Genomic DNA, 232,098 nt, shown 5'->3' with positions numbered 1-232,098 from the left:
TTGAGATTGACATATTTTTATATTCTCAAGTAGGACACTGGGCTGAAAGTACAAGTATTTGTTAAGAAAATTATTTTAGAAGTTTTTAGAAAGAATCGTTTTGAAGTAGAAGCAGATGCTTTTGTTCATGATACTCTAAACTGTGAAAGTATTGTTTCCTAATATTCTTGTTAAGTTGTACCTTAATTTTTTAAAAACACATTTATTCCACTGTCCTAAAAAACAAAATTTAAAAACCTGATAGATAGAGGCAGTCTAGGCTACTTAGAATTGTGACAGCTCTATACAAAAGTGGAAGCAATAAAATACAATCATTTTGACCCAGTAAGGGAAATGAGTAAAATTTCATAGCCCTTAAATTTTTTATGACAGTTTTTCTTTATGGGAAACTGATATATAGATGTCACACAAGAATAAAAATAGTTAACTGAATTATATGTGTTAAATATTAATAGTATTTGATATTAAAATTAATATTTTGCATCTTTATTACCTAGTAAAATAGCTAATAATTTTATCTAAGGAAATTCTAGTCAGAACTACACTGCTCTATGATTTCTGCTTAGGGCACTAGATTTTTTAAAAAGCCACATTTAAGCAGGCTGGAAGCATATGTAGTTCAGTGGTAGAGCATGTGCCTACCATGTACAATGTCCTGGGTTAAATCCCCAGCACCAAAAGGAGAAGTAAAAAAAAAAAAAAAAATTCAAGTCATTTTTACTAAAAACGTGTGTATCAGGAAGAAAAGTTGCACTAGAATAGATGGCCGCAAACACCCAACTGACTTTTGGTCAATTTCTTGATCTCTGTGGTGTCTTTTCTGCCTGTTAGATTTGAGAAAGTGTTTCAGATGAGCATGGCTGAGGCTGCCTGTAGTCTAGCTGTTCAGAAAGCCAAGGCAAGAGTATCACTTGAGCCCAGGATTTGGGGGCCACCCTAGGCAACAGAGTGAGACCTTGCCTATTGGTGGGGGAAAAAAAGATGGAGAGTGAATATTTTATGTGAAAGCAGATCCAGCCAAAAGGATAGGGGTACAGTAACTTCAGTTTTTATCTAAGGCATATCAGGATAGCCAGAGACACAAAGTACCCCCCTGATACTGCATGGATTGGAATTGCCCTAATGAATTTTTAAGACTTACAGAAGACCCTTTCACTTATCAGGATTTATGACCTAATCTAAGACACCCAACGTTGAGAAATCACCATTTTATGGAACTCTGACCTACTTTTGTCAGATGTATTTATATCATATATACTGAGAAATGGAAATATTACTGTACTCTGCCCTAATAATGCCAAATGAAAGTAATAAGTGCCTGATAAATGCAAAATTAAGACCATTTCTATAGCACAAAAAATGAAAAAATGTATGTTTGGCAGGGGTACTGTGGATTGAAACCAGGGGCACTTAACCACTAAGCCACATCGCCAGCCCTTTTTTATATTTCATTTAGAGACAGGGTCTCACTGAGTTGCTTAGTGCCTCACTTTTGCTGAGGCTGGTTTTGAACTTGTGATCCTCCTGCCTGAGCCTCCTGAGCCACTGGGATTACAGGTATGTACCACCTCGCCCAGCCTTATGTACTTTCCCTATAACTTCAGTATGAAATAGAGCTGCAGGGAGTATCTTTTGAACATCTGCTGTGTGGCAGGTCCTCTACTAATTGCTTGACCTTTTTTTAGGGGTGTGTGTGTGTGTGTGTGTGTGTGTGTGTGTGTGTATGTGTATGTGTGTGGTGCTGAGGATTGATCCCAGGGCCTTGTGCATGCAAGGCAAGCACCCTACCACCTGAGGTATATCCCCAGCCCCTGCTTGACATCTTATTTCTACATGTGGTGGCCCTTCCAGAGGTCTTCCTTTGGAAGGGGAAGGGGACAGAAACGGGAAGGGCTGTAATGACTGTACCTGCTGTGTTTCCACAGTTGTTGATCTGGTCATTTAGTAGCCAGTCAAGAGGTGAAGGTCTTGCTCATATTTCTGGTACATTCTTTTCCTCTAGCTTGTCTGCCTTCCTCTTTTAGAATATCTTTTAGGGCACTGCTTGACTATTTCATGTTCACTGGTTTTGAACTTTCCACTTTCTTTGATGTTTCCAATGCTTGTTGTCATTAAGTTATAAATCGCACCTTTTTAAAAAAGAAAAAAGCTTCCAGACTTCTGATAATCTAATAAATGTAAGTAATTTTTCATATGTTGAAATCCAGTCTATAAAATTTAAGTAGCAAACTATTTATAAAGGCCTTAAGAAGGCAATTCATCACTTAAATTCCCCAACAATACTGTTGTAAATCTGGAAAACTTATCCCCCAGTGCCAAATGATAGTTTGAAATGGGCTTTGTAGTCAGTTCTAGGTGACCTTGTGGTCAGTGCTGTTCTATAGAAGTTAAGGTTTCTCCAGCTTGATTAAATAATTAGACGAGTCACAGAAGTCTATGGAGCTGGGTGAAACATTTGGTACAGTTTCCAGTCAGAGCAGATACTCAGTGAACGATTATCAAAGCAACTACATCATGCTAAGCACAGGAAAAGAAGAACTCTCAAAAATTCTTTTTTTCTTTTTTCATGTGTCAAATTTTTCCTTTTTTACTGTGATAAATATATATATATATAACAAAATTACCATTTTAACCCTTTTTAGGTGTGCAGTTCAGTGACACTGAGTACACACACAGTGTCACGTTACCACTACTGATTTCTACAAATTTTTATCATCCCTGATGAACTCCTTTCTATATGCCTCTAAATTTACCTGTTCTACGTACCTGACATAAACGGGATGGTACAGTATTTGTCTTTTTGTGTCTAGCTTTTTATTGGTAGATTATAATTATACGTAATAGTGGGCTTTGTTGTAACATTCATACAGTCACATGATGTCATTAGCTTGTTTCATTTAGCTTAATGTTTTCAAAATTCGTCCATGTTGTGGCATTTTACAGAATTTTAATCCTTTTGAGACTAAAATTCCATTGTGTGCATATAAACCATATTTTGTTTATCCATTCATCTGATAGATACCTGGGTTATTTCCATTATTTGGCTATTGTGAACAATGCAGCTATGAATACTCATGTACAAGTATCTGAATGCCTGCTTTATATTTGGATTTTATACTTAGGAGTGGAATGGCTGTTTCATATGGTAATGTTATTTTTTAACTTTATGAGAAACCACCAAAAGTTTGAATTGGATAAATTTAAAAAGTTCCTAGAACAAGGTGCCAGCTCCCTGGGAAATCACAGTCTCAGGGGTAGTGTTTTCCTAACAGACCTATATGTGATTCATTGGCCTCTGATTCATGCCTTTTATTCATTCTTTCCTAAAACATTTATTGAGCACCTGCTATGGCCCAGACCTGATTTTGAAATAGACTAGAGAGAGAGAAGTTCAGTTGAGTGCAGGACACAGCTGCTTTCCAGTGCTTAAGTGCTATGATAAAAGAGATGCTAACATGAGAAAGAGGGGTCTTTCCCAGAGAGGATCCCTGCCTTAGTCTTGCTGGAGGAGCATGAGATAGCAAATTGAAGAGGAAGTGAAAGAATTGCAGAGTATGTCATGTGCAGAGGGTCAGAAGAGGAACACTGGGACATTTAGAAGATCAGAATAGGCCAGCACGGCTGAAGCATAGGCTATAGGGAAGGGTATGGAGAAAGAGGCAAAGGGCAAATCAGGAAGGACATCATAAGCTATAGAAAAGATTTGGGTTTCTTTCTGAAGATAATGAAGAGATAGAGGTTTTTGTTGTGACAAAGAAGTGACATAATTTTTTTAAATGCTTTATAAGACCTGACAGTTTGCAAACCACAACAATCTCTCTTGAGAGTGTTAAGGCGATGGTAATGGGGACCGAAAAGGTGCAGTGTTGGGGTGTTTCGGAGGTAGAGTGAATAGGACTTCTGACTAACTTAGATGGCAAGGAGAAGAGGAATGCAGGATGACTCCTGCTCCAGAATTGGCCAACCTGGATAATACTGAGTTCAAGAGCAGGGAGATGCCTGGTTTTGGTGGTGATAAGGAGGCAGAGAGAAAAGATGAGAAGGGCTGGGGCTCCATGGGAACGCACTCGCCTAGCACGCATGAGGCACTGGGCTCAATCCTCAGCACCACATAAAAAAAAATAATAAGAAGAAGGTGAGTAGGAAATTAGCTTCATTTTGAGTTTAGAATGCATGTTGAATATCCAAGTGCAGCTGTGGGTTTAGATGGCACTTAGGAGAGAAATAGGAACTGAAGATAGAGGTGTGGGAACTGTCACTATACATAATGGTAATTGAGGGTGTGAAAAATGGAGCGAATACAGGCTGGAAATTTGAATTTTACCCAGGTATGGGGCAAGAGCTTTGCAAGAGGAATGGCCATGGGGGCGAGTAGACAACCAGAAGAGTGGGGACTCATGGAAGCCTAGAATATGCCAGGTTTCACACAGAAATAAATCACATAAACTCATGTCTCAGGCTAATAGTATTCCAACTATATTGTTTTGAGATACTTCATTAATACTTGATTTTTAAAATATATTTTACTTTAAAGGAGTTAAAGGCCAACAAACAAATATATGTTTTATAACAGTTTAAAACACTGAAATCCAGCAAAGATCAGAGCCAGGTTAACTGCTTTTGTGCAGATGCCAGAATAAGCCATCCTTGGTGAACTGAAGAGCTTCCCTGGTATTTCAAGGTGAGCTGGTAAAGAATTGCTGCTGTTTCTCAATGTGAATCAGGCCCTTCCCAATGCATGCAAACTGGATAAGAATGTAGAAATGGCGTCCACAGAAGATTAACTCTGTCTTCTGTAGACCCAGTCTTAAATGTTTATGGAAATAGCTTTATTTTTCTTACTGACTTACTGATTGGACTAAATGTTGTACCAATATTTCTGTTAACATGGTGGACTTAATGTGGTTATTTTCAAAAGGGATGTGAAGACTACAGCCAAAAAGAAGTTAACTAGAACCACTTTCTATGGCTCATCTGCCTCTCTATAGAGTCAACTTCTAGAGGCTTAAGTGTATTATGTGTATCTTTAAATATGTTATTTTGGAACCGAATTCATCATAGGACCAGGTGATTTTTGCATTTGCATTGCTATAGAAAGTTTAGACCGTCTGCATTTCTGTTATCTTGAATGATCTTTACTCTTTTTTCTTACTGATACATAAATAAATAACTGCATACATATTATCTTGGATAGAAATTATCTCAAATTGATGGCAAAAAGTGCTCTTTGTATTTGGTTTTAGACTGCTGCATGGTATTTGTTTTTTGGTTTTTTTTTTCTTTTTTTATTTCTGGTTTAAGTTACATTTAAACTTAGTCTGAATTCCTTGAGTAGATATGATCTGTGCTACTTCAGCAACAAATTGAGCATGTTTGACAGTCCAGGAAGAAAAAAGGAGCTACCAATATTCATGATTGGCTCCAAATAACACATAAAATTTGGAAATTTCATGTGAATTGTTAAATAAATGATAACTTTTAAACCTCTGTTGTTCATATTTTTCTATTTAGTGATTAATCTTGTTCTCTTTAGCAGAGTCTTTATTTTGCAGTATGTTCTGTGCATTGAGATCCCAGCATCGTATATAAAACAGAACTAAAGGGTCTGTGGTGCATGGCCAAGTACACCATCTCACAACAGTTTGCACAATTTTGTGACCTAAGTATTATTGTTATCCCCATTTTATAGATGGGGAGTCTGAGGTTCAGCAAGATTAAGTGATTGGCCAAGTGAGAAGCAGACCAAGAATCACACACAGGCCCTCAGCTGCCTCTTGTGCCTTTCCCGTGCCAACGTGCCTGAACTGTGTCCTGCAGATATTTTTTAAGAAGGCAGGTATCAAAGTTTACTGATTTCCAATATTTAACAACCTGTCACTTAATGAAAAGAATCAAATTGTTTGCTTCCCATCTCATAATGGTATTATATCTTTGAATTTCTCTTCCCCTTTCTCCTTTTTAAGAAAAAAAAAAAACTTTAAATATGCAAGGGGTTTTCTTTCTTTTTGTAAATGTTTTTAATAATATAGATGAAGCAAAAGTCACCCTTGACCTCTCAGTTCCATCTCTTGAAATAATCTGCTCAGTGTCATCTTTAAGCATTTTATATGCACTTATACAATATGTGTGTATTTAAGTAGTTTTGAGGGGAGGGAGTACATAAATTATATCATATGGTATGTTTTATACACAATTTGCTTTTTTCTTCATCTCTTGGAAAAATCTAGCCAAGTTGGTACATACAGACGTACCTTATTCCTTATAACTCTAAAATGTTCCATTTTGTGGATATATTACAGTTTAAACATTTCCATATTTTTGTCTTTTCTGTCCTATGTTCTTCTTCCCACCTTGAGATTACTTGTTAAATGATATTCAGGATTATTTGGTACCCAATAAATAATAGTACCTATTGTCCTACATCACACATCATTAGGGAACATGAACTCTGGATGAACAAATGCTTCTAAAAACTCAAATTGAGAAGTTTTAGCTAGGCTTGATGAAACTATTTCTGAATTACTATAAACCTCTAGCAACATGCTTTAAACATAACTGCTCAATAAATGTACTGAATGATTGGATGTGCTTCCTGCCTTAGAAAAAATGAGGACAGCATGATGTGTCTTTGCTTAATGACTTTGTCCATCAACTATTGTACAGTGAGTGCCACCCTCTGACCATCTGAGGATGCCTGGGGAACCACTAAGGGAATGTAGAAAAGTTTAAAACCAAACTGCTGCACTTCATAGATGTCCAGGGGGGAGGAAGAGGGCAGGACAAAATGGAAAGAAGAACTAGGGAATTGTTTGACTCTCAAGATCTTGTCTCCTTAGATCAGGAGCCTCTGTCACCTGGCCGTTGACTCTGCTTCTCCTAGCATCTCCTGCCAGTTGGCTGTTCGTTCATTCAGTTAAATGTTTTGTGAGCACCTACAATGGCTCAAGGCGGTGTGCTAGACCCTGGGGTGCAAGATGAGGAGACACAGTCTATGCAAGGCACAGTGGTGCACACCTGTAATCCCAGCTACTCAGGAGGCCGAGGCAGAAGGATCACAAGTTCAAGGCCAGCCTGGGCAACTTAGGGAGATCCTGTCTTAAAATATTTAAAAAGGGCTGGGGTGATACCTCAGTGATAGAGTTCTGTTCGGTTCAACCCCCAGTGATATAAAACAAAACAACAACAAACCAAAACTATAGTGAAGGAAGTGTGCCCATTAACCAGACATCAGCTCTGTTAATGAAAGGAATCTAAACAGGAAGGAATTAATTAGCATCATGGAGGAGGTGGTATTGGAGCTGAGATGTAAGTTGAACAGATTTACTTTGAGACTTCAAGTGGTGGGACAGCAAGCTACACATTCAAATTCCCAGTCACAAAACCCTGTCTGGGCTCATCAGTGGCTTAGCTTCATTCTGTGGACTCCGTCTCAGGTCTTCAGCGGTCCGGGCTCCCTGCACCAGTAGAAAGCTGCTGGCACCCATGAGACATAACTCCACCCCAAACGACCAGGTTTCACTTCAGAGAAAGCAAATCACTAACTACAGAATCAAGGATGACTTAGATCCCAGCAGCTTGGGAGACAGAGGCAGGAAGATTGTGAGCTTAAAGGCAGCCTCAATAACTTAGGCACTTAGCAACTGAGACCCTGTCTCTAATAAAGTATCAAAAAAGAGCTGGCGATGTGGCTCAGTGGTTAAGCACCCCAGGGTTCAACCCCCAAGTACCCCAAAACAAAAACAAAACAATGACTTAAGATATGCAGGACCAGAGTCAGGTAGACCTTTTTAAATTGTAGCAGCCAGGTAAAGAAAGAAAACCAGAAATGATGAAAAACAGCTGAACTAAATATGAAAGATGCTCAAGAGACTGTGATAGGATATTTTTGAATTTCCAGTTTCTATTTCTTTCCTGGCATTTGTTGTTCCTTCCTCCACCTCACCACCCCCCCAATCCGGGCACCCACAGAAGTGTCCAAGAGCCTTGGCCTCGGGATGGGGCTCTTGCTGCAGCAACGCTGGGGCCTCCTCTCTACTTTTGAATTTCCTACTGAGAATTCCTCAACTGAGATTTTTTTTTAAATGATGCTCCCAGGTGATGAGGAAGAGTTTAAGGGAAACCGCCTGAGAGGATGGTGAGGATCACTGCCTCCTGCCTCCTGCCTCCCACGCCAAGTTGGAGCATGGGGAAGACTAAGGAGAGAGACCTTAGGAAGCACAGAGGCCACGCTTGCTTCAGAGCCCAGGGTTGACCTATAGAAGTATTCCCCTGGGTCGGGGTGACGCTGCTGCCACTGCATAGAAATGGCCATGTGCTCTTTAGGCTGAGCCAACGTGTTCCTCTGAACTCCAGAGCAACATGGAAAGCATCTGAAAAGTCCTGTCTGACCCCTCTCCACTCGAGTTAGAAATAGTCAACAAAAAAGCTGCTGTGTCTAGGGGAGGACCTGGGTGGGTCTGGGACCAGACCTGATGGATATGTCAGTGGGTGCCAGGGTAGAAAGGCCCAGGGATCAGGTCCAAGCAAACACTTGAGTGGATGGGGGGCAGCACTGGCCACTTCCCTAGCCTCCCAAGAACTTTGACGTGGAGCTTGGATGTAACCCCTGGGAGGTGGTAGAAGGGAAACCCTAAATTGGCTGAGTTTATCTTGAGTTTAAAAAGCTGCTTTTGTTCTGCCTGACAGGAAAAAAAAAAGTTTTTGTTTTGGCTTTAAAAGCAGACATTGAACCCAGCGTCCCTTAACCACTGAGCTACATCCCCAGTCCTTTTTGTTTTGAGGTAGGATCTCACTGAGATCCTGAAAGCTTTGCTAAGATGCTGCAGCTGGCTTTGAACTTGAGATCCTCCTGCTTCAGCCTCCCCAGTCACCAGGTTAACAGGTATGCCCCACCATGCCTGGCAAGAAAATGTATTTTTGAACAAAATTATGTTCTTCACCTACTCTATGGTCTGAGAAAATGTACCCATTGCTTCTAGACTTTTCAAGACATGATAACTCTGTGGAGGAGAAGATTCTAGGTTCCTGGATTTGGTTGGAAAGAAGTTCTGTTTGACTACTTGGAGGCTGAGATGCCTCTCCAGAGATCTTCCAGATTTGAAGCCTGGGAAAGAGGATAAACTGGGAGTTACTGGAAATGGTGGTGGATGAAGCTATGAGCAGCATGTTATCAAATAGAGGGTGAGGAGAACAGAGAAGGAGCCATAGCAACCCCTAATATTCAAAGATTGTGCACAGAAAAGAGTTAGAAAGGAACTTGTAAAGCACCATCCAAAATGACCTCAAAAAGAACTGACAGGTGATACCAGATAATCAACTTTTAACTATCATTTTATTTTTATTTATTTTGGGGAGTACCGGGGATTGAACTCAGGGGCACTTGGCCACTGAGCCACATCCCCTTTTGTAATTTTAGAGACAGGTTCTCACTGAGTTGCTTACCACTCACCTGTGATCCTCCTGCTGGGATTACAGGCATGTGCCACCACACCCAGATCATTTGATTTTATATTAACCCAACAGCATCCAGTCCAAGAGGAGTTCAAAGTTACAAACTAAAAGTCTTTGTGACATCTCTTCTTAATATTGTTGAAGAAATTATTGGCTTTACACCCAAACTTGAGGCCACGTTCTGGTTGCAATGGGGATGCCGGGATTCTGACAACCAGAGACTGATTGGAGGGAACGTAGCAGATCATAGTTCACGTATGCAGGGAATACTTCCTCATATTTTGTTATTGCTTTTTTCCCCATACATTACTCAATTTCCCTTTTGAGAAAAGATCTCTATTTCAAATTTGTTTCTGAGAGTAGGACTAGATAAATTTGTTCTTTTTGCCCTGTTCCTTACTTCTAGGCAATGAGAACTGCGTAAACCCATCATTCCCTTATCACCCTGGCTTCTAGGAAACTCAAGACTTAGGCTTCATTGCTACAGTATTCCTCAATTCTTATAGTTCTAGTTTTTTTTTTTTCTTTCTTTTGGCCCTCATTTATTTTTTTTCTTGCTCCTATTTTTTTTTAACCATACGATTTATTTTTTTTTTAGTCATACATGACAGCAGAATGTATTTTGACATATAATACATACATGGAATGTACATACGTCAATCATAATGTCTATTCTATTCTGCTGCCCTTCCTATTTTTTTATCAGTTTGTTCTTGTTCTACTATCTGATGGGAGATTATATATATATATTTATATTTTAACCATAGGTACTTCAAATCTTTTATGAATTTGGCAAGATACAGAATAGCTAAATAAGAAATAAAAATAGATCACTATAGTTTTACATGTTTTAAAAACTGTATCTCTAAGGCTGACCACTGGCTTATAACTGCTATTCTCTTATTAATTATAAAACTTATTCTGATCAATAATTCAGAGATTTTTTCCCAATAGTCTACCTATATATTAATAGCAATAGCAAAAATTAAACATTTGGTTGCATAATGGTAGGGGGCATTTAAAGAAACAAGGTAACCCCGAGCCCAGTGATAGAAGAAACTTTCCTCCTTAATAGACTTAATAGGCTGCTTTGCTTCTTCATCACAACCATTTTGAAGTGTAGCCACTAATCTCATAAGTCGTCAGTATAAAATTTTCCTTTTCCAAATCCAGTGTCAAAGCTGATCATAAGCTCCTTGCTGTGACTGATGAACTATCATAAACAAGAATTGAGCAAAAATAAGTAATAAAACACATTTTAGGAGCCAGCCAGGATCTATTTTCTACTTTTACTTTTTTTTTTTTGGCTCCTGGGATAGAACCCAGTGGCACTTAATGACTGAGTTACATTCCCAGCCCTTTTTATTTTTTATTTTGAGACAGGGTCTCATTAAGTTGCCCAGGCTGGCTTTGAACTCGTGATCCTCCCACCTCAGCCTCCCAAGTCGCTAGATTACAGGCATGTGACACTGTACCCAGCTCTGCTTTTACTTTCACCAGCCAAGAAGATACAAGGCTTCCCTCCAAGGTAAAGAGTGAACAATTGAAAGGCATTTTGTCAAAATTTTCCCCAAGATCCCCGCCTAAGACTGTCCCCTGGGTGGAATGCTGTCCCCTTCTGCTTGAAGAACATACCAACATGATCCTCCTTCACATCCATTGGCTGTTAATCTGTAGCCAAGTAAGCTGGGTAGAATGCAGTTGCCAACCCACCATTGCTTTAATTCTCCCATTTGATATGGCTCTGAGCCAGTGCCTGCTAAATATCAGCTTGGGTCTCAACAAAAAAGAAGAGTCTGACCTCTCCCCTTGGCTAACAATGTGTTCATGAAAACAGGATATCTCAAACCTGTAATTCTAGTTCTAATTGTTTTTTCAACAGGGTCCTTTCCATTTGAAAGGGAGTAGCTATAGGGAAGGAGAGTAAGAACCCGAGTTGAGCATGCAGCATGTGCTGGGCACACCCTGTTCACCTTTGTCCATCCTGAAGCTCTGAGAATGTTGAGTAGAGGGTCCACTCCACAGAGTAGCTGCCGGAGACTCCAAGGAGCAGTCACCAAACACCAGAGGAGCAAGAAAGGATGGGATCCGATTTGAACTCAGGTGGGCTTCACTCCTCTCTTTCTCTAAGAGGCATATCTTCTTTTACCAACCTCAACAATAAGAAAAAAGAAAGATACTGAGAGAAATGGAGCTGACTGTTCACTTAAAAGGTTGTGGCTGGAGTCCCCAGGGCAGAGTTATGGGGAAGATTCTAATCTGTCGCCTGAACTTCTGACCATGAGTCAATCTCTTCTTGGTGTCACCTGGCTTGTTATTTGATCCAAAGACTATAATGTAAGTTTTACAATGAGTAAACAAAGTTAAGAGTCCATGAAGTGCTCACACCGCCCATCCAATACCTGCTTCTCATGACACTGGCTTAGTACATAGTGGGGAATACATGCAGGAGAGTTGCCTGTAAGGATTCATTTACACTCTAAATACAGTTTTCCACTTGTGCCAGAGTACACTAATGCACCTAGCCTCAACAGAGCCTTGGGGACAGGTTTTCGGAAAACCAGGCCCTGGGATTCTGGATGCTAAAATTCTGGCAGCAATACTGACAGTATTGGTGCCCAGGCTTCTATTTCCCCATCCTCTAGAAAAGAGACCCACTCAGGGTCGTTGGTGTGGAGAGCGAATACAGAGAGGGAAGTCAGTGTGACAAAAGGGGAGTAACACCACATTGTTCCATTTAGAGAAACTTCTTAGCCTTTCTTCATACGCTGTCTCCAACAAAGAACCCCCTTCAACTTAGATTTCAACATGAATATTCTGGTGCACCTTGCCTGAGCACGGAGAGTTCTTGTTGCACACTGGGAGCTGACCATGTTTGGGGGGCCAGAATATGTATAGGTTCCTCAAAACTATGCCATGTAGAGCAGCATAGAAACCACAAAAGTGCCTTTGAAATTCAGCCTGATGTTGAGGTGCAGGTGCGAGGACCGTGGGGCTTCTGGTTTCTCAGTAAGTTGTTATTTTTTTCTCCTTCATTTTTTGGTTCAAAGAATTTTTGTATTCTATTCCAGTTGTTCTCACTTTGTTAAAATAAAGAGTTCTATCAGGAAAAAAACTCAATCAATATATTCTTTTCATATCATAAATTTTCTTCTCGATGTTTTTTTCTTAGAGGTATACATGTCATTTTATTTATTGTTAAGGTTACGTTCAAGTTCTTTCAGTTGACATTTTTTTCCTCAAAATGTTTATTTTCTGATATACCTGATTGCAGTGCTTAAAATGTCATGCATCAAGTGGTATCTCATCTAAAAAAAGATTTGCTGCTGAGCATGGTGGCGCACACCTGTAATCCCAGCTACTCAGGCTGAGGCAGGAGGATCCAAGTTCGAGGTCAGCCTCAGCAACTCAGCAAGACCCTGTCTCAAGTAAAAATTAAAAAGGGGTGGGGATGTGGCTAAGTGGTGAAGTGCCCCTGGGTTCAATCCCCAGTACAAATTAGTAAAATAGGATTTGCTGTTATTGCTAAGAATGATCTTACAAATATCACTTCAAGAATCATGTTGGTATCCACATGGAGAGAAAATATTAGCTGTTTTAATTAGAATTTCTATCCTAATTAAATGTGATTTTTAATTAGAGGTTTTAGGGTTTGGATTTTGAATTTTTGTTTTGAATTTTTTTAAAAAATGTGATCAGTGATTTTATTCCATTTTTATTGCGAATGAGAATGAAGAGGGAACAAATATTTCCACTGGATTCCATTTAAATGAACTCAAGCCAAGTCCATTACTAGCAGTTTTGCATTCCATAGTGTTAAGTGTCCCCATAAAGCTCAGGGCTGCTCCAATTCTTAAGGGCCAAGCCCTTTGAGTGACAGTCCTGGCCCTAGGAAGAAGTGAGGTCTCTTTACGTCTATTAAATCTCAGGGGATCCAGAGCTTTTGTCAGAAGCTTATGCTCAAAACTGCTTTTTCCTACTAGATTGTAGGTAGAGAAGATGTGTCACCCTATTTAAGTGACGACTAAGGGTATTTCCAATGTTGACAGCCCATGACTAGTGCAATGAACATTTCTTGGCATCTGCTTCCATAAAGAACTCCACATGCTTGTTTTTGCTGGTATTCTTCACACACGTGACCTATTTAGCACACCATGTAACCCGATGGCAGGTGTCTTCATCTCCTGTGTTCTCAGTTTCTTCAAGATCTTTAGCTAAAGCTATATTAAAAAAAAAAAAAAAAAAAAGACTGGGTTCTAGATGAGAGGCAGGAAATCCCCAGTTCTGAACTACTTTGAGAAGCCTAAGGGTCAAACCTTGGCAGGCAAGTGAATGAATGAGAGGCATTTATGATCATAGAACTTGGCAGCAATTATAAAAGCCTGTTGCATGGTGGAAATGACCATGTTAAATTTCCATTCTCATTTGCATTTGTAAAAATAGATTACTTCTTGTTAGGAACATTCTCTGTGACTGTGAAATGCTTCTTGGTCATTACTGTTCCTTTTATTCTTTGCATATAATTTTTTTCTTGATGGCTATTGAAAGAGCAGACATTTTACCCAGGGAGAACATTCATCAGAGCACTTTCTTGACTGAAGTTGAATCACATTCTTGCAGTGAATCAACCACTGCCAGGGAGTAAATTAGGCCTTTCTGAAAACTGAACTAACATTCAGTCCAACGTGGCTCTGATTTTTAAGCCACAGCCTGGCAAGCCCAGATTTTGGCAGCACCCTAACCTCCCCGGCTTGAACCTGGTATTGTAGAGCCTGGCAGGACGTTCCCCATACAGGTCACTGTTATCTGCCCCAGTGACATCTGGGCAGTGAGCAAGCATAGTGCCAGTGCTGGGACTGGTTTGGAAGACAGAATGACAGTCGTGTGAGAGCAGTGTTCGCGGCCCTTTCCACCCACTGTGCTCTTGTGACTCTTCTTCTCGCAGGTTTCCTAGGAAATCAGTTGCCACAGTAGCAGAATGACCAGGACAGGACCTTCAGGAGGAAGATTCCAGGTTGCTAGAATAAGCCACTCAGGATAAGCAGCACTAATGTTTCCTGATACCCTGAGTGGACTCCTAGGTTCTTCAGGGAGCGAGGGACAGCTCTTCTGGGAGGTGACTGCAGGGGTGAGGCTGCACACCCTTCCAGCAGTTCCTCTTGTAGGCTGTGTGCCTCCTTTTTTGTGTTCTCCTGAGGCTCCTTTTGTTTCAGATGTGAGATGTGGTGGGACTGTGCGTGAGTCTGATGTAGACGTCCAGCGCATCCCACTTTACGGAGTACCATTAAGACAGAGACCTGGCCTTCTTAGTTGCAACCCAGCCATCTCTGTCACCCCTTACTGTAGATACATACGTGTCCACCATGGTGTACTGTAGGTGTGTAGTGAATCCTGTTGAATCACTACATCACTTGTCAAGCAAGTGGATAATAAAATGCCTGACCTTAAATGAGAACTAACCTTTTCTAGAAAATCTTTTAATGACCAGAATAGATCTATGGCTATTTCATGTTCATTATATAACTATGGGAGCCTTATTTTTGCACCTCCTCTAATTCCTTCAATCATTGAAGTCTAAGGCATTTTGGCATCTGAATTAGGTAGTGTTCTTTTCCATTCTTCAAAAATTATGAATGTAGTTGTTTATTTTTTGATTGCTATTTCAAGTTACTTTTACTTTTTATTTGCCCACCCCACCATCATGCTGGGGATGGACTCCAGGTCCCACATGTGCCAGGCAAGTGCTCTACCACCGAGCCTCATCCCAACCGTTTTCTTAATCACACAAGTATGCCCTGTGCCTCTTGCCTTAAAACGCATTCTTCCTAATCCCTATAGCTAATGTTTTTTTTTTTCCTTGACTGTAAGATTCTGAAAGACCATTGTTCACGTTATTTCAACTTCCTGACTTTCCATTCATTCCCCAGACCTTCCTCTGGATTCTGCCCCACGACAAAATCACTTGTGTCTATATGACCAGTGACGTTTGGTTCCAGGCAGTGAGGGACAGCTCTTCTGGGAGGTGTCTGGGAGTTTGAGTCCTCATCTTGCTGGAATGTCCTCAGATGACAATATAGGACACATAAAACAAGCCCAACTACAACAGTTGCCTACAGAACTGTGAGCTTCTTAAGCAATTTCCTCTCCTCCATTTCTTTCGGGCATTAATGTGAATCAGTTAAATTAATCATCTAATCATCCCTTTTATTATTGCTTTGTAGCTGTTTATTTAGCTGTAATTTAAAAAAAAAAGATGCCTCATCATCTTTTAAACTGTGTTGATTTTGTAACTTCAGCTATCCCAGTTTTAGTTGGTGTCATTCCTTGTCCTCAGAATATTCCTTTTTATTGTAACATATTCTTGTTTCAAAGATGCAGTATTTTCTGATAAAAGGTAGTTTAATTTTTCTCCCAGTCCCCGAGTTGTATGTTTCCTACGAGTTGCTTTCTTCGGGGTGCTTGTTTTGGTCTCTGTCCATTGTGCAGAGACTTTCTGACGGTGACTCCAAGTAGCCTGTTGAGGTTCTACAGTAACATTCTGGAGCTGACTGGTACTGTGCCTGTCAATCACTTTCCACCTCCCCCAAGATGTCAACACATCAGGTCTTTTTTCAGGGGGCATCTACTTTCTCCATGGAGAGATATTCAGACCCCTCTGGAATTTACGTACACCTGGCTGAGGACCCTCCCAGAACCGGGGAGAAGGTAACCAAGGGTCTTGTGGCTCTGAAGGTAGATGTTAATTTAATCCGCCAGCATTACCTTTACTTTCTTTTTGCCCCTAGCATTCGAGTCCAGATCTTCTCTGGCTTGTTTTATCCAGAGAATGAGCCTCTAATGTCTGGCAGAGGGAAAGGAGGGTGTGGGGGTGGGGTATAATCCAACTGCTCCAGTTTCAAATTTTCCACCTCCCTCCCTCTGCTCAGCCTTGCTCCTCACCCCCACCTTTAAATAGCAATGGCGCCTCCAAGCTCCAGGCCCTCAGGTTGCATTGCTGCTCAGTCCACTGCACTCTCAGGTCGGCTGCCTCCAAGAAGCCGTTGTCTTTTCCCCTTGTGCATCTTTCACACAATTGCTAGGGATTTAGGAAAAAGTACCAAATGAAGCATTTCCAGTCCACCATACTTGATGTTCATTGACGTTCATATTTTGGGAATTTTCTTTTTCCAGTACTGGGCACTGAACCCAGGACTACACACACGTCCTCCCACTGAACCACAGCCACAGTGTGACTCTCCAGAAGAGTTTGATTCTCAGAATTGCATTTCAGTCAAGTTATAAAGTAGAAATTCTGCATTTTTTTGATTACATCCAGCCCTCTGAGAGTGAATATGAAGGTAAGGGGTTTTGTTATTAATGTAGAGTCTCCTACTGAATAGCATTTATTCTGTGAAACATGAATGACTCGTATGAATTCTCATATTAGATGAAATATATACTAAAACATTATATATATACTTTTTCAGACTTGTCCAGGAGCATTATTTCTGGTCTCAGATGTTTTTGCCTCTAAATTGCTCTAACCTTTGTAGTGTCTTTGTGGATAATCTTGGCATTGTATCTTCAGGATAATGATGCTAACACTCATGTACTAGGAACTCTTAACAGGGCTTGTAGAGAGCCTTCTCTTTATATCTCTCATGTTGTCTACCCTCTACATGTCTGTGTCCAAACTTCATTTTTTTAACAAAGACACTAGTCATATTGGATTAGTGAACTCCCTAATGAAATCAATTTAACTTGCTCATCTTTATCAAGACTCCAAATAAGGACACATTCTCAGGTACTAGAGGTTACTACTTGAACTCATGAATTTTGGGGAGACCCTAAGCTGGTCATACTAAAAAACAAAGCCAGGAAGAAGGCAGAGTTTGTGCATAGGTCCCGAGATTACACATGCTCAGAGCTAAGGAAGTTAACAGCAAGGGGCTGACAGCAAGGATCAAGTCACATCCAGCCTTCTCTTCTAGTCCATAAAAGGAGACTGGAGGTTTTATTCAGGGCAAAGATCCCATCTCACTATTTTGTGGGTGGAGATGTAAAGAGAAAAGTGATAGTGGAAAGATCTGGTGGAGGCTACTGCAGAAGGACAATTGAGAGATAAAAGGTAGGGTTGTTTGAACCAGAGTTTTAGGGGAGAGAAAAGTTGATGGGTGGCATATGTAAATCAGCAGGTCTGATGGGCCTTGGAGGACTGGAGGTAGTTAGGTTGGGAAAGGGGTGAAGGATAGCTTCTAGGTTCTGAATAGTGAAACTAGATAAACTGTTACTGGTAAAAGGGAAGCTCTGGGTTTAGACTTTGACAACAGTGTGGTCAAGGGAACCATTTCTGACCATGTTCTGAGACATGTTAAGGCATCCAAATGAAGTCATTAGCTGAATGCAGAGACCTGAAGTGCCGAGAAGAGGTACAGGCCAGAAGAAAATTAAATTGGGAGCAGTTATGACACAAATGTTAGTAAGAGCCAATGGAAAGAGTGAGAGGAAGAATATGGCAACAGAGGAAAAAGCCTGGAAATATTTAGAAAGGTGCTCTTCTGTCCCAACCCATCCATGAGTGCCACAGCTAACTGCATGCTGCCAACTTGGTGGAAGCATGATTGAGGCGGGAGAGGCTGCGTCCAGGCGACACTGTACGGTAATGAGTGTGATGCTGAGGCTTAGGAATGAGTCATCACTGGCCTCGGAAACCCTCCCAGCAAGGGACGCGGCAGTCAATTCATTGTTGCATTTTATGACAGATGTCAGAAGTTCCAGGGATAACATCCTCTTTCAAACACATGGATCTGACCTATATACTGCAGGCCAGCCTGTTCCTGAAAACGGTGAGTGACAACATGGCCTGTAAGGAAAACCAAGTGATTTCTCATAAGAATATTTGAACCACTGGAACGTGATCACTCGGTGAAATTAGGTCCCAGAGGTTTGGGTCTTTCTTTAAGCATGAAAAATCATTTTGGCCTATAAAACTCAGGGAGGGTTGTTGGCAACTTATCTGCTCTAACCATAGGATGGCTTCTGCACGCTGTGACTTCAAGTAAAATTACAACAGCACATGCCCACATGGCTCACTCTTGCTCCTGCTGGAAGAGGGGATCTCCTGTACAGGTGATACACTTGATGGTGTTGATTTTTTTTTCTAGTTTATATATGCATCTACGTACTGCAGGACATCTGCAAATTTGAAAACTTAAGATTTAAAATATCTTGAAATAACATAAGGCTGATAGCATCCCAGTCTCTCATCAGTCTGACAACACAAAACATCTGATGACACACCACATCCTTTGTTTTGGGGGATAACAAACCTTTTAATTGTTCTTGGAATTAAACTGTCCTGAGAGAAACTGGACAGGTTAATTAGCTAATAATCAACCCCAATTTAGATGATCATTTAAAGACACTTTGATGTTGGAAATCAGCATTTCCAAACTTTGTGGATATTTACACAAACAGCATGAATGTAATTAAAACAAAGCTGCCACTGTTATACTTCATAAACAGCACCTAGGAAGAGGCAGAAGTCCAGGGGAGGAGAGTCCCTGGATCTTGTTCTATACGTCATAGCATGGTATGAAAGCTATGCAAAAGCTGCTGTGCTCCTCCTATATTTGAAATGAAAATACCTACCATCAACACTACTTTAAACAAACAAAATCAGGTTAATTCAAATAAATATCCTTTATTAAAGAAAAAAAGGAATATTGTTAAGCACCAAAACTGTATGTTGTTACACTGCATGTACAATAAGAGAAAGGTGATTGCAATACTTGGTGTACAAGTACTTAACTCTGAAGTCATGAGTGTAAAAAACATGAAATATAAAGCAATACAATAATTAACAATGCAGAAAAGTTGCACTAAAGAGGAAAAGGCAATGTTCAAAACAATTATTGGAGATTTCATAGTATTGCTATAAATGCTTGCTTAGTATTTTCTTTGTACTTTTAATACTTCAGAATGTTAACTGAGCATATTGAAGTATTGTAAATTTGCAAGAGATGGCATTTACAATACATTGTGCACACTGTCCATATAATGTAATGATAAAGCCATCCTTAAAAGCCAAGCACAATGTGCTAGTGTTTTGCTTCTACCTTTATAATATTGCACAAAGCTAGTAAATGGTGAATCAATTTGCCATTATAATTTTCATTTACCAAGAATGGCTAAAAAAAAAAAAAAAAAAGGAATGTCAGTTTCATTCATCCTAATGGACTTATTCATGCAAAATGATCTGTGGCCTTCCATTTATCATAAACTACATATTATGGTTTCACACTTGGCAAGATATACAGTACAAGGAGAGATTCAGTGCGCCAGTGGGGATTCTGTAAAAGCTAAATAAGTTAGAAGTCACTATATTGATTGCACTGTCTAACCTTCTTTGTACACAAATGAAGGGGAAATGCCTTGTGATTATGAAGACTTCTTAAAACCAACATACTTAATATGGGGAAAGCTGGAATAACTTCTTATACCCTTGACAGTTAACCATAGAACATGCAAATTAAAAGAAAATTCCTGTGTTAAAACTCAACTCTATGACCAATACCCACCCATATCTTTTGCTTTCATCTAACCAAGTCTTTCCTACCTGCTGTCAACTTCCAATACTGATCTTATTTATACCTGAATTAAAAACAAAAAACCTTCCTCTAACCCTCAAAACAAATGACCGCAACTCTCTAACATGCCAACCTCAGAGGTATCCTCTGTACGTGCACATTACAATAGCAGAATAAGTGTACTTGTAGCAGGGGCAAAACATCTGAAATTTGGAATTTAAGCAATTAAATTGTACAAATGCCAAGTTGTACATTTACTGTAGGCAAAATGAATTTTTAGAATAAACACCCTTGAAATAAGTCAATGGGCAAACAGCATACATGTGCATGCGCACACACGTGCACACACAATACAGACTCCCTCCCACCTTTAAAAACCTCTGTTTACATACATGATAGTTTAGGCAACAATATAAACTCATTTTGTAGGAAAAACCTTTAAATTACAATATAGGATAAAAAAATAACATTGCTTCATTTTACAAAGCAATTAGGCAGAGACTCTTCTTAATGTGCTTTAACTAAAGAGGACTTGACTTTTCAGCAAGATCAGAAATTACTACTGACTTATTCAGTAGCACTAAATAAATGCAATACACCCAGCAGTAAGGTACTTCTACTTTCTTACCCCTCTTCAATTTAAAATGAATCTTGCTGGTCAATTCTCTTAACATTAGCATAGTTCTTTTTCTATCGTAAGCAATAAATGGGAAATAAATATCTGTTTAAAATGCACATTTAACTTTATATCACCATATATATTCAGTGCAAGAATTAGGTAAAACTAAATGTTTCAGTTTTCATTATCCAATAGTTGTATTTTTAACAAAGTGTCTGCAACAGCTTTAAAATGCTTACATGGTATTTTGTTTTGTTTATAAATAACCTGGCAAAGTATAAGAAATTTCAACTCCCTGATAAGGCCTGCAAGGACCCAATAGTATTTACAGGTTGGTATCTGGTGTTAAGTGCATAATAGTTAAATAATAAAGCTGAAAAAAAAAAATCCTTGTGTTTGTAAAAGGAGAGAAAAAAGCTTTCTTTATGCTAAAAAGCATTGAATTAAATAAATACACTCAGTGAATGTAATTTAAAAATGGAGTCAACTGGGTGTGGTGGTGCATGTCTATAATCCCAGTGACTCAGGAGGCTGAGGCAGGAGGATCAAAAGTTCAAAGCCAGCCTCAGCAACTTAGTGAGGTCTTAGGTAACTTAGCAAGACCCTGTCTCAAAATAAAAAATAAAAGGGGCTGGGAATGTGGTTCAGTGGTTGAGTGCCTCTGGGGTTCAATCCCCGGTACCACGGGAAAAAAAAGTCGTCTTAGGAAATGTATAAAATTAAGTTGTATTGTTTACTGAACTCATTCCATATAGCAAGGCTAGTGCCCATTCCTTTTGTGTTCCACTCAAATAAGAGTATGATTCTTAGTGTCCACAATGGCTATTTATGCTTTATAGTTTGACATGGTATGACACAACAAGTGACCCCCCCCAATAAAATGCTCAGCAAAGTTCCATATTCTTTCTGTGGAAATACCACACCTTATTGACTTATGACCGTCTACCATTATCCTTAAAGATGCATTTTACAGAAATGTATCGGCTCCACAATGAAGAACTAAGGAATGATGGTTTTTTATCCTGCTCACAAACTCAAAGAGCCTATAAAATATACTTCAAATAAACAGAAAAAGTGTTCACCCTTTAAAAATTCCCATTCGTCAGGCATTACCTCATACTGCTAAACCACCAACTAGGATTTCAAAGCATTCAGAATACCTTTCCTCTACATCTACATTGGTCCTATATGTATAATTTTGGTTGATTAGGGGAAATATCTGAAATTGACATTCAAGTGAGCGGTTAACATGAACCTCAAAACATCTCCAAGTCATCATCTACTTGTTTCCCCCATTTTAAATATACTGCAATTGAGACTAAATTGGTAAATTAACTTCTAAATTGACTCAGCATAAGCAAGCAGCTGTTTGTGAATTCAGAAATACAACTGTCAAATATTCTGAGCAACACAAAAAAATACAGGCAAGTTTGGAACTGGAAATGTGATCATTTGTAAGTACCATAACAAATATATGCTAGTTTAATATTAAAGCAAATATCTGCATTTTATTAGAGGCAAGGAAAAAAGAACATTTGATCACGCTTTTGTAGGGTTCTGATACTGCTTTAAAATGGGGGTTCAATTGATACTCATTTTAGACAAGTGGACCCTCGTTCTTTTAACTCCGATGGTATGTGACCTACAGTAATTTGTAATTTTGTGGAAGTAGCCATGTGAATCTCTCCCTGACGATGGGATGCAGGGCCTCCTCATACATGTAGGTAAGCACTCTACACTGAGCCACATCACCAGCTGATTACAAGGTGGCTAAAGACAGATCACAGGAGCCTTTTTAAAGTGAGATTGCTTTATAATAGAATCCCAGCGATAGTACTAATGGGTAGCAATTCTCAACATGAAGGGTCCAGTGTTTGTTGTTGTTAATTTAACATTACATCCTTCTGTATTTTTCCGAAATTGAAAAAAATGAATAAAAGTTAGGTTATGAACAAGCATCCAAAACACTTGACACATGAAATACTGATACATGGATACACACACACACACACACAAAATGGATGGATTAGATGGATTCATGGTTTTTTAAAAAGTTTTCTAAATTTAAAAATTTGCAAATATATTAATCTAACGAATGGCTCTTTGGGTTAAAAGGATACTTTAATGCTTTACTGAAGTTATAAAGGATATGCACCCACCCCCACTAAAGTTTATATATATTAGATGTGTACTACTAATCATCCCAGACAAGACACGGGACTTATGCTGGGACTAGAACCAATGTATCATGAAAATGTTGTGCAGAAATTCCTAGTCTCATCAATAAATATATTACTAATGTTTGAACAAAAAGATTTTGTTTTATATAACCTCCTGCTGCTGGGAATTTTTGTTAATGAAAATAATATTCAATAATGACAAAAGAGTTGTGAGCTTTTTTCCTTCCAGGAAAACTAATTCACATACACTGAGTAACTTTTACTCCAATACTACTTTCTGGGAGTAAGTTGGAGAACTGCCTTATGACATAAAGTGATACTTCTATCCTGGACTCTAAAGGCCGAGATCTGTCTTATGCAGAATTATACTCTATGGAGTACTATTAAACAGGGTCCAGCATATCTGCTCCCTTCATGTAAGCCCACAACAATCCTCCTGACAATCCATGACAGCTTCATTCATATAGAGTTCCTTACAGCAAATCAGAACCTAGCCCTATATATTGTAAGATAAAAATTTAATAACAAAGGCTCTCTCCCAATGTTCCATTCAAAGCATTTCAAGATAGTGAAATGCCAGCCAAAGAGGCTTTCCTGCCTGTCTACTTTCTGCATCTTTGTGGAGCACATGCTTTACACTGTGGAGCATAACAAAAACTTAATGGTGCATTATAAAGAGTTATGATCTGCATCCCTATTATTGAATCCTCCTTTTTGATTCTCAATAGGAAAGTCATGAGTTATGGTGATCAAGCAACAGTTCAAACAAAAAGACTAAAAATAATTTGAAACATTATCAAATTACAAAGTATTGCTTCTCATAAACAAGGATGCACATAAAATTCAAACCATTATAAATTCAGAATTATGAAAAGCTATTTAAAGGCATGGAAATTTTAACTTCAAACCCTTACAAAGTGTAGACTGTGTAGCCTTCTAAAAATATGCCTTGTTAAATGTTATCATGTTTGGTACACACATTAATAGGTGTATCTCCATTGATCTTTCAGATGTTGAACATCATTTATGAAAATTCCTTTGGAGATGAGAACTGTTAAAATTTTTAAGTATATTTCCATCTGATTATAATTCCTGACCTATTGCTACCATGATAAACTTCTTTTTCAGAATATAGTACTATTTCTGTAAGCTGATTCGGAAGAAACTCTGTGTTTCAGCAGATGTCCTTCCTTTCAGTACACTGAAAGATGGATCTCAAAGCAGTCCCAAAACAGCTCACAGTAGATCTCTGTCAGCCCAGTGTTCTTCCAACTAATAGCAACTCCCAGTTTAACTGGCCACTACAAATATATATATAGATGGGGGAAGGGAAGGTGCATAAAAAAAACAGCCATCTCCAGGAGGCCTTTCTTCATCACAGATAGGAACATTGCACATTTAAAAATCATCTTAACCATTATCTATTGGAATGACTGTAAAAGTAATAATTTGCCAATTGTGCTTCCTTTTTTTTTCCCCCATACAACTGAGTCAATATACTTTGGGTCTAATGGAATCCAACTGTGGAACCAAGAGCTTCAACTTTTGTTTTCCAAAAGAATCAGAACCAATCTTCATCTGTATGTATTTTTCTTCTTTAAGTTACCTGTTGGTAAACAAAATACAGTGAATTAAAAAAAAAAAAGATATTCTCTCCTCCCTCTCAATAAACATATATACACGCATACACACAAACCTTTTAAAAGCATATAATAAAGCAAGGCTCAGTGCTGCACACCATTTACACTTACACTATCTGGGATGAAGAGATAGGTAAAAGATGGTGAATTCAAAAAAAGAAGCATATAACAAAAGAAAAGGATTAGGGATGTAGCTCAATGTAGAATGCCTCTGGGTTCAATCCCTAATACTGACGCATAGACACACACACCTAAAAGTGACTTCACATGTATCTGAGCTCATACGTTATCTGAGAGTGTTTCTTTTAACATTGTACAACATACAGAAATCTCCACCCCCCAAAAAAGACAATGAAAAACCCAGCCTCCAACCACTCCAGTGAAGTTTTAAGCAGGATTTTTTGTTTGTTTGTTTTGTTTTCTTTGAAGTGGCACATGTTCTTCAGCCTAAATGAATAGCCAGAAACTATAAATAACACCTCAGCCAGTTGCTATACATAATGCTCTTACAATGTCTATATATCAGAGAGGATTCTGGTGGGGTGGGAGAAGACAAATGAGTATGCCAGCCTGAGCCACTGTACCAGCTCTGCCTACTGTAGTCAGTTGTAAGAAATAAAAACCAAAATATACACATCTGTGAAAGCCATGTTGTGGCATTAACCAATAATGCATCCAGGTGGTAGTTTTAGTGCAGGTTTAAGCAGCAAACTGAGAAGCTACAAGCAGGAGACAATTTAATAAAGTAGCAAGAACTGTGAAGTGGGGGATAATCTGCAAATAACTAGAAAAGATTCCAGATGCACCTGAGTTGCTGGACATTAACATAATGAGCAAGATGTCTAGATTTCTAGATATCTGCACTCATATACAAGACATAATGTACACATGCACAAGCAAAAATGGTTTCAAATTATCTTGGAATCCAAAAGTGATACGTCATACAGTTCTACAAAGTGATCATAATTAGGGTCTCTATACACACACACACACACACACACAAAACCTGCAAATTAGTCTAGACAATCCAGTAAATTCGATAAGCCTGAGTAGTTTTAAAGGTTTAGAAATCTAATCAGACAATGCAATGATTTTTTTTTTCTAGATTGATACTAGAAAACTTTACAGGCTGCAAGAAGACATCAAAACTCAGAATACATAATGGAAGTACTTCAGTTGAAAAAGTCCTCCTTTTTTTAAGGCAGAAGTAATACTTGGGATATAGCTGTTCTACAGAAAATTTTAGTGAGCAAGATATAAAAAACACAGCATATACATAGCAATAATCCTTAAAAAGTGCTTTTTGTTACTTTGGTTTCTAGAAATTTACAAACTTATGATCCATACTATAAGCTTAAGACTCAATAAGGAATACCAGACCCCATTCTGTAATACTGAATGCTATTAAAGACAATAGGCCATTTACTTGTCAGTTCTCCCAGTCTGTGCAAGGCAAAACCTCCTCTTCATCCTCTGACTCAGGGGATGCCTCTTTAATTCTTCGTAGAGCTTCATGGATGCTCCGTGTTAGAGGGTCTGTATCAGGCAGAAGTGTGAAGGATTCTCTCAAAACTTCCTTCTGTACCTTCTTCAATTTTACCCCTTTCCTTATTTGTGCCAAGATATTATTACTATCATCTTCATCAGGAAAAGGAGGCAGAGTTCGCTGTTCAACCTTTTTCAGATGAAAACTACCACGCTTCAAGGATGCTAGCACTTCATCCATAGGTGAGCTCACTTTGGAAAATGAAACAGAACAATTACATTAATAAATATTTCACAGAAAGGCTCCAGAGTAAAATGTAATATGCAAATGGCTTTACATAATGTTTAAAGGAAAGTTCCTTGTTATTTTTTAGAAGTAATTTTATTAAGACATATTGGACATGCAATAAATTGTACATACCTTTCTCTACTTCTTAGCTTTCTTAAACAAAGAATATACCTCAATACCAAAATGTGAGAAAATGTTACAAGATTTTTCCAATGTCTCCCAGCCCTTTCTTATGTGAGTACTGTTTTGTACTGTTTGTTTTTGTGGTGCTGGGGACCGAACACAGGGCCTTGTACATGCTAGGTAAATGCTCTATCACTGAGCTATATATCCCTAGACCATGAGTACTTTATCTCATCTCCCAGGTTTAAAATCAGATTTTTCTCTAGCATAGAAAGAGCCACCAACCAAACAGGTCAAGTCACTTCAGAAGGCATACTTTTAAAACATACCCAATAAATAGCCTAAGAAGGTACACGTTTATGTGTATCAGTACATATCTGTTGCTGTGGGTGAGAATTCTCCTCTACTGTGACCTTGAAGACCTGTTTACTATGAAATAATGTTGTTCAAAGATAAATATTTTAAGGCTGGGGCTGTAGTTCAGTGGCAGAGCACTTGCCTAGCATGTGTGAGGCACTGGGTTGGATCCTCAGCACCGCATACAAATAAAATAAAACCATACACAACTACAAAAAAAAAATTTTTTTAAAGAAATGTTTTAAATTGTTTAAAGTAGAATAAAATATAAAGTTCTGTCATTATTCCTCACTTTATGCAACAGTTGATCATGAAAATGTCTTTCAAGTTACCTCTCCTCCTCTGAAAACCTTCAGCAGTCTTCCTGAGCTTCTTTCGGGCACTAACCAGCTGGCTGCTATCGAAAAGGTGTGCTGAGGGGGCGCTGGCAGACTTCGGGATCCTCTTCTCATTCCCCTCCTTTCTAGGCAGATCTTTCTCCAGTGTCTCTGGGTTGGCAGTGTTGTCCTTTGCAACAGGCAGAGGGGGAGGAGGGGGAGGGGGTGGTGGGGGTGGTGGGGGCGGAGGGGGTGTAGGAGGGAGAGGTGGTGGGAGTGGATCTGTGCTAACAGAACATGGTTCGAGGTCACTGCTATTCAAAAGTGGAAGAGATGCAGTGGGAGGCAGTTCGGAGGTAATACCACTGAGAGGTAATGAAGTGGCTTCAAGTTGTGCTAATGAATTATCTTCAAGTTGTGCAAGGCGCTGGGATTCTGTTGTCTGTGATGACCCAAGCTGGCCTCTTCCTTCTCCCACCTCTTCAGTTTTTCCCTCTACCTGCAACACCCCTGGTAGAGAGTCACATGGATCCTCATGGGGCACAGGACTTGCTGCACTTTTTCTTCTCGCATGAGCCAGTCGTAATCTGGTTGATTTAAGTATGACTTGCCCAGGGTACCTCTAAAATAACAAAATTATTATAGCTGGTTGTATTACATTAAAACAATTTATGTATGTCCTTATACTGAAGATATTTTTGGCTCTTTTGTGACTTTTCAGGAAAAAAAAAAAAATCCAGAATACTAGAATGACAATGCCTAATACCTCCTCAAACTATTATCATCAGCTTGTCTTACCTATTTAAGAAGCCAACTGTTCAAAATTATTGCATTTTAAAAAAATATTTAATGAATTATTTAATGGATAAGCTGAATATTTAAAATACAAAACATAAATAATGTCAAACATATGCTACTGTTATGCAGAAAGCTAAAAAACTATTAGTTTCCTGTATGTTTTTCAATGCTTGTGGATTAGAAAATTTGAAACTTCTTTTATTGATTGTTTATGTAGCGTAATAAAACCTCTGAGAATAATATATTCATTTTGACCTGTGAAGGAGAGGAATAAAATCTTTTGCATTATTGATTAATACAGAGAAGTCTCATTATAAATCATTTATTGCATGAAAACCTAGTATTAATAACACTTGTTAAGAAGATATTTACTTAATGCAAGTCTTATCCTCTTATAAAGGATGCCCTCACAGCACCCCATTTTTTTCACTGTACAACTAAGAGTTCACTTCACCTATAAGGTAGTTCCTTCAGTAGAGAGGAATTGAAGTAAGGCTTCAGAGCACTTCAAGGTTTAGACACTCTTTATATCTGTTCAGAGTCATGGCTTAGCCTGGCAAGGAACCTGCTCAAGAAATTCTCCTATATATAGGTCCACTCTTCCATTCTCCAATGGTCATCGCCATACATTACTTCATAGGTTGATATATGTGGAATCAGTAACAAGTTGATATTTGAGCAGGTTAGTCAGTTGTAAATTGGCTATTTTTATAAAATGCAAAGGGAATCCAGGTTTCCCAGACACCCCGATCTTATACCACTCTGTGTGTACCAAAGGTCACAAGAATATTTACTTTGGAAACAACCAGAAGAAAGAGGGCCATGATATCAAAACAGTTGGTGGGAAGGGGTGGGGGAAGAGAACTGCCATAGTTATATTTTAAAGAGATATGTGTATAGCTCTGTTTGAAAAACAATGAAAAACAATAAATGGGCTATACTTTCCATTACCTGTTTAAATGTTCGAAGTCTATCCAGCGTTCTCTGTCTCTCCTGACTAACCCAGGCACTTTTTCTTTCCTCTTCATCATGTACTTTTTCTCTCTTCTGGTAAAAAAATAATTCCATAAGTCCATTATGTTGTGTCCCATTCGTTTTTGCCATTAATAGAGAAAACACACATGCACACAATGTTCTCCCAATATGTAAAATACATGACTTAAGAGAACAAAATGTTCTATGATGTGCAGCCCTGTTTTTAAATAAAAGTCACTGTTTCAAAATTCATACTGATGATAAAGTAAAATTAAATCCCTATTTTTATCTTGTGAGTTTTGGACTTAAATAATTATTTCCACTATATTCTGTTAATTCAAATATAATTGACTTATTTTTAGAGACAAAGATTTACTTAGGAAAGCAGATATGTATATATTCAAGGGAGAATGCAGGCTATCTCCAGAGTGGACACCTCTGGGGCATTACAGCAATGGATACAAATTCAAGGGAGGATGTGAGCCTTTTCCAGAGGAAGCAACAGCCTATTACAGCCTATTTTTACCTCCTGCATTCTCAGATAGGCAGTTAATACTGTCAAATGGTTATCCTACCAAAAGCACTATACAGATGGAATGCAATTCCCACAAAATTCCAATGTAGTTCTTTAGAGAAATAGAAAAAGCAGTCATGAAATTTATCTGGAAAAATAAGAGGCCCAGAATAGCCAAAGCAATCCTCACAGCGAGAAAAACTAAGCAAAAGGCATCACAATCCCAGATCTTAAATTATTAAAGAGCTATATGAACAAAAATATCTTTGTTGTGGTGCATGGTATTAGGACCATAACAGACAAGAAGACCAATGGAACAAAATAGAAGACACAGAGAAAAACCGACAAAAATAGTTACTTCATACTAAACAAAGGTACCAAAGCCTATCACTTTAGAGATAAACCCAGCAACAAGTTAGTTGGCCATTTAGATATTATATGGTATTTTGATGAATATAACCAGCAGTTATAAAAAAAATGCTTCCTGTTATGCATCAATTACTTGCCTTAATATCATACCTTATAGATGGCACTTACCTACATAGAAATTTTAAATTTTTCTCATATTGTTCAATCATATAAAACCTGTACAATAAAATCTCATTTGCTAGAATATATTTTAGTCAAGCAAATGATAGGTTATGACTTTGTTTTCCTGTTCAGATAATCAATTTCACATAGAAAAATCAACTTTTCATTCTTCTAAAAATGTTCTTTTCGAATACAAACCTTCACTATGCTTTTTATTTTGTCACCTCACTCCTTTATTCCCACCAGTTAATAATATTTTATTATCTTCCCCCAAACAGAGTTGGGGATGTAGGTCAGTGGCACAGCACCCGGGAATTCAATCACCAGTACCCGGGGTGGGGGTGGGGGTGGAGGTGACACCAAGAATAAAATAAAGACATCTCCTACTTCCTTTTAATTCCTTAAATGTGAGAGGGAAGAATAAATGTAACTCTGAAAGAAGGAAACTAAAAGAGATGTGATAGGCTAATTATTTTGAATAAAATGTTATAAAAACATGATTCTTACATAACTAAATAAAATTTGATATTATTTAAATATAAGAATACAATAAAACCTAAAATAAAATCTGAAATAAATTAGCATGTACCCAAATTAAGAGGTGTAAGATAAACAAACAACAAAAAAAATTAAAACACAACAAAAACCCACATCAATAAAAATGGAAAATGTTTTCAGGGCAATGACTATTATTCTTGAGGCCATTTCGGTGACTACTATTAGTATAATTATAAATTGAATGCCCATAAAGTATGGGCCGAGAACTTTCTAGTTAAGGGATAGTAAAGGCAGTCTCAGGGATCTTTCTTACTTCCTTGAAACCTAAGGGTGGGGGGTAATTTCAGATGAAAATGCTAGCTAGCTTCAAATAAAAAAGGTGATATTTTATTAACCGCAAGCTACATATTATGATATATACCTGCTACATAAAAAAATTATAACAATAAGGATCAATATTTTTAAAATTGTATTACTTTTCTTTTAGTTGTTAATGAGTTTTTATTTATTCATTTATATGTGGTTCTCAAACATGCTAGGCAAGCAAGCACTCTAACACTGAGCTACAACCCCAGCTCAAATATCAATATTGACAGTCATCTTCAGACCTCTGATTTAAGACAGAATTCTCTAAAAAATAAATCAGTACAGAAAAGCCATCAACCTTCATCAATGATAAAACTGGGGGGAATATAGACGGGTCATAAGATGAAGATGTTCCTCCGAATATCTGAATCCTTATCACAGAATAAATACTATCATCGATGTAACTGGAGGATAAAAAAAAAGATAGAATATTATCTTCATGTTCAATAAGCCCTCTCTGCTGAAGGGAAACAGCAGGTTGTGAGATAGGGCAAAGGAAGAAACAATTCCAAATATCAACTGAGATACCCTGTGATGTAAGGGCTTTCCATAAGTCCCACAGGAGAACCTCAAGGGCCTCACAGAAAACCTGATGCACAATCATCATCTAGTAAAGTACTAGACTTCAGAATAAAGAAAAATTCCTATGGGTATCAGAAAAATCACGTTCCTATGAGGTGGAGAGGGCCTCAAACCTCTTCATTACAACATTCAATGCTACAATATAGTGTGGCAGTATTTCCAAAATTTGTTGGAGGAGGAAATGCCCACATGATCCACCAAGAGTGTCCTTTATATATAAAGGATATAAACAGGCATTCCCAATACATGCAAGAACTCAGAAGGTGAAACTTTCCCAAAATAGCACCTTAAATGGAATCTAACCAACTCCAAGGTGAACAAAAATAAACTCAGAAACAAAAAGCTGATAAGAACCCAATAAGCACTAAACTTAGATATAAAATTGAATTTAAAACAACTGAGAATCATGAGTAAATAACAAAGAATTTTAAAGTTATCTAATATTTTCACATTGAGAAGGGCATGTTGGATGGTGGAAGAAAGGAGTTGGGAGAAAGTATGAGTCAAATGATTTCTTTATCTTTCACAGCATGAGTCTGATGCTGAAAAAACAATTTTGAAAACTTTTAAGTTTTTTTAGCATCAGACTCATGCTGTGAAAGATAAAGAATATCCTAACAATCTTTCTCTGAATGTTTTCAAGAAATCTGTGTAAATCCTAATAATTTGTTCAAAAGTTCTCTTGTTAAAAGAAGTATCAATTCTGAACTTGATTTTTTTCTTTATAATTGAAAACTTATAATGATCGTAGTATCTCTTCTATATACAATGAGTTTTTAAAGTACAGGAATGATTGAGAAACTGCTTTGCAAGCTACTAATTATAACTGCTTATAATTAAAGGATTTCATATCAATGTATTGTTTTTAGGAAACTGAGAACAATGATTGGTCATGGCACCTATTGGAGCGAGAAAGTTGACAAAGGCGACACAAAAAGAAGCCACATGAGCAAAAATCAAGCTATCAGTTTCCATGACCTACAGCTTAAAAGTATTTCATTTGTGCTTTCAATAAGTAATAGCCACAAGTTATGAGAGTGATTATGTAAAACAAGAATGTAATTTTTTTTAAAGGAGAAAATTGACTGTTTCTTGACCACAATTTTTTTCTTGCACCTAATTTGAGTTAACAGTAACGGCAACAACAACAAATACAGTTGGGAATGTAGCTCAGTGGTAGAGTACTTGCCTAGCAAGTGTGACCCCTCTCTCTTTTTTAGAGAGTTTACATTGAATGCGCTCTCTCTCTCTCTCTCTCTCTCTCTCTCTCTCTCTCTCTCTCCTAATTTTGAAGCCCAAGAATGGTGGCATACACCTGTAGTCCTAGAATTTGAGAGGCTGAGACAGCGGGATCTTAAGTTTGAGGCAACCTGGGAAACTTAGTGAGACCCTGTCTCAAAATAAAAAGAGTTGGGGATACAGCTTAGTTGTAGCAGCACTAGCCCTGGGTTAGTTTCAACCCCCAGTCCAGGGAGGGAAGGGGTGGGGCACAGAAAAAGAATCTAGCTTTGAAAAACAAGGATCTATTTTGATATAAGCCTGCTTTATTTTCCTTTAGTTATGCATGTAAGATGACAAGGTTGGTGAATAGATCCATCCAGTATCTGACAATTAGGTATTTCACCTGAGGCTAGTATTAGGTCAAATTATAAGATGACATTTATCTCTGAGATTCTATTATGTATCAATTTCCCTCACAACCCTTTGTCCCACAAAACTCCTAAATAGTTAATTAGCCACTTCATCCAAAGGATCAGCTGCTTATCAGAAACCAAAACCTTCATATAAAAACAAAGAGGCTATATGCATGGAATCTCAATAACCATGCTGATAACCCTTATTCACCTTTTTTGACCCTTGACCTTTAAGATTGAGACTAGGAGGCATCGTTAGCAAAACTGTGAAAATGAGCTTAAAGGATTAACGGATAAATTTTAAGCCCTTTATGTCCATTAACATGATGCTAAGTTTTTTTAAAAAAAAAAAAACATGCTCTTTCTAGGAATAGAAACTTTCTTGGCTTGATCAAGAACATTTTCCAAAAAATCTACAGATAACATCATACTTAATGGTAAGAAACTAGAGCTTTCTATTAAGATAAGGAAGATGCAAGTATGTTCCCTCTCATTCCTCCTTTATAATATAATAATGGAACCATGAGCTAATGTAATAAGACAAGAAAATGAAATAAAAAGGAGATTGGGAAGGAAAAAAAAACTACTTTGTTTACAGTTAATATTATCCAAAAGAAAACTGATATGAGAAAAATAACACTGGATTTAATTCCCACCACAACACACACATACAAACACACACACACACATTATAGTAACTAATAGGTACAAGTCACTTACTTTCTAATATACCACTGATGAACCAATTGGAGTTTCAAATCAGAACATAATACCATTACCACCCCTCCACACAAAGAAGTAGGTATAAACCTAACTTTATAGTGCCATATATATATGTGATTCACACACACACACATACACACAAGCGCTTTTATATAAGATCTAAATGAAGAAAACCTAAAAACAGATGAATAAAATTAAAGAATTAAATGGGGATATATTTCTTGTTTGTGGGCAGGAAAACTCAACACTTTTAATCAATAGGTTCAATGCAGTTCCACTCTAATCTCAGCAAGTTATTTTGTATCTGTCAAAAAGCTGATTCTGAACATTAAATGGAAAGACAAAAGACAGAACAGTACAGAGGGCCTAAAATAGAATCACACAGAATCATCTGATCTTTGACTAAGGGGTAAAGGCAATTCAATGAAACAAAGAAAAGAATTTATTTTTTTGTGGGGCTGTAGATTGAACCCAGGGCCTTATTCAAATTAGGCAAGTGCTCTACCATTTTTTATCTCCAGTCCAAAGATAATCATTTAGTTGGGGATATAGCTCAGTTGGTAGAGTGCTTGCTTTGCATGCACAAGGCCCTGGGTTCAATCCCCAGTGCCCAGGAAAAGAAGGGGGAGAAGCCAATGAAAATCATTTAAATAAATGGTACTAGAGTAACTGGACATACACATGCAAAATAATGAATCCAGACACAACCTTATGTTGTTCACAAAAATTAACTCAAAGTGAATCACAGACCTCGAACTACAATGCAAAACCAAAAAAACGAGATTACATAAGAGAAAATGACCTCAAGTTTGGTGAAGACTTTTTAGATGACTTACCTGATACGAAAGACATTACTAGTAAACTGGACTCTGCTAAATTTTTGAAAAGTTTTTAATCCCTGCTCTGGGTAGGATACTGTCTAAAGAATGAGAATTCAAGCCACAAATTGGGAGAAAATATTTGTAGGAGACACATGGGATAAAGGACTGTTATCCAAACATACAAAGAACTCTTAAAACTCAACAATAAAGAAGCACAAAGCCAATTAAAAACTGAGCAAAACATTCTGATGCTAAAGAAGATATCCAGTTTGGAAAAAAAGAAAAGGGAAGATCTGCAGATGACAAATGTGCATATGAAAAGATGCTTGACATCATGTCATTAGAGAACTGTAAACTAAAACAATGATACACCAATACACACCTATTAGAATTCAAAACCCTGACAACAGAAGAAGCTTGAAAAGGAATGAAACCACCTGAGCTCTCATTTATTGACCAGGGGAATGCAAACTGCTACAATCACTTTAGAGGATGGTTTGGTAGTTTCTTACATGACTATATATACTCTTACCATACTATCCAGAAATCAAACTCCTTGTTATTTACTCAAAGAAGTTAGAGGTGTGGGGAGAAGGCACAGGTGGGAAGTGGAGCAGAGAGCAACCCCCCACACACCATACACAACTGCTAATTTAGCAAAGCATGTTTATTAACCCAGCTACTCTGGAGGCTTGAGGACCACAAGTTCCAAGCCAACCAAGGCAACTTATCAAGACCCTGTCTCCAAATAAATTAGAAAGGGTTATCTATGTAACTCAGTGGCCGAAAGCTTACCCAGACATGTGTGAAGGCCTAGGTTCAATGCCCAGTATAGCAAAAACAGAAAAAAAAAAAAACCCACTCTCAATTTGCATGCATATTTATATTCATAAATATATGAACTAATATCTAGTTATGAGATTATCTATAGCCTTTATCCACCTTGAGACATATAAAAATAAACCTTTGTTCCAAGTCTCCAAGAATCCAAACTTACTAGTTGTACCATGTGATGGGTTCTATATTCCTCTTCACTTTGAATGCGCTGTTGGAATTTTTCATTGTGTTTTGCAATACAAATTTCCTATAAATACATAAAATGTCTTTTAATAATTTAGAAAAGCCACACCAAGGTTTATTTGATAAATTTTAATTTCAATACATACCTACATAGCAAAGTACCAACTAAACCACCCATTATTTCTCACCTGAACTGTTGAAATATGAGCCAAATAATAAGGATCTTACAAAAGACTCTTCTATTAAACTGTACAAAAGACTCTTCTATTAAACTGTTAACTTTTCTAGACACTGTGTTGTCATTTTAAGAGAAGGGATGGGGCAAGGTGGAAGAGGATGTCCTTAGATCTCAAAGGTTTCTTTCAGTTATGAAGTCTATACAGCCAGAAAATTCCTTCCAAGTCTCACTTTAAACAGGTATGGACAAAAAAGAATATACAACTGTTGGCATAAGTCTGTATTCTTGAGCTTTCTCTGATGAATTAAAGACCATGATTTTGTCCAGACTAGTTTAAACAATATCACGAGATCTGAATCTTCTAGTCATACTTGCAAGAGTTGAAAAAGACCTTAAAAACTAGAAATGCCCTATAATCCAAATGACAACTTTTTGGCAGCATCAAGTCTAATCCTCATTAACTGTATGTCCTTAATGTAACTATCCTTAAAAGAAGTTTTCTAGGTAAAAAGGCTAACTATTGATATTAGTTTCCAGTATTCTCAAAGCTATACCAAAATGATCACTCTTTCATTTTAAAACAGTCATGAGGCACTGGGTTTGATCCTCAGCACCACATAAAAATAAATAAAATAAAGATATTCTGTCCATGTATAATTATTTTTAAAAAAGAATTTTAAAGTATTTTGCCCATCTACAACTAAAAAAGAAAGTCATAATGACTTTGAAAGTCATTAATATTTTAAAGCACATGTTTACAACACTGTAATCTTAGCCTGCTCTGGTTCACTCTAACAAAAATCTGTTCAGTGCAGTTGAGAAAATAAAGGTAGCATTATATAATCTCATTACAGAATGATATAGTGACTCAGACTTTGAAGTTACACAAACATAGGACAAAATCGTACACCTCTGCCCCATTCTAGCTGCTTATCCTTCTGTGATTTATTTAATAATTACTAGAACTTTCACACCCTTGATTATTATACAAGGATATAAGTTTACAATCCCTTATTCAGAACTGAAGTCAGATGTGTTCTGAGATTCACATTTCTTTTTCATATTTTAGAAGGTTGTTACTTCACACATCATCCAATAACTTGGGCAAGATCTGAGGGAATATCCTGTAATAAGTTATATTAATATTTTTGCAGTGACATATATGAATAGTCAAAGTGGTAAAATTAAGACAATAAAATAACTTCATGTCAGTTCAGGTGTGGTTCTGCCACCAAATGAAGTATTAAAATACGCCCGATTTTCTAGGCTTTCTAGAATTCGGACAAGGGATTACTTCATCTGGCTCGTTTGGGTGAATTAAAGACGAAATACACAGAGAATAGTATTACTTCTATTACCTGAAATATTTAAACATAAAACATCTTGAAGACTTCAGGGAACAGGACAGGATTTGCTTAGAAGCACAACTACCGTCAGTATGTAATCCTATTATGAGTGTCAGGTACACTAAGTAGCCAGGAGCCAATGCTTCTCACCACATGATATTGTTAAGAGAATAATGGATGGTGTTCCACAGGGAGAAATCTATTTTTAAAATCTTTTTTTTTTGTCATATATTTGATACAATGGTTTTCTTCTTAGGATTTAATATTTCCAGTTTCCTTTCTTTTTAGCATTCTTGTCACTCCTCCCTCCCGCTGCAGACCTGGCAACCGCAGTTGGTGGAATTGGGGGGCAGGGTGCAAATGTAAAAGGAAAGTTTCTCCAATAGTGGATTCCCCTATCTTAAATTTAGATTAACATAAGAACAGAGTGAAGAATATTGATTGACATGAATTAATAGGCTTCAAATAAGGAAATAGCTGAAGGGAAAGTTCAGTCTGATTCAGATTCTGATTTACTTTTCGCATGTGATGCAACTCTCCCCCCAAACACTAAACACAGGACCCCAACAGCCTCAAATACTAAATATCATAGAGCTCCCAATTCTTATTCCCTTTGGCCTGATACTGCTGACCACCCTGCTTTGAGGAATCGTTTTCTCTTTTGCAGCCTCACCATCTCCTGCTTCTTCTCCCTCAGACTTCTCTTTCTCTTTGACCCTTTCTTGTGTACAAAGTCTCAAACTTTCTGCAGGACTCTTTCCAAAGAGCCTCTCTTCTCACAATACACCGGGGCCTTCTTTGTTTAATTTTCATAACCTATGCCCTTTACAATGTCTTCTCACCCCTAGGCAAAAATGTTTTGCTGACTTTTGCTTTTGGAATTATAAAAATACTAAGCACATGCAAGATTTTTTTTTAACTACCAATCTGTTCTATCACCTTCCCTTTGCACCTCCCCAACAGCTCTCCATCTCAATCACTGATAAAATCACCTACTCAATACATCCTTATGGAACCCAGAGGCCCAATAGTTTCATGGCCATCTCCACCTGAAACTTGGGTCATGACCTGTAAGGCATTTGTGTTTTTCCCTTAGCAGTCCATTGTGATAGATGGAACCTCTATCCACCCAAATGCCCAATTTAGAAGCCTGAGAGATAATAGAGAATAGCTCCTCTATTCTTCATTATAAACCATTAAATCTTATTGACTTTCTACTGGAAAGGGTCAGAATTGGACACTTCTCAGATTTTCTATTCCTTACTATCTGTACTACCACAACTACCTCAGCTCATACTCTTAACATTCCAACCCCACAAAGTTGAGGATAATGATAATCTCCAACCAGAACCTTTTAGTGCTCACTGTAACTTATTTTAATTTTGCCTTATCTTTATGAAACATAAATCTGTATATATTATCCTTTACTTAAAACTTTGCAATCATTTGCATTACCTTCAGAATCTGCTCAGGCCTATTAATGTGGTTCAGAAAACTTCCCATAATCTTGTCCCTGTAGCACACTTACCACATATAGTCCCCTGACTAGCCATGCTCTTATGCTTCAGTGTCATTTTGTTGGGCTTGGAATTATACCCCCACACCAACCATTTGGCAAATTTCTATTCAGATGTTAAAACCTAATGCAAAGGGCTGGGGATATAGCTCAGCTGGTAGAGTGCTTGCCTCGCACACACAACCCTGGGTTCAATCCCCAACACCACAAAACAAAAACCTAATGCAAGTACCACTTCTTACAAGAAGCCTTTCTTTGCTGCCTTTATTTGCTCTCTTGTTATCTGGCATGCTTATCTGGTCATCTGGTTGGCCTTCTCTATAAGACTAGGAAGAGCAGAGACTATGCCTTGCTCATCATTGTGCATAGCACAATGTTGAATTAAAATGAACCAGACTATTAACTAAGTCTGAATTATACAACATTTAAAAAAATGCTTTCAAAAAATGTTCAAGTTCATAAAATCCCACCAAGTCTTTAAGTTACTTTACCAGACAGCTGAAACTAATATTATAAAACAGTGTTTGTGATATTCATAAAAAGGTTTTCTTCTACATCCTATTTACATTTCATTCTCCAAAGACATTGATAGAATGTGCTAGTATCACTGCAATGTTGACCTAACTGGCATGGAATAGAACTTAAAGCCTATAACCATCAGGCTCACGGCTGAGACAATAAGTGGGTTTCAATGACGACTATTGTCATGGAAAAAGAAAAATGCACAGATTTCTGTCAGTTAGGAGAAAACCATAGCCCTGAGTGCTGAGGTAACTGTTCTGAGAGTAGACAAAATGATAGAAGGTTGCTGACATACTGTGGAAAGATGTATGCCTGGGTTTCTTTAATGTATACAAGCCATCTGTTACAAAAAGCAGAAGTCTTTGCATATCTGTGAAATGAGGAAGTGGAAGCTCTGAAATCTGGTTAAGAGCAGAAGGTAGACTCTCAAAGAACATGCCATTCTTTTGCCTGTGTATCTGAGCTCAAAGCAGTCAGTACCACAGGGTTATCACACTGGTCCAGGCCTTAAAACTTGATCCAGATTCAAAACCCACATTCAGTGCCTAGAAACCACCCTATGATAGTAACCTCTGGACTAGAAAGCAAAACATTTTCGAAGTCATAAAAAGAAAATACATTTTCACAAATGGAATTACTTCAAATATCAAGAATGATCAAAGATTTTGAAATGTAATTCAAGTTAAAAATAATAACAATCTAAAAATTTCTTTAAACTGAAGTCAGAATCAGGACTTGTAGTCCATTACCAGCCACCTTAAATAAGAGGAGCTAGGAACTACACTACACAGGACCCTGGAGCACACCACTTAGCATAGTTACCTCCAGCAGGTGAAGAGTCATCATCATTGGCTGTTTGGACATATTTTAAGAGGGTAATTTTCAGAGAAATGTGCCTAAAATAATGAACTGAGTTATGAGAAGAGATAATGCTTAGCTTTTAAATACAAAAAAAAAAAAATAGTGATAAATCATGTTAGAATTACGAGATATGAATCAAGGACTAAGTAATGAATAAAAAAGCAAGATTTCAATACCTTTTTATTTCTGAGGTAGGCTTTCTTGGCTGAGACACGTCCCCGTCTTGCTTCCAGCTGGCGTGCTTTCTGCTGTAGTTTCTGCAGCTCTTCCCTCTGTGCGTGCACAGAGGCTGCCATTTCTTCTTTCTCTAGCATGGCCTCCATGCTTTCATAAGTGTCATAGTAAACTACTTCATCTCTCTTTTCTGTGACAGAACAACAACAAGGGGTCACAGTAAAGCACATGGGTCATGAGGCCTGACAGAACAGAATTTGGTGCCACCTACTAGCTCTGTGACTTCAAAGCTAATACTTCTTGTGCTTCTCTGTAAAACGGTGATTAAATGGAAATGCACCTCATAGAATGAATGTATGCAAAATGTGCAGTGTCTGGCACACAATGAGTCCTCCATAAATCTACACTTCCCTCCCAGCTCAACTCCTGCAAAACTGTGAATTTTTGAAAATACAGGTTTTGACTGAAGTATCCCTTACAAAATCAGTATTTCACAAAGATAACCAAAGCCAACATAGAGTTGCACTGTTCAGTCTACCAAACAACTTGTTTGACTTCAGAGACTCCTTTAAAACATTTCTTTTATACCTGGATGTTTTAAAAAGTCTTAGCAAAGAAACATAGCTGGCATCCACATACATTTTCTTCACATATTGAGTCTTCTGTGGACTTACTGTGTGTGCATCATACCTGATATAAGTCTTTTGATACTTTCCAGTTGTGCTGTCAACAATAACTCTTCACACTTTAAGATTTCAAACTGTACTTCATACAACTGAAGCTGCAGATCATAATAATCAGCTTCTAACTGATCCAATCGAGCTATGGCTTCTGTACCACCCTGCAAACTTTGCATCTGTAATGAAAACACTTTAGTTAGAGGAAACAATAAAACAAATAAAGGCATAACTAGAAATCAGTACTAATAGGATAAATTCACAACACATTCACTCTAAGAAAGAAACTTATATGTAAGAAATTCAGAGTTTTGTGACAGGTGTGGTGTGATGTAAGCCTTTAGTCCCAGCTCCTTGGGAAGCTGAGGCAGGGGGATAGCTTGAACCAGGAGTTCTATACCAGCGTGGGCAACATAGGGAGACTCCCACCTCAAAGAGGGTAGGTGGCTGTGGTGTAACTCAATGGTAGAATGTATGCCTAGCATATGTGAGGCCCTATATTTATAGCCAGTGCTATAAATGAAGGAGGGGTCCCCCTGACTGATCAATCCAGAGTTTAAAAAATATGAATATATGAAACTACTGATAATCAAGTTACAGCATATGGTTTTAGAAGAAGGCAAACATGGTAAAAATAAGTTTTAAAGTTTCTATCACAGCTCATTACCTTATTTAGGGTGATATACTGTTTTGAAATAAATGTTAATAGTATCCCTTCTTAATCTTGAAAGTAGATGCTAATTTACGCAGTTAGCCTTTTCATATAAAATATATGAAAAAGGCTAGACCATGCGTAGATATTTACAGCAGAGTGGTAAAAGTTGACTGATCCACGTATCTGGGACTTTGCTTTGTCCCATGGTCACAGCCTGGCTTCTGAGACCTATAGGCTGGAGAGTAAAGTGAGAGCACATGAGTGGAACAACATCAAATAACTGCTTTAGATACTTTAGATTAAAAAATTGTTATGTATGGATAATGATTGGTATTATTTTTAAGTAAATGCAGTCAGGGTCATAGATTCAACCTAAAAAGGGATTCAGAAATTTCTGAGCATGGCTCATGGTGGATATTCTTACATGAGGTTTGTTTGTTTGGCTGGTTTTTTGGCCCAAGAGAGGGGAATGTTTTATGTATTTATTTTTTTTTAAATCAGGCACCGGAAGGAAACCACTAAGGGGAACGCATTCTTCAGATACTGGTTCCTGACCCTATTAGCTCCACAAATTCCTATTTGGCTATATGAAGAAGGCAGTTACAAGACAAAGCTGAAAAGGATGGCTTTTTAGGAGTCTGTGAGATATAAAATATACCACATTTCTGATTGTCAGACAGTAAGCATTTTTTCAAGAACATTTCTTTTAGAACCAGAGCAACAAGCTTTGGCAGCTTAAGGTTCATTCTTAGAAGTCCCAAGAGGCCTCTGGTATAGGCATCAGTATGCCCTGGAGGTTTTGGCAGCATTGGTAAAGAGGCCCTGGTTTCAAATGACAGGGAATAACTACCAAAAGCAGAGTGAGAAGAATAGAAAGCAATATTAGAGAAATGTCTACAAATTTGCGTGAGGTATCACCTGGAGCCCCAGAATACCAGGGAAATACCTCTATCACAGCATAAGCTAGCAAGGACAGTGAAGTTTGTTGCTGATAAATGATCTCTTCTGTATGGAAAAGTTGTTACAAACATGTTAGCACATAATGAGAGTATGTTGAAGATTCCAGCTTTTGTTTTACATTGTAGATATCCACACAGACATACCCAATGACTTTTTTTTTTTGGAGGGGGTGGGTATTAAGTATTAAACTCAGTGTTGCTCTACCAATGAGCTTCAGCATCCCAACCTTTTCTCGCTAAGTTGCCCAGGCTGACCACAAACTTGTAATCCTCCTGCCTCAGCCTCCAAAGTCACTAGGACGATAGACATGCTCTACTATGCCTAGTTTCACAAGAATTTTTAAGTGAAAAGCAATAGTTAAGTTATGGCCTAAATGTACAGTAGTTTATATTTAAAATAATCAGTTAATTTAAATCTATTACTTAATAAATTTTATAAATACTTTAGATAACATTATCTAAACTATTAAGACAGTGAATGATCCTACTTGAATAGGAAATATTTTATAAGTGACAAAAATAACTAACAAACCCAAAGTGGTTTTAATTATAGTGGCTAGGTAAGGAATGTCGACAATATGAAACTCTGTCATTTTTCTTCTAAATTATAAAATAGGAACCTAGGCTCAGTTTATGCCTTAAGACTCGTAGACTCACTTTAAATAACACATCCTTTCATACTATTTTGGGGCGCCTATCAGGACGTAGATTCCTCTATTACTTCACCCCACACTCTATTAACACAGCATGCAAACAGGTAAACTACCTATGTTTTAAAATGAATTTTAGTAGATGGACCCAATACCTTTATTTTACTTGTTTTTACGTGGTGCTGAGAATTGAACGCAATGCCTCTGCGTGGTAGGCAAGTGCTCTACCACTGAGCCACAGCCCCAGCACCAAAGCTATATAAACTTAAATATACAACAGCTTCTACCAATAATAGCTGCACAAATAGGAATGATACAAATTGACAGAATTATCTCAAATTCCATATATGAGAAATCTTGGGAAAATGAAAGTGTCTGTAATTGCATTGATGTCAAACCTAATGTTACAAACTATTTTTAGGAAAACATGATCAGAATTGGTGTAAAGCTAGTTAAAGTCTTTATGTATTGTATTTGATATAACTGTATACTTCATTACTGGAATAACTGTCTTAAAGTTATTTGTTCTAATATTACCTTTCCAAAAATTCTATAACATATATGGCCTCTGGAATTTCAGATAATGGTTTATGTTCCTAGAACATACAAGGTTATGTTTTGAGAACAAAGACAAAACACTGAGGACAGGGCCTAAGACATTAAAAATTTTCTACTTACATTCTTTTTGTACTTAATGCCAAAATACAATTTAGGTGGAAGAAATGTTATTTAAGTAATAAAAATTAAAATATTTAGAGTGGAATCTAGATTTGTGTGCTTCAAGTCTGAAATTTCTAGTGTGTAGATATGGAATAAATTACTGATAAATAAGTTAAGAATAAACAAGTCTCCTGCCTGGGTAAGGACCTCAGTTTCCTCACCTCTGCTCAGGCTGCATCCGCCTTATCAGAACTTAATAAGGCTCATATTAAAACGCCACACCATTTTTCAATGGAATCCTTTGCCACTGAACCCTGAAGTATCTGTTATAGCAAATAACAGATACTTTTGAAGCAGGGGAATTACATCTTTCTCTTCTTTATATTTTCCTTCACAAAATATTTAGTACTATTCCAAAATTAAAGTAATATTAGCTTGTATTTATTGAGTTCTTATTCCGCATCAGGCACTATGCTAAAGGCTTTATATACATTAACCCATGTAATCATAACAGAGAAGTATATATTTATGTACATTTAATAGAGAGGTTAAGGAATTCACTCAAAAGTTACATAAAGAGTAAGCTTGCAGAATTAGGACCTACAGAGTTGTTTTGCTCAATATGGTAGCCACTGGCCTCATGTGAGTTTGTTTAAAATTCTCCTCCTCTGTTCATAAACCTCATATCAAGAGTTCATTTTGCCATATGTGACTGAAAACTGCCCTACTGGAAGTGTAGTATAGAATATTTCCTTCATTGCAGGGCATTCTGTAGCACTGCCTAAATCTAAGCTCATGCCTATAATAAGCATTTAACATTTCACAAAATAAAATTGAAATGGGGACTATAAATTGAATTAATCATAATTTAGCTATATGCTTTTAAGAAGAAAGAGAAGATTATGAAATACAGGAGTTCGCTTCAGGATTGGTATACTATAATCCACTCCATGTGTTAATTGTTCACAGAAATGATCTCAAGGACTTGCAAAAGGAGAAGCAGTGGTTAAAAATCATCTGCCAATGAAACAAAGTACAGTGGTACATTTTTAAAGCTTTTTAACTGGAACAGTGGAATCCCTTTTCTGTTTTTCTTTATTAATCTTTTTTGTTAACCGAAATTGAGAAATCTACCAGCTAAGTGAGATAAACTGCTTTCTATGATTGTTTCCTGATAGCATCTTACTTTTAGCACCTTCTATTCCAAATTAATGAGAAATGAATACCTAATTTCAACATTAATATTCATCTTAACACCTCTAATGTATATGTTACTCCTATCATGCAATTTTATGTATTTTAATTTGGTCTGCTAGTTTAAATTAAAAAAGCATACTATATGTGATGTAACCTGGATTAATAATACAAATCTGAAAGTAAAAATGTTACACAGTTAAATTATACTATTATTTTTGAATATGAATGGAGAGGGATTATATACAGCTCAAAGACTAGAATAAAGTAGCTACAGCTAATTAAACTCAACCTACATTCTTTCAAAAGTGTGCACTCAAAAGGCACTAATATTTTCAGTATATTTGATAGGGCAAATCTGAACATCAAGATCAGTCAGGGGCTGGGATGTGGGTCAGTGGTAGATGCTTTACCAGCACACATGAGGCCTCAGATCCAATGCCTTATGTTACGCAAATGCTCTACCACTGAGCCACAACCCCAGCCAACATTCAAATTATTAAAGGGACAGGAGTCTATGAACTTTAAAAAAAAAAAAAAGTAAGACTGTTTTAAGATTCTGAAACAAAGGGAGACACAATTGAAAGGAAGTACTTAATTTGTTTTTCAGTTCTGGGTATTGAACCCAGGGATCTGAGCATGCCAGGCAAGTGTTCTACCACTGAGATACATCCCTAACCTTTTCTAATTTGAGAAAGCCCTTATTAAATTGTCAAGACTGACCCTGAACTTGTGATTCTCTTACTTCAGCCTCTGGAGTACCTGAGGTTACAGCATTGTGCCATTGGGCCAGGTTGTACTTACTCTTAACTCTATTAAAATAATTTAAAGCCAAATTGATTGTTGTTTGTCTATGCTATTTTTAATATTTCAGTATTTAGAAAATTTATTTCAGGTTCAGCATTAGACTCATAGTAAATATTCTTAAATGTAATTTATAATTTTATAGTTTCCATTTTGTCACATCAGGAAGGGTTTTTTTTGTTGTGGTTTTTAAAACAACCTAATGGAACAAAACATTGACTCTTTTTTTTTTTTTTTGGTGCGGGAGTGTGTGGGGGGTGTGAGGGGGATGTGGGTGTTGATTGAACCCAAGGCCCTGCACATAATAGGCAAGGCTTTACCACTGAGTGAAATCCCCAACCCTCATGTTGACATTTTTAAAGAACAAAAGTCTCCCCATAATTTAAATCATAGGGTGATACTGTATTATAAAAAAAGCCTTTACTGACAAAAGCATTTGTTTGAGTTGGGCTTAATAATTCACATTTGCACTGTTTCTCATAAGTAATGTGAGCACCTTAAATTAATGCTAATAAAACCAGCACAGTACATCATCACAAATAGATGTATATATAAAGCATAATATGTATATTACATATATATCATGTATAAACCTGGCATGAATGACTTACTGGCAGTTTTCAACAATTCCTTTGAAGAATTTGAATACAATCCAGAACTCAAAAAAAAAAAAAAAAAAAAGAAAGAAAAGAAACAATTATAATAATTGGATGGAACCCAGAGAAAATGACCTCACAGATAATCATCTCAAACTCTCAGGGCCAATTGCAATATCTTCCTTCCTCTACCACCCTGGGCCAATTGACACTGCAAACAATATTCTGCATTTGCAAGAAGCCAGAAATCTTACTCTGAGCAGCTCTTAATTTAGGCACTGTATATTACCAGAACAACTAATGTCAGCCTACTCACAATAAAGCTAGTCAATGTGATGAAGACAAAGGCAGTACTCTATTTCATAAGCAATTCAAAAATGGAATTTAGTTTAAAAGTTTCAGAATTTAAAAAAATTCCATATAAGCCAGTAACATGAAGGAACAAGCTCATTAGGAAAGGAAACTGCAACAAAAATGCCTCAGGGGAACAGAGAGATGGGGCTAAAATCCTTCAAAGAGGTTCTCAGTACAAAGTGCACACAAAAAAATTAGGACAAGTTCCAATTTTATAGAAGTAAAATAAGAAAATGTAAAGGGAATAATAAAATCATGATTTAAATCTATTAAAAAAATAAAATCTATTAACAAAAAATATTTCTTTTTAGATTAACAGGCATGAGACCTCATAGGTTACCTCATATACTATTTTTCAAATAAGAGCAAATAATCATAAGTCTTTAAAATGTCAATACAGACCATCTTGATATAACTCCTAAACTAAAAAACTTTCAAAGAATAATATAATTTGCATAAAGCTGTATTAATAAAAGTAGACATAATAATTTGCTCTTCTCTAGGAACATCCTTAAAATGTACAACTCCCATGAATACCTATTAAAGGTTTTAAAACTAATATGAAGAATCCATACAATGGGAGCAAATATTTGCATATCATATACTGGATAACTGGCTTATAGCTAGAATACATAAAGAATCCTCCCAAATCAATAATAAAAAGATCAACAGACCAGTTTAAAAAAAAATTGGCTAAGAGAAATTTCTCCAAAGAATGTATACAAATGGCCAATAAACAATAAAAAAAGCCTCAGGGAAATGTGAATCAAAACCAGAATTTTATAGGGCTCGGGATGTGGCTCAAGTGGTAGCGCACTCGCCTGACATGCGTGAGGCACTGGGTTTGATCCTCAGCACCACATAAAAATAAAATAAAGATATTGTGTTCATCTAAAACTAAAACATAAATATTTAAAAAAAACCAGAATTTTATAATATTTCACATCTAACAGTGAGGAGCTACCATAAAAAAAGACAATAAAAGGTTGGGGTTGTGGCTCATTGGTAGAGCGCTCGCCTAGCACAGGCCCTGGGTTCGATCCTCAGCACCACATAAAAATAAATAAGTGAAGGTATTATGTCCAACTACAACTAAAAAATAAATATTCAAAATAATGGACAGTAAAATATTGGTAAAGATGTACACATACATGCAGCAAAAAGTCTAAACCTTGTACATTGCAAATGGGAGTGTAAAATGTGATAGCCATTTTGGAAAACAGTCTGGCAATTCCTCAGAGGTTAAACAGCAATTCTATTCCATACCATGAGAAACACATTCCATGTAAAACTAATACATGAATATTTATAGTATTATTCTTAACTGCTTGGAAAGTAGAAACAATCTAAATTTTCTCATCTGATAAACTGATAAAATGTAGTATAACCATACAATGAAATATCTTCTCAATAAAACAAAAGTAGGTAGAAATGCATGTTGTTTTAACGGATGAAACATGAAAGCATTATACTCAGTGGTGAGAGGAAAAACTATATCCACCTAGAGAGCACATTCAATGGTTTTTTAGCATATCAACAGAATCCATTCACCACAAAGTTTACAAAAACAAACATGCATTTCACTATTGTGCTATACACCCAGCCCTAGTGAAGTTGTTATAAAAACCATTTTGGTTACAAAGTACAATAAATGTAATGATACATCAAATATTTCTATACCTTGAGGTATAATTGCTCTTTTAAAATAACATAATTCCAAACTGTCACCCATCCTAGCTCATTCCTCTTCAACCAATAAAAACATACATTTCTTGCCATATTTACTAGCCTACAAGATGACTACAGTGCAATCTGTATCTGACCTTCATCAACCTGCTTAACTATGTCCCCCATCAATAGCTCCAAATGCACTGCAACCCTAAGTTGTTTTAAAAGCAACAATTTCAAATTACCAAACACTAAGTGTCATTTAACTCTTCCCAATTCCACGTTGCCTTCAACTCTATCCTCTTCATTACTGCATAAAGAGCCCAAATTCCTAGTATTTGTGCTCATTCCTGAGATATGGGTTTCTCTTTCCCTTCATTATGGTACTGGGGACAGAACCCAAGCACCTGTATATGCTAGATAAGACTCTGCCACTGAGCAACATCCCTAACCCCCACCTTTTTTTAATTTATATTTTTATTGTAGTTGGATGCAATACCTTTATTTTATTTATTTATTTTAATGTGGTACTGAGGATGGAACCCAGGGACCTGCACATGCTAGGCGAGCACTCTACTGCTGAGTCACAACCCCAGCCCCAGATCCCCAACCCTTTCTTAATACTTAATTTTGAGATAGAGTCTAAGTTGCTGAGACTGGCTTTGAACTTGTTCCTGCCTTAGCCTCTGCTGTAGCTGGATATACCACACCTAGCAAATACTTGGGTATCTACTATCAACAATAAAACAATCTGAAGAACAGTTTCCCATGAGGAAATGGTGTAAGAACTACCCAAAATGTACTTCCTACAAATAAGCCAGAGTAATAGTTCATTAAAAAAAAAAAACAAAAAAACTAATCTGATCATGTTATTACTTGATTAATAATACCTTACAATGATTCCAATTTGTTTTGAGGGTAAACTGTGAAGTCCTTGACAGGACCTAGATGGTCAGCCCCAAAGTTGGCTTACTTTTCCAACCTCATCTCTTCCCTCTTCCCTCTATACATCACCAGCCTGCCTCTTCTAACCTTCCTAGGTACACTTAGAATAGGTAGTTGTCCCCACCTATGACTATCTGGTCAAAGCCAGGCAATGATCTACCTCATATCTAGTGAATCTCATAGCTCATATTCATATTATAATTATCTTGTTTCACCATACTCTAAGACTCCAACCACGGTGACTGCATCTTATTCATGCTTTTAAAGAAAATTAATAGCTTTTTTTTTGAAAGAGAGAGAAAGTTTTCAATATTTATTTTTCAGTTTTCAGTGTACACAACATCTTTATTTTATTTTATGTAGTGCTGAGGATCGAACCCAGGGCCCCGCGCATGCCAGGCAAGCACGTTACCGCTTGAGCCACATCCCCAGCCAAGAAAATAAATAGCTTTTAAAAAAAAGTGTATGTGTAAGACTCCTTTGGCGCAAGAATTAAAATCAAGAATCAATAAATGGAATGGACTAAAACTAAAAAGTTTCTTCTCAGCAAAAGAAACAATCTGTGAGGTGAATAGAGAGCCTACATATTGGGAGCAAATTTTTACCCTTCACACAGAGCAGTAATCTCTAGGGTATATAAAAGACTCAAAAAGTTACACAACACATACACACACACACAAAAGTCACACAACAACAACAAATAACCCAATCAATAAATGGTCCAAGGACTTGAACAGACACTTCTCAGATGATAATATACAATCAATCAAATTGATAAAAAAAATATTCATCGCTAGCAATTAGAGAAATGCAAATCAAACCCCTCTAAGATTTCATTTCACCCCAGTCAGAATGACAGTTATTATGAAGACAAATAACAATAAGTGTTGGTGAGGATGTGGGGAAAAGGTACACTCATACACTGCTGGTGGGACTGCAAAATGGTGCAGCCAATATAAAAAGCAGTATGGAGATTTCTTGGAAAATTGGGAATGGAACCACCACTTGACCCAGCTATCTCTCTCCTCGGTCTATACCCAAAGGACTTAAAAATAGCATACTACAGAGACACAGCCACATCAATGTTTATAGCAGCACAATTCACAACAGCTAAACTGTGGAACCAACACGAATGCCCTTCAGTGGATGAATGGATTTTTTTTTAAATGTGGCATATATACACAATAGAATATTACTCAGCAATAAAAGAGAATAAAATCATGGCATCTGCAGGTAAATGGATGGAGTTAGAGAATATAATGCTAAGTGAAGTAAGCCAATCCCAAATAAACAAATGCTGAATGTTTTCTTTGATATAAGGAGGCTGATTCATAGTAGGATAGGGAAAGGGAGCATGGGAGGAGAAATAGACTTTCTCTAGATAGGGCAGAAGGGTTGGAGATGAAGGGAGAGGGCATGGAATTAGAAATGATGGTGGAACATGATATTCATTATTATCCAAAGTACACGTATGAAGACACGAATTGATGTGAATATACTTTGTACACAACCAGAGATATGAAAAAATGTGCTCTTTATGTGTAATAAAAATTGTAATGCAATCTGCTGTCATATTAAAAAAAAATGGAAACACATTCAGCCCATAGAGCCCACACAGTTAACTATAAAGTCAAATACCAGAAGCTGGAAATCTTCTCACTTTCTACTAAAACAGATCATTGGTCATTTAAAAATATAATATTAAAATCTCTGAAAATCTTTCCAAAGTATGTGCACAAAGCTGATAAATCTAGAGTGCACATTGAGGACACTTGTTCTCCATAAAGAAATAAGGACCAAGGGGCTGGGGTTGCAATTCAGTGGAAGAGCGCTTGCCTAGTATGTGTGAGGCACTGGGTTCGATTCCCATCACCACATATAAGTAAACTGATTAAATAAAGTTCCATTAAACAACATGTGTATGGGTGTATTCATTTCTTTACCCCCATCACCTACTGAAACTCCTGGGAAAAACACTTCATAAATATTTATTCAATGAAGTGAGCAGGGCATTGAGTTTGGTAGAATTCCAAAAGGCAGAAAAAAAGTGGCAAAGGAAAGAGGAGAACTAAAGAAATCCTGAAGTTTAGGCCCCTAGGTACCTTGAAGAACTATGGGTCCTTTACAGAAAGGACAGATCTGAGGAAAACCCGCTATGGGGAAATGAAGGATTTAGGTTTTAGAAATAGTCTGTGTTTACTATGTTGGAAAAGAAATGTGATTGGGCTGGGGCTGTAGCTCAGTCGTAGAGCGCCCTCCTCACAACGTGTGAGGCACTTGATTCGATCCTCAGCACCACGTAAAAATAAATAAAGATATTGTGTCCAACTACAACTTAAAAAAAAAAAAAGAAAGAAAGAAAGAAAGAAAGAAATGTGATTATCAAGATATGACTTAAAGATTAATGTATGTTACAACAAACTACCTCAAGGCAGAAAATGGATAAAGAGAAGCAAAGGGGGAAAACCCAAAATTTAATAATTCAAACACTTGTTGTCTTTGAAATATTGAGTTTATCTCTGGGTACAAAAGGTACATACTGAACAGCTGTAGCTAAACAATCAAGTCTTACTATATTCCATCTAGATCAAAAGGTGATCTAGTCTTCAGTCACTACTAATACCCACACACTTTCACTTTTCCTTATGTCCAAAAATATTGCCAACATTTGCTTCTTCTAATACTTACAAAACTACACACACACACACGCAAATATGTGTGTGTGTATTTTTTTTTAAAGTGCCCTTTCAGTAAAAGCAATATTTTCTGGGCCAGTTTAATCATAATAAAACGCAGTATTTTGAAAGAATGGCATAAAAGGTAAATTGAAATAGCGAACATCTAACTTTCAATACTTCAAAGAATTACTTGGCACTATATTGGGCACCATGAGGAATACAAAAAGAAAGACCAAGAAAACAATGAAAAAAATGATTAATAATTTTTAAAATACCATCTTAGATATGTTTTGAGAACAAAAGGATCACTCAGTCACTCTTTTCTAGGGTTTTAATACTATAACTAAGCTTAAATAATCTTTCATAGGAACAAAATATCTCTATCATCTTTTTAAAGTACTATCTACCTCCTTCCATGAAAAGGTCTTTTAATGAAGTACAGTAAGGAAAACTGAACCTCTATTAACCCTGTTTGTTCCATCTGAAATAAAACTGGTAGTTCCAAAAGGTGATGACATGAAAATGATATGGTTAATTCTTATACAATGCTACTACCTTTGGATTTTTACTAATGTTCACTAGGCAGTGAATTATCCTTAAATTCTAGGAAGCTTTAAACTTACATAGTGAAAAAAAAAAAATCTTTAAAAAGAAAGTTTTGGTGTCCCTCTTGTGTTTCGAGGTATAACGCTATCTACCATCATACAGATGCTGTGAAATATCATTATGTGCCTAACTCTTCTATTAGTAGCAAGTCAAGCATTGGCCCAATCATGAGTGTTTCTCAAGAAAAAATGTGAAATTAACAAGTGGCTATGTAGTCAATAAAAACAGTCTTGTACAAAGACAAAAATACCAAATCTTAACTATTTTTTAATTAATTAATAGTTAAAAATAGTTAACTTTTTTTTTAGTTAATTTCTGATGGGTTTTGTTACCTCTTCTTTTAGTGCATGTTTCCTCTGTTCCAAACAGATCTCTTTAGCTCTCATCATCTGCAAAGTCTCTTTAGAAACTGCATACTGAAGTTTTTCCATACGTTCAGCAGCTGCTGCCCACGATGCTTTACCAAATTTCTTCTGATCTGCTCGCATTCGATCGTACACAGCTATTAAAATACAATCATTTTTTTAAATGACATTAAGAAATAGAACTTGACATTACAGAATTAGAAACTGTTTGGTTTCACTGACCACATAAATCTTATCTCCATAAGTTACCTACCAACATCTCTAAAATATAATGACAATATTGTACAGTCTCTCTAATGTCTTCAGTTTCAAAAATAATGTTCTGCAGATGAAACTCAGTGTCCAAGTAGTTTAAATTTTTTTTTCAAATACTTTCATGTCTAGTGTTACTACTTTCAAAACTTTATCAGAACTTTATTCTGTTAAGGTTTTGACAATCTGTCCTAACTATGCTAGATGAAGGAAAAACCATGACAATTTAAGATTATAAACATTCAAATCGACATTCCTAGTTCTATCATTCTTTTCCCTCCAAAAATATCATAACACCCTGAGGTGGGAGAGAAATAAGTTCTAGATAACATGGTGCTCGTGCAGGAGATAAAAACAATACAATTGATTTTCAGAGAAGACACAGCCCTGACCCATCCATCAAAAAGGAAGAGGATCACAAAAGTGAGGGTTTTTTGTTGTTGTTTTGTTTTTTTGTGTTTTTAATTTTTCTGTATTGGGTAGAGATTTTTTTCTCAACTAGAAGTGTGTTGTGTATCTAGACACTATCCTTAATATCGTGTTTTCCTTTTTAAAAAACTTTTTCATTAAAAAATTATAATACAGCTTCATGGTCATGTGTAACTTTAAGTTTGTTAAGAAACCATAAAATTATTTTCTAAAGTGACTGTAGAACTTTGCATTCCTAACAGAAATGAAGAGTTCCAATTACTCTATATCCTCATCATTACTTAGTATGTTAGTATTTTTAATTTTAGTCACTGTAATACACATTAGTGGTATCTCTCACTGTGGTTTTAATATGTATTTTGTGGTGACTAATGACATTGCACTCCCCCCCACCCCCTGTGCTTGTTGGCTACCCTTATCCTCTGGTGAAGTGTCTGTTCAAGTTCTCTTCCCAACTTTTCACTGGATTATTTTCTCATTTTTGAGAGTTCTTTATGTAGCCTAAATACAAGTTATTTTATCAGACGTATGCAAATATTTACTCCCAATTACACTCTTAATTGTCTCATTCTATTTAAAGTGTCTGGCAATATAAACATTTTAAACTTTTGATGAGATACATTTTACCAAGTTGCTCATTTACAGTCTGTGCTCTTTTTGCTTTTAGCTTTTTACAGTTTATACCTGTGGTATTACTAAGAACTCTTTGCCTAATCCCAAGTTATAGATTTAGGTAATTCAAGGAAATAGATTTTTCTTTTGGAATTACATTCTACATTTGAATCTATGATCCATTTGAATTTAAAGGAAGGTTTATATCAAAGTTCAGTTTTCTGTATGTAGATGGTCAACTGTTGCAATATCAAGTGTTGTCTCACTATTGATTTGCTTTATCAAAGATTAAATGGCCATATTAGTATGTCTATTTCTTTACTACTATTCTCGATCACTGATTTTAAAGGAAAGGTAAGTGTACCCACATATGCCTGCCTACAAAGTAAACACCTTAATTTGCTATGGTCTTTAACTGCTAGGATAAATGATCCTATGTTTTTCTGTATAATTATTCCCAATGTAAAATACTTAATCACTCATCTTCAAAAATGCCTAAAAAGAATAATTTTACTGGGACTTACCTTTTTGAGCTTTTGCTGTTATTTCAAAATATTTGACTGTAAGATCTTGAATAGATAGTACAGCCATATGAGCTTTCCGCTGCCAGTCGGCATCTTCTTTTTGTAGACTCTCAATTCTTCGGGGTCCCAGATAATCATTTTCCATAGAAATCTTTAGAAAGAAAGAGAAAAAAATTTAAAAAAAAGGAAAGAAGCCTTTTAACTCACTCTTCTTCAAACATTTACTAAATGCTTATGTGTCAGCCATTAAGCTAGGTGCTAATAATCCAATACTTCTTTCACACTGCTCTAGAAGAGATGCTATTAATTTAAAAAAGAAGTGATTAACGATGAAACAGACTATTTGACATAGAAATCTATTTTCCATGCCTCTCCGCTACACTCTTCCATCTCTTCCCCTCAATATATAAATAAAGGATATAAACCAAAATGTTAAAAATCTGATTATTTGGGGGTGTTGCAATAATGAACAATTTATTCTGTCCTTTACAATAACTACAAATTCAGGTTAAAAATTATCTATGTGGAGCTGGGGATGTGGCTCAAATGGTAACGTGCTCACCTGGCATATGTGAGGCACTAGGTTCAATCCTCAGCACCACAAAAAAAATAAATAAAGATATTGTGTCCACCTAAAACTAAAAATAAATAAATATTTTTGAACAATCATCTGTGCACCGCTTCTGTAACTTAGCAATATCCTCTCTCAAAACAAAAAAGGTAGTTTAGTGGTAGGGAAGGAAGGAAGGAAGGAAGGAAGGAAGGAAGGAAGGAAGGAAGGAAGGGGAAAAATAGAACAGAAGGAAAGAAAGAAAATGGAAGGAAGGAAAGAAAAAGAAAGGCAAGATAAAAGAGGAATAGAAAGGGAAACAATTATTTGTGCAATAAAATATTAGTTTAATTTACTGCCATTAAATAAATAAAATACAGAAAATGCAAATTTTAAGACTGATAATATATAAAAATTAGCCCATGTGCATACTGATAAGGCCCATGACTGAGGCTTAAGGAATTCTTACATTCTGATGTTGGGTAAAGAAGGACCTACAGACACCAAGTCAGACATAAGGAAATTCCAGAAGCAGTAAGATTCAGAGGAGGAAAGACTCTCATTGTCACACTCCACTTAGTAGAAGAAAAGGATGAGGACTAGTATCCATGGACATAATATCATGAAGATCACTGTACTTAGCAACATGGTTCTGACCTAAAAGGTAAACTCCCTTTGCTTTTTAACTTCCATCACATCTTTAGAACTCAGTTCATTTATTGGTTTGTGAAAATACCCTGACTTTCCATAATAAGCTAGTTGGTGCAATACCTATACCTTTCCTTCACAACAATTACTACTATACTCATACTTTACCATTATTTTGTGAACTTGCAAATACTAATACAATGTATTGTATTTCCTAAATGACAGAAAATAGAAAAAAATTCCCTTCCATGCAGTTTTGTATCAAGAGAAATGCAGACACACATATATAAATAATATTCCGAGAAATCTTATTATGTGAAGGAATAGAGAAAAAGAGAGACTTGGGGAAAGCAATGGGCTTATCTATGGGACTTTTGCTTTCTATTTTGAGTAGCCACATCTTTTTTTCTTTCTTTCTTTTGGTACTGGGGATTGAACTCAGGGGCACTCAACCACTGAGCCACATCCCCAGACCTATTTTATATTTTATTTAGAAATAGGATCTCACTGAGTTGCTTAGCGCCTCGCCATTGCTGACGCTGGCTTTGAACTTGCGATCCTCCTGCCTCAGCCTCCCCAGTCACTGGGATTATAGGTGGGCACCACCAAGCACAGCTTGAATAGTCACATCTTAATGGGAGATCATGGGCAAGGTGAGGTAATATAAGAAACAAGTATCCAGTGGAGGGCAAATCTAAAGCTGTAAGAGATGGGGCTAATTAGTATAGGGAAATTCCTTAAAAAAAAAAAAATAGGGAAATTCTTAAGCAGAAATAACCAGAGATGTTTGCACTGAAAAGTTGTTTGAAAGGCCAGATTTGGATCGTACACATCTAATATGAAAGTTATGCTTAATATGGTTATAAAACACAATTTTATGCAATAGTGTTTATGAAAGTTTTTTTTTGGTATTTTTTCCTGGCAGCACTAGAGATAGAACTCAGAATCTTGCACATGATAGGCAAGTACTCTACCACTGAGATACATTCTCAGCTCCTGTAAAGGCTTTTTTAAAAAAGTTTTTAATAACAGGAAATGATGCTTATAATAGTAGGTGAGGACAGATCAAAATCATAGACACAAATCCTATTATCTAAAAGAGTTGCAGAAAAAAAAGACAAAATAAAAATAATGTATTATTACTGTTATCTTGTTGTGGTAAATTTTTTTTCCTCCTGCTAAAAACTGCAAACTCACTTTCCCAAATTTTTTTCTTCACTGAATATATACATCTTTCATAGTCATAAGGAAAAAAAATGACTTGATCTCTTCTTGGGTTCACAAACCATACCAAGTACACAAGGTAAAATCACATTATCCCAGAAGTTTCCTGTTTCTGTTCAAGCAAACAGCTAGTCCATGTTTTCAGATATGGGGCCCACCAAGAAGCAAGACTATGAGTTACCTCCTTTTTTCCAATCTACAGGGAGGGAGGAGAAGTGGAGATATTATCAGAATCTAAATGTCTCCACTAATAGCTAGAAAAGAGAAATATGAATCTATGTGAGTTCCATATCTGGGACTATAAAAAAAATGCCAAACAAAGAAATTTAGGCCAGGAACAGCACCTTTAGTTTCTTGATAGTCAATTCCCTACTGGATCTCCTCCCCCACTTTTAAAATTCTCAGTGAAGGTTACTATACCTCCAACTTCAGGAGCCTAACATAATATGCACTGCATATCGTTGGACTTTTCTTCTCCTTTTTAGACTTTCTAATGGCTCTTTCTGGAAATTATTTCAACTGTAGAATTTGAATAGAGAGACTAGTGTACTAGGTGCTTCAAGGAGCACAAGTATACGATTGAGATGCACATTCTCCTCCTAGTAAACACACAATATCTCATTGGTGAGGTGCTACAAAGATATCTGTGATGTAGAAGTCAGTTTTGAAATTAGGAGACACAGCTGTTACTTATTAACTGAGAGCTTTGAAAAATTACTTATCAAGTCAATTGTCCACTCAAAATGATGGCATATTACACATCTGCTCAGTGCCAATATTGCACTGTAGACAGCAAGACATTTGACTTAATGAAAGACATGGGCAATTTAAAGAATTACAACAGAATATGAAAAAAACATCATGACAAAAATTGCCTAAGATACCAAGAGAACACCAAGGGTAGAGGTTCAGGTGCAAAGTCTGGTCAGAACTAAAGGAACAGAGTAGTGGATTCACAGAGAATAAGCAGAAAAAATTGGGGGAGGAGTAAATATTACAAATAGTGAGCCTCTGGGTAAAAAGAATAAAAGTACTTTAAGACCATGGAGATTTATGCTTAAAAGTCTGTTGAGAGCAAAAGTAAATAAAGTTAAGTAAGACAATCAGGGGAGACAAAGACCACTGAGAAGAATCAGAAGGGGAAAATACATTTAGTTATTTAGATCAGGACATATTTCACTGAGTTTCATAACTGCAGATGGCTTTAAAGGAGGATGTGACAGGTCTATATGGAGTACAAGGGGAGAGAGAACCCCTGAAAAAGACAAGCTAGAGGCAACTACCAACCTGAACAAAAGTGTAGAGGCAGGCATGTGGAGGGCATGCCAAGGGAGAGATAGTAGTCTAGCCTTGTAGGAGCTTAGATGAAGCAGATAAAAGCAATGGGAGTGGAGACTAGAAAAGTAGGTTGTGGACACTATGAGGAGGTTTTTAAATGTCAGGCTGAGCAGTGTATTCTTAATTTGACAAGAAAAAAAAAGCACTGTGGGATTTTAAGCAATAAATAGTATATTTGAACTTTATTTTAGATTCAAGTATTCTAGTGGACCTGGCTGCTCATAATAAAATCATTGAGGTGTATTTATCCCTGATTTTAAAATCTCTGTTTAAAAAGTGAGCATTATTTGCAAGGGTGGGATAGAACTTCAATAATGCTGCAAGTCGAAATTTTAATCTCATAGTTAGGATTTATGAACTTTTATTCACAGTATAAACACAAGAGAAATGGAAATAACATTCATTACAGCTTTTAGACATGATAGTCTTTGACATCTACCTGAAGTTAACTGTGCTTTGTTACCTTCACAGAATAAAAAAATGCTCAGTATGCTCTTCTTCTAAGCTGCTTCTTAATTTCACTTCCCAAACTCAGTAGTCACAACATCTATCAAGCCTGAAGCTTGTCTATCAAGCCTAAATTCTTGTCTATCATTTCGAAGTCCATCCTTCTGCTTTATAATGCTTAGATTTGGGATCAGCAGATCTCCTTTAGGCTTTTCCAACAAAAGAGTTTGGAAAAGTTTGCTTAATTTTTAATAATTCCAACTCGTTCTTTGTTTGCCCAGTCCTAGGAGGGGTAGCTCCTTTTATAATTGCTTCCTCTGAGGTGCCTTAGAGTAAATTTCTTGATTTCCTAATTATTCAAAATTTTAAGATAGAAATCATTTATTTGCATGTTAAATACTGTATCCTTAATCCACAGGACTTGGGGGGAAGTGTATAATTTACATTAAGGCTTTTTGGGGAGAAAAAAAATTTTTCCTTTAAAAAAAATTCTGATAATTATTCGACGATAAGTTGTACATTGCTGTTGAATTAGTATCTTCATCTTCTCTACACACACACATTCACGGATATTTAAGATAGACATGCTTTCTATGCTTTTTTCCCTATGCTTTTTAACAGACTTTTTGAACTTAGCTGTAATGTTGTCACTAATAGTTAAGATCCTTAACAGTTTAATGTACCTAAAGCATTAAGCAAGAATATTCTTGAGTTCTTTTCCTAACTTGGTTAACTTGAAGATGTACAGCGTTGGTCTGCTAGATCATGTGCTAAAAACAATGACAACTCTGTTTTGAATTTCATGGCTAGAAAGAAAACAGTCCCTGTTTTAATATGGAAAAAAAAAAGTGTGTCCCTTTAGGTAGCTAGGAGAGTGAAACTAGTTTAAATACAAATTTTCTGGCATGAAGTTCCTCATCATAAAGCACATCACTTGCTGAGATACTGGGTTTTATATGAAAACTTAAAATTACTTCTGTCTATTGCTGGGATACTGGGGTGGAAGAAACCTAACTAAGATTCTTTGGTGAAGCAAATGTCAGGATTCACTTGTGAATATACTGATATAGTAATACTTAAGATGCAAATTTCCCAGGCCCTAGAGTTGCCTGAAGATGATTCTTCAATAATAAGCAAATACTAAGAGCTTCTTCATACCCCAGGCAAGAAAGTGAAATGATGCATATTTTTCTTTTAAAGTGAGGCAGACTCAGTAGCATATGCCTGTAATCTCAGCTACTTTAGAGGCTGAAGCAGCACTTTAAGTTTGAAGCTAGCCTGAGCAACAGAGCAAGACTTTGTCTCATATTGAAAAAAACAGAGAGAGAAGAGAGGAGAGAAAAATCAGAGAAGGCTGGTGGTAGAACACTTGGCTACAAAGGCACTTATATAATCTTGCTTTGTAGGTAGGGAGAGTAGAGGATCAGCACATTCAAAATTTACAAAATGTGGGAGACAACTGGCAAAATTAGGTAACTTGCTCCAAGAGAATTTCCTCTTTTCCTGTATATTCTTAGATCCAAAGCATAACAACAGTTCTCATACTGTGTTAAAACAGTAGGCTCTGCAAACATTCAATCCCAACCATGCCACTTACTAGCAACCATCAACGGTGCTAGGTTGGTATGATGATTGAGAGTATTAGTTACTAAATTCTTTTTTTTTTTAAGAGAGAGAGCTAGAGAAGAGATAGAGAATTTTTTTTTAATATTTATTTTTAGTTTTCGGTGGACACGACATCTTTATTTTATTTGTATGTGGTGCTGAGGATCAAACCCAGCGCCGCGCGCATGCCAGGCAAGCACACTACCCCTTGAGCCACATCCTCAGCCCCTAGTTTACTAAATTCTGACAAACAATGTCAATACCATCTTGTCTGAATAAAAGAACAAGCTTTTTATTCAGTTCACCATTCCTGTTTCTATATATGTCTACCTGGAATATTTACTAGTCCAATCCAAAGTTTATACTGACACATATACCCATTTCCTACTGGGTTCTTATTCATTGTACAGTAGTGAAGCCCCAGATAATCTCTCTTTTGCATTTATAATCAACTTGAGATATAACTTATATACAACAAAAGGCATCCTTTTAAGTATAGTTTTGATTTGACAAATTTATGGGTCCATTTAACAACAAGAATAATTAAGATTTAGAACACACCAATCATCCCAAAGGATTCTCTTATGCCTACCCATCCTCCCTCAGCAATTTCCCCAGCATCATCCCAGGCAACAACCGTTTAGCTTTCTGTCAGCACATATCAGATGATCATTTCTAGAATTTCATATAAACAGAATCATACAGTTTGTGCTTTTTATGTTTGTCCTTTTACTCAGCATAATGTTGTAAGCAATATTATTTTAGCTTAAATTGTATACAATTAAGCTAATCTGCAGAGCAGTCAATCTGTCCAAGTTTTAGCAGCAGAATTCAACCATGGAACATAACCACAATCAAAATACTAGACATTTTCATCACCTCCAAAGGATTCCTTGTGATGCTTTGCAGTTCATTACTTCTTGCATTATATACTCTTCACTCTTTAATCTGGATTCTATTACTTAGGGTGCTTTTTCATTCCTTTGCATTGCTGAGACGTACTCTACTATATGAAAATGACACACTCTGTTTACCTATTCACCTGTTGATGGTATTTGGGTTATTTCCAGTTTTGGGCTATTACACATGAAACTAGCATAGACATTATGCACAAGACACTTTTGTGAACAAATATTTTCATTTCTTTGGTTTAAATAGCCAGGAGTCTAAATAGATGGTTTTAGGTAACATATGTTTTAACTTTTGAAGAAAGACCCAAGATGTTTCCAAAAGTGATTATACCACATTAAACTCTGGCTGGCAATGTATGGGGATTCCAGTCATTCCACATCCCTACCAGCCTGTAGAACTAACAAAATTCATTTTTAGCCACTCTAATGGGTATAATAGTATCTCGTTATAGTTTTAATTTTCATTTCTCTGATGAATACTGGTACTATGAACATCTTTACATTAATTATTAGCCATATTTTAAGTGTCTTTTAAAAAATTTAGCCAGGTTTAAAATGTTATTTTTCTAACTAAGCTGTAAAATTCTTTTTTCAGATGTTTCACAGGTACAAGTATTTTCTTTTTGCTTTTTTTTTTTTGAGAATTTTAATATTTATTTTTTAGTTCTCGGCGGACACAACATCTTTGTTTGTATGTGGTGCTGAGGATCGAACCCGGGCCACACGCATGCCAGGTGTGCGCGCTACCGCTTGAGCCACATCCCCAGCCCTACAAGTATTTTCTGTCTATGGCATGCCTTCTCATGTCCTTAACAGTCCAAACAGCAAAAGTATCCAATTAATCAAATTTTAGTTTATGGTTCAATTTTTCTTTCCTATCTTTAAAAAATATTAAAAAACAAAACAACAACAACAAAAATTTCCCTTTCCTTCCCAAAGATTATGAAAACTTTCTTCTAAGTCAAATCAATTGACAAGGGTACCAAGAATACACAATGGGCAAATGACCATCTCCTTTAATAAACTGCATTAGCAAAACTTGGTATCCACATGCAGTTATTAAAATTAGGCTCTTCTCACCTTATATAAAAATCAACTCAAAATGGATTAAAAACTTAAATGAAAAACTTCAAACTTAAATGAAAAACTGCATAAGAAAACACACAGGAAAAGCTCTACGACAATAATCTAGGAAGTCACTTTTTGGATATGACAACAAGAGCAAAAACAGACTAAAAGAATTACCTCACACAAAAACACTTCTGCACAACAAAGGGAACTACTAAAAGTCTATGGAAATGTTTTATCAAGCCATACACCTGATAAGGGGTTCATATCCAAGATATACAAAGAACTCAATCGCAAGACCCAATTTAAAAATGGGCAAAGGACAAAAGCAGACAAAACATATAAATGGCCTACAGGTATTTGGAAAATGTTCACTCTCACAAATCATGAAGGAAATCAAGTTAAAAACCACAATGAAATATTACCTCACACCTGTTAGAATGGCTATAATTAAAGAGAAACGCTGGAGAGGAGGTAAAGAAAAGGCAACCTTACGCAACCTTTGCACTGTGTTGGTGGGTATGTAAATTAGTAGATCCATTATGGAAAACAGTAGGCAAGTTCCTCAGAAAATAAAAATAGATACACGATTTTTGTATGTACCAAATGGATATGAAATCATTATGTTGAGACATCTTCACTCCCAAATTTACTGCAGCATTATCCATAACTGAAGAGATTAAATCAATCTAAGTGGCCATCAACAGATGAATAGATAAAATGTATATACACAGAATGCTATTTCCTTCTGCAAAAAGAAGGAAATCCTGTCTCTTGTGACACAACACGGATAATCCTGGAGAACATTACATTAAGGGAAACAAGTCAGACACAAAAAAGATAAATACAGCAAAATCCCACTATATGTAAATTCTACAAAGTTGAACTCATAAAAGCAGTGAACAGGATGGTGGTTATCAGGATTGGTGGGGAAAGGGTAGTGAGTATGGGGTCTTGGGAAGATATTGGTTAAAAGATATACATTTGCAGTTGGGAGTAGTAAATTGAAAAGATCTGTACAACATGGTAACTATAACAGTATATTGTATTCTTGAAAACCACTAACAGATTTTAAGTGTTCTTACCACACACACACAAAAAAATAATAAGTATGTGAGATAATGAATATGTTAAGTGGCTCAATTCAGTCATCCCACAATGCACAAAAATATTATGTTGGTTGGGAGTAATGGTGCAAGCCTGTAATGCCAGGGGGCTTGGGAGGCTGAGACAGAAGAATCAGGAGTTTAAAGCCAGATTCGGCAATGGCTAGGTACTAAGAAACTCAGTGAGACCCTGTCTCTAAATAAAAATATAAAACACGGATGGGATGTGGCTCAGCAGTTGAGTGCCACTGAGTTCAACTCCCAGTACAGCCCCCCCAGAAAAAAAATCAGGTTGTACATAACAAATAAAAATGATATGTATTGGGGCTGGGGTTGTGGCCTAGTGTTAGAGTGCTCACCTAGCATGTTCAAGACCCAGGGTTTGATCCTGGGTAGTTTGTGTCCAACTAAAACTAAAATAAATAGTTTTTAAAAAATGGTATGTATTAATTAAACATTTTTTAAATAAAAATAAATTTTAAAAACCCTGCTGGAATTTTAATCTATGGAGCTGAGTATAAATATAAATGACATCTACCTTGATTTGGATATGATTTCCATGTGACCTCCAAAGGCTTATGTGTTAGGCTTGCTTCCTAGGGGGGTAGTATTGGAGGCAGTGGATCTTCAAGAAGCGAGGCCTAGTGTAGTTCTTTAGAACAGTCTGGGTTGGATACTTGGAAGGAATTGTGGAAGTCTTGTCTTTCTGGCTTCCTGATCTCTTCCTTACACAGGCTTACACTAAATCCACCATGACGTAATACAACCTAAAGAAGGCCCTCTCCAGAAACTGAACCATGCTATTTGGACACTGAACCTTAAAAATGTGAGCTAAGTAAACCTCTTTTCTTTATATTTATTTAATCAGTCTACTTCAAGAATTTCATTATAGTAACAAAAACAGACTAATACACTGAAATATAAACATTATTTTTTCCAATTTATTAATGTCCCATACCTCCTTTTATTTAGGCATCCTAATTTTTCTCTGCAAAGTTTTGCAATATTCAATATTTGGGCTTTAATACATTGCTTAAACTTATCCCTAAACAATTTATGCACAGGAATGCTAATATAAGTGGTACTTTAAAAAATTTGATTTAAGTTGCTGATATCTAGATGATAGGAAATGCAACTGAATTTTTAATAATGATTTTATATCCCTAAACTTATTTCTAGGATTTCTAGTTTTTTAAGTTCCTTAGGATTTTTGACATGTGACTTTTTCAAATAAAAAGCTTTATTTCCTCCTTTCCAATTTATGTTTTTAAAAAATGCCTTATTGAACTGGCTAGGACCTCCAGGATAATACAGAATAAAAGTGAAGAAAAGTTGGAGATGGAGTGTGGATCAGTGATACAGTGCTTGGCTAGCATGTGCAAGGCGCTATGTTTGATTACTAGTACTACCACCATCCAAAAATGGATAAACTAATCAATCTCACCTTGTTTTCAATATTAAGGCAAAGAATTCAGTCATTCACTATTAGGTATAACTATAGATGTTTTATATATGCCCTCTATCAGGGTGAGAAAGTTCGCTCTTCTTCGTTTGTTGAGTTTTATCATAAATGAGTACTGAACTTTGCCAAACACTTGTCTGCATCTGTAGAAAGGATATATAGTGTTTTCCCCCTTCATTTGGATAATTATGATAATATGGTAATTTACACTGGCTTATTTTTTAATATTAAACCATTCTTGCATTTCTGAGAAAAATCCCTCTTGATCATAGCATATCATCATTTTTATAGATTAATGGACCCTATTTCCTTGTTTTATGTTCAGGATTAAAAACAATATATTCCGGGCTGGGGCTGGCAGGTGCGAGGCACTGACTTGGATTCTCAAAACTGCATATAAATAAATAAAGGTCTACCAACAACTAAAAAAGAATGTTAAAAAAAAATAGTGTATTCATGGAGAGATTTATCTGTAGTTTTCTTTTTTCTGTCTTCATTTGAATTTAGCATGAGGCTAAATTGGGGAATATTCTCTCAGCTTTTATTTTCTAAAAGAATTAGTAAACACAATTCACAATAGCTAAATTATGGAATCAATCCAGGTGCCCATCAATAAATGAATGCATTAAGAAATTGTGATACACACACACACACACACAGGAATTCTACTCATCCAGTAGAAAGAATGAAATTATGGCATTTGCCAGGAAATAGAAGGAAATGAGGAATACCTTGGTAAGTGAAACTAGCCAAACTCAGAAACTCAAAGGTCAAATGTTTTCTCATATGTGGAGGCTAGGGTAAAATAAAGGAAGAGGGGCAAGGAGGATAAGATTATATAAGGAACCAAATATAAATTAATAGACAGTGAAAGGAGTCCAGTAGACTAGGGGAAGGAGCAGTAGGGGAAGGATGGGAGGGAAAAGGAAGAGAATGGGGAAGAACATGAAAAGAGATCCATTTTCATGCTTGTATGAATTTATTGGGATAAACCTAACTACTAGTTATAACCATAAAGCTCTAATAAAAAAATTTAATTAATTAATTAAAAGTTTGTGTAGAATTGGTATTATTTCTTCTTCCACTGTTTGACAGAATCCTCTAATGATGTCATCTGAACCTGGAGTTTTCTTTGTGTAAAGGTGTTAAATTATGAACTCAATTTTACTAACAAATACAGGACTACCAAAATTTCTGTCTTCTTGAAATCCGTTTTGATAATTCATATTTTTCTATGAAGTGTGTCCATTTCATCTAAACTGTAGAATTTGTTGGCACAAGTTTTTTTATATTCTGTTTATCTGTAGAAATATACTGATTTTTGTTTAATCAATTCAATTAGGTTTCTAAAATATACTGAAATATGTATTTTTTACATAACCAGGTTTTGGTTTCACTGATTTTTATCTACTAATTGCTCCCTTTGCATTGATTTCAACTTATTTTTTTCACTTTTATTTAACTTTTTTTTTTTTGCAGTGCTGGGGATTGGATCCAAGGGTGCACTACCACTTCACTACCTAACTCTATTTTTAAAATTTTAAGAACAGCATCAAAATTGCCATCCTCCTTTCTCAGCCTCATGTGTCACCATGCTCAGCTGACTTTCCAGTTTCATAAGGTAGAAGTTTCAGTCACTGATTTTAGATCCTTCTTCATCTAATGTTAAGTACTTAAAGCCATAAATTTCTCTACAAATACAGATTTACCTTCACTCTTTGATATCTTGTCAATGATTCAGATTAAGATTTCATAGGTCTAAGATTGTTCCCTTTCCCAAAAGATGGAGATAGGAAATGAACAGTCAAAAAAAAGTGAAAAAAAAAAGAAAAAGGTGCTAGGCATGTGGTTCCCTGTTAAAGCACTTGCCTAGCATATGTAAGACTGAGTTCAATTCCTCCCACCACACAACAACAACAAAACACAAAGCATCCTCCCAGAAATCAGTCTTCACTAGACTATTAGGCTCCACATAAGGCAATCATTTATGGGACATGGGTAGAACAGCAATCTAATCAAAATCACTGCAGACTAATGATTAGGGAAAAAAGCTTTTATAATGCCATCAATTCCACACAAATCTTAAGAAACATAAGAAAATAATATACCACTAGAATTATTTCAACATTAATGATACCACAAATGATATACATTCAAATACTTTTCCTACTTCAAGGTTTGTGTGTGCGCATTGTGTGTGTGCGCGCACGTGCACATGGGCACACACACACATGTGTGCATTTCTGTGAACTGAACCCAGAAGTGCTTTATACTACTGACCTAACCCCCAGCCCCTTTTATCTCATTTTGAGACAGTCTCACTAAGTTGCTGAGGCAGGCCTCAAACTTGCGTTCCTCCTGTCTTATTCTGAAGCTGCTGGATTACAACTGCAAGCCACTGCACTGTTACTTCAAGGCTTTTCAACTAACAATTATCTCAGTGCACCCAACACATGTCCTACCAATAGATCAGGGTGAAACATGCTTCTTACTCAATTTTAGGCAGTGATTTTCATACTTAAACACAAAATTTACTGAACATATCTTATTTCATTAAGATTTACTTAACCTAGAAGACTGTGCCAGCAAGATCCTTTTATTGATATAGCTAGCCTGGCTTAGTAACACAAATACATTTAAAAACACAGAAATCATGACTTCAATTAGCTGCAAATAACCTTCAGAAGCACCAAAATATTTCTATGATACTACATATTTTCTGTGTAACTATGTAAACACAAATACCTTGCCAAATCAATTATAATTGCTTTTCTAGTGAGTATGGATTTTCTAACGTAAAAGTAATGAGTAATCAGTAATGTAATTAGAAAAATAAATTATTTGGAATTACAGACACCTGATTTTGAGTACTGAATCAACTCTTCTACTCACTAACTAGATACAAACAAAACCAAATCATCCCAATGTTAGTTTTCTTATCTACAAAGCAGAAAAATCATCTAATTTATAGGGTTATTGTGAAAATTAACTAGTTAACAGCACCACTTAATATGCTAAGAGTAGTCATAGTTGATGGGACATCTGAGGGTCAAATCTCAGAAAAAGAAATGCAGGAAAATATCATTTTTATCTTTAAAAATGTCACAAATTTTAAAAGTATGTTGTCTGTTTTTCCTTACCTACACTCTGCTTCCCAGGAAAAAGGGAGCAATAAGTGATGATATTGGCAGATACAGCCTCACAAGTCCATGCTGTCAAATTTTCTAAAGTATGAAATAATATAAAACTAAGAATGCATATAGATTCTGGGTACTCAATACTGAATGGGAGTATGATACTGGCTGAACAACTGCAGTAGTCTCTAACAGCAGGTGGGATATCCAAGTCATCCAGTTCATTCCTGGCCTTCCAATCGGATTTTCAACAGACAAATATCTATAGTTCATTTTGTAAAGCTGAGGATATTCCAACTTCCAAAAATTCTTAGTTTCTTTTTACCATTTTAATCCAAGAGCCAAGTTTAGGATAAAATTGACTGACAACTCAATATTTTTCAGAATGTTAAAATAAAGGATTGTGTCAAATGTATTTGTATTAATTTCTATCCTGATTTATTAGTAAAGGGGGAGAAAGACATGCTTTACCTTCTCAAACTTTTTTAACCATCCTACTAAGAATCCCTGCCACAAAGCATGAAGTTCTCGGAGTTACTGATAATTTTCTCGTACACACATTCTTATGTAATGTTCTTACTTAACCCATTATATAAAACACAATTTTAATGTCCCAGTTCAGCAACACTTCCATGTGGATTAAACACAGTAACACTAACATGTGGTCAGCTATAAAACCAAACCCTTAATACTTGCTCAGAAAATGTAATACATATTTCTTCATGAATGAAAACTTAATGTAATGAATTTTAACACTACCATTAAACCACTATTCCCTAAAGAAATGTTCCCCAGACTTCTAGTAAAGAAATTCAGAACTATACAGGACACAAAACATTAAAGGGCGACAGAGGTAGAGGAGGGAGATGGGAAACTTCCAATGTATTTACAACTTTGTATTTTAACAAGAATGTATTTCTGGGCTAGGGCTATAGCTCAGTGCTCAAGTGCCTGCCTCGAATGTGTGAGGCACTGGGTTTGATCCTCAGCACCATATAAAAATAATTAAAGATACTGTGTTTATCTACAACTAAATATATATATATGTTTTTTTTTAAAAAGAACATATTTCTTTTTAGGCTGTTCTAAATGTTAGCTACTCATTAGAATTACCTTTTGAGACACTTTAAAATGAAATGCTAAGGCTAGACCAAAACCAAGAGAAAGAAGAAGTATTTGTCTATAGTATTATTATTATTATTATTATTTTGGTACCGGGGATTGAACTCAGGGGCACTCAACCACTAAAACCAGCTGCTTGGGGGTTCTGAGGCAGGAGGATCACAAGTTTGTGACCAATCTAGAAAACTTAGTGAGACCCTGTTTCAAAATAAAATATTTTCTAATAAGGGGCTGGGAATGTAACTGAGTAATAGAGTACTTGCCTAGCATGGAGAAGCTCTGGGTTCAATCCCCAGTATCAAAAAGAGAAAAAAGGAGGGGAGAAGACAGGGGAGGAGGAGAGGGGGGGAGGAGGAGGAGGAGAGAGGGGGGGAGGAGGAAGAGGAGAGAGGGGGGAGGAGGAAGAGGAGAGAGGGGGGGAGGAGGAAGAGGAGAGAGGGGGGGAGGAGGAAGAGGAGAGAGGCGGGAGGAGGAGGAGGAGAGGGGGGAGGAGGAGGAGGAGGAGGAGGAGGAGGAGGAGGAGGAGGAGGAGAAGAAGAAGAAGAAGGAGAAGAAGAAGTAGAAGGAGAAGAAGAAGAAGAAGAAGAAAGGCATAGCTAGCCAGGCTGAGAACAATGAAAGTAGGTAAACTACTATTTAGTGTTTAAAAGACTACCTTGATCTGCTGTCTTCGTAGCATGGCAAGTTCTCTCATGTCTCGGAATGGCTGCAGTAAATACTGATAGAGTTCAGTTGTTGCTTCTGCAAGGCTGCTATAGGCTTCATCCTCCATCTGATATAAGTCCAGAAGCTCCACCATGCTCTCTGTGTTCTTATGCTTATCCAAGAGCTGTCAAGACAAGCAAGTTTCAATACTAAGAAAACTGAGTATAATAACCTATAAGTAATTGTTCTTGCTTTTAACATGCTTCCTATCATGTGCTAGGAATGCTAAAACCCAGTAGCAAAAAGGAACTAAAAGTACTTGATTGCTTTTCACCACTCATCTCCATGTTTCAAGTGTCTCACTACTCAAGACCACATCCTAATTCATTTGGGAGGAGGGGAGCCCCATAATTCTGCCTAGCATAAAACCAATATCTTATAGTATTCCATAATAAAGAAGAAATAAAGAAGAAAAAGAATGGGTGGGGACATAGCTAAATGGTAGAGCATTTGCCTACCATATTCAAGATTCTGGGTTTGATCCCAGCACTGCAAGAAATAAAAAAACAAAAATCCTAGTTAGGGGATTGGGGTTGCAGCTCAGTGACAGAGTGTTTGGCCTGCAAGTATGAGGCACTGGGTTTGATCCTCAGCATAACATAAGAATAAATTTAAAATAAACATATTGTGTCCATCTACAACTAAAAAAAAATTTAAAAACAAAAAACCCTATTTAATTACTAATCTACCAAGTAATTCATTGACTCTTGCCTTTGTTATTTTACTGATTTTCCCAAATCTCTTGTAAATTTTTTCCTCACCCTGATTTAAAACTTTCCCTCCTTTTTTTTCACCAAGACGGTGCCGAAAGCTAAGAAGGAAGCTCCTGCTCCTCCCAAAGCTGAAGCCAAAGCAAAAGCTTTGAAAGCCAAGAAAGCAGTGTTGAAGGGTGTCCACAGTCATAAAAAGAAGAAGATCCGCATGTCACCTATCTTCCGGCGACCCAAGACATTGCGGCTCCGGAGGCAGCCGAAATATCATTGGAAGAGCGCCCCCAGGAGAAACAAGCTTGACCATTATGCCATCATCAAATTCCCTCTGACCACTGAGTCAGCCATGAAGAAGATTGAAGACAACACACTTGTGTTTATTGTGGATGTCAAGGCAAACAAACACCAGATCAAACAAGCTGTAAAGCTCTATGACATTGATGAGGCCAAGGTTAACACCCTAATCAGGCCTGATGGAGAGAAAAAGGCATATGTTCGACTGGCTCCTGATTATGATGCTTTGGACGTTGACAACAAAATTGGGATCATCTAAACAAAGTCCAGCTGTCTAATTCTAAATATACTTTCTTTTTTCTAACAACAACAAAAAAAACCAAAACATTCCCTTAATGACTTTCTTAAATTCATATCCATCACCTCCTTCCAGATTAAGGTGACAAAAAAAAAAACTAAAACAAAAAACAAATGAACAAACAATATATGTTTGTATCTCTCTGCATTCCTTGGTACTCATGTGTGTACATGTTTCTCTAGATTTCATTCATTCATTCATTTCATTTTCAAATACTCTTAAGAGCTAGGCATACAAAAATATGGTTCTGATCCCTATGGACCTTACTGTGTAGTGAACAAAGAGAAACCAAATTTATTTTCAAAATGTCAAATTATAAGTATTTTATTGATTATGAAATAAGAGTTTTTAGAATAAAAGCAATAATAAAAACAAGAGTCCTATATGAAAGAATGAGAGTTGGGGAAAGGTGGTAAACTATAATACTAGTTTAAAATGGACAGAGAAAAATGGTCATACAAAGAATCTTAAGTTGAAATTTAAAGAACCAAAAGAATCATATAGCAAAAAAATAGTACTTTATACTTATTCTTCATCTCTTGTCTACCTGGTAACAGTATCATTTCTCCCCCAAAGACACAAAATTCTTCTATTCCTAACCATATCTTTAAGTTTCAACTATCTTCCTCCTCGTTTCTTGCTTTTAGCAATCATATAATTTTTTCATATAATTATGCTTAATTTAGGCTTCAAGGGCTGGGGTTGTGGCTCAGAGGTAGAACGCTCGCCTACCATGCGTGAGGCCCTGGGTTCAATCCTTAGCACCACATGAAAATAAAATAAAAGACATTGTGCCCACCTATAAGTAAAAAAATAAATATTTAAAAATTAGGCTTCAAATTTCCTGCCCAGGTTTTTTGGCCAAAAGTACAACACTTTCATTAATAATCAATATAAATCAGATAATCTATATTAAATTTCTTTTATAATTAAAAAAATGCCATACAAATAGTAACTATCATTCTGTTGTTTTGAAGCAACTACATGTAATCCTTTCTACTTTTTTTAATATTTATTTTTTAGTTATAGGTGGACACAATATCTTTATTTTTAAGTGTTGCTGAGGATCGAACCCAGTGCCTCTCACAGGCTAGGCAAGCACACTACCTCTGAGCCACAAACCCAGCCCAATTTCCACTTCTTATATTGACTAAGTTGTCCCATCAAATCTCCTCTCCCAGGGCAACATACTATAAAACAATTACCTGGAGGTACTATGGAATGACCAAAGTAAAAATTGAGGAGGAACTGACACTTTGAAGGAGGAAAGGTCCTAGTGATTTTTTTTATTCATAGATTGTGGCCTGAGATTATGCCTCACTGAGCGGGTACCACAATAGGAGAAAGGTGCAACTGAAACTCACATAGAAGCCCAAAGTTTTGCTGGCTTGAAAAATCAAAGGTAAGAGAAGTTTGAGACAACCACAGCAGCTACAAGGCAAGAGGTTAATTCTAAAAAGGAGAAGGCCTAAGAGGAAGCAATCCCAAATATGCATATAAACTCTAATCAAATCTCTGGTGAATCACTGAAACTATATGTTCACATAGGCTCTAAGCAATACTGTATTTATGCATAAGAAATTAATAAATATTTTAATTGCTGTCTTCTGCAAGGGAGACAGAGTTTAGGGTTTGAATTCAGTCAGATTAACCATCTGTCAAAACAAAACTGTAAAAATCAACACTCTCGGGAGGAGCATAACAGAATCCATACACTACAAGTATCATTTACAATGTCTGGGATATAATCCAAAATTAGCAGATCTAAATAGATAAAACAAATTTCAGTACTCAAAAGACAACTAATGGAGAGCCACCACAAGATGAAACAGATTTGGGTTTAGCAGATTGATTTCAATGCAATTATTCAATGATGCTAATGGATATAAAGGAATTATGTTCATAAAGAACAAACGACTGAGGGTTGGGGCTGTAGTTCAGTGGTAGATTGCTTGTAGCACATTGTGAGGCACTGGGTTTGATCCTCAGCACCATGTAAAAATTTTAGATATTGTATCCATCTACAGCTGAAAAATATTTAAAAAACAAACAAACAACTGGACAATCTCAAGAAACAGAAACTAATTAAAAAATAAAGAAACATCCTGGAATTGAAAAATACAAAAACTTACAAAATACAAAATACAAAAATAAAAAATTCAAGGATGGGTATAGAGTATGTTAATGACAGTATGAGAACCTGAAGAAAGATTAAGATAAATTTACCTAATCTGAAGGAGATGGGAAAAATGAACAAGAACTCAGAGAACTGTCATAAAAACAATACATTTGAGTTCCAGCAGAAGAGGAGCAAATGGAACAGAAAACATTTCAAAAAATACTCCAAATTTGGTTAAAGGCATCAATTTACATATTCAAGAGCCGTTGAGAATCCAAATGCAAAGTAACCCACAACCAGGCTATTACAGACAAACTACTAAAAATCAAAGATGAGAATGATAAATTTTTAAAAGAACCAAAGAGAAATAACATTTAAGATAAACAAGTGAATCGGAACAATGGGGCATGCCTGTAATCCCAGTGATTTGGGATTAGAGGAAGGCTGAGGCAGGAGGAGCACAAATTTGACGCCACCCTAGGCAATTTAGCAAGACCCTATCTCAAAATAAAAAGAGAGGCAATCCAGTGGTAGATCCTGCATACTGCAAAAAAAAAAAAAAAAAAAAAAAAAAGAAGAAGAAGAAGAAGAAAAAATGAAGATACAAGGGTACAAACAAATGCTGACTTTCAAATCAGAAACAGTAGAAAACAGAAGACAGAGGGAGATATCTTTAAAATGCTGAAATTAAAGGGAAAGAACAAACAACAACCCACACCTGTCAACCCAGAATTACATCCAAGGAAATAATTTTCAAGAACAGATAACAGGCCTTGGGAGGCTGAGGCAGGGGACCACAAATTCAAATCCAACCTCAGCAAAAGCGAGGTGCTAAGCAACTCAGTGAGACTCTGTGTCTAAATAAAATACGAAAAAGGGCTGGAGATGTGGCTCAGGGGTTGAGTGCCACTGAATTCAATCACCCCACACCCCACCCCGCAAAACAAACCAACCAACCAAACCAGATAGCAGTGGTATATGTCTGCAGTCCCGATTTATTTGGGAGGCTGAGACAGGAGGATCATCTGAATCCAAGAGTTTGAGACTAGGTATGTAGTTAGTGATAGAGTATAGCATGTTTGAGGCTCTGACTGGGTTCAATCCAAGCATTACAACCAAAAAAAGGAAAAGAAAAAAAAAATGGGAGCATAACTCAATGGTAGAATTTATGCTTAGTGTGCACAAGACCTGGTTTAATCCCCAGCAACAACATAAAAGAACAAAATGAACATTTTTCCAAAACAGTGAAAACTGAGAGAATTCACTAACAGCAGAAGGACACTACATTTTTTTTTCATTTTTTAAATTTCCGGCTAAAGGGAAATAGTACAGATGAAAACTTGGATGTTTGGGAAATAAACAAACAAAAAATAAATAAATAAATATATAAAATGGAGGTACTGTGGCCAACTACAACTAAAAAAATTAAAATAAAGTTTTAAAAGAATGTAATGTCCCTATAAACAGCAAATAAAGTGAACTTCAAGATACACAGTATTAATGGAGATAATGTTGAGCGTTTCTAGACCAAAGATTTAATTCATCAAGAAGATATACAGTCATAAAAAAGTGTGAATTAGCTATGCTTATTGTGTATTCACCTGTAATCCCAGCCATTCAGGAGGCTGAGGCAAGCGGATTTTCAATTTCTAGGTCAATCTTAGCAATTTAGCAAGGCCCTAGGCAATTTAGTGAGACCCTGTCAAAAAAAAGGCTGGGGATGTGGCTCAGTGAAAGCACCCTTGGGGCTCAATTCCCAGTACCTTAAAAAAAATTTTACTAACTTAATAGACAGAATTGAAGCAAATTCAGATTTGGACGTGTCTAACACTCTCAGCAATTGATAGATTAGAAAATTTCAGTAAAAATAAAGATCTGAAAATACTATCAACCATCTTATTTGTCAATGACTGAAAGATATCAAGGCAGTTCTAGGGGCTGGGGAGGTGACTTGTGATAGATTGCTTGCCTAACATACATGAGGCCCTGGAGTCAAACCCCAGCAAAACACACACACACACACACACACACACACGAAGGCAGACCCACGCTAGGCTATAAAACAAGTCTCAAAAACTGAACAAAATTGAAATATTGAGTATATCTGCTGACCACAATGGAATGAAATAAAGGGAATGCCCTGAACTATCTGGAAATTAATATACTTAAAGATATAAAAAAAAGAAGCATAAGAGACATAAAAACATTTTGAAATGAATAATGAATGAAAGTACAACCTATTAAAATTTTGAATTCTGGCATGTAAGAAGATTGGAAGTCACTGTCATCCACACAATAAGAAAATAAGCTAAACAACTGAAAATCAACAATTCTTCTTGGAATCCATCAGGGAACTGAGGTCACAGGGCACTCTGTCCCTAAAATTGGCAAGGCAAATGGTCAAAGAGAATCACAACTTACTGGAGGAGAACCCCAAGAACAGAAATCTTTGAGGGAACCATGGAGGTGTGTGTCTGTAATTCTGGAGACTGAGGCAAAAAAAAAAAATTGCTTGAACAAGGATTTCAGCACCAGCTTGGACAACATATTAAGACTTTGCTTCTTGGGCTGGGGATGTGGCTCAAGCGGTAGCGCGCTCACCTGGCACGCGTGCGGCCCGGGTTCGATCCTCAGCACCACATACAAACAAAGATGTTGTGTCCGCCAAATACTAAAAAAAATAAATATTAAAATTCTCTCTCTCTCTACCTCTATCTCTCTCACTCTCTCTTTAAAAAAAAAAAAAAGAAATGTCTGTTTAGATCATATACCAATAAAAAAAAAAAAAAGACTTTGCTTCTTAAAAGAAAAGAAACATCAGTGGGACCCAAGACTAAGGTAGGAAAACTTGAACTACAACTGGCGAATTAACACAGTTACAGTATGGAAAGTATGAGAGTTAAGGACAACTGGCCTTGCCCTCACAGTTTTGAATTTTATCTTCTAGATCAGGCTCTTCATATGAAAATTACAGAAAAGCCCCCTCATACTTTGGACAAGGAAAGCAATCAATTATTTTGAAATAAGTACAGAGAGCATTCTGTTCTTAATGAGGTCTGCCATTAAGAGAAAACTATTTTATAGAAACTTGCTGACTAAAAGAAGGGACATACCCAACACATGACTTTTCTTTCCTTCTTGTCTTGTCATAGAATGCCTGGATAATGGCGAACACCGAGAAATACTTGTGAAGGTGACAACCCAAGGGCACGGGCTCACTAAAAGTCAAACCTAATAGGACTATAGAACACTTCCTCTTCACCCACTCACAGGGCTCTGGTATTTTAACAGGGATTACAATGGAAAAAAAGAGCATGACTCAAATTCTATATATGGAGTCTCTAGGGAAATCAAAAGACAAGAGGGGACAAAAAGACCACCACCAGATGAAATTTTAGCTCAACACATAGAATAATCCGGAGGGAAATGCTAGAAATCAAGGCATTAAGAAAAATGAAAGAATGTCTTAGATTGTACAAAGGAAGAAAATCAGTGAGCAATTACAAAAGTTACTGTATTTTTACGGCATAATCATCATCACCACCTAAAGGCACACCATTTCTCAGTCCAAAAATTGGTTTATAACTTCTCATCACATAATTATCACATGGTATAATTCTCTTCATCATGCAACTTAAAAGGTAAACACAGCAGCAATGTATTCACCAGTGGCATATGGATCTTCTCTTGTACTGATAACCATGAGTCCAGAATTCCTGGTGCATGTGTACTGTCAGTACATTTCTGAAAGCCTGCTTATGTACTAATTGTGTAAACTCATTTTACATGAGTGAACTGAGGACTGAAGGTCAGATAACAAAACCAATGATAGCAGCACATAATCTTCAAATTGGAGATTAAATATTTATTAAATACTTTGCTAACACAGTAGTAACTTTTCTCAAGTGTGATATTTCCACTAACACAACTAATGTGTTAACTTTTTTTTTATATTAGACTGGAAAAAATGTCAATTAAACTGTCATGAAGAATTGATGTGTCAATTTGAACTATTCAAATTTAATGTACATTCCTGAGTATTCCATGCTCCTAATCTTACAAACACATTTAGTAATACATGATTTAAGTAATCAGCATAATTTTTTTAAAAAAGCTTAACATATGGGCTGGGGCTATAGCTCAGTGGCAGAGTGCTTAACTAGCATGTGTGAGGCACTGGGTTCAATGCTCAGCACCACATAAAATAAAATAAAGGCATTCTGTCCATCTACAACTACAAAAAAAAAAAAAAAAAAAAAGCTTAACATAATGTTTCACCCTGCCTTTTTTCCCAAAAATATTTAGCATAAAATCTACAATGATTATGCAGTGAGTATACATATAAGGTGATGGGAACACCAGAAGATAAAGAAAAAGAGATGAACAGAAGAAACATTCGAATAACTCAATGTGCCAAAATTAAAGACAGATACCAAAACACAAATCAAATAAACAAACAGGATAAGTAAAAAAAAGTACCAAACAGGATAAGTAAAAAAAAAAAAAAAAAAAAACACTACAACTGAGCATATCAGAATCAAGTTGCAAAAATCAGACAAAATCTTGAAAGAATGTCAGGCGCTGTGGTGCACGTCTGTAATCCCAGAAGCTTGGGAGGTGGACTCAGGAGGATCACAAATTCAAAGCCAACCTCATCAAAAGTGAGGCACTAAGCAACTCAGTGAGACCCTGTCTCTAAAGAAAATACAAAATGGGGCTGGTGATGTGGCTCAGTGGTTGAGAGCCCCTGAGTTCAATCCAATACCCCCCAAAAAAATCTTGAAAAAAGCCAGAGGAAGGGGAAAAAAAGCACTACCAATAGAAGAGAAATACACTGGACCTCAGAAATAATGCAAGAAGACTGGAATGAAATATTTAGAGTGTTCAAAGGAAAACTATTCCCCAATCTAGAATTCTATATCCAATGAAATTATCTTCAAAGAGGGAAAATTATCTGAGAAGGGATTTGCTGCCAGCAGATTACCTTGGAAGACATGTTAAAGCTAGGCGTGGAGGTATGTACACATCTGTAATCCCAACTATGTGGGAGCCTGAGGCAAGAAGATTGCAAGTTTAAGGCCAGCCTGGGTAATTTGGGGAGACCCTGTCTCAAAAATAAAGATGAGTCAGCATGGTGACGCATGCCTGTAACTCCAGCGGCTAGGAGGGCTGAGACAGGAGGATCACGAGTTCAAAGTAGGCTTTAGCAATGGTGAGGTGCTTAGCAACTCAGTGAGATCCTGTTTCCAAATAAAATACAGAAATAGGGCTGGGGATGTGGCTCAGTGGTTGAGTGCCCCTGAGTTCAATTCTGGCACCACAATAAATAAATAAATAGGGCTAGTGATATAGCTCAGTGGTAGAATGCCCATGGGTTCAATTACCAGTACCAAAAAAAAAAAAAAAAAAAAGGAGGAGGAGGAGGAGGAAACAACAACAGATCCTCAGTAAGGGTCCACTTCACATCCACAGAATCAATTTGAAACTCAATAAGATCGTCAAGTGATGAGTATTCATTAATGTTTCAGAAGCACTGCTTCAGTGAATAATATTCCCATACTAACCCTCACAGAAGTGTCAATTTTCATATTTACACTATTGTGACATATAACTTATTTTTTTCCTAAACCTTAATTCCTCCTCCTCTTTCTCTAATTACATTTACTATTATTCTGTTTTAGATTTTAGATCATGAGCCATGATCTAAATGAACTAAAGCATTTTTGCTATTCTAAAAAAAAAAAATTTTTTTCAAAAAAATAAAAAACATTTTTCCTACCTAAAACAATCACAGAATCATCTTCAGCTTTAGAAGACACATATAGAGTGATAAAATTACCTTAGTCTTATCTCCAGCACTAGTCTTCTTTATCTTCAGGGTTAGGGCCATTCATTACAGTTGGATGGTTTAACAATGGCCTTTAAACTAATTCTTTACATTACGGTGACTTGCTTGGTTTTTTAAAAAAAAAATCATAATTTAGCTCTTTATTCATAACAAGAAATACTGAACCAATCATGAAGATATTCTGATTCTTCTAATAGAATAGTGCCACTAACTTTAAAAACTGTCACTTTAGAATACAAGGGAATAAACTGAAAAACTGCAACAGAAAAATATTCAACAAGCTGTTTTAATGTATAAAGACCAATATTAAAGTTCAAATGGAAAAACAAGAGGAAGAGACAATGGCCTTACCAGCTACCACAGCTCATGTAAGCATCAAGAATAATAAGTAATAAAAAGAGTTCAGACAGTCAGGCATGTTAGTATACCTAAAATCTAAGACTATGGGGAGGATGAGCCAGGGGGATTCCAAATTTTAGGAAAGCCTGGGCAACTAATGAAATTCTGCCACAAAGTAGGATTTTTAAAAAGGAATAGGGATGTAGCTTAGAGAAAGAGCACTTGTGTAGCATGTGCTAATAAACCCTGGGTTTGATTCCCAGCACACACACACACACACACAAAATCAAATTGTTGTCTTTACAACAATATGAATTCTAGAAATTTGGGGTGAACTAGAACACTTGCAAGCACGCTTGAGGCCTGGGGTTTGATCCCCAGTAAAAAAAAAAATAAAACAAAAACAAAATTTAAAAAACCTAGATCAATAATTTAAATGTAAGTAGAATCATAAAAGGGGAAAAATCAGGTTGTTTGTTTTAAATAATCTTGCCATGGGGGACTTTAAGCGTAGCTCAATATCCAGAACCTATTAAATTAAAGACTAATTTTACTGCAATATTAAAACTGGCTACAGAGCCATACAAAATAAATTCAGGGTCTAGAGGTAGCTCAGTGACAGAGCACTTGCCTTGCCTAGCCTGGGTTCAATCCCCTGCACACAACACAACACAAAACAAGAAATAAATGACACATACACAAAAAAATTTTAACAGTATTACCATTTCCTGAGGCAAGCAACACAATTAAAAACAGGTAAAGAATGAAATGGGTTCACAGAAATGGCTTCTGAACAAATGAAGACTCAATCATAAGGGAAATGCAAAATAAATTACAAACAAAAATATTTCACTGATAAGATCAGAAGTTTTAAAAATGTTTTCAAGAGCATACAGAAACAAAAAGCAGCCTGAGGCAGTGAAAACTGGCATACCCTTTACAGAAAACAATTGAAATAAAACCCATATTCCCTGTACATCTGAAACTCCTCACAGAAAATTATCCCTCATATAATTGCACATGTAAGAAATGATATACAATCTTAACAGAAACAGCAAAAGACCAGCAAGAACTATAAGTCAAAACAAATCTATAGCTGGGTGTGGTGGTACATGCCTATAATCCCAGCAGCTCAGGAGGCTAAAGCAGGAGGATTGCAAGTTCAAAGGCAGCCTCAGCAACTTAGGGAGGCCTTGCCTGTAAATGAAATACCCAAAAAAAAAAAAAAAAAGACTGGGGATTGTGGCTCAGTGGTTGGTTAAGCACCTGGGGTTCAATCCCCAGTACCAAAAAACCAAACCAAACAAACAAACAAACAAAAAAACCCAAATCTATACAATAGAGTATTATGTAGCCATTAAGAAACAGCCTATTGAAAGGGAAAAAAATCCAACAAACAAGATATATATAGGGTAGATAGTATGCTATCATTTGAACTATTAAAAGGTTGTATCTGTGGATATTTGTATTGGGATGCTATCTGAAAGATACACGAGAAACTCATGAACAGCTATCTCAAAGAAAGGGAAACAACACACAAAGACATGGGAGAAAAGGTTAAGATTTTTGGTTTGTTTTCTGGTACTAGAGATGGATCCCTGGGGAAAGTGCATATGCCAGGCAAAGTCCTTTACTACTGAGCTAGATCCCCAGTTGTCATTTATATTCCTTCTAATAATCACCCATGAAGCAAATGTGTAGATTTTTTTAAAGTAAATACTTTATTCCTTCTTCACTTCCAACTCAAAGGTATTCTGGCTCACACATCCAAAGTGGGGCATTAAATTATCCCTCCCCTTCACCGTAATATCCAAAACCACACACAAAACTTTTCTAAAAGATCAGGTATGAAAAGTCTGAAAATGCCACATCCTTCTCTTCCTGTGTCCCCATTTCTCCACCACAATTCTAAAAGCTAATTTAGATATGGAATCATCTACTTTAAGTTACATGTGAAAAGCAAGATTAGGGACTATTGGCAGGTGCTAAGGAATGATCAATTTCTAATCATAGAGTCCTTCTCGGGTTCCAAAAATCAGCTCAACTAAAGGCAAGGGTGCATGTAGCAAGCACATCAGAAATAGAATGATATTCAGGAAGGCTAGGACAAGAAAACCGGGGTGGGAGGGGATCAACACTAATGTAATATGAGACTAAAGACATGAATCACACATGGAACACTATGACTGAGTTTCAGAGTAAACAAAACTGTTAAAAGAATGACAAAAACCCAGCGGCAGCAGCATCTATCAATAATAAATTTCCTCTCACCCCAACTTCCATTTCTTTGAGTTCTACTTTAAGGAACACTAAAGCAAATTCAACACAAACAATATAGACTATTTTCTGCCAAAATAAGAACATCAGGTCACTATATACTCATTAATTAATTTATAATAAGCTCTATAAAATTGTATTACAACTAAGAATATCAGGGGTTTTCAAATATTAACATATTTATATATTATTTCCCACATGCCTTTTACTTCAAATAAAATAGGGCTTTACAAAGCTATTATGCAGCAACTAATCTTAATATTCTTCTAGGTGCCCAGGGCATCTCATCTAATGCTGCTAATTTATTAACCTGTCTTGCTATAAAGTTTTGTGTTTTTCCATCATGAGATTACCTTATAAACAATTATAATTTCAATCAGTCAGGTCAATCTACTTTAAGTATCTGAAAATAATCTTAAAATAAATAATTGGAATACACTTTAACAGGGCACAATGGTACAGGCCTGTAATCCCAGCAACTTGGGAAGCTGAGACAGAAGCATTGCAAATTCAAAGCCAGCCTCAGCAACTTAGTGAGACCCTTTTTCAAAATTAAAAATATAAAGTGGGAGGCTGGGGATATAGCTCAGTTGGTACAGCACCTGCCTAGGTGTGAGGTATTATGTTCGAATCTCAGCACCACCTAAAAAATAAAGTGGTAGGATGTGGCTCAGTGGTTCAACACCCCTGGGTTCAATTCCTGGTACCAAAATTTACTAGACAGACATCCATCTAAATCATTTCCTATAATTCATAATAAAAAAAAGTCCCATAATTCATGATAAAAGCATTCAACAGGGGGCTAGGAGTATGGCTCAGAGGTGGAGCACTTGACTAGCATGCAGGAGGCCCTGGGTTTGACCCCAAGCACCTTAGAAAAAGAACTTAACAGAAGGAAGAATAAACACTATCTTCCTAAGCAAAAACCGACAAAGTCCAGGGAATAAAAACTAAACTTTAGACATTTGTACATTATAAACTGTGAAATGCACAAGATGCTTTAAATAATGCATACACATAAAAAGAGTAAAAATAAATTATAACGAAAACTGGACTATTTAGGATAAAGATTATTTGGGATAAAGAATGACCTATATTTAAAATGTGGAAAATACATCTAAAATAAGGATGAGCCAGGGTGGAGCAGGTCTATAATCTCAGTTACTAGGTAGGCTGAGGCAGGAGGATCCTAAGTTCGAGAAGACTGACAATTTAGTGAGACCCTGTCTTAAAAATTTTTTAAAGGGTTGGGGATATAGCACAGTAGTAGAGCACTTGCCTAGCACACTTCCCGGGGTTTGATCATCAGTACCACAAAAAAATAAATAATATAAATAAAAAAATGGGGAAGACAGAAGTTTTTCAAATTTGAGAGCACTCAACTGAGACTGAATAAGAATGCAAATGGAAATGAATGTGAATACAATAAGACTTCTAAGGATTTCTGAATAAGGGCTCAAGAGCAACCAACACAACCATAAAGACATAGTAGGACTCAGGATAAGATAAATGTAGAGCAAAGACCTGGAAAGTAAAGTTTTGGATTATTCTTTTTTATTTTATTTTATTTTTTCAGTAATAGGGATGGAACCCAGAACCTCTCATGTGTTAGTGAAGAACTCTACCCAGAGCTACAGCCTCAGCTCTTTATATTTTTTATTAAGACAAGATCTCCCCTAAGTTGCCCAGACTGGCCTTGAACTTGTGATTCTCCTGTCACAGCCTCTGGAGAAACTAAGATTGTAGACATGCATAAATTTTGGATTGTTTGTGAACTTTTCCAAAGTTATTTTCCTCTATTGAATCACATTACAGACATAATGTAGAATTTCATAAAGCATTAATTGAATGTAAATAAATACATCTTCCTTTCACTTCTTTTTAGCTTCCAGGTACCTTTTTTATTTGCTCATGTCTCAACTATCTGATACCTAAAAACTCTGCTTAATGCAAAAATTTCTCTAGCAAAAGGGCTCACAACTTTTATCAGGTACTTAAAGGAGTCAATGACAACAACTTAAAAATTAAAAAAAAAAAAATGTTTAACCTGAGCTAATGGAACTGAGTAGAATAGTGGATGGTTATTAGATTCTGGAAAGTGGGGGAGACAGAGGGGAGAAGATACTGCTTAATGGGTACAAAGTCATAAAAGGAAGGGAAGAATACATGCTGATATTCTATTATAGAGGGTGGTTATAGACAATATTATATCATATAATCTAAAACAGGAGAAAATTCTGAATGTTCTTATCACAAAGAAATGATAAATATTCAAATGACAGATAACCTAAGTATCCTGAGTAGATCAACATTTAAATGCACCAAAAAACCACATTATACTCCAAGACATCTATAATTATTATGTCAATTTAAAAAACTGGGGCTGGGGATGTGGCTCAAGCGGTAGCGCGCTCGCCTGGCATGCGTGTGGCCTGGGTTCGATCCTCAGCACCACATACAAACAAAGATGATGTGTCTGCCGAAAACTGAAAAATAAATACTAAAAAAAATTAAAAAAAAAAAACTTTCCTATATTCCCAATAAATCATGGCAAAAGATAAAACTTTCAAGTGATTCTATGCCACTTATTCCTTTCATTGGTGGCAGGATCATCTCTTCAACTTTGGAATTATAGTTGGATACAGATATAGTCCCATCTACCCAGGAGGCTATAGTCCCATCTACCCAGGAGGCTAAGACAGGAGAAATGCAAATTCCAGGTTAGCTTTGACAATTTAGTAAGACCACATTTCCAAATTAAGAAAAAAATAACTTGGGATTATAAAACTGTTAATATCTTTAGCTTTTCATCACTGTGAAAAAATACCTGAACAAATCAACTTAAAATGAAGATTTATTCTGGCTCATGGTTTCAGAGGTTTCAATTCAGGACTGCTTGAACCCATTATCACCTTAGGCCTATGGTGAGGGAGAACATCATGCTTGGGAGGACATGGTGGGAGCAAAGCTGGTCACCTAATAGCAGCCAGAAAATGAAGAGCAAGAGGAAGGAGCTGGAGACCCCAATATCCCCTTTAAGGGAATACCTCCAAAAACCTACCTTACTTCCACTATACCCCACCTCGGAAAGGGTCTACCACCTTCCAAAAGTGGATAGATGTATTTACCATACACCCGTAGGGGGCAACTTAAGATCCAAACTATAACACTATTCTTACAGATTTTTGAGTAATTTTGAAGTCCCCAATATAAAATTTAAACTACAATCTCCTATAAAGAGTTTCATAACTTTTTTCTCTAATGTGATATCACACCTAGACTGCCTGCCTCCTTTTGTGGGGGGAGGGTGGTGGTACTAGGGATTGAACTGAGCCTCACACATGCTAGGTAAGCATTTAATCACTGAGCTACATTTCCCATCCCTTTTTAGTTTTATATTGAAACAGGTCTTGGTAAATTGCCCAGGCTGGCCTCAAACTTACAACCCTCCTGCCTCAGCCACCCAAGTAGCTGAGATTACAGGCTGTGCTACTACCCAGTTCCATTTTCTCTTAACTAAGGAGTTATATAAGAAGCAACATGCTACCAGGCATGGTGACCCATTCCTATAATCTCAATGACTCAGGAGACTGAGGCAGAATAGGAAATTCAAGGCAAGCATGGGCAATTTAGTGAGACTTGCCTCAAAATATAAAATAAAAAGGACTGGAGATAGTTCATTGATAAAGTGCCCTTGTAGTTAAATTCCCAGTACTGCCCCCTCCCAAAAAAACAACATGTAATCTATAAATTAAGTCTTCCTAATTAAATTGCTGTTAAACATGAAAATAATTATCTGCTTGTGAAAAGGAGTGACTCAGAATATTCAACAGGAGGGGCCTATCCCAAGCAATGAAATTGGATCTGTGGCTCTGGGACTCCTGATTTTTTTTTTTTTTTTTTTTGGTACCAGGGATTGAACCCAGGGGTACTTAACCATTGAACAACATCCCCAGCCTGTTTTTAATATTTTATATAGAGACAGGGTCTCAACTGGGTTGCTAAGTGCCTCACTAATCTGCTGAAGTTGGCTTTGAACTCTTGATCCTCCTGCCTTAGCTTCCTGAGTTGCTAGGATTACAGGCATGGGCACCAAGCTGGGCTGATGAATCATTTTTATGTTACCTTTGTATTAATTATTATTAATACTGTTAATAATTTAATAACATTTAGAAAATATAAAGTAATGAGCCAAACTGATACTTAAAAGTGATTTTCAGAGTCTTCATTTTATAGATAAATGGGAATTCTGGCTACATTTTATTCCTGGGGAAATATGTACCTTTCATTAAAAGGCAAATACATGTCATGTGCAGAAACCAACTTTAAAATGGATCAAAGAACATTTAAGAATCTCGTAGTGCATACACTGGGACAGATGAGGCATTTGAAAACACTAAGGAGAATGAAATTTCACTTAATATCTTAAGACTCTAGGAGCACATACATACAGATACCAAATACTAGTTTGTAAAACAACCCATTTTATACTGCGTAGGAAAATTATAAAAATCAACAACTAATGAAAAGTAAAATTATATATATATGTATTTTTTTTCCTTCCAAGATGGAAAATAAATAGGTGCTACAAATACTGCAGTACATCTAGCCTTGCTGTACCTTCCAAGTCGTTAAGTCAGAAAGTAATTTAGAATTATCACCAAGGAAACACACAAACCAACCTGGATAACCATGATGTTCTGTGGTAAATTCTGGGGTAATGAGATTCTTAAAAGCTTGGCACATATCTTTTTTTTTTAATACTTATTTTTTAGTTTTCGGTGGATACAACATCTTTATTTCATTTTTATGTTGTGCTCAGGATCGAACCCAGTGCCTCACGTGTGCTAGGCAAGCACTCTACCACAGAGCCACAACCCCAGCCCTTGGCACATATCTTCTATAATGGATTCACATTTCAAAAAGTGAACATTAGGAAATGGTTCAGGTAGCAATTCAAGGATGAGATGAAGCAAAATTTACATTAACCATCTGGTAACATTATTATGTAAAGTGCTTGGCCTTCCCTACAATAAAAACACAAATTCCAGTATTATACCTATATAATACAAAAACATAATGAATTACATTAATATGCCAGATAGTGGCATTTCAGTCAACTATAGACCACACACAAAGGATCCCATAGGATTATGTTGGTGAAAAAACTCCAATTGCCTCATGACATCACAGCCATGGTAAAGTCATAAGTGCAATGCATAACCCACTTGTTTATGACACTAATATAAAAAAACCCATTGTGCTCCCAGTTGTATAAAGCAGAACACAGGCAAGTATATATAACACATGATAATGGTAATAAACAACTATGTTACTGTTTTATGTATTTGCTATACTAGACTTTTTATCTGCTTATTTAAAAAAATAATAAAACAAAAAGTTAGCCAGGTATAGTGGTAATCTCAGCAACCTGGGAGGCTGAAGCAGGAGGACCACAGTTTAAGGGCAGCTTTGACAAGTTAATGAGACCCTGTCTCAAAAGAAGATTTTAAAAAGGGCTGGGGATGTAGGTCAGTGGTAAAGTACCTCTGCGTTCAATCCCCAGTACTGCCTAACCCCACCCCATAAAAAAAAAAAAAGAAGAAAGAAATTAAACAGTGAGATGGCCTCAGACAGATCTTGAGGTATTCTAGAAATCACTGCTATCATAAGACAGACAGCTTTATGTATGTTATTGCCTCTGAATACCGTCTAGTGGGATAAGATATAGAGGTAGAACAGAATTGTACTGATAATACTGGTCCCTGTACAAGCCTTGACTAATGTGTGACCTTGTGTCTTAAATTTTTTCTTTTTGGTACCGGGGATTGAACTCTTGAACTCAGGATGCTTAACGACTGAGCCACACCTCCAGCCCTTTGTTTTTTTTTTTTTTTTTTAAGAGATGGGGTCTCACTGAGTTGCTTAGTGCCTTGCTAAGTTGCTGAGGCTGGCTTTGAATTCATGATCCTCCTACCTCAGTCTCCCAAACCCCTGTGATTACAAGGGTGTGCCACTGTACCTGGCTTAATTTTTAACCACAATAATCATCTTGTTTAAAAGAAATTTAACTGAAGCTCAGTGGTAGAGAATTTACCTAGAATGGGTAAGACCCTGTATGTGATCCCCAGCACTGAGGGAAAAAATCTTAAAATTAAAAAAAAAAAAAGAGCTTATATACAAATTTTGTATATCTGTTAAAATATTTTAAAAAAATTAAAGGTGGGCTAGGGATGTAGCTCAATGGCAGAGTGTCTGCCTATCATGTGTAAGACACTGGGCTTGATCCTTAGGACTGCATAAAAATAAATAAGCTGGGTGTGGTGGTACACACCTGGCTCAGGAGGCTGATGCAGGAAGATCACAAGTTCAAAGCCAGCCTCAACAAAAATGACACACTAATCAACTCAGTGAGATCATGTCTCCAAATAAAGTATAAAATAGGGCTGGGGATATGGCTTAGTAGTCAAGTGCCCCTGAATTCAATCCCCAGTACCATAAGTAAAAATAACAAAAATTAAAGGGCCTGAGCATGGCAGCATTCACCTGTAATCCCAGCAATTCAGGAGGCTAATGCAGAAGGATTGCATGTTTGAAGACTCAGCAATTTAGCAAGACACTGTCTTAAAATAAAGTGGATTGGAGATGTAACTCAGTGAGAAAGTGAGGTTCAATCCACAGTACAAAAAAAAATAAGGTGGGCTGGGAATATAGCTCAGTTGGTAGCATGCTTGCCTAGCATTCACAAATACATAAGGCCCTGAGTTCAATCCTCAGAGACACCAAAAAAGGAGTTGTCTAACATAAAAAATATATATATAAAATAAGGATTATAAGGAAAGAGTATTTTTTATATACAATGTGCTTGTGTTTTAAGCTAAATGTTATTACAACTGGGCCCAAAATTGTATAAAGTAAAAAAGTTATAGGAAGCTAAGATTAACTGAAAAAAATTTCTAAATAAATTTAGTGTAGTTTAAGTGTAGTGTTTATAAAGTCTACAATAATGTATAATAATGGCCTAGGCCTTCACATTCAACCATCATTCATTCACTGACTCACCCAGAACCACTTCCAGTCCTATAAGCTCTATTCACAATTATATGGTGTTTTTCAGTATCTTTTTTAATGTTTATGTATGCTTAGATACACAAATACCACTGTGTTACAACTACCCACAGTCAGTACAGTAACGTGCTGTATAGGCCTGTAGCCTAGGTGTTCAACAGCTTATAAAGTCTAGGTTTGATTTAAGTACATTCTGATATCTGAGCAATAATGAAATTGTCTCATGATATGCTTAAATAAGGAAATAACTGAATTCTCAAACCACATTAATTTTCTATCTTTTCCCAAACAGGAATGGACACTTTAAAATAAATTGACTTGGGGGTGGGGATGTGGCTCAAGCGGCGCGCTTGCCTGGCATGCGTGCGGCCCGGGTTCGATCCTCAGACCACATACAAACAAAGATGTTGTGTCCGCCGAAAACTAAAATATTCTCTCTCTCTCTCTTTAAAAAAAAATAAAAAAATAAATAAATTGACTTGTTAAAAAAATGGTATTCTCTCCTCTGGATGGCCCACATTCTCCCTTAATTTATCCCCATTATCCCCAAAGACATCTCTCCCTTGAACGTGTGTATCTGTTTTCCTAAATAAATCCATGTCTATGAAAACAAAACAAACAAAAAAACAAAAAACTCATTAGAAAATCAAATTCTGGTTGGGTACAGTTTCACACAACTGTAATCTCAGCTACTGAAAAAGCTAAGGCAGGAGGATCACAAGTTTAAGGCCAGCCTGGTCAACTTAGCAAGACACTATCTTAAAAAACAGAAAACAAAACAAACAAACAAAAAAAAAAAAATGAAGTTTCTAAAAAAACAAAAATAAAGAATAAAAGAAACTCTAGATCCTTTGAAAAACATACTAATAAAATAAAGGTAAAAAGGAAAGCCAAATACAAGCAGTTCTCAACTAGCAAACTTTGTGCCCTAAAGACACTAGATTTTTTTCTCCTATAAAGATAATATTTTAAGTAGTAGCTGATTTCCAACTATACTACCCAGAATAGTGGTAAACATACAAATGCAATGAAAAATATTAAAACCTAACACTGTACAAGTCATTAAAATCTTGGTTAGAGGCTGTGCAGGTACACACCTGTAATCCTAGCAGCTCAGGAGGCTGAGGCAGGAGGACTGTGAATTCAAAGCCAACCTCAGCAACTTCAAGAGGCTAAGCAACTCAGTGAGACCCTGTCTCTAAATAAAATACAAAACAAGGCTGAGGATGTTGCTCAGTGGTGAAGTGTTCCTGAGTTCAATCTCTAGTATCCAGGGGGCAAAAAAAAAAAAGAGAGAGAGAGAGAGAGGTTATTAAGAAATTTGATTTTAAAAAAAATATCAGAAGCAAGTTGGACTCAGGGACACAAATACTCAAGAGGCAGAGGCAAGAGAATCAAGTTTCAGGTCAACCTGAGAAATTTTGAGATCTTGTCTCAGAATTTTAATAAATGGGTATTGGGATAGGGATGTAATTCAGTGGTACAACAGCCCTGGGGATCAATCCCCAATGCCACAAAAATAAACTAAAAAAATATAGTGATGTGACTCTGTGACAAAATGTCCCTGGGTTCAATCCCCAACACCAAAAAACTTATTTGAGAGTTATTTGGGAGCCTGATACAGGAGGATTACGCAAGCCCAAGAGTTGAAGGCCAGCCTGAGCAACTTAGTGAGACCATACCTCAAAAAAAAAAAAAAAGACCACTGAGGATGTAGGTCAGAGGAGAACACTTCCCTAACATGTGTAAGACCCTTGGGTTTGATTTCTGGCACTAAAAGAAAAAAATACAAGAATCACAATTATAACCAAATGTACCAAAAGGATTACCATATGTCCTATAAAGAAAACCAAAATAATAATATGCACATAAAATCATAACAAGGAACCTGGAAACCACAGAGTAAGTATTTATACTGAGGAAACACAAGTTCAAGGCCAACTTAGGCAATTCAGCAAGTCCCTCTCAAAAATTGTTTAAAAAAGGGATAAGATGTAGCTCAGGGGCAAAGTACCCCTAGTGTTCAATACCTAGGACTACAAAATAAGAAAGTAAATAAATAAATAAATAAAACAACTTCAAGATAAATTTTTAAAAATTACCTTATACTTCAAGCTTTTTAGGTATCATAAAGCTCATTAAAGAGTTTAAGACCTGCTCAAGAGTCAACTCTAAGCCCAGCATGGTAGCACAGGCCTATCATCCCAGGTGAGGCAAAAAGATTCCAAGTTCCACGTGAATCTAGGCAAATTAGTGAGACCCTGTTTCAAAATAAAAAGGGCTGGGGGGGCTGGGTTTTGTGGCTTAGTGGTAGAGTGCTCGCCTAGCACATGCAAGGCCCTGGGTTCAATCCTCAGCATCACATATAAAATAAAGATATTATGTCCAACTACAACTAAAATATTAAAAGGGGAGGGGGAATGCTGGGGATGGAGCTCGGTTGCAGAAGGCTTTCCTAACATACAGGATGCCCTGATTTTGATCCCCAGCACACACACACACAAAAAAGGGGGTGGGGATGGGGGGCGGGGGAGTTGAGAGGGGAGACTGGAGTTGTAGCGCAGTGGTAGAGGGCCCCTAGCTTCAATCCCAAAGGCTCCTTCCCAGTGAACTTTACCATCTGTATCAAAAAACAGAAAGTACCAAGAACCACTATTTACCTTTCAATGTCTGTCCCTTTACCCAAGCAAATTCATGCTTCTCCTATCAACAAACTTAGAGAACTAGGCAGATTTAGAGGGAGCAGAGCCTGACCTATCAGAAAGTGAAGACACACAGGAAAAGTTCCCATTACAAAAGAGGAAAAAAAAAAAAGCACACACATATTAAATCACCAATTGCTCATCCTGCAATTTTGAAGCACCACTATCAACAAAATTTTATAGTCAACAAAAGGACAAATAAAGCAGTACTGGAGAACAGTAATGAACTGATCAATTAAAGTTACTTGTGAAAATCTGGGAAGTGAAGCAACTAACTTCAAATAAACAGCTGCTATATTTGACACATCAATCCTCACAACTACCTTCTTCCTTCCAATACACAAAAACAGAACACACATGTGCCCTTGTAATCATATTACTAAAGAATTAATCCAAGTTGGCCTTGTTTTAGCCAGAAAGAAACAAGCCTGATTTTAAGCCTGAAATATCTGGTGGACTAGGCATTATGTGATGTTAAATGGCAAGCAGAGAAACCATCACATTAATTATGAGGAAAACTGTCATCCTGCCACTAGCCTCCATATTTTCATTCTACATGAAGTGCTAACCTAGAAGAATATATACTCGTTTCCCTGTACTTACAGCTTTTCTCAGAAATATGGAACATGGCCAAAAGTTAAGCAAGCACAGGATTGAAGAAAACCAAATCATTATTTTAACAGCTTCTCTCTTTCAATTCTTTTGTCATAACGCTAAGAATCTCATTATTTTTTTGTTTTACAGTAACAGTAGTCTGCAGTATTTTCATGGGAGTATATATGATCAGCCAAGGCTTCAACTACTGTGTTGATATATTGCCTAGCTCCTAAAAGGCTCCCTATATCCTCAATGTGTAACATGCCATCTTTTAAATACCTCCCGTCAAAACTTGCCAGACAGCTCTTTCTATTGCAACCACATTATTTCCCTCCCTGGGCCTGCTTCTACCTAATTTATCCCTAATCAGGGGTCATGGTTTCTGGCCAAGATGGCATCCTAGAGTTTCTAAAATACTGTCAATTTTCTAATGTATATAGTTGGATTTCAGAAGGACTTCAGAGTTATAAAACTAGTCTTAGTTTTCCAGAATAATTAGGAAAGTCATAAATGGGAAAGGGATGTAAATAAACAGTCCTTTCACAGCTCCTTGTCTTGTTCTGTTAAATAAGCTCTGGAGTCAGGAGCTGTTTCTTGCTGAGCCATTTTAAGATATCAAAAAAGTGTAAAACTGCAATAGTTTAACATGTGCTAAAACTCAAGTGAATCCCAGTCCCACTCGGGGGGAAAAAAAAAGAAAGAAAAGGAAAACTATGTTGGACACCCATTTCTTAAAATATAAACCTATTTGTAGGGCTGGCGGTATAGCGCGGTGGTATAGAACTTGCCTTGCAAGTTTTTGTTTGTTTGGTTGGTTTTGTTTTTGCAGTGCTGGGGATTGAACCCAATGCCTTATGCATGAGGCAAGCTATAACCCCAGCCCCTGCCTAGCAAGTTTTGAGGCCACTGGTTCTATCAGAGCAGTAAATAAAACCCCAAAAGTAACATGAATCTATTCTTTCATCTCCAGGCAATCTCTTTCCTCTAAAATACAATATGAAGATGTCTCCCTATTAATTAGTTTGAAATAAATTATTACCAAACTGACCAGACTTCGGAGGGAAAAAGGGTAGTGTTGGGGATAGAGCATGGGGCCTCACACATGCTGGGTGTACATTCTATTACTGAGCTCAACCCCTGCACTGGCTAGAATTATAAAATAACATACTTTCCCACCTCAAGAGTACAGATTGACATCCTTTTCAATATCATCAAGGGGAAAGAACATTGGTGTTTAGGATTTAAAACCCAACCTGTGGCAAGGCATGGCAGGAAAGATGTAAGCATAGGTTAAGACAAATCTAGGTTTGAATCTGAGTTTGGTTACTCCTTACCTGTTTAACCCTCACCAACCCCACATAACCCCTTAAGTCTCAGCTTCTGTTTCAATAAAATAGGTATAACACCCACTTGGATTGGGGATATAACTCGGTGCTGGAGCATTTGCCGAGCATGAGGCCCTGGGTTCCATCTAAGCATGGCAAAAAAAACAAAAACAAAAACCAGAAACATCCACTTTTCTCAAAATACAGTGTAGATGATGAAAAGAATTGGTAATGTGAAGAACCCAAAACCTAACCTAAGTTTTCTCAATAAAATAAAAAAAATAATAGCTGGGGATGCACCTCAGTTGGTAGAATGCTTGCCCCACATGCACAAAGCCCTGGATTCAATCCCCAGCACTACACAAAAATAAATAAATAAATACATAAATATTCTTTTAAAAAAAACCTATAATCTCTAAAAGAATGATTCGGTAAAAAACTAGAGAATCTTTACTAATGAAACAGAAAAACTACTTCAATAGAAGCTCTTCTGTAAATGCTAGGGACTTTATTGGGCACTTACTTACATAAGAAAACATTCTTTAGGTATTTTTTTCAATTCCCTCCTCCTGTTATTATTTGTTTATATTGCATACTAGGGGTTGAACCCAGTCTGTACCACTAAGATACATCCCTAGTCTTTTTTCAAATATATTTTTTTTAAACGTCATTTTGAGACTGGGTCTCACTAAACTGCTGAGATTGGCCCAGAATTTGTAATCTTCCTGTCTCAGCCTCCCAAGTAGCTGGCATTACAGGCACACACCACTGCGCCCGGCTCACTTCCCTATTCAAATAACTAAACCTGAAGGGGTGAGTCTTAATTCAAACCTAGGTCTTTCCGACTCTAAACAGTTAAATAAGCTGTCTGTGTGGGTTTTTTGTTTTGTTTTGATTTTTTTAGCACATACTGCTCTCAAACAGTGGTTTCAACTGGAAAGAAGTTAGAAAACATTTTTGTAAACATCATAAATTCCCAAGTAAATACTGATTTTTAGATCATAATTAAGGTTTACCAACTACAGCACCATAATTAATCATTTCAAGAAAGCTGTCCTTACACAGAAACTGTTATTTACAAAATCCAGGTCAAAGATAAGCCTCAGTATTGGCCACCTATGCACACAACACTGTAATACACACCTCAGCTCTGACCAACAACCAAGGCCTACGGGTGAAACTAAGCAAAGAGGCCTTGGTGGTACGTGCATTCACATAGGGATTAAGTGCCTGCTGTATAAAAAGCAATAAACCCCTGTAAACCAAATTTCACGTTTAGTTAGAATTGAGGCTTGAAGTAGTACACAATCTTCCAACTCTTCTGTCATCTAAAAATAATTTATTAGCTCTATAATAGTTATAAGTCCTTACAAACTATAATTTTCAGTCAACTGACCAAAGTAATGAATCATTTACAAAGACTTTAAACAGAAAACAAAGATATGGGAGTACTTCTTAAGATCCCTTATGAAATCTCAAAGAATATTCCAAAAATTGAACTCCCATAGAGGTGCCATAAATTCAAAAATAATTTACAACAGGGTTTTTAAAACTATTTGAGGAACACCTTTTAAAAGTTTGATGAAAGGGAATGAGGTTGTAGCTCAGTGGTACAGCACTTGCCTGGCCCATGTGAGGTCCTGGGTTCCATCCTCAGCACCACATAAAATAAATAAAAATAAGACATTGTGGGGCTGGGGTTGTGGCTCAGTGAAACAGAGCTCGCCTAGCACATAGGAGGCGCTGGGTTTGATCCTCAGCACCACATAACAATAAATAAATAAAATTATGTCCAACTACAGTTGTGTCCAACTACAACTAAAAATAAAAAATAAAAAAATAAAGGTATCATGCCTGGTGCAGTGGTGCACACCTGTAATCCCAGTGGCTCAGGAGGCTGAGACAGGAGGATCAAGAGTTCAAAGCCAGTATCAACAAAATCAGGTGCTAAGCAACTCGGTGGGACTTTGTCTCTAAATAAAATACAAAATAGGGCTGGGGATATGGCTCAGTGGTTGAGTGCCCTGGTAACAAACAAACAAAAAAAAGGTACTGTGTTCATCTATGACAAAAATTTTTTTTTTTAAGTTGGTAAAAGCCCTTATCTCCAATAATGCTCACAGCTGACATATGTAATACTTTGCAGGCTACTTAAGAGTGCCTCATTTCATTATCCCATCCATTGCCCTTTTATGGGGAATTCACCAACCCCAAATAAAGACCTCTTATTTTAAAAGTTATTAGTAATTTCCAGAGCTTTTTCTCCTATCTTTTAAATCATAGCCCCTCAAAAATTATGTTTATCATTTTACAGAAATTGTATTTACACACTTTGCCTTAGAAATATACATCTTCCATATCCTATAAACTCTTGTAATCGTAAAAGAAAACCCTGGTGTCCTTTTATCTACTAACATTAACAGTGCTCACATTTTATGAAGAAGGGGCAGTAAAGAAGAGAACACCAAGATACTGTCAAGGCCGCCAGTGGCCTTGCAAAGTTTTCAATCTACTTGTATCTTACAAAATTTACAATCTAGTTGAACAGTCTGTTTTATTTTAAAAGGTGTGGGGGACAGGAAGGGGATTAAGGTGTGAGAAGCTGGGGACATAGTCCAGTGGGAGAGTGCCTGCCTAGCATGCCTGAGACCCTGTGTTCTATTCCCAGCACAGCAAAAAACCACCACCACCAAATCTCCTTTCAACAATTTAGTGGTCATTTTAAACAAAAACAGGTGTAGAGTTGGCAAGGTGGCACAAGCCTGCCCAGTTACTCAGGAAGATCACAAGTTTGAGTACAGCCTCAGCAACTGAAGGAGACAAGGGCTGAGGATATCCTGTAGTTCTGTGGTACCACAAAAAAAGACAGAAATTAAAGAAGGAAAAACATGATCAAAGGACTAAATTTTCTAAGTAATATATCTGCTAAAAGTTATCCCTAATTCCACAAGCTGAATAAACTTGAGAGCTGGGAATAAACAACACTGAATTAGGTGGAATTACTAAATGCTGGCCGCAGAATTAATACAAACAAGACACAACTTCCATACAGATTTTATCTTAAGAAATGTTAACTACTGAGGCTGGAGGCATAGTTCAGTACTAGATCACTTGCCTAGCATGTGCAGGGTCCTGGGTTCTTTCCCCAGCACCATAAACAAATCAAAAACAAAACAAACAACTAAAAAACTACTGCAAACTATTAAGATAGCAAAAATTTTAAGCAGCCAGAACACAAATACATGGCAGTGTCCCATATACACTTTCAATACCATGCTCATGGCAGACATCATTAATCAACCACATAATGCTTTCCCCAAAACAGGTCTAAATTTCAATATAATCTTCCAGTACAAATGAAGGTAGGCATTATAAACAAATTTGTTGTCTCTGATATTTTTAAAATACTGTTCAAGCAAACTGTGTGAAGGACCAAAAGTTATGTATTTATGGTTTGAGTTTACAATATTTGAGTTGGTTCCCAAAACACAAAATACTCCTAAAATTTTAATCTTTTTTAGCTGGGCATGGAGGCATAAACCCATAATCCCAGAGACTCTGGAGGAGGAGGCAGGAGGATCACAAGTTTGAGGCCAGCTGAGGCAATTTAGCAGTACCCTATCTAAATATAAAAATGAAAAGAGTTGGAGATGGAGTATCCCTGGGTTCAATTCCTAGTCTACAAAAAAAAAAAAGTTTAACTTTTTGCTATCAAAGAAAATAAAACACAAAGTCAATATTTTAAATAAGAAAATACATTAATTAGGAAAATATATTATAATAAAATATATTATTTTTGAAAAATGTAACCCTATTAATGAGTTTGAGAAAACTATTTTTGGCAGCTCATTTTTGACCCATTTGAATCCAGAAAGAGTTCCTTTTTCTGAATACCCTGAAAGTTAAAATCAGAAAGGTCTATTCAATAAGGGATGAAAAATTACTAGTTTGAAAAAAAAAACTACTATAATATTACTCTGTAACTGAGCAAAAGAAAGAAATACTAACTTTGGTCTTACAGTTTAAAAGATCTACAGATTAAAACACTAGAAAGAATGTGATTTCCATCCCTTCTTTCCAAGAATAATTTAAGGTAGAAAAGACATCAGAAGATACAAAAGGGAGAAAAAAAAAAAAAAAAAGATTTCTGGAATCTAGAGTCAAGTTATGAGTGAGTGACATTTAGCATAAACCAAACCAACAGAAAGGAGTGAATTCTGTATATAGGACATTGTAAAAAGTCCTGTGGTAGAAGAAAAAAGAACTGTTTACTAAATATTCAAGTCCGACAATAAAATACACCTCTTGCTGAACAGAGAAACCAGGAGGCTTCAGTACCCTGGCCTAATAGCAAGATTCAAATATTAGACATACATAGACAAATGATATCACAATCTAAAGAATAAAAACACCATAAAAGAGGGCATTTCCCCATCTCAAATCTAACCTTAATTTTTACCAATACTTTTTAACAGTAACTTGCTTGAGAAGCTACCTGTACTGTCCATTAGAGGAAACTTTTAAAATCCTTTTTTAGTAAAAAGGCCATATTGGCATTTTCCCCCTTTATTTCCTGTTATCTTAAGGACTGAAAACTTTTATACTTCATTTACTTATTTTAAATAAGAAAGTATAATAAGCATTACTTTCTAGGACCTTTTTTTTTCCTCCCTAAAACATGACTGAAACCTGAATCATCTGTAAAGACTTGAGACATCCTAAAAATAAATTTGCATCCAATTGTCAGTTCTTTTTAAATTTGGACAGATCACTCATTAAAAAATCAAATTTAGGGCTGGGGGTATAACTCAGTGTTTGAACATCCAAAAAACAAAATGAATTTAAAATTTGCCTGCATCAACAGACTGCATAAAAAGAAAACATAAGATCAATTTTGCTTCTTGAGACAAACTATCTCAAGTAAAGAAATGACACCAGGAAAGAGTTGACATCTGGGCAGTTATTGGAAAAAGTTTTGGGGACATAAGTAATGTTCATTTAATCTATGATTACAGAATACCTTTTTTCTCAGTGGCTTTAATCTCATTACCAACGCTGAGTTGTAAACAGAGTGCACTTATTACATAGCATGTATTTAGTAAATGGGGAAGCAAATCTAATTCTTATCAAAAAAGGCCTTCACAGAAACAAATAACTTTAAAATAAGCCACTAAAAGAAACGAATGGGAAGAGCGATCAGAACACCTCTTTTCCTTTTCCCGTTTGAAGAAAACCAACCATCCCAAAGGCGCACATCCCAGACCCTGGCTCCAGCCTTTAGTAGTGAGGAACCAAACGCGTTAACAACAACACAAACTAGGTTCTCACCTCCTGGATACGCTTCCTGGCCCGCTGAAGCACTTCTTCGTAGCCCTTCTGTCGAAGCTCGCTGAGGCTTTCGTAATACTCCTCAGGATCGTCGGTCTCGGTGAAGAGCACCTGAGAGAGGATCTTCCAGCCACAGGTGTCCAGGCCGTGGCCCAGGTAGACCTGGAGCTGGTAACACAGAGTATCGATCTCCTGCTCTGTCATCTCAGGCGCGCCCCCGAACAGCACGGTCCACATGCCGGAGGGTTCCTCGGGGAACACTGGCAGGCACGGCTCCAGCTGCGAGTTCACAGAACACAGCTGCTGGTGCACGGCGCGCAGATCCTGAAAGGAAAAGAGCCCGGCCCAGCTGCACTCTTCAGCCGGAGACTCCGGCTCGGCCGCGGGAGGCGGCTGCTCCGCGTCGGAGAGCGCCAAGGGCGTCTCGTCTTCCCTAACCATTTCCAGGACTTCGATCTCCTCGGAGACCGCCCCGGAGGCGCTCACAACTCGCACAGAGGACACCAGGGCCTCCTTGGGCGCCGGTTGGGTAGCAGTGGCTGACCCTGCCGCATCTCTGGCTTGCACTCCTTTTCGGACCGGGCCGGCCTTGGCCCGCGCAGGGCTCCTGAGAAGACTCTCCGCTCCTCTGCCGGCCGGGCTCCGCTGCGGCGGGTCCCCCCGAAGGCAGCGCGCGCTCCGCGGAGATCCTCCCTCCGCCCAGGTCGGACTCCTCCGGGACCCAGGGCTCCGGACCGGAGTCGCAGAGCCTGTGGCCTCAGGCCGTCCCTTGCCCATCGGGCTGCCTGGCCCGCGGGTCCCGTCGGACACGGGTACGCCAGCCTCGGCACCCCCTCGAGTCCCCGCCTGTTCCCGGGAGCCGCTCCTCTGCCTCTGGGCTGTCCGGTTGTGGCAGGTTATGGCAAACTTGCCTTCGATCTCGTTCCAGGCCACAATGAAGACGAACTTGTGCTTCTCGCGCTCATCGAACACATGGGGCCGCACAGCCACCCAGTCCGACTCGAGCGTCTCCTCCAGAGCGAAAGACATGGTGGCTGCGGCGCCCGGCCGCGGGGGAGGGCCGAAGCCCTACCCGCCTGAAGTCTCGGTGGCTGGCTGCACCGCGCCCCCCGCTCACCCTCTCCGGGCGCCTTCAGCCATCTTAGCGCGCCGGCCGGCTCTCTGCGCTCGCTCGCCGGCCCCTCTGCACTCGAACCGCCGAGCTCCTTTGTGGTGCGGCTCGCAGGAGAGACAATACGCGTCCCCGGAGCAGGTAGTTCACATGGTCACGTGCGGCCGGATCTGTTTACAAGCCCGGCGCTGCGGCAGCGCCTCGCGGCTGCCCGACCGCCCCCCGCGCGAGGCCGCGGAGCTGCGCCTGCAGCACTCCGGAGACGAAAAGCCGGCGCTGCAAGGCCGGGCCGGGCCGGCGGGCTGTGTATCACCGCCGCTCGCCGGGCCGACCTCCCCGCCCCTGCTCTTCTTCCTGCCCACCGAGCGGAGCCGGCCTCACGGTAGACGCGTCTCCTAAACTCTGCGCCTCAGCATCGCCACAATGTTGCCATTAAGCTGCTGACGTCGGCGGCTCCACGAGGGACGTAAACATGGGCACGTGCCGCACGCTGGTGACGCGGCGGCGGCGGCGGCGGCGGAGCGCGCGCGCCGCCCCGCCCCTCCGCGTCCCCCAGTGCTGCCTGTGAGCGGCAGCGCTCCCGACTCTTAGTTTCTTTCCGCTTAGCCCCTCCTTCCCGGGGTCGGAGCCTGCAGCCTGCAAGCTCCAGGCACCGTGAGAATCGAAGGTGTGCCCAGTGGCACAGGTGGCCTCCAAACCCAGGGGAAAGGCGAAAAGGTGGAGGAACTGAGATATTTAGAACTCCAGGCAAAGGGACCCTCACGTGTAAATTTGACTTCATGCGCTCTGTGGGAATCAAATAGACAACTATGTTCAGAAAGAAACACCCTGTTACAGTATAGGAACTAGGTGCTAACTTTATGGGGTTCCTCCAAACTGGGATTCTCCCCTAAGATCCCTCAGACAACACTTAAGATATGAAAGAAGATGTCTGAAGACAGCCTAGTAGAATTCTAAAACAAAATGAAATGAAAATTCAGCCATGTCCTGGGAGCACGAAATGTTTATATTTCAGTTCATCGGTGTTTTATTGCTTCAGGTTTCATCATTGTGTACTGTTCTATGAACCCCATTTGGAGGTCACTGGGTGTTAGCCTTTTTGAAGTTGTATTCAATTATCAGAGTTCCCAGAATGCACATACAAAATGTCATATCAATCTGAAGAATTCTGCTATTCACATGAAACCATGATGAAAACATTAAATTTGCCTAGTAGATTTTATAATCGTTTCTATTATTGACATTCCCTTTCCTATTAGTGTCTAAGTCACAGTGCAGGTATTCTGTACCATGGTAGAGTATTAGGGAATTATTCTTTTATCCATATTTCTATAATATGTGTAAGAACATTTCTTTTTAAATTTTTAAAAATTCTTTTTAGTTATATATGACTGTAGATGTCTTTTGGCATATCGTGCATACATGGAGTATAACTTCCCACTTTTGTGGTTGTGGTTATTAATTCTTCATATTAAACCACAAGTTTTCAAAGTTTGTAACAACTTGTGTTAACCCTTAAATGCAAATCAAAGAAATGCCTTTTAAAAGCCTGGAAGAGAGAAAACCCACTGCAAATCAGAGTTGCCAGCTAAGCAAACAATAGCACTTTATAGAAAATTTTCCCTTCTTTTTTATGAAAAAGTAACTGCTAAAAATGTTTCTGATAAAGTAACTGGCCTGATCACTAGGTCTTTTTGTTCAATGAACAAGAATACAGAGAATAAGTGCAAAACTATAGGAAATATGTTGTTTACATGCATGTTAAGATTGTAACATTATAAAACTTACCCCCAAATATAAAATTGCATCATATTACAAGAAAGTCAGAAAAAAAATTGGTTCATGATCACATGGATATTAAGTGTTTTAAAAAAAAACCCTCTAGCCTCTGTGTTTGTCAAAAGAGATATTTCAACGTTTCTTGTTTCCTCTTAGTAAAAATTGTTATCCTAGAAATGAAAAGAAACAAACCAAAACACAACAGCTTACTGCAGTACTCTACGATTCTTTGTTTAGGTCTGTATCTGATTGTCAAACAGGATATCTAGGTGTATAAATTACTCCCTGGGAATAAATAGAGCTACAGAAAACCTGCATGCATCATACCAGCTTTCAAAGGACTTGAAAACTATTATCTGAGTTTTTTTAAACTGTCGAGCATTGTTTGGTAACCTGGGAAATGCTTTAACTCTTTAAACCTTTTTTTTTTTTTTTTTGCAGTACTGGAAACTGAACTGATATGTACAAGACAATCATTCTGCCACTGAGCTACATTCACAGCCCTTTTTGTTTATTTTGTTATCTTGAGACAGGGTCTCATTAAGTTGTCCAGGCCTGCATCTAACTTGTGATCTTCCTACCTCAGTCTTTTTAGTAGGTGGGATTACAGGCATGTGCCATCATGCTTTGCACTTTAATTCTTTTAATAAAAACTGTGACAGTTTACATAGTGACTTTCAAATTGCATGGCATTTCCCTGCATGTGTTCATTTTATCCTCATAATAACTGTGGTAATGTGGATATGAAAGAAATAAGTATCTTTAATTGTACATATGAGAAAACAGCAGTTCTGATGAGTCTGGTCACCCATCCCAAGTTTGGGAGCAGAGAATGTGGAGTTCAGGGGCCTAATTCCAATCCACCACTATTCCAGTTAGATTGCCCCAGAAGTAGATACTGAAGAGAAGTTAGAAACACACAAGCTTATTGGAGGTGAAGGGAACATGTGTGAAAAAAAAAAAAAAGGAGCAGAAGTCAGATTGAGTAGGCTGATCACATAGATTGTCCACATAAAAGATTTTCTTTCACAGAATTTCCCCATTGAGTGGCAAAAGGCCTTGCTCAGTCATTGGCTGGGAACCACCCTGAGAAAAGCACAGGATGAAAACCTGAAGCTAACTCAGAAGGCATCAACAGCTGGGGATTGTCAATTTATCACACCTCTTACAGCTGAGGAGTGAGCCCTTTACTTGAAGGAAAACTTGATTAACACATCTTCACATCCATCACAGTTTACCATATAGACCAGTTGGATCCACTTCATAAAAATATTTGGGGAGTGGCTTCTCCAGGGTTGTGGTAGGCCTCTCCTCCTAAGGGGTAACTTAAAAGAGGAAGGTTAGCTGGATGAAGTACAGCCTCCATGCCTACATAGTTGATTTTATGAGTACATAGTTGGTACTCATTACCTCCCTCCTTCACTCTGTATTTCAAAGTCCTGTGGCCCTCTGTTAGCATTAATAGCTCACCTGCTGCTGTATCCCAAATCCTCATTCCTGTGAGGTCTGAACTCTGGTTATTTTACTAATGTTTAGCCTCTACCACGATGTCACCATTATTTGTTACAGTTAGTTAAGAATGTGCCTCTTCTGTTCCATACACATTCCTCTCTGCTCCCATCACATAATAGCCATCCTATCTTTTACTACTGATTAGGGTCCTTGACCCTGACAAAATAGTGTCTCTTCCTCTTGCCCTGACTAGAGAGCCCAAAGTGTGCAAGTGGAAGTGGTAACCTATAGCTCAATGGGAGCTTTGCTATGTCTCCAGGCAAAAATTCACCCATGATGGGGATTAGGATCTCTAATCCTATAGAATCCAAAACTGTGGGAATCCCTTGGAAGGTGGGTATCTCTAAAAGTGTGGCAAATAAAGTGACTCCTGGTTCTTCCTCTTAGTTCCCAGACTTAGGAATGTATTCTTCCTACTGGGGATATGGTGCCTTATAAAGATCAGTTATTTACTATCTATACCATGTCATGTTACCCTGACCTTGCAGTGTACTGCTTTCTCAGTGTTTCAGCTGCACTTCCAGCAAACATGCCAACACTCTAGGCAGTAGCCTCTAGTGGCTAAATTATATAGCACTATATGGCATAACCAGTGGGTCTGTAAAAAAAATATAGTTGGATACTATAGTTTTTCAAGTCCATAGATTAAGCTTTCTGTAAATGGCTTGATAATGGTGCTAAGACCTGTGGGCAGGAAAGGCAAAGACAGACCCAAATGAAATAACTATTTCTCTGGGGAGGGGGGAACCCTTTCCCAGGAGAAAAGGGTCCCATGTAGTAGTCTCTTTGATACCAAATGACTGGTTGGTCTTCTCAAGGAACAATGCCAAATTAGAGGTTCTGCATTATTGTCTGATGCTGGTAGGTTAAACTTTCAAAAAAAAAGTGATCACTAGATCAGCCTTGGTAAGTGGGAATCCATGTTTTTCAACCCATGCACAGCTTCCATCTCTTGCATTGTGGCCATGACATCCATTTGCCTCTCATGCCAGTGAATTAGTCCAATTATTTTGTCTATGTGGCTGTTTGGTGTCCATGCTGTTCAGGTACTTTCTGGTTGGCATTAATAGGTGATTTTAAAAAAAAATCTTCACACATTCTGCCCACTCTTATATGTCCAGGTACATACTTCTTCCCTAGACCTTCTTGTCTCAATATCTAGTTTTCTTCTTACAGGCTCCTGATCATTTACCATTGTCCATGAGTCCATATGCAATCTCCCTCTAGGACACTTCTCCTATCACACAAAGTATGACCACCTACTGAAGCTCTGCCCATTGAGAGGACTTCTTTCAAACAATGTATTATCACTGTCTTTCACAGTCACCCCTGAATAAGACTATTTTGCAGACATCTTTTTTTTTTTTTTGCCTACGTAAAGAACCAATCTATCTATTAAACAAGTTAGGGGTTTAGGGGTTTTCCTCTTTTTTTTTTAACTGATTGAATGAGAGTCCCATATGGCCATGGATTTGATCTGAAGAGGGATGCTGCTACATAGTGAATGCTATGATGGCGCTTAGTAGATGTCATGGGGTTCTAGATTCATTGCTCACATCACTTGTTTGTGTCATCTCTTCCCATTCATGTTCAGTCCCAGATATATAATTTCCATTTTGTAGCTGGGCTCAGTAACACACACCTATAATCCCGGAAACTCCAGAGGCTGAGGCAGAAGAATTTTAAGTTCAAGGTCAGCTAGCAAGGCCCTAAGCAATTTATCGAGATCCTGTCACAAAATTTAAAAGAGCATTTTTCCATTTTGTGATGGATGGATTGCTACTGAGCCTACCTGACTTTGTGACTTTTCCCCAATACATGTAGGCAATTCCAGATTCATTGTCACCTTGCATCCTAAGGTCAAGTGTTCCAATTCTATCAGGGCCATTAACATACTGTTTTATCAAAGAGTTATAACTCAGGGTCTGGGGTATAGTGCAATGGTCAAGCTCTTGCCTAGCATGTGCAGGGTTCTGAATTTAATTATTGTTATTGCCAAAAAAGGAGGTTTAATCCTCTCCTGCAGATGGTGTGACCAAGCTCCAAAACACAGCAGCCGTTGATGATTCTTCTACTGGGGCTTTCCTTAAACTTTACAGCATAGCTTTTTCTACTATTGATATCTTGAATAATAAAGAGTGAACTGGAATCATTTGTCCCAAGCTGCAGGGCTGCATGCCCTGTAGCCAGGACCTGCCGCAGAGCCATTCTATTCTGAGCTTCATTTAAACCAGGCAGCTTTCCATATCACCTGAGATATAGGCTGAAGCAGTTTTCCTAGGTATGTAATGTGTTGCCTTCAAAGCCTGAAGAGGCCTTAATAGGCCTTGTGCTTCCTTCATTATAGCAGTTCATATATGATAGAGTGATGTCTGACTTTTAAGAGAATGTCCTGGAGTGCACCTGATCACAGAATGTGGAGAAATTTTACTGCATTGGCAAGTATCTGACTTTTTTAGGGTTTATTTCCCTGTCTCTAGTACACATGTGACTTACAGTCAAGGGACTCCAGCATGTTAGCACCCTTTACTTATCCTGTCAGATCAGCATGATGTCATCAATGTAATGAATCAATGTGAAGTTCTGTGATATGTCCAGATGGTCCAGATGTCTTCAGGCTCTATTATGACAGATGGTTGGAAAAGTTAACATGGCCCTGGAGCAAACTGTTTCTGATCTTCTTCCCTGGCTGAGATAGAAAAGAACACATTTGTCAAATCAATAGCTTCATCCTACATACCAGAGATTTTATTATATGTTCTAGCAACATCTGGCTTAGCAGCTGTGATCAGAGCTATTTTGTGGTTGAGCTAGCAATAGTCTCTAGGATCCATCTGGCTTCTGCAAAGGACCAGACCAGCAAATCAAACAGGGGTATGATAAGGACCACCATGCCTGAATCTTTAAGAGTGGCACAAATTTCTACCATCTCTGGAAGTGTTATACTGCTTTTGATATGTTCTTTTCGTGGGTGGAAAAGAAGCAGTTTTGGAGGCTTCTTCTTGGCCCTCCCCACTAAGATAGCTCTCACCATAGGTCTAATGTGTGGGCTACTCAAACTGCCAAACATATCTATCCTAGTCACATCTGTGGACCAGGGAAATGACCATCAGGTGTTTCACAGAACCCTGGGACTCATCTTTTGGTCAAGAGTCCTGGGCCTTACCTGTATGCCTCTACTCTAGCACAGAGTCTATGATGAAGTTTCAGGTCATCAGGTATCAGTGTCACTTTGCACCCTGTCTCTAATAGTCCTTGAAATTTCTGAGTATTCTCATTACCCCAGTAAATAGTCATTCAAGTACACATTGATTCATCACATCGATAACATTGTGCCTATATGACGGGATAAGTAGAAGGTTCGAACATGCTGGAGTCCTTGATAAGGCACATGTGCACTAGAGAGTGGGAGATAAACCCTGTGAAAGTCAGAGAACCTCCTGGGGCAGCACTGAGGTTCTGCTGGATTCTTCCCTCTGGGATTCAACCAGCTCTTTTGAAAATGGTCACCAGGTTCAAAAACTGAAAACTAGTTTATGTCCAGAATCTGGGCAAGAGACATTTTCTGGGGGTAACTGCTTTCAACCTCCTGTTCATCACTCTTACTCTAGTTTGATTTTATATATTGATCTGTGACTATTGGCTGCCTAGCTATTTTGTCCATAGGGATTAGGGGTAGTTCTATTAAGTATATTATAACTGTGGACACTGGGACCCTCTGGTTTCTGATGTTGATGGTCTCTGTTGCTTTGGCCTTTTCATCCTGCTTGATATCTGTAAGCCAGAATTCTATGACCACTTCTGTTGCCCTTAACCCTGTCCTGCAGAGAGCCAAACTGAACTTCATGGTGCTGGGGTCCCCCCACCAGCACATTTGCCTTGGTGAATGATGTGTCCTTTGAACTTTCCTGAGGAACACATTCTTTATTTTGGCTTCACCTAATATATCCATTCTAGCATTCTTATTTCCTGAGTCTTTTTCTCCCTTTTTTTCCTCTTCACATACCATGTCAAGTTAAGCATTTCAATTCAGTATCTGTGAAGGCCATTGCTTTTTCCAGGCTTCTAGGAGTAGCCCTAGTAGTAAGTTCTCATCATTTTCTGGGGTGCTATCTTGGACATTACATTTTTCTTATCCCTAGAGAGCGATCCCAAGGCAATAAGCAATGTCAATTACCGAGAGTTTTTCATTTTCAGTCAACAGGGTGACTATATAAGTTCATAACAACCCTCTGATTCTATTACTCGTATTTCCCTTATGTTTAAGAAAATATTCATGTAAGGAATTTTATCTATTGTGCAAAGAGAGGGCTATCTGGCTCTCTAAAATTTTCTAGGGCCCCATTAAGATTGTCCATTTTACGATTCTAAGTCTATTTCTTTTCAGACATTAAAAGAGCAATAAAGGCCTGTGATCATGAGCACTGAAGAGAGCCATAGATCCTTCAGCAACTGGTAAATCCTTGGCATTTTAACTGTGTGGGAGCTGTGGACGCTTGCTTCCTGGTTCTGATGGAGGTCCTGCTATAGGCCCAGCCCTACCTGGTTTAGGAGTGTAAGGTTGCTGTCTCTGAGAAGCAGAGTCAGGGACGGGAGGCAATGCCAATTATATTCTATCACTGCTCACTCTAATACTGCTATTTTAGCCCAGTCCTGCTCACTCCAGTTTGGGGTCTGCAACATTCTTGTGTAGCCCCCATTTTGACCTTGGTGCTGATTGGCCAGTACTTGAAATAACTTTGGGATCAATTTCTCTGTGAGTCAGAAGTCAATCAGGTGCATGGCTCATTCCTTGGTGTCTCTCAACTTCCCATTGTCAGTGATCTTCTAGGCATTTCCCTCTCATTTCATCCAGATGTGCCATGATGCCTCTGTGCATTCCTGTGATCTCAGTCTGATTAGCAAGTTCCGCAAAAGGTGGATGTAGAATTTGGAACCAAGGTCCTGACAGCAGAATAAGCTCCCTTGTGAAAGGCAACTGTGACAGTCGGCCACATATTTCTAGCTTCTCTCACTAACCTTGCATTTTAAATGCTTAAATTGATGCACAGTCAATATATCCCGCTGGTACATTTGTCTCAACTCACCTCATTGAGAATTTTAGAAATGGGACTATCACCTTTTGCCTGGGCTCTTGATACTCAACCCATTACTTAGAATGTAACAAAGGTTTATTTGATGCTTTGACTCTACCCCTTGTGTCTTTGAAACTTACATGTTTTTTTTTTCTTTTTCCCAACATTCTTCTCCTTGACCTTCTTTTCCCTAACCTTATCCTTCCTGATGGTCTGCTCCTTGATCTTCTTTCCCCTAACCTTTCCTCAGTTCTTCCCCTCCCCAATCTTCTTTTTCCTAATCTCTCCTTCCTGATTTCTCCTCCCTAATCTGTTTTCTCTGAATCACCTCTTAAACCCATCCCCACCACCACCCCTGCTTCCTGCTGATGGGCAGAATCACAGCCTCTAGGACAGGAGTCCCCTGTGCTTCTCCTTTGCTAGCAAAGCAATAAACCTTTTCCCTTTTTCTCAAAACTGTGTCCTTGTTATTGGATTGGCATAGGGACAAGGACTGAGCTTTCCACAACAAGAACAGTGTGCTTGTTGCTAGCCAGGTGGTGGGTGATCCAGTCACCAAACTGCATCTTCTACCTGGTTTCTGATACTAAGTCAATCAGCTGGGTTCTCTGGGAAGCAGGTACCGAGAGAGAATGGGGACTACGTGGATTCATGGGGAGGAATACCTATACGTGAACGAAGGAGGAGGCAGAGATGGACAAGGGAATCATCATCCTGTGGTGCATATTTCATGAGTCTCTGCCAGCTCATTGTGGAAGGCCTGAAGTCATGATTGTTAAGAAGAGTGGTAAGCAGGGTGGAAATGGCTAGGCCCTGGTATCTTGGCCATGCTCAGTCATTGCATGGAGTCACCCCCAAAAGAATGTGACCTCAACTACCATTGCCACAATTGATCATGGGTAGGAGGCCACCTCAAGAAGAGAGTGACCTCAACTCAACAGCTGAAGCAAATCTGGCAGTTGTTATTAACCAGGGGCTGACAGCTCACCACACTCTGTGCAACAAGATTTTTACTTCTTTCCCCCCAAATACTGGGGATTGAGCCCAGGGACAACCTACCACTGAGGCACAACCTGCATGCCCACCTGCAAGTCTCTATCACTGAGGTCTGAGTGGTGTTTGTCCGTGTCTGCCATCACTATCCCTTTTAGTGCTTTACATGATACCAATCAGCCAATTTTTCTGATTTTACAACAACTCCCCAATACACCAAGGAACAAAAGACAAAATGAGAAGAAGAAGCAGAGAAGCTCGGCAATGGCAATGCAGCCTGAGGGTACTGGCACCCATGTGAAACTCGGTCACTCAGCACACATTCTCCCTCAGCAAGAGAGGCTGCTCCAGAAGGAATGCAAGGAAAAAAAAAATCATGCTCAGTGAAGTGAAAGGAATGGAGAAATAGGGACAATGTGTCTGGGTCCTTCCCAACTCTCATTTTCCCAAAAGTCAAGTTTCACTCCATGGGGAGCTCACACATCCAAGTTGTAACATGCAGCCAGAGTTTGTGTTCTGCGGTGCAGAGTCTCAATGAAACCTAGAAATGGAGAGCCACTCAGCACAGAGGCTGACTAAGAGGGCCATGGGGCCACCAGGCTCTGCAGGGCAGTAGCAATGGGGCAATCTGGGATATAGCTGGTGCCTTCAGAAAGAAAGGCATTCAGGGAGAGCTAGAAGGTGGACAAGATTTACATCTAATAAAAACCTTATTTTAGCTAGGCACAGTGGGCCAAGCCTGTAATTTCAATGACTCGAGAGGCTGAGGTAAGAGAATTGTATGTTCGAGGCCAACTTCTGCTATTTAAGGAGACTCTGCCTCAATATAAAACAGAAAAATGGCTGAAGTGTAGCTCAGTGGTAAAGCACCCCTAGGTTCAATCCCCAGTATCAACAACAACAAATGAAACAACAACAACCCCTAATTCTGAAGCACACTTCATAAAGGGCTTTAGTCTCTATAAAGCTTAAAAAAAAAAACTTCGTGTTATTACAAGAACAATGAATGCTCAGTGTGATGCTGGACACTGGGATCTTTTGACCTGATGATGATGGAAATGAAATCAAAATCAGGTGAGTGAAAACACAGACAGTATTTTTAGGAAGGAAGACACATTATGTTGGCTCTCTGAATGAAAAAAAGAAACACATTTTATTGGTTATTTACAGGGGTGAGAATCCTAATGGGCACGACTGAAGCGTTTTACCCTGTGCTAAAGATATGTTACCACAGCTGTTTCAGTGAACACATATGGAGTACGCTGACCTCAGTGATGCAAAACTGACCCTGGTGGAGGGTACCAAGCCTCCTGAGGTCTGCTGTCAGGCCATGAGCCAAGGTTCAGAAGTGCATTTGTCTTTCATCCCTACAGTGTTCCTTGTCTCAAATAAAGGCATATTTTTTTTCTTTGTTTTTAGGGGGGTACTGGGGATTGAACTCAGAGGCACTCAACCACTGAGCCACATCCCAAGCCCAATTTTGTATTTTATTTAGCGGCAGGGTCTCACTGAGTTGCTTAGCACCTCGATTTTGCTGAGGCTGGCTTTGAACAAAGATCCTCCTGTCTCAGCCTCTGGAGCTGCTGGAATGACAGGCGTGCGCCACTGCACCTGGCCTGGAATGCAGGCATATTTATAACTTTAGATAAACCAAAATAAGACATTTTAAATGTTACCAAGACATAACTATTTTTAAAACATTAGTGCAGCCAGGTGCAGTGATGCATACCTGTAATCCCAGCAACCCAGGAGGATAAAGCAGGAAGATCCTGTTTGAGGCCAGTTTAAGCAATTTAAGGAGACTGCCTCACAATTTGAAAACAGCTGGGTGCGGTGGCACACACCTATAATCCTAATGGCTCAGGAGGATGAGGCAGGAGAATCGTGAGTTCAAGGCCAGCCTCAGCAACATAGTGAGGCCCTCAGCAACTCAGCGAGACCAGGTCTCAAAATAAAAAGGGCTGGGGAGGTGGCTCTGTGGTGAAGTGTCCCTGGGTTCAAACCCTGGTACCAAAACCAAACAAAAAGAAAGCAAATTAAAAAAATAATAAGGGCTGGGGGTGTGGGACATTAGTAGAGTAACCCAGCCCCACAAAACAACAACAACAACTTTGGTGTATAGCTTTCTAAAGCTTTTACTGTGCTTATTTATAAAAGTGAGATCCCACTGTAAATATCACTGGGATCTTTTGACCTGTAAGTTATCTTCTTCACTTAATACTTATCTTTAATATCATTTTTTAAAAGAATTCCAGTGTGCATTTACACAATAATTTATCTCATCCCCTTCAGGATACCATTTAATTTTTTTTTTCAGTGCTAGGGCTCTAACCCAGGGCAGGATAACATAAATTGCCACTATACATCCTTATAGCTAAGTCTTTAAGCAAATCCTTAATTATCTCTTTCCCTTTTCAGTGTCCTATGTGGGGAATCCTTTGAAACACTGGGTTAGTTAAGGCTCCCCCAAGAAGCAGATATTAAGTGGAATTACATGTGCAAGAGATCTGGGCGGGGGGAACAGCTCTGAGGGAAAAGGAACAGGAAGCCAATCCAGAGGGAGAGCTGGCAGATTGTGATGCAGGTCTGACCCAAGTGGAGGAGGGAGGGAAGAAAGGAAGCTGCAGTAGAAGCATCTCAGAGTGCAATGCATTCTAAGGACATATTCACAAGACCAGTGGGAAGTCCTCAGGCCAGAGCTGCCTATTTGAAGAGCTGTGTCTTGCCTGATTGTCTCAAAGCTACACTCAGTCATTGATTGGAAACAGCCTGTGGGAAGGGTGGTGGATTCTGAATGCAGCCTAGGCTGTCTATAGATTATGGTCAAAGATCTGGAAAACATATTCTCAGGGTTGCCACAAACCTCATCTATAATATCAAAATTTTTTCATTGATTCATGATACAGTGAGGACACAAATATGATTATGAATGTGATGCTCACGTCCTAGTTTTTGATTTTGGTTGGAGTGTGTTGTCATGATTTGTTTTTCAGAAACTAGAAATAGATTTTCAGATTCTCTTAGACCAATTTTCAGGATATATCTTCATTATTTTGTTTGAAATTATTATTATTATTATTATTATTATTATTATTATTATTATTATTATTTTGTCTCTGAGCTAAATTCTACATGGAGATTATGTTCTTTCTCACTGCCTAGTACCCACTTGGTACTCATTTCACCTGATATAAAAAATCTGGATATGAGTTTAACTTAATGAAGTCTAGAATCTGAAATGATAACCACATTTCTAAAAAATGTTTTGAGAAAGAGAATAATATACACATTTCCAAGCACACATTTATTCTTACTTTCCTATCATTATACTTGTTATTTTATAAATATGTTTTGAATTCATTTTCTATGGATACTGTAACAAATTACCACAAACTTATTAAATGACTAAAAAACAAATATTCCTGGTCTTAAAGAACATCATTAAAGTGCCACATAATTAATAAATTATTAACTCTTAGAGTTCTAGAATTCAGAATTCTGAAATAGAGCTCACTGGGCTAAGATCAGGGTATCTGCATTCCCCCTGGAGGCCCTATAGTTGAATCCATTTATTTCCTTTCTCTTTCTAGATTCCAGGTGCTGACCCCATTCCTGGACTTGTGGCCTTCTTCCTACAACTTCTAAGCGAGGTACAGCGGGTCAGATTCTTTTCTCAGCACATCACAGTTTTCCTAATGGAGAGATCCTACTTCTGTTGCCATATCTCTTACTCTGACTTTGACTTCTGCCTCTGTCTCCCCCCACCTTTATTTATTTATTTACTTATTTTTGGTACTGGGGATTGAACCCATGGGTATTAAACCACTGAGCCACATCCCCACCCCCTTTTTTTTTGAGATAGGGCCTCACCTAGTTGCTGAGGAGGACTCAAACTTGCCATCCTCCTGTCTTGTCCTTCCAAGTTCCTGAAATTAAAGAGATATGCTCACCATCCTAAAACTTGATGTAAAACAGTATTTTTTTTTATTATTACCTTGTTACTGAAAGCTCAGTCCTTTTCCCTAATGTCAAGCCAATAATGAGGACTATAAGGTCCTTGTTTAGCATCTGGACAGCCGTCTTAAGTGACAGCCGCCATTTTAAGAAAAAAACTGTGCTTTCCTGCCTAAGGGCCTTTCTGAGAAAGGCTCACCACTCCTTCATACCAACCCAACCAACCACCTGCATTAGGACCTGCTCAGCTCTGATTCCTGAGCCTGCCCTATAAAAATCCCAGAACCAAAGCCTGTTTCTATAGGAGGGAGATGGCCTTTATTTGTCAGCCCTGACTGCTGGTCTCTGTCTTTCATTTATTGCTTACCCGTCTCTCTTTTCTCTCGTTTTCCCTTCAAGGACAATTTTGAGAAAAAAGAAGTGATCCTAGTGGGTTTGGGAGGCTGAGGCAGGAGGATAGTGAATTCAAAGCCAGCCTCAGCAATAGCCAGGTGCTAAGCAAGTCAGTGAGACCCTGTCTCTAAATAAAATACAAAATAGGGCTGGGGATGTGGCTCAGTGGTCAAGTGCCCCTGAGTTCAATCCCTGGTACCCACTGTCTGCACTCCCCCCCCAGTAAAATAAAATAAAGAAAATGAAGTTTTGTTGCTTTACTAGCAAAGGAGAAACAGGGGCTGTCCCTGAAAGGACTGTGAGGAACTGGGAGAGGGTGAGCAAGAAATGAAGGACAGAGAGACCAGGCAGAGATACACACAAGAGTTTATTTGTCGGATGTGACAAATAAAGGCCATCTTTTCATAGGTGGAGAGAGGCAATATAGGTTTTGACTTTTTGGGGGCAGGCTCAGGGATTAGAGCTTGGGGAGGTCCTAATGCGGGTGGTTAAGGGTGGGGTTGGTTTGAGGAAGTGGTGAGCCTTTCTCAGACAGGCCTTTGGGTAGGAAAGTGAAATTTTTCTTAAAATGAAGGCTGTCACTTAAGCCCTGTCCAGATGCTAAGCAAGGACCTTACAAGTAGTACAGGAGAAACACAGGGGACTCCTGTCCCAGAGGTTATGATTTTGCCCTTCAGCAGTAACACTTTTAAAAAGGTGATTCAAAGTCTACATTTCAAATGTTCTCTGTTGGAGTTGTAATTCACTTGTTAATATGGGAGACAGTAATTTCAGAGATCTTCTGGTGCCAATCCTGAAGTCTGGATTACTTTGTTCCTACGGTTGGTGTGTACTTGAGGACAGATAAACCTGTCTAAAATGGAGAAGAAAGGGAATGCTGTTTCCCCTGAGATTAGGGAGGCATAGAGATTAGGGAGGAGCACAGAGAGGAGGAGAAAGAAACATGTCCATTTTAAAAATAAATTGCAGTGGCAGAACAGCAAGGGTTATATTCAAAGCATAAAGACGACACTGTTACAGAGGTACACTCATACTTGGTGGGACTGCAAATCCGTGCAGCCACTCTGGAAAGCAGTATGGAGATTCCTCAGAAAATGGAACCATCATTTGGCCCAGTTATTCCACTCCTCAGCAAGTACCCAAAGGACTTGAAATCAGCATGCTATTGTAACAAGGACACATCAATGTTGGTAACAGTTTAATCCACAATAGCTAATCTATGGAACCAAACATCAACAAATGAATGGATAAGGACTGGTGACTATCATTCTAGGCGAGATAAGCCAATCCCTGAAAACCAAGGGAGGAATGTTCTCTACAATATAGGCATGTTAACACACAATAATGGAGGGGGGATGGAAGAATAGAAGTTCTTTGGATTAGACAAAGGGGAATGAAGGGAAGGAGGGGGGGTTAGGAAAAACAGTAGAATGAACTGGACATAATTTTCCTATGTTCATGTATGAATACACGACCTGTGTAATGCCACATAATGTACAACCACAAAAATGGGAAGTTATACTCCATGTACATATAATGTCAAATTACATCTACTGTCATGTATAACTAAAAAGAACAACAACAACAGCAACAAAGATGGGTGGGAAAGAACAGGAGGACTTGGGGGAGGGAGGCATCCATTAGTGGTGGAGCCCAACAGCCCTGACTCCCTGGAGCCAGATGTTCCTACAATGAGCAAGGAGTTTATGCATGTACATGGTCATTGAAAGTGGGGAGTCCTGCCAGCCATGACCTTAAGTGAAACTAAAGCAATTCTCTAAAGGGAATGAAGGTATATACTGTCAGCAGCTAAAGCAACAAGTCTTTCCTTGAGGAGAATCTGGGCCTTACTCCTCTATGTCTACCACAAGGTTCATAGTAATGTTATTTATCATAGGAAAAATCTGGAAACAACCAAAATCTCCATCGTACAGCAATCAATAAATATAAGCAATATACCACAAACACATGTTCAGAAAAAAAATGAACAAACTTGTATGACATCTATCAAGAACTAGATCTTCTTCTATCATCATGACTACGTGTCAGAAACAGAGGGAAAAAAAATCAGCACTAGGGATTGAACTCAGGGGATTGAGCTGTATCTTTTTTATTTTTAAATTTTGAGACAGGGTCTTACTAAATTATAGGCTGGCTTTCAAGCTTGCTGTCCTCCAGCCTCGGCTTCCTGAGTTGCTGGGATTACAGGTGTGTGCCCCTCCAAGACCAACTGTGTATATCATTTCTCTGAAATTTAAAAACATTCACAACACTCTAACATTGTCCACTTCATGCTTTGAATATAGCCCTTGATGCTCTGCCACTACAACTTATTTTTTAAATGGACATGTTTCTTTCTCTTCCTCTCTCCCTACACCTTCCTATTTCTCCCTCTCCCTAATCTCAGGGGAAACAGCATTCCCTTTCTTCCCCATTTTAGGCAGATTTATCTGTCCTCAAGTACACACCAACCATAGGAACAAAGTAATCCAGACTTTGCATTGGCACCAGAAGATCTAGAAATGAGTGTCTCCCATTGTAACAGGTTCACCTGATTCTTTGAGTATATCCCTTGTGGCTTTGAAACTTATATATATATTTTTCTTTTTCCCAAACTTCTCCTTGCCCGTTTTTCTGATCTTCTCCTTCCTGATCTCTCCTCTCTAATCTCATTTTCTCTAAATCACCTCTATAAAAGCCCTCTATTCTTGCTGATGGGCTGTTGGGACAGGAGTTCCCTGTTCTTTGCTAGCAAAGGAATAAACCATCTTTTTCCTTTTTCTTAACTGTCCTCATTATTGGATTGGCATGAGGACAAGGACTGAGCTTTTGGCAACACCATATTAACAAGGGAATTTCAACTTCAACAGAGAACACATGGAATGTAGCGGTTGAATCACCTCTTTAAAAGTGTTCCTATTGATGGGCAGAATCACAGCCTCTGGGACAGGAGTGCCCTATGTTTCTCCTGTGCTAGCAAAGCAATAAACCTTACTTTTCCTTTTTCTCAAAACCGTGTCCTCGTTATTGGATTGGCATGGGGACAAGGACCGAGCTTTCAGTAACAACACAACTATATATTGTTGTGTGTCATATCTAGGAAAAGTAAAATAATATACATAAGAATTATAAACAAATTTATTGTACTGTCTAAGAACAGGGAAGGGGACTTAGGGGACCACAAATGTATCTGTAAATTCTGTTTCTTAAGGAAAAAAAAGTCTGAGATGGGCACGGTGGTGCACGCCTGTAAACCCCGTTATCTGGAGGCTGAGGCAGGAGGATGGCAAATTCTAGACCAGGCTGGTCAACTTAGTGAGATCCTGTTTCAAAAATAAAAATAAAAGGATTGAGGATGGAGCTAGGTGATGGAGTGCTGGCCTATCAGGTGCAATGTCCTAGGTTCAATCCCTAATACTGCCCCCATCCCCCACAAAAGTCTGAATTATGTGCCATGATATCACAATGCTAATGTAGGATGAAGTTGGGTGTTGAGTACTGAAGTGTTCATTGCAATATTTTTTTCTCCATATTTTAAAAATATTTCATGTTAAATTCATAATTCTTAAAAATGCCATGCAGTAGTTAAAACAATGAATTATACCTACATGTATAAACATAGCTATATTAAGTGAGAAAAAATATTGTGGGTAAGGTATGTACAATATGATGCCATTTTTTTAATGATTATTTTTTAGTTGTAGGTGGACACAATACCTTTATTTTATTTTTATGTGGTGCTGAGGTTCAAACCCAGTGTCTCACACATGCTAGGCTAGTGCTCTACCTTTGAGCCACAATCCCAGCCCAGTATGATGCCATTTCAATTTTTTTTTTTCCATAATGCTGGGGATGGAACCCAGGGCTTCACTCAGGTTAGGCAATTCATATACCACTGAACTACATATCCAAACCTTAATTTTTAAATAAACAAAATATATTTTGTTTGTTCATTTGCTTGCTTTTGAGGTGCTGGGGATTGAACCTAGGGCCTTTTACAAGTCAGGCAAGCACTGTACCACTGAGTCTCTCTCTCTCTCTCTCTCTCTCTCTCTCTCTCTCTCACACACACACACACACACACAAACACACACACATCCAAGATCCAAATAGTTTTCCTTTGAGGAGAGAAGCAAATAAGTAGGATTGGAGAGTGATGTGAAAGGGATTCCCAGTTATTCACATTGGGTAAGTTGGGCATTTGAGTACGTGAGTATTTATTATATTAATTATTTGTGTTTTCTGGTATGTTGGAGATAGTTCACTTTTTAAATAAATTAAGCCTTCTATTCTGATTGATCGTTCCCTTTGGTCATAATGCAAGTGATCCCCTAAGTATATCCATCATTTGGCTGGCATGGGAAGGAAAGGAAAAGATTGTCTGTCCTCTATGAAATCTGCCAGAGATTTTTTTTTTCTGTTATATATCCTTTAAGATACTGGTTTTGTTTTGTTGTTTGTTTTCAAAACACTAACTTAGTATCACTGATGAATAAAAAATGACTCCCTCATTACTTATGCTCCCAGGTAAGCTGGTGAATGTTAAATTGCATTATTGCTGTGAGAGAAGCACACAGCACACTCAGGTACAGGAATTTCAAAGATTCAGTACAATAGTTAATTCTTCTACAGCCACAACTTGATTTGAAAACCAAACAAAGCCCAAAACAAAACAAAACAAAAACCCAAGATTTTGAACAACTTTATGGAGATAGTTTATTAGGCTTGTAACTATTTATATCCCTCCACATTATTCTCTGATCATTATTAATTCACATGTATGTATTATATTTACTGCCAATCCAACACACAGATTTTATTGTTTTTTAATTTAACCTAAGTTACCATTTCCATGTATCCACTTAGTTCATGCATTAGGTAGTGTTCCATGGTTTTATTTCTTTTCTTTTTTTTTTTTCTCAGTGCTGAGAATTGAACCCAGAACTTCGTGCATACTAGGCAAGCACTCTACCTCTGAGCCACATCCCCAGCCTAATCGTTTTCTATTTTAATAATGCACCATTTTACTTAACCTTACCTCTATTGAACTTTTGAAACTTTTCCAATTTTTCAGTATTATAAATAGCATTTCTATGAGCATCTTTATACAAACTACTTATTTTTTCTTTCTGATCGTTTCCTTAAGGTAGAGTCCTAAAGTGGAATTAGTAGGCCAAAGGGTATGAATGCTTTATGAATCCAAGTCCATATGCCAATATAGAGGTTGACCTTAGATTCAACAATATTGGATTTGCTCATTTTAATTTATTTTTTAAAATTTAATTAGATATATAATGAGTATTATTAAAAGTTATTGAAATTCTCCCAGATGATATTTTGTATTTTTGTCTAACTATTGAAAGTAATTCTCTTTGTGAAAAAGGAGAAAAAATCAAGTGAAAGTGGCCTCTACTCCCAAAAGATAACATGTTCTCATTTGGTTTATGTTCATTCACATTATTTTATATGCATGCAATAGTTTCATTCCTGAAACAATAGGCCACATTTGGAAGTCTGGTTTTTGGGGGGTAGGGGATGGAGGGGATATATTGGAGATTGAACTCAGGGACTAGCAAATGCTACTCAAGTGATCTATCGCTGAGTTACACCCCCAACACCTCTTTTATTTTACTTTGAGACAGGGTCTCACTAAATTGACCAGGCTCAGCCTCCCTAGTAGCTAGGATTATAGGAGTGCACCACCACAGCTGGCTCAGATGCTAATTTTTTCTTTCAACAAGAGAGACTATTTTCCACAGTGGCTTAGGGGCCTTAAGCCAAAGTAGAAGCAGTTGGGTTTCTAAGGGCTCAGGTCTGTGATTGACACGATGCCAGTTTTGCCACCTTCTACTAGTCAGAGCAAGTCATAAGCCAGCCCAGATTTAAAAAGACAGTAAATAAATGCCACTTTTGATGGAGAAGAGTGGCATGTGTAAACAGAGACAGAGAAATACACTGGGCATGTGGAAGATAATATCAGTTTGAATTCTTGACTGATGGATGAGTGGGTAGGTGACTGAAATAATAGGGGGGAAAAAGGGCGGTGAGTATAGTTCTGTTGTAGAGTGAGATTGGCCTGTGGAGCTTAAGTGACCATGGTGGGGGGGGGGGGTCTGTGGCCACTGATTCAAGAATTCTTGCATGAAGAATTTCAAGCAAGTCACCCACAGTAGCAGGCAGGAATTTATTAGAAGAGATAGGAGAAGCGAAAAAAGAACATTCTCAAAGGGTATAAGGGGACAGTGGGTCCCCTCAGAGAGGGGAGGAACAGAATGCCCCTCCTCCCCTTCAGGGAGTCCCAGGAAAATTTCAAGAGTCATGCCCAGTTCCACCTTTCGACTTTTGACTGACAGTAGACTTGCCTCAGACTTTCAAGCCCTCCCTGTGTATAGTCTTACCCAAAGAGGTAAGATTTTACTGTTGTAATGACATGCTAAAATCCAAGGCAACTCTGGGTCACCTTGGCCCAAGCTGAATGTTTCTAAAGAAACTTGTTCTTAAAGATTTTGTGGTTGGTGCGGGGCAAGTCTTTGCTTCTAATTATCCTATCTCCCTGAGTCCTGGAATCTGGTCTCTGTAAAGGTCACAAGGTCCTCCTTTTAGAGCAACTTTGTTCTTATCAGGAGGGAGCAGTCTTTGGGAATGAATTTCTCCTGCAGATGGATTGTTTGTTTAGGAATTTATATTATTGTTTTTGGGGGTTGGAGGTACCAGAGATTGAGCTCAGGGGCACTCAACCACTGAGCCTCATCCCCAGCCCTATTTTGTATTTTATTTAGAGATAAGATCTCACCGAGTTGTGCCGAGTCCGGCCAAGGGAGCCGAGTCCGGCGAGGGACGGCGAGGTTAAAAGACACACAGGACACCAAGGTTCTTCATCCAGGAGTCAATACTCTTTATTGCTAACACACCTTTTTTTATACCCCAAGCAGCAGAAGTGGAAAACTACCCAAAAGCAGGAGGGAGGGGGGAGAAATTTAGTTTCAACATCTATTATTGTCAGGTACCGAAACCTCCCTTAACAATAAGTCCATCAGACCAGAAAAGGTCAAGGCATTCCCGTGGGATACATATGTCTCAGACGGACAAGCAGGAACAGAAAAACCGCAAGTTCGCCATGGCCTTGTGAGCTGGCCACACTGGCATGCAGAACAAACTAGTGGAGGTAGGGCTCCAGGGGCCAGGGTGGACCTGCTGCCAACAAGTTGCTTAGCATTTTACCATTGCTGAGATTGGCTTTGAACTTGCAATCCTCCTACTTTTGCCTCCCGAGCTGCTGGGATTACAGGTATGTGCCACCTTGCCTGGTGCATTTATCTATAACATAAAAAGAGCTGGTCTTTTCTCTAAACTTCTCTCCCCAATCTTCTTTTCCCTTAATGTCTCCTTCCTGATCACCTCCCTGATCTTCTCTGATATTCTTTTCCCTAAACTTCTCCCTGACCTTCTTTTCCCTGATCTTCTCCTTTCTGATCTCTCCCTAATTTCATTTTCTCTGAATCACCTCTATAAAAGTGGATGGGCAGAATCACAGCCTTTGGGACAGGAGTTTCCTGTGTTTTCCCTTTGCTAGCAAAGCAATAAACCCTTTTTTCCCCTTTTCTCAAGACCTTGTGAGGACCAACTTTCCAATATAAGATCTTCTGGTGCCATTCTCGGATTCCTGTAGTCAGTGTGAGCTCAAGAATAAATAATTTTGCGTAGAATAGGGAAAATTTTGCCTATTCTCTCCTGCCACTTCCCAAATTAGGGAAAGGGAGAGATTGAGGAGAGGGAGAGATTAGGGAGGAGGGGGAAGAAAGGAAGACAAAGAAGCATGTTCTTTTAAAAAAGTCTCTTTGACACAGCAGCAAGGACTATATTCAAAGCATAAAGTAGATCAGTGTTGCATGGGTATTTCTTCTTTTTTTCAGAATACATCTGGAAAATTTTTTTTTTTTTACTTGAGATTAGTGAAATTTGAGATTTCTTAGCTTCAACTCCCCTCCCCCCACCAGGATCAGGTAAGATTCAACATTGTCAGTCTCCCCTTTTGTTCCAGATGTATGATATCATTTGTGATCAACAACTCAGGGTCATAAATCTCCTGAGTTGATGATGTTGCTGAAAGCTCAGTCCCTGTCCCCCATGCCAATCCTGTAAAAAGGACACTTTTTTTTTTTTCGGTATTGTAACAGGGGTTCACTTGATGCTTTGACTCTGTCTCTCTCTCTCTGTCTCTCTCTCTCTCTTTCAGCTTTGAAATTTACATGTTTTTTTCTTTTTCCCAACCTTCTTTTCCCTAAAGTTCTCCTTTCTGATCACCTCCCTGATCTTTTCCCTGATCTTCTCTGATATTCTTTTTCCCCCCATCATCTCCTCCCTATTCTTCTTTTCCCTAAATTTCTCCTCCCTGATCTCTCCTCTCTAATCTCATTTTCTCTGAATCACCTCTTTAAAAAAAAAAAAAGCCCTGTTCCTGCTGATGGGCAGAATCACAACATTTGGGATAGGAATCCCTGTGTTTCTTCTGTTGTAACTAAGCAATAAACCATCTTTTTTCTTTGTTTCAAAACCATGTCCTTGTAATTGGATTGGCATCAGGGAAAAGGACAGAAATTTTGGCAACAGTACCGGGTTTTTAACTCAGGGGCACTCAACCACTGAGTCACATGTTGTATTTCATTTAGAGACAGGGTCTCACCAAGTTGCTTAGTGGCTTGCTTTTGCTGAGGCTGGCTTTGAACTTGCGATCTTCCTTTCTCAGACTTCTGGGATTACAGGCATGTGCCCAAGGTGCCCAGAGAGGACACAGTTTTGACAAAAAGGAAAAAGATTTATTGCTTAGCTAGGAAAGGAGAAATAGGGGATTTGAACCGGGTGGGGTGGGGATGGGGGAGACTCAGGGGCTACATTCCATGTGTTCTCTGTCTGGAGTTGTAATTCACTTGTTAACTTGGGAGATAATCATTTCTGAGATCTTCTGGTAGCATCCCCAAAGTCTGGATTACTTTGTTCCTATGGTGGGTGTGAATCAGGGACAGATAACTGTGCCTAGGATGGGGAAGAAAAGTAACTCTGTTTCCCCTGAGATTAGGGAAATAGGAAGAGAAAGAAACATGTCCATTTTAAAAATAAATTGCAGTGGCAGAGCAGCAAGGGCTACAATCAAAGCATAAAGTGGACCACTGTTACAATGACACAGGATCTAAGAAATAGTTTCCTGATGATCTGGTTGGTGTTGTTCCTGCAAAATCAGTGGAACTATCTATGAAAAGGTGGTAGTAAAGATCAATTGTTATAGGGTCAAGCATCTTTTTTTTTTTTTTTTTTTGTAGATGGACACAGTATCTTTTCCTTATTTGTTTTTATGTGGTGCTGAGGATCAAACCCAGTGTCTCACATATGCTAGGCAAGTACTCTACCACTGAGCCAACCCCATGGATCAAGCATCTTAAAGATGATGTGGGAAATAAAAAAGACCTGGGGGAGCCATAATTCCAGCTACTTGAGAGAGGTTGGGGTAAGAGCAAAACAAGTTTGAGGGCAGCCTGGGCAACTTAGTGAGACCCTGTCTCAAAATAAATTTAAAAAGGGACTGGGATAGCTGGTGTGGTGATACTCACATGTAATACCAGTTACTGAGGAGGCTGAGGAAGGAGGATTACAAGGTCAAGGCCAACATCAGCAACTTACTGAGACCCTGTCTAAAAATAAAATTTAAAAATGGTTGGTGTTGGATATGCAAAATGGAACCCACCCCCCCCACCCCCCCACCCCCGCCAAATAGTGTGGCCTGGGAAAAGGGAGTAAAAAAGAAAGCCAAATATTGATTGCATTGATCCTTTCCCAATACATTCTTTCCCAGTGACAAGACAAGCCCTGGGGAGGAAATATCCATTCAAAAAGCCTAGATTGGCAATCTCTGGGAAGAAGCCAAAGTATTGACCCTTCCCAAAATAAGTCCTTTCTCAGTGACAGTACAATGAGATCCTGGAGGGAAAGAGATAAATACTGACCACTGAAACCAGACATGCTCTGGCAATAATTAGTTTACCTCTCAGTATAATCTACATAGGCACAAACTTCTCCTTGGGCCAGTGGCTCTTTTTCCATCAGGAAATTGGGTCCATCAGAAATGTCATCCCCCGGGCTGGGGATGTGGCTCAAGCGGTAGCGTGCTCGCCTGGCATGCGTGCAGCCCAGGTTCGATCCTCAGCACCACATACAAACAAAGATGTTATGTCTGCCAAAAAACTAAAAAAAAAAATAAAGAAATATTAAAATTCCCTCTCTCTCTTTAAAAAAAAAAAGAAATTATTGTTAACATTAAAAAAGAAAGAAAGAAAGAAATGTCATCCTGTTCCTTCATGAAACTCCGTTCCTAAGTAAAAAGTTGTGATGATCCATGAAGTCTGTCTCCGGTTCGATCTTTTTGTGCTAATAGTTGGTGAAATAGTTGAGTGGTAGAGCACCCCTGGGTTCAATCCACAATACCTCAAAAAATAAAAGTAAGTTTAAAAGTTAAAAATTAAAAAGCAGCTGGTTTGTCAGCTTGGTGGTAGAGCACCTGCCTTCCTAGCTTGTATGACACGAACAAGGCTCTGGCATCAATCCCCAGCCCTGATATTAAAAAGAGAGAGAGAAATGAGGAAAAAAAATTATAGCAGTACTCATTATCAAGAGAAAAGGGAGCCCGGTGAGGTGGCGCATGCCTGAATCCCAGCAGCTTGGGAGGCCGAGACAGGAGGATCTTGAGTTCAAAGCCAGCCTTAGCATAAGCGAGGTGCTAAGCAATTCAGTGAGACCCTGTCTCTGAATAAAATACAAAATTGGGCTGGGGATGTGGCTCAGTGGTCAAGTGCCCCTGAGTTCAATCCTTGGTACCCACCCTGCCACCCCCCCCCCAAAAAAAAAAAAGAGAGAGAAAGAAAATTCGATTCATACTCACTTATTTTAAAGAAAAATAGACTATCCTAAGATCCTTGAAAAGGACACTACAGTACTCTGGGTCACAGGGTTGTGGGGAACAGGTATCTTTGTGGCTTCTGATGGTGTTCCTCAGCACCAGAAATAAATTAAAATTAAAATTTAAAAAAGTAACTATTAATACAAATGGTGGCAGTAATATCTAAGATGTTAGTAGATGAAAAACTTTTCACGATACAATGTTGCCACTTGAATTCCATAAAGCAAAGATGTAGATATTCTTGGTGAAGCTGTCCACTGTTGTTATCTCTCAAATAAGGCCAGGCATAGTCTGAGCTCCCTCAGAACCAGGTACTGCTCTACCACAGAGTTAAACCCACAACCCTTTTCTTTCTTTCTTTCTTTCTTTCTTTCTTTCTTTCTTTCTTTCTTTCTTTCTTTCTTTCTTTCTCTCTCTCTCTCTCTCTCTCTCTCTCTTTCTTTCCTTCCTTCCTTCCTTCTCTCTCTCTCTTTCTTTCTTTCTTTTCTTAAATTTTAAGATAGGGTCTCATAAAGTTGCTGAGATGGGCCTCAAACTTGCAATCCTCCTGTCTAAGTCTTCCAAGTCACTGCACACCATCACGCCCAGACACATTTCTTTTTTCAAAACAGCATCTTCTAAATCACTATGAATACAGATAGCATAGAAGAAAAGAGAGAGGGGTTCCTTATATTCAAAAAAAGTAGAACAGTACCTACAATATTTCAAACAAAATCCACCATCATCCTTCGTAAGTGATATGTAATTCATTCACAGAACTGTCATTCATTCACTATGTAACTAATACTCATTATGCTCAGGCTTGGATTAGCAGTCCCATGGACCTACCAGCTTTTCCACTAGAATTCTAGAACTCCCGATTTAGTGCAGTAGTAAGGTCTCAAAGTTAATTAAGGAATGTCATCAGAAGCCTGTGACATTAAGTATCTAAAGTATTCCTTTCTATAGGTCTCTGATCTTTCTTTTTCTTCTTTTTTTTAAAAAAATAATTTTTGGTAGTTGTAGATAGACAGAATGCCTTTATTGTATTTGTTTATTTTTGTGTGGTGCTGAGGATCGAACCCAGTGCCTCATGCATGCTAAGCAAGTGCCCTTCCACTGAACTACAGCCCCAGCCCCAGTCTCTGATCTTTCTTTTTTTATTTTTTAAAATTCTGATTTGTTATATATGACAACGGAATGTATTACAATTCATATTACATATATTGAGTACATTTTTTCATATCTCTGGTTGTATACAAAGTACATTTACACCATTCGTGTCTTCATACATGTACTTTGGATAATGATGTCTATCACATTTCACCATCATTTCTAACCCCATGCCCCCTCCCTTTCCCTCCAAACCATTTGTCCTATCTAGACTTCTATCTAGACTTCGTCTATCCCTCCCGTACTCCCCCTCCCTGCCCCACTATGAAACAGCTTGATGCCGGTTGTTTTAATGAATCATAATAAGAGCCATTATTTATCAGGTGGTTAGTATGTGCCCAATACTGTTAAAAACTTCATGAACTAGATTTCTTTTTAAAGTCATGTTTGTTGAGATATCATGTACATATGGTACAATTTGCCCTATTTAGTTTTATAGTTATATGAATTTTGATAACACAAATATAAAAAATGACAACATATAAATATGGATATATAGTACTACAGTGAAGATACAGAATGTTACCTTGTTCTCCTTTACTTCTTTATTTTTTAAACAAATAGAGAAATTAATTTTAATATATTTTCATTTAACCCAATGGATTACCAACATAATTTGCAAAGAAAATAATTGTTAGTAAGATATTTTATGTTCATTTTCTTTGTCCTTAGTAATTCTTTGGAATCTAAGGTCGATTTAACACATAGCGCACCTCAATTCAGACTAGACTCATTTCAAATACTCAATAGGCTCATGGCTGCCATATTGACTCCTTTCTCCATCTTTTACCTTCTGGTGAGACATATGCTGTAGGTTACATGATAAGTCCCCTTGTTATGTGGTTTCTTGTTGAGTTCCATCAGAAAGGGACACCAAAGAGATGAAATTAGAATATATAAGAGCAGGACGAGGTGTTTTATTCCTCCCTATAAGACTCTATTAGGAGCTGGGGTTGTGGCTCAGCGGTATAGCGCTCGTCCAGCACATGTGGGGCGCTTGGTTTGATCCTCAGCATCACATAAAAATAAATAAAATAAAGGCATTATGTCTGATTACAACTAAAATTAATAATAATAATAATAATAATAATGATAATGATAATAATAAAAAAACTCCGACTGTGAGTTGATTTCTACATGCTTTTGGTGGGAATAACTTCAGTTAGGTAGCCTTCTCCTACAAGTTTTTCATAATTGCTCTCTGTTCTTTCACCTCCTACCTCTCCAAGTTTATGGAAGGAAAGGTGCTTCACAAAATTTGTTAGTTTCCCTCAACCTTGCCCTTACCTTTATAAATACTTTATTAAAGAATTTTTACTCTGATCTTTTTCATCCTTGAATGTTGAATATGGATTTTTAGTTATAAGAGAGTAAAATATATCTCATCTCATATCATAGGCAATGTATATACACATACCAGATTAATTATATATTAAAACATACCATATAAAATGCTAAAACTTTTAAAGAAAATATTTGTGTAACTTTGTGAGGAGAAATGGAAAGTAAAAAAATACAAAATAAACAAAAACCTGAAAAGTTAGATAATATTGTAGTTAAAATTTTTATGTGTAAAAATTTATCCAAAAGGGTCAAAAGAGACATGAATTATATTACCAGTCATTTTTGTTTATTATTTTTGGTATTTAGCTTGACTTGGTTTCTCCTTTGGTTGGCTTTTCCTTTATTGTTGTTCTTCCCTTTGCAGATTTTCATTGTTGTTTTTCATTTCCTCCTTGTGGAATATTTTGCCAAGAACGTTCTGTAGTGCAGGCTTTCTCGATGTAAAGTCTTTTAGCTTTCATTTGTCATGGACAGTTTTTTATTTCATTGTCAAATTTGAAACTTAATTTTGCTGGATATAATAAGATTCTTGGTTGGCATCCATTATCTTTTGTGATCTTTCTTTCTTTAAAAATTTACTTATTTCTTGCTATTTCCCAGGCTGACACAAAACCTATGCTCAAGAAATCCTCCTACCTCAGCCTCTAGAATATCTGGGATTACAGTTGCATGCCACCACACCTGGCTAATTTGATACTTTCTATGCCTCAAGTAAATGTAAGATTGTTTCTCTCTCCCTCTCTCTTTCCTCCTTCCTGACCATTGAAGGTGAGCAGCTTTGCTCAGCTGGCGATGGCTGAAACCTCTAAAACTGTGACCAAATTAGATCTTTCCTCCTTAAAAATAAATAAATAAACAAAAATAAAAGTAAGATTGTTGTCAAGCAACATCCACATAGTTTCTTGATAAGAAAGGGGGAGCTAAGAAGATAAACATTTAAATTCTGAACATGGGCCAGCATTGTGGCTCAGTGGTAGAGCACTTACTTGCCTAGCATGTGTGAGGCACTGGGTTCGATCCCCGACACCACATACAAATCAAAACAAATAAGATAAAGGTATTGTGTCCATCTACAACTAAAAATAAAAAAAATAAAATACTGAACAATACCCATAAATGTTCCAGCAGGCTGCACAGGGAGCAAAGGCTGAGAGCAGATAAAAATGCACAAGAGGCCCTTCCCTTCTTTCTCTCTTTTTCTTTCTTCATTTCTTTATTTCTTTTAATAAAATGTTTTATAATGAGAAAAGATACTTAACATAAAACAGATCATCTTAACCAATTTTAAGTGCACAATTCAGTGGTATTGCTACCAGGAAGAGGTTCCTTGTTCCTTGTCTTCCCGAAAGAAAGATTTCAGTAGAGAGACACAGATAGAAAAAAGCATAAAAGGTTTATTTAGCTTAAATGAAAGTATGTTCCAGAGAACGTGGATTTTCCAACTGGTGGGTTTTTATATTTGGTCTGGAAACATCCCTTCCTCATATATTATGCATTCAGGGCAGTTACTACTGTTTCCTTTCATGGTATAGCGTACCTGTGCTGATTTTGCCATGTTGGAAAATTTCCCATCAGTATCTAAGCAAAACCCATGAGGTGAGGGTGGGATAGGTGCTTTATGAGTGGGGTTCTCAGTCACCCAAGGTGGAGTGGTCTTTTGTCACTCCAGATAGAGTGAGTCCTATTCTCTGTCCCTCTATCCCAGATACCACAAGAAAAAAACAAAAGTGCAAAAGAATCACTGCAGGTTGTCAAATAAAATTATGAACCAAAACATGCCAAAGAAATCATTGGGGGTGCAGAGCTGTCAGAGCAGGGCACTTTTTCTAGTCCAGGATCCAGATGTAGGCAGTTTTGCAGTTGCCACATCAAACAGGGAGATGGAGCTGGGGACAGAGAGTTGCAGATTAGTCACTTTGTGCTACATGTTCACTGGATGATCTGTTGGTGGGTCTGTGTGTGCCACCACCAGGCTTGGTGCTCCTCCTTTTATGGGTCCCAGGGGAGGACATTGCTTCGTCTGGTGTGTTCAATAAGTTCATGGGCCTGGATTTTCTGATGTGAGTTCAATGAGCCCATGCATCCACATTTAATTTAATAAATTCTGTTTTAATTTGATAAGTTAATGGGTGGTCATTTTTATTAACACAGGTAATTTATTTATCAATTCATGACTCACAATTGTGCTGTACATATGGTGACTATTTACATGTACAAACGAGATGTAGAGTCATTCTTCTTTGGCCTGTACTCAAAATATTATAACTCATGGTGAACCATTGCTTTTTATTATAAAACAGAGTAACTCAGGGTTAGGCACACCCTGAAAACTACTATTCTACTCATGGAGTAACTTGGAGCAGGGCACAACTTGCTTTCCATAAGCGACAATAAATTTTTAGAAAAGTAACCATAGGAACAGCAAAACAATCAACTCCCATCCCCAGAAAAGGGGGAGAGAAGAAATAAGAAAAACTGTGAATTACTAATGTAAATAAGAAAATGTGTTAGAAATGCATCATGGAACTGGGCACAGTGACGCATACCTATAATTTCAGCTTCTTGGGAGGCTAGAGGCAGAAGGAATCCAAGTTCAAGGCCAGCCTTAATAATTTAGTGAGACCCTGCCTCAAAATAAAAAATAAAAAGGGCTGGGGATACAGCTCAGTGGTATCACCCCTAGATTCAATCCCCAATACCGAAAAAAGAAAGAAACACAGAAAGGAATGAATGAATGAATCATGGTGATTTCTCCCTCTCCAGCCTATGTGTATATAGAGTAGTAGAAATCCTGTTTGTGTTTTGGGTTTAATAACCAGTTAATTGGGCAAGAAAAATGACTGTTAAAACATTCTCTGAGATCTAACCATTTTTTTTTTTTTTATTGGTACTGCAAACTGAACCCAGGGGTACCACATACCCAGCCCTTTTTTTGTATTTTATTTAGAGACAGGGTCTCACTGAGTTGCTTAGTGCCTTGCTAACTTGCTGAGGCTGGCTTTGAACTTGCGATCTTTCTGCTTCAGCCTCCAGAGCCACTGGGATTGCAGGCATGCACCACCATGCCCAGCTTCTAACAAATTTTTGATCTTGTGAACAGAATCAAATAGGGGATAGGCTCGTCAGGCATTGTGCTAAAGTTTGGATCTTCAGTGTCCTCAAAGGCCCATGTGATAAATGCTAAGTCATCAGCTTTGTGATTTTGGGAGGTGGTAGAAACCTTTAAGACGGGGATCCTAGATATAACAAATTAGAATAAATAAATAATTTAATTTAAAAAAAGAGGGGGATCCTAGAAGGAAATTCTAGTTCACTGGGAAGCATGCCCTCAAAGAGAATTACAGGATATGTCTCTTCTTCTCTCTCATATCCGGCCATGAGGTGAACAAGCCTACCTTCCATGCCCTCCTGCCATGATGTACTGGCCCCTCCAGGCCCACAGCAACAGGGCTAATTCATCATAGACAGAAACCTCCCAAACTTGAAGCCAAAATAAACCTTTCCTCTTTTTCAAATTGATCTCTCTTTGGTATTTATTTCAAGATTGGAAAGCTAATGAACACACTTTGGCAATGCGCTTGGGGAAAACACAAGAATATACCACTGCTGAGCAGGTTAGCAGGTGTCTCTTAGTCCAGTCTCTCTGTCTCCAGCACTTGAGTCACACTTGAACTGGGATGTGGCTGGATGTACTATGTGTTGTACATTAGCAGGACAATGTCTTCTGTTACTCTCTTGTTCTATGAGGTGAGCGTAGGAATATCTGTATGGTTCAGAGACAGATGTACCCTGGCACAAGGCAGCCTGAGCACAGCTGACAGCTGCTCAGAACCTGGAGATGTTGGGGTCCACCAGTGTGAAATTGAGTTAGATGATAGTTCCTCCCATTGAAAAACAGGGGGAAATGCCATTGACCTGCAGTGGAGGAAAAAAAACCAAAAACAAATGCAGACTCAGTTTCTCCTGCTATACATTTGTAAAAAAAGGTCACTTCTTTGACTTCAAAAAGATTTTTCCCCACCAGCAAGCAAGCAATCCACCAGCTGTGTGGCCTCAGATTCAATTCCAGTACTACTTGGAGATAGTGTCAGATCTCACAGGTTAAGGGATCAGTCCCCAAGACTGCCCTCAACACAAGTCAGTTGCCAATTGCAAGACCCAGCTTGTATTACCTGGGCTTCTAATCAACTGGCTGTAAATCCTGGTTCCTACAATTCCTTTCTCTGGTTCAATTAATATGCTAGAGGGGCTCAGTGAACTCAGGGAAACACTTAACATTTAATGGTTTATTATAAAGAATAACACAAACGATACAGATGAAGAGATGCATAGGGTCAGGCATGGGGTAAGGGACACACCATTGCCAGGAACCTTCACTTGTCCTATCTGGAAGTTCTCTGAACCCTGTTCCTCTGGGTTTCTATGGAGTCTACCTCAAAAAGACACAATTAATTAAATCATCAGGGATTGGTGACCCATTTAACTTTTAGTCCCTCTTCCCTTCCCAGAGTTCAGGCTCAGGACTGAAGGTCTTAACTGTTTAACTCTGCCTTGGTCTTTGGGTCATTTGGGTGATAAAGCTACTTTTGTTGCCAGCCACCAAGTAATAAGCATAGTATAAGGGGAAAAAAAAAAAACCTATCTGATTCCGAGATCCCTAGGATTTTAGTAGTTATATGCCAGAAATCAGAGATCCAACATATATTTTACAATATCTCACCTGAAAACCAGATTGAACCTGCTCACACATCAGATACACCTTACTTTTGGTCTTCACAGGGCTTAATAGAGATCCCTAAATCTTTTTTTTTTTTTAAACTGGGAATTGAACCCAGGGTGCTATACCATTGAGCTACATCCCTAGCCTATTTTCATTTTTGATTCTGAGACTCCTTGTCTCAGAATCCAAAATATGCCAAGGCTGGCCTCCTTGCTACAATCCTCCTGCTTCAGCCTCCCATGTTGCTGGGATTATAGGTGTATGCCATGGTATCCAGTGAGATCCCTAAATCATGAAGCTTTTAAATACTTTTCTTTGGATGCCCATTTGATATTTAAGAGAGCCAAGGAAAAGGGTGAGATCCAATAACAACCTCAAGGATTATGAAACAAGACTGTTTTATGTGTTCCTTACCTTATGTTAACTTAGGTTTCTTTACAAGATGGAAAGATCTACCTTGGATAGGCAGAATATCATCAAAATAACCATACTACCAAAAGCACTATACAGATTTAATGCAATTCCTATCAAAATCCCAATGGCATTCCTCATAGAAATAGAAAAAGCAATCATGAAATTCATGTGGAAAAATAAGAGACCCAGAATAGCTAAAGCAATCATTAGCAGGAAGAGTGAAGCAAGTGGCATCACTATACCAGACCTCTAACTATACTACAGAGCAATAGTAACAAAAAGCAGTATGGTATTGGCACCAAAACAGACTGGTAGACCAATAGTACAGAATAGAGGACACAGAGACTAACCCACAAAATTACCTTAATTAGACAAGGGTGCCAAGAACATGCACTGGAGAAAAGATAGCCTCTTCAACAAATGGTGCTTGGAAAACTGGAAATCCATATGCAACAAAAATGAAATTAAACTCCTATCTCTCACCATGTACAAAACTCAACTCCAAATGGATCAAGGACTAGGAATACAACAAGAGACCCTGCGTCTAATAGAAGAAAAAATAGGCCCTAATCTCCATCATGGGAACCCTTTTTTGAACTCAGGGGCACTCAGCCACTGAGCCACATCCCCAACCCTATTTTGTATTTTATTTAGAGACAGGGTCTTACTGTTGCCAAGTGAGTTGCTTCACACCTCTCTTTTTGCTGAGGCCACCTTTGAACTCTTGATCTTCCTGCCTCAATCTCCCAAGCCACTGGGATTACAGGTATGCACCACCACGCCTACTTAATGGGAGGACATTTTTTGATGACTGGAATGCAAGCCCTTTTGCCAAAGAAAATCACACAGGTATGCCTCATATGCTATGGGGTGGTTTTAATGGTATCTATTATAAGAGATCTCTATAAGCAATTGTTTCTACTATCTAATGTCTGTCAGAAAGAATGACTCAAGTGTCAATTATTGCTTTCCCTGGACATTGACCAGAATTAAAAACTCCATGCAGCAGGTCAAGTTATGCAGGTGGTTGGCTGTCCCTTCTGCAGCTAATTCCCTCTGGCAGGCACATCAGGAAATTGTGATGCTCAGAATGAAATGTTTCATAGCATTATGGGGCTTTCTGTGGCTGAGTGGCAAAATTGAAGATACTGGCTCTGAAAATATTTCAGGCTAAACTTATTTCTACCAGAATCTGCCTAAGCACAATTGCTAGGAGAATGAGTGCCACTCATTTCTGCAGATTTGTGTATTTCTTCAGGGATCTAAACCAGTTACTAGAGTGAAGGCAAAATATTTCTTGAAGGAAAATTCTAGCCCTTGTCCAGGTATTCTGTAGTTTACCTTTCTTCAGAGCAGAGGGTTTTGGGCAGTTTATAGTAGTAGACAGGTTTCTCAACTTGCCTATCAGAATGTCAGTCTTGCCACTTGCTTGCTTGTTATGCATACAACAAGATGTATGTATTTTCTCTCAGTCAGCAATATTAAATTCTATCATGTATGAACCCAGGGCCCTGCAAAGTGGGAGGCAAATGCTCTACCATTGAGCTACATCCCTAGGACTTTTTCTTTTCTTTTCTTTTTTCTTTTTTTGTAGTTGTAGGTGGACAGAATGCCTTTATTTTATTTGTCTATTTTTATGTGGTGATGAAGATCAAACCTAGTGCCTCGCGCATGCTAGACAAGTGCTCTGCCTCTAAGCTACAGCTAAAGCACACCCCCCCTTTTTTTTCTTCTAAGGCTTTGAAACATTTATTTAATATCCTAAATAACCAATCATGGCTTATGTCATAATTATAACTGGATAATCTTATACTTCCTCAGAAAAACACAGCACTATTCAGGGACTCTGGTGCCCTAGGGAGAAATTTAATCTTTGGTCATAATATTAGCTCCTGGTTTCATAGCCCCATAAACCTTTTTTTTTTTTTTAAATATTTATTTCTTAGTTTTTTTGGCGGACACAACATCTTTGTTTGTATGTGGTGCTGAGGATCAAACTCGGCCACACGCATACCAGGAGAGCGCGTTACCGCTTGAGCCACATCCCCAGCCCCCCATAAACCTTCTTTGAAATGACCTACCATCTACTTTTTGTGAATTTTAAGATCTGTTCATTTATTGCATTCATCACCATAAATCTATATATTTATGTGACATTAGCTTAGCTCTCTTTCCAGAATCCCTATCACCTAGTTTATTATTTAGAAAGTATAAGGACTAGATTGCTATAAAACTATTGAAATTAGTAATTCAAATATTGCCTAATGTTTCCTATATAAGGCATCATATGAGAGGTTTATTTTATTTTATAATTTAGTATTAGGGGAAAAAGTTTCTTCTCAAAAATAGATCTCCTTATTTCCTGTTCCACAAGTTATATAATATATTGTATTCTGGTCAGCAGGGATAGAATGGCTGATCACTCACAGTTACCATATATTTCTTTTATTTATTTATTTTTATGTGGTGCTAAGGACCCAGCGCCTCAAATGTGCTAGGCGAGTGCTCTACCGCTGAGCCCCAGCCCCAGCCCTCACAGTTACCATATTAACCTTGGGGGATAGAGTATACATATATGTTTTCTTATTTCTTTTTTTTTTCTTCTTTTAACTAATTAATTAGTTTTGTTTTTTTTTTTTTTTTTTTTTTTTTTTTTTTTAAATATTTATTTATTTATTTTAGTTTTCGGTGGACACAACATCTTTCTTTTGTATGTGGTGTTGAGGATCGAACCCAGGCCGCACGCATGCCAGGCAAGCACACTACCGCTTGAGCCACATCCCCAGCCTTGTTTTGTTTTTGTACTAATGGAAACTATCACTGGGCTACCCACCCTGCCCTTTTTTGATATTTTATTTTGAGACAGGGTCTTATTAAATCTCCTAGGCCTATCTCAAATTTGTGATGCTCCTGCTTCAGCCTCCCAACTTGCTGGGATTATAGGCCTGAGCCACCACACCAAACTTTGGTATTATATTTAGCCTCAATAAATGTATTATATACAAGTCTTTTGTTGATACAAATTATTTTATGGGAATAAGCATCTAAAAGCCAAATTACAGGGTTCAGAGGACACAAATATTTATAAGATTCTTTGAAATATGTGCCCTAATTTCTTTCCTGAAATACTGTACTGATTGGTAATTTTACCATCACTCTATGTGAATTCTTATTTCTTAGAATTTTGACAATATGAGGGCTGAGATTGTGGCTCAGTGGTTGAGCGCTTGCCTAGCACATGGGTTTGGTCCTTAGCACCACATAAAAATAAATAAATAAAGGTATTGTGTCTATCGACAACTTAAAACAGTCTATTAGTTTTAAAAGAAGAATATTGACAATATGGTATATTAGCATTTTCTAATATATATATGCCAATTTGGCAGACAAAATTTTATATCATCATCATCATCATTATTATTCTCATCATCATCATCATTGGTACTAGGGATGTAATCCAGGGTTGTTTTTACCACTGTGTTATATTCCCAGTCCTTCCCTTTTTATCATCTGTAAATTTTTAAATTTTGAGACAGGGGCTTGCTAAGTTGCTGAGCCTGGCCTCGAACTTGTGATCCTCCTGTCTCAGCCTCCAAATTTGCCGGGATTACAAACTGTGCCTGGCAAATGGTATATTATTTTAATTTGCATTTCTTTGGTTACTGCTGAGACTAGGCTTCTTTTTTCTTCATGTTTATTGACTACTTTGAGTCAGAATTACTAGTTCCTAAAGTTTCTTTATGATAAGAAAACAACATGAATGGGTGGAGAGATTGAGCTGGTAGAAGGGAGCAGGCCTGTAATCCAGCTACTGAGAAGTTGAGGCAGAAGAATCTCATTTTGGAGACACCTGTCTCAGAATTTAAAATAAAAAGGGTTGGGGATGTAGCTCAGTAGTAGAGGGATTTCTTAGCATATATGAGGCCCTGGGATTCAACTTAGTGGCCCCAGACCTTTCTTTCTTAAATATTTATTTTTTTAGTGGTAGTTACCTTTATTTTATTTTTTATTTTTAGATGGTGTTAGGATCAAACCCAAGACCTTGCATGTGCTAAGTGATCTCTCTACCACTGAGCCACAACCACAGCCCCCTTTTTTTCTTTCTTGTCCTGGGGGAATTGAACCCAGGGCCTTGTACATGTAGACAAGCCCTCAACCACTGATCTACATCCCCAGCCCCCAGCCCTTATTACATTTTATTTTGAGATATGGTTTCCCTAAGTTGCTGAAGTTGGCCTCAAACATGCTATCCCTCTGCCTCAGCCTTAGGAGTAGCTGGGATTACATATGTGTGCCCCCATGTTTAGCCTGAGGCTTGTTTTTTTAATTAAAAACATTTTAATGACCTTTTCTTATTGATGCAATATGGTTTTTTAAAAATTCTAAGTGAATATTTTTGACTATCCATAGTCCATGCAGAGTTACAACCCTATCCTTCAATAATACACCGACAATTCCTAAAGGAAACCACTTAAAAAAAAGGCGAAACCTAGATACTTCCTTATTTGTCCAACTCCATCTAAGTTTAGATGTGTAGAAAGGCCTAGATATATCCAGAGTAACCCCCATACAACATATTGCTTGATCATTCCCCCCCCCCCTTTTTGGTGTTAGAGATTGAACCCAGGGCATTGCACATGCTAAGTATGTCCTCTGCCACTGAGTATAATACCAGCCTGATCCGCTTTCTAAAATAAGGTTTTAGAACAATGCCATTAAGATAAGGGAATAAAGTATGGAGGGATGAAGTTTTAATTACTATACATGCACATATTTTTCACAAGTACTAGGGGGAAACATTTAACAGATGAATTAGAAAGAAAAGGTGGATAAAAATGTTTGTATGAGAATTTTAATACATTCTGGACAGTGTCATCCCGTTGCTGTCATCATTGGTACAAACTTGGTAGCTTACTTGACCATCATCATCAGTATCTGCTTCATTAATGATTTTATCAACCACTTTATCTAATTTCCCTCCAAGATTCATATCACATGGCAAAACTCTGCTGCAGTAATGTAGCCATTGCCATCCTTATCAAACACCTGGAATTCTTCTCCAATTTCTTCTTTATTGTGTCTTTCATTTTTCTTGCCATTATTGTCAGAAATTTAGGAAAGTCAGTTGCGCCATCTCAATCAGCATTTATTTCATTAATCATGTCCTATAACTGCTTCCGTGGGATTTTGCTCAAGAGATCGGATTACAGGTTACTAATTCTGTTGTTAGAATTCCGTTGATATCCTTATCAAATAGTGAAAAAGTGCCTTTGAAGTTTGTGATCTGCTCTGGTCAGTTGGTCAGCCATGTTGCAAGCTCTACCAATTTCTAAGATTCAACCACACAACCACTCAGCTGGCTTGCTCCATTTGGATTCTAAAAATGTATTTTAACCAGGAAAGTCTGCCATTTGCAACAGCATGGATGAACCTAGAGGACATTATACAAAACAAAATAAGGCAGGTACAGGGAAACAAAGACTATCATGGGGCTGGGTGTGACTCAGTGTTGTAAAGCACTTGTATAGCAAGAGCTGGGTTCAATTCCTAGCACTACCAAAACCAAAACAAAACAACCCCCCACCCCACCCCCATCCCCACAACTCAAACCTGTAGATCTCACTTCTTTATGGACTTTAAAAAAAGAACTCTGAGGTACAAAGTAGAAAATGTTGTTATCAGAAGCTGGGGGAGAGAGAGAGAGAGAGTGGACAGGAGATAGAATTAATTAGAAGGAATCAGTTCTGGTGTCCCATTGCATGGCGAGGTGATTATAGTTCCTGGCCTGTGTGAGGCACTGGGTTCGATTCTTAGCACCACATGTAAATAAATAAAATATCCATGAACAGGGTATATTTTTCCATACACTGTTCATGGATAGGAAGAACTAACATCATCAAAATGGCGATATTACCCAAAGTTCTCTACAGGTTTAATGCAATGCCAATCAAAATCCCAATGGCATTTCTTGTAGAAATAGATAAAGCAATCATGAAATTCATATGGAAAAACAAAAGACCCAGAATAGCAAAAGCAATTCTAAGTAGGAAGTGTGAATCAGGCGGTATAGCAATACCAGATTTCAAACTATACTACAGAGCAATAGTAACAAAAACAGCATGGTACTGGTACCAAAACAGGCGGGTGGACCAATGGTACAGAATAGAGGACACAGAGACCAATCCACAAAATTACAACTTTCTTATATTTGATAAAGGGGCTAAAAGCATGCAATGGAGGAAGGATAGCATCTTCAACAAATGGTGCTGGGAAAACTGGAAATCCATATGAAACTGAATCCCTTTCTCTCGCCATGCACAAAAGTTAACTCAAAATGGATCAAAGAGCTTGATATCAAATCAGAGACGCTGCACCTGATAGAAGAAAAAGTTGGCTCCGATCTACATATTGTGGGGTCGGGCTCCAAATTCCTTAATAGGACGCCCATAGCACAAGAGTTTATAACTAGAATCAACAAATGGGACTTACTCAAACTAAAAAGTTTTTTCTCAGCAAGAGAAACAATAAGAGAGATAAATAGGAAGCCTACATCCTGGGAACAAATTTTTACTCCTCACACTTCAGATAGAGCCCTAATATCCAGAGTATACAAAGAACTCAAAAAACAAAACAAAACAAAACAAAACAAAAACAATAAGATAACAAATAACCCAATCAACAAATGGGCCAAAGACCTGAACAGACACTTCTCAGAGGAGGACATAAAATCAATCAGCAAGTACATGAAAAAATGCTCACCATCTCTAGCAGTCAGAGAAATGCAAATCAAAACTACCCTAAGATAACATCTCACTCCAGTAAGATTAGCAGCCATTATGAAGTCAAACAACAACAAGTGCTGGCGAGGATGTGGGGAAAAGGGTACTCTTGTACATTGCTGGTGGGACTGCAAATTGGTGCGGCCAATTTGGAAAGCAGTATTGAGATTCCTGGGAAAGCTGGGAATGAAACCACCATTTGACCCAGCTATTCCCCTTCTCGGACTATTCCCTGAAGACCTTAAAAGAGCATACTACAGGGATACCGCCACATTGATGTTCATAGCAGCACAATTCACAATAGCTAGACTGTGGAACCAACCCAAGAGATGAATGGATAAAAAAAATGTGGCATTTATACACAATGGAGTATTACGCAGTACTAAAAAATGACAAAATCATGGAATTTGCAGGGAAATGGATGGCATTAGAGCAGATTATGCTAAGTGAAGCTAGCCAATCCCTAAAAAACAAATGCCAAATGTCTTCTTTGATATAATGAGAGCAACTAAGAACAGAGCAGGGAGGAAGAGCAGGAGGAAAAGATTAACATTAAACAGAGACATGAGGTGGGAGGGAAAGGGAGAGAAAAGGGAAATTGCATGGAAATGGAAGGAGACTCTCATTGCTACACAAAATTACATATAAGAGGTTGTGAGGGGAAAGGGAAAAAAAAGCAAGGGAGAGAATTAAATTACAGCAGATGGGGTAGAGAGAGAAGATGGGAGGGGAGGGGGGATAGTAGAGGATAGGAAAGGTAGCAGAATACAACAGTTACTAATATGGCATTATGTAAAAATGTGGATGTGTAACCTATGTGATTCTGCAATCTGTATTTGGGGTAAAAATGGGAGTTCATAACCCATTTGAATCTAATGTATGAAATATGATATGTCAAGAGCTTTGTAATGTTTTGAACAACCAATAAAAAAATTTAAAAATAAATAAATAAAATAAGGGTCTATTGACAACTAAAAAAAAAAAAAAAGAATTTGAGACCAGCCTGGGTAATGTAGTGATACCCTTACTCAAATAAAGTAACAGACAAACAGAAGAACGTAAAGAAATGATAAGTACTAAAATTGATAGATAGGCTAATATCCTGATTTGGTCATTCCATAATGTGGACATGTACTGAAAAACACATTGTGCCCCACCAGTATATATAATTATTATTTATCAATTAAAAATCAAAGAAAACTTGCAAATATGTGGCTTTTCATCTTTCTGGTTTTCAGTTTCTTTCCTAATTGCATTGTTATCTGATAATAAAAATCTGCTTTCAAGTTGTCCTTTTGATCTTTTATCTGTGAATAGTTTACCCTGACAAAGTCGTCTTTTTAATTTTTGCTTTGTTTTTGGTCTTCAAATCCATTTTTGTCTAATCTAGATCTTTTTTTCCCCTTTGGCATATGAATAAATGCTCAATATCATTAATTATCAGGGAAATGCAAATCAAAACACAAAGAGGGCTGGGGATGTATCCCCATTCAAGGCCCTTGGATCCATCCCCAGAATAGCAAAAAATAAATAAATAAATAAATAAATAAAAAACAAACCAAAAAAAACTAACCACAATGAGATGTTGCAATGGCTATTATCAAAAAGATGAAAGAAGACCAGCACTACAGCACATGCCTATACCCAAGGTACTCAGCAGGCTGAGGCAGGAGGATTCCCAAGTTTGAGGCCAGACTGGGCAATGTAGTGAGACTCGAAAGAATTGAAAGCAGGGGCTCAAACAAATCTTTCTACACTCACGTTCATTAGCAGCATTACTTACAACTGCCAAAAGGTGGAGAAGCACCCAAGTTTCCATCAAAAAAGAAAGGACAAACAAAATGCAATAAATATATACAATAGAATGTTTTTCAGTCTTAAAAGGGAAGGAAGTTCTGGTGTATGCCATGACATGGATGAACCTTGAGGACATTGTGCTAAGTAAAATAAATCTTTAAAAAGGGACTAATACTGTATGATTCTGGAATAGTCAGATTCATGGATAGAAAGAAGAATGCAACAGCCAGGGGCTGGTGGGAAGAGGAAATGGGGAATTATTGTTTAATGGGTATAAAGTTTCAGTTTGGAAAAATGTAAGAATTCTGGAGATGGAAGTTGGTGATGGTGACGCAAAAATGATAATATATTTAATACCACTGAACTGTACAATTAAAAACGGTTCCAATAGTAAATTCTATGTTATTGGCAGTTTATCACAGTATAAAAAGAGTAAAACTAGAAAAGCAAAGAGGGGGGAAGGGAAGAAGACCCTACCCCACAATGTCCTTTGCATTACTGCCATAGGCCCAATGTGTCACCCAGAGCCCACCACCATAGTGAATTGTCAATAAGTACTTGTGAATGGGTAAGGACAAGACCAATGGATTAAAGTCACTGTATTCGCTGTGGTTTGGATTTTAAATGTATCCTGCAAAGCTCATATGTGGGAGACTTGCTTCCCAGCCATTAAGAGGTGGTGGAAACTTTAGGAAGTGGTCCTACTTGGAGTTAGGTCATTGGCAGCATGCCTTGATCCTGCTCCTTCCTCTCTCTATTTCTTGGCCACCTTAAGTGACCAGGCTTTCTCTGTCACATGCTCTGCCACCCCCATGAAATTATGCCTTGCTACAAGCCCAAAGGCAACATGGCCAAATGGACCGCAATCTCTGAAAAACATAAGCTGAAATCAATCTTTCCTTCTCATAAGTTGATATCCTCAGAAATCTAACTAACACAGTTTTAGCATCCCATAGCCTTTCCCAAAGCCTAAAATTACTTAAAAGGAAAAACGTTCATCTTCTTAAAACCTAAACCTAAATTCTACAGTTTGGGACCAAAAAGATAACTTGAAAGACAAAAGGCACTTGTCATTTGTAATTGATATGATGACAAATGTTTGAAAATACTGATTCACTTGTACATGTCCACGCTCAGCATCCCACTGAAAATAGCCAGAAGAGACGTGGCATGGTGGCACGCACCTGTAATCCCAGTGTCTAGGGAGGCTGAGATAGGAGGGTTGCGAGTTCAAAGCCAGTCTCAGCAACATAGTGAGGCCCTAAGCGACTCGGCAAGACCCTGTCTAGAAATAAAATATAAAAAAAGGGCTGGGAATGTGGCTCAGCGAATAAGTACCCCAGGTTCAATCCATGGTATCAAAAAAAAAAAAAAAAGAGGAACATGGGATTTTTTTCCCCTGCCCATTTTATTCCTTTACCCAAGACCTCCTGGATAGGCAAATAGAGATTTGGAAAGCCCCTCCCTCTGGTCTTGGCCCTGCTTGGCATGTCTCCCCCTGAGTCTGGGCACCACCTCCTCTGGCTGTTCTGTATTTAGTTCTGTTCCTGCCTCCCCAGGAAGGTCTCTTTCATTGTTTCACTGGTCACTGGTCCTCTCCGTTCCTCAAATCTGGCTCTGCTTTTATCCTCTGCCAGCCCCATGGCCAGTGTTAGGTGTGTGGGCCGTGATTCTCTTCCTGTGTGCTTTGAGGATCATTTTTATTTATGTTTGAAGGACTTTGTTCTGAGGCAATCTTGAAGCATTTTGGTCTTGGTTCAGATACACTTTTTCTTTTTCTCTCCTTCCCTTCCAGGAAAAATCCTAACAATTATTTATTCCCTCATGTCTTTAACATTCTTCTTTCTGATTGGCTGACAGAGACTCAGTGTCTTTCACAGCAGGACAGTGTGGGCAGCAGAAATATCCATTGAGTGTCCTGGGGATGGGGCGGCACCCTTCAGGCTGACTTGTGGGAAAGCCTGGAAACACCAAAAGTGTGGGGAGCAGCTCTGACCCCAGGAGGCCTGCATTCAGCTTCACTTGGGTCCCTGGGTGCTCTAGTGGCAAATGCCATGCTTCCCCTGGGGCCCAGCCAGGATGGCTCAGGCCAGGAGGAGAATCACTTCAAAGACATCTGTTTGAGGAGAGAAAAATGCTCCCTTTCTGCAGGTACCAGGTTGATCTTGGTGTTCTGAGGTAATGATCCAGCCCCATCTGAGACCACAAGTCATCTTGGAAGTCTGACCTGGCATTCTGTGATCACAGAACTCGTTCATAATCCACTTATGGATGTATGTATGTAACACACGTAAAGCGCTTCTGCTGGGAGAAGCTTGATTACTCATGAAGGGTGCTGACAGAGTTAGCACTTTCCACACCACCAATGGCTCAGTCTTCAAAGGGATTCTGTGCAGCTTTGTTACTACCTCATCTAAAGGCCTCCTCTAGTTAAAGGTTGTAATGAGGGGTTATTTCTGCTCGTGATTACAGGGTGAAAGAGCACTCTCCCTCTCTCTCCTTTCTCACATATTTTGTTTTCTTTTTTCTTTCTTCCTTTTTCTTTCTTTCTTGTTGCAGTACCAGGGATTGAACCCAGAGACACTCTACTACTGAACTACATCCTCAGATCTTTTTTAAATTTGAGAGAGGACCCTGCTAAGTTGCTGAGGCTAGCTTCAAACTCGTGATCCTTCTGACTCGGTCTCCTGAGTCCCCAAGAGTATAGGCAATGTGCCACCAAGCCTGGTTTCTCTCACACATCTTCTGCAGTACATTTGCCAAATCTCCAAGTTTAAATGCTTGGAGCTGCTCCCCGTTTCTTCTTCAGAGCATCATTCAAATGCATTTCCCAGCATTGGACTGCTTTCTCTGAGATTATTTATCCCTAAATACTGATGGCCCTGATGTACCAGGGGCTGTTGTATGTTCCATAGATTGATGAGGCTTTAAGTTTTGTCAGAAACTGGTATGGGAGAGGCATCGCCACTGCCGCTGCCCTCCCTGCCTGAGGGCTGTCCAGATTCCCAGCTGCCCAGAGTCAAGTGCAGAATCCCAGGCTGCCTCCTACAACCTTGGTCATTCAACCCAAAACACCCCTGCACTTACCCTGCTCCTCATCCTTCACTTATTTTCCTCTTCCTTTGTTTCTGTGTCCCTTCTTTGGGGCCCAGATGCCATCCCTACTCCAGGAAGCCTTCTCTGATCCTTCCAAAGTTCAGTCCCTTGATTTCTCTGGAATCCCCCAGGACACTGAGCTCTTGTTAACTGCAATTACCCAGATTCATGTGTTTCCCCATCCAGAGCTGTGAGCTCCAAGGGGGCCAGACTTCATCCAGCTCTTTCAGTGCCTTTTGTACAGGAGAATAATACCTACTGAAAAAATGCATGCTAACGAATGAATAATTATTAGCTCATTTGAATAAAATAAATTTAACAAGCTCAATGATAATACATATTATTTTCAAGGCAATTTCTTTTTCTTTCTGGGCATATTTGGGGGTAGAAACTCAGAGATGACTTTCTATCTTTCATTCTGAAATTAGGTATTGACAGAATAGAGAGTTAGGTGGGATAGTCAGGACCACCAGCTACACATTGCTGCTTACTGCACAGAATACCAGAAGCTGAAGGCATCTGGGCAGTCAGCTCATCCACCCTCCCCTAACCCAGATGAAGAAACTGAGGCACCAGGTCCCACAACTCTGTTAAAACATTGGAGCTGGAACTTGGAGCTCTCTAGGTTCAAGCCTATCACATTTTGTATCATCCTACTGATTCTAGGAGTCTCTTCATTTTATGTCCTATACTTGTTTGATGGGAGAAAGGCACCAGACCTTAGTGACAATCATCTCACCTCAATAATAGCATATTGGCTGGGGTTGTGGCTCAGTGGTAGAGCACTTGCCTAATATGTGTGAGGCCCTGGGTTCGATTCTCAGTACCACATAAAAATAAATAAAGACTTGTAAAATGCATCAGGTATTTTGGTAGATGATCTAGATGAGTGATTCTCATATTGGAGTCCTCATTAGAATCTCAGGACTTAGTGAAACATGGATCGCTGGACCTCATGCCCAGAGTTTCTGATTCAGGAGGTCCAAGGTAGCCCATGCATTTGTTAGATGATGCTGATGCTTTAGGGGCAGGTACTGTACTTGAGAATGAATGATCTAGGTCATATAAACCAATTGATGGGACTCAAATAAAGGAGATGAAGAAGACGTGTCTTTTGTTCTGAAATTTATTTTCTGTTTGTTTTTACCTTAAGCTGCAAAATCGGCTCTATATACCCATGAGTTCTGCATCTGTGGATTCAGCCAACCATGGTAAAATAAAATTGCATTTGTTTTGAATAAATAAATAAATAAATAAATAAATAAATATCCAATAACAACTAAAAAAATTTAGAAAATCCCAGCATATTGATGGTACCTGTCATGTATTGGTATTAGGGATTGAAATCAGGGGCACTTTACCACTGAACTATATCCTTAGCCCTTTTTATTTTTTGAGACAGGTCTCTCTCTAAGTTGCTTAGGGTCTCACTAAATTGCTGAGGCTGGCTTTGAATTTGTGATTAGCCTGCCTCAACCTCCTGAGTGGCTGAGATTACAGGTGTGCACCACCATACCTGGAGAGGGATGTGTGTGTGTGTGTGTGTGTGTGTGTATTTTGTACCAAGGGATTGAACTCGGGAGCACTCAACCACTGAGCCACATCTCCAGACCTATTTTATATTTTAATTAGAGACAGCATCTCACTTGCTCAGCACCTCACTATTGCTGAGGCTGGCTTTGAGCTTGTGGTCCTCCTGCTTCAGCCTCCCAATCTGCTGGAATCACAGGTGTGCACCACCATGCCTGCCCTGGATACATATTTTTTAAATAAAGAAACCAATTTTATTTTGGCTCAGGGGGTCATGATACATTTAAATAAATTTAGAAAGGTGGTCTAGTAGTGACACCAAGCTTGCTGCTTCTAGGTGTACTCTGGATGGGGGCAGGTTCTGTTTTTACAGCTGGTCCTGGAAGCCCTGTCTATGCCTTCTACTGATTACATTGTGGGGACAGTCGTGGGAGGAGGAAGCAGGGTCTGGGTATGGTCAGTGTCATGGTCAGTGTCAACATGCACAATTTTGGAATGTCAAGACATACTCAGTTAGAATATCAGCTTTAACTAATTTCCTGAGGCCCTGTGGATAAGGTCTTCCAGTCATCTGGTTCATCCACTATAAACTGGAGACAATTATAGCAAGCTCCTGTAAATACGTCCATCTGTCACGAACAGCAATTACATTCCAGCTGTTGGAAATGGGGAGGGCCGGAGGGCTGCACTTCTTACTTTATGTATTTCTCAGTTTGTTAATTTTGGTGATGAGCCCATGTGACTTCCATAATCAAGATCTTTATGAAATGAAACCATAAAGATTTCATTTTGAAAGCCAGATCCAAGGGCCCGGGTTAGAACGTGCTGCCTATAAAGCTGTGACTCGTGCTGGGGGTGGCAATGCTCCTCTGCTCGCTGTCCTGGGTCAAAGGGTTAAAGGCCAGCATGTGACAGATTTCTCCTTGGCTGTGTGACAGGCTTCTCCTCAGTCCCTGACTTCTCAATTGAGATTCTTTCTCTTGATGAAACAGGAGCTCGTTTTACAGCCTGTCATGATGTTAGCAAAATTTGGCTTCTCTGACTGCCAATATTTGTCTTCCGAGCCTGTCAAATTTTCCTTGCTGTGGGTCACTACCTGCCCTCAATCACAGAGCCCAAACACAGATAACTTTTCTCCTTTTTAATTTTCAGAGACTTCCAGGCCGCCTCTTCAGCTTTAGGGAGCACTAACACTTAATTGGAATTGCGGTCTTTTTGACATAGAGGGCAGTCTCCTAGCCTTGTAGTCCATCTGGGCCCTTCACACAGCTGTCTCAGGAATACACATCAAACCTTCACTGTTAATACCCCAGGTTGGCCGCCTGCCTGTCAACCCAAGAAAATAAATAAACAGAACCAAACCCACAGCACTTTAAAAACACTAACAGACACAGCATATCCCTAAGTTGCTGAGGCTGGCCTCAAACTTGAGATCTGATTGCCTCAGCCTCCTGAGGTGCTGGGATTACTGAGTGCTACCATGCCTGGCTTAGCATGTTTGACCAAGGGCCAGTGGCTTTGGAAAATTCCCTTCTGTACCACACCTTGTGCTTACTTGCTCATAGCCCCAATTGCACATCAGCTTTCTTTCCCTCCAGGGTAAGAAGATGTCAAATCTTCTTCCTTCACTAATCACTTATTTATTTGCTTTCTTTTCTTTAATCCTGGTAGAGCCTAGAAATTTTAGCCACAGCTTTAATTCTGATAAATTAAAAGGTCTATGCTGATTTTGATACTCAACATAAAAACAGACTAACTTCCCACTAGGAGTTCCTTTCAGATGCATCAGCTTGTACCTCCCATCATCCACAGTGAAGCCGCCTTCTACTCAGCTCTGTTAAAGATTTGGGCACATCCAGACTCTCTAGTACACTAGATACAGAATTCTTCTATCTCAGTTCCCCAATCCTGCAATACATTTAGATAAATATCTAATTCTTTCTTCCTTCCTTTTTTTTTTGTGTGGGGGGGGTAACCAGGGATTAAACTCAGGGGCACTTAACCACTGAGCCACGTCCTCAGTCCTTTTTTGTATTTTATTTAGAGATGGGGTCTTGATGATTTGCTTAGGGCCTTGCTAAGTTGCTGAAGCTGGCTTTGAACCTCACAATCCTCCTGCCTCAGCCTCCTGAGCCGTTGGGATTACAGGCATGTGCCACCATGCCTGACTATACACCTTTCTTGAAAGTGCCTATCATGAAATTCTGGAAAAACAAAACATCACAAACTTCTTTGGACTATGTCCAATGGAATTAAAATATTCTAAGTCTACCTTGTAAGTATTTGCTAATTTAGTCAGTTTTTTTATGGGTTTTAGGTTATTTGTACAGAAGGCAGAAATAAGACTTTAAAAAATATCTCTGTGTGCCTGGCGCTACCGCACATACCTGTAATACCAGTGGCTTGGGAGGCTGAGGCAGGAGGAGCACAAGTTCAATTGAGCCTCAGTAATTTAGTGAAAACATAAGCAACTTGGAGAGACTCTGTAAATAAAAAATAGAGCATCTGGGAATGTGGCTTAGTGCTTAAGTGCTCCTGGGTTCAAACCCTAGTACCAAAAACAAAACAAAACAAAAAGTTCTCTGAATTAAGTTGTTAAAAGCTGACTCAATGATCTGCCTTATGTCATCTGAAATATAAGATGTTGCTGTGATTTGCACAGGATTTTGTGTTAGTCAGCTTTCTGTCACTGGGTTAAAATGCCTGAGAAAATCAATTTAAAGGGATATAGACTTGTTTTTTTTTTTTTTTGGTTCTGGGGATTGAACTCAGGGACACTCAACTACTGAGCCACATTCCCCAGCACTATTGTGTATTTTATTTGGAGACTGGGTTTCACTGAGATGCTTAGTGCTTCACTCTTGCTGAGGCTGGCTTTGAACCTGGGATTCTCCTGCTTCAGCCTCCCCAGCTGCTGGGATTACTGGAGTGCACCACCACTCCCAGCTTTGTCTCACAGTCTTAAAGATTCCAGGACATAGTCACTTGGCCTTATCGCTGTGGGTTTGTGGTGAGGCAGGGACATCATGGCAGGGAGTGCATGGTGGAGCACCTCACCAGCCCATTTCATGGCAACCAGCAAGGAGAGAGGGAGCTGCCAGGGGAAGGAAGGGAGACGGGGCGCTGGAGACAAAATAAACTTTTCAAAGACATGACCATGACCCCTCCATGACCTTCTGCCTCCAGCTAGGCTCTACCTCCCAATATTTCTTACGCCTACCAAAACACCATCAGTTGGGGACCACACCTGTAGCACATGTCCTTTGGGGGACATTTACAATTCAAACCATGCAAGTTTGAATGTGTCCTCCAAAGGTTTATGTGTTAAAAAATTTGGTTTCCAGTGAGGTGGTATTTAGAGGTTATAGAACCTTTAAGAGGTGAGTCCTGGGGTTGGGGATATAGCTCAGTTGGTAGAGTGCTTGCTGTGCATGCACAAGGTCCTGGGCCCAATCTCAGAACCACCAAAAAAAAAAATTAAAAAGTAAATGTACAGGAAAGGATATTAACACAGTTATAAAATAAATTACCAAAAAATGATAAGTGATGTAATAGGAATTGAATACATAGCACTAAGGAGAAATAAAGATGTGGGAGGCATTTGGGGGGTGATTAGGAAAGCCTCTTGTAAAAAGAATATTTAAATCTTTATTTTTTAACAAGGTTGGTTTTATCTTTCTTACCTTAATGTGAATGAAGGGAAAGAATATTTCACATTATTAATTTTCTGTTGCTGCTAAAACAAATTACCATTACCTTCATGGCTTAAAGCACAAATTTAGCTTTTAGTTCTGAAAGTCAAAAGCCTGAAGTGGGTCTCTCTGGACTGAAATCCAGGTGTCAGCAGGGCTGTGCTCCTTCCAGAATCTCCAGGGGAGTATTCAATACCTGGCTCTCTCCAGCATCAGGAGGCTGCCTACACTGCTTGACCTGTGTCCTCCTCCCTCCATCTTCAAAGCCAGCAGTGGACGATTGGGTCCTTCTAGAACATTCCTCTAGTTTTGCTTCCATCTTCATATCTCCTCCTGTGACCTCTTCTGTTTTCCTCTTCCCTCAGGACTCTTGTGATGGCTCACTTGGATAGTCCAGCCTACTCTTAGTATTTGGAGGTCACCTGTTTAGCAATCTTCCTTCCATGTGCAGTCTGAATTCTCCTTTGCCATGTAACCTAATACATTCACAGGTGCTGGGAAATAGGACGTAGAGATCTTTGGGTGGGGAGCATTATTCTTTCTACCACAATATCTACTGTCACTATGGACTTCATGAAAAACACGGAGTAGTTTATAATCTCGCTAGAGAGAAGAGCAAATACGTACAAAAACCCTAAAGAAAATCAAATAACGATTGAAGGCAACAGTGGCAGAGGTGTTATAAGCTGTACTTGATTCATTGCCAGATCTTTCCATCAAGTCAGATAGAGTTGCTATGACATTAGGGGGAGTCTTAACTCCCACAGGTTGGCTGCTGAGGGGAGGGAGACTTGCTCTGCACCTGGGAGAGTTGCTGAGGGGGAAGAGGCCAATGCAGGAAGTAGCAGCTGAGTAAAGGGGCAGGTGTGTGTGTAAGCCTGTTGAGGGAAGAGGGAAGGCATGAAAGAGGAAGTGGGAAAGACAGGTTAGGATTGTGCCAGGCTCAGGAGATTAGTTTTGATCCTGAATTCTCCCACTGTGTTTACATTTTTAAAAAATGTATCACCCCAAGTTCAAGACCTTTTCTTCTACTCCTGTAAATGTTCCATCTTTTACATTTGACTCTTTAAGACATGTATCTTAGCTGGGGGTAGTGGTGCAGGCCTGTAATCCCACTGGCTCTGGAGGCTGAGACAGGAGGATCCTGAGTTCAAAGACAGCCTCAGCCACTCAGTGAGAGGCACTAGGCAACTCAGTGAGAACCTGTCTCTAATAAAATACAAAATAGGGCTAGGAATGTGGCTCAGTGGTTGAGTGCCCCTGAGTTCAATCTCCTGTAATTAAAAAAAAATATCTAGAGACTGGGAATGTAGCTCCATAGTAGAGTGCTTGCCTAGCATGTTGGAGACTCCTATCTTCAGCACCGCACACACGCAAACACACACACACACGTGTCTCAGAACTAGGAATGGTAGCTCATAACTATAATGCCAGGAGAATCACAAGTTTGAGGCTAGCCTTGGTAATTTAACTGAGATGCTGTCTCAAAAATAAAAAATAAAAGAGTCTGGAAATGTAGCTCAGTGGTAAAGTACCCTGGGTTCAATCCTCAGTACTCCCCCCAACACACACACACACACACACACACACACATCTCAGGTTGAATAGAATGATTATAAAGAGTGTTTACAGTTTTAAAATAGTAATAGAAATTGGAGATTTGTAATAATATCATGTTTCCCTCTCCATGAACAAAGTATGTCTCAATTGATTAAATCTTCTCTAATGACTGCTTCCTACAAAGTGATAAAATTTTCAAAAATTTTCAAAGGAAATTTTTATTCTATTTATTTGGTACCCGGGATTGAACCCAGGGGCACTTTACCACTGAGCTACATCCCCAGTCCTTTTCATTTTTTATTTTGAGACAGGGTCTCCCTAAGTTGCCAGACATGAACTTGTGATCCTCCTGTCTTAGTCTCCTGAGTAGCTGGGATTACAGGCGTGTGCCACCATGCCTGGAAATTTTCAAACTTGATAAATTTGTTCTCTAGTACCTGATTGTTCCTGTTGAAAATGTAAATTGTTCTTTTCTATTTTTGAATTATTAGTTTGTATATAAGCATGCAATTAAGTTTTGGATATGCAGTTAGCATTTCATTTTATGTCTAATTCATGACATCATTAAATCCCATTAGTAAGTCTATTTATTGGGTTTGTATGTCTACAAGAAAATTATCTGTGAATTAAGACAATTTGTTTCTTCCTTTCCATTTCTATACCTTCTTATTGTGCTCTTCCTATTCAGTATTGAATAAAAGTGGTGATATCAGGTGTCATGGTTTTAATCTTAATCTTGGAGAGCTTTTAAAGTTATCTATCTATCTATCTATCTATCTATCTATCTATATGTATAGACATATAGATAGATAGATATTGATGGACCATTATTTTATTCATTTATTTATATGCGGTGCTGATAATCGAGCCCAGTACCTTACACATGCTAGGCAAGTGCTCTACCACTGAACCACAGCCCCAGCCTCTTTTAAAGTTTTACCATGAAAGCTTTGATGCTTTAATGATCTGTTTGTTGTAGTTCTTTTGTTTTGTTTTTGTACTGGGATTTAATATGGGGCTTTCTAAGCAAGTACTCTATCACCGAGCTCCACCCCCAGCCCTTTAAAAAAAATCTTTTAAAGACAGAGTCTCACTGTGTTGTCCAGGTTGGTCTTAAATTTCTGGGCTCAGTGATCCTTCTGCCTCAGCCTCTCCAGTATGTATGATTGCCCACCACCCAGCTGGCTGTTGTAGAATTTTTAAAAATACTCTTTATCAAAGTAAGAAAATTTCCTCCTTTCTTACTTGTCAAATCTTTTATTGGAAAGATCCTTAATATCTGAACTATTTTAGTTCCAGCAGAAGAAAAATCTATTAATTTCACAATGAGTTATGTAGGGGCTGGAGTTTCAACAATTCTTGTTTTATTTTTTTGACATTTGTAAGGACTCCACAATCTTGTGTGTGTGTGTGTGTGTGCGCGCGCACGCGCGTGTATGTATTGCTGGGGTAATCATACATTAGGTTAGTGGTGTGGAGTTATATTCCCAGATTCCTACTTCTCTTTCTTATAAATATTATTTGGGGACAGGGTCTAGCTAGGTTGCCAAGGGTGGCACAGAACTGGAAATCCTCAGTTTTCTGAGTCTCTGGGATTACAGGTGAGCACCCAAATGCCTGATTCACAAACTCGTTTTGCATCTGGGGCTGTGGGACTCAGAATCCTTTAAGATTCCTGCCCTCATGAAAAATCAGACTTATCTCTCATTGAGCCAATCAAATGTTAGTTGAAGTGCTGCCTAAAAGGGATTTGGCAGATGTAATCAAAGCCCAAAATGTGTAAGTCACTCAATAGGAGCAAGTCCTGGGTGGGCCTCATCAGGTTGTTAAGATGCCAATTCTTCCTTGGGGAGGCAATGAGGAGATACTAAGATATGCTCCTGTAGGAAGAGCAGGAGGTTGCTGTGACTAAGCAGAACTACCTGCTGGACTTTGACTGAACCAAGACCTAGATCCTCAAATGCAAGCACCCAAAGAGATGAGCAGTCCAGCTGTCTTGGTGTGAGGGATGGCCCTTTTCAATATAAAGTGCAAGAGATGTGGAGGCCACATCAACAAGAGCAAAAAGTTCAATGTACTCAGAAAGTGCATATGAGATCTTTGTGGGCCCACCTTGAGGGAGATATCAAAGGGCCTAGGCAACTAGGGCAAGATGGCGAGGGAGGAAGTCAGGGGCAGGGCCAGAACAAAGGAGCATGGAGGGGTCTTCTAATGAGGACAACTTCCTGCTTGGAAAGTGCTCAGAGACACAAGTGGGGGACTCAATCAGACAGGTACTTCCATACTTTTGTTCCTAAGCCGGGAATCCAACAGAAAAACAGGGGGACCAATCAATGATAGTGAAGATAATGTGGACAGGGGAGGAGATAAGGAAAGGAGGAAATTCCAGAAAACCACAAAAAGAACAAGCCAAAACTTCCCCACCAGATTTCTAGTTCTGGGGCTCCTTCTCTTCGGAGAAGTCTATCTCTGTCACTTTTGGGATTAACTTGCTGTTTGCTTGCTATCTCTGCATCTTGTTCTTCAAGTCTTTGCTGAACAGAGACAATGAGCTCAGCATCCCTAGATGGTAACAGCCTACCTTCTGCTTCTATATCAAGTGCTCCTGCTGCCTAGGAGGGTCACCAGCAAGACCAACCCCCATGACACATTCTATACCCTGGGAAAACCTGTAACTGCTGGGCCCAGAAGCTGCAAGAGGAGAAGGAGAAAGAAGAAAGGGTGGTGAAGAAGCAGGAGACAGAGGAGTAGAACAACAGGAAAGGTGAGGGAGAACCAAGTCAGAGACTCCAGGTTACAGATGGAAGTTCTGGCGCCCCTGCAGGTACTCCAGTACAGGAGCCATTGGCACCTCTCCTGGATGCTGAGCAGCCTCGAAGCTGCTGCTGGATGCTGTTGGAGGAGGTCAGGTGGAGGGAACAGGAGGAGGACAAGAGCTGGTGGCCTGGCTAGAGGAAACCAGGAAACTGTGCTGCTCCCACCCAGCCCAGCCCTACCACCACCCTGTACCAGGGCCTAAGGGTTAAGAGGAAGGTCCAGCACTGGGAGGGGTTGTGGGTTCCCTTGGCAGCAGGTCCTGGCTGTGGGGCCTGGTTAGGGTGAAGAAGAACCCGGATGACAGTATCCTGCAAGTCCAGGCAGCCATTGACCCAGGTGCCCAAAGACCAGAAAAGTGGTGACCCTGCACTTCTGTACACTAGGGTCTCTTCTCTCATGAATCTGGTTCCACTTTTGGACAGCAGTGACAACAAGAAAGTAGACAGAGTGAGATTCCTGTGCTTGTCAGAGAAAGCTATTTCCAGAAAGCCTTTGCCTCAACAGGCTGTGAGTCTCAGAAAAGGGATTCACATCCTTGTCCACCCAAATTCCATTGCCTATATAAAAATATTTGCTCTTCAGTGACCCCGCTAATCTTTCCCAACTCCTATTTTTTTATAGCTATGTACAAGAAAAAGTAATATACATATTATTTTAGGTCCTTTGTAGCTTTGTGATAAAACCAAAGTATCACAAGTTTTCAAAAAACCATGAGATTGGGGAACAGTGCTCATCTGATGGTTCTCAACTTATTTGATAGTTCTCAGACTTTCGTGTACATCAGAATCATCTGGAGGGCTTAACAAAACTCAGGTTGCTGCGCCTCTGTGCAGAGTTTCTCAGTCACTAGGTGTGAGGTGGAGTTCAAGAATGTGCATTTTGGGATCTGGGTGCAGTGACACACACCTGTAATCCCAGCAGCTCAGAGGCTGAGACAGGAGGATCAAGAGTTCAAAGCCAGCCTCAGCAATGGAGAGGTGCTAAGCAACTCAGTGAGACCCTGTCTCTAAATAAAATACAAAATAGGGCTGAGGATGTGGCTCAGTGGTTGAGTTTAATCCCTGGTACCCCCCAAAATGTGCATTTTGAATCGATTCCCCAGCAATGCTGCTGCTGCTGTCCAGGATCACACTCTTGAGAAAACCACTGCTACAGACCAACTTTCTTTACCAGTCTGTCTACTGTGGCCCTTCCGCTGCTTCTGTTCTGGATGTTGTTGGCAAATGCGCAGAATGGCCTCAGGAGGCTGAGAGTGACTCATCTGTGACTGTGACCTGCGTTATCTGCAGCTGGTGGCCAATTGCAAAGTGGAGCAATTCAGAATTAAGGCATTAAATCACAGGAAATTAACATGAGGCACCACTGGGTATAAAACCCATAAAATGGTTAGCATTCCTCTGTTTTTGTTATACATGTGCATCCTGCTTTGCTCTGTTATTCTATCCAACATAAGACCACACCCAGAGCAAACAAAAGACTGCCATCAGAGAGTACTCAGGGTCACAGGCAGGCAGGAGAATGGACATAAATTCAATGAAAAAAGGTTCAGATGCTGATGATAAAGAAAAATGACATTATATTAATTTCATAAATATCTGCACTGTTTGTAACCATGGAAGAGTAGGAATCTGAATTTCTTTTTGTTTTTGAGGTACATGATTAATTTTTAAAATTTTTTTAAAAATTAGAGCTTTATACTTATACATAATAGTTGAGCTCATTCTGACAAACTCATGAATGCATGGGATTTGATTTCATTTCACAAAGGAATCTAAATTTCTGTTTCCTCTGAAGAGTGGTAGCTCCTTTATACCAATATAATTTCTCTCTGAATGTTTTCTGAGTTAACTCTTCACGTGACTTTCATTTATGACTCGGATGATGTGGCTTCTTAGAATAAAAAGCTGAAGCATACTGTGAGGTAAATTTGAATTTGAAAAGGCTGATGAGGGAAAATAAGATGAATCTTGGCATTTTTTCTTATATATACCCCTTTCTAAGTTGATTAGCACCAAGTAAAATGAACTGATACACAAAGTCTAGGAATTCTGGTTGAATTGATTTGACAAATATTAGTTTGAAGTCTTTCTTCCTATTATGTCCCTTCTGTAAAGTGACGAAGTTCTTTCTCATATCTTAGACTTCCTCAGATGATTTCATTTTCCCCTGGTGATTCCTCTAATTAGAACAAGATGACAGTTCCTTTTTTATTCATCTTTCTTATCTCTGAGTATTTTTCTGAATAGGCTCCATCGACTATTCAATATGATTGCATTGATGCACATAATTTAAAATGGAATTGATTTAAATAAAATTTATTTAAATTTAAATTTAGATTACTACTTAGGAAGATGGAAGGTAATAAGTTTGACTGCAGCTCCTATCTCTTATTTGATCTAACCATAATGTGGTTCTCCACTCATAAATGTAGATTCATTTTCAGAAGGCTTATAGGATACATTTCTAATGGTGATTTGTTTTGATAATTTCTCAAATTATTTTTGCTGTTGAATCAGGAAACAAAGCACTTGAAACAAATTGTGAATTCATGAAGAGATTTAATGACCTCTGAATCAACAGCTTTGTCATGATTTTATTTGGCATATCCTACAATTATGTAAATAATAATATCAACCAAAAACCAAAAATACATAAAATGTTTTATTTGATACACATAAAAAAACAAAGTACATAAAATATTTTATTTGATTAAAAGAAAACATTCTAAAATTTTTTTTTTAAGAACACACAAAAATGTTGCCATTGATTTACCTTGGAGAACAGATTATTGCCTCCATCCAGACTCTTTGCCAGCTAGACACAGAACAGGAAGTTAGTAGGTCCTCATGTTAGCAATCAATCCTTTGCAGAAATTAATACAGGAGATGAGAGATGTCTTGCTTCAGAATCTAACCTTACTTAAAGAAAAGAGAAAAAAAAATTAAAAGGACTATAACTTCAAATTTTCTGGCTTGATGTGTGAACAGACAACAAGCTGGGTAAGTTTAGAAGCTTGGAAATAGCTCAACAAACAGAGGTCAGTGACAGTAATGTGACATACCATCTCCACAGTGGAGTGGAATCTCTGTTGATCCTCTTATATTTGGAGGGCTATTGTGTTCACCTAACATGTCTTCTTCAAGCATACTACCTTTTGAGATTATTGTTTATCTTTAGAAGGTATCTCTGTCTGCGTGTATCATTTATTACACATCACAAGACGCCCTAGAAGAGTTAGAAGACAGCTTCAATTATTCTGAAATGAAGAGAAACCCAGGTTTTGGATCACTGAAGCTCAGAATAGACTGTCCTGGGTTATCTCAGACAGATTCCCACACAATGAGTGAAGTGATTGGACTTGAGAGACTTTCCCCAGCAAGACATTTCTCAGGGTGGATTAATTTTGCAGAGTGAATGTTACCTATATTTAATAACTAATATTAAATGCTCGGTATGTTTTAACTCACACAGGTTCTTACAATGACTGCATGAGGCTTAGAATCTTGATTTTTCAGAGGCAGAAACTGAGATACAGAAAAAGTAAGAAGCTTTCCTAGAGTCCACCATAGATAAGTGGTGAAGCTGGATGAGATCCTTCTCAGACTGTTTCAAAATCCTGTACTCTATGGGGAGTGTATGTGTATGTGTTAGTCAGCTTTTGATTCACTGTGACCAAAATATCTGACAAGAACAATGTAGAGAAGAAGAAAAAGTTTATTTTGGCTCATGGTTTCATAGATCCGACTCCATAGACAGCCAACTACATTGCTCTGGACCCAAGTGAGGCAGAACATCAAGGTAAAGGTCTTGGCCGAGGAAAGCAGCTCAGTGCATAACAGAAAACAGAGAGCTCCTCTCACCAGAGACAGAATTTATACCCCAAAGGCACACTTCCAGTGGCCTATCTCTTCTAGTCCTACCTGCCTACAGTTACCACCCAGTTAATCCTTATCAGAATTAATTAATCTACTGATTGTTATAACTCTTATGATTGAATTATTTCACCTCTGAAAATTCTTGCATTGTCTCACACATGAGTTTTTCTTTTTTGGGGGGTGGGGAACCACCTCTTATCTAAGCCATAACTGTATATAAGCTTTGAAAAAAGTTTAACTGTATCATATCATAACTGTATCATAACTTTGAAAAAAGAAAAGTTCATTAGAGTTGGGACAAATTCTGCTCAGGGTGACATCTAATCTCATTCTTCAGGATGAATGGTTTTATGGTTCTTTTGAAAAAAATGGGAGTTCATAACCCACTTGAATCTAATGTATGAAATATGATATGTCAAGAGCTATGTAATGTTTTGAACAACCAATAAAAAAAAAAAAAAAGAAAAGTGGATAGACTCTTAGGAAGGACTGTAGGCCTTTGTCTGGGGCCCCTGCTGATGGAGGCACTCAGTCAGAGTATGTTCTGGGTACCTATCTCAGGAAAGCCAGACCACCTACAGAAGAGCAACAGAACGGGTGAGAACATAAAACCGCTTCTGTATACAACAAGAATAAGAAATTCAAGATGCTGTCCCTTCAGATCCCAATCCCCACCCACAATGGGCAGCAAAAGATGGAAGAACTCCTGTTAAAGAAATTGGGAGGTTTAGGTTCTTCCTGGCTATTCCTTTAACTAGCTACATGGATGTGGGCAAATCTCTCAATATTTCTGGACCTTGTATTCTTTACCTCTGAGATAGATTCTGAGTTTCCGGGACATGGTTTCTCTATCAAGGGCATGTAGGGTAGAATTTAAGAGCTGTTTTGGGGCCGGGGATGTGGCTCAAGTGGTAGCGCGCTTGCCTGGCATGCATGTGGCCCGGGTTCGATCCTCAGGACCACATACAAACAAAGATGTTGTGTCCGCCGAAAACTGAAAAATAAATATTAAAATTCTCTCTCTCTCTCTCTTTAAAAAAAAAAAGAGCTGTTTTGACTCTGGAATCAGATCATGTGGGTTTGTACCCCAGTTAACTCTACTTACTTGAACTTTGAGCAAAATTATTCAACTTCTCAGTGTATAGGTTCTTCTTCTATGTAGCTATTAGTTCCTATTTCACATGGTTGTTGGGAAAATAAAATGGGTTAGTACTCTGGAATAGTGCCCAGCACTTAGTAAGTGCTTAATATATGTTGGCTTTCACATTCTGCACATCTGCTACTGTTTCAGGGTCAAACTTTTCATGACTGAGTATATTTAGGGATGTTAATACCCTGGGTCCTTCTTCTTTGTGGGTTTTTTTATTTTTTTATTTTTTTGGTACAGAGGATTGAACCCAGGGGTGCTTAACAACTGAACCACATCCTCAGCCCCCTTTTTTATTGTTTATTTACAGACAGGGTCTTGCTAAGTTGCTTAGGGCCTCACCAAGTTGCTGAGGCTGGCTTTGAATTTATGATCCTCCTGCTTCAGCCTCCTGAACCTCTGGGATTATAATCCCACAGTCTTTACATTTGTTGTTTTTTTTTTTTTTTTTTTTTTTTTTTGAAACAATGTCTCACTGCATTGCTGAGGGTCTCACTTAGGTGCCAAAACTGGCTTTGAACTTGAGATCTTCCTGCCTCAACCTCCAGAGTCAATGGGATGATAGGCTTGTGCCCTTGTGCCTGGTAGGAACTCCCAAACTTTAGGCTTTTGCCAAGGCAGGGATTCAAGCAGGTAGAGGCAGCGTTGGAGCAAGAGAAGAAGAAAAAGGGATAGTACACCCAGAAGGCCTGCGTGGGTTAGGACAAATCGGACATGTCAGCAACCACTTACATATTAGTATGTATGAGCTTTATCCCTTATGCAAAGTCAATGCTAATAATGAGCTTGGGTAGCTGGGAATGTCACCCTATCAGGTAGGACCCACCCTTTTCCCTGTTACCACCTGCCTTACTCCTACCTTCTGGCATTCCACCACTCTCCATGCAGCAACACTGTCCATTGACACCACCTACAGGTCATGATGTTGGGGGAGGTGTCCTGATGCCACCACCCATCTCTGCCCAGCCTCAAGAAAGGAGCCACATGAGTCCTAGGCATTGCCTGAATAAGAATCATCCTTCTGAAAAGGGTGGGGGAAATGAGATCATTTTAAAGCTGAAATTTCATCAAAGTCCAAATGTTTTAAAGTCTTCTATAAAATAAAAACTCTTGGGGCTCCCTTTAAGTTATAGTCAAGCTCAAATATATCATTATAGACTAAGAATTATAATCTAAATTGTGACATACTCCTCAGTTTAGAAAATATACTTCTTAGAGCTGGGGAATTTGGGGAATGAAAGGGACTTTTGAGAGCCTTCAGTTTCATGTCAGCATTTTTTTTAGATGAGGGGACTGAGAGGTGATGAGGCGAAGACATTTGTCCTTGTTCACGGGGATAATTAGCAGAGCCGAGACAAGAGCAGGATTCTGTCAAGAGTTATTTTCGTTACATCACAGAGAACCTCTCCTCCAAAGTAATTATTGTCATTATATCGTAAAGGATTCCAGAATATGAGGAGAAGTGGAACAGCATCAACAGCTCATGCAGAATGGTAGTTAAGGGTACAGAGCCTGGGGCCACCAGTAGGGCTGGAACCCAGTTTTCTTAGCTGGCTAGCTTGTGATCTTGGGCATGTTGTTCCATCTTTCTGCAAATGTTGTCATATTTTTGTGCTAGAGTGTTGTGCTAGATTAGGGATAGAATCGGTATTGCATTCATGTAAATTAGGAAGCATTGTCACATTTGAGTGCTTAAGAATTGTCAACTGTTCCTTCTGAAAGGCACACTATAGGGATCTAATAGAGTTACAGGTTTTGGCTTTGCTAAGGAGAATATCTAAGGATGTCCACATCCTGGATTCTTTTCTAGGTTATTCCCAGATTTGGAACTGTGGGAAATAAGAATTATCTTCCTAATTCCATCTGTCAACTCCTCACCCCAAGGAGGCATAATCCCAACTCTATAATTCTGAGACTAGGGAGTTGGGCGGAGGTTGTTTTTAGCAACATCCTCAGCATTCAGCCCAATGCCTAAATAGTGAAAGATGAATTCAATGGTATCTCAAGAAATTTCATATAGAAATGGCTGAGAGATGATTGTCTGGTTGGACTTGGAGAGTAGGGGGCTTGAATTGAAACTGTATTCGTTATGGAAAATGATGCTGATGAGATTGGTGCCATTAATGTCCCTTCAAGCCAATAATAGAAATCTGCCTCAGCAGACACCACTACTCAGATGAAACTTCCAAGCAATCCTGGCATGGTGGTGCATGCCTGTAATCCCAGAAGCTCCGGAGGCTGAGACAGGAGGATTGCAAGTTCAAAGCCAGCCTCAGCAACTTAGTGAGGCCTTAAGCAACTCAGCGAGATTCTGTCTCTAAATAAAATATTAAAAGGGCTGGGGATATGGTTCAGTGGTTAAGCACCCCTAGGTTCAATCCCCAGTACCAAAAATAAAAACAACATAATCCCTCAGATACCAGGGAGGGAAGACTCTCACAATGGGATCTCAGATGAACTTGGTCTAGATGAATTTAATATGAATGCATCAATTTTACCTGCTGACACCTTGAGACTAGAGAAGTAAGTCTACATTATAATGATTATGTAAGAGACAAATTCTGTGCTCTTAATGGAAGCCAACTTGAAAATGGCCTTTGACCTAAGAGCTTGTGACTCATAGTTTAGAAGACAATGTTCTAGAATGTGTATACTTCTCTGAGGAAACTTTCATCACTTTTTCCAATTTTCTTTTCACCAAGCATAATCTACCCAAATGGCAATTCAGTCTTCATCCAAGGAAACACTTAGTTGGCAATTTTAGAACTGTGTTGGGCTTTTTAATTAATTAATTAATTTATTTAACCTCCTGTTTTTCACAGTCACATGAGAGTAATGAGGTACTGTCTCTGAACCATTTTACATCTCGATGTGAAACTCATCTGTATGAGATATTAATGTATTTATAATCCAGAGTGATCTGCTGACATAGTATATTTAGATACCTAAGTGATAATAGAGAGTTTGTGTTGTTTTAATTCATTTGATGGATCGAAGTTTTCAATTAGAGTTTTTAATGGAACAATAAATTTTAAATTCTCATGGGACCAAGAATTTTCCATCTTCTCCTTGTTGACAAATTCTACCTTCTCCATGTGATGCCAAATTTGTTTGCATTTATTTTTATTTCTACCCAGAAACTTGTCTAACTGGTCTTTGCTTTGAAGACAGCAGGCTAGAGAAACGTCTTTTGAGTTCCCTGCTTGATGACAGCACTCATGACTAATTGAGTTTGAGGCACATTCTTGTTAGATAACTATGTTACATAGTTCCGGAGAATCACCAGTACATGTGGGTCATTAAAATGTTTTTCTTTTAATATGACCTCAGTGTTTATTAAAATAGCCAATTGCTTTATTCTCTTTTCTTTGTAGAATTACAGTTTGTCTTCTTTGGTCTTCCTGGCTAGACTTCCTTTGGAAGACTGAAAATAATTTTTCTCTTGTTATTGAGGTATTTTCTATCTGACAAACACTGCCTTTTCAATAACACTGAAATATCCTGGATTAATTTTTCTTTGTTGTTTCTGAGTTTATCACCGATGTAATTAATATTATTAACTGTTCTTGGAACAGAGCTTAATTCCTCGGCTTTTGTTTCTGATGTTAAGATGATTAGCTCTGGAGAAGGGGAAAAAATGCATGCCAGGATAATAGCAGTTCCTAACCTTCCTGCTTCTGCCCACGTTTGTTTACATGCGCATCTGTCTGTGAAGCCACAGAATTCAGGACTGTTCTTCTAGTCTAGAGGAAATTGAGAGGCCTTTTCTCTGAACCTTTACAAATGAATATCTTTTGACAAAAGGACCAAAGGAACCACTCAGTGGCAAAAATTCCATTTTTTGAGAAAAAATAGTCACTGGTTTTAACAAGGCACTGTTTTAACCCTTTTAGTCGGAATATTTGAATGAAATACTCCGCTTTTAAAATCTTGAGAGCTGGGAGTGTGACTCAAGTGGTAGAGTACTTACCTAGCATGAGGGAGGCCCTTGGTTCAATCCCCAGCACCACAAAAAAATAAACAAAAATGAAAATCTTGTGTTCTTTAATAGAAATGAATTTCAGCAGTGCTTATTTCCTTCATATGTTTGTCCCTTTTCTTTGTAATCCTATGATTGCTCCGTCACCCAGTGGATTTCCAAGTCTCTTAGCAAAAATATTCCCACCATCTGGTATGCTGGTGAACTAAGAAGACCTAAAGTGTTAAACATCCTGTCTGAACTTGCAGGTTCCACTGATGGCAAATTGTGTAATAAACAGTATAAGAGTGAGCTACTGGTTTTTCTGCCAGCGAAGGCATTTCTGTCCTCTATGAGAGAAACTAATTTTAACTTGCTATGGAAATAGTTCAATCCATAAAGGCTATTCTTTTAATTATTTCTTTCCCAATTATTTCTACATTTTATTTATTTCATTATTCTTTCCTGGTACAAAAGGTACCTCTTAGCTGGACGTGGCGGTACCTGTAATCATAGTGACTGTGGAGGAGGCCGAGGCAGGAGAATCACAGGCTTGAGGCCAGCCTCAACAATTTAGCAAAACCCTCAGCAACTTAGTGAGACGCTATCTTAAAATAAAAAAAATAAAAAGGACTATGGATGTAGCTCAGTGGTAAAGCACCCCTGGGTTCAATATCTAGTCCCCCCAATCCCCCCCCTTTTTTTTTTTTTGCTTCATCTTTGCCTTAGACCTTCTCCAAACTTCCCCTGTCTGTATCTAAAGAAAACTTGGAGATAATAATAAGTGCAAAGACAGAAGCTGATGGCAAAGTGTCCAAGGTAAGAAGCAGAGGAGAGAGGCTGAGAGGGCCAGTAGTTGCTGAGTGGGTAGGATGTACCTGTCCTCAATACTTCTGGGCTCCTTCCTTCTCTGGCTAACCAAGGGCCAGCACTTGGCTGTTAAATTTTCTTTGGCTTCTGCTCAAGGTTTCAAGACCATCTTCAGGGCAGACTGCCTCAGAAGCAGTGGGTTATCTTCTGAGTTTGTCCACAGGGTGATCCTGCCACCGTAACTGCTGGCCTGGCATCATGGAAATTTGACAAGTGGGCCTGGTGGAGATGTGACAGATCGGCTTCTCTTTCTTCTTTTCTTCATTACAGTCAGAGAGAGGCCCAGAGGAGAGAGGCCATGAGCGTCAAAGTCTTCCTAGACAAGGGAGCACTTGTGAAATTCACCCCTCAGGGAAAACAATACTGTGGGGGTGTTGTTTTCTGTTGTGCTGTAGCTGGCCGGACAGTTTAAACAGTACTGGTGCCCTGATCCGTTTGGGCTTGGTTTCCACTCTTGCATAATGCACATGGCAGGTTCTTTCTGGTGTGGACAGCAGAGATCTCACAGATATCTGGGCTTGGAGAGTTGTAGGGTTCTCTCATTTTACTTAGATAGAGACTTCAAGACATAGTGTTTAAATCTTTTAAAAATTTTTATTACTAAACCAACATATCAATAATAAAGGCCAGCTTTAATTATCTTTACATCATTCTTTTCTTCCTTCCTTCCTCTCTCCCTCTCTTCTTGATTGGTGGGGGTGGGGTGCGGGAGTTGTCTCACTATGTTGCTCACAGTGGTCTGGAACTGCCGGGCTCAAATGATCTTCCTATCTCCAAAGTAGCTGGACTATGGGCACTGTGCCATGATACTCAGTGTTCTTATCTATTTTAGATATACCAAAAAATACACTAGCTCTCCACTCTGACTGTTCATGAGAATCAGCTGAGGAATTTTGCAGAGTACTGATGCTCAGGTTCTAGTCTAGATCAAATGAATCTGAATCCATAGTGGTGGGAGGCAACCACCTGTATTTTTAATAACCTCCTCAGGTATGCTGAGAATCACTAGTAGGATATAATTTAAAATAGCCACTATGGGTTGGGATTGCAGTTCAGTGGAAGAGCACTTGCCTAGCAGGTGTAGGGCCCGTGGTTCAATCCCCAATACCACCTCTCAAAAATTTTTTGAAAAAAAAAAAGCCACTTTACTATCCAGTGAATTTAAGAAGTAATTTCTCCCTGGTGACGTTGCCCTCCTAGACACAGAGGTAATTACTAGATTCATTTGGTGTTTGTCACTCTCATCCAAATGTATATTTATTTATTTATTTATTTAGTGCTGAGAATCAAGCCCAGGGCCTTGCACATGCTATACCCCTAGCCCTCATCTAAATATTTAAACCATAGTCACATTTATATGTTATATTTGTGACCAAAACAAGTGAAATGTAGTTTGTGGTTTTAAAATTTATATAAATGGAGATATGTAGTATCACCATACTATATATATATATATATATACATATATATATATATATAGTATGTATATACTATATATACATAATATCTTTCTGAAACTTGCTTTTTTCCTCAATATTTATTCATATTGATACATAAAGTTTGAGTTCATTTTCATTACTATATAGTATTCTACTATATAAATGTTAAAATATATTTTTTGATGTGAGCCAATGATATGATGTTTTAACAAAACTTTCTATTTGGGTAGAGTTTCTCCAAGTTTTCCTTCCAAGCTCTTAAAAAGATGAATTGGGAAGCTATTAGGGTGAAGTGGCTCTGGAGTTTTGAGTTCCTTTAGAAAGCAAACCAGTAAATAATCCTGGCCAAGAGAAATGTAACTTAAGCTTAATCTATCAGAAGCTACTAACTAAAAACCTTTACTAATTGGAACCTACCAACTAGCTTCTAAATATGGACTTTCCCCTTTAGTCAATCAAATATTTTCTGTGTCTTTCTTCTCCAAAAGTCTTGTCAAAAGTTTTCCCTCACTCTTTCTTGGTGGAGGCCTGAATTCTTGGGATCTTGTGCTGTGTGGTTCATAAATGCTTAAATAAACTATTTTTAAAATTTATTTATTGGTACTGGGGATTGAACTCAGGGGCACTTAACCACTAAGCCACATTCCAAGTCCTTTTAATTTTTTAAATTTAGAGACAGGGTCTCACTAAGTTGCTTAGGGCCTTGCTAAGTTGCTGGGGCTAGCTTTGAACTCTCAATTCTCCTGATGCAGCTCCTGAGCTGCTGGGATTACAGGTGTGCACCACTAGCCTTGTCTTAAATAAACCATTTTAATGTATCTAAGTGTTTGCTTTAGCCTGTATGAAGCCCTGCGTTCCATCTCTAGCACTGAAAAAAGCAAAACAAAAATAAAAACAGAATAACATGAAGTTTTTATTATATGTTAAAAATAATTTTTTTTGGATACTGAGAATTGAACCCAGGGGTGCTTAACCACTAAGTCACGTCTCCAACCTCTCTTTATTTTAAGACAGGTCTCACTAAGTTGCTTAGGGCCTCCATAAGTTCTTGGGGCTGACTCTAAACGTGTGATCTTCCTGCGTCAGCCTCCTGAGCCGCTGGGATTACAGTTATGCCTCTTCACACCCAGCTATATGATGGCGTTTAATCTTCACACTCTATGAGGTAGGTGTTACTATTATGGACAGTTGAGAAACTGAAGCACAGAGAGGGTAAATGACTTGTCCAAAGTTTACAACTAATAAATGGCAGAATTGGAGTTCTAATTCAGACATTGTGGTTCCAGATTTTATGCTCATAATCAATCAGAGCATAAATAAAATAGCTCATCTAAAACACCTAGTTCAATGTCTAGCATATAGAAAGAACTCAATAGATGTTGTTGTTATTATTATTATTATTACATATTTTAAACAGCCAACTGATCTAGTATAGGGAGGGGAAGAACTTATTTAAAAGCTGTAGAGGACAGCAGACTCAATGTGTGGAAGTTTCAGCAAAGCAAATATTGACTCAGTTGTGATGGTGTGCGTTTGGGCACTGGACACGAGCCAGGAGAGGTTGAATGGACACTTGTCAAGAACAAGTAGGGCCTCTGTAAGTTCTTGGGGCTGACTCTAAACGTGTGATCAAGAACAAGGTAGAAAAAATTTCTGTATCAGGTGGGTGGCTGAACTAGATGATCTCTAAGGCACTTTCCAACTATAGGATTCCATGATTCTAGGCCACAGTCTTTTTTTTTTCCTACAAAGGAAAGTTCATTTGTCTTCTTTCATATTAGGTTCAGTTTACAAACTTTGTTTTTATTTTAATTATCTGAATCATTTGCCATTGAGAACATACATGACTGTAGTTTGCGTAAGTCTTTGGCAATCTCTCGTGTTGTAATATTTGATGTGTTATAACACCTGGACATTATAATGATGGGTGCTGGGGAAACTGGCATATAAACATGTAAGTTACTGTGCTGTTGTGGTCAGTCCTCCCAGAGAGGGATCCGTAGGCTTACTGTTCCTTGGTTAAATATCATTGTAGAGTCTGTCATCTTTAACTATCTAGAAGACATGCAGGCCCATAAAATCATCATATGGGACTGAAAGTTCACATTGAAAAATTATGGGATTATGATTGGGAATGTGAGTTGATGTCACATCTATAACAACAGCATTTGCAAATGACTCAGGGGAGTTCCAGTGAGTTTCCTGCTGGGTAAGGGAATTATTCCCTTGGTGGAAGTAATAATTTTGCTCCTTTTGGGGAAGCTCCGCCTGATCTCTTTCTTTGCCTTCCCTTTGGACTTAAGTCTAAGCAATTATTTGTTTTTACCATTATATCTTGAGCAGTCCTTCAGGATGATCCACAATTTGACACATCTACTTCATGGCATTTCTACAGAAAGAGTGATTGAAAGGGCACCATCAATTAATTCCATTACAAAGAGGCTGAGGATGGAATCAGTATCAAATATACCAGGCTAGCTCAAATATACTAGGCTAATTTCCTAGGAAATAATTTCTTCCTACCTATATGTTTTTGTCTTTGGTCTAATGTTTTACAGTGTTCAGAATGTAGTTACTATGGAGATAGATGAAAACAGGCATCGGATTTTGGGTATCAAATTGTCAACAAATTCACTATATAAAAATAGTACATAGAGTCAGAAGAGAGGCAAAGATGGTCAAAACCATATTAGAAGATTTAATCTACAATGTGGTAAATGAGAAGGCCAGAGAGCACATAGAACTTTAATCATCATATTCCCCCAAATCTTAAGGAATTTGAAAGGATCATTTATGACTCACCATTGCTGAAGCACACAATTTGCCTTACAAGGGAAATAATCTTTTTATTTGGTGGGATTCAAGTATTTTCAACATTAGTAGCAATTCTCCTATAACAAAAGTTGCTACTTGTTGACTTGTATTCATGACGGTGCTATGATGCAAATGGATTATGTATCTATGTACACATTCTGTGTTTAGCTTAGAGGTATTGTAACTCAAATTTAAAATGTGAAAAAAAAATGCCATCTTATTTTGAGCAAACTAAGATGTGCCTTGCAAACTGACCAACAAATAAACAATTATGAGCATGTGTTTGAAGCATTTGGCTTTTGAGAACTTCCAAAAGGGTGGCAAGCTGTCTGTCAGTTAATTATAAGCGTCATTCTCCTTGTGTTATTCTTAATGAATCCAGTAGGACAAGGGTGGTGCCTGTGGACTCCCAGGAGGCTTGAACTACAACCCTCTAGACACCAATGACAACAGTGGATGATCAGCCCCTGCTTATTCAGAGTGTAGATAGCATTACCAGAAGGAACCTGTGTTATTTACGTACTCAAAATAAATATTGAGAGATTGGCTTAGGCTAAAAATATTCAAGATAAGCCTATAGGCCTGTATACTAAAAGGATGAGCTCATATTGTGGACTTTCAACACAGAAAAATCATTATTTTTTTCATTTGTCTTAAGGTTAAAGTCAATTTTGGACTCAACTAACGCCAATACTATTCAGAAAGGAGTTGATGAAAAGTTTGTTCAAGAAATGACAAATGTTTATTATAGCCAAGTACACATCTCGATTTACAGTATTAGTCTTAACCAGATTATATTTTGCTACATTTTTAGAGATGGTGTGGTGATAGGTATTAAATTTGAAAATTAGTTTGACATATTCTATTTGGTGTAACATTAAAAAAATATATATCCTGGACCAAGACTGCAGATTTATCATCTGTAAAACAAGGCAAAGAAATTAAATTTATAATCTTTTTCTGGATGAGTAGTTGAACAAACAAAACTTTTCTGTAGACCAAGAAGTGGACATTGGTCTTCCTGCCCAAGGTACATCCTTCTATAGGGACAAGGTGCCTCATGTGGAAAGGTTAAAAAAGAAGTTTTTTCTTGTTTCTCCTCTCTGCTGGAGAAGGAAGCAGAAAGTGATTGAGGAAGCTTGAACTTATGCCTCCTGTTTGTAAAAGTCCTTCTAGTATAGACATCTCCTTTGTGGAATAACCCTGCTAGAAGTTTCCTTGAGAGAATACTTTTTTGTTTAAATGCATGGAGGGTTGCTCTGTAAACCTAAGGGTCTTGGATTTCTCCAGTTGAATCATGTAGGTCAGTGCTATAGGAGGGGCCGGTGAGGCCAGGGCCTGCATGCTGAGGAGGCTGCAGGAGGAGGGGAAATCTGGGCAGTGCAGGCTGGGCCAACACTTATCCAGTCAGCTTCCACCTGGAGGCTACTAATGCCCCTGTGACGAAAGGGTAGGTTTATCCTCTGCTCCCTTTAGTAAGGTGACATGGAATCCCTCCCGTGAATGCACCCTTCCCAGGAGGAGGGAACCTCTTTGCTAAATGCTCACACAACTGACAAACCACCCAGGTGACTTACTACTCTAATCCGTTGGCAGGAATTCAGGCCTGAATCAGAGGATTCAGAACTGGAAGGGCCTTTAAGGACTTAAACGTAAGAACCTTGTCATTTTCTATGTGAAGAACTGAGACCCCGTGAGAGCCACAGTGTTAATTAGTGTCAAGAGAAATGGGACAGGCACCAGAATTGTCTTGACCAGGATTCTTACAAATGAAAGAGCAAATATTTATCTCAAGAGAGCTGAGGGAGATACCCCCAGGCCTATGCTCATTTCTCTGTGTAGTTTCAATTTTGGTAGGAAACATAATTTTAGATGGGGTGATTTGGGGATTTATATTTAAAGAAATGAATTGTTGTGAGTCTGTCATACCCATACAGTGCCAAACAATTCTCTTCACACTGCTTTATAAAACAATCATACGCCTCACAGCTCTTCCTTATTGGGATGTGTCCTTAAGTGAACTCATGCAGAATAGACACTTTATCTTCTATTCCTTTGATTCTCATTCACACACAGAGGAAACTAAACTTGAAGTCCTGAATTCTCTGACCTGTATTTAGAGATAATTCCCTTTCTAGAAAACAGTCTTTATCTGAACCTTAAGACTAGACAGTTGGGCATCTATTTAATGGGGAGACCTATACTTTGTCCCTTCAAAGCATCCTGCCCAACTTGCAAAGTGGAAATCCTTGCAACTCTTTCCTTCATTTGGCCTGATGTCTTGTGTGGTCACAGTAAATTTACACAAAGCAAAGAATGTTTAGGAAGCAGAAACAGACAAAAAGCAACAGTTCATTATTAGCATCCTGGAAGCAAATTACATTGCTTTGGTTTTGCTCTCCATAAACAGAGGAACAGCTTGCATATATTGGCCCTCTGAAAGTTATAAAGGTGATGACTTTTGCAAAATTGTGCATCTACTGTGTGCCAGGCATTTTTTCATATGTTCTTTTATTCAAGAAAATACTTTATCTTCCTGGAATCTGTTACCGAAACTTGTTCTTGGTAAAGAATTTAATGTTTCTTATTTGCATTTTATGTATGCTTTTATTCACCTTGTAAATATTTCTCAAGCAACTACTATATAGCAGACACTGTGCTAGGTTTTTGGATACAATGAGGAACATAAATCAGACATAATCTATGCTTTTATGGCTTAGACTAGTGAGTGAGACAATATAATAACACAAATATATGTCAAATCCCAAGTGAATGAGCATAAGAAGGAGACATACAAGGTGTAGGAGACAGGGGAATTTGACCTTGTCTAAAAGCCAAGGAAAGTTTCTCAGGAAACCAATGCTTGATCAGAAATGTCAAAAAGTTGGAATTATGACAGAGGAAAGAGTATTTAAAGTTTGGAAAACAGCCCGTGCAAAAGATCTATGATAGTGGAGGGTCAGGAGTGGGATGCAAGCTGCATTTTTTTCTTTTTCTTTTTTTTTTTTTTTTTTTGCTTCTGCTCTAATATGGTACATGAGTTGGAGTAAGGTTAGGAGGGATCTAGGTAGACCACTTAAGAGCTTATTAGAATAGACAACTTTGACTAAAGGAGGTGGAGAACGGAGGAGAAGTCAGAGTTTCAACAGAATGGCATGGTGGTGAGGGAGAAAGCGTTGTCATAGATGACATCTGAGTTTCAAGCTTGTTCAAGAGATGACTTTGAGACAGGTGACCAGAGAAAGACACCAGCTGAGGAGTATTGGTGGTTGTAGGGGGAAGAAAAGCATGAATTTATGTGAAGCTTGGGCATCTTTTTTTTGGGGTGGGTGAGTTTCAGGGATTGAATTCAGGGGCACTCAAACAGTGAGCCACATCCCCAGCCCTATTTTGTATTTTATTTAGAGACAGGGTCTCGTTGAGTTGCTTAGCATCTCGTTTTTGCTGAGGCTGGTTTTGAACTCACAATCCTCCTGCCTTGGCCTCCTGAGCTGCTGAGATTACAAGCATGTGCCACCACACCCAGCCAGCCTCCTGAGAACCCCAGGAGGACAAGAGAAATTGCCAGCTGTACAATCAGGTTTGAAACATGAGGAGACAATGTCTTGGGCTGCAGATGTAAATTTGTGAGTCATCTCTGAGTGCATGGTAATGAAGATGAGGAACAGAGAGGAGAGTACCTGGAAAGAGAATATTTTAGGATACGTTTAATTACTGTAAGTGCTTTATTTCCCTCCTGGTGCTGGGGGTTGAACTCAGGGTCTTGCAACCTGAGGCATAGGATTTGCCATGGAGCTATGTCCCCTGTGAATGCTTTTGCTATCTTCTGGGGATGTGCCTTCTAAGCCTTGTCCCAAAGCACAGAATAAATCACTTTGATTCCCAATCAAGGTCATTCAGATTTTAGAGCAGGTAGACAAATGAATGAATTTGAGCAGAAACATCCCAGAAAGTCTGCCTTACAGGTGTGTCCTGCTAGCTTGTTAAAAAGTCAACTAGAAAGACACGAAACAGTTTTCTTAAAAAGTCTTTAGGAAACATCAACTTTAAACTATCTCCTTTGGAGGCAGATGGTGTACACAGAGTGATCCATAGACAAAATACAAAGGCCTATTAAATTAAACCCCAAATTAGCAAATAAACTGAGTTAGATAATCGAAATGTTCTTTCTTTCTTTCTTTCTTTCTTTCTTTCTTTCTTTCTTTCTTTCTTTCTTTTCTTTTCTTTCTATCTTTTTTGTTCCAAATCTGATTTATTATACAACAGGGAAATAACAGGTTTAGATTATACTACAAAAAAAGCTGGAACTGCTCATAAACAGCAACTGAGCTTACTTGGGGGAAGATGGGAGGAATTCTTCACACTACTGCGTAAGTGCACAGACTCCTCATCCTAAACAAACTACTAAAAAGTAAACAGGCAAATTTCTTGTAAGACAAAAAAAAACAAAAACAAAAACAAATTCACATACTAAATAACATGTCCACAATGACTCTAACACATCCCTTAGGGGATAAGCATGTATTTGTAGGAAGCAAACAAAGCTTGCCATAGAGAAACCATTTTCACGAGATGATTAGGTGGACTTGGGTTTTGTTTCTGCATCTGTCACTTGGCGAATGAAGATACCATCTTCAGGATGTTCCGTGTCATCCATTTCATACATATATGATGATGCTATTGCAAGTGTAGTCCCATCATTGCTGAAGGCGAAATGTTCTTTCAATGTAAAGTAGTTTGAAGGTGTTTCTTGTGTGAAGACTGGATTAATCCAAAACATCCTTACTGACTTTTAGTGAGTTGAAAAATGTTTGCTTCATTCTGTATCTGGTGTTCCATTCCTTCCAGTGAAATCTGTCACAGCCATCACCAGCAGGGGTGCTGGTTCCCAGTTGCCTAATGATCTTGCTCTTGCCTTATCTACTAATGAGTGATTATTTTCTCCCTCATTTGTTAACTTTGAGTTGACAATTTATCCTCTCAGGTGTAACAAGCATTTATTAACTATCTACAGTATGGCAGGCATCATTTCACTTTTGTTATCTCATTTAAGAGCAAATGAGGGGCTGGGGTTGTGGCTCAGTGGTAAAGCTCTCACCTAACATGTGCGAGGCACTGGGTTTGATCCTCAGCATCACATTAAAATAATAATAATAATAAGGTAAAGGTATTGTGTCCAACTACAACTAAAAAAAATATTAAAAGAAGAAGAAGAAAGGAGTATAAGGCACTATAAAGAATCCAAGAGTTTTACCCTTGGGGTGCTTATGGTCTGATTGAAATGAAGAGACAGGAAACCAGGAAAGAATTAACATATGCCTAAGTATAACGTGAGCTAGAATAACCCCAGCAGGGTGCCTAGAATTGGGCTGAGCTTTGAAGGATGAAAGGGGTTTAGAAAGGCACAATAGGGAACATTTCAAGAGGAAGAATAGTCTGAGAAGGCACCAAGTTTGGTTAAACTCAGGAAAGAGATGAGCCCAACTGCCTGTTACCATCAAAAATGCCTCTTCCTTAATGATCCAGTGTCTCCTCCAATGCCAAGGATTGAATCTAGGGCTTTCTGTGTGCTAGGTGAGAGCTTCACCACGGAGCTAATTCGCTAACCTCACCTTAGTGATCTTGATGCTGAATCTGATATTTCATGCATGGAACTTTAAAAATCAATTATATAGAAAAAACTGATTTAAAATTTCTCTTTAATATTGAAGAAATACAATATATTTTGTAAAATATTTGGGAAATACAAGTAAGCAAGAATAAAAACTTGAATTATTTATAATCCCACTACTTAGAGATACTGCTAGCCCCTGGTGACCACAGTTTCCACATCCGTAGATCCAATTAAACACAGATAAAAAATGTCTTTTAAAAATTGTGTCTCTTGGGGCCCAGGTTGTAGCTCAGTGGCAGAGTGCTTGCCTAGCATATATGAGGCATTGGGTTTGATTCTCAGCATCTCAGCATATAAATGAATAAAACAAAGGTCCATTGAAAACTAAAAAAGAAAAAATTAAAAGAAACATTGTGTTTATTGCTGTGGTGGCACACACCTGAAATCCCAGCAACTTGGGAGGCTTAGGCAGGAGGATTGAGAGTTCAAAGCCAGCCTCAGCGATTACCGAGGCATTTACAACTCAGCAAGACCCTGTCTCTAAATAAAATATAAAAAGGGCTGGGGACGTGGCTCAGTGGTTAAGCACTCCTGGGTTCAATTCCCAGTACCAAAAACATACATTTTAAAAAATATATATATATATATCTTTTACATTGCACTAGGTATTATCAGTAATCTAAAGATGATTTGAGAATATAGGAGAGTTGGGCATGGTGATGCATGACTAATCCCAGCAACTCGGGAGACAGGAGAATCTCATTTGAATCCAGACTCAGAAACTTAGTGAAACTTCATCTCAAAAAAAAAAAAGGCTCTGGATATAGTCAGTGGTAAAGTACCCCTGGGTTCAACCACCAGTACCAAAGGAGATTAAAAAAAAAAAAGTAATTGGGAGAGTTTGCATAGGTTATACGCAAATATTATTATGTCATATACAAGGGAATTTAACATCCATGGATTTTGGTATCTGTGGGTCTGTGTGTGGGGGGTTCTGGAACCATCCCCCTCAGATACCAAGGGATTGTGTATATTCTTCTGGAGAATCACGCGCGCGTGTGTGTGTGTGTGTGTGTGTGTATATATATATATATATATATATATATATATATATATAGAGAGAGAGAGAGAGAGAGAGAGAGAGAGAGATTTATTTGTTTATATATATTATCTGCCTGCCAAACAGAGCTGAAAGTTGATTTTCAACCCACAGGGGGAGTGCCTCCTTACAGAAATGATTCTTTTACAGTGACCTGGAGGCAACTTTGAAAGTTACTTTCTAATCCGGATGCCCTGGCACACACCTGTAATCCTATCAGCTTGGAAGCCTAAGGCAGGAGGATTGTGAGTTCAAAGCCTGCCTTAGTAACTTAGTGGGGTCCTAAGCAACTATGTGAGACCATGTTTCAATAGAATACAAAAAAGGGCTCAGTGGTTAAGTGTCCCTGGGTTCAACCTTCAGTACCAAAAAAATAAAAAAAAAGAAAAAGAGAAAAAGAAAGTTGGTTCCTAAAGACTCTCCTAGTTTAGGTGAGATACATTAGGTTAGCAGATCATTTTGAACGTGGACTTTTTAACCAATACTGCAATAGCTCAGGCTGTTTGGCTCTTGGGGATGGAATGAATTTTTTTTTAATTTTTTTTCAGTTGTTGATAGACCTTTATTTTATTTATTTATATGTGGTGCTAAGAATTGAACCCAGAGCCTTGTATGTGCTGGGCAAGTGCCCTACTGCTGAGGCCCAGCTCCAGCCCCTGGAATGAATCCTTTTTGAGTTGTGAAATGGACACGAACCCTTGGAGCGAGGGATGGAATACTGGGATTTGGTGTGGTTTGAGTATTTTCCTAGGGTCTGTTGAGATTGGAGGCTTGGTCCCCAGGTTAGTGGTATTGAGAAGTGGTAGAACCTTTAAGTGGCAAGGCCTAGTAGAAGAGCCTAAGGAATTGTGGGTTCTCTCTCTCTCTCTCTCTCTCAGTCTCTCTCTAATTCCTGGATCAGGATGTGACTACTTGCTCTGACATATGCTCTCACTATTGCCATCTGCCATTTGCCATGAGGTCCTTGTCAGAACTGAGCCCAGGCAGGCATCAGGCCCTTAAACCTCCATAACTGTGAGCCGAATAAACCTTTTCAACTACAGTTACTACTCAGGTATTTGTTTGTAGTAATGCAAATCTGACTAATAACTGTAGCAAGAAAGAATTCAGGATATAACTCAAATTGCAAATAAATAACAAAATCTCAAAAAAAATAATAAGCAAACCTGGAATCTAATAACAAGTACACGATAGTTTATTTTTTCTCTTGTCTCTTCAATTTTATCAAAGGTAATCATAGTAAGCTTAATTTATTTATAAAATGAGATTTTGGTCTCACTAAACTTGGCCTGATTATTTGCATCAAGTGCAGCAAGAAGTAATTGACCATATAAGCCCTTTTAAAATGTGCTTTGATGGAATTTTTAATAAGGAATCTCAGATTAGGCATTTTTAAAAAACCTCTTGGACTTGGGTAGAGCTCAGTGGTAGAGCTCATGCTTATCACACACACGGTCCTGGATTCAATCTTCTGCACCAGAAAAAAAGAAGAAAAAAGAAAAAAAGAAATGAAAAATAAAAATAATAACTATAAATTCAAAAGCCAATTAAAAATTGGAAATTAAGTCAAGGACTCATCATCAGGTTTTACCTATAGTACTCAGGTGAATTCCTCTCCTCTTGAGGTTTCCAAGGTATTTTGAGGTTCCTGGGTCTGTCAGAAAGTGACATTTTTTTTTAAAGGAGAAAGGTGTACAATTTATTAACATGCAAAAGGGGGAAATCACAGCCAGGGGGTGATTACCCCATAAAGTCTTATTCCATACTTACCTGCAAGGCCAGGAAGCCTGGAAGGGAACTATGCACTTGAAGTACCAAGTCCATTTTCCAGGGGACTCCTGTTGTCTCCACACAGTTCCTTAAAGCAGTCTTGTTATATCTGAAGATATAACATTCCAGACAAAATATTTGTAACATAACCAGGAATTACAATTGAGGCCTGTTATAAGAAGAAAGGATTCTTATTGAATTTATGCAAATAACTCTATTGCCTTAAAAATAGGAATAGTCATACACCGTTTCCAAATTCCGAGAGGTTAGTTAGTGAGGAAGGTAAATGTTTAAATTCTGTTTACAAAAAGTACCCTTTACCAAATTGCTGAGCTATAATTAGCCAAGAAGAAAAAAGTATCCTTAAACTGTGAAAACAAAACCCAAAAACCCAGCAATATTTTAAATAAAAAGACATAATTCTCATCATCTCAGTTCCATGTAGTTAATTCTTGTTCTATTTGATGTTGGGTTAACAGTTTTAGGAGGCTAGTTCTAAAAAGTTCTGAAATTCTCAGTCCAGTGATATGGTCTTAAAATTCTAGTCAGAGTTCTTTTTCTCCCTTTCCATGAACTTCTTGAAGATACAACACTTTTGGATTACAGATACTTGAGAAGACCTTTCAGAAGATGCATCAGACTAAAGCATTTTAACTGGTGATATCGAAACTTAAAATGGTTAAAGATTTGATAAGAGTTCAATAATGAATGAGGATATTTGGTTATTTCTATGCCATATAGCAATTTGACTATAACCAGAATTATGACTGCTTATGTGTACTAAGACATAAGATTTCCAGGAATCCCACAAAATTTTGGAACACATATGTGTTAATTTATTATTTATTATGTATTAATAATAAATTTGTACAAATAGAGCTCAAAGAAGGTTAAACATCATTTCTTTTTTATTTTCATTATTTATTTATTTTGTCCAATACTGGGGATTGAACCTAGGGATGCTTTACTATTGAGCTACAGGCCCAGCCCTTTATTGATTGATTGACAGAGTTTACTAAGTTATTCAAGTTAGCCACAAACTTTCATTTATCAGTTTTAACAGTTTTGGAGGAAAGTCTTTAGATTCTTTTATACATAAAATTATGTCATCTGCAAAAAGGGGTAATTCGAACTTCTCCTTTTCTATTTGAACACCTTTTGTTTCTTTCTCTTACCTTTTTGCTCTAAGATTTCCAGTATTTTGAAAGTGGTAAAAGTGGATATCTTTATGTTGTTCCTGATTGTTGAGGAAATGGTTTCAGCTTTTCCCCCATTTAGTATGATGTTGGATATGGATTTGTCATCTGTAGGCTTTATCATGTTGAAGTACTTTCCTACCATCCCTAATTTTTCTTTTTCTTTTTTTCTCTTGGTACTGGTGATTGAGCCCAGGGGGCACTTAATCACTGAGCCACATCTCCAGCTCCCCCCACCCTTTTTTCCTAATTTTGAGGCAGGGTCTTGCTATGTTGCTGAGGCTGGCTTTGAAATTGTGATCCTCCTGCTTCAGCCTCCAGAATTGTTGGAATTATAGGTATGCACCACCATACCTGGCTCCCATAGGTTTTCATAAGCTGTGTTTACATTTTCATTTGTTTCAAGGGATTTTAAAATTTCTCTCTTGACTTCTTCATTTTGATCCATTGGTTGTTCATGAGAACAGTGTTAAATTTCCACGTATTTGTACAATGACTACTGTTCTGCTTATTATCATTTCCCAGTTTTATTCCATTGCGGTGGGAGAAGATACATGTTATGATTTCAGTTTGTTTGAATTTGTTGAGACTCATTTTGTGGCCTAACATATGGCCTATCTTGGCAAAGGTCCCATGTGCTGATGAGAAGTGTGTGTATTGTGCAGCTGGTGGATGAAATGTTTTGTTGAATGTGTTTGAGGTCCATTTGGTGTATAGCACAGTTTAGCTCCAGTGTCTTTTTGTTAATTTTTTTTTGTCTGGATGATCTGTCCATTGATGGAAGTGGGACACTGAAACCCCCAGCTCTTATTGTGTTAGAGCCTTGCTCTCCCTGTAAATAGAATAATGTTTGCTTTGTATAACTGGGTGCTTCTACAGAGTACATATATATTCATAATCATCTTTTCTTCTTGTTGAGTTGATCCCTTTATAGTGACCTCTTTGTCTCTTTTTACAGTTTTTTTTTTTAATTTGAATTCTGTCTTATATGATACAAGTATAGTTACTCCTGTCCACTTTGGTTTTTGGTAGCGTGGTACTTCTTTGTACATTTTATAAATCAGAAAAATTTTCAAATTCTGAAACAGTTGTTAAATATTCTTCAAATGAGACAAAGTTACTTTCTCGTCAACAAAAATGCATCTCCATGTTTTCCTCAGAACTTTTTTTTCTAGAACATACCCTGGTGTTCTTGTATGCTTTGTGTATTGAATTTGTCTTTTTTATTTCTAACAGTTTTAATTTTATATATTAACTAGGATTTTAATTCCTAGCAATCATTAATCAGCATTTGGTAGACTAACAGCCCTTTAATAATCTCTAGAGATGTATTTTAATGTGGAACAGGACATATTTATTAACAAACCAAATATGTTTAGTCTTTCTATAACATTTAAGAAGCCAAAAGTAAATATACTTGATTCTATGTTTAGCAATTGATGTTTTAGTATTTTATCTTATTTGGAAATGACCGAGATATTTAATAAATATCCATCATTTAATTTCACTTAATAAAACTCTATGGATTAGAGAAATTTGTAAAGTAAATATGTTATAAAACACAATTGTTGTTTAAAATACTTTATAAGTTTTTATCCCATTTATATCTATTTGGTTTGCTTGTTCTTAGGTCAAACTCACTCTGTGTGTGTGTGTGTGTGTGTATGTGTATGTGTATAGTGTTAGGGATAGAACCTAAGGCCTTGTGCATGTTAGACAAATGTACCATTGAGCTATACATCCAGCCCCCAAACTCACATTTTTATGATCTTGAATACTTAATAGAGATCAAAGTTGTGAGTCTGTATTAAATCTAATGTCAGTAGCCATGTCTGTTTTAATTAGATCAACAATGTTTTTGTTTATCAATGATTACTAAAGACACATGAACTTGAAATACATTTGGGTTAATTATATTTAATTTGCAAGTATTTTTTTAAAAAAGTCAACTTAGTACTATGTAGACAATATCTAAACCCATGGGGTAGATAAACGTATATGTTGATACAACTTACCACAAACACATGTAAATGTAAATACATAAAATATATACAAAGATCTTATAGTTTTTCACTTAAAATTTTTAGCCAAGAGTCAAATAGAATGTTTGATAATGGGCTTAGGAGAAAATTCAGATACCTGTTCAAAATAGGTGATTCTTTAATTTATTTCTGTTTCTTAGCTGCCTTATCAGCAAGGAACTTAATCAAAAGAGAGCAGAGCTTCAGACCTGAGAGGAATCCACCCACAGTTCTTGGGGTTCCAAGAGGAAGGCAGAAGACCCCACAAAGATGGCTAGTGTCACCTCTTCTGTGTTCATCAAGGACCTTAAGGTCACAGAAGGAAGCAGGGGTGTGGAAGAAAATGGAAAGGTCAGGTCTTAGAGAAATCAATTGGAAAGATCTTGACTTTTTCAAAGATGAACATATAGTTAGCAGAGGTTTAAGAAAAGGGGGTGTCAGCTGACAGAGAAGTTTTGATGAGGGAGCTCGACTCCAATAGAGAGAATAGATATGCCTTAAAAATTACAACCTGAACATCAGCTTCCACTTAAGCTGATTTCTTACTATAGAGCTCTTATAAATCCATGGTAGAAAAAATATCACACATTTACAATACATATACATGTATAAATACATAGCAACAGATTTTACAGTTTTTAAATCTTGTAAGCTGTGGACTAAATGTTGAACAAAGGCATTTTCATAGCAGTTTGGTCTGTGTAAAACAAACAAAAAGTCTCTTTGCTCATTCTCTTTTTTCTCTTGAGAAATACTGTAAGTTTTCACCAAGGAGGTGCAAGAAGTTTTGGGAGACATATTTGCCTATTAGTGGTCTATATAATCCCTACTTAGAGTTTTCTTTCTTTTTTTTTAAGGATGTGAAAGTCCCATTTCCAGTGTCCTGATTTTTTATAGTATCTGTAAGCATTCTGAAAATAGATGGGCTTTAAACTGTGTTTAGAGGTTTCTTTCTTTCTTTTTCTTTTATTCTTTTTTTTTTTTTTTTTTTGTGCTGGGAATTGAACCCAGAGCACAACAATCGCCTTTAATTCCCCTGAGAATTATACTGCAGCCTGAACAACTAAAAATTGACCTGCCCATTCCACACATTTAATTTATTATTTTATATTAAAGAGCAGATTTCTGACTAAGATGGAAATCAAAAGATTTTTCTGTTCTAAAGCTATTTATCTTTTAAATCTGTACTAAACTGATTTCTTTCTATGTTTCCATTTTAATTCAGGAGAGAAAAAGTAAAACAAATAACTACAAAAAGTTCCTAGCACACTCTAAACCACAGGTATCACATGACATGTGGCATAAAGGCACAGTGCAATTCAAAATAATAATAATTATTTTGAATTAAGAAAAAATAATTCTTTTTTTCTTTTTTAGAGTATTATAGTTATACATAATAATTGGATTCATTTTGACAAAATCATATATGCATGGAATTTGGTTTACTCCCATTTCATTCCCTAGTCTCCCCTCCCCAACTACTTTCCTCTCTCCCCCTATTCTTCTTCCCCTACTCTACTGGTCTTCCTTTCACTCTTTATTTATTTATCTAATATTTTAATTGTTTTTTTCCATAGTTGTGTAGGGATAGCATCCCTTTATTTTATTTATTTTTATACAGTGCTGAGGATCGAACCCAGTGCCTCTCACATGCTAGGAAAGTGCTCTGCCACTGAGCTACAGCCCCAGCCCTCTATTTATTTATTTTTGATTGATGTTTTATAGATATTCATAAAGGTAGAATTCACTGTGGTATATTTATGCACATAACATGATTTGATTCAATTCCTCTCTCCTGTTCTGTCTTTATATTGATCTCCTTCTACTCCACTGATCTTCCTATATTTTGTGATATCCAATCTCCTCCTTACCTTTTTTTTCCCTTTATTTTACTGTAGCTTCTATGAGAGAAGCATTTGACTCTTGATTTTCTTAGTCTGGCTTATTTCACTTAGCATGATGTTCTCCATTTCCATCCATTTATCAGAAAATGCCATAATTTCATTCTTTTTTATGACTGAGTAAAATTTTATTTTACTCAGAAGTGACATTTTCTTTATCCATTCTATCTGTTGATGGGCATCTGTACTAATTCCATTATTTTGGCTATTGTGAATTGTGCTGCTATAAACATTGATGTGGCTGTGTCCCTACTGTATGATGGTTTTAGTTCTTTCGGATAAATACCATGGAGTGGGATAACTGGGTCATATGGTGGTTTCATTTCCAATTTTGAGAAATCTCCACACTGCTTTCCAGAGTGGTTGCACTAATTTGCAGTCCCATCAACAATGTTTGGATGTACCCTTTCCCCCACATCCTTGCCAACATTTACAACTCTTTATATTCTTGATAATTGCCCTTCTGACTAGAGATGAAATCTTAGTGTAGTTTTATTCTGCATTTCCCTGATTGCTAGCGATGTTGAACATTTTTTTCATATATTTGTTGGCCATTTGTGTTCTTTCTTTTGAGAAGTGTTTGTTTATGTCTAATTCTTTTGCCCATTTACAAAATAATTCATACTCAAGACCAACACTAGTAAATGAATATAATTAGATCCAGATCACACCTTAAAACAGCAGAAAGAAAGAAAAGATTTGCTACCCAGAAAATAATTCTGCATTTCTGTCCGGACATATTTCTAGGGGTTTCCAATCATCAATTGTCCATCTTCACCTGAAGATCCTTCAACCTGTGCGCCCCCAGTAGCTGGATAATAGGAAACAAAAGCTGTTTAACGATACCCCAAAAGCCAAGAGTCACATAGATATAAATTCAAAACAAGTAATTAAAACTAATTAGCTGGGAATGGTGGTGCACGCCTGTAATCCCAGCAATTTGGGAGGCTAAGGCAGGAGTATTTCAAGTACAAAGCCAGCCTTAGCAACTTAGCCAGGCCCTAAACAACTCAGCGAGAACCTGTCTCAAAATAAAATATAAAAAATATAAAAAATAACCACTGGGAATGTGCCTCAGTGGTTAAACACTCCTAGGTTCAATGCCTGGTTCCAAACAAACAAAAAAAGAATAACTAATTTTTCCTCTTGAGTCAAAGGAATTTACTTGAGGAAATGGAGCTAAATTTAGAAGAGGAACATTTGAAATTAGGGGCCTAAGGATTTAAACTTTGTTCTAAATATGATTTCTGCTTTTTAATCTTGTCAAAGGAGGTTTCTAAAGCTAGTCTAAAATATGTAGATTTTTTTGTGTTTGTACTATATATGGTATATCATGTATGTGTATGTATATATATACACATACATGATATATGTATATACACACACATGGTGGTTGTTTTTCCTTTGTATCTTTTTATAGGTACCAGTAAGAGAGCTATTTAAGACCAGAATGTTCTCAAACATTTTTTTTTTAAATGTGATGATCCATTGTCTAGCTATAGGCAGATCCACAAAGGTGGATTTATTCCAATAGTCATGAAATCCAATGACTCTCTTTATGAAAAGACCAGGAATAAATTTTATGATGAGAGTAGGAAGCATTTCTGAAGAGGGCACAAAAGAAGCAGCCCTAGGATCAAAAAAATTCACTCTCAAAAACAGACTTAAGAAAGCCAAGATTGCTCAGGTGTTAAGGATGATATTTAACACACATGTTATCTCTAGCATCCTCAGGGATGTGTGGGCACATGGACATCTGGGGGTGCTTGTTACTCTCTGAAGGTCCTCCAGGGATTGGATTTTCCCTGCACTAACTAGACAACAAAAGTTGAGATGATAAAAGCCTTTTATGAATGGGACTTATTAAGACCACAATCCCTAAGAGTTTGGCATACTTGGACAGTAAGCTGCTTGAAATCTTACGTATGTGTCTTAGCCAAGCATGGCGACACACATCTATAAACCCAGCTACTCTGAAATCTGAGACAGGAGAATCTCAAGTTCAAGACAAGCCTGGGTAATTTAGTGAGAACTATCTCAAAATAAAAAATAAAAAAGGACTGGGGATATAGCTTGGTGGTAGAGTACTTGCTTGACCTCCATGAAGCCCAGGGTTCAATCCCCAGCCTCCCAGCAACTTGGGAGGCTGAGACAGGAGGACTGTGAGTTCAAAGCTAGCCTCAGTAACGGTGAGGTGCTAAGCAACTCAGTGAGACCCTGTCTCTAGATAAAATACAAAATAAGACTGGCTTTGAACTTACAATCCTCCTGCCTCTGCCTCCTGAGCAGTGGGATTACAGGCGTGTGCTTGGCAAGCCTATTTTTATCTATTGCACTGTCAGCAAAATTTTGTCTGAATAGATACTGTAAAACAGTGTGAAGGAATGGCTTGAACAACTAGTTTGTAAAGGCTTTAGGCCTGTGTTCTACTCTACAAACCCCTCCTCATGACAAAAGACACAGAAAAACAGAGGACAAGGGAAAACAGACTATTTCTGGGAGGAAGGGCATCCGACAATGAGTACTTAGAGCAAGATATACCAGAATTGCTGCATGTTTGGTTTGGATCTGAAGTGTTTCCCCAAAGCTAAAGGCTTGGTTGCCAGTCTGTGGCACTACTGGGAGATGTTGCAATCTATATGAGGTGGGGCCTAGGGTTAGAAGAGGGATCACTGGGATGTGCCCTTGAAGGGGGTTTTGGGACCCTGACCCCTCCATTCTCTCTCTCTCTGTTTCTTAGCCTCTGTGATGTGACCAATTTTGATCTACCACTTGCTCCCTACCATGTTTGGCCTCATCATAGGCCCAAGTGACAGAACCAAGTAACCATAGACTGAAACCATAAGCCAAAAGAAATCTTTCCTTCTTGTAAGTTGTTTATCTCAGGTATATTTGTTACAGTGATGGAAAGCTGATTGGTATGCTAATCTAAGGGGTAGTCCATACAAATCAAGTGCTTTCTGCCTATTAATTTAAATTTGGAAAAGCAAGAGAGACAAATAGAGATTTAACCATTCGCTTAACTAAATTCCACAGAGACCAAGAAGTGTGACTGGTGAGAAATATTTACCTTGTGCTGGCTCTGGGTTGTCCAGCTCTGAGTTCCCTTGACTGTAGCTTCCAGAAGAGCACAGTGGCTTTGATGTATCTGAGCCATGGCACCAAATTTGTAGGGAAAAAGGGCAATTTCTCCTTTACCCTCTGAATATTCACTAAAATAAGATGGCAAAGCAGATTAAATAGGAAAAAAATACAACTTTATGACATACATGGAGGAAAACTCATAGTGTAATTACCCCTACAAACCATTGTTAAGGTACAATTTATTGGCATTATTTTAATTTCTTTCTTTTTTTTTAACCAGGGATTGAACCCAAGGACACTTATCGCGAAGCCACAGTCCCAGCCCTTTTAAATTTTTTATTTTGAAACAGGGCCTTGCTAAATTACTTAGGGTCTCACTAAATTTCCAAGGCTGGCTTTGAACTGGCTGTGATCCTCTGCCTCAGCCTTGCAAGTCACTGGGATTGTGGCATATGCCATTACACCTGACCATTATTTTATTTTTTAAACGATATATAATACATCAATAGGAATATTCCTATTAAAAATTATGAATTGAACATTTTCTTATTAATTTTTCTTCAAAATAATTTTGTAGACTCCATGATACATCATCATATGAACACATAATAATTCAACCATTTGTTCCAAATCTTCATTATCCTACAAGGACACACAGACACACACACACACACAAATTTTTAAAGCATAGTTTCCTAGAATAGAACTAATGTTTCAAAGGAAATAAAAATGTTTGAGGCTCTTGCCAAGTTATTGTTCAAGGAAGACAGTTATGATTTCTTATTACCACTAACAATATATAAAAATATAGGTCTTGTTATACTTAAAACACTTTAAAATACCTTTTCAAAGTTAATAGGATAAATAGTATTTCATTGTCACTTGTATTTGCATACTTTTTATTATTAATAATATTCAAGATGTATGATTATTATTCATTTATTTTTATTTGAATAATTTAGTTCTTAACTGTTACCAGTTTTTAATTTTTATAGTACCTTGAAGATTAATGGATTTTATTTTATTTTTTTTGGAACCAAGGATTGAACCCAAGGGCACTTAACCACTGAGCCACATCCCCAGCCCTTATTAAATATTTTATTTAGAGACAGGGTCTTGTTGAATTGCTTGGGGCTGGCTTTGAACTTGTAATCCTCCTACCTCAGCCTCCTGAGCCACTGGGATTATAAACATTTGCCACTATTACCAACCAGACTTAATTTTTTGAAATAGTTTAGGTTTCCAGAAAAAAATCAGTTGGAAAATAGATATTTCCTATATTCCTGCCCACCGTCTTAGCAGCTCCCCTACTCCTTCCCACCAATTTCCCCATTATTAACATCTTGCATTAATATAGTATATTTGTTATCATTAATGAGCCAATGTTATTCCATTATTATTAGCTGAGGTCTATAGTTTACATGGAGTTGACTCTGTGTTGTAGCAACAGTTGTCTTTCAGTAACTTAGGAGATTGATTCCAAATCCCTCCCCTAGGATGCCAAAATTCACAGATGCTCAAGTCCCTTATGTAAAATCATATAGTATTTGTATGTAACCTGTGTAAATTTTCCCTTATGCCTAAAATCATCTCTATACTTAATATAAATACTAGTTAAATAGTTTTACAATGGCATTGTTCGGAGAATGATGACAAGAAAAAACAGTATGTACATGTTCAGTACAGGGGCAGTCATCACAGGTCTAAGACCACATTGTATCCCATCTGAGGCTGGTTGAATCCAGGATGCAGAACCCACAGATACAGACCAACTGTACATTCAATGGGTTTTGACAAATGTATAATGGTACGTAACTACTATTATAGCATCATAGAGATGAGTTTCACTGTCCTAAGAATCCTCTGTCCTCTGCCTATTTGTCCTCTCTATCCTCTAAACCCATGGTAACCACTGATCTTCATATTGTTTCCATAGTTTGGTTCTTTCTATTGTGTCTTGTAGTTGGAATCATAGAGTATGTGGTCTTTTCAGACTGGCTTCTTTGTCTTAGCAATATGTATTTAAGATTCCTCCATGTCTTTTTGTGTCTTGATAGCTCAGTTTTTATTGCTGAATGTTTTATTTTATGGATGGCTTATTTACTCACTGATGGAAGGACAACTTGGTTGTTTCAAGTTTTGGCAATTATGACTAGACCTGCTGTAAACATTCATGTGCAGGTTTTTGTGAGGATATAACTTTCAACTCCTTTGGGTAAATATCCAAGAGGATAATTATTAGATTCTATGGTAAGAGTACATTCAATTTTGTAAGAAGATGCCATACTGTTTTCCAAAGTGGCTGTGCCGTTTCTCATTGTACCACCAATGAGTGAGAGTTCTTGTTGTTTATAATACTTCTTAAAAATCAATGTATCAGCTATTTGTCCTGGAGGAAAACCCATTTGTCACATGTGGAGTAGAGCTTTTTTCCCTCAGCTTATTGATTATATTTTAATCTTTTTCAATCGTTGAAGTTTTACTGTGAAAGATCTGCTTAGGATAAATCCCTCCAAAATTCTATTGTTCATACTGGATGCTTTGAATTCTTGATTTTAATAGTAATTAAAAATTATTTTCTCAGCTGGGCAGGGTGGTGGTGTGCCTATAGTCCCAGCTACTTAGGAGGTTGAAGCGAGGATCATTTGAGCCCAGGGGTTCAAGACCAGCCTGGGCAATATTATCAGGAGCCCATCTATAAAAACTACTTTTGAGGGTGCAGGGGGGCAGGAAAGATGGTGGAATGAGATGGACATCATTATCCTAGGTGCATGTATGACTGCACATATGGTGTGACACTACATCGTGTACAACCATAGAAATGTAAAGTTGTGCTGCAATTGTGTACACTGACTGCATTCTGCTGTCATAATTAAAATAAATAAATAAAATTTAAAAATTACTTTCTAAATTTTAATAAACTCACATGCTGCTCTCATGGAGCCCACATAGTATGCAACCCACATTTTGCCCTATTTGTTCCACATTGAAATCTCTCACCAGCCAATTTTATCTGCAGATATAATTCACTTTAGTGAATATGCTTCAAAGACCTTGAGTGTATTCAGCTGAGCTATTTTTTAGATTCAGGAAAATTATTTTGTTGAAATAACTTTCAGATTACTTAAATATCCAAAGAAAGACTGCGAGACCTTTAATGAAGTCAGTGCAAGGCTCACCCGTCCCCTCCTCACTGTGGAAGGACCCAGGTTACACTGAGAAGGGAATTAATTTGATTATAGACTCATGAGCTAGAGAGGAAACTTCTAAGGTGCAAGTTCAGCTGTAAGTCTGACCCAATTTAAGTCATATCCAACATAGGATGTTTGTTCATATCTTCCAGAATTCCAGATATTCTATGCTTATTAAAACAGAAAAGTCACTAAATTTTTCTTTTTTGGATGTATTTTTCCTTAGGCAGAACTAAACTTCTTTCTGTGGAGTTAGAAAAAATCATTCCAGGCCTGGAGATGTAGGTGGTAGTGGAATACTTATCTAGCATGCTCAAGGATTTATTTCCCAGCACCACAAAAACAAAACAAAGCAAACAAACAAACACACAAAGAACTGTACTTTTGTTTGGAAAACACCCATGATCATAATCTTTTGTACACATAAAGATGTTACTTTCTTCTCTTGCTTCTGTGTCAATATCCTTAAATGTATCTTTGTGTTTCTAAATTTTATTATTCTTAAGTTTCCATATTTGTATCTTTCTAGATAATTAATTACCACTTACTGAGCACCTACTATGTGCTGAACATTGGGCTAAGATCTGGGAACTATCAAAGACAAGGGCTGGACAACTTTTTGGGTAAAGGACTAGGCATTTTAGACTTTGGGAGCTATGCAGCTTCTGCCACAACACTCAACTCTGCAGTTGTGGTGTGAAACCAGCGATAGACAACACATAAAGGAAAAGGTGTGGCTGTGTTCCATGAGGCTTTCTTTACAAAAGTGGGTGGCAGAAGCCTCATGGAGGAGATTACTGAGATTTGTCAAACAATGTAGATTAGAAAATACTGAAAGTCCTTCTTGCTAGGCACGATGGTACATGCCTGTAATCCCAGTGGCTCGGGAGGCTGAGGCAGGAAGATCCGAGTTCAAAGCCAGCCTCAGCAACAATGAGGCACTAAAGCAACTCAGTGAGACCCTGTTTCTAAATAAAATACAAAATGGGGCTTGGATGTAACTCAGTGGTTGAGTGCCCTTGAGTTCAATCCCTGGTACCAAAAAAAAAAAAAAAAAAATAGTGACCTTCTCTAGTGGCGTGTGACAAGTGAACTATATTTGCAGTGTGAACAACTTGTTACTAGAATATAATAGTGAATAGCCAATTTTTCCAGGGGAGCTGAGCAAATTGTCTTTTAGGAGGTGACTTTTAGGACTTAAAAATTTTGAGTAGGGCCAGGTGTGGTGGTGTACACCTGTGATCCTGGACACTTGAGAGTCTGAGGCAGGAGATCACAAATTTGAGGATAGCCTCTGCAACCTAACAAGATTTTGTCTTAAAATAAAAATAAATAAATAAATAAAAAGGGCTGGGGATATAGCTTAGAGGTAGAGCACTCCTAAATTCAATCCCCAGCACCAGGAAAAAAAAATCCAGAAGGAAGAAGGAATTTCCTAAAGAGAATTTCAAGTGGGTGAGCACAGGGTGTGGGCATGAAAGAACATGTCATGTTTGGGTAGTCTTGAGTACCCTTTGTGGCTAAAACACTGTATTTATAGGAAGATGTGAGGGAAAGTTATGCTGGAGCCAGACTGTGAAAGGCCCAGAGGAACTGGATTTTAGCTGTGGGCAGGTTAGGACCCAGTTAGCTCTGATAAAAGTGAATCCTGGAGGTCTACACCTTGGGCAGGGTAATTTTAAATGGAGCAGAGCAGAAAGGTGGGGAAACAAGTCATAAACTCATTTCTCTTGTCCAGGGAGGGGCTTGAGCTGAGACTGTGGCTATGGAATAGAGAAGAGGTCCATTGGGAGGGTGAACTGACAGAATGGCCAAATCATTATTTCCAGAATTCTGGGAGGGCCAACTGGTTGGCTGTCAAGCCAGTTACTCAGATTTGCTCCCAGACAGTCCCATTCCTTATTTTTCCTTCCTCTCCATTTTGGGGAGCCAATCTCTGCAAGCCTCACTGCCCAGCTTCCTTGCCATTGGGTTTTTAGTTGGGCACAGTCACAAGGGAGGTGGGAGAAGAGAAGCCAGAGCACTTCTTTGTGTTAGCTTTCTGTTGCTGGGATAAAATATCTGACAAAATCAACTCATAGGAGGGAAGATTTATTTTGGGTCATGGTTTTAGAGGTTTCAGTCTATGATCACTGGGTTTCATTGTCGCTGGACCTGTGGTGAGGCAGAGTGTCATGGCAGGGAGCCCAGGGTGGAGCTAGGCTGCTCACCTCATGGCATCCAGGGAGGGTAGGGGTGGGTGTGGCTGGAGAGAAGGAATTTAACATTGGCCACTGGGGTTGCAAAGGTGTGAGGAAAACTGAAGGAGGAAACAGAGGAAGGTGGAACATCCCAAAGATTAGCAATGGGAGAGAGAACGTAGCCAGGGATAAGATACAGCTTTCAAGAGCTATGTCCCCAAGAACGTACTTCCTCCAACCAGGACCCATCTCCTTGGTTTCTACCACTTCCCAATAGCACATTAAATTATGAATCCATCAATGGGTTCATTCATTCATGAGGTTGGAGCCCTTATGATCCAATCACCTTCCAAAAGCCCCACTTCAAAATACTGCTGTGCTGGGGACCAGTGATGAGCCCTTGGGGGACGTTTCTTATCCAAACCCTAACACTTCCCACCTCCCTTCTCCAGTAGCATCACCAGCAGCAGCTGAGTCTCCTTCATCAACCTCCTGTGTCCCAAGGTTCCAGCTCTCACTGGGTGGCCTTGGATCTTTGGAGCCATAACACTAACACCTCATGTTGCTTGAGGCTTCACGGGAGTAGCAGCTTCCTGCCATTGCCTGTCTTTGGGATGTCCCCTCTTCCTCTGTGTTCTCTCAGTTTTTCTTACACCTTTGTAACCAATCCCCCATGTTCAATTCCTTCTATTCAACTGCCTAGTGTAGCTTCTATTTTTCTGATCTGACCTTGACTGACAGAGATATAATGACTTTAAAAGAGTTGGGCAGTGCAGCAGATGAAGGTTTGAGATTCCTATTGATACAATTTGCTTCCTCTGCCTAGAATGTCCTCTAGTCCATTCTTCATAAAGCTATTCAGAATAATTGTTTTTAACACCTCCTATTAAACTCTTTTAGTGACTTTCCATTGCACCTGGAATAAAAGCTAAACTCCTTACTTAGGCAAATTGATCTTTACCTGTTCCTATTTATCTTTCCTCCCTCATTCACCTTGCCCAGCCATGCTGATGCACTTGCTGTTCCTCAAACTCACCAAAGTAACATCTATCCCAAGGCGTCTGCACTTGCTGCTCCTTCTGGGAATGATTCTCCATGCTTTATCTTCATGCAGGTCTCTGCTCTTGTGCCACTTGAGACACCACCACCACCCATTTCCTTATTCTTATTTATGTTCTTCATTGCATGTATTACTCTTTGAAATTGTACCCTCTGTTTCCTTCTATCTCCAAGTGTGAGGACAGAGACTTGGGCCATGTCTATCTTTCTATTCTTTGAATTCCTCTGCACCTACTGCAGAGTCTGGCATAATTAAGGACTATATAACTATTGGTTGATGAATAAATGAGTAACTAATTTTACCTTTCAAAAGTGTTATATAGTAGAGGACTTTGCATATTTATTTTATTTTACTTTTTATTATCTTAACTTCCATAATTTCTTCTACTGAAATGTCTTGTCCTATCCTCACTATTCACCTTTCACAATGATTGACATCCTTTCTTCTGTGAAACTTCTCTCTTTTTTAAAATTGATTTTATTATTTTTTAAAAATACACAACAACAGTGAAATGCATTACAATGAAACTTCTCTTTTTGTGGCCAGAAAATTGGAAGGCTTTCTCCTTTGGGTTCCACTATACTCTATTAAGACTCACATTTCATTTCACTTATTAAATCTTTGTCCCCTTTTCTTAGATGGAAGTAGAGATCATAAAGTTGACACCCCTATTGCTTTCAGTATCTAGATTAGTGTCTGATACATAGTTGCATTTGGTAAATATTCACTGAATGAATGGATGAAGATCAGATACAGAGGTTTTAACTCTGCACTTCTATTTATTTCTCAACATATGAGTTGCTGGAAAAGAAAGATGGCTCCCTATCTCCAAAATGGTAATGACAGTACCAACCTCATAGCATTTGTGGAGAAAACAGGGAATGAAAGCTCCTAGGAAATATGATACAAATATAACCTCTTGTTTCCATATTTGGGGAAAATGCTTGCACTGACAAAGCTGGATCTTGGTGGCAATATCAGTTTTACCCACAACTTGTCTACAAACAGCCTTAAGATTTCTAGAATTTTTATGACAACTTGGGGAAGATGTCCTTCTGAAAACAGGGTTAAGAAAGACTTCACAAAAGATGGGGAAGATGTTCTCAGGAGCTTATGTTCAGGTTGATGTAGAGATTTGGCCAATCCTCTGAGCAAGATTGTACGCTGAATTCACTAGGAAGGAAATCTCAAAGCCACAGGTATGAGAAGGGCACATCTGACCCACAGCTAGATTGAGGAGCTAGTCCAAGGTGCACAGGTTCACTGTATAGCACCCAGTTGCCCCTCCCTTCTCCGGTGTGAACTCAGGCCCCAGCCTGCACCATGTCCAGGCCTATCAGAGAAAGATGCCTGGCTTCAGGCTGGTCACTGAAGGACTTACTTTCACCTGAGATTTGGAGTCCTTCAGACTTTTGCTCTGCTCAAACCAACTCATTCTATATGGAACTTCAAGAAGCAAAGGGCAGGTAGAATTATATGACTCACATTTTTCCACCCACCATTTCAGCCCTTTGCTATTCCACCAAGCCATTTGGAAAGTTAGAGGTTGTTTTGCCTCCAATCTGATTTTGCACTAAGTAACACTAAGTGCAAACTCACTACAGCCATGCACCACATAGCCATGTTTCAATCAGGGATGGATCACATACACAATAGTGGTCACTTAAGATTGGAGCATTGCTGAAAAAATCCCTCTCTCGTCACATTGTAGCCATCAAAACTGCAGTGTAACACACTCTCAGGTTCTTGTGGTGATGCTGGTGGAAACAACCTACTGGGATACCAGTCGCATAAAAGGCAGAGTACAATATAATGAACAGTACCTAATATATGATAATAATAACAAATGATTGTTATGTATTTATGATATGACTATGGCTTATGTGTTTACTATATTTTTTTATGGTTATTTTAGAATGTACTCCTTCTACACGTGTAAAAAAAAAGTTGACTGTAAAACAGGGTGATGTGTTACATGGGCAGTGACCTCTCCTGTTCACCGTCTCTTGATTGCATCATTTTCTATTAGGTTTGGTTTGATTTTAGGCTATTTGTTCATTGTGGCCCTGGGAGCAATAAGCTGTGATACACACACACACACACACACACACACACACCACATAGGGAGTGGTCAGCTATCTCACCTAGGCTTGTAAAAACACGTGCTATGATGTTCCACTAAAGATGAAATTGCCTAATCACACTTTTCTCATAATGCCTCCCCTTTGTGAAGCGACACCCAACTATATTAATAAGAGACCAGAAGGGAAAAACAGGTGTTAAAATGTTTAGAATACTCAGTGCCAAAGTGTTTTGCCTAAGGATGTAACTCATGATAAGATGTAAAGTGTTTCACTCAAGAGTTCCTTGAAGACAAAAAAAAGATGCATTAGAGTGTAACTTGAGGGCCATGTGGGTGGGGGACATTGGGTTGAATTAGGGTCTTTATGTAAAATTAATTGTGGTTCCAGAATTTAAGATGAAATCATGTGTCTAGGTACCTTCTCCCTTTGTGTCTCCCTTACTGCCCTTTCAGATATAATCTCACTATCATTTCTCTCTCTTTTTTTGTACCAGGGATTGAACTCATGGGCACTTAATCACTGAGCAACATCCCTACCTTTTAAATTTTTTTATTTTGAGGCAGAGTCTGCTAAGTTGCTGAGGGCCTTGTTGCTGAAGTTGGATTTGAATTTGCAATTCTCCTGCCTCAGTCTTCTCAGTCTCTGGGATTACAGGCATGAGCCACCACGCCTGGCTTCTCACCATCATTTCTGATGTATTTTTAGTTAAAGCACCTTTTTACAAATCTCAATTCTATTAAAGCATTTATGGATATTTTTACTAATCCACAGAGCCAAGTTTTAAAGGACACCCAAGTAGATCTTCAAAAAAATTAAAAAGCATTCATTGTCTGCTTTCCCTAACTCTCTGCCTTTTAAAAATTAGGTATTTTAGGAAAATATATATATGAATGTCTGGTACATGAGTGCTCTTCTCCATGCTTCCCCCACTTCTAAATAGCATATCGCATCCATCTCCCTTGTTAGACCTCAGATGATCTGGGGCAGATAAGGTCTCACACATCTTAGATTCATCAGTGCCTATGAGTGTGCCTAGTGCAGAGTTATTTTTCAAAATCTATTTGTTGAATAAAGAAGTAATTTTTAGCTCTAGGATTTTGCTTGGCTCTCAGCCTAATTAGGTAATTTTTAATTCCTAACAAGCACTAGCTCTTAATCAGATCAAAGCTGCTCTGACTCACTTTTTAAAAAAGAAGTACAATTTAAAACTCTATTGAGAGACGCATTTTTCACCTGTCACATCCTTACTGGTAGTTGTGTAAACTAATACCACTTCAAGAGAAGGGATTTTGGCAATGTCTACCAAAATTCCAAGTGAACATACTCTTTGATCCAGCAATTGTGCCTCTAGGAATTTCTTTGACAGACATTCTCCCACATGTGCCTTTCATATCTGTGAGGACATTTACTATGATGTTGCACGGTAGCAAAAGGCTGGGAATGCCTTAATGTCCACTATAGGGGATTAATTAAATAAATATCTTTACAATAGGCAATCTAGTCCAGAGGAAAAAAGAATGAGGCAACTTTGTTGTGTATTAATATGAGACAATTGCTAAAATCTATTATTAAGAAAAAAAGATTCAAGACTGTATACAGAATACCACCATATTTTAATACAAGATGAAAAGATAGACACACTTGCATGTCATGCATAACTATCCCAGAGTGGATTTACAAAACTCTAGTGACAATTGGCTTCTATTAGTGCAGGGAACTGGGTAGATAGCTAATAGGATGCTGTGGCTTCTGTCACTCACAACACAAAAAGTACTATTCAACCTCCTATGGTATGCTTATGGGGGGTACTAGGGATAGACTCCAGGGCTTTACACATTCTAGGTAAATGATCTACCACTGAGCTTCATCCCCAAGGCCCCTAAGATGCTCAGACTGGTCTTGAAATTTATGATCCTCCTGCCTCAGCCTCCAAAGTAGCTCATCTGGCTAATTTCCTAATGGTCTGCAGGAGTTCAACTTTGAGGCCATGTCATCAGGGTGACCTTTCCTAATTCTCCAGACTAGGCTTTTCTCATATAGATGCTCCCCTGTACCCTGAGCTTCTCTTTCAGTAGCAAACAACAAAATTGCAATTGGTAAATTACTTACTTGATGTCTGCATTCCTTTCTAAGCTGCAAGCTAATGTCTGTTTTGGTTGCCTCTGTACCTGTGCCTAGCACAGAGCAGACCCTTAATAAACATTTGTAGGGGAAAGGAAGAAAGGTTAAAAAAAAAAAGTAGGGTGGAAAGTCTGAATGTGGGAGGCAGGAAGTGCGGAGAGCAGGCTGTGCCCTGTTTAGTTACTCCATGTCCTATTGAACAGTGGTGCCTGACCCTCGGTGACTCCTTTTTATAAAGCCATGAGCTACTCCATTTTGAGTACAAATGACTTGGCATTTGTTTGGTCAAGTAAGTAACAACCAAATGTTGGACATACAGAACTCATCGAAAAGAATAACACCCAGTTGCAAAGCGTAATCATTAGACACAAATTGATAAATTAATTGTGCTAATAAAAAATGATCACCTGTGAACTTATCCAATTAAATCAGAAGCACATGGAGGGATGCATGGGCATATTAAGCCCATATCAAAGAAACCAGGCCCTTGAGCTTTTCAATCTCACCAGGCATAACCCCCTGACGGAAACACAAAAGGAGAGGCACCTCAGACAATGGCACACTGACCTGTCATCAGACCAGATGGCGAACACATAATATTGGGTGAACTAGTTATAAGGTGATGAACTCCAACTGTCCCTGGAGCTTCAGCTCAGCTAGATCAACCTGTTCAGCATGGCTCACTTCAAAACTGTCTGCAGTCCAGACCCTGGCCTAGAATAAGCCCCAGTTCCTGATTCTCTGCTCTCTGAGTAATTTTATCTGACCACCTGCAATGACTGCATTTGCATCTGCTTTCTGCCAGCATCTTGGTAGACCTCTTGAAACTCCGTGGGTGCCTCAAGGCTTTCTTGGCTTTCCTGTAATCTACATATCATTCTGCAAAGTGTGATGTGTGCCTCACGTCCTATAGATATGAGTAGGGAAGGTTGGAATGGAATAAAAGAACTTGTGATTGCCTGGGTCATGATACCAAGTGAAACGTAAGTATTTTCAGGGGATTAAGCTGATGAGAGTAAAGTAGCTTGTCAAGTTATTGTTATTTCATAAATCTTGATATTGTGGAAAAATGGGATCATTTCCAGCCTATGTTAATGGCATAGCTCACTCACCACAGGGAGGAGGCAGGGAAGGTAACTGGGGGGAATCCAGAACACCAGAGAGAGCAACCACCAGGACCTCAAAGCCCACTGTAAAGAGATCCCTGTGTATGTGTAGTCTTCATAAGCAATCAGTTGTGGGCTTAGCATTCTCAGATTTACTTGAAATTTACCTTGTTAACTCTGTGGGCTTACAATTGTTACTTTACAAACATTGAGTATTTTGGTTTGTATAGTGAAAAAATTTATCAAGGCCAATCAACTTTTGTTGAGAACCACTATTATTGGGGATCTTTCTTTCTTTTTGTTGCCTCTAGGTTTTCACACAGAAGGCAATGATTTCAATCTCTTATGAGTAGGATGACGTTAGGATTTTAGATGGTCATGAGGTTATGTTTAGAATGAGACCCAAACTTTGTGCTCAGGCTCCAAGGCCCTGAGGGAGCTGCCTGAGGCCCTTCACTTCTCTGCTCCAACCACAAGGGCTGAACTACATTCCAGCCTATATATGTACACACACACACACACACACACATATATATATATATATATATATACATACATACATATACAAGTTACATATATATAGTTTTTAGTTATAGATGAACACAATATCTTTATTTTGTTTATTTATTTTTATGTGGTGCTGAGGATCAAACCCAGTGCCTCACATGTGCTAGGCAGGCACTCTGCCACTGAGCCACAACCCCCACCTCCCAGTCTTTTTATCTATTTATTTTATTCTAAGACAGGGTCTCACTAAGTTGCTGAGGCTGGCCTTGAATTTGTAATCCTTCTGCCCCAGCCTTGTGATTTTTTCCCCCCCATATAACAGCTCTAAGACTGTAGGGTGTTTCAAAGCATTTTGTTTTAGTGGTGTGTGTGTATGTGTGTGTGTGTGTGTGTGTGTGTTTATAGGGGTGTACATGGTAGGTTGTATCTTATCTGTGTGGCGTGTGTATACTATGAACATAGCCAAAATCATGGTTAAAAAAGTACATGTCAGAGCTAGGGTTGTGGCTCAGCGGTAGAGCGCTCGCCTCTCATGTGTGAGACCCTGGGTTCAATCCTCAGCACCACATAAAAAATTTTTTTAAGTGAAATGAAGGTATTGTGTCCAACTGCAACTAAAAAAAAGTATTAAATAAAAGTGCATGTCAGTTAATTAATATATGTTGCTTGTCTAGCTTTTTACCCCAGAGAGCTGGTGTCCCACCCAGGGCTTTGGGAGGGGCCTACACACAAATTCAAGCTTCATTGGCTTCCCAGTAAGCCCCAGTTTGTCTTCACTCCAACCACTTGTGATCACTTCATCTGTTTTCATTTTCCTCAACACTTAGTCCAGACTGAGATTATTTTAGTTATGCGCTTGCCTGTTTACAAACCGCCTTCCCCTGTGGCAGCCAGAGCTCACAAGGAACGGGGCCCTAGTTCCCTGGCCTTCTGGGGCCTCCCACAGAAGCAGGCCTAGGCAAGGGGCTTGATAATTTGTTGAATCGGTGAGTGAATGTTAAATGGGATTTAATGTCAATCTCTGGTATTTATGCTTGGAATTTATGAAAGTTGATTTTTCATTAAAGCCATTTTAATTAAACTTGATTGCATATACTGGAGTGTTGTAAGACTTAATTGTGCTAATTGGATAATTTTCTGACACAGTAGTTTGTTCCTGATAGCTGGAAGTAAATCTAGAGATTCTTCAGAGTGTGTGTGGCCCTCAGATCTTTGCTACAGCAACTTTCAAATGTCCTTACCACGCCTCCCGCCCAAATAACTTAAAAATAATTGGCACCCTCACACGTTTTCAAGTCATCGGCTTTTGAAGTCATACATTTAAATGTTTGCAAAGGATATAATTTCTAACCTAATATAAATTGGCACTTCAAAAAGCCAAGTATATTAATTAGAAGTAAAATACAAAATCAATCTGATTCCTGACTTAATTCTTTTAAAAAATACATTAATGATCTGGGCATGGTGGTACACACCTGTAATCCCAATGACTAGAGAGGCTGAGGCAGGAGGATTACAAGTTCGAGGCCAGCCTCAGTAACTTAGAGAAGCCCTGTCTCAATATAAAAAATATAGTTTTAAATATTATACTGTTTTTTTTTTCTCTCAGATACTGGATTTTCTTTACGTTCCTCGTCACCCCAACCCTGTAATTTTATATATTTTTGTGTATTCCCCTATGGACAGACCTGCAACCAAAATATGTATGTATATTTAAATTAAAATTTTAAAAGTTATTGTGATCACAAGTCTCAAGTTGTTAAAAATGTCTTCTAGACTGAATTATTATATAATTATTATTAGTACTGATGACCAAAAAAAAATAAATATATGATACATTTATTTATGTAATTTGTGAAAATATAAAATAAAATTTACATGTCTGAGGTGATAGATATTCCAATTCCCCTGATCTGATCATTACATATTGTATACACATTTTGAAATTCTACACTGTAGCCCATATGCATATATAATTACTGTGTCAATTTTCTAAAGTACAAAAAATTTTAAAAACATCAGAGACATTTAAATTAAAAAGTACAGTTTTATTAGAACTGTTTCTTAAATACATAATGGAAGTATTTTTTTCAATTAGTTTTTGTATCCAAATTTCAATATTATTTATTGTTGAAATGAGACAGAGTTTAGCTCTGATTCTGCACCTATTTATTGCTTTATAAAGAAAATTGGTTCACACAAATAAGCAGATGGGAAAAAAGAATATTTTGCTATAGCAACATCACTCAATTCTCTGAATGCCTTCCAAGTTTTACATCAGAATTCATGCAATGGTATATCACAAGAATTATTATAAATGCTCTATTGGCTAACATGTCCTGCTTCAATTACATTGCTAACAAATTGCTAGGAACTACCTGACTTTAAAAAAGATTACTTAATCAATCATTAAAGGCTTTCATTTTCTCAGCACGAGTATTTCGAATTCTCCCTGTTTTTGACGTCCCATTGGTTTTTACATCTCAGGACAGTCCAGGTTTTACATCACAGTGCCATAGAAAGATCTATAAGAAGTGAAGAGCATATTATATTTGTTTTCTTGTTTGTTTTGTTCTGTTGTTTTTTAATGACAAGGAGTGATTATTAAAGAAAAGGCAGGCAGGAAAACCCACACACCTGGACCATGGGTGAGTTTTCAGGCAGATTAACTAAAGGAAACAGTCCTTTCAAGTGGAAAACTGACGACCTCTTCTTTGTCCTCAGAGGAAAACAAACCTATGCATTCCAAACCCGTTTCATATCAGGTGCAGAGGTGTGCTCTTCAAGGGTCAGGCCATGTGTCCTGGGCTGAACTGGGATGGAACCTAGGTATCCTGTGCCACACACCTCTAAACCCTTCACCCTAACATAAATCAGCATTTTCCTCTTAGATGAACAAGTAAACAAAACAATTTCAATTAGCTTCTAAAGCTCTAGCAACTTCACTCATGACCAAAACCTGATAAAACCATGAAGAAAAGGGGTGCTGGGCTCAGCAACTGTAGCAAGGCCATCAAGGATGACTGACATATTTATAAGCAATGTGGCTAGGCATGGTGGCATACATCTGTAATCTCAGTGGCTCATGAGGCTGAGGCAGGAGGATTGCAAATTTGAGGCCAGTCTCAGCAACTTAGAGAGGCCCTCAGCCACTTAGTGAGAACCTGTCTCAAAAACAACAACAACAACAAACAAACAAACAAAAAACATAAAAAGGACTGAGGATGTGGCTTAGTGGTTAAGTGGTCCTGGGGTCAATGCACATTACAAAAAAAAAAATTATAAACAATGCAAAAGATTAGTCTTATTTATAGTCACATCTACCAAAGAGATCAATAGGTAACACACTCTTTTATAAAAATAAGCAGAAATTTTAATATTGACTATTTGGTATTTTAGTTTTAATTTAGCAAATATTTTCAGAGTATTAAATATTTAATTCAATAATATTTTAAATTTATCTCAATTATTAAATTTAGCAAATATTTTCAGTTTTCTATTTAGCTGAATATTCCATTTAGCAAATATTTAGACTCTACTCTGTGCCAAGAATATATTGGCAGCTAAAAAGTTTGAAATAAATTCTAAACTAATTAGCTTATTGCAGGAAGGCATGCATATAATGAGTAAGAGCAGCCGACTAGACCACCTGTGGTTTAGTTCCTGCTCCATCCTTTTCATTTAGGTGACTTTAGGCAAGCCTCAGTTTCCTCTCCTTGAAAATGGAAAGAATCTGTAGCATAGATTCTTGTTGTGGGAATCAAGAAGCTCATCTGATGAGCACTCAGGAATTGATGTTATTTTTATCATTCTTTTCTTCCTCCTTCCACCCTAGCACCTGGCATGATTACTGCACACAGGAGTAGACACTTAGTAAATGCTACTGAGTCAACGAATAACAAACAGCAGCAGATATTTTAAAGTGCCTTTCCATTTGAAAACAGGAGTTACATGGTTGGTAGAACACGTTATTCTCAAAGGCACAGTTTTATTTACAACATTTAATCCATTCTAATGCAAACATCTTACCGTGTTTCTCTCTCTCTTTTGCTCTACAATGGAGTCATAGGTTTGTTAGCTCTTCTGTGTATTCAAATATTTTCCCATCTCTTTTACTAACAGAACCTGTGGCATGTGAATTATTGTAGGCTCTTTTTAAATTATACAAAATAGTTCCTGGAAATCCAAAGGTTTCCTAGAAACAATGGATTTTGTAGGAAAACCATTTCACATCTTTGAGATTATTCAAGTGGAAATGGGAAACCATCGCCTGAGTGTCATGTTGAGATGAGAGCTTCAAGGACCACTGAGGATGTATTATCATCAGAGCAGTGTTCTTGCATCATCTTGCAGTGTGACAATTGAAGGTGGATACCACCTACAGAATGGGGCTGGGAGTGGTGGAAGTTAGAGAAGTGACATTTGAGTCTGTGTGACTTATTATAAAACATCATTGTTGGAGTCCCACATCCTGTTCCCAGGTATTGCCGAAGCTCAGGTTATTTGAATACATGCTTTACACTGACCTGGATCCTATTCCTTGCTGTTAATCATTAAATAGAGTATTGGTCATTAAAATTTAGAAACTTAAACAAAGCCTAGGAACTGGAGAGCAGGCTTGTTAATCACTACCTGCTTACACTAATGCGATCTTGAGTATGCTTGAAGAAATAGTATATATGCTTAAATTTCCTTCAAAATAAATGTCATTATTCTTAATTATATTTCCTTCCATATGCAAAAAATAAATAATAAAAATCAAACAAAACCCCCAAACATTCAAGCTATCCTTTATCATTAGTGCTTTATGTGATGTTGTTGCTGCCCATCTTTTATCCTGTTTGAAAACTCAAGCCCGGCTCCTGAATTGCACAAGCAGTGGAAGAGAAGAATTAGAAATTTGTTTTGTTCTTGTTGCTAGCTCTGTTTTTCATTCTCTGCACGCCCACTCCTGCCCACAAATCCAAGGCTACCGTGTCTCTCTACAACATATTTCTGCCTACAATGTACTCGCTCGTTAATTTACACAGCTCTGATTCATGTTGACAGTCATATGCTTACGACAGGTGAATACCCCTGGGCAGTCACCTGGAGACACTTTTCTGTAATAATACCTATGTTTCATGATGGTGCTATGTGTCACCTTTGTTTTCCAGGCATAAGATGTGACAGATATAATTCCAGTTTCTTGTCCTACACTTTTAAGATGTTGGTACGCCCCCCTCCCCATTTTTCTTCTAAGCAATTATTAGTTTTTCTAACCACCTCCGTGTTCCTGCAGCTATATTATTTTCCCTGTGTTGTTTACTCTTCTAGCTGGTAATCCAGTAATATGTTGCTCTGGTAATATATTAGTCAGAGATGATTTCTGGGGGGCCCTATAAACTGCAGACAAAAAAAAATATTGTTAAAGTGATGAACCATGGGGTCCAGGGTGCAGGGCCTCCCCCCCCCCCCCCCCCGCCTTGGCTATACTTCAGAATCACCTGGAGGAGGCTTGAAAGTACTTGTGGATGAGTCCCTCCCCCACCAGCCTCTTATGTAACTTAGGTTAGGATGGCCTAGTCATCCTGAGTTGCCATAGTGCCCCAGGGGATTCTAATATTTAGCTAAGAGTGCAAACCAAAGATGTAGATAAGGAAAAGAAGTGAAATTAGACCCACTGAAAAAGGAAGGGATGAACAAGGTATTAGAGACCCCAGATGTTTTAGGACTCACTGAGACCCAGATGCAGAAGGCAGGCAGCCTCTGTGAGTGGGTTATCAGAAGTGAAGGGAATCTTCAGTGAATTGGAGGGAGGTCAAGTGGCTGCTAAGCCTAGGCCTCAGCCTGAGTCCTCTTCATGGATGCTCTTAGCTCTCCTGGATGATGGTGAAACTCGTGCTGACGGTGGTAGAAGGACCTGGAGGTAGAAGATGGAAAGAACAAAGAGAGGAAGAAGGAGGGCCGTGGCAGGAAGTGAGCCTTGAAGGAGAGGGGTGGGGAGAGGAAGGTTGGCAGCTAAAGTGGGAGTTTGGAATTTTCCCTTGTGGTGAGTCTAGGAGAAGGCAGGAAAATGAGCAATCTGTCACAAAACAGAGCCGCTGCAGAGGTGGGGTTCAGGAAAGAGAAAGAGTTCTCACTGTTATTGAGATTTGGTTTCCAGAGGGCTGAGGATTTCTGTGTAAACGTTGTTCAGAATGGAGTGCTTATTATTTGGGATCCATGATTTAGTCTGTGCTGTGCAGAGGTCACAGATTGGCTGAATTCAGGTTCATTTTGTTCATCTCACACTAGAGTTTGGAAAAAAAATTAAATCTGACCATCTCTGCATAGAGTCCTGTCTCCAGTTTATCCTAGGTCCCACGTTTAAGCTTAAAACTGAGACATTTCATATATTTGTACTTCTTATGAGACCCCAAGATTTGTTCCCTTAATACTTCTATTATGAAAATTTTTAAAATATTAAAGTTGAGAAAATAATATAATAAATTCCCATCATTATACCATCACCTAGACCTGAAGACTTTTGACACTGGGACCCCTGGAGAGGTAGAAGAGTGGCCCAATCTACTTCTTTGCAGAAGATTTCCTCCTGTTGTGGAATGCCCTTCTCTCCCTCCCTCCCTGACTTACTACCTACCATTTTTTTATGTCTCTATAAAAGCATCATCATTTTATTAACTCTTCCAAATAATTATTCAATTAATATTTATTGAGTCCCTTGTGTGCACTAGGCCTTCTTGTAGGTGCTGAAGCTAGAACATTGAACAAGATAAACAAGGTCCCTGTCCTCATAAGACTTAAGGTACAGGCCAGAAGAGACAGACAGCATACAATACTCAATAAGCAGATCATACGAAAGACAAAGACAAGGCTGTTTGGCAGAGTGATCAATCAAGGTATAAGGATTAGGGGGAAAGAGGTGGGTGGGCCATTTTAGATATTTGTGAGGGCCTCCCTGAATGGGTGACATTTGATCTGAGACATGAATGACAAGAAGTTACCACCATGTGAAAATTGAGGACGGGGTACCACAGTCCAGGCAGAGGGAGCAGCTAATACAAAGACCCTGAGGTAGAAGTGAGCTCAGGGGTGTTTGAAAGAGGTAAGCAGGTTGGAGATGTTTCTCTGGACTTCCTCAGGATACCCCACCCTCCTTAAGGCTGGGTTACTCAGCTTTTCTCTGTGCCTCCACAGCATCATCAGAGATATCTATTACAACACTTAATTACTTTAGTGAGAATTGGTCTGTCTCCCTGACAGGTCCAGGGACTGACTGAAGTCAGGGACAGTGCTTTTTTTCAACTTTGTCTCCCCCAGCCCTTGGCTCAGTGTCTGGCATATAGACGGTGCTCCACAACTATATGAAGCATACAAATGCACATAGAGGAATGAAAAGGATGGGCATGGGTTCATATTTGGAAGTTATAAGCAAATCACGAATATTCTCAGCTGTTAAAATTTTTTCTTTACATATATGAGAAAACATAATTAAGTATTTCTGTAGCTTTCAAGTTTCCTTCTTTCTAACAGAGGCCTTCCAAATATGCATTCATTTTTTTTTCATTCATTAAGTATTTATTAAGCTCTTACTCTACCCAAGGCACAATTCTAGGCACTTGAATATAGAAGTGAGTGAAGCCAAGTTCCAACCTTTGAGGACATTATATTCTACTGTATATGTAGACAATGCTGGGTGTATGTATCTTTGAGTGAATGAATAGAAAAAATAATATATAGCAGGTAGTAGCAATGGAGAAGAATAATCAGGGGTGTGGTGGAGGGATATGCTGCTCTTTTACATGGGGTGGTGAGGGGAAATGAGTCATTCTTGGCTTCTCTGAGAATCAGAAGCTAAGGATTCAGAAGAGCAAGATTTTGGAGAAGGGACACAGAAACACTAGTGAAAATTAAAGGGGAAAGGATGCAGTAGTAGGTAGAGACCCTTCAGACTACAATAGAGGTTTGACACCCAGAAAAGAGGGCAAGGAGATGGGATTGGGCTGAGTTTGAAGTTAACTGTGATGCATGTATCAAAATGCTTTGGCCGGGCTGGTAATGAATTCTGAAGAAAATATCATCTGTCAGAATTGTAGCTCATTGGGCCCAAATCCCAGGCTTTCATACCATTACTTTGCTCAGGGATCACATGCAGGCTGACCTGGGCAGGGTGTGACCTTGAAAAAAAAGAGGCTCTCTGCAACTTTGACCTTGAAGGAGCTGCCAGCTGGTGGCTGTAATCTCTTAACCCACAGCAGGGCAGCTTATTCTTCCCTGAAGGGTATCTGGACACATAACTCTCTATCTATCACAGAAAGCAACCAGAAGATTTTGAATTATGGAGTAACATGATCTGACTTAGTTTTCAAAAAAAAAAAAAAGTTATTCAGGATCCTCAATGAAGATTAGATCCAGGGGAGGCTAGAGAGGAAACCAGGAGATTGGCTGAAACACTTGTGCAGTATTTTAGGTGAGAGATGGTGGTGGAGAGATAATGGAGAGAAGGGACAGAAGACCAGTCAGATTTGGATGTATTTTGAAGGTAAATCTGACAGCCTTTGGGAAAAGATTGAATTTGGGTGTGAGAAAAAGAGGAGTCAAGGATGGCTCTAAGATTCTGGTTTGAGCAACTGGAAGGTTGGGGTTGCCAATTTCCAAAACAGAAGCTCCTGTGGGAGAAGCAAGTCTACACAGACCAAGGAAGGACAGGACTTTTTTTTTTTCAGAGTCAAGCTGGTCTGCTCGAAATATGTGGAGGATTCTGAGATTTTTTTTTTTTTTTTTTTGTGATGCACCTGTTTGTATATATGTGCAGATGTCTGTGATTTTAAAGTGTGCTTCAGGCTTGGTGTGTAGCTGGGTGGTAGAGCATTTGCTGAACATGTGCAAGGCCCTGGGTTCAAGGAAGGAGGGAAAAGGAAGGAAAAGAAAAGAAGGAAGGAAGAAAGAGAGAGAAAGAAAGGTTCAAAGTGTACTTGATTTTAAAAATATGTTTTTAATTTCCTGGGCCTCTCCGAGGTGTAGTGACCTGTCAATGACGATTTAGAATAATGCATTGAGCAGAGGACTTTATATACTAGTTTGAAGCACAAAGAATAAAGAAATATTTTTCTATGGAGCCTCTTCATAGCAGGCAGACACCATCTGTCTCTATTAAGGAACAGGAACCACCTCTTGTTATTTCTTTTTTTTTTTTAAATATTTATTTATTTTTTTAGTTCTCAGCGGACACAACATCTTTGTTTGTATGTGGTGCTGAGGATCGAACCCGGGACGCACGCATGACAGGCGAGCGCGCTACCGCTTGAGCCACATCCCCAGCCCACCTCTTGTTATTTCTTATCAAATGCGCTACTTTTGTGTACCCCATTGTGAGAAAAGGTAGAAGTGCTAGCGTTATCCACAATGGCATGGTTCTTTGGAAGGTGTTTGTGTGGAAACAATATAGATCTTGCTTCTGCAGCTCCCTGGTACCATCTGTTTAATGCTGGTTACATTATGACAATGATACCGCATCACCCACGGAGCCACTGCTGCCTGCTGGCATCTGGTGGCTCCATCACAGGTGGTTACTGTGCTTTGTTGATCACGACCACAAGTGCACATCTTACCAGGATCCCATTGGTACAAGCCAGGAATTCATTTTACTATACATTTCTGTTAAATTTATTGTTAGGAATTTTATAGTATAAGTACAGGGGAACACGTTTTTCTAGGCTTCTCTTGGAATTCTCTTCAGGCCATTACAGCAATGGGACCTCCTTGGATGTCCACCGCGCCCCTGCCTGCCACTTACCTCCACTGGGAGAGAGGAGCCCTGGCTGGAGCTAGGGGAGAGGTACCATTCACTCAAGGAACATTCATCCCTCATCTCCTGTGGTTTATTACCCATCTGGGAGACCACAGCGGCACCACATCCATAAGGGCCAGGGACATTGACAGGAGTAGTCTTTTGACATTGAAACCCCAAAGGATGAGGTGCAGCCCTCCACAGAGGATGGCCTGACATGTGAAGTAGAGCCTGTGAAGGGGTGTGATGACCACCCTGGGTGGCAGTGATGGTGGGAACAGGAAGGTAGTGGCGTGCCCAAAGGAAGAAGGCAGGCCACTCCCCTACCATACAATGCTCAGGCAAAGCACAGCAAGGAACTTTTGTGTCCCAGACCCCTGAATTTGTCCCGTGTCTGATGTGAGTCACTCCAAATAAGAGTGTCAGCACCACACAAGGCAGCCCATTCTCACCCCATCTTGGGACAGAAACACTGGCCTGTCAGTGGGAGTCATCCTATTACCAGGAAGGGTCCTAGAACCAGGGTACACAGAAATCCCAGGGCTTCTTGGGGAACTAGGTTACTCCAGGAGTGAGGTGGAGGTGAGCCACATGAGAACAGGTTGTAGAGGGTCCCTGAACACCCAGAAGGAAGAAACCAGGACTTGGTCCCATGCTGTCCAGTCTAGGCTTGTGGTGCCCCTCCTGGATGGCACCGCTGACTGGACCAGGCCCAGACACAGGAGAGGGCTTAGACATTTTGAGGAAGGTGACTCTGACCACCAGAACTCACATGGGATCTGGTCCAGATTTGGGGCTCCCTGCAGGGCCCAGGGAAGGGACCACTGACTTGGGTCTATAAGCCAAGCCAACATCATGTGCCAATTTTCTTGGGAGTGGCTCAGGCTGAAGGTGAACATCTGGGAGTCATCAAGCTGCTGAGAATAGCTTTATGGGAAGAAAAGATTCTGAGGCTTCTAATTCCCAAACTCTTACCTTCTCAAAATGTGAGAAGCCAGTTCTCTCCATTTCTAGGCAAAGGACCAAGAATTACCCACTTGACAGTTTCTAGAACTTCTTTGTAGCTTATATAAACCTACAAAGAACTCCTCACCCTGAAAATAGAAACAGTTCATACTATGAAAAACCAGACCTAAATCTCCTTAGGGAACATACCTGGGGAGGCTGACATTTTCATTTTTCAATGCCAGGCTGAGCCTAACATTTCCCCTGCCCTCTGAACACTATTATTTGTGTTAGCCTGCAGTCTGTTTACCTAGGGGAATTATTAATGAACAATTAAGTCTGCTGAAAACATACCACCAAGTGGCACTCAGTAAACATTTCTTGACAATCATCAGGCCATTATTCATCTATGCCATCAAGGCAGAAACAAAATTGTGGAGTTTTTCAGCAAAGTACGAGAAGTTTGTTAGCCTACAGATGAGAAAAGTGAGGGCCAGAGAAGCAAAGTTGATCTTCCCAACTTCTCAAAGTGAGGAAGGGGTCAAACCAAGACTTGGGCCCCAAATTCTTGATTTTAAATGTATTCATTGCTTTTTCTGCTACACTGCACTAGCGTTTTTGAGAAATGGCTGAATTCCACTAAGCCAGTTCAGATGTTTGAGACGTTAACCTTTCCAAAGAACAGTAAAATCTCATTAAGTCAAAGTAATTGGAAGAATAGCCAGGCTGACTTGGAGAAAAGTTTGAACTATTTTAAAAGATATTCAACTTTTTCCTTTCAAGGCCATGTAGTAAATTAGAACAAATAAGCACAGAATGGGGCCAAGTAGAGGTCTTACAGAACCTGCCTAAAGGGACAAACATTTGTACAATTTATAAATGGTACATTAACTATTGTTTGCGTGTAACTACGCAAACTTACGACTGCAAAAGTTATTTTAGGTATTCAAGAAAATGCATTTTTATTAAAAATAAACAAAATGTTTCCCTTGAAAATTCATTTTCATGTGAAAACACACATAGGAAATCCATAAATTTAAAACTAAACATCAGTACAACCACATTAAAATTATCATATGTTTGCCTGTGTACAGCCAGAAAATTGAAATGTTGCGCTCCATTTGTGTACGATGAATTGAAATGCATCCTGCTGTCATGGACAACTAAATAGAACAAATAATAATAACAATAATAATGATAATAAAATTGTCATGTGTTTGAACGGCACACAAATCAACTAAATTTAACAACACATCGTAGAACTCAAATAAGAATCAAATATAACCAAGACAGTCTTATTGCTCTTCTTCTTTAATAGCTGAAAAAAATTTACAATTTCAATCAGAATAGCTCAACCAATTCAAGAACGTTTAGAAAGCAGCGTGTACTCTTTCCCCTTACAGTCAGGGCAGGGGTAGCCATGTTTGTCCTAGTTGTCTCGCATCTTCTGGGTGAGCTCTCACAGGACAGCAGATTTTGACTTATCAGGCAAAAACATGATTCTCAGCCTGGGAGTCCTGGCTAGCTTTTGGAGAATCTTATTTTACAGTTTTGTTCTTCATGACTTGTTTGGCATTATTTCTGCAGCTCACAGCAGCACAAATGATGACATCGGTCTCTCTCGCTTTCCATCCCCTGGATTTTTTCATCTCTCTGACTCCAGCTGCTTGAACATGGGAAGCATCTTCAGGCTGTTACTTGCTCTCAGCTCACTCCCACCAGATTCTCCCCCAATGATCCCGAGCTCCCAGCCACCTAGTGTGAGAAGTCTTTGCATTTGGCTGTCCTCGGTCATTTTGTTTTGTTGTTGTTCACACACTAAACATTCATTGTGACGTTTAGATACATTGGGCCTTATTATCTCTAGTTCTTTGTTTAACACACATCAAGCATATTCTGAAACAGTCCACGGGTTTCTCTATTTTTTTTCCTCTTTGAATTGACTTCCTCCTCCTTTGCTGGCTAAGACTTAGGGTTGTTGACCCAGCAAGTAGCATGTTGGGGGGTCTTGACTGGCCAAGGGATGCCCTTGACTAATGGGAGGCTTTTTGGGGAAGGAGTCTGTAAAGCTCTCAAAGGCATCGGTGTGGTCACAGCTCGGGGAGAAGATTTGGTTGGAGACATATAAGGCCTTCCTTGCTGGGTGAGTTGTCCTGGAAGTGATTCAAAGATCCACATATCTTAGGGGGTAAAAAAAACTCGACCAAAACAAAAAGGAGGCTACAAATATTTCTGCCATGTAATGTTAGAATAGCCTGATGAAACAGCTCAAGTTCAAAGCAACAGCATGGCTCTCAGGCATTCCTGCTGGTGACATGCTGCCCCCCTCTGGAGACAGAGGGAACAGAAGCTCTTGATCCATTCTAGTCCAGTTCTCAAGTCCATTCTGGGTCTGCATTGGTTGGGCTGTTTTATCCAAAAAGTTATTCTGCTACAGTGTGAAGAAATGTCAGCTCATAAACTGAAAACAGTTTATTCAGTGAGTTTATGTTGATTTTAAGTAATGCCAAGGACTTTTATTTCCTGGCTGAGGATGACTCCTTAGTTTGGTGAACCCTGGGTCCTTGTTCCACCCTCCTCTTCAAGAGGCTAAACTAAAGCCATCTTTCTTGGCAGCCTTGGACTAGCAAGGAGTTCTTCCTGACCTGGCATCCTGCCTTAGTAATCTTATCCTTAAAAGGAAGAGTTGGACTTTTGATTTTTAAGGTCCCTCAGGCTCTGATTCCACAATAATAATAAAAACCCCACAAGACTTTGTGAGACGTATTTAGCATAAATAAACTCTTAGGTATTAAGTGAGCTTTGTTTTTTAATGAACAAGATTTCTGGAAATAAATGTGCTTGGGGGAGGGGCTGGATTTCAGCTTTTCAAAATAGGAAAGCTACCACCAGAAGGCAGTGTTGACATATAGTTTGATTCAAGAAGAGCTTCAATAGAGTTCCTTCTGATGAAAGCATTTTTAAAATCAAAGGGTATAAGAATGATTAAAGGTTACATTTTTTTTTGTGGTAATAAGTTCTGAAAAGAATATAAAGGAACGGGCACCTTACACAATAATAGAATAGTAAGTCCAATGAAGTTTCCATCATCTATGAAGGATAGTTATTAATTATTGAACTTAAATTGAGAATATAAGAGAAACAGAAGATGACAACTTCACACACAAAAAAAAAAGGTGGGAGGAGTTCATTCCTATTTCATCTCAGTCCTAGGCTACCACTGGCCGAAGACTTGCTTTGCCTCCTTCTGTGCACAGACAAAAGGTAGATTATTAATTTTCTTAGTAAGAAAGTTCTGGAAATTTCCTCTCCCTTTAAATACTACCGACTCCTTTAAAATTCCAATAGATAGTGTTGTTAATATTTTTAATAGATGGAGAAATTGAGGTATAGAGATTTTATATAGGACTTAGCAAATTGTAGAACTAAAATAAGAACCAAATACAACCAAGAGAGTCTTCTTTTTTTAATGGCCCCAAATTTACAATTACAGAACAGTTCAATCAATCCAAGGAGGTTTACAAAGCAGCATGAACTCTTTCCTCGTAGGGTAAGGGTAGTGATTTTTATGTGAATTGTCCTGTGTCTTCAGACTTGTGACATCACAGTTCTCAACCTAGGAATCCTGGCTAGCATTTGGAAGATCTCTGTTTTCTTATTGTACTTTAAAAAAATTAACTAATTAATTAATTAATTATACTTTTTTTAAGCTATCAAAGTAACAAAAGTTCACTGCTCCTCAACCTGACCGGAGGCATTTGGGTAGGCAGTTTTAAGTGAGATAGAGGTAGCCTATGTGCCAACTCCTCTCCCTCTTCCCATCTGTCTTAATGGTAGACATGATCTGGGAAATAGAGAAAACCCTATAACTCTCAGGGAAGGATTGTGGGCTTTAGATACTAAATAATCAGCTCAATAGGATTGACTTACTTTGGATGGTCTCCCATAATCAAAGAGTCCATAGCAATGTTTTTCAAACTGGGTCAAAACCCATTACTGGGCCATAAAAATCAATTAGAATGGTCACAACCAGCATGTTTTATTAAGTAGGATGGAAAGGAAAAGAATATAAAGTATCAGAGTGGATCACACACATTTTACTCCCTGGTTTATTTTATATATTTTACTGGATCATTAAATAAATGGTGTTTCTTATGGGGTGTCACGTTCAGAGAGGTTGGAAGCCATTTTTCATAGCACTGTTATCTGTCCCTGGCTGATCGCTGTGTCATATATGACAGTTCATATTTCATCCTCCTCGGAAGCCTATCATTTCTTAATTAAAGTTCGAATTACTTTTCCTGTTTTTTTTCCCCCCATGGTGCTGGGTTTTGAATTCCAGGGGCACTCTACCATTGAGTTACATCCCCAGGCCTTCTTGTTTTTTTTATTTTGAGATAGGGTCTCATGAAGGTGTTAAGGTTGGCCTCAAACTCGAAATCCTCCTGCCTCAGCCTCCTGAGTCAGGATCACAGGTGTGGGCAACCAAGCCTAACTGAATTACCTTTCTTCGCTGCAAAGATTTTCATAATACCTTAAACACAGTGGGTGCTTAGGAAACCTGTTTGAAATTTCTTTTTTCTTTTTTGCTTCTAACTAAACTTCTAAAACATACTTTTAGAACTGTCAAGTGCTATTTGTAATTCTACTTTGTTTAGCTGATACCAATTATACGTGTAGGCTGGCGTTAACACAAGCATTGCCTTCTAACCATCTTTTCCTTATTCGTACGCACTGGGGCCCAAACATAGAAGAATTCACCAAAAATAATTGCATTGTGACTACTGTGCCGATTTGAATTTTTGTTTTTCAAAGAGCTCTCTCAGCTGCTGCTCCGTGGTGGCTTCCTTCTGCTGCATCAACTCGGCAGTTCCTTTGGTCACGCCCCAGGCATCCGGCTTTGACAAGGAAGGGTTGTAGGGCCTGCCGGAGGCTATCCGAAGATTCTGCCAGTATTCCTTCCTGGCCCTGCGAGAACAAAACACATATCAGACTCCTCCCCCAGCATGGGGCTCTAGGTCACCAGAGCCTGAAGCCATCTTTGACTCTGAGAGTATGTCCATTAAAGCCATTTATTAATTCATACTAAGACCTTTAACCCTCCCAAGAATATGTAGGTCTACATAGGGATCAAAAACTTAGAGTGGGGATATTTTCCTTCCAGTTGATGCAACCTCTCTGTCCCCACATTGTGACACTCTACCTCATGGACTGGCTCCGTCCACAGGTTTTGCTCATCTCCAAACCCAGGATGGCTTTGGCATCTATAACCTGTAGATTCATTTCAGTTCTTCTTTCAATTCCCATTTTCTCCTTCTATTTCAAACCTCACAATGTCTGGTAGCACTTCTAGAAGCCTTCTGCGCAAGAGTTCGACAGCTTGCTCATCTACCCCTACCCTGAGCTGTGTGAGACTCTACAGGCTTCTCATTACCTCTGGGATGAGGTCATGTGTCCTCATGGTCATGAATAATAAAAACACCTCTTCCTCCTGCTCCTCCTAGAGTGATGTCTTCTATCAAATTCTGTCTCTACTGTTCTTAGAATTCTAGTTTCTCCAGGCACCATCTTCTTTCCACCTCTCAGTACCTTCCTGCAGGCTGTTCCTTTGTCTGGCTGGGAATCCATCCCTCAAAATTCAGCTCAGGCATCAGCTTTCATAGACATCCTTCATTAATTCCCTTCTGTCTTTCGCTCGTGAAGGCCAACACTCAGCCCCTGTACTATACTGTGCAAGTCTCCATTGTTGAAATTGCTATCCATTTGAATGTCTGCCCACTAGGTTGCTCACTCACTGGGGTCAGGCCTGTGCCTTGGGCTAGCTTAGCATCCACAATGGTGCCTGACAGATTACTGTGTCCAATTAATGTCTGCTGAATGGAGCAGACCTGGTCCCTCTGCTTGGAGTGCCATCCTCTGCTCCCTTCCTTTTCTACCTAAGAATCTTACTTAGCCTTCAAAACTTGGCCCAAAATACCACTTCTAAAATATCTATTAGGTAGAGATACTTATTTTTTTCTCTTGTAACTTTTTTTTTTTTAATCCATGCCTCTACTGAAGCAGTTGCCACATTTTTCACCAGCAAACAAGTCTATAGACCAGAGATTACATATTTCTGTTTTTATAGTATCCCTAGTACCTAGCAAAGTATGATGTTTTCTTTTGTTGTTGTTGTTTTAGTACCAGGGATTGAACTCAGGGGCGCTTAACCACTGAACCACATCCCCAGCCCTTTTTAAATTTTTATTTAGAGACAGGGTCTCCCTGAGTTGCCCACTAAGTTACTAAATTTGGCTTTGAACTTGCGATCCTCCAGCCTTAGTCTTCCCAGCCTCTGGGATTACAGGGGTGTACCATTATGTCTGGTGCAAAGTTTGATATGAAATTTATTTCCTTGTTTATTTATCTCCCCCACTGGAATGTAAACTCTGAGGGCAAAGACCTTGCCTATTTTAGTCACCATTGCATTCCCAGCTCTGAGTTTCTTGACACCGATAGACTTAATTAGTATTGTTACATTTCGGTTATATTTAACTCTTAAAAAAATCAATGTGATTCAATGTTAGTGTCCACCACATGGATGGTATTTTACTGGAGCACAAAATCACATTTCACTGCCACTTAGATTTTTCACATTTTATATTCTTAAGGCTTTCTCTAGAAATCACTCCATAAGGATGTTCTATAAACATCTCTCTGAGAAAATGTAAGGAAGATGACTAATTCTTCATCCTCACATGCAAATTAGTTGCACTCTTTTAGTGACCTCACGTGGACATAATCATAATCTAGATGTATTTGGGTTAGCAAATTGGGAGGTTCTTACCTTGCTCTAATCCAGGGTTTGGTGTGCATGTCCAAACCACTTCCCCAGCTGCCATGTTTTTCAGATGCTGGTGGCAAAAATCCCCTTTCTGGGGCCAGCTCCTCTGCAATTGCCCGGATGTGGTAGGGCTCAAATCCACAGCACCCACCGATGTACCTGACCCCCAGGTTGTAGGCCTCTCTGGCATATTTTTGAATATCCCATCTGGTTGCAACTCTGGGCTCCAATCCTGTAATAAATGACATTATGTCTGAATTCTTTTTATTAAAAAAATCAAGATAAATAGTCTTAAGTAAATTGTAAGTTTTAAAAAAAAGTTCAGAGTTTTGCTTTGGTTTTGATAGCTGGTTCCATTTTCCCTTCTTCTGCCATCTAACATGAAGGGAGCTTTGGCAGTGGACAGAAACTTGGGGCAAGAGAAGAGGAGCTATGCAGCCATTTCTTTACTATGAAAGAAGCTCTCTGACCATAGATTTCTTTGAAATTTACCAAGCAAAGCTATTGAGATAATTTAGAAAAATGTCTGTCTTACCAAACGGGAATTCTGGGAGATCAATAAATCCCTGTTTGCCGCAGTCGGGAGTGTGGTAGGCCAAGGGCTGGCTCATCAGGTAAGCTTTCAACCCTGCGGCCTCCAAGCCCTCTTTCATGAGCTTCACCGTCTGTAAACTAATTGTGGGGTCAAAGTGGCAGTTCACACCGATGATGGAGGCTCCTGCAAATGGGGAGAACATCTTAACTTTAGACTGTGCAGATACCAGTAGGCCCGATTCTCTCCTCTTCAGGAAGGTTGTATTTGGAATGATGGATTGGAAATGTAGCATTTGGTCCTCACTCCCCACAAACCTATCTCACCTGTGAGCAAGAATGATTACTAGCAGGCAGGAAGTGCTTTCTGCGAAAAGTGCTTTGAAGAGTCTGGTATAATTGAAGTGTCACTTATGCGCACTGGGCTGTCCATCTTTTTTTCCAAAAAAATCATTATTAGAGGTTTTTTTCTACTTCAAATTTTAGTAGTCAATTTTTCAATGTTTGACATTATGTTGCAAGCACAATAATTTTTCCACACTCCCAGCTGCTAGATTGCACCTGTGTTTACCATAGTGCTGCTCATTTGAGGCATAAATGAATGTTCCCTATCACCAGGCCCGTTTAATAATTTCACTAGGCTTTGTGGCACAGTAACAGAAAGTAATTTAGGAAAAAAGTTTTTCAGAAATCTGTTTTCTAGAAGAAATTTTCTGTCTAGGATTAGTGGTTTGGAAAAAAAAAATCTTAAAAATCTTTTGACTCGAGCTAATCAATACAGTTAATAGCCTATCAATCATTTTGACAAACTTTTCATTTACATTTTAGCCTTCCTAGATTCACAACAATATGGGGCTGTCTGCCTAAACCTTTCTTCTAAAATTTGTTGCTGTGAAGTTTGATTTAGTGAGATCAAAATGCTTTAGATACTCTTTTTTTCCCCCCCAGAACTTTCCTTATAGTCATTATATACTTAATTGGATCTGGACCAAAGATGCTTTATCATGGCACTTGTAAGACATGATTCTGGAAATTTCCTCCACTAGCTGATTTGAAGAGGCAACATGACATTACTCTGTCCTATCAAAATGGGAGGAATTCCCAGCTAGAACTTTTTCTTTTGGAGTTTTAAAATTTTTGGTAAAATAGACAATCATAAAATTGTCCATCTTAGTCATTTTTTGAGTGAACAATTTAGTGGCATTAGTTATATTCTCAATATTGTGCAATCTTCATCACTATTTACAAAATTTTTCATCACCCCAAAGAGAAACCCCATGACCATTAAACAATTCCCAATTTTCCCCTCCTCTTACATGTCCCTCATAACCACTAATTATGTCTCCTATATTGCCCATTCTAGATATTTTGTATACCTGAAATTATATATTTGCCCTTTTGTAAATGGCTTATTTCATTTAGTCTGTTTCCAGGATTCATCCTGTTGTAACATCTCTCAGAGCCACATCCCATTTTATGGCCAAGTAATAAACCATTGCACATATATATTACATTTTGTTTATTCATTCATTTGTTGAAAGTCTCTTGGGCTGTATCCATTCCAAAAAGGACCTTCTTTTGGATGGGCTTATGTCCTAAGATTTTGTACCTTATCATAGAGATACCAAGAATAAGGGCAGGAGAGATTCTTTTTGGATAGTGACACCACATCCAGATACCAGGAGCAACACCACTGATGCCACAATCTTTGGCATCCAGTATTCAGGGGTAGGTGTCTCAGTGGTCCTGACTGAGCTGAGTCTGCTGTTTGTTCTTCATTCTTGGTCCACTTAGACTTCACTCCTGTCACTGACAGGTTGCCAATGACCTCAGTTGTGCCAAATCTAGCAGTGTATATCTCAGTATCAAACAACCTCTACTGACCCTCCTCCTTTCTTAGCTCAGACCCCCACACTCTGAGTGTTGCTTTCACTTCCTTTGCTGCTTTTTGGGGTGTTACATGCTAAATCCTTTTCAATTCTGGGTGCCCAGGATCCCACTGAGTCATCTTCTCTATTTACACTTTCTCTTTTTGGTCCAGGGTTTCAGTGCAATTTGTATCTGGATCTCTTCCTAGTTTCTTTCTCTTTTCACTGAGCACTGCACTTGAATACTCACCAGCTTACCTAACACCTTCACTTGGCTCTTGACTACATTTTAATTAATTTATTTTTTGGATGTTGCGCTGCCAGTGTTTCTCTTTCCTTGCTTAACTTTATTATGCTAACTAATTAATCATATGTTGGCTATTTATTGGATACCATTATTATTTATAGATAATAAATGTCCGTATGTATGATTTATAATAATAGATATCCAATATATAACAATGGATATCCAGCTATTTATTGGATGCTGTTAGGTATAAGGTTCTTTGCAAGAGTTTGGAGAGAAAAATAAATACAGGACACAGTCCCTAACCCCAAGAATTTTATAATTAATCTCAGCACTTTCTAAGGTTTGGTCCATAAAAATAAGGTTTTATGATTAATTAAATTAGGCAGTGACTCTTTACTACATCTACTTCTTGAAGACTGACAATACATATGAATATATCAAAGGTTTTAATCAATTCTGTAGTAAAGAAATGTGCTTAACTTAGTTTAGCATAGCATTATATATTTGATCACAGAGTTCTATTAACATTTTTACAGATGGGAAAATGTCAACTGAGGATATTCCAAATGAGAGGAATAAATGAAAGGGTTGAGAGTAGGGAATGATCACTTGGGGCAGGAATGATCATGGAAGTAGAATACACAAAGCAGCTCAGTGATAGAGTGTTTGACCAGCAGGTGTAAGGGCTTGGTCTGGTCCCCAGGACCATTAAAAAGAAGGAGAAGAAAAAGGAAAAGAAGAAGGAAAGCAGGAGAAGGAGAAGGAGAAGAAGAATTTGAACTAAACATTGAAACATTGGAAAATGTACTAGATGTATTAGGTAGATGTTTATTAATTACCTATGATGTGCCGTTCACTGTGCAAGGCACCAGGGTCTTCTGTGCTGAGCCAAGCAGACACAGTCTCTGCCTTTATGGATCTTATAGTGAGACATTAAATAGATAAATAGGAGAAAGAGGCAGGGTTGTGGAGGACATGCACAGTGTACAGCGATGTCAACAACAGCGGCCTCCGACTCTGAGCTAAAAGAGGAAGGATCAGATGTAGGCCAGGTACCTCTGCCAATGAACAGCGGCAATGACAAAGGTCTCTTCTGATCTTTTGAAAATAGTTCACTTGCTTCCCCCAACTCTGTTTTTATATGTCCCACAAAGAAATTGGGATTTTGTGATTTCATTAATAACTTTAAATATTTGTTATTGTTGAAGACAAGTATGAAAGAAAGTTTTATGAAAAATCGGGAGTTGGATAAGAATAAGAAAGGAAATAAATCACCAGTCAAAATTTCTCTGTTTCACAGAGTGAACAGGGCTCTTCCCCTGACAGTTATTCCTTATATTTCAAATGAGGCAGTTTTGAAAACAGTCAATGAGTTTATCTTAATTGAAATGAAATGCAATATTGGGCATACAAACTGAATAAAATGATAGATTAGGTGGTCAGTGTTTCATATCAAAGATTTTTTTTGATTTATTATACCAATTACAAAAAGCAAAGTACACTAGCAATTTATGAGAATGGAAAAACTTTGGCAAAGAGGGCAACAAACTTCAAAGTTATTAATATTTAAAGACCTCTACTTGAGGCAACTTATTCTAATGTTTCTTTTCTTTTCCTTTTTTGGTACGGGGATGGAACCCAGAGGTGCTTTACAATACCGAGCTATATCAGTAGCCCTTTATAATTTCTTATTTGGAGGCAGGGCCTTGCTAAGTTGCTGAGGCTGGCCTCAAACTTGCAATCCTCCTGTCTCAACCTCTTGAGTTGTTGGGATTATAGGTGTGCACCACTGCACCTGGCTAATGTTTGTTTTGACTTGCCAAAACATTCTTCTCACTTCTAGGTATTAAATCACCAGCATAGATCCAGTTGCTCCTTTCAAAAAGCTGGTGTACCTGTGTGTGTGTGTGTGTGTGTGTAAACTTTTTTTCATTTGGAACTCAATAGTGATATTATTAATTATTAGCAGAATCGTAAAAAAAAATTAAATTACTGGTTTTCCTGTTAACCAAAGGAGTCTGTGTATTTTTATGTTATTTAATATATTTTTTTGTTTCCATTTTGTTTGGTACTGGGAATTGAAACTGGGGTGCCTTACCACTGAGCTAGTCCCCCCACCCCTGCCCTTATTTTTTTAATTTTATTTTTAACTTGCAATCCTCCTGCTTCAGCCTCCTGAGTTGCTGAGGTTAGCCTGTACCACTGCACCTGGTTGTGTGTTATTTGAGAAGACTGTGTAATTGCAGACCAAAGGAAATCTCATCCTCACCTGCTTTCACCAGGCGCACTGCACACTCGCCAGGGGGCACGCCATGCAGATCTCCTTCGGGGCCAATGCACATGGTGGCTGCGACTGGTTTTCCAGATGTCTTTAAGGCTTCCACTGCCCACACAGCTTCTTCAACATGTTCGAAATACTGAAACAAGTTAAGGTTAGCATACTTTTAATCATGTTTTCCCACAAAACAACGAGAACATTCATTCTATAAAACATCTAGTGATAATTATGTTATCAAGCATTTTTAACACAGAATAGAATGGTATGGCGTTTTCTCAGTGTGAATTGCAGTCAGAAAGTTTGAAAAACACCATTTGCGTCAGCTGGATCAAATTTAGCGGAATCCTTAAGCTGGAAAAAGATTTCAAAAATGAAATATTACCGTTAACTTGTCATGATTGGCACCTAACCCCACACGAGAGCAAAAGGTAGAGAAAAATGCATCAAATGTCCTTGTCTTATCTTTGATCACAGCTGTGTTTACCTCTGCAATAAGGAAGTCCACATTCTTCTTCATAAAGACTTCTAACTGCTGATGAAAGATTTTTTTAACTTCAGTTTCACTCTTGCAGCTGAGGTATGAAGGTGTCTGACTCACACCTCCTGCAACCAAAGCGTCTCCCTCATTAGCCACTTGCTGGGCGATGTCACAAGCTGCTTCATTGACTTTCTGCCCCTAAAATGGGTGAAAATAGGATACACCTAAATTTCATGTGAAAATGAAAAAAAATATTCAGACTGCACTTCTTGGTTTTATGTCTATGATAGTGATTTTGATTTCATCCCAGAAAAGGACGGCTATGGAGTGGGGCAATGCTTTACCAAGTTGAGTAGTTTCCAAAACAACACTAATAATAACGATAACAACAATAAATCTAATAGTGGTGTCTGAGATACAACCTTAGGCCAAAGATCTGTGAGAGGGTCAAAGTTTTTACACGAAAGGATCTGATCTGGTATCTTCCACTGCCTAAGCTGCATTGAGATAAGTGCAAATAAAGGTGGTGGTGGTAATAAGGACTGGCTAATTTATGATTAATAAGATTAAACTTCAATTAAAATCACAACAAATTCAGGACTTTTGTTATGTATTTTCTTAAATGATTGGTAAATGTATAAATCTTTAATTTAAATAAATAAATAAATAAAGATCTTTTCAAATTATATAAACAGTAAAACCTGGCCCTAAGCTGGTTTTTCTTTTCTTTTTTTTTTTTTTTTGTACTAGGGATTGAACCCAGGGATGCTTTTCTACAGAACTGCAACCACAGACCTTTTTATTTTTTATTTTGAGACAGGGTTTTGTTAAATTTCCAAGGCTGACCTTCAACTTGAGATTCTCCTTCCTCAGCCTCCCGAGTCACTGGGATTACAGGTGTGTGCCACTGTGCTGGGTGGGTTTGTTTCTGTTTTTTAAAATGGGGACAGTAATGCGCAGACTGGCCTTAAAGTCCTGGGCTCAAGGGATCCTCCTGCTCCAACCTCCTTAGTAGCTGGGACTATAGGCACACCACTGAGCCATCTGGGACTTAAGTACTTGGATAGCCCATGGGAGGCCCTGAATTCCAACTCATCACCCCCCAAACAAAAAAAACAACAGGACCCCCACCCCTATCCTAAAAAACAAGCAACAATAAAACCACCAAACCCCAGAATTGTAGATCATATAAACTCAAGGAATTTTAGAACTCTCTGTTCATATTGGAGATGAACAGCTTTGGTGGGGTAAAGGGTTGCCCAACAACACAAAGCTGGTTGTAACTAAGTCAGGCCCTATTCCAGGTTTACTGACTCCTTGGGTTTATTGTCTTTCCTTCACTCTGTAAGACAGTAAGGAAGTACGAATTTGTAAGGATGCCCTCTTTACTCAGCAATTTAACATGAGACTGGGACAATGATTATTAAATAACTCCTCTTTAATCTCATTCATTAGATGCCTTTCTGTTAATGCTAAAGCCCAAGAGTGTTATTCACAAGTGTTTTTGTAGTAGTAGAAATAAAACAAAACTCTGACGAGGCTCCTATTTTTCTGAGTGATGTGGTGTATCTGTGATGCTTTTTACAGCATCTCAGGCTGGTTGTACTTACGGATATTTTCTCCAAGACATAGTTTCCCCTGTTCTCCAGCTTGTCTTCACTGGCATAGAAGGTGAAGGTCTGCATAACATTCGATCCAGCTCTAAGAAACTCTCGATGAAGCTGGCGAACTGGGAGATTGCACAAGGAAAGGTATAATTTCTGTTTTCAAAAGGCTCTAAATAAACGTGAAAACAACTACAACTACTTAGATTTCTAGTTGCTTGGTATTTGCACATCTTGGGGATTAGTAAAGAAGTAGATCTGTGGTCTCCTGGCAACTCCTACAAACCTGCTTTGGCTAGATGGATGGGTGCTTCTCTAAGTATGACTCCCCCTGAGACTCACCTGGGGCCAATTATAACTGCAAATTCCCCAAACTGCTCCAGACCCAGCCAACTTGAATTCATTGCCAAACTCAATGCTGCTTCCACTGGGTGCAAGAATCAGAGTTTTGAGCATAAATTTAAGCAGGAGAAATAAGCTGACAGTTTCTGGATATCCTTTCAACTTCCATTTCTTGTTTTCCTTTATCATAAGGTTCCTAGATCCATCCTCTAGCCCATAATAGGATGTGTCTGGTCCCCATGACACAATATCACTTATACTAATTACTTTTATTTTATGGTCTTCAATGCCTCATTATGGTAGTGTTATTTTAACATTATGGAAGCTAAATGAACAGTGTTACATACATAGTTAGAAATTAACCTTGTCAATTTAGCATGAGAAATGCAAGTATTTGAAAATACAAAGCAAATCCTAAATGGTCAAGTAAAATTCTACATTTCTTCATTAGAATAAAATGTCTGCAACAAAATAATTTGGGAGCAACATGTGACCCGAATGAACACGAAGGTTGAACTCAGTCAACTTAATAACAGTAGTAATACATATGTTGCTTATGATTCCCAGTTAATGTGGGTAGACATAGATGTCAATGTAAAAAAGTATTAATGTGGTGTAGAGCCCAATGGGAGTGTTATATAATATACACATACTCACTGTATTAACTTTCTAAAATCCCCAAATTTCTCTATTCCATCACACATTTGGTCCCAACATGGTTTGGATAAAGGATTTGCGGACCTGCAGCATATCCTTACCTTTCTTACCACCTAAAAACTTAGGTCCAGGCACCAGACATGTAAAATGTTTCAGATGAAGTCCAACTTGCAAGGAAATTTTGGGGAATCTATGTCAATCCTAGCTACCACTCAGTCTAAATTATCTTTGCACTTACAGATAAACAGCTTCATTTGCAGAAAACAGCATGAAAACAGATTACTCCTCTTCTTCAGAGTATGACTGTTATACACACCTTTCACCTAGCCCCCAAAGGCAAAATACAATCACCGTCCTGTGGGGATGGTCCTATGAAGGTGCGTTACAGGAGACCTGTCTTTTCTGATGCATCCTGTGGTCCACTGTGCTTGACAGAATTTGAGCTGAATGTTGGCAGAATCAAATACCATATGGGATTTGGTCTGTGGCAGAAGGGATTAAATTGAAAGACTTGGTATCATGGATTTTCCATTAATTCTCGAAAATCATGTAACTTCCCAGAAGAAAACATAAAGCAAATGCTTGACACACCCAGCAAGCTCAAAATAACAAGGAGTCAGCTAGCCAAGCGATAAAATGTGCTATTTCTATACTAATAGTATCAAAGAAAATGCCAGAATAATTTATTTTGAGCTCCCGTAGTATGAAATTTTTTTTTTAATTTTTAATTTTAGTTGGACACAATATCTTTATTTTATTTATTTTTATGTGGTGCTGAGGATCGAACCCAGATCCTTACACGTGCTAGGCGAGCGCTCTACTGCTGAGCCACACCCCCACTCAGCCGCTGAAAAGCTTTTTAAAAAATGTGACATAAAATTAGAACTTGTGGTTTATAATAATAGTTTTATTTGGTCTACATGGCATGGTCCAGGCAAGAGTTAAGTTCATCATAGTGGTTTTGCCCAAGAAATGTTTTATCCGGAACTTCACCTGGCAAGCAGACCATAGAAAGCAAACCATGGGGATGTGTGAAATCTTCATTCAAGGTTCTTAGCCACCATTACACTGTGCTCCTAAAAGCCCTTTAGTGCAAAGCTTCTTCAGGTGCAGTCATTTCACAATCACCTTGGGGTGATGATTGTAAATGCAGGTTCCTGGACTACTTCACAGACCTAATGAAGCTGAATTTTCATAAGTGGGGCCCAGGTATCTGTAATTTTTAACAAACTTCACTGGTGAAATGACATGGTGAGATTCTCAGTTCTATATTTCTTTTTTACAAGGATAGAACACAGTATTATTTCTACTCCTTTTTGGAAATATGAAAGTTGTGTACATTTTCTGGGTTGTACCTTGTGAATATAGATCTTTCAACTTTGGGTACTGTTTAGGGACTGTGTGGTTTGTACTTCTGTTCTTCTTTGGAAGAAATAAGTTTTGTACTTTTCTAGCAGAAACAGGTTAATAAATGCAAGAATACTATCGAGAGGATACAACTCAGTCAACCTAATAACAGTAGGAATACATATGTTGTTTATGATTGCCAGGCGTTATTTTAAATACTTCCCATATAACTTAATTAACCTTCCTAACAACTTTGTGAGGTAGATGTTAACTGTTCATGTGCATTGTTAGTTTCCATCATTTATCACTGAGTTTGACAAAATAAATATATTTTTAATGATCATAAAAAAAGAACTGTTCCTCTTATATAAGTCACTGAAACTTTCTCTACTTTCATCTCAAAGACTCAACATCTGTACAAGTAATCTGAGCATACTCAAGTCCACGCTTTCGTCCTGCCTTCTTACCTCAGGCATATACAGAATCTACTTAAATCCCCTTCTTCCATATCTGTCCAAGGCTATCCTATGAAACAAAGCCATCAGCCTCTCTCACCTCCCTCTTTTCCAGACCAGGAAGATCTTCTAAAATCCTTCCTTCCAGTATACTATCCAAACTGGTCAGAGAAGTCCCATCTCTCTCCCCTTGCTCAGTCTAGCTCTGAAACTGGAATCCATCATTCACTCCATCGCATGTGCCAGACCTTGATCGTTCTAAGGACTAGGGATACTTCAGCGAACAATGAGTTTGCATTCCAATACAGGTAGACAAATAATGACTAATAATAAACAGATAATTCAGTGCCATCAAGAAAGTGAGACAGAATAATACAGAGGTAATAAAGATAATCAAGGATGACCATGGGGCTAATTTAGGTTAAGCACACAGGGAAGGCCTTTCTGAAGTAATGCTGATGTTGAGACATGGGTTCTATAAACACAGAGGAAGAGTTGGGAGAAGGAACAGAACGAAGGTCTAAGTGGGATGATGTGAACATGCTCGAGAGGACAGAACAGAGGCCAGGTGGCTGATGCTGTAGGCTCTCAGATCCTTAGCCCATGTGCCTCTTTTCTGCAGTGGACCATAGCACTGGCTGCTGAAAGTCCCCAGGTAGAATATTCTCCAAATGTATCCAAAGTCAGAGGGGGCTCCCTTGCCCAGGGTTCAGTCTACTCATGCGGGGAGAACTGACAGCTTGCAGGTATGATTTCTATTGGTAGGCGAAGGACACCAACCATCTTACCTCAATATGGGACAACTCAAAAGGACTGTCTACCACTAGAGTTCCAGAAGGCTGGCTGAGGCCTCTGATATAACTGTATCCCAGTATAATTCCTCCCCCTGTCCAACACTGTTTCTCTCACTCCTTTACAGGCATTGTTTCCTAAAAGCACTCCCCAATAAAATTCCTGCACATGAATCTCCAAACAAACAGAATTTGTTTCTGGATGGCCTGACCTGCAAGAGTTGGATTCAGGACAAGTCCTAGGAAACAACTAGAAATTGTCATTTTGGAGTTGGAGCTCCCTGAGGCCAGTAATAACTCTGATGAGAATGAGCATCCCCCATCACTGGAGGTAGGAGGCTTTTGACAACTCCTTGCATGCTCCAGGGATGCTACTATTAAAAACATTAAACTGTGGTGAACTGGAGTGGGCTGCTTCTAGGAAGGTGTGCACTAGCAGATTTATGAGAAAGTATGTATGTATTCAGATGTATGAGTGGTTTGGAGGAAGTAGTAATTATAAGGACTATGGAATCAAATGGCTACTGATGGGTACCATTGGTGCACTGGAGGAAAATAATGAAAGCCTAAGAGTAAATTATCCCCAACCTAAGTATCAGTATGAAAGTCTGAGAGCCTCCTGGGTGGCACATAAGGAGACCCATTTTGTGAAACTAGAGAGCAGAAAGAGCTGAAGATTTGGCTCTGGACTAAGGTATATAGGAGCAGAAGTCCAGAGAAGTTGAACTGTCAACCAGAAAGCCTGTAATATTAAAGTCAGTGCCTTGATTAGGAATATATGGGACCCCGAGGCTGGGGGTGAAGACATATAGGTGGACTCACCCAAGAACCTTAAAAACCCAGATCATTCCTAAACACTCTGAGCCTGCAGAAGTGGCCCATTCCTTCCTTTTAAAGAAGAACACTTACCTCTTGCTTGAGGACCATTCAAAGGCTTCTGTCTTGGAAGACAGCATTTATTACTCCAGGTTCCCTCCTACCTCCTCTCTCCTGGCCATCAGAGATTTTTGGTCAAAAATGTAAAGTGAGTCTAAGGCACATGGGTGTAGGTGTAGAAGAGGTGGATATTTGCATTTAAATAGGGTTGGGTTAGTACGACACAAATTGAACCTGTTGGCAAATAAACAATGGAGGCAGGACAGTGATTATGATATGGAACCTCAGACAGTAAAGTGGGTGATAAGAAAGGGGTGGTCATATGGGAAGAATGGATTGTACACTAAACTGATGTGGGAAATGGTGGGCAGCTCTTGGTGATGACAAAGTCTAGGAGTGGGTCTCTTTGGTGGTGGTGAAGAAAATGTTCACAGGAGATAGGAGGAGATTCAGGCACTACAGGAAAGTGCTGAAAAGATCATCTGTATGGAAACTGAAGTCATCCAAACTGGTGAGGGAAGAGGGACAGAGAGGAAGGTCGTGAGCCAGGTTCTAGGCTCATCTAGGTTCTAGACTCATCACTTCCTGGCAGGGCCCAGTAAGTGGACAGCTGATGCATCATGAAGGGCTGTTTTGCTATCCAACATGTGAATCTATAACACAGCTAGTAGTACCCAGGAGGCCATGACACGTAGCTGGAAAATATTGTACACGTGCCGTTCTTTGATAGTTTACTCTTGAGCTTAGATCAATATAGTGCTCATCATGAGAACTTAGAATAGATTCTGCACTAACCTGCCTCAGGGTGCTCCACAGCAGCTTCCGGGGTCCAGGGTCCTGCCTTTACGTAGCCCCTCTTCTCCAGGGCAAAGACAAACCCTCCATCTCCAATCACAACCTCTCCAGCGTTTAAACGTTCTAGGATGCCCTAAAATTCCAGACAAGGGGAAGAAAGTTACTTGAGTTTTTAAGACAATTTTCCATTTTAAAAACTATTCTTGAGAAGTATGATTTCTCCCAAAATATGCATATTTTATACATCAATTTATGGCAGAACACTCATATAATGGAAATTTGTGTATTCTTGTGTATATGATGGGCATGTGTGGGTATCTTTCAGAACACATTAAAGAGTATTTGGGCTGGGGGTGGTAGTTCAGTTAGAACAGTTGCTTGAAGCCTTGGGTTCAATCCCCAGCATGACAGAAAAAAAATGTATTTGAAGAGTATCACAGTGGGAGGATATTATGTTTGAAGAACCATCTGCTAAGCGATTAAACTAAATGATTTTGTTGTAAAGCCTCAAATCTATACTGTAGTACATATTCTTTTTTCATTCAAAATTAAAATTAAAAAATATGTACAATTAAAAAAATTGTACATATTTCTGGGGCACAGTGTGATAATTCAATCATGTGTATAATGCATAATGACCAAATCAGGATGATTGATATTTCAATCTCCTTAAACATTTACCATTTCTTTGTGATGGGAACCTTTGAACTTCTCTCTTCTGGATCTTTATAAAATTAGAATAAATTGTTATAAACTGTACTCACTATACTTAAGCACACATTTTGTTGTTGTTGTGTTTTTTCTCCCTCTCAGTGCTAGAGATTGAACCCAGAGCTTCACGAATGCTAGGCAAATGCCTTTTATTAAGCTACAGCTCCACCCATTTAGCACACATTCTTAAAATGGTGATTGTTAATCTTCTTACACTATCCATAAACTAAAACAAGCATTAAAATCGTTAAAGAGGTTGAAGTGGCATATAATACTATTAGGGCATTTAGAAGACTGAAAAGTTACAAGTCACTTAGTAAAGGCAGAAGGAAGAAGATTCCAGCACAAATGTGATCAAGTAATTTAAAAGATCCTTCTCTTTGCTATTAAAATTCATTTTCCACAACAGCAGCTATGTTATGCATCCAGAAAGTTGGGAATATGCACATTCTGTACTCCATGCCAGGAACAGGGAAGAGATAAATACAAGTATTTCCAGCTTGTTTGCCATACCTACTCCATCTACAATACTAGGCAAGAATCACCTAGTGTTAATGTTTAAGAGATAAATTTTGAATGGAATATTTTAAAAGGGTTTTATAGACGAGACAATAATTTACTATTATAATTGTATTTTTTTAACTTCAAAGCCATAGACTTTAAGAATAAAAGGTATCCTTTTATTCTTAAAGTCACTTTAGGGTGCCTGCTCTGATTTTCCAAATGAGGAATGAAAGCCAAGAGTTCCTTAGAAATTTATACACTGTGTCCCAAACTAAAGGAATCTTCCTGACTCTTCTTAAGTGATATCTAGATTTGATTTTTAATAGGGTGGTGGAGGTTGGGAAAACCCTGAAGAAACTGTGAAGGGTAAAGGAATAACTTGGAATTCACCTACTATGTTCCATTTACTAGCAATACCAGCGGCTAAAACAATTGCTGATATAACAAGGGCACATAAATCTGCTGGAGGCATCCATAGGGTTTTGCACCCAAATTCCTTTCTATATTCTTACAGCCTCCCTTATTTTAGCCCTCTTCCCTTTCACAGCCCCACCCCAGACCATTTGGACAGCAAGCACTCAGAGAGAAGAAGCAGCTGTCATTTTCACCTAAGAGGAGTAAGTCAATTATCTGCTCTCTAATACTCCTTTTGGACCAAAAAAATTCCAAGTCTGGAAGTCTATAGTTAAAATACAACTACAAAAATATAGAATTGCTCACATGTAATTCTAAAATCCAAATGTCATTATTACAATGTGTCTGAATGCTACAATCTGGATGGGTGTAGTGGTGCACACCTGTAATTCCATTTGATTTGGGAAGCTTAGGCAAGAAGGATTTTAAGTTCAAGGCCAGACTCAGCAACTTAGTGAGGCCCTAAGCAACTTTAGAAAGGGCTGGAATGGCTCAGTGATAAAGCATCCTCAATCCCCAGTATTACTACTAGTAATACTACTAATAACAATAATAAAAATAAAATAGATGTCAAGATACTAAAACTAAAACTTTGATTATTTTGACCCAACTAACAAGATATACATATGTATGTATGTGTGTGTGTGTGTGTGTATGTGTATATATATATATATATATATATATATATATATATATATATATATATATAAATTGTGTGTCTTTATATAATATACATATAGACACACAGTCTATATCTGCATATATTCAGTTATATCAAAAACATGAACAAGGGTCACATAAATGAGATATGACTTTCTACTAACTTTCATTTGGGTGAAATAATTCATGAGATTTTGGCAGTTAATAACAACTCTCATTGAAAAAATGTTTCAAATGTTAGTACCATGACATTTTTAACACATAGCATAGCTAAGAATCTCATATCTGGTAGTGGTGGACTGGTGATTCCATTACTATGCTGATCATAAATCTGTCCAGCAACTATAGCTGCATATACTACCTCTTCAGAGTCTACTATATTTTTCAGTTACCTGGACTACAGATTTTAAAAGTGCAATGTGCTATGAAAAAAAGATGTTGTTTTGTGAAAAGGTATTACAGAACAGTATGTGCAATATCAGCCCATTTTTGTTTAAAAAGTACCCATTTGCCTAGAAAACAAACTAGTAGAATATATATGGAAAAGTCGTAGCCACTGTACTTTGTACTTTTAACCATTTGGTAATAATGAATATGTGTTATCTTTGAAACATACTTTAAACTCAAATATGTAGATGCATTGTGGTTCATGTTTTAAGCTGATATGGAAACAAGGTTACTAAGGAAACTTTTCTCCCCATTATGTCCATCTGTGGCTTAGATAATTCTTTAGAGATAATTCTTTAAAATGTTAATATTTTGAGTTTTGAGTTTGGGGAATGGGTTAGAATCCATGGCTATGAAAATGGAGCCACACCAAGAAAAAAATGTTAATTAAATCTCCAGAGGACTCAATCTTTCCAGTGGATTTATGAATTGGCAGCAATTCTCAACCTACCTGAACTGGGTTCATTCAGCCCTAATCATTCGTCCTTTCAACACACTCCTCACACCTTCCATTAATAGGGTATGGTATTTAAAATACCTGATTATTCTTTTTCCCTGTGTGGAGTCTTTTTGATTTGGTGGTCATTCCTTAGAAACTGGGCACAACAGGGCGGGGTTGGGGTAGGGTGGATGGGTGGTGTTCCAGGTTCCGGTCCTCATGGTCCTCACAGCCAAGGGAGTAAGTGGATGTGGTCCCATTGCCTTCCAACAATTTTCCGAGGGCCTCTGTGGTGCAAGGTTTGGGACTGGGCCTCGGGGCACCAAGGGCTCAAGTATATGCCTTCCTCCCACGATTCTTCTCTATCTTCTCATCTGTCCATCCATCTTTCCCTGAACTAGATGAAGATAGACTATGTGGATTGAAAACACTCACCCCAGCAAGCCCCTGGGCTGCTTGTAACCAGGAGCAAGAACTGCTGAGGTTTACGTGTTTACAATCTTATCAACAGCCCTTCCTCAACATCTTCCAGCCACTCTGCTCATTCTCCTGCGGTAGTTGAGACAAATCGCGAATGAAACCTACCATCGCCCCACCAACGCCTGAGCCTTGGGTACGGCGCGCGCGCGCGCAGCGGGAACCGGGTGGGGAGGAGCGCGCGCTACCCGCAGGACCGTTTCCCGCCAGCGCCGCGCCGCACAGGCTCTGCTCCCTTCTTGCCTGGCGCGCGGGCCGCCAGCCTGTGCCCCGCCCTGGAAGCGGAAAATCGCACCTGTCGTGGGGAGTTCTCTGGTCTTGCGGGGCTGGACTCAGAGTCTTGAAGCTCTGGAGGAGCCCTCGAGTCGGGGATGCCTCAGTTGGGTAGAGAAGGATCACTTAGGTCCAGGGCGCCCTCTGGGCTGTGAGTGCCCGGAGAAAGGGACTTTCGGGGGCGCACTCTGGACAAGAGGCAGGAATGGGGGCGGACTCAGATGCCACAGGGTCACTCCGAAGTTTTGGAAACACCTTCTGGCCAGAACGCGGTGGGTAGGAGGACGCTGGGTCCAGCCGGGCTCTGAGGGTCCCCCTACGCTGCTGAGGGTGGGTGCCCTGCTGGTGAGTGGGATTGGAGAACGCCGTCGGGCTTTCTGGAGACTCACCTTCTTGGCCTTTTTGCCTCCGACGGGTGCCATCTCCGTGGTGCTCAGACCGGTGCTTGGCACAGTTGCGGGCAGATCAGAAGCGAGTTTCCCCCTTGCAAAGCTGATGCAGCCCAGCGGCAGCAGCAGGCCTCTTTATACCTGCTACTCAGCGCAGGGTGGGTTTCCCCACCCTTGGCGCGGTCCAACGCGGGCCTCGGCCTTGGAACACGCCCACCAGGCTTTTATTCTGGCCACTGGGAAACTGCCCGGTGGAGGAGATGTCAAGATTGTTCTCTCAGATATGTGGAAACACCGAAAAGTAAAATAAATAAAGAGATTGCCACTTGCTCATCTGCACATAGTCCCTTGTGCACTCGCGGGTCTCCGACCTTGATCCACCCCTCTCTTGCCTGGGATTATGTACCATAACCCACTAAAACCATCAGGCAAGGCCCCTACGAATTCCATTCAAAGCCCAAATATTTGTCAAAGTCCAAAGATTTGAGGTTATTGAGTAAGGTGATGACCTGGAAGAACTTCAGCCTAAGACGTGGTCTCCTGTATGACACATTTGGTATAACAAATACAAATCTTAGCATTTACAGAAGAGTCCAGCTCTAACCCTGGGTATGTTTAAAATGCCGGTCTACCCTTACATCCAAATGTGCCTTACAGTTTCTAATGATACCGTAGTTTCTAGTAAGAAAATCTTTACAATACTCAGCAAAGACAGACTTTAACATATTTGAAAGTGAAAATGTACTTTGGAGACTTCAAAATTCAGGATGAAAACAACGAATGCAGGGTTTGCAGATGTAGTTACATAGGCTACTAGTTTAAAATGTAACTTATAGAACAACAAAAAGTCTGAGACAGGGTTCAGAATCTTTTACCCAAATAAAATCAAGTGAGAAAATTCTATATGTGAAGCAATAGCTTCCACTTCAACATTTGCAGAGAAAGAAATTATGGTAACAAATGATGGATTAAAATTTAATTGCTAATATGATTTGTACTTGAGATGCAACTGAGGAGGTAAAATCCTTTTGCTACTGATAAGTATGTCAACTTAAAAATGGAAATAAATGAAAGGATATAATTTTTAAAAAAAATCTAATATTGTGCCCACACACACATGATCTGGGTCATCAAGAAAGATGCATGAGGGTGATGTTATCATTCACAGTACCTATATATTTTTTAAAATTTTGTTTTAGTTGTCAATGGACCTTTATTTTATTTATTTATATGCAGTGCTGAGAAACGAACCCAGTGCCTCACACATGTAGGGTTTCAAACGCTCTACCACTGAGCCACCACCCCAGCCCCAGTACCTATATTTTTAAA

General features: G+C 38.5%; 3 protein-coding genes and 1 pseudogene across 3 annotated transcripts; 1 reads left to right on the top strand and 3 right to left on the bottom strand.

The window, feature by feature from the left end:
- Positions 1–19,112: 19,112 nt before the first annotated feature.
- Positions 19,113–100,500, bottom strand: Jmy (junction mediating and regulatory protein, p53 cofactor). The gene is made up of 11 exons (XM_046427664.2): positions 98,941–100,500; positions 69,986–70,159; positions 54,716–54,866; positions 52,866–53,035; positions 40,778–40,943; positions 40,090–40,277; positions 35,468–35,554; positions 28,778–28,873; positions 27,044–27,650; positions 25,884–26,194; positions 19,113–24,423 (listed from the first exon to the last, which is right to left on the bottom strand). Exons 1-10 carry the CDS (start codon positions 99,967–99,969, stop codon positions 25,887–25,889), a joined length of 2,976 nt encoding a protein of 991 aa, XP_046283620.1. The 5' UTR covers positions 99,970–100,500; the 3' UTR covers positions 19,113–24,423; positions 25,884–25,886.
- On the top strand, positions 70,819–71,338 carry LOC124081475 (large ribosomal subunit protein uL23-like; the record flags this gene model as incomplete). The annotated part of the gene is made up of 1 exon (XM_046427672.2): positions 70,819–71,338. A coding segment is annotated over one exon (480 nt), but the record flags the coding sequence as incomplete, so codon positions are not given.
- A 36,707-nt stretch (positions 100,501–137,207) lies between the features above and the next one.
- LOC124080600 (calmodulin-A-like) lies at positions 137,208–176,246 on the bottom strand (annotated as a pseudogene).
- Positions 176,247–210,811: 34,565 nt separating this feature from the next.
- Positions 210,812–231,023, bottom strand: Bhmt (betaine--homocysteine S-methyltransferase). Its single transcript, XM_046427652.2, has 8 exons — positions 230,770–231,023; positions 226,456–226,588; positions 221,199–221,317; positions 219,595–219,786; positions 219,102–219,249; positions 214,719–214,901; positions 214,187–214,415; positions 210,812–212,328 (listed from the first exon to the last, which is right to left on the bottom strand). Exons 1-8 carry the CDS (start codon positions 230,800–230,802, stop codon positions 212,142–212,144), a joined length of 1,224 nt encoding a protein of 407 aa, XP_046283608.1. The 5' UTR covers positions 230,803–231,023; the 3' UTR covers positions 210,812–212,141.
- Positions 231,024–232,098: the final 1,075 nt, after the last annotated feature.

This window comes from Marmota monax, unplaced genomic scaffold (genome assembly GCF_021218885.2).
Source record: "Marmota monax isolate L192 unplaced genomic scaffold, Marmota_monax_Labrador192_F-V1.1 WCK01_AAM20220418_F8-fsc00018, whole genome shotgun sequence".
Lineage (NCBI taxonomy): Eukaryota > Metazoa > Chordata > Mammalia > Rodentia > Sciuridae > Marmota > Marmota monax.
Note: the sequence above shows the minus strand (reverse complement) of the source record. Positions and strands in the feature narration are given on the sequence as shown.

Excerpts from the sequence above, each read along its gene's own strand:
- Jmy (XM_046427664.2), bottom strand. The coding sequence starts at position 99,969 with ATGTCTTTCGCTCTGGAGGAGACGCTCGAGTCGGACTGGGTGGCTGTG. Across the intron at positions 54,867-69,985 it reads TACGAAGACAGCAGATCAAG|ATTTCTATGGAAAATGATTA; the intron begins GTAGTCTTTTAA and ends TTCTTTCTAAAG. Across the intron at positions 26,195-27,043 it reads AGGTTTTCAGAGGAGGAGAG|TGAGCTCACCTATGGATGAA; the intron begins GTAACTTGAAAG and ends CATTTTCCAAAG.
- Bhmt (XM_046427652.2), bottom strand. The coding sequence starts at position 230,802 with ATGGCACCCGTCGGAGGCAAAAAGGCCAAGAAG. Across the intron at positions 219,787-221,198 it reads ATGTCTTGGAGAAAATATCC|GGGCAGAAAGTCAATGAAGC; the intron begins GTAAGTACAACC and ends CACCCATTTTAG. Across the intron at positions 214,902-219,101 it reads AGTGCGCCTGGTGAAAGCAG|GAGCCTCCATCATCGGTGTG; the intron begins GTGAGGATGAGA and ends CCCCATTTGCAG.